We start from the raw sequence: 246,000 nt of genomic DNA, 5'->3' as shown, positions 1-246,000 counted from the left end.
GGTTTGGGCAAAATAAAGTTTAACACTTGTCTTGAACCATTTTAAATCAGAACTTTATTTTACTGTTGAGTACTAGCCTGTCTCAGTCTTCTCTTAGCCCACCTCCCTTTCCCAGCACAGTTGAACTGTATCTAAGTCACTCTGGTCACAGGCGGTTGTCAACAGCACCAGGTCAGAGTGCTGTGGGCACTGAAAGTTGAGAGAGATTCCTATCTTAATTTTCAGCTGCGTGTGTTGTCATCGCCTGACATTTCAGGTGAACAGAGGAAATTTACTGTTAGAGCTGCATGAAATCGGGTTGGGGTTGAGGTAAAACCTTGCTCAAATTGAGAGGTGAACATGCCCTTCATTTAAGAGAGTTAAATAGATGCACCTGCATGCTCAGGTGCATACACACCCAGAGTCTAGTAGAAGTAGAGTCTGCCCAGAAATTAGGACCAAGTGGGCAGGGGCCTTCCATAGGGGAGTGTGGGGTGTTGTAAAAAACAACAAACACACCCTGAGTAAGTGGAAGAGGCAAGAAAGCCAAGGAGTAGCCTCTGAGCACAGTGTGACCCTGGGAAAGCTACAGCGAGAGGCTTGGGCTGTTAGTTTAAACTGCTTATTTTGTTCTTGGTTCCTCATGTGTTCAAATGAGCAGCACTTTACAAGGTTGCCAGCCCTCCAGGATTGTCTTAGCATCTCCAGGAATTAAAGCTTAATCTTCAATTAAAGATTGTCATGTGATGAAACCTCCAGGAATACATCTAACCCAAATCAATGACCCTACTTCACTGGTGACCCTGCCAGCCATGCTGCATACCAGATTCCATCTATTTCTACTTCCAGCTGAAACATCCCTCAAGCCCTGAAATTTGACTAGTTGCTTGGGTCAGAAAGGGCAACAATACTGAGTATCTGCCCTAAAAAAATCAAATTGCAGCAGCTGTGCTACTTTTGTTATCCTATGTAAACTCTTCCCTCCTGCACCTTCCCAAAAGAAATTAATTCTCTTTGCTTCTTCCTAGCAAAGGCGTTATCAGGTCACGGGGGAAAAAATGACTTTTCATTTAAAGTAGAAAAATTCAATGGCATGATAGATACTGAGAAAAGCAAACACAGCAACAATATGTGGGACTAGCTTCCTCCCTCATCCCCAGCAGACAAACAGTAAGGAAATTATGAGCTGGGCATTCAGCCGTTGCAACTAGCAGAGCCCTATTGCACTCCAGTGGACTTGTGCTGCTTTATAATAACTGCCTAGGGTAATTTTTGAGCTCTACAATCTTTATATCAGTATGATCCAAGCAATCTTCCTCACTGCCCTGAGGCTGCCTTTCACCCCAGTCATCATTTCAAACACAGCTAGCACAGTAAGGAAATGCGGAGAGAGAGCAGTGCATTATAGCCCTAATAAGGATTGTAGCAGTGACATGTACTTACGCTCTTACACTGTCCCACGTTGCTTATATTGAATTCATAGTGTAAGCAACTCCAGACAAGGGCCTGCATTTTTGTGGGGGGAGGGGGGAGGTACCATGAAGAGTCATGCACAGTGATGATATGTGATAATGGCTCTTTCCTGCACCCCTGTGGCCAATGAGAATTAAAATATTGCCTTCAATGCAAGGTGGCTTAGACCCTCAATTAATGGAGGTGGTGAAGGATGGGAACAACACAGGTGGTTAGCAGACCCATTTTACCAAGCAGGGGCAGCGAGTTATATGAGCCTGTGAGGCCTGTGCTCCAGCAATACTCAGGGTACGGGGGCCCAGCTCCACCAATGTTTGGGGCCGGGTCTCTCCCCCGGCCCGCCTGCTGCCTCACGTGCCTCCCCCCGAAGCAGCTCTGCCTAGGCCCAGGGCAGCGAGCGACTGCCCTGCCACTCCACGCTGTGCTCCCTCGCTGCTAGCTACAAATGGGAGCGGCTGAGGCATTTGGGTGGTGGGTCAGAGGAGTGAGTGAGTGAGTGACTGCAGCGGCTCAGGGAGCCCCAGGTGGCTGCTCAGCCTGATTTGAGCTTTTTCTTTTGCTAGTTTCCCTTTGTGGCTGTAGCCAGGGCACTCTGACACACACACACACTCTGCTTCTTCCTCTACCCACCCCACCGCTGAGCCAGCTTCTTTCCCCTCTGTCTCCCTGGGCGCAGTGTCGCCTCCTGCTGGCCATGGGGCAGCAGGACTTCTCCCTGAACCTCCTGCACATGAGCAGCTCCTTTCAGGGCTTCCCCTGGGGTGCAGCATGACCCCTGCCCCCCAATAATCTCTCTCCAGAGTTGAGGGTGGGGAAAAGTTTGTTGATTGTTGGTTTTTCCCTCTGAATGCTTGTTGCTCTTGTGTTTTAATGAAGAGTTCTTGCTCCGGGGAGTGTAACCCCCGGGATTGAGAGGGGCCTTATGAGCATGTGCAGTGATGGGGGGGCAGGGGCAGCCTGCCTGTACCTCAAACTCTTCACCCCTGGCCCCACCCCAGAGCCCACACCCCCTAGCCAGAGCCCTCTCCCACCCCAACCATCTGCCCCAGCCCTAAGCCCCCTCCTGAACCCCTCATCCCTGGCCCCACCCCACAGCCCTTACCCCTGCATCCCAACCTTCTGCCCTAGCCTCGAGCCCCCTCCCACACCCCAAACTCCTCATCCCCAGCCCCACCCCAGAGCCACCCCATCCCAACTATCTGCCCCACTCCTGAGCCCCCTCCTACATCCCCTCATCCCTGGCCCCACCTTGTAGCCCTCATCCCCACACCCCAGTCCTCTCTCTAGCCCTGAGCCCCCTCCCATACCCCAAACCCCTCATCACTAGCCCCACCCCAGAGCCCTCACCACCCCCAGCCAGAGCCCTCATCCCCCCCCACACATTGTGCAATATAGGGAAACACTTAAACACTTACTGTTTCTAGTCCATTTTTACATGATTAAAAAATATATATATCAGCTTACAAGGCGCCAGGGGTGGGAAACGACCTGGACCAGTTCTGGGCACCACCAAAAATTATACAAACCTGCCACCCCTGCAACCAAGGACTAGTCCCTGAACTCTTTTTAGTAATATATGCAGAGGCAGATTACAATTTATTGGGACCCTGGGCACAAAGAATATTTGGGCCTGCCAAACCCCTCTTACCGTGGGGCCCTGCCCCCATCGCCTTCCCTGCGTCCTGGCCAGACCCATAGGTGTAGTTTCACTGCTATATTTGGCGGGGGCTGGGGCAGCGGGGGGACACAGCATGGTGGGGCAGGCCTGTACACACATACATGCATGTGCTGAAGCCAGTTCCCCTGGCTCACCGGCTCTCTCCCCCTGCCTGGAGTGGTACCTGAGCTGCTGGTGTTGTGGGGAGGGGATGGGCTGGTTTAACAGGGGAGCTCCAGCCCTTCAGTTACCCCTCTGCCCGAGAGCGGCCACCGTGCCCCGTCGGAGTGGGACGGGCCCTGAGCTGGCCCATAGCAAGGCTCCCCGCAGCGCAGGCTCTGCTGGACGGGGCTCCAGCTCCCACTGCCCACAACCACCCAGCACCTGTGCTACCTGCCCATGGTGGCTCTGCACGAGCCCTGGGACCTTACCCAGGCAAAGGGGCTGAGGCCAGGCGCAGACATGGTGTGGGGGTTGTTGGCACAGTCACCATGGAAACCAGCCCCGTGCCGCCTCCCAGCACCCCACCACTGCCATAGCGGCCCTGCAGCTGCTTGAAAAAGTGCAACCCCCCCTGCCCCCCCGCCACCTATTCACGGAGCCTCCACCAGCCCTGGGCAGCGTGCCCCGGGGGGGGGGAAGGGAGCACATGCCAGGGGCTGATCTCGGGCATCCCAGCTCTCCCACCTAGGGCAGGTGGAGGATATGGGGCTCCCTACAGTGGCCCAGCCTCTCTGAGTGGCTTTTACCACAGCCCAGCTCCAGCGTCCCGCCTGGCTTGGGGGCGGGGGGGCAGGGCCCCGGGGTGGGGTTGAGGAGCAAGGAGCAGGGCTACAGTTCCGGCACCGGTGGCCCCTCCACTTCTAGCCAGGTTCCAGTGCTCCTGCAGGGGGACCCCCAAATTAACGAAGCCCTTGGGCACGGCCCCATGCGTTAATCTGCCACTGAATGTGTGCAGATTGGTTTGTAATGTCTCAAGCAAGAGGGTTCACATTAATGTTATGCAGTTAATGTAGAACGTATATGGAACAAAACCTTTGAACAGTGCGCCTGTGACACTCCTTTGCAGACTGCAGTGTATAATGTACTGACAAAGTGTATGACTCAGTTTCACACACACTAAGTGTATTGTTTGACCACCCTGGGGCTTAATCAGCATCCTTTGAAATGTTTTATTCCCACCATACTCTATAAATAGTATCAAGATGCTAGCGTTGATTATGAACAAGAGAACAGCCAACTACAGAAATCATGTATACCATGAAAGAACGTGGCCGGCAGGAGACTGCTCTAGCACTAATTTTATTCTCACTCATTCTGCTCCTGCAATGAGTTAGTTCCCTACAGGGTGCATCTCCAACTGGGTCCCATTAATTTTAATGGGCTCTGCACCTCAGGGTGTCGACCTGCACAGAACTCATTACTGGCTCAGGGGCTCTAAACACCATGAATGCTTATAGTGCTGTACACAAATGGCCTTAGATATGGCCCCAGCCTCAGGTGAGCCTGGTCAAAACAGAGCAGGAATAAGTTTTAATGTTCTTAACTGCCTATATGATTGTTGTAGACGCCTGAAGTCCCTCAGTACTGGCGAGCGAGAAAGCCAGATACACTGAGGTCTTCCAATCTTAACAACACGCAGCTTCTTTCTACACTGAGAATTGCCCTCACTCACCGTCTAGGAGGAATGAAATGCAGAAGATATTTTCAACACAACTGCCTGATGCGCTCTGACGCTAGAAGCACAAACAGCACGACTGTAATTTGCAGCGCTCCTAGATGAACTGGAAATGTTTCATAACTGAATTCACCCAGGTGGAAATTGCAAAACACATTCGTTGGCTGTCTCGTTAAACTCATCGTTATTGTTGGCAGAAAAAGAACTAGGCTATCATGGAAAGTATGCTACCCCGGATCAAACAGAGTATCAAGCGTCAGCAGCGCTAAAGAACTGCTTTGAGTCACTGCTCATGCCCTGTCCCGGAGACATCTACAAAACAAAGCCTTTAGTTTCAGAATCCTCAAGTATATTTCATGCTGCAACACCACCCATGGCTTGCTAACACCTTTTGTTTTGAATGACGTGTAGCCTAGCCCCATACGTGTGGTTTGGTACTGTACATAATGGCTTATAAAATAAGGTAGGGGATGTGAAACTGTGGGACGAGTTCAGCAAAGCGTCTAAATTGATGTAACTTAACATTTTCTGCCCGACCCAAATGTGTATGTTACAATACCTTAGACTCACTCCCTCTTACCAATGTGTATCTTACAGCCTCACCTTACCCATTAACCCTGAATTTGGTCCACGTTGTATGTGCTGGGATTCTAGTCCTGGCTGCAGCTGCATTAGTGCCAACCATTAGCATAGGCTCTGTTTACACTGGTACAGCACTATTGGCACCAGTCCAGCTTACTCTGTTTGAAACCGCATAGATCATGATGCACAGATATAAATCTTGTCTGTGCTAGGAGGTTGCAATGGCACAACTACACTGGTGACTAAACATCCAGTGTAGACAAGGCCTTATAGTGGTAAGGAGTCTAAGGCTAGTGCTACAGAGCCTATGTTGGCATAGCCCCTTAGTGTAGACGCAGCATACGCCAACAAAAGGAGGTGGTATTCTGCCAGTGCAGTAATACACTCTCTCCATGTGATGGTAGCTATGCCAAAAGAAGCTCTCTTTCTACAGCTAGGGAGTTTGTCGGCATAGCTATATCACTAGGAAGTGTGGGTTTCTTCACACCACTGACTGACATAGCAATTAGTTCTAAGTGTAGACCAGGCCTAAGTTGATGAGCCTCAAACAGGAGAAAGGACTACAGCAAGGAAGTGTACATTAAAGGTGCCCCTGCCATAATGTCTGCCTTCTTAGTATTTAACTTATACCTGTTTAAACATTAGACAGACTTAGGGCTTGGCTACACTTACAAATTTGCAGCGCTGCAGCAGGGTGTGAAAACACACCCTCTGCAGCGCTGCAAATTGCGGCGCTACAAAGCGCCAGTGTAGTCAAAGCCCCAGCGCTGGGAGCCGCGCTCCCAGCGCTGTCTGTTATTCCCGACAGGGAGGTGGAGTACGGACAGCGCTGGGAGAGTTTTCTCCCAGCGCTGGCGCTTTGACTACACTTAGCGCTTCAAAGCGCTGCCGCGGCAGCGCTTTGAAATGCAAGTGTAGCCAAAGCCTTACTAAGGGCTTGTTGAGCTAGTGTTTGTATAATTTCATACTGGTATAGCTTATTCCTCCACTCTCCAGGGTGTGCTCATTTAACTATTCTGGTTAAAAAAAGTCTGAGTGCAAGAGAGTCTAATTTACATTTCCTCACACATCCCCTGTGAATTTGGCCCTTTGTTTAATACTGTTGACAAAGCCACATTTTTAAAGCATTTCCTACACTACGATTAGTCATAGGTTCGAGGGTGTTTTCATCACAGAACTGGCTCCCAGTAGGAATATTTTCTCCCTCTTTCCCTGGTATAAGGCAGAACTCTGAGGGATTCAGACCCAGGCCCTGCCAAACAGACCACCTCATCTTTCATGTGCGTGCCCTCTTGGAATTTGTAAAGCATTTCTCAGAACTGGGCTCTCCCTTCCGTGCTCAGGGTGACCCCTCCCGAAGCAGGACGTGCCTTCCCTAGGCAGCAGCTGACATGCCCCAGGGGAACACTCACTGAATTGTCAGATGTGTGCTTACCTCTAGGGAACTGGAAGGAAAGGTTATTTTTGGTAATAGGATTAGCAGTTACGCCCCAGTCTTCAGACTTTCCATCAGGTCACAGCTACCGCCTCCCACTTACTACCTATAAAATAAAGAGCAGCAAAAAGGAGCCTGTGGTGGTTGAGGATTAAACAGATGCTCTGAGTAGTAAGAGCCTGGTTGGTAGTCTAGACAGAGCAGCCACCTTCACTTTCCTAGCCCTGGTATGTGCTATGCCTTTATCTCGGAGGGTAACCGGCGATTTTTGAAATAGCCACATAAACTATTAGCCATTTTTTAAATTACATGACAACAGCACAGTAATTTGTATTTGTAGGGGCTGTATAGTATGACTGTGACCCTCAGGAAGGGGTTAAGTGCCAAAATCAGCAGCAGTATGTGCATGGGCAGTGGGTATCGTAGGCCAGGGGAGGCTAAGCCTCCCCTAACCTAGGATGTGGCCCCACCCTCGCTCCCCCTCTCCTCTGAAACCAGCGGGCGCTCTGCTCCATCCGGCAGCCAGAGGCTGGGGCTGCCCACGGTGGCTCGGGTTGGCCGGCGGCCCTGTGCTCAGGCTGGTGCTTGGGCCAGCCGGCATGCAGCTGCAGTGGGGCAGCTGATGCGGGCAGGCCAGGGCACCTCTGGCCACTGGGGGGGCTTGGACAGAAGCAGCAGAGCCGGGCCTGGGACTAGCCTCCCCGGAGGGGCAGTTCACCCGCCGCCCATGGGTATGTGAAGGGAGCACTTACGTTTTGTTTCAGTCCTTGCTGTGATGAAGGTTGAGTGGTGCTCATACCTTAACTTTCTGAGGTAACAGGAGGGGCTCACACAGACGCCACAGCACTGGTCTACTAAGGAACTACACTTAGTGTCCGACCAATATAGGCTTGCAGTGTTGTTGTAGCTATGCTAGGGTGACCAGATGTCTTAATTTTATAGGGACAGTCCCGATTTTGGGGTCTTTTTCTTATATAGGCTCCTACTACCCTCCCACCCCCGTCCCTATTTTTCACATTTGCTGTCTGGTCACCCTAAGCTATGCTGGCCCCAGGATATTAGAGAGACAAGGTGGGTGAGGTAATATCTTTTAGTGGACCCACTTCTGTTGGTGCCAGAGACACACTACACGCTTACGCAGAGCTCTTCTCCAACTCTGTGTAAGCTTGAAAGCTTGTCTCTTTTACCTGCAGAAGTGGGTCCAATAAAATATATTACCTCACCCACCTGGTCTCGCTAGGATCAATATATGTTACAAAGGGTATTTTTTAGTGGGAGTAAGTCCCATTTGAAAGTAAATTCTGAATCCATTTAGTACTAGGTATGTGCATGGCCCACATCAGAAGAGTAAGATCCCCACTAAAAGTGTGTCTGTATTCGATCTGTGAAGATTGGCCTCTGTGGATTTGATCAACCAGTGAGTGCCGGTTTCTACCCAGGCAGGCAGCAAGCAGCACCAAGACACGAAATGCTGTTATCGAACATCTCAATTTAGCTGGAATATTGACAAGCTAGAAGCTTGTTAAGCCACAGTTCATTTCAGCGGTACCCTCCCCACTGATTCCTTCCGGGCTCTTACCTTGTGATTACCATACATAATACAGTGCTCCCATTGTTCCTAAGGAGGCCCCGGTTTAGCAACTCCACCACCATATGATCTGTAGGTACCACAAGCACTTGTGTATGCCCTCCAGGTGCTAACGTGCTCTGCTGACCTTCAAACCACCCCCGGAAGGAATGACACTGAAATGAAGTGCACACCAACAACATAGGAGGCATGAAATAAGAGGGCATTATTTTTCTTAGTTTGTCTCATCCTCTCATTTTAGAGACATCAACTTCTTGCAAGAAGCCAATGGGGCTGTAACAGCAGGTCAGGGCAGCGAATCTAACTCAATGATGGTTTTCCCTAAGTACAGTGACAGCATGGGCTAATAGCCACAGTCCTAGCCCTGCTCTCAGCTCTGCCACTCACTTCCTGTGCAACCTTGGGCAAGTCACTTAAACACACCATGCCTCAGTTTCCCCATCTGTAAAATGGAAATAGTTTGTTACCTGCCTAAGGCTTTGGGCAGCTGAAGTCATGTACTAAAGTACTTTGAGAACCTCATAAAGTAGACGCTTTTGTAAGTTTTATTTATCTAAGATGCTTATATGGCCCTCCATTACTTAGTATCTGAGCACCTCACAATCTTTAATGCATTTATATTCAACAACCTTGGTAGGCAAGACAGTGCTGTTATCCCCATTTTACAGATAGGGAATTGAGGCATATGGGGACCTAAGGCAGAAAGTGACTTGCCGAAGGCCCATTGGAAATCTGTGGAAGAGAGCACTGAACCATGGTCTCCCAAGTCCCTTAACACTGGATTATCCTTCCTCTCTAATATTTAACTCTCTCTAACCTTTATTATTTACTGCCTGCCTAGGAGGAAACAGCAGCCTGAAAATTTGGGCTCTGAGTTGTTTACCCTGATTGGGCAATGCAGATAAACCACCTGATGTTTCTGAAGAGGAATGACACAGAGGGGAACAGGAGTATTTCATAGAAACCGTCACAGCAAGAGGGAAATTATTAGGAAATAGTTGTCAGCACATTTCTGTTTCCAATACACAAGTTACTGCCAGGGCCGGGAGGAGGGGAAGGAAGAGAACTGGATCATCATCATGGTCCTTAGGCTTTCTGAGAAATTTAATTACATCTGGATATTTCCTGTCTTCCTAAATAGGTTTAAACCTGATTAGGTTTAATTTTCCATTTATGATAGGAGAGATTTTCTAGTGAGACTGAGCTTGGAATATGTTCTGTGAAGTGAAGAGTATGTGCTGATACTGTATACCCTAGGAATAAATTCATGGGCTTTGCTTCAGACATCATGAGAGGGGAGAAAATGCCCCTTGCTGTAAGCATCAGGTGATATGGGTAACTCATTCTGCTGGTTTTTTATATGCCAGTTATGCACAAGAGGTGTTTTCATTTTTAATTCAGTTAAAACCAAATGCTAATGATTATCACTGATAGGCCAAGGCACGTCACGCACCTGTGCCCTGTAGCATGGGAGAGTTTGTGGGCACAAAAGCCAAGTCATGGGTTCATGTGCATCAACTTTCTGATGGAAAAGAAAGGCTGCTGCAGGAGATACTAGGAACTAAAATATTATTGGAACACCCTGACTGAATTTCCAGAGGGGATTTAATAATCCAGTCTGACCAATTTAGCTGCAAGTCGTTCCTTTTGGAAAAAGCTTTCCCACCAGCATGTTACAAAAGGGCGGGGGGGGGGGGGGGAGGGAAATCTATCCCTCTCCCCCCACAAAACAGAGTTTCCTATAATAGAAAAAAGAGAAAAGCTGAAAACTCCATAAAGTGCACCTTGGCCAACCTGATTAACCAGGGGTTCTGTTCTATCAGTTCTCTCTAGGATTCAGTTCAGATCAATAGCCATTTAGAGGCTACCGCAATACGAGCTGTATATAATTATGACAGTCAGATTAATTTAATAGTAGTCTGAAGGAGCTGGATAAATGCGTTATTAGTTGGTGTACAAAGTTTTTTCCACAGATTGCTTTCTGCCCTTTAGCCAACCTTTATTATATTAAATGTGAGTTGATATATTACAACAACATAGTTAAGAAGCTTTGGGACATAGACACATGAGATACACTACAGCTTTGCATTCAAAACAGTTGTCATCTTCCACATCAGAGGTGGTTGCATTTCATGGTGAGTAATGTGATCCTTTTTGATCCTCTACGTACCTCACAAGTATGTTACAAAGCTGCAAAGGACTCCTAGGATAAATGGTGGCATATAGTGACCACCTTATATATTATGGGTGAAATCATGGCCCATTGAAGTCAATAGTAGTTTTGGGATTGACTTCACTGGGGTCAGGATTTCAGCCCAGAAAGAAAAAGAATTATCAGTCTATCTAAATCATTTCCATGCAAATGGAATGTGCAAAATAGTATAAAGACACTTCAATTTTTTTCTACACTGGTTCTTATAAAAGACGAGTGTGGTTTTGCAGCTCAATACCAACGCTCCACCCAGCGCTTCATGAGCTGCAACAAAACACGAGCGTGAGTATAGGAAATGGATTTTGTTCCTCAAAGATTTGCTAGGCCCAGTGGAATATTCCTGCGTCATTTTACACATTGCTGTTCAGATGGGGTAATTTAGTTACAAGCTCACAAGAGCATAAAACACAATGAATGTAGCTGCAAACACATTTTTCATTCACAGATGTCACTGGCTAAGCCATTTAGCTGCCTGACCCCTGCTGAACCTTTTCAGGGAGGTCGAGGTAGAATACACCTGTCGTACTGCTGAATGCACTAGGTGCCCGGTATGTCCTGAGACGTCAATGGAATGTTGTTAGAAGTCCGGCAGCAGGGGGGAGGAACCAGCAGTCACAGAGTGCTTGATTTCAAACGGAATGAAGAGCCCTGCTGATGGACCAAGCCTGCAGTTATTTTCTCCTGGCTTTGTTGTTGAGTCATAGGCAGACACTGGTGCAATTATGTGATAACTCGCATGGCCACATTTTTGTTGTTTTTTTTTATTTTTTCCCCTTGGAGATGAAACAAGGCCAACTCATACAGCCTAGAATGAATGCTTTAAGTGACTAATCGGTGATTACATAACCCAAAGGGGAGGCCCATGTGAACAGAGCAGAATGCCACTGTGGAATGAGAGTCATGGAAACTCTCCCAGAGAATTCTGGGAAACCAAAGCTAGTTGTCAACTCATATTGACTTCCCCTTTTGCCTGGTGGAGATGGGGGGGGGGGCTAAGACACTGCAAAATCGAAGTGATTAGAGTAGATGTTTTGGTGTCTTTTTTCCTGTGCTGAAGTGAAATCAAAGGGCGCTGCAGGTCCTCAGCACCTCTGAAAGTTAGGCCTGAGGTGTCCCAAGTCGGGCACCCAAAGTGAAGCATCTGCTACTAGGCCAATCTGTAACATGTGGGCTGACTGCTCCATCCGCACAGAGCCTCACAGATGTCAGTGGCACTCTGAGTGGAAGCAACCATCTGCCCACTCTCTACATATTACGGAATTGAGACCAGGGTGGACCCTTGAAAATTTTGGTCTCAGGGCTTCTTTACATAGGGAAATCTACTGGCATAATTATACTGGTGTAATTACACCATTATAGTTCTATTGGTATAATTATAGTGTGTAATTATGCCGGTATAATTATGCCAATAATTTCCCCTGCATAGATGAGTCCTTAGGCCCTGTCCACATTAGGGAAATCCACCCCAGAGATGTGCAAGCTCCTAATATAGGCTTTGCCCACATGCAGGAGTCTGACCACTTTAACTATTCCAATATAATAAAGCAGTACAACCCCTACCCTGGATGCACTTATATCACTATAAAGGTGCAGTTATACCAATATACAGATAACGCTGCTCCCATACGGGAAGGGGAATAAGTAATACCAGTATAACTCCATCCACACTAGGGGTTGTACCGCTATAACTAATCCCATCATAATCATGCCTCTATCAAAATAGTTAAACCAGAACAAAACTGTGTCTAGATTATACCTTCGACACGCTATGGTGGTACATGATAGGACATACACCAGTGCAGCTTATGAATTTCCTTAACATATATACTACTTAATATTTATAAAGTGCAATAAGGTGGAAGGCTGTATAGAAATAGGCCTTCATAATACACTTGGAATGCTGCTTGCCAGATAAGTGACAAAAGCTGCATTCCAAAGCAATTAGCACGTTGGACCTTGATTAGAAAGAATGAAACTTCAAGATAAAGAGGAGTGAAAGTCCATTAACAAGCTGAAGCAATTCTGGATTGTCACTTGCCTAAATACTCAAGGGGATCCAGTGGCAACAGAGTTACAACGTGCAATATTCTGTGTGTAATGCATAATATGGACAGGAACGGACTGGGTCATGTAAATCTTGGACAAAGTCTACTAAAGCCAAGTGTACATTAGGGCCCAGTCTACACTACAAAGCTTTGCCAGCATGGCTATGTTGGCTTGGAGTGTGAAAAAAATTGGCCCCTCCAACTCAGCCGGACATGGACCTGTAGTATGGCCAAGCTTTTGTACAGCTTTCCCTGACTGAAATGAGCAATACCAGCAAAAGCACGGGGCTTTTGCCGATATAAAAATGTTGCAAAAATGCAATTGCATCCCTAAGTACCATTACTAGACCAGAAAATGTTTATAGTATAAAGACCTAAATCTCAAGAAAACTAAATTTTCAGCATCGTTACAGAAAGTTTTCATTCACTATCATCAGAAATCACCAGCAACAGGGCACCTCAGTTTCTTCACGTGTAAAACTGAAAATAACACCCTCCTCACAGGAAAGTTGGCCAGGGTGAAATTAATGAATATGTAGAAAGTTCCTCAGGTATAAAGTAAAAAGCAATATTTTAAAGAAATGTTTATGGTTTGAGTAAAGATTCCACAAGTAAGTGGGAAGGGCAGGCTATATTTTACTGCCCCCACCCTTAGGCTATGTCTACACTGCAAAGTAGGCCCATGCTTGAGCCCGGGCTCAAGGTTAACCCCCTCTCTTACATCTACATTGCAATTGCATTAACCCAGGGTCCCAGGACACTGCAGGGCTGGAGGATCCGAGCTTGAGTCAAGCTGGGACCCAGGGTCCGAGCCCTATTGCTTTGCAACGTAGCCACAGCCCCGCTTGACTCAGGTCCTGGGAGTCATTTGGACGTATTCCACAATTCCATGGGACAACTTCCTTAGTCTTCTCTATCCCAACAATGGTGGTGGTGGCGCTAGGGACTCTGGATATGGTTACTTGGACTCAGGTCTGCGCATTGCAGGGTGGATGCCAGAGCCCTAAGTTCGAGCACAGGTTAGAACAGTATTAACGTCACAAGGTTTAAATACAGTATAGACACCCAAGTCCTGGGATCCCTAACACAGGTCAGCTGGCTGACTCATGTCCCACTAACCATAGGCGCCAACTCTGTGGGTGCTCTGGGGCTGCAGCACCCACAGAAAAAAATTGGTGGGTACTTAGCACCCACCGGCAGCTCCCCGCTCCGCCCCCCTGCTCCAGCTTACCTCCCCTCCACCTCCTCTGTGAGCGCACCACCACATCCTGCTTCTCCCCCTCCCTCCCAGCAGGGCAGGGAGGGAGGGGGAACATGGCATGCTAGGGGAAGAGGCGGGGCCGGGGTGGGGATTCGGGGAAGGGATCCAATGGGGAAGGGAGAGGGCGGAGTTAGAGCAGGGACTTTGGGGATGGGGTTGGAATGCGGGTGGGACCAGGGGTGGGGAAAGGGTGGAGTCGAGGCAGGGCCAGGGGTGGGGGGCACAGGCACCCACCAGCGCCAGAGAAAGTTGGCACCTATGCCACTAACCCATGGCTTGCAGTGCAGTGCAGTGCAGACATACCTTTAGGAAGGTAACACTGGAACACATTCTTCCAGCTTGTCACTTGAGAAGGGGTTTAAGGGTTAGTCTACATTAGAAAAGGTTTGCCAGTGTCATGTAGATGCAGCAGCTTCTCCCAGCAAAAATGTGCTTTCTTATGTCAGTGCCTCAAACAAAATAAGCTAGAAAAAGCACGTTTGCCTGTATAACTGTGTCTCACTATGACTTTTGCTGGTATAAAAATGTCAAAAAAATCACCCTTCTAAGGGTATGTCTACACTGGCAATTGAACTACAAAATGTTTGTCTTTCAGAGGTGTTAACCCCCCACCGTCCCCGAAAGACAAAAGTTTTGCCAATCACAAGCGCCAGTGTGAACAGCACTTTGTCGGCAGGAGTGCTCTCCCTCCGACAACGCAAATGCTCCTTGTTGGGGAAGTTTTTTGTCGGCAGGAGAGCCAACAAACAGTGGCTACACTGCGCGGCTTTTAGCGGCACAGCTGTGGCGACACCGCCATGTCACTAAAAGCTGTGTACTGTAGAGACAGCCTAAAAGACTGTTGAAGACTGTCACGGAGATAGCACTGCATTCATTCACACTCGAAATACTACCATCACAGAGGCTAGAAATATAATTGTTCAAAACAAAATCTTAAATTCTGTACGAATTGAGATGGCCACATGAAAAATGTGGTGATGGTTATAACCAGGTCAGTCCGATAGCTGCTTCTGATGGTAGATCGCACAATGATAAACAACATCTGAGCCGTGTTGACTCTACAGCATCCACTGGTGGTGAATTAGGGCTACAAAATCGGTTAGTGATGTAAACGCAGCATTGAGGTGGTCCTATGAGGTTGAGATATTAAGAGAAATGATGTGAGAAGACTTATTAAGTCTGCCAAATGTTTTGACCCATTCTGTAGAGCAAGGGTCCCCAACATGGCACCCACTGGGGTGTCTAAGTGTGCCCGCGTACTGGCCGGTGGACAAGCATACGCCAAAATGCCACCAACAAGCTCCATCATCCAGAGGCTTCGCCACCGAAATGCCGCCGATTTTTGGGGGCGATGCCTCTAGATGACGTTGTCGGCAGCATTTTGGTGGTGACGCCTATTGATGTTGCCGCTTGTTGTCAGAATTTCAGCAGATGCTCGTCTGCCGCCACGGTCCTCCATGGCTCATTGTCTGGCGCCCGCCAGATGAAAAAGGTTGGGGACCACTGCTGTAGAGGGAAGATTTCAAGCTGAAGGGCAGGCAATCCATTATTTTTTAGTACAGTACTGGACAAAGGTAAAGACAACTCAGGGACATGACAGACATACCTTTCCTACAAGTCATGTAACAGAACTAAGTACTCAATGAATAGTAACACCATTCTTTTTTGTCCTACAAGATTTTTTTTTCCATTCATTGCTCCTTGACTCACTTAAGGGAAGGAAAAGAAGGAAGGTTTTGAATTAAACAATATTATTCAATCACAGCTGAATAATAGGTTTCAGAGTAGCAGCCGTGTTAGTCTGTATCCGCAAAAAGAACAGGAGTACTTGTGGTATCTTAGAGACTAACAAATTTATTTCAGCATAAGCTTTCGTGGGCTACAGCCCACTTCTTGAGCTGCATAGAATGGAACACACAGACAGGAGATATTTATACATACAGAGAACATGAAAAGGTGGAAGTATGCATACCAACTGGAAGAGTCCAATCAATTGAGATGTGCTATCGTCAGGAGGAAAAAAAACCTTTGAAGTGATAATTGAGATGACCCATAGAAGGTGTGAGGAGAACTTAACATAGGGAAATAGAATCAATTAGTGTAATGACCCAACCATTCCCAGTCTCTGTTTAAACCTAAGTTAATTGTATCTAATTTGCATATTAATTCGAGTTCAGCAGTCTCTCTTTGGAGTCTGTTTTTGAAGTTTTTTTCTTGCAAAATTGCCACCTTCAAGTCTGTCACCAACTTTTCCCCTATAGTATGGGCGTGGTATTTTTAAAGTTCACAATTCAGACAATATGAGTAAATGTTTTGACATGAATGCAGTTGTTTGGTATCTTCGCAAATAGCTTCCTGTTTATAGGTTCAGAGCTACCCAAGTCTGGTTAGAAATGTATATTTAGTGTCAAGTTCTGGGAGGCGACAGTCAAGTGTCATCTCAGATAAGTGTTTCTTGAAGGGTGGAAGAAATATCTGTGAACAATTTAAGGATGCCAGCTGTTCAAAGGAAAATGCAAGGTATGTAGAGAATATTCCTTATCAAGGAGAAGTTTTGGTTTCACATTTATTCATTCAGTTACTCAGTGTACACTTTCAGTATTTCAAAGGGTGTGGGGGGAATCTTAATAAAGTGATGTCACTTGCTATGGACAGTATGTAGTAAGTATATCCATCAACCAAGCTTTTATTTAGCTCTATCTTCAGAACTGATGGAAGTACAGTGACTGTGTAAGCAATTACCAGATATACGTGATGGCTGTTCAGTGACCCATGTATAAGGAATATTGCGGTCCCAGGGGACATGTGTCCTCATCACTAACACCACTATGGTTACAACTAATGTCCGCTCCTTGTTGGCAACTTCAGAGGTGCTCAGAATAGAATGGGTGTGGAGTATAAATCACTCACCCTTGGAAATGATGCCTCCCCTCCAGCTCACAGCTGAGGTCCATGGATTGGGCAGCCTGGGGAAGCTTGCATTACCACTGCCCCTGCAGTGGAAATAAACCAGAGACTTCATTCCCTAGGGCTGTCAGTTCAGCACCTTTCAGCAGCACTAACTTTACTTACAAAGCCAAGCATGTTCCTATTTTAATTAAACAGAACATTGCCGCAATGAACCAGTGGAGCCTGAAATGGCAGCTCCTCACTAACTAGCGAAGTTATCAGTTTTAAAGGGAAATTATATTAAAGGTTAAATCGCAAAAAGGGGTGGGGGCTGCACCTTTGTGATGCATTAAAACATCCTTACAACCTTTTTTTTCTTTGACTATATCAGAAGTAGCAGATTTGGATTTCTTCCTCCTGAAGGATCGGAGAGCTAATGAAATGACGACATCGTAAAAGACTGAACACCCTAGAGAGACAGGGATGTTTATTCAAGTGAGAAATGTGACAGGAATACAATGTTCCAACATAAGAGCATTTACCAATCAGTACTTGTAGCTCAAAGTGTTTCCTTGCCTCTATATAGTCACACTACTGGGTTGAAGCCCCCGGCACCACCTGCTTCTGGAAAGCTGGACCCATGGGTAATGTGCTCCAGCTGCCTCACCTAAAAGCACTAGATGCCCTGCTTGAAGTTCAAGCAAGTTTTGTAGGTGAGCTGTATTCCACAGAATCGTAGAAAGGCAGGGCTGGAAGAGACCTTAAGAAGTCAACTAGTCCATCCCCCCATGCTGAGGCAGGACCAAGTAACCCTAGAGCATCCCAGATGTTTAACCTGTTCTTAAAAACCTCTAATGACGACAATTCCACAACGTTCCTTGGAAGCCTTTCCAGAGCTTAACCACCCTTAGAGTTATTAACTTAGATCTGCTTTTCCACAAACTAAGTCACTTCCTTAGTTACCACCTTTAAAAATGGTTCTTTACCACTGGACATACATTTGGAATGTGGCTTGTTACAAAATTTCCAGTTTCCTAGCGATCAACCAGAAATTTTTTACTCAAATTGTATTATAACTGTAACTTACCATCAAGTGGCACTGTCAAAGCTGGAAGTTATACAGCTCTGCTGCCCATGAAGATCCTTAGCAAGGATGTTTGGTAATTGGTCAAGATTTTCCTAATCATTAAAGGCTATTATAATACATGTGCACAGTGGGTCTGAATTTAAGTTGCACAGGCAACCTTTTGCGGGCTTGACTTTGCAACCTTAGTGTTCTTAAAAACGTATTAAACTGAAACAAAAATGTCATGTTGACCCCAACTGTGTACTGCCCCCTCCATGAGTCATGAGCAGGTTTACACAAGAATGGCCATACTGGGTCATACTAGTGGTCCATCTAGCCCAGTATCCTTTCGACAGTGGCCAATGCCAGGTGCTTCAGAAGGAATGAACAGAACAGGTAATTATCAACTGATCCATTCCCTGGCAAACAGAGGGTAGGGACACCATCCCTGTGCATCCTGGCTATAGCCATTGATGGACCTATCCTCCATGAACTTTAGTTCTTTTTTGAACCCTGTTATAACCTTGGCCTTCACAACATCCTTTGTGAGTTGTGTGAAAACACTTTTTGTTTTAAACCTGCTGCCTATTAATTTCATTTCATGACCCCTAGTTCTTGTGTTATGAGTAAATAACTGTTCCTTATTTACTTTTGCCACACCAATCATGATTTTATAGACCTCTGTCCTAGCCCTCCCTTAGTTGTCTCTTTTTCAAGCTGAAGAGTCCCAGTCTTATTAATCTCTCCTCATATGGAAGCTGTTCTATAACCAGTAACATTTTTGTTGCCCTTTTCTGTATCTTTTCCAATTCCAATACATCTTTTTTTGAGATGAGGCAACCATATCTGCACACAATATTCATGGATTTATATAAAAGCAATAGGATATTTTCTGTCTTATCTATCCCTTTCCTAATGATTTCCAACATTGTTAGCTTTTCTGACTGACTCTTCACATTGAGTGGATGTTTTCAGAGAACTATCCGTGACTCCCAGAACTCTTTCTTGGATGGTAACTGCTAATTGAGACCCCATCATTTTATATGTATAGTTTTCCGATGTGCATTACTTTGCACTTATCAACACTGAATTTCATCTGCCATTTTGTTGCCCAGTCACCCAGTTTTGTGAGATCCCTTTGTAACTCTTCGCAGTTAGCTTTGGACTTAACTATCGTGAGTAGTTTTGTATCATCTGCAAATTTTGCCACCTCACTGTTTACCCCTTTTTCTAGATCATTTGTGAATAGGGCCCTAGCAAATTCACGGCCATGAAAAACACAGGGTGGATTGTGAAATCTGGCCTTTTGTGTACCTTTACCCTATACTATACGGATTTCACAGGGAAGACCAGCATTTCTCAAACTGGGGGTCCCAACCCAAAAGGGGGTCCAGGGGATGGTGGTGGGGAAATCACAGTATTGCCATCCTTACTTCTGTGCAGCCTTCAGAATTGGGTGACCAGAGAGCAGTGACTGTTGGCCAGGCACCCAGCTCTGAAGGCAGCACCCCACCAGCGCAGAAGTAAGGGTGGCAATACCCCCTTATAATAACCTTGCGATCCCCACAACTCCTTTTTGGGTCAGGACCCCTACAGTTACACTGCCTTGAAATTCCAGATTTAAATATCTGAAATGACATTTATGATTTTAAAAATCCTATGACTGTGAAATTGACCAAAATGGCCCATGAATTTGGCAGAGCCCTATTTATGACAATGTAGACCCCTGGAGAACACCAATATTTACCTCTCTCCATTTTGAAAACTGACCATTTACTCCTATCCTTTGTTTCCTATCTTTTAAGCAGTTACTGATCCATAAGAGGCCCTTCCCTCTTATCCCATGACAGTTTACCCGGAGCAGAGCGTCTGTGTTGCCAGACACTGGGGAGTTTCCCCTGGTAAGACACAGACAGGGCTCCCTCCCGCTGTAAGCAGGAGATAGTAATTTACCCTAGACACCTCGGGTAACCCCCAAAAGTGTCACATTTCCTTACAGAACCTGGGATTACTCTAGTGATTACAGACCCTTCTGCCCGTTCCCCAAGGCCTGTCCCTATCTCCTGCTCTTACCCTCTCTCCCCAGCTCTTACCTATATTCATCCCCATCTGGCCCACTAGCCTTCATGACTTCTGCCCATCCTGCCAGCTTTTACCCATTCTCAGTTCCTGGTTCTGCTTCCACCCCGCCTTTGCCTTTAACACCCCCCCAGCTCCTCCCCATTTAATTCCTCCCCCTGCCCATCCTTGGCGTCTATCCATATTTCCTCCACTCTGCTTCTATCTGTCCCTCCCCACAACACTTGCCTCTCTTCCCTTCTTCTCATGCTATCTTCGCCCCTGCCCCTACCCTCTCCCCGCTCCTTATCCAAACCCTTTCCCTCAAGTCCTTTCTCTCCCTCCACATTCATTGCTGCTCTGCATTTGAATCAGGCTGCCTTATTGTTGCCTGTGCACCAGTATGGGGAGCACTGAGAGAAAAGAAGAGACAGTACAGCAGTCCCAGACAGCTGGGTGGATTGCATAGAAAGTCCTGCTCCACTACTGCAGCAGTGAGACAGAGCATGCTCAGTACAGATGGAATTTTCAAAATTTAGCTGTCAAACTCTAACAAGACTCTACGGAACATGTGCAAACTGAGATGTTTCAAAGGTTTATAACCTGTCCAGATTCGAATGATTTTTTTTTCCTTCAGGGAAATAGCAAAAGGAACGTCCCTGATACTTGAACAACTCCAAATCTATGCCAAATCTAAAATCCTTGTTTCAAAATTCGTACAAAGTATTTTCCCCAACCTTATTCTCAGAAATGTCTGAACTATTTTTTCTGTAACTTCCCAAAAATATTTGGCCTGAGGCAGATATCTGAAATGGAAAATTCCAGCCTGAATAATGGAAGTTTCACAAAATTATAAGCAACTGAAAACAAGGGTCTCATCCTGGGAAGTGACAAGCAAGTTTAGCATTTGCACCACCTGTAATGTCTTCATTTTAGCCTTTCTTCATATCTTAACACTACCAAGTCTAACATGTGTCTGACGAAGTGGGTATTCACCCACGAAAGCTCATGCTCCAATCATCTGTTAGTCTTTAAGGTGCCACCGGACTCTCTGTTGCTTTTTTAAAGTCTAACTTTGTTGCCCTTCTCCTGACTCTAATTTTTTAGTATCTTTTGGAAAGTAAGATGTTAATATTTTACCAACTTGATATATAATTGTAATCAGTACTCTGGGGACAGCATTCAGTCAATAGAAGAATCTGAAAAATGATTAATCTGTCCACATAAAGAAATTGTGAAAAATGTAAAATATATCTACCTCTCTAATACAAATAGATTAGGAGTGAGGAGAGAACCTAGACAGCAGCCAGACGGAATTCAGGCTCTCTCGAAGACTGTACAGTACTATCTGTGTCTGATCTAGTTTGTCAGCTTGTTGGGGCACGGACCATCTCATGTTTGTACAATGCCATATACTCCTTATGACACTCAAATAAGTGAAATACTGGCCAAAAATATCCTTAAGGGCATATAGTACATAATGTATTAATATAATTTCAGACAATCATTTACTTCAAAATGAACTTAGAGAGAGAGAGACACTAATTCTAAATTACAACACTTTATTGCAGCATCGGCAAAGGTCAGATTTCTGAAGCTGGTGAAGATCGGGCGGCATTTCTGTATGAAATGTTACAATTTTACAAGTCTTTTTATTCTACATGCAAAAACCAAACCAGTGGTAGAAAGAATTTTAAAAGAGCTAGAAAAAAAGATTTAATCAAGTAGTAGCATACAGATGTGCTCTTTAACTGAATGTACTACACCTACCTGAAAGCGAACAAAAAAAACACAACTATACTAATAAATAACAGATTGTCAGAAACGGACCAAGAAACCTCTTTTCTACCTAGAAAAAAAATAAAATAAAAATTCTATTTATTTCCAGACTTTTTTTTCCTCTCTTTTTTAGACACAAAGGCTTGTCAACCCGTGAAGGTCGACGAAACATTTGGATCCGCTCTTTGATGTCCTTCTGTCATGCTGACTGGCACATTTTGGTTTTCAATGATACTTACAATGGGCTCAACTATATCCCTGTTCTTAGGCTGGTGTCAGGCTGTTCTATGCAATTTGGGTAAACACTGTGTCAATAAACTTCACATTTTGTCTTTAACCTCAACAGACAATTTTATCTCCTTGCCTCTGTTTGATTTTCCCCCTCCCGCCTATTCCTTTTAGAAAAAGGTTATTGTTAAAACAAAAGACTGCCCTCTGTGGAGTATCTGATGTTTGGTAATTGATCATAATTTTGTCATCCTACATGTCAGGGTTTGCGATAAGATTTTACTGCTTGCTCTACACTTTTCTACTGTAGACCTGAAGCCCCCAAAAGAATATTCTTCTGCCACAGAATGCTCGATTCAGAGATAATATAACTCCCACTGGGTTTAGAACTTTCTTTGTTTTTCCTCACATCGAGCCATCAAAACCCTTTCCGTTCCAGTGTAATCCATCTTATTTTTAATTGCTCTTTGTTGTAACTGAACTGCTCACTGGTCAAGTTAACCATCTCATTTATTTACTTCCATTCTCATGAGAAGATTAACCCTCACACGGTTCCTGTAACAAAATGCTTTTTTTGTAGGCCATGACTTGGAAGCTTCCACTTGTTCTGTTTTTAGTGGAGGCTGGTGTTTCTTCCCCACGGCTCCAGCCTGTCCCAGGTTTCGATTCTGAACTCTCTAGACTGACATGCTGAGATGTGTCCACGGCTCTCATTTAATTGCTGGAGAACTCCACTATCCACAACATCAGAGATACAGGACCTAATGAAATGACACTTGCTGCTGGATCAACGTCTCCTAAAAGGGGGAGAAAGAAAGGAAATATATTAACCTTGAAGGACCAAAAACCATGCAGTTATACAGGACTTAAAGTTGGCCACTGAGTCCTTCATATCTGTATCTGCTTTATGGTCATTCCTACCCCTTGTAGTTTATATACTTTAAATTCCATCTTTTCACTTTATAAATACTTTTACAAAAATTGTGTGTGTGTGTCAAAGGAGGGCAAATATACCACCATGCAAACAAATCCCAGGAGACTATCAGAGAAATTCTCCTTCCTGACCCATCTCCTCCAAAAATGGGGAAGCTAAGCTTCACTTCAAGCACAAAAACTGACTACCGTGAGACAAGGCTACTGAGTAAGCATGCACCATTGTCGAAATGTAAGTTGATTTTTACTTCACTTAAAATAGACTTTGCTTTCATGCATAATTTATTTCTTGCTGTACAAGATGTAACAGATGTGGGTAAAGTTTAAAGAAAAACTAGAGCTGGGCTTTCTAGAGTCAAATACTGAAATGTTCTGAAAAAACTTGTAGTGACATTAAAATCTTAGGTTATACCTAATATGTGAAGCAATTCTATCAGGGTAAAATAGTTCTATCTGGGTAAAAGAATGTAAATGTAAATGAAAGATTATACCAGTATGGTGAGATGTGATATAAAGGGACCAAGGTTACACATGGTATGTTTGCATATTTCTGTTTATGCTGTTAAATGTATGCAATAAAATATTCAGGATATGCAATAGGGCTAAGTTAACACTACCATTGGAATCTTTATGTATTTTTTTACTGTTATTTCAACGGTGTGACTTTAGTGTTACATTAATATAGATTTCTGTAGTGCTTTTTGCAAAATAAGTGGCACAGGCTATATCTTTGCAAAGGAAGAAGCTTGAATGTTCATATCTTTAATTAAATGAAACAATTATAGAATGCCACAGAATTTTGCAAAAACAGTTCGATCTGCATTTTTTTTTAAAACACAATTTCTTCCTGTCTACTATTGATGCAATTTTTGGGTTTGGATGCATGTGTTCCGATGCAGTAACAATCTCCCTCATGCAAATTATCCCACTAACAGCTGCCCCTATATTTGTGATAGAAAAAGTAGAGAATACACAGTTCTTCCTATCTTTTGCATCTGTCATGTCACAAAGCAGAGGGGCAAGAGTAGACTGCTAAAAATCTTAGAAGAAGCCCACTGAGCATGTTCAAAAATAATATTTCAGTTACTTATAAAACTTTTCTATTACTAAATGTGTTCCTCCCAAACCTTGTCAAGCTGCTAAACTCCCTTTATTAAGAAATATTTTCATGAACAGTTTCCAGTTAGAGCCTTTTGTGTTATAGGCACGACTAAAAAAAATTAGAATTTCTTAAAATGGGGAAAGACTATCCATCTACGTTAGCCCTTGACCAAAACACAAAAATCTGACCAACATTACCTTTAGACTAGATAAAACATGGAAATGTTTTTAGACAAATTATGAGCATCTGAAAATAGGATACTAAAATTGAATCTTTTCTGCATTTTTTTTATCATCTGCAAAATTTACTTTGCATTTCTAAAGCACGTTACAAATATTAATGTTGACTGCATCCCACAAAATAGATAAGGAATATACAGGGCTCACTTCATCCACCGCTGTAACGCAGCCATGTCTGAAGTAGAACATTGTAACTATTTAAAAGTGCAAAGTACACTACAGTTTAGGTCAGGAAGTGAAGAATCCCATACACCAGGAGTGCCCAACGTGGTGCCCATGGGCGCCATGGCGCCCGCCGGGGCATTTAAGTGTGCCTTTGTACTGGCCAGTGGACAGGTATACACTGAAATGCCGCCAACAAGCTCCATCATCCAGAGGCATTGCTGCCGAAATGCCACAATTTTCGGCGGTATTTTGGTGGCGACGCCTCTGGATGACATTGTTGGCAGCATTTCGGTGGCGATGCCTATTGATGTTGCCGCTTGTTGGCGGAATTTCAGCAGATGCTCGTCCACCGCCACGGTCCTCCGTGGCTTGTTGTCTGGCGCCTGCCAGACGAAAAAGGTTGGGGGGAACACTGCCATGGACATTTGAAACAGGGTGATTTAGATAGGTAACACAGAATGTAATGATCCAAACTGGAATGTGGGCAGGATTCCCAGGATAATATACCTACTCTCATGAAAAACACAGTCTTGTTGCATAAGTAGTAATCCTTGAGAGTAATTCCACCAAGGGGATCTGCTGACAGCAAATCATAAGAGCAAAACTCTTATGGTTGGTTAATGCACCAGATACTCAAGTTACAGATTTCCACTCAATCCTTTTGTCTCCTCCACCAACCCAAAACTCCATGCCCTTTTCATTCCTGAAGTAACCTCTGTCTTCTTGCGTGCCAAGTGCCCTCTTTCGGCCTCCTCCAAATACCTCCTCTCAAAACTCACTTTTCGGTGTGCTTTCCATGACTAATCTCAGCTTCAGCGCTGTCTGTTCCCTCTCTCGCGCCTGACCGTGTTAAACAAAGAAACAGGAATGACACGAAATAGACACACAATGAGCATCTGATTTCTTTTTAAACATTACTGTTTCATTAGCAGTTTTCCTTCTTACATCTTATGTTGCTCATAGTGGTGTTTTCTTGCTTTACCACCACCTCAGTTTGGATTGTATGATCTTCAGGGCAGGGACCTAGTCCTTAAAGAACCATGCACACCAATGACAAGTAATATGGATATGCACGTGAACACAAACAGAGGTTGGAGTACTAGCTTAGGAATTTCAAGGCCTGGATTCAAGTCCCTGCTTTGCCACAGACTTCCTGTGTGACCTTGGACAAGTCACTTAATGTTTCGGTGCCTTAGTTCACCATCTGTAAAACGGAAATAACAGCACTTCCTTACCTCACAGCGGTGCTGAGGATAAAGCTTGTGAGGCTTTTGGATATTACAGTAGTGTGTGGCCATGTAAGTACCTCAGATAGATTTTTATACACAGGAATAATAGTTGACTATACATGGGATGGAGGAAATCTCAATGATTGACTCCAAGCATTAATCTAAACATGTTAACAGGTATGAAGTTGGCTGAAAGGCAATATTTCTCAAACACACCTTTTCTTCAGATTACACACTTTGTTTTAGTCTATCCCTTTGGATGCCAGAAAAGGGAAACACTAGACAAGAAACAAGAGCTATCAATCTCCATGTACAGTAAGGCTGTTCCTTTGACATGTCAGTTAAGTTTCAGAGTGCACATTATGGGTCTAGTATAGGGTGGAGACTGCTCAGATCAGTTTTTGTACGCTGAATAGACTTAGATGAATACATCACGCAAGCTTTATTCATTAAAAGTATTGTTTTCACATTCACACAGCCCTAGACCCGCCTGACTTACAGTATCCTAATATAAATAGCTAAGAGCAAGAGTTGAAGTTACTTTAATAAACTATTTTACATGCTCATGCTTGCAAACAATAAGATACCTTGAAGCAAAACCAAACCACAAAGCTGGCTATTAACCACTGTATTTGAACTGGTAATATAAGGAAAGATTCCTTTCCAGACTGCCATGAAACTGCAATGCTCTGAGCAGGTTGTTGCAGATCAAAATTTAACATCCTTTATTTAAAAACACTTCAAAAGACAAACAGGTAAAACAGATCAATACAAATTTGCTTTTCATTCCCCTTAATACTAACTGTAACACTGCCTACCCACCTGATTTACGTGAATGAGAACCACAATCTCCTCCACCTCTGGGAACCCAGTGAGCGTTCACATGCTGGTATGAACAGGTAGGAGACATATAGGAATGGGCCCTAGAGCTCTACACCCACTTCTAACCACCCTGGTCTTGCTCAATTCCTGTGCAGCCTCCTGAACACAAAGTCCTGCAGTATCCCAGAGACTGGGGTTTCTCATCCCTTGCAGGTGGCACATACAGTACGTTTACACAGCAAAGAAAAACCCATGGCTGGCCCATGCCAGCCAACTCGGGCTTGCCGGACTTGGGCTGTGGGGCTGTTTCATTACCGTGTAGACTTCTGGGCTCAGGCTGGAGCCCAAGCTCTAGAACACGTACGCACCCACCCACCCACATTTCTCTGTGAGGCAGGAGGGTCCCAGAACTTGGAAGTCCACCCAGCAATCAAACAGCTGCATACAGCCTGGAGCCCCGCAAGCCTGAGTCAGCTGGCACGTGTCAGCCACGGGTGTCTAGTTGCTTTGTACACATACTCTTAGGAGCAGGGGGAACAATACACTGCTCTGCTGGGATTCACCAGTACTACAGAAATTTGAGAGAGGAAGGGAGAAACGTGTGTGGGTTTGCGTAAAGGCAGCTGCTTGTGGCACAGCAAGAGAAAAGAATTGAAGAGAGATAGATAGATAATTGGAGATATACCAATCTCCTTGAACTGGAAGGGACCTTGAAAGGTTATCGAGTCCAGCCCCCCCCCCTTCAGCAGGACAGGACTTTTTTTTGCCCCAGATCCCTAAGTGGCCCCCTCAAGGATTGAACTCACAACCCTGGGTTTAGCAGGCCAATGCTCAAACCACTGAACTATCCCTCCCCCCAAAAGAGGGGACTGCGAAGAGGCCAAGATTGGAGGGAGTGGATGAAGATGGCTGAGGATTGTGGTGGAAAGCAGAACTATTTCAGAGTTTTGAAAACCAAGGCACCAGTGTTTGAATCTTAAGTGGTTAGGATGCCTAGGAAAAAACAGGATGAGAGCAATAGATCATATTCCTCGAGGCAAGAATGTAATGTTGCTACAGCCTTTCCACTCCCCCTTTTAAAAGGGTAGGGACTGAGAAAGTCAATAGGAGAAAGCGAATATGGGAGCCAGATAAGGATTTCAGAAGAGGCAGAATCAAAATAAGGATGAAGTCTGGCAAAGATCTGGGAATTGTGACATACCAACATATAGAGCTTGTCTAGTCTTGGAAAACTACACTAGTCCTAGCACCTAGTGTAGACAAAGAAAGACATGTTAAGTCAAATGTAGTCAACTTTAAAGTGGAGCTGTGAGAAGAGAAGAGAAGTAAAGTTGAAAGAAGAGAGAAATGCAAGAAGATGGGTCACAAAAGGACAGCTGTATGGAGAGTTATACATGCAGTACCCTTGCTCAATAGCAGAAACAGGAAACTATCATGTTAGCAGATCTAAATTTTCCTTTGTTAAGCTTGCCTTTATTTCTCAGCATTAATAAAACAGGCTTTATTATGGGATTTTAATGAATATTTGGGTAATAAAATCCCAACATCCTGTTATTGTCTTTATGCTTCATTTCTCATTTAAATTGGTTATAGAAAAAAAATCAGACAGATGTAAAATAAGTGATCCCAAAACTGTCATGACAAATTGTTTCACTGAAATCCAATTTGATTAGGTTTGTCAACCAGCAGACAATCATAAGAAGTGTCTTCTTACAGAGCATTAGGTATATAACCCCATAAGTGAAGGAGTTTACACTACTGAGACTAATTGGTGAGGTTTACTTTCTCCCAAACAAACCACCCCTTAGAAGCATGCTCTTTGATGTAGATCAGATAATTATTTCCTCTTTCCATGATAAACTTCTGAAAAAGCAATTAGTCTTTAAGCTCTCGCTATAAAAAGGAGAGGTTTTTTAAAGCAAACTAGAGGTTAAAGATGGCATGAAAATCACTATTTCTGTGCTTAAATTTCTTCTTTGCAATCTCTGTTGCATTTATTAATAGATGATTTATATCTTTAAAACACAGGCCCAAATTTCATATGTTTCTTGTGTATATTTCCCAGACCTGAAGAAGAGCTCTGTGTAAGTTCAAAAGCTTGTCTCTCTCACCAACAGAAGACAGTCCAACAAAAGATATTACCTAACCCACCGTGCCTCTAATATTCTGGGACCAACACGGCTACAACAATGCTGAATAATAAAGAAACAAATCAGTTAAGCAATCTGAATACAGTTTAAACCATTCTGGCTTTCTGGCGTTCTTAGATATATTTCCCCAAAGTATTAAATATATTTTTTAAAAGTATTTACTTTATTTGAAACAAGAATCTATACCTGAGATTTATACTAGAATATCTTAGTAGTGGGGCTATCCTTCCTGTACAAAGACTAAAAAATTATGACGACTCCTGAGAAAGTATCAGATTGACATTTTTAAGGACTGAAGTCCTAGCATTATGCACAGAATCAGTGCAGAACAGGAAGTGGTAGTGCAAACTTTCCCCACTCTAGTTCACCAGTGTACCTCAACCTTGATCTGGAAGGACAATGTCCTTAGAGAGCTGATGGTAGATTATCTTTATGCCCAGTAAGTCTTGGGTTTCTACTGAGACCCAACAAGAATTCCAAGATTGAGTAAGACCAGCAGGTCCTTAGACCTTACACTAAGCAAGCAGAAAATCTAAAAACAACAACAATAATAAAATTCCTTTGGTTTATGGTCCAAGATCTTGCAAGAATCTAATGACTAGAACAGGGGTTCTCAAACTGGGGGGTCGGGACCCCTCGGGGTCATGAGGTTATTACATGGGGGGTCGCGAGCTGTCAGCCTCCACCCCAAACCCTGCTTTGCCTCCAGCATTTATAATGGTGTTAAATATATAACAAGTGTTTTTAATTTATAAGGGGGGGGTCGCACTCAGAGGCTTGCAGTGTGAAAGGGGTCACCAGTTAAAAAGTTTGAGAGTCACTGGACTAGAAGTATGAGGTCAGGCAATCAGCAAACTTATTTGTACTCCTAGTTCACCACACAAACAGGAGACTCAGGGGAGTGGCAAGGAACAGAGATCTTTTATAATATTTAATTCTACAGTTTATGGTGCCCAGACATCACAGCAATAAGTATAGCATGTGTATCTAGGCAAAAATACAGCATGCACATTAACTAGACACAAGGTAATGATTGCTTGAGATCTCAGACATCGTAGTAATATTGCTTAAGAATGACTGAACTACTGACATGATTGACTAGATCTATAAAACCTAGATGCTATTGTTAACATTAATTGCAATGGAATTTCTTAAAATATAGTCAATGAGGTGTAGTAATATGGAAAGTGAGAATCTGTTATCACATTACTAAGACTGCTCCAGTAAAAAAATAGAAGACCAAATGCTCAATGTTTTTAAAAATTAAAAAAAAAAATATTATGGGAAGTGAAGTATTTCACCCAGAAAATTCAATTTTCCTCTGAAAAGGAATTGTGTCAAATTTAGAAACTAAAATCTTTAAACAAACTGGTTAAACAAAGGGATTAAATCCTGTTTTAAAGGGTAAGTCTCAACACAAACAGGCCATGAACAGGAACAGTAGGTACCTAAGCACCAGCTTTTCCCACATCTCTCCTGACATGAATGTCATGATCAAACACAGCAAGAAACGCTAAAAATGAAAACTTCAGCTTTTGAATTAGGGCTGTGTCAGGTAGCTGAAGCATTTGGCTAGCTAGGGAATTCAGAACTGTGGGAGAGTAAAGCCAGCCAGCTGTTGTAGATGCTGCTTCTGCCACAAAGATCCTTGCTGCTCCTCTTGGTCAAGGAGGGGTTCCCCATTCTACTAGCTCCTGCTCCCTCTTGGCCAGTGGAAGTTATGGGGCTTCTTTCCCCTCCTTTTCCACTTTCATCAAGAAATGGTAGAGTGGGCAACAGGATGATGGGATGAATGGCCAGGAAGGAAGACATGCAAATATGACTGGAAGGGGTCACAAGCAGGAGCTGTGGGCAGAGCCTGGGTTAGTACCATGTAGGGTCGGCGTTAAACAGGGGTTCATGGGTTCAACTACACCCACAGAAATCATGAAACCAAGGATGCAAAAACACAGTGTGTGTGTGCGCGCGCGCGCATTCACTCCTTTGCACAAGAAACTGTGCGCAGCTCCATAGCCTGTGCCTGCATCATGGTGGCGCTGCTCCTGGGCATGTCACTTTGTTATATTAGAATCTACCAGAGGGAGCCCCACCATGAGCCCAAGGAGATCGGGACACAGGGGATCCTTGTAAAACAACCCCCGCCCCCAACACACACCCCTCCAAGTTACAGATGCTACAGTTAATATTTTTTAAATGTTTCAGCAGGATGGCTCCATCTGTCAGTAGCTTTCCGGCACATTACAAATGTTGAGGTTTATGTCATCATTAATAATACAAAAGTATTGGTGAAACACCATGCCAATTTCTCCACCACTTGCAGATAAATGTTTAAAATCGTTGTACAAATATTTATTTAAAAGCAATCTCAGACTGTGATTCCAATATGACACACCCAGAACTTTTACTGGCATGAATCCAACCAGGAAGTTTTAGAACAACAACAACAACAACAACCACCACCTGCCTTCCTTAAAGCAAACATGCCGCTATTTTTAGTAAATATTACGGTCACTGAGCCCTGACTCATTACTGTGTGAAATGAACCCCACAGTGTGTCAGTCCGATCAGTAATAGGCACACACGGAAAAAGAAGAAAGGAGAGAGCACCCATCCCGTAAATGGAAAAACAAATATGCTGCTTTGCTAACTCACTCTCACATTAGAAAAGCAGTGCTTATTGAAACAGGAAATTCCTAACCTAGAGGCCAGATTGCAATACCCTTGCTCACAACCAATAGCACTTTACACCACAAGTCTCTCTGAAGTCAATGGGAGTAAGGTGCGAGTAAAGGGTATCTCAAAGGAGCCCTAAGCGTTAAGGCATTCTTCAAGCTTGTGTTCACTATTCTGTGACCCCTTATTTACTGTGCTTTAAGTGTGAGTATGAGAGAGACAAACAGACACACAAAACCAGGCTTTTTTTTTTAAAGCTTGAGGGGGGAGTTGCATAGGGGTGCAGAACTTCTACCAGACCTGCTGCATCATACAGCACTTGGGAGTCCACTCACTCCACTTCCCCCATGGCAAGCACTGCCCACTTCTCAGGGTACGTCCATACATACGGCCAGGTCGACGGGTAGCGTTCGACTTCTCGGAGTTCGAACTATCGCGTCTAATCTAGACGCGATAGTTCGAACTCCGAACGCGCTCCCGTCGACTCCGGAACTCCACCACCGCGAACGGCGGTGGTGGAGTCGACGGGGGAGCCACGGACTTCGATCCCGCGGCGTCTGGACAGGTAAGAAGTTCGAACTAAGGTAGTTCGACTTCAGCTACAATAGCGTAGCTGAAGTCGCGTACCTCAGTTCGACCCCCCCACCCTAGTGTAGACCAGGCCTTAGTCACACACAAGGGCCTGTGTCCCTTGTGGAGCACAGTGGAGCCAGGGGCTGGGAGCTGCAGGAGCCTGCAGATGCAACAGCGTCAGAATAGGTTCCCAGGACTCACTCCCATCTGCAGTGACTATCAGAGCACTTTCACCACTGAGATCCTCCAACTTCACTGAATGTCACTGCATTCCCAGCCCTGTATCCCCAGAGACACCCCAACCCAATGAATGTCACTGCACCCTGCAGCCCGCTATTAGCAGAGATTCCCCAACCTGAATCTCAGTTAAACCTCCAATCCATTCTGCCAAACTCCAGTATGTACTTGTTCTAATAATTTGTATGAGGCTTGTTGCTTCATTAAAAAAAAAAAGTAAGTATAAATAGCTTAATAAGTTAAAAATGGCATGCAACTATGGAAATATACACACACACACACACACACACACACTAGACATTGTGAATTGTCTGAATCAAGTGCATGAAAATTTACTTTGGCTGGGGTTCTGATAGCCCCCCCCCCACTTTTTTCAGACTGCATTAAATATTGCTTATTTATACAGTGTAATCAACATGTAGATAAACATGCAATCAACATGTACAACATATAAATTTGCCGAACACAGAAGAGGTCTCTGGCTCTTGCCCTACAGAGGTTATTGATTAAAAGGCACATTAGATAAATTACAGCATAACATACAATACAGGCAGAGTGGTAAGCACCCATTCTACAGCTTGCAAAAGAGGAACCATTTAAAGCTCTTTACTACAAAAATCTGGCTTAGCTCACTCTGAAGATACCTACCTCATTGTGAAAGCCTAAAATGATGTCTTTTTAGATTATTTTAAAATAGAAGTATTTCAGAATGGTATCTAGAAGTAGCTATTAATCTGCAAAAAACTCAGACTTTATAAAAAGGCTTAAATTGTCTCTCTCTGGTCTGGCAGCTGTATTTAAAGGAACACTCTACTGCTTTTCTAATACATATTGTTGAGATAGATATTTGTAAGAGATTAATATATAAATACTTATTAAACAAAGGCCTGCAGAGGTTATAATAATTCAGTGGTTCAGAAGCCTTGTCTACACTCCATAGCCAGTATAACTTTGTCGGAAGAACCCTCTAGTAGAGACTCAATATAAACCAGCAGATGTACCGTAGTTACACCGCCTCCCCAAATGACATTACCTATGCCAACAGAAACACTCTATGCGGTTGCATCTACACTAGGTGTTCTGCTAGCATAGCTATGTTGGTTAGGGGATGCGATTTTTTTTCTTCACACACTCAGCTGACACAGCTATGCCAGAAAAAATCTGTAATGTGGTCCAGGCCTGAGCTTGCACACACCACAGGCTCAGCTGTTCCTGTAGGAAGGCTGAACTGAGATGCGAAGTTTTTCCCATCGATCTCAGGCCTGGTCTACAACTTAGGTTGATGGAAGCAGCCTTATGTCGACATAACAACGTATGCAAGTACATTACAAAGTCCCTTCTGCCGACCTAACTCGCCTGTTATGTTGACTCAATTATTCCACTTCCGCAAGAGGCATAGCGCTTAATTTGATGTTGATGGGTTGATAAGAGAGGCAGTGTAGATGCAGCATTGTGTAAGTCAAATGAATTGACCTCCGGGAGATGCCCCACAATGCTCCACTGTCAGGGCTGGATGTAGGGGCAGGCAACTTAGGTAACCGTCTGGGGTTGGTGTGCTGTTTTTGTTGTTAGCAACAAAAGGGAAAATAGAATAGAAAAACAAATTGATTGACCTTATGGCAAGGAAGGTGCTTGATAACACTGATGCGGTTCGGTAAAGTGAAGTACTACACCTTAACAGTGGACTGCACTGCTGACATTAATCAGTGAAAAAAAGTCATTTACAGTAAGATTTGTTGATGACGAGGATGGTTGTATCCAAGTAAAGGAATGCTTTATCTGTTTCCGGTCTGTGGACGACTCTACTGGAAAAGGCCTAACAGACTGTTTATGAACGTTTTGAATGAGAATAAAATAAAGCTTCAGGACTGCAGTGGCCAAGACTACGACAACAGCATGAACATAAAGGGAAGAAACAGTGGTGTCCAGGCAAGGATCCTTGCACTGAATCCAAGAGCTTTCTTCATGCTTTGGGACAGCCATTCTCAACTGGGTTATGGCAGATGCAGCATTATCTTCTTTAGATTCAGTCTCTCTCTTCGGAGTACTGCAAAGGATATACGTCCTGTTTTCAGCATCAGCTATCAGGTGGAAGATCCTTATGGACAATGACACAAATCTGACTGTGAAGCCATTAAATGACACTCGCTGGGAGAGCCTCATTGACAACATAAGGCCAGTGAGGTACCAAGTGATTGAGATTTATGATGCCCTGATGGAACTGGCACAGTCGAGTAAAGCCGAAGCCAGAATCCAACACAAGGCGCAAAGCCTGGCAAACTAGATCACTGACTTCAAATTTCTGATCTCAGTTGTGGTTTGGCATAATATCCTGTTCCAAGTAAATGTCGTAAGCAAGGCATTACAAACTCAGTCAATGGACATCGCAACTGCTACTACTTTGATGAGAAACTGCCTTGATTTCATTGTGGCCTACAAAGACAATGGATTTGAAGATGCCATCACTGCTACCAAAGAAATGGCGGAAAACTTAGGAGTGGAGCCCGTCTTCACGGAAACTTGTATTTACTGGAAGAAGAGAGAGTTTGGTTATGAGAGCACAGATGAGGTGATGGGAAGCTCAGAAGAAAAATTCTAGATGAAGTTTTTTTGCTTGCTCATTGACACTGTTTGAGTGTCCACTGAAGAAAGGTTTGGACAAATGAAGCACCACGAAAAGACCTGGGTTTTTTTGAATGACTTTAGTAAGCTGCTGGTGCACAGAAAAATGCTTGAACAATTCTATGGACCTTCACCAGATGCTGATACATGGGGAATGTTCTGACATCAATGATAAAGACCTCTATGTCGAATAGGACAACATCTGTGACAGTTTGCAACACGGGAAGCACTCTCCACTCCAAGTTCTCCAATTCATTCATGAAGCAGAACTTTTCCTAATGTGTGGATAACTGAGAATTCTGTTCACACTGCTGGTCACAGCTGAGAATGCTGAGCACAGCTTTTCGAATCTCAGCCTCATTAAAACACATCTTTGATCAACCATGGCTGATGAGAATAACATTGCTTGCTACTTTATTGCTTGAAAATGCCGTTGGCCAGTCTTTGGATCTCTCTGACACTGCTTCAGTTCACGAAGGCAAAGGTGAAAAAAGTGAACTTTTGAATAAAAGGACTAAGGTTAACTTTCTAAGGTTGTCACCTATGGTAACACTATTTAATACTGGTCCATCCAATGTTGGTGCACAGTTCAATTTCTTGATGTTAGTATATTTCAGTTATTCTTAAAATTAAAAAGTTTCTATAAGCTTCGAGGAAATAAATGTCTTTTAGTTTGCTTATATATGGCATGAATAAAAACAGATTTACAGATTCTAGCGTGCAAATTTATCATCTTATATGACAGGGATAAATCATATATGCAAATTGTGCATCAAAGTTGTGAAATGGGCTACAAATGCAATAAAAAATAAGGTATTCAAAAGTTTAACAAATGAAGGGGGGCTGCCAAAGATGCTCCTTGCCTAGGGTGCCATTTGGCCTAGGGCCAGCCATGTCTGCTGTGACTGCTCTGGAGATCCTTTTCAACTCTGCTGCACAGCAACCAGGTACACAGGAAGCAACCCCTCCTCCCCTCCTGAAGCCCCAGGAACTTTTAGAATCATAGAATATCAGGGTTGGAAGGCACCTCAGGAGGTCATCTAGTCCAACCCCCTGCTCAAAGCAGGACCAATCCCCAGACAGATTTTTGCCCCAGATGCCTAAATGGCCCCCTCAAGGACTGAACTCACAACCCTGGGTTTAGCAGGCCAATGCTCAAACCACTGAGCTGTCCCCCTCCTCCCATTTCCAGTTTGATCAGCATGGAGAGCTCGGCAGCCCAGCTGATCATGGTGACTCAGTGCCCTAAACATTGTCCAGCCTGGAGTACACAGGAGGTGGTGGGACCTTATTGGTCTGTGGGGAGAAGAGTCTATGCAGGAACAGCTCCAATTCAGCTGTAGAAACACTGACATCTACAAAAAGATTGTGTGGGGTATGGTGAAGAAGCGATGCACCAGGGATATGCGTAAGTGCCGCGTGAATATCAAATATCAGAGGGGTGGCCGTGTTAGTCTGGATCTGTAAAAGCAGCAGAGAGTCCTGTGGCACCTTATAGACTAACAGATGTTTTGGAGAATGAGCTTTCGTGGGTGAATACCCACTTCGTCGGATGCAAAGAACTTTGGGAGGCGTACCAGAAGACAAGAGAGGTGAACAGTGGTGTGGCTCATTACTGAAACAGGTGTTCAAAGCCTCCCGGAGTTGCAGAGCTCCTTGCTGGGCTCTTCTTATTGCCCTGGTAGCTGGCTGCTCAAAATTACCTGCTAACCTATATGCCTCCACGCCACACTCATACAGAAACTTCTCTCCCTTTGCCTCACAGATATTATGGAGCACAGGGCATGCAGTGATAACAATGGGGATATTGCTTTCACGGAGATCTAACCCAGTATGCAAACTGCACAAATGACCCTTTACACATGCCAAAGGCACATGCCACCACCATTCTGTCCTTGCTCAGCCTATTGTTGAACCACTCCTTACTGCTGTCCAGGTGACTGGTGTACGGCTTCAGGAGCCATTGGAGCAAGTGGTAGGCTGGGTCTCTGAGGATCACTATTGGCATTTCTATGTCATCAATGGCTGTTTTGCAATCTGGAAAGGAAGTCTCTGATTGCAGCTTTCAGAACAGACCTGTGCTCCTAAAGATGTACACATCATGCACCTTTCCTGACCATCCCACACTGATGTCAGTGAAATGCCCCGTAATCCATCAGCACTTCCACCACCATTGAAAAGTATCCCTTACAGTTTATGTTCTCTTTGGCGAGGTGGTCTGGTGCCAAGATAGGGATATGCATGCCATCTATCGCCCCACTGCAGTTAAAGAACCCCAATGCAGCAAAACCATCCACTATATACCAGAGTCACTACCCTTTTTAGCAGAAGTTGATTAATGGCCCTGCAAACTTGGATCACAACTCCTCCCATGGTGGATTTACCAACTCCGAATTGATTTCCCACTGATCGGTAAAAGCAGCCTGGCATTGCAAGTTTCCACAGAGTGATCGCCACTCGCTTCTCCACTGTCAGAGCAAGTCTCATTTTAGTGTTGCTGCATTTCAGGGCTGGGGGAAGCTCTTCACACAGTTCCTGGAAAGTGGCCTTCCGCATTCAAAAGTTCTGCAGCCATTGCTCACCGTCCCATAACTACATAACAATGTGATCCCCACCAGTCAGTGCTTGTTTCTTGGGAACACAACCAGTGCTCCACCATGCTCAGCTGCTGCGCAACTGCCAGCAACAATCAGGAATTGTTTCGTTCTATGGCTTCCAGCAGGGCTGCTTGAAGGACATTGAAATGTTTCACATGGTGCCTCCTGTCTCTGCTCTGGAAATACTGCAGGATAAGGCGAGAGGTGTTTGTAATGCTCACAAGAGTGTACAGCTGAGCGGAGTCCATACTTCTCGAAAATAGGCACAAAGAAGTATGAGTTGTTTGCCATTGATATCAGGGGAGGGAGGAACCTTCATTATGGGAGGTCAAAGCCGTGTTCCCATTCCACCCTGCAACAATGTTTTGGTCCCATGAGGCATTGCAAGCCCTTCCCAAAAGCCCCTGCGGCTAGTTGCACTGTGGGAAAGCTACCCACAGTGTACTGCTCTGTGCATTGATGCAAGTACTGCTAGTGAAGACACACTCCACCGAGACAGTGAGCGTGGTGTGAACATGCCTGACCCACAATTACTGAAGCAGACACATGCCGAGTTAAATTAAGTTGACTTAACTTTGTAGTGTAGGCTTTGCCTCAGTGAGTCAGAGTTAGCTGATTGACACTTTCCAAAGAAACAACAGAGTGTATTTTAAAAGTTTATGGAAATCAAGTTTAAAACCAAACGACACTACTTTGGAGGGGGGACAGGGGGGGACTTTAGACACTTTGTCTCTAAGGGCCCAAGGAAGGGAGAAAGAACACAGGGGAAACCTAAAACTTCCAATCGAAAAGTACTACCAAAATGAAGCTGGTGAGATTATTGGACTATAGGACTGGAACACAAGACATGAGCTTTTTTTCAGTTAATAAAGGGAAAGTAATCAGTGTGTGAAAAAAGGAGGAAGCAGATCAACGAGGTGCACACCAGGCAGGGAAGTCTGTGTGTACAGATGTGTTTTCTACATGCATGGAGAAAAACTACCACCAGTTTAGGTCTTCACTACAGATTTAACTCAAGTTACCTACATTCCAGATTGAGAGTGGCCACACTGAATTAAAACTCAAGCTACACAGAGCAATTTAATTTACAGTCAGTTACAAGTATCAGAGGAGTAGCCGTGTTAGTCTGGATCTGTAAAAGCAGCAAAGAGTCCTGTGGCACCTTATAGACTAACAGACGTATTGGAGAATGAGCTTTTGTGGGAGAATACCCACTTCGTCAGATGCATTTACAGTCAATTACAGGTGATTGTATTATGATGAGATGATCTAACCCAGGGGTCGGCAACCTTTCAGAAGTGGTGTGCTGAGTCTTCATTTATTCACTCTAATTTTAAGTTTTCACGTGCCAGTAATACATTAACATTTTTAGAAAGTCTCTTTCTATAAGTCCATAATATATAACTAAACTATTGTTGTACGTAAAGTAAATAAGGTTTTTAAAATGTTTAAGAAGTTTCATTTAAAATTAAATTAAAATGCAGAGCCCTGGGCAGTGTGAGTGTCACTGAAAATCAGCTCGCCTGCCGCCTTCGGCATGCGTGCCATAGGTTGCCTACCCCTGATCTAACTTGACCTGTACCCTATACCCTGAGAGGACAGCCAAGTCAAGTTAAAAGCATCATCACATTCGACTTTAAAATGTGTGTGGGGCAGGACTTCGTTTTGGAGAGACACTCGAGTTAACTCTGCAATGAAGACAAGCCGGTATGAGGTAGGCAAAAACAAGGTAATTGAAAAACAAACTATGTTTATTCTCTGCCAACACAATCTGCAGATATATGTTGAAACTTGCTTCAGGAAGGGGTGCTAAATTGTCCATGTTGGTTTCAGTGAGAAAAAAACTCCTTCCACCTCACAGGAGCATGGCTGCTTCCACGCAACAAAGTTCTACCATGCCCTTTTTATTTGTTAATTAATTATAAAAGCCATTTACACACTTTTTTTGGTAGGAGATGATAGGAGTCTGAAATTCTAAGTAAAAAGAAGGTTTTGTTTTTTTAACGAACCTACTCAAACAAACTGCAGATTTGTTCTCTGGAAAATTTGTCACCAGCCTCTGGAGTTTCAAGAGCTTCAATTTCTACTCAACAAGATGCATTGGAACAGCTCTGACTTACTGTGCCTGATCACTGGTGTGTCTAGTCCAAGACTAGACTGGCCTTTGACTGGGCCAGGTTTGGATGCTTCAGAGAAGATCAAACCCATCCCATAATTAACCTGGCCAATTGTGGATTTTCATAAACCACGGGGGAAATTCCTTCCTTCCTTTTCATCATGAAGTTCAATTTGCTCTGTACCTTTTTCCTCCATTTTACAAAACTGTAAATGTTATACTTAAATGTATATAATCAGTTTTAAAATTAACCTGAACTCCTTGCCTCAACCTCTTCCTGCAGCACTGAATAATCCTAATTCATACTGCACTAGAAACCGACAGTATTTTTACAAAATGGAGAAAGACTTATTTACTTCCCTGCCTCAAAAAAATGTAAAGATGGCACTATACTATATAAAAATATTTTTACCTCAATTTTTGTGCCCTCTTGTTCTTCTATTACAGAAGATTAACAATAGCTCCCATTTGGTTTTAATTAAAATGTTATGTAATTCAGCACTTACTCTTATTACCAGATTAGCTCATCTCAGGTTTTAGAAGCGTTTTGGCATATGAAAGCCCACCACATCATGTCTCTAACCATTTTTTGCTACCCTTCTTGGGATCATCTTCATTGTACTCTTTTGAGATGAAAGAATTCATAAATATATAGTTTTTCTCCTGTGACATCAAGATCAGAAACTCTCTGCCTTATTATAATGTTTAAGAATATGTCAATTAGCCTCTAACTCATCTAGATTCTAGACCCTGAAATGACAATCTGGAATAGCTCTTTTCATTCCAATATTGCTTTTCATTATGTGTCCACCAAGCTACAAATCAAATGAGTTTACAGTGGAATCTCTGTCCCTCTGTTTTTCTTCCATTTATGACAATACAAAATTGAGTGTTTCAAGCTTACAGAGTTGAAAGAGCCACAATTCCATTAGAATCCTTAAAGAAATTTTCAACTTCCTTCCTGCCCACTTTCTGTGTGAAAATAAAGAACTACACCTTTTCTTCTGATGCCAATGGTACAAGCTTTGATTACAACGTAACAATTAAATCAGGATGCCCTGGCACTCTCCCAACTCTCCCCTGGCATGTACTATGGTCATTGGACAACCAACACATAAAACTAACCTGCCGAGTATTTTAATAGTTGATAGAATAACATTACTTTAAATGGAAACAGCTTAATTTCAGTGCATAGATCATTAACTTTTTGTTATGCTGGAACTTACTTAGAAACAGAATTAACAACTTTAAAGAAAGATTGTCTTACCTCCCACCAGTTTTAAAGATTAGATCTGCATTAGGTGCTCCCTTCGGATGCTGGTAACGAGGCCGCCGTTCACGATTAGTATTTGCTGGAGCTGGACGCTGTGCCAGAGACTGTAACATCTCTGTAATTTCATATAAAAAGGTTAAACAGTTTTTGCCTCTTTTTTATTAAGTGGAATTTACACAGACTAAATAGTATAGTAACACGCACTTCTGAAATGCTTATAAACCAATTATCAAAAAACACTGATTCATACTTTCATATATTTGTGGGCAAAACTTTCCTCAGGGCAGCCAACTCACACCCATAACATTCTTTTTAAAAAAAAATTAAATTGCATAGACAGTTTTGATATTTCCAAGGTATGCTGTGATGTGTACTCTGATTTCCAGCTGCTGCTGGATGTTCAGATAGGAGCAGTTGCCAGCAGTGCTTTTCATCATTCGTACTTGGTAAGAAAGCCCTGACCTTTTCTTTCCAATACTGGAACCTGCCTTGGTCATTCACTTCTATGTCACTTGATATTGGACCACTGCAGTACTATAAGGGGATACCCCTAAAAACTATCCAGAAGTAACAAGTGCAAAAGGCAGCTGCCACTTAAGCACTTAAAAATCATTCAGCTAAACTTTTTTTGTACAAGAAGAGAGAAATAATTAACTTGACTTGAGTAGACTTCTGAGCAGCTAAAGTAAATGGCTATTTAATTTGATAACCTGTCTGCCTTCATAGACCATGAGTTAGTGGTACATGAACATGTTTAATTGAAAGCACTTTTGACAGTCCACCTGTGCAAGGATATGCATTGCTCAGCAAACATGAACAGATGGAATAAACAAAGGGGAAAAGTGGACTAAGCTGTTAATTAGATTACTCTTGAAAGTCTGCTCTGTCTGGTTCTCTAATCTCTGGTAATCTCATTCATCCAGCATCTGCTAGAAACTACTTTGTAGTGTACTGGTAGAATTTTGCACTGGTTATAGTAATGAAAACTAAAGTCAATTAATGAGATTTCATCATGTTTACAAAAGAGGGAAGTTCAGAGAGTACAATGGATGCGCCACCTTGCCAATTTAGTATGAAATTATTATTTTAAATGTTTTATCAAAGATACAATTAATATGTGAAACATCCAGTTTTTTGGGGGGAGGGGATTTGGTAGTGACTGGTTATTAAACCATAGTATCCATAAGAACATAAGAATGTCCATACTGTGCCAAACCAATGGCCTATCTACACCAGTATCCTGTCTTCTAGCAGCAGCCAGTGCCAGATGCTTCAGAAGGAATAAACAGAATATTGAATAATCCATGTCACTTGTCCAGTCTCAGCTTCAGGAAGTGAGACATTCGGGACACCCAGAGCACGGTGTTGTATCCTGACCATCTTGGCTAATAGCCACTGATGTATCTATAGTCCATAAACTCATCGAATTATTTTAAAAACCCAGTTATACTTTTGGCCTTCACAACATCCCCAGGTTGACTGTGGATTGTGTGAAGAAGTTCTTCCTTATGTCTGTTTTAAACCTGCTTCCCATTAATTTCATTGTGTGACACACACCACACCCCCCGGTTCCTGTATTATGTGAAGCGGTAAAAGACACTTCCTTCTTCACTTTCTCTGCACTTTTCAGTTTACAGACCTCTATCATATCTGCCCTTAATCATCTTTTTTCTAAGCTGAACAGTTCCAGTCTTTTTAATCTCGCTTCCCATGGAAGCTGTTCCATAACCCTAATAATTTTTTGTTGCCCTTCTCTATACTTTTTCCAATTCTAATATAACTTTTTTGAGATGGAGTGACCAGAACTATATGCAGTATTCAAGATGGGGTGTACCGTGGATTTATACAGTGGCATTATGATATCTTCTGTCTTCTCATCTATCCCTTTCCTAATGATTTCAACATTCTGTGTCTGCCACTGCACACTGAGCACATGTTTTCAGAGAACTATCTAACTATCTCTATCTTGAATGAAAACAAGTAATTTGGACCCCATCATTTTGTATGTATAGTTGGGATTATACTTTCCAAAAGGCATTACTTTGCCATTAACACTGCATTTCATCTGACATTTTGTTTTCCAGTCACCAAGTTAGCGAGATCTCTTTGTAATGTTTCAGAGTCAGCTTTGGACTTAACTATTTTGAGTAATTTTGTATTGTCTTCAAATTTTACCTCACTGTTCAACTCCTTTTCCAGATCATTTATGAATATGTTGAACAGAACAGATACCAGTCCAGATCCTTGTGGGGACCCACTATTTATCTCTCTCAATTTGTGAAAACTGACCATGTATTCCTACTCTTTGTTTCCTATCTTTTAACTAGTTACTGATCCATGAGGATCTTGCCTTTTATCCCGTAACTGCTTAGCTTCCTCAAGAGCCTTTGGTGAAGGACCTTGTCAAAGGCTTTCTGAAAGTATAAGTACACTTTATTACCTAGATCATCCTTGTCCACACACTTGCTGACATTCTCTAAGAATTCTAATAGATTGGTGAGGCATAATTTCCATTTACAAAAGCCATGTAGACTCTTCCCAATATATTGTGTTCATCTGTATGTCTGATAATTCTGTTCTTTGCTATAGTTTCAACCAATTTGCCTGGTACTGAAGTTAAGTTTGCTGGCCTTTAATTGCTAGGGTTACCTTGGGATCCTTTTAAAAAAAAAGTCAGCATTACATTAGTTATCCTCCAGTCATCTGATACAGAGGCTGATTTAAGCGATGGGTTACATACCACAGCTACTAGTTCTGCTGTATCATATTTGAGTTCCTTCAGGACTCTTGGGTGAATACCATCTGGTCCTGGTGACTTATTACTGTTCATCAATTTGTTCCAAAACCTCCTCTACTGACACCTGAATCTGGGACAGTTCCTCAGATCTGTCACTTAAAAAGGATGGCTCAGGTGTGGGAATCTCCCTCATGTCATTTGCAGTGAAGACAGATGCAAAGAATTCATTTAGTGTCCCCACAATGACCTTGTTCCCCCACGTTCCATATCCCTCAGATACAAAGCACAGTTCTGGCTATCAGGATGGACACATTATGGCAGGGAACAGCTTGGGGATAATATGAATTGAGAAGAGGCAGCCAGCAACTGGAAATATTGTGATTGCAACTCTCAGCCCAGGTGTTAAGAGGGTGCAGGTGTTGTGCAGTACAACCGGCACTGACATAAGGAAAAATAATGAAGGCAGACTGGGTACTGGGAGAGAGCAGGTGAGGAATAAGGACAAATTTTAATGGGTTCACCACATGACATCAGCTATTTAGAGAATTACCCAACCTTGTTTTTAGATGAGAATTGTAGGAACACAAACAGGAAGACTCTAATCTATATTAGAGAATCCTCAATTCTAAATTACTACTTTGACATTTTAAAAACTAAATAGATTTTTTTTTAAATTAAGTAGGCAGTTTTACAGGCTTTATTTGTTAATTTATTTAGCAGACTTGGGTTATTAGCTAGCCTATTCCTATTAGAAAAATGTACATATAGACTTTAGACAATGCTGAGATTTTTTGGGTAACATTTAAAAATTTCTCTCCCCTTACTGGTTCTAGTAATCCTTTAGAATCTTGAAACTGAAATCTGCTATATTCCCTTCCACTGCACGCACACACACACACACACACTTGTTATTCTAAGGTTAACTCATGAAGAATAGTAAGCTAATGTATTAGTTTATAAAAATATGACAGAAAAGAGTGAATAATATGGACTTTGCAAACAGATTGAAGAGGTCAAATTTTGGGGCCTACAAAACTGACTTGTCCTTTTATCTGTCTTTGTTATGAACAAAATCCTAGTATAAAGCAGTGGGAGAAAAATCAACACAAAAGAACCAGAGACATTTGCCATATTCACTTGCTATTGTAAATCTATTACTGCTGCTTCCCTTCTTAAATATGCCAAATGGGAATATTCATGAGAAAATGAAAAAAATGATCACTCTTTACTAACAACTGGCACCAGTAACCAGTTTCTTTCATCCACCATAAAATTAAGGTCCTTTATTATTTTACTGTGTCAACTGTCTGAAATGGGCCATCTCGATTATCACTTCAAAAGGTTTTTCTCCCCTACTGATAAATTAGCCTCTCACAGTTGGGTATGGGTACTTCCACCTTTTCATGTTCTCTGTATGTATAAATATCTTCTTACTGTGTGTTCCATTCTATGCATCTGATGAAGTGGGCTGTAGCCCACAAAAGTTTATGCTCAAACAAATTTGTTAGTCTCTAAGGTGCCACAAGTACTCCTGTTCTTTTTGCTGATACAGACTAACACAGCTGCTACTCTGAAACCTGTATGAGAAGTGCAATTCTTCACAGCTCACAACAGAATCCTATCCTAAATTAATTACATTTATAAAGATTCTCCATACAAATCAACAAACTGATCATGCCAAAACCATGTGTGTACTGACCTTAAAAAAAATACTAGGAACTCTACATAATGGAACTCTACATAATGGGAAAAAAACAGCATCACAATATAGAATTTGTTAAGAGTTGTAGTGTACAATGTGACCACAGCACTCAAACTGCCAAAATATGAAAAGCCTTTCTTCATTTTCAACCTGGGCTTTGCAACAAGGAGGTCCCTGGCAAAAGGAAGTTTTAAACGGTTTGGGAGGTTTAAAATGGTTTGTACAAAATCTGTATTGTATTTACAATTTCAGAGCTCCACAGCTATTATGCTTCTGGAAAAATATGATACAGAGGCTTACTGAATTTGGTTCTCACATCACAGACTTCTGAAACACGTTTTGTATTTCATGGCTTTTATTGGATTAATAGGGTTGTTTTGAATTTAAAATTTTCAATTTTACAAACTACAGTTAACTATTTATCAAATACAGAAATGTGACTTACTGCTTTATTACTAACAGCTTATATTATGTTTCAGTTTTGAAATGGAAATCACCTTTATAAATGACAGAGGAAGAATTGTGGAGGCATTAAATGGAAAGAAGTGATTTAAGGACTAAGAACATCATCCGCTTTATTAGGTTTGGCCCTGGTTATGATCAGAGTATGCCAAGGAAAATGGAATCGGACATAACACATTGAATTCACTAGGATACGGGCTATATCTGATTTGCTGATTGCTTCATAGGCCTCATTTTGTCTATTAAATAACACTTGAATTAAATAAGAATTGATTTTTAAAAGATACATAATTAGTATAAAATATTTATCCTGACAATATAGTCAAACACCCTCCTTTAGAATGCTGGAATGCAGGAGAAATTATGAAATTTCCATCAACTTCAACAATGTCAGTATGAACCAATCACTGCTATTAGCCAGGCCAAGGCAGTCATTTAGATATGTATACTGTAATATCTAATAACACACCTTCTTGCACACAATCCATTTTCCTTGCACCTGACTGGTTCCTGTTCCTACTGCATTGCAGGTGACAGCACAGACATCATGGAACTCTAATGAAGCATGTTGCTAGGCTACAGATTATCATATAAACTGCTTATTTTAGTATGATTTCCCTAAATGTAACAATTTTATATCAAGATGTATAAAAAGAACTCAAAACTCAGTGCAATATAATTACCCTCCCCCGCAATGTTAACCTAATCTGTATGTACTGGTTTCACATTCCACTAGGATTCTTAGGGGTTGTGACAACCAGCATTGTGCATGCTGAGGCATACAGCAGAGTGGAGTTGGTTGCAGCAAGGACACGTCTTGGGACTGAATTTTTATAAATTAATTTCTCTAGGAATAAAACCCTTTTATTTTGAAATTTCATACCCTGATAGTCCTCTTGTTCTTGCCGTTCATTAATATCCAGAGTGAGCTTTTTCATTCTCATTCTCTCCTCTTGCTCAGCCTGTTGTTGATTCCAGTGGTTGGCAGCAAGTTGGGAAGACATTGGCACATTTAGGATCTTAAACTGAAAGAAAAAATAATCACTTCAAGTACACTTTACTTTACAAAGAACAAAACGAAGAGACTGATTATATGATAAATGTCTTAAGTTGAATTTTATTATTTCTGAACAACCCTGAAAATAGACATTATTGAACAGGTTTCTGGGGGGAAAAGTACGTTCCATACTTTCATCTAGAAAGGAGAGCAGAAGAATACGGACCCTGGACTTCAGAAAAGCAGACTTTGACTCCCTCAGGGAACTGATGGGCAGGATCTCCTGCGAGAATAAAATGAGGGGGAAAGGAGTCCAGGAGAGCTGGCTGTATTTTAAAGAATCATTATTGAGTTTGCAGGAACAAACCATTTCGATGAGCAGAAAGAACAGTAAATATGGCAGGCGATCACCTTGGCTTAACGGTGAAATCCTTGCTGATCTTAAACACAAAAAAGAAGCTTACAAGAAATGGAAGCTTGGACAAATGACCAGGGAGGAGTATAAAAATATTGCTCAGGCATGCAGGAGTGAAATCAGGGAGGCCAAATGACAACTGGAGATGCAGCTAACAAGGGAATGTTAAGAGTAGCAAGAAAGGTTTCTACAGCTTTGTTAGCAACAAGAAGGTGGTCAGGGAAGGCAACCTAGTGACAGAGGATGTGGAAAAAGCTAATGTACTCAATGCTTTTTTTGCCTCTGTCTTCATGAACAAGGTCAGCTCCGAGACTACTGCATTGGGCTGCACAGTATGGGGAGGAGGTGACCAGCCCTCTGTGGAGAAAGAAGTGGTTCAGGACTATTTAGAAAAGCTGGACGAGCACAAGTCCATGGGGCCTGATACACTGCATCCGAGGGTGCTAAAGGAGTTGGCGGATGTGATTGCAGAGCCATTGACCATTATCTTTGAAAACTCATGGTGGCCAGGGGAGGTCCTGGATTACTGGGAAAAGGCTAATGTAATGGCCATCTTTAAAAAAGGGAAGGAGGAGGATCTGGGGAACTACAGGCCAGTCAGTCTCACCTCAGTCCCTGGAAAAATCATGGAGAAGGTCCTCAAGGAATCAATTTTGAAGCATGTTGAGGAGAGGAAAGTGATCAAGAACAGTCAGCATGGATTCACCAAGGGCAAGTCATGTCTGACTAACCTAATTGCCTTCCATGATGAGATAACTCTCTGTGGATGAGGGGAAAGCAGTGGATGTGTTATTCCTTGACTTTAGCAAAGCTTTTGATACAGTTTCCCACAGTATTCTTGCCAGCAAGTTAAAGAAGTATGGGCTGGATGAATGGACTATAAGATGGATAGAAAGCTGGCTAGATCATCGGGCTCAACAGGTAGTGATCAATGGCTCCATGTCTAGCTGGCAGCCAGTATCAAGTGGAGTGCCCCAAGAGTCGGTCCTGGGGCTAGTTTTGTTCAATATCTTCATTAGTGATCTGGAGGATGGCGTGGATTGCACCTTCAGCAAGTTTAAAGACGACACTAAACCAGGAGGAGTGGTAGATACGCTGGAGGGTAGGGATAGGATACAGAGGAACCTAGACAAATCAGAGAATTGGGCCAAAAGAAATCTGATGAGGTTCAACAAGGACAAGTGCATAGTCCTACACATAGGATGGAAGAATTCCATGCACTGCTACAGACTAGGGACTGAGTGGTAAGGCAGCAGTTCTGCAGAAAAGTACCTAGGGGTTACAGTGGACAAGAACCTGGATATGACTCAACAGTGTGCCCTTGTTGCCAAGAAGGCTAATGGCATTTTGGGCTGTATAAGTAGGGGCATTGCCAGCAGACTGAGGGACGTAATCATTCCCCTCTATTTGGTGTTGGTGAGGCCTCATCTGGAGTAGTGTGTCCTGTTTTGGGCCCCACACTACAAGAAGTATGTGGAAAAATTGGAAAGAGTCCAGTGGAGGGCAACAAAAATGATTAGGGGACTGGAGCACATGATTTAGGAGGAGAGGCTAAGGGAACTGGGATTGTTTAGTCTACGCAAGAGAAGGATGAGGAGGGCTGTAATAAGAAAAGCCAAAGAGGAGTTTGAAGAACGGCTAGCCAAAACTCCAAAGATAGTAACAAAATGATTTTTAATTACATCAGAAGAAGAAAGCCTGCTAAACAACCAGTGGGGCCCATTGATCGAGATACAAAAGGAGTGCTTAAAGACAATATAGCCAATGCGGAGAAACTAAATGGATTCTGTGCTTCAGTCTTCATGGCTGAGGATGTTAGGGAGATTCCCAAACCTGAGCCGGCTTTTGTAGGTGACAAATCTGAGGAATTGTCACAAATTGAAGTGTCACTAGAGGTGGTTTTGGAATTAATCGATAAACTTAACATTAACAAGTCACCGGGACCAGATGGCGTTCACCCAAGAGTTCTGAAAGAACTCAAATGTGAAGTTGCGGAACTATTAACTAGGGTTTGTAACCTGTCCTTTAAATCAGCCTCTAGAGGTGATCCCAGCAATTACAGACTGGTAAGTCTAACGTTGGTACCGGGCAAATTAGTCGAAACAATAGTAAAGAATAAAATTGTCAGACACATAGAAGAACATAAATTGTTGGGCAAAAGTTAACATGGTTTCTGTAAAGGGAAATCGTGTCCTACTAATCTATTCGAGTTCTTTGAAGGAGTCAACAAACATGTGGACGAGGGGATCCAGTGGACATAGTATACTTAGATTTCCAGAAAGCCTTTGACAAGGTCCCTCACCAAAGGCTCTTACGTAAATTAAGTTGTCATGGGATAAGAGGGAAGGTCCTTTCAAGGATTGAGAACTGGTTAAAAGACAGGGAACAAAGGGTAGGAATTAATGGTAAATTCTCAGAATGGAGAGGGGTAACTAGTGGTGTTCCCCAAGGGTCAGTCCTAGGACCAATCCTATTCAACTTATTCATAAATGATCTGGAGAAAGGGATAAACAGTGAGGTGGCAAAGTTTGCAGATGATACTAAACTGCTCAAGATAGTTAAGACCAAAGCAGACTGTGAAGAATTTCCAAAAGATCTCACAAAACTAAGTGATTGGGCAACAAAATGGCAAATGAAATTTAATGTGGATAAATGTAAAGTAATGCACATTGGAAAAAATAACCCCAACTATACATACAATATGATGGGGGCTAATTTAGCTACAACGAATCAGGAAAAAGATCTTGGAGTCATCGTGGATAGTTCTCTGAAGACATCCACGCAGTGTGCAGAGGCGGTCAAAAAAGCAAACAGGATGTTAGGAATCATTAAAAAGGGGATAGAGAATAAGAGGGAGAATATATTATTGCCCTTATATAAATTGATGGTACGCCCACATCTTGAATACTGCATACAGATGTGGTCTCCTCATCTCAAAGAAAGATACACTGGCACTAGAAAAGGTTCAGAGAAGGGCAACTAAAATGATTAGGGGTTTGGAATGGGTCCCATATGAGGAGAGATTAAAGAGGCTAGGACTCTTCAGCTTGGAAAAGAGACTAAGGGGGGATATGATAGAGGTATATAAAATCATGAGTGATGTGGAGAAAGTAGATAAGGAAAAGTTATTTACTTATTCCCATAATACAAGAACTAGGAGCCACCAAATGAAATTAATAGGCAGCAGGTTTAAAACAAATACAAGGAAGTTCTTCTTCACACAGTGCACAGTCAACTTGTGGAATTCCTTGCCTGAGGAGATTGTGAAGGCTAGGACTATAACAGCGTATAAAAGAGAACTGGATAAATTCATGGAGGTTAAGTCCATTAATGGCTATTAGCCAGGATGGGGTAAGGAATGGAGTCCCTAGCCTCTGTTTGTCAGAGGGTGGAGATGGATGGCAGGAGAGAGATCACTTGAACATTACCTGTTAGGTTCACTCCCTCTGGGGCACCTGGCATTGGCCACTGTCGGTAGACAGGATACTGGGCTAGATGGACCTTTGGTCTGACACAGTACAGCTGTTCTTATGGGATTTGATAGCTGCTTTCAACTACCTGAAAGGGAACTCCAAAGAGGATGGAGCTAGGCTGTTCCCAGTGGTAGCAGATGACAGAACAAGGACTAATGGTCTCAAGTTGCAGTGGGGGAGGTTTAGGCTGGATATTAGGAAAAACTTTTTCCACTAGGAGGGTGGTGAAGTACTGGAATGTGTTACCTCGGGAGGTAGTGGTATCTCCTTCCTTAGAAGTTTTTAAGGCCTGGCTTGAGAAAGCCGTGGCTGGGATGATTTAGTTGGGGATTGGTCCTGCTTTGAGCAGGGGGTTGGACTAGATGACCTCCTGAGATCCCTTCCAACCCTGATATTCTATGATTCTATGCTTACACACACAATTGAAACACTGGAATCTACATGACTACTAAATTTTAAAGCCTATTACATACAAGTAGAATTCTCCATCTGAGAAACATATATTTAGTGTAATTAAGTAAACTCTCCCAGTAAATTTATCCTTTTAAATAAAACCTTTGCATTTTCTCTGGGTAGCTGACAAAAGGTAACATTTTGTCATTCACTATTGTATTCAATCCATTATCCAATCTATTAAATCAACATACATACATATGTACATCACGAGCAAAAATATATTAAAAACAATTAATAAATCACAATTTGCATAGGAACTAAGGCATATTTGGACATTCTCCTGGTACAAACTGGACTGTTCAATGTTTTATTTCTCAGCAGAATATCAGTGAAAATATACTATAATATACTGTGAAAATACATAAAACCAATACTATGAAAAGGTGGCATATGACTGGCAATAAAGGTTTCCACTGTGTGGGTATCTTGTAAAATCATATAGGTCTTGTGCTAGATTCAGATTCATCGTGGTTGGCACAGGAAGGTGAAAGCTGCACCTCCCAGTGACATCAAGACTTTCTGCCCTTCAAAGGGATTAAACCACAGGTGGTGTTTCCACCACTAATAGTCCTTGGTTGTTACACAGGAGAAGGGCAGTTTGTATATCCCACCAAGATTACATAGGAAATCCTTCCAGCAGAGGGACTTACTAAATCAACGCGCAAGTATCCTCATGGTCTGCACTTGCCATTTTAATAACATTGCCGGTCCCGTACTACCCCCCTTGTCGGAGAGAAAGTTACATCAACATATGCAGCTGCTATCTCTTCCCCAGTGAACTTTCTGCCACTCGGGACCTTGCATGCTGGTTTATGCCTGCAGAACCTGGTGTAAACTAGAGGTGAACCTTGTCCCTTGTATCCAAGCTCTTCTCCCCCAAGGTATAATGGCTGTAATTTCCAAAGGAACCTAAGGCCTGGTCTACACGGGGGGGTGTCGAACTAAGGTACGCAAGTTCAGCTACGCGAATAGCGTAGCTGAACTCGAACTACCTTAGTTCTAAGTACTCACCCGTCCAGACGCCGCGGGATCGAAGTCCGTGGCTCCCCCGTCGACTCCGCCACCGCCGTTCGCGGTGGTGGAGTTCCGGAGTCGACGGGAGCGCGTTCGGAGTTCGATATATCGCGTCTAGATTAGAGGCGATATATCGAACTCCGAGAAGTCGAACGCTAGCCGCCGACCCGGACGGTAAGTATAGACGTTCCCTAAGGGAATCAGATGCCATAACTCCCCTAAGATTCTTTCAAAATCCAAGCCATTATGCCTAGAGGGAAAAATATTATGGAAACTTTAAAAACCAAACAGAAATGATATTTAAACTTTTTCATTTACAGTGGAAACATTACCCTTCAGAAAATCCTGCTGATCCTAAAGTCTGTGAGCACACCTTGGAAAATGTCACTTGTCCTTCTAAAAGCACCCCCATGTCCATCTCAACGAAAATGGATAATTGAGCAATAGAAAAATGTGTTAAGATAATCAATTGGAAATTAATAGTTATTTTATAGCCTTTTACTTGCTTCTGCCAATCTGAGGTCTGTTTTCATGGGAATGGAAATGAATGGCAATGAACGGCACCAAGTTGCAAGATTTCTTGTCACTTACACTGACAAAACTTGCAATGCAAAAAGGTATAGTATCATTTTTGTACAGTGGCGATCCACTGTAAAAGCAAAATTCTCATAGTAAATCCACTGTATTTAACGCAGCAAAACAGAATTACTGTGAAATCTCAGAGTACCAATCACACAGCAACTCTGTTCTGGCTGCAGGTCAGTGTTGTGTGCGGGAAATCATTCTGTTGCCAATGAATACTCAGGCAGCTACATTTGAAAAACAGTTAATTTATGGATGAAAACTCAACCAACTGTTGGTTGCAACAGTTAAGATTGGCTATTACAGAGACCTGGGAAAGAACTGCAACATCTTTGTGTGTCACTGTCAAATATAAGCTCATTTAAATGGGGGAGGGAAAATTTTTTTTTTTTTTTAATAAAACAAGAAAACAGTGTAGGGATTACCAAGAATTCTGAATGACAAGTTCGAATTTTAAGAGCCTTTTAAGTTAACAGATATAAGAGAAAAGCAACCAAGGAAAACAGAAAAGAAGATGAAATCTTTATAGACACCCAGAGGAAAAATAAATATAGACTTAAGCCTTCTCAGCTTCAAACAAACTAAACAGATTCACAGATATCAGTAATGAGTACTACCCAGATAGTTAACTAGTCAACCTACTGGCAGTGTCTAAGGCTACAAATCACTTACTAACACAAGGGCCTAGTGGTGGCACAGTCTTAATTCACAGGAAATCTGGGTTTTACTTCTTGTCCCATTCTCTGAGTTAAATCAGGCTAGCAGGGTTCTGTGAGGCAGGATGCGCAGAATAAATGGGAAGGGAATATGAAATTTAGATGGTGAAATGAAGCAAGAAGGGTTCTGGAAGGCTGTAAAGTGGTGATGAGACATGAGTTAAACTCAGAGGTAGGCAGGCACATTGACCAACCAGAGCCCTGATCCATCAAAAACTCCAAAGGCCTTCAGACAGACCGCTCCTTCTAGGTCCCATATCTCTCCTCAAAAGACTTTAACATGCACCCTCCCAGCCCAGCCATGCTGCATACTGTTACTCTTCTGCTCTTATGGTACACTAATGGCTGATGCTTCACTAATGGTAAAGTTGTCCCAGACACTGGGATCTGGGCCCAGCATTTGGAGATGGTCTGCAATTTAATAATCCAGTATTAATTCCACCACTGGAAGGAGGAACAACATGTACTATCATCGTCAAAGAGTGCTTTGTTATATAGAAAAAATAAAATTCCAGTTACCAAGACTAGTCTCTTCTGCAGCTCAGATAAAATAAAGAGAGTTCAAAACAGATCTACAGCAAGGCAGAGATTAGGCACACGTGGTGATGAGATGGTGGGACATTACTACTACAGTTTACTTCAAATAATTTTAAATAAAACTGAAGGAAAAAACCACACAATTTTTTTAAAAAAAGAACAGGAGTACTTGTGGCACCTTAAAGACTAACAAAATTATTTTAGCATGAGCTTTCGTGAGCTACAGCTCACTTCTTCGGATTTTTTTTAGAAAATTGATGTCCTCATTAATCACATGTAATTGCACAACCCCAGATGGTTTCCCTCGGTGGAAACACGATGGGTAAACAGTTTCTATGCTAGAATTGGACTCTATACTTACTCTGTAATGGCTAATGCTGATTGTTACGTTTGGCAGGTGGGAATCTAATTTACTGGACAGCCACATTTGTCTGTGTCAGGGCTCACCAACTGCATTAATCTACTAAAAAAGCCTATTTTAAAATAATATGTATATAATATATATTACTTGTGTCAAAAGGCATAAAATACATACAGCAATATTTTGACAGCAGTTTTGATATCTATTAAAGACTTCCCTCACTTCAAAACTCAGTGTATATTCCACTGACACAGGTTTAAAATTCACTTAGTACTGTATGAAGGGACACTATTTTCTTTTCAACTCCATCTCTTCTCCTCTTATTTTGCTTTTAAAACTGACTACTAGGGTATGTTTTTTCTGAACACAAATTTGGACACAAAGAAGTCTTTCATTGACTCAATGACCAATGTATCCTATAAGGCAACACATTTTACATTTCTAGAACTACCAAAAGGAGTTTTGCCAGGAAGAGCCTACTCCCAAAAGCAAATATTGAGGGTGGTGGTAGGGAAGATTCAGAACAAGATCAGCTTTCTTTTTCAAACCACAAAATGCCAGCACCATTTTCCTCTCACACATACTATAATGCTCCAAAAAACCCTTAATATTTTACAAAATTCCCAGTTAAACCTCAGTCCCTGGAAAAATCATGGAGCAGATACTCAAGGAATCAATTCTGAAGCACTTAGAGGAGAGGAAAGTGATCAGGAACAGTCAGCATTGATTCACCAAGGGCAAGTCATGCCTGACTAACCTAACTGCCTTCTATGACAAGATAACTGTCTCCATGGATAAGGGGAAAGCGGTGGACGTGTTATTCCTTGTCTTTAGTAAAGCTTTTGATATGGTCTCCCACAGTATTCTTGCCAGCAAGTTAAAGAAGTATGGGCTGGATGAATGGACTATAAGATGGATAGAAAGCTGGCTAGATCATCGGGCTCAACAGGTAGTAATCAATGGCTCCATGTCTAGTTGGCAGCCTGTATCAAGCAGAGTGCACCAAGGGCCAGTCCTGGGGCCGGTTTTCTTCAATATCTTCATTAATGATCTGTAGGATGGCTTGGATTGCACCCTCAGCAAGTCTGAAGGTGACACTAAACTGGGTGGAATGGTAGATACACTGGAGAGTAGGGCTATGATACAGAGGGACCTAGACGAATTAGAGGATTGGGCCAAAAGAAATCTGATGAGGTTCAACAAGGATAAGTGCAGAGTCCTGCACTTGGGACGGAAGAATCCCATGCACTGCTACAGACTAGGGACCGAGTGGCTAGGCAGCAGTTCTGCAGAAAAGTACCTAGGGGTTACAGTGAACGAGAAGCTGGATACGAGTCAACAGTGTGCCCTTGTTGCCAAGAAGGCTAATGGCATTTTGGGCTGTATAAGTAGGGGCACTGCCAGCAGATCGAGGGACATAAGAACATAAGAAAGGCCGTACCGGGTCAGACCAAAGGTCCATCTAGCCCAGTATCTGTCTACCGACAGTGGCCAATGCCAGGTGCCCCAGAGGGAGTGAACCTAACAGGCAACGATCAAGTGATCTCTCTCCTGCCATCCATCTCCATCCTCTGACCAACAGAGGCTAGGGACACCATTCTTACCCATGCTGGCTAATAGCCATTTATGGACTTAGCCACCATGAATTTATCCAGTCCCCTTTTAAACATTGTTATAGTCCTAGCCTTAACAACCTCCTCAGGTAAGGAGTTCCACAAGTTGACTGTGCGCTGCGTGAAGAACTACTTCCTTTTATTTGTTTTAAACCTGCTGCCTATTAATTTCATTTGGTGACCCCTAGTTCTTGTATTATGGGAATAAGTAAATAACTTTTCCTTATCCACTTTCTCAACATCACTCATGATTTTATATACCTCTATCATGTCCCCCCTTAGTCTTCTTTCTTCCAAGCTGAAGAGTCCTAGCCTCTTTAATCTTTCCTCGTATGGGACCCTCTGTAAACCCCTAATCATTTTAGTTGCCCTTTTCTGAACCTTTTCTAGTGCTAGAATATCTTTTTTGAGGTGAGGAGACCACATCTGTACACAGTATTCGAGATGTGGGCGTACCATGGATTTATATAAGGGCAATAATATATTCTCAGTCTTATTTTCTATCCCCTTTTTAATTATTCCTAACATCCTGTTTGCTTTTTTGACACCCTCTGCACACTGCGTGGACATCTTCAGAGAACTATCCACGATGACGCCAAGATCTTTTTCCTGACTCGTTGTAGCTAAATTAGCCCCCATCATGTTGTATGTATAGTTGGGGTTATTTTTTCCAAGGTGCATTACTTTACATTTATCCACATTAAATTTCATTTGCCATTTTGTTGCCCAATCACTTCGTTTTGTGAGATCTTTTTGAAGTTCTTCACAATCTGCTTTGGTCTTAACTATCATGTTATCATTCCCCTCTATTCGGCATTGGTGAGGCCTCATCTGGAGTACTGTGTGCTGTTTTGGGCCCCACACTATAAGAAGTATGTGGAAAAATTGGAAAGAGTCCAGTGGAGGGCAACAAAAATGATTAGGGGGCTGGAGCACATCACTTATGAGGAGAGGCTGAAGGAACTAGGATTGTTTAGTCTGCAGAAGAGAAGAATGAGGAGGGATTTGATAGCTGCTTTCAGCTACCCGAAAGGGGGCTCCAAAGAGTATGGAGCTAGGCTGTTCTCAGTGGTAGCAGATGACAGATCAAGGAGTAATGGTCTCAAGTTGCAACTGGGGAGGTTTAAGTTGGATATTGGGAAAAACTTTTTCACTAGGAGGGTGGTGAAGCACTGGACTGGGTCACCTAGGGAGGTGGTGGAATCTCCTTCCTTAGAGGTTTTTAACGTCAGGCTTAAGAAAGCCCTGGCTGGGATGATTTAGTTGGGGATTGGTCCTGCTTTGAGCAGGGGGTTGGACTATGATTCTATGAATGCCAAAGGAAATAAAAAAAGTAAACTGTTACAACGAAACCCAGATATGTACATGCACACACAAATAACTCTTATTCTTTACTAAAAATAATTCAAAATCTAAATCACAAGTCAACCCATTGACATGAAAACAGAATTCTCAAGTTTGGAATTAGACTTGTGATCACAGAAGTTGGTATATAAAACCCTTTTACCAGTTAACAGATAGGATTTTATTTATCACTTTTCATACTCAATAGCACAAATACTATGATGTATATATTTGGGAATTAAATGTTTGTTTAAATAAAACAGACACCATCGTAAGATCCTGAATGAATGTACACACAGAAAAGTAATGTTAATATACAAGTATCTGTCCCCTCCCGCCCCAACAGCACTATATAATATATATTACTACCATTCTAAGCAACATAACTAGTTCAAGAAAAGAGGTCCCAAACTACTGTAAAGGGGAACAAAGGGGAAGAAGTGGTACATGCAATTTTGTTTATCTACACACACCTCTCAGAAAAGATTTAACAGATGCTAAAAGTGATGTCTCATACGACTAATACCTCCTTACTTCTACAAAAACTCCTATACATTAGTCAGATCAGGACTTTAAGGAACACAGTGTATTTTATTATGTGTTTTCCTTTTATTGTGTGTCTTCACTTAATAAATCATAAGATTCAATAATTTGCAATGTATCTTCAAGTCTATGCAAGTTAAAATGTTTCTACAGTATTTGCCCGAAACACTTTTCTGTCCCCTAAATGACTGGGACTCAATTGTTTCAATTAAAATATTTGTCTCTAGGACCATATTTCCCAAACCACGAAAATCTCAGTCTGTGCAGAATGTGTAATGGAAGCCTAAACTGTATCAGTCAGTAGGTGGTGCTGTGTGTAAAATACCTTATTTAAGCTCAACATTGCCGTATCTGGCAGTGCATGAAAGGATCTTATGATAAACACATCTAGTGTGTATAAACAAACTGTGTAGCCAGTCCATATACGATACAGGAGTACAGGACATGGTGTCAGGAGTAAATTAAGAAAAGAATCAGAAGGAGAACAACAACAACAAAGGTTGAAGGATCTCATGTCATTCTTCAAAGCCCTAGAGAATTTCAGCTTTGACAAATCTTCAGACTAGACAGACGGGAAGTATTTTACAAGATTTCAAATCACAAACTCACTCCACAAAGAAACTGGAGATAAACCTGTATCTTCTCTAAGTTTATGCTATGGGGAAGCAAGCAGAGCATATTTTTAAATCCTTTGACTTTCCTGAAGACAGTCACAAAGATAACTATGAAAGGGTTCTGGATATGTTTGATGGATACTTTCTATCCTAGAGAAATATGGTTTATGAAAGAGCATGTTTTCATCAAAAAATTAAAACAAACAAAAAAATGGGAAAAAAAAGGTGAATGTTTTAGAAGAGTTCTGCATACACTGGCTGAATACTGTGATTTTGGGAATGCAGTATCAGAGAGTCCGGTTATTGGGGCAACAGATAAAAACCTTTCACAGCAGCTAAAGTTGGAGAGACTTAACCCTAGCCACAGCTATACAGATACAAAGCAGTCAAACCGAACAAATGGGCAGGAGCAACTTGAAAAACCTGAAGCTAGCTTAGAAGCTTGATAGACACGAGTGTTAAAAGTCATAATAATAAAACTCTTGAGACAAGGAGAGCAAGAACTATCAGGACGGACAAATTCCAGCATACATGCACGAAGTGTGGAAAAAGTCATATCCCAAGAGATGATGCATGTCCAGCCAGAGGCTCATGTTGTAATATTACATCCATGAAATATGGATTTTGCAACTCTCTGCCACACCAAAGGATTCAGGGAGTTGACTCATATTACAGACAACTAAGACCAATTGTTTCTGGGATCTATCACTTGTGAGGACATAGAGCCTGCCTGGAGAATGAAACTGAATATTCATGGCATGACTGACTTTAAAACTGACACAGGAACTAAAAGTCACAGTCATCTCAGAAGGGACTGAGGCTTTGTCTACACTGGAACTTCATTCGCAAAACTTTTGTTGTTCAGAGGTGTTAAAAAAAACCACAGCCCCAAACGACAAAAGTTTTACAGACAAAAAGTGCCAGTGTGAACAGTGCTTTGTCGGCAGGAGAGAAGCTGCTGCTGCCGCTCGTTAGAGGTGGAAGTTTTTTTGTCAGCAGGATGTTGAGATGAGTTCCTGTCTGCATCCTGTAAAACTTGCCATACCAGTATTGCCCTGGCCTCTTCTTTTGTCATTCAGTGTTGTACGCATTCTAAGACAATATGCATTTCCTCACCTTTTGGGGGCGAAGCCAGACTTTAAGGCACCTGCTCCCCTACATGGTGTAAACTTTGCTTGTGCCAATCAGAAACGAACACAAACAGGTTTTGGGCCCCGTCCTCTATGACACTTCTATGATGTCATTGTGGGTACTTTATGGCCTGCCTGCCATGTGCAGGCAGGGAGAGGAGAAAGAAAAACGAATCCTGTGTATACCCGTGTATCCTGTGTATACCTGTGTATCCTGTGTATGCCCGTAACCGAGCCTGATCACCTCGAAGCCTCTCTCTCAGCTCACGTGTTTCAAACAGAGCTTCTACGTTTGCCGGTCGTTATGCGTTGGTTTGTATTTGTAAGTATCAGTTATTACTAAATGCTGCATCTTTGTTTATAAATATTGTTAGTAGATATTTTAGTCATTGTGTGTTTTAAGTTTCATTAACTCTATTAGCTAATCATACACTGCTCCCTTACCCCTTGTAATTATCCCCAATAAAACTTTTAAATTGATTAAGTTTAGTGTGTGTGTGTGTGTGTGTGTGTGTGTGTGTGTGTGTGTGTGTGTGTGTGTGTGTGTGTGTCTCTCTCTCTGCAGTTTGCATCGTGACCCACACTCTCCTTGCATCCCTTACCAATATAGTCTGTTGCCACGTGCAGCCTGATAAATAACAGGCCTGCATTTTCTTTCGCCCCTGCGAGTCCGTGGCAATCCACACAGGAGAGCTCTTGCTGTAGTGGCACAGCTGTGTTGCTAAAAGGTGCATAGTGTAGACAAAGCTTTATAACTGCCATCAATCCCTCCCAGAGCTGAAGTCACCTAATAGAGCTCTGACTAGCCCTGAAGGTATTCTGAACTAAATGCACCTGTTTACCACAGAAAACTTACAAAGACAAAAGCTATGCATGCCGGGTACATGTGATCGAAGACGAACAACCTTCTCAGCTGCAGTGTGGCAGTCAGGATGGGCCTACTCAGAAAGGTGGAAGAACTCGATGGAGGACTTGATATTGGACTTTTGAAAGGAGATTCGGTACAAATCAACTTAAGAAAATGCTGAACCATAGAATGTACAAACACCTCTACCAGAGGGACCTTTGAATAGACAACCTGCAGATTTATGCAGATTCAGAGGGCATAATTACCTGTTATGGACTACAGTTCCAGGTATACAGAAATAATGTACTTGAAAGACAACATGTCACAGCGTTATCAAGAAACTCAAGTGCACTTCTGCTCACTTCGGTATTCCAGAACAACTAGTGACAGACAACAGACCACAGTTCACAGCAACAGAATTAAAGTCATTCCAAATGAAATATGTTTTTTGGTCATATTACTAGCAGCCCACATTACCCATAAGAGAATGGATAGGCTGAGAGAGCTGTACAGACAGCCAAGAAAAATCCTATAGCAAGAAGATTTGTTCCTTGCTCTTCTGCATTATAGATCAACACCAAAAGCAGCTATTGGATACAGTTCAGCACAACTTCTGATGGGAAGACAACTCAGAAAAGACAGTTACCTTTTTCCGTAACCGGAGTTCTTCAAGATGTGTTGCTCATGTCCATTCAGCTTAGGGTGTGCGTGTGCTTGCCACATGCACTGGTGCCGGAAGTTTTTTCCCCTCAATAGCATCCACAGGGAATTGGCTCCGGCGCTCCCTGGAGCGACGCACATATCCCACAGTATATAGGGCGCAGCCGGCTCCCCCCACCCTCAGTTTCTTCCTGCTGGGTTGTGGAATGGACATGAACAACACATCTCGAAGAACACCAGTTACAGAAAAAGGTAACTATCTTTTCTTCTTCAAGTGCTTGCTCATGTCCATTCAAGTTAGGTGACTCCGAAGCCATACACCTTGGAGTTGGGTAGGAGTTCACAGACATGTAGATTGCAACACAGCTCTGCCGAATCCATTGTCACCTCTGGCCTGCTGAGTGATGGCATAGTGGGCCGTGAACATGTGCACCGAAGACCACATCATAGCTAGACAGATGTCCTGGATCGGAAAGTGTGCCAGGAAGGCTGCCGAAGATGCCTGCATGCTGGTCGAGTGGGCTCTGACGATCGGCAGCGGAGGGACTCTCAACAACTCATAGCAGGGGCGAATGTGAGAGGTGATCCAGTTAGAAATCCTCTGCGTGGACACCGGGAGGCCCTTTATTCTATCAGCTGCAGAGATGAAAAGCTAAATCGACTTATGGAAAGGCTTTGTCCAATCTAGGTAGAAAGCCAGGACCCTTCTTATGTCCAAAGCGTGAAGGCACCTCTCTTCACCAGTCTCATGGGGCTCAGGGCAGAAGACTGAAAGGAAGATGTTCTGGCTCATGTGGAAAGTAGACACTACCTTGGGAAAGAAGGTCGGGTGGGGCCGGAGCTGGACCACTTCCTCATAGAAGACCGTGTACCATGGTTTTGAGGTCAGGGCTCGCAGCTCTGAGACTTGCCTCGCTGACGTCACCACCACCAGGAAAGCGACCTTCCACAATAGGTGAGACAGGGAGTATGAGGTCAAAGGCTCAAAGGGCGGGCCCGTGAGCCTGGACAGAGCCAAGGTGAGATCCCACTAAGGGACTGAACTTGTGGAAAAAATCTCTCAAGACCTCTAAGGAACCCGACTGTCATGTCAATCTGCCCCCGGATTGATGGATGAAAGACAGAAATGGCCGCCAAATGCACCCTGATAGAGGAGTGTGCCAGGCCCTGGCTCCTCAAATGAAGCAGGTAGTCCAAGATCGACTGCACCGAAGAATGTGAAGGGGAGATACCCCATTTGGCCGCCCAGCAGGAGAACCTCGTCCACTTTGCCAGGAAAGTCAGTCTAGTTAAGGGCTTTCTACTCTCGAGGAGGACCTTCTAGACCCCTTCTGAACAGGCCCGTTACTCAGGGTTCAGCCACGCAACATCCACACCATAAGGTAGAGGGACACAAGGTTGGGGTGCAAGAGTCAACCATGATCCTGTGACAGCAGGTCCGGTCAGTTCAGCAGGGGCCACTGAGGGATCACCGACAGGCTTGATAGTGTTCCGAACCAGTGCTGGCAAGGCCATACCGGGATGATCATGATAACCTGAGCCTTGTCTCTCGATTTTCTCTAGGACTTTGCTGCTGAGTGGAATCAGAGGGAACCACTGCTATACAGTACACTAGAACATGATTAACAATATGTATATATATATTATATAATTAATTACCACAGTTTAGTACTGCTAACTAAGCAGAAACTAATGTGATGCTAATAAGAGGAAACAAAGACTTGCCACTTCTGTAGAACCAGATTCAAATCCAGTTCAAAGTGAAAATAAAGTTAGTGGTCTCATCTTAGTACATTAGCAGTAATTTAACCAAGTCACAAAACTACAAAAGTTTGGCATGGCTGGCTGGCTGGCTGGGCTTAGTCAAAGATCCAGAGGCATTGAAGATGAGGACTTAGGTGGATTTGAAAGCAGATTGCACAGTACCTCCTTTGTCTGCCTGGTTCCAGCCACTACTATCACTCATTTTCACCATCATTAGATGTCCCCCAAAATGTAAAAGATATTTTTAAAAAGCCATGACATACCTGTATAATAAAAGCATCTTCAGTAAATACTAGGCACTTTTTAGTGCATTGTATGTATTACTTATCTAGAAATGCTCAAACATATGCATTATATATCTAAGTAACCAGACCATTGGGCAAGGACAACTACATGACTTGGGATGCTTAGAGGAAAATGGCACCAAAAAGCCAAATGCCGCCAGCATCAAAGAAGAGTTGGGGTTTTTGTTTTATAAAAGAGTTTCCATTTTCAGTGGTTTTAAACTCACAGCAGAATTTTCCTCTATACTTGGCTCAAACAGAATAAAAAAGAAACCTTTTAGAAAATCACTGATTTCTGAGTTGAACAAATTCAGCTAGACTAGCAGCTCTTTCAAAAACCTAAAATAGCAAACACTGCAACTTCATCTGAAACTGAAAGTCTGTTTTCAGGAAATTCTGCAGAGGCTGTCGATCTCTCTCTCTCTCCCCCTTCCTTCCTTCCAGAGTGATTAAGAAGATATTCTCTACTTTGAACAGAGTGGAAAATGCCCCCCCCCCAAGGGAAAACAAGCATGGTTAAAAGGTGCTGAGAATCAAAACTGTGCTTGAAGAATAAAACAGAATTGTAAAGAGTACTGGCAAATTTCTGATACCTGCCTGAGGAGACATGTATGTCATCATTCTGAACTTTTCTACTTTGACCAAGATCTCGAGAATCCTGAGATCTAGGATTGGTGTTCATGTGCCCCTCTTTCTGGGAACCAGGAAGCATTTGGAATAAAATCCTTTCCCTCCATACTGTGTGGGAACTAGTTCCACAATTCCTTTGTGGAGAAGCAACAGAACCTCTTGCCTCAGGAGAAGCTTGTGAAATGGATCTCTGAAAAGGGACAGGACAGAAAATGAATTGAGTATTCTGATGTTAGAACCTCCACAACCCATCCGTTGGAAGCAATCTGCTCTCAGGAAGTGGAGAAATGGGAGAGATGACCTACAAAAGGTGGGAGAGGATGTGGGTAGGATGCTGCAGCATCAGATCAAGAATGTGGAAATGTTTGTGACCCTTGACCAAGGTGTCGAAACGAACGCTTGGCTGATAAGAATAGTTAAGTTGTCTGGAACCTAGGTTTCTTTTTTAGGAGGGTCTGATGATCTGTTATAGGTAAAAACAGACAGACAAGGTCTCTGGGATGTCTGTGACCTACTGAATCTTTTCTTATTTGCCAACGTAAAAATCCTCAGTGGGCAGAGGGTCACTTTGAATTCTTGAGAGAACATCAGGATTATCAGTTGTTCAGTGAGTCCACAGAAGTCCAAAGGGAAGATCTTCTATCGTGTTTTCAACTTCTCAGTTCCTGAGGATTACAACCATGAGGCTCGATGCATGACAGCTGCTGTGGAGATGAAGTGAGCTGCTGTATCAAATGTGTCAAGAGAGGCTAGCAAAGTTGTTTCTTATAAAGAGCTGTCCTTCAATAACGATGGATTGAAAATGTTCCCTTTGTTCCTGTGGGAGATGTTCAATAAAATAATTAAATTTGCTACAGGAGACATGGTTGTATTTAGCAAAAATCCTCTGGTAATTTCGGAATTTCAGAGTAGCAGAGGAGTAGCTCGTGACCAAAAATGTCCAAGCGCTTTTAGTCTTTGTTATGCGGGGCAGTTTTCAAAAGATGTTGCCTGTTGCATTCATTCACCACATCTACTACCAAAGAAAGGGGGCAGGGTGTGAAAACAAAAACTCTGAACGCCTAGCCAGAACACAGTATTTCTCATCTGCTCTCTTAGAGGATCAGAGGAGCAGTGGCCAAGGTTTGCTAAATTGTCTTCGAAACTCCAATAATGCCTCATTTGTAGGCAAAGCCACTCATGTGGAATTTTGTGTATGAAGACTATCCAAAAGCCTTTGTTGGGTCTCCTGGATATCTTCTAATGGTATTTGCAGAGTATCAGTCACTCTCTTCATCAAGTTCTGAAACTTTTAAATCATCTATAGTAGGTGGAGGAGGGGTAACAGCCTCAGCTGGAGAGAATGATGAAATATTAATCTGAGGGGTAACCTCCTCATCGGCTCTTTTTTCTTGTTCTTTCAGCAATTCTTCTCATGACTGGGACTGATGGGGGCGGGGGAGGAAAAAGGAGAACGCTGTCTGTGGGATTCTGAGGGTTCAGTGCCTTGGAGAACTGCTGGCAGCAGGCTGCTCAAGGATCTCAATGTGGCCACTGGGGAGGACCAGAGATACCAAGAAAGATCAACAGTTTGAGACTCCCTGTGTTTTGAAGTGTTCCTCAAGAAGACAGATTCATAGGAATCAGACCTGGGTTGATAATCAAATGAGGCTTGTATGGAAATTTGGGAGTCAGAAGAGCCATCTTCTGTGTAGTCCAGAATGGGGGCAGACAATGGTGGAGTAGTAGGAAGTGTCTGTCTGTCCACATGGGTAACAAGAAACCACTAGCAATTGTTATTGATAATAACTTGTATCAATTGTTGATTGATTGAACGATAGATTATCAATTACCACTGGTTATTGATAATGTACTGGAGATAATTCTGGCTGTGATACTGGACGTCCTGCTGAACTCAACGAGAGGGAACTCAGGTTCATCAGGGATGAATAAGCTTCTGGAGCATCAAAACTGCTTCAGTACTGAGTGAATCTGTGCAGAAACTAGACGAGTCTCAGATGTAGGAGGCTGCGGTGCAGAGTGCACTAATGTCAGCTGAACGACTGATCTGGGTACCAAAGCAGCAGTAGAGATCTGATACCAGTCAGCTATGTGTTCTTGTGGAACCAGGGCACAATATCCAGCCTGTCTGACTCATGAGAGGACGCCCCCCCCCCCTTCCCGCCTCTGCTTGAACCAAAACCGATCAGAGAAAAGACTTGCAGAGAGCATTGAACGGTGGTGGGAGACGCACCTAAACCCCCTCCTGACAAGGGTGACAGAATTAAGGCAACACCACTAGCCTCATCTGCTTCAAAGATGGGACAGGGAGGCATCTCCATTATCATACAGAATGGAGAACAGAGATTTTTTTTTATTTGACAAAGGAAATGGCCTGCTGTTTGTCCACTTTTGAGGGTTTAACTGCTGTTCTGTTTGGCTGCCAGTCTCTTGTCTCTCTCTCTTCAGCAATGGTCAGACGGATTCCCTTTCCACGGGGCAGGGAGATCCATGGCTTGTTACCTTTGCCAATAACAAAAATGTTAGAGAGCCTGGTGGCAAAGCTGTTGCCATTGGCATCCTTCACGTGCACCACATCGAACGAGCCTGGGTGTCTCTCCCAGTTAGTGATCACACCAATACGGCCCAAGTTAGCACCATCAGTCACCATACACAGGTTACCTGTGTCAAACTTGATGAAGTCTGTGATCTTGCCAGTCTCAAGGTCAATCTGGATAGTGTCATTCACCTTGATGAGGGGATCTGGGTAGCGGATGGTACAGGCATCATGGGTCACCAGGTGAGGGATTCCTTTAGTGCCCACAAATATCTTCCAAGATTCCAAGGCAAGAACCACACTGAACTCTGGGACCAGAAAAGCAGGGAAGCAGTGCATCATGAGGAATCTCTGCTCCAGATGTTAACGAACCTACACCTGCACACACCCAGCTCAGCAGTTATCAGACCAATAATGAATTGGTCTGATAATGAATCTTTGATTGATATCCAAAATACTGAAGTAGCCTAATTGCATTGTGAGCTCCTTGGAAGAAACACCACGCATAGCTAGGAGTGACCAGCCCCTATTGTCTAGCCTAAAGAAAATCCTTGAGTCATCAGTTTACCCATAAACAAATCTAGTGTTCTCCCTTGAACCACTGTTTCCCTACAAAAAAACCCTACCCACACTCCAGTAACTGTTCTGATGCATGGATCCAAACTCTGCATCAGTTCCACTGGGATTTCATCTTCTCCTGACTGATCGTGCTGGGGGCTCTGCCTGTCTCCAGCACTCACGACCCCGAGCTACCACCATCACTTGGGAACCCCGAACAATTCAAGCTTCAGAGAATGGGTGAGACACCAGCTCTCTCTCTTTCTTTGTTTTCTTTTCTAACTCAGGTATAACTTTCTAACCTTGACTTGTTTTCTATATATGACTTTTGTAACCTTTAATAATGTAACTTATGTTGATTTAGGCTCTCCTTGTGTAGTTATCACTATTATTCAATAACTAACTTATGGTTAAGCTAGTTGCTTCTCTCTCTCTCAACTTTACTCTTTTGTGTTTTTAGCTTCCCCATTTACTCTGCAACACTTCTCTTACCTAAGCTAAAGATCTCTGTAGCGCCCAAAAATACTGTGGGGTTTGCTCATCAAGTGGGTTACTACCAGTACAATTGTAACGTGAAAGTGGGGATAGGGACGTGCTGAATCTGGGACATATGAGGGTGACAGCTTGGAAGTGCTGTTTGACCCAGTCTACTGAGTCCGGGGGCATATAAGGGTGGCAGCCTGAAAGTGCTGTTCGACCCAGCCTGCTCAGGTTTACTCTATTCCAATGCGGTACCTGTTGCATATAAGGGTGGCAGCTTGAAAGTGCTGTGAGACCCAGCCCCCTGAGTCCAGGGACATCTAAGGGGTCAGTGTGAAAGTACTTAGAGTGTGAGTGTCTCTGGTTCTGGAGGAACCCAGTCCTGGGGAACCCAGGTTCTGCAGGATAGCTCCATTGGAAGGGGACTTGCAGAAGGGAGAAGTGGACCTCCATATGAAAACACAAGTGACAAAAGCAGTACATTAATAGAATTACAGAACCCCCCCAAAAGAGTAACCCTAATAAATGAGCGTACCCCAAAGTAATGGGCAAATCTGGTAACAGGTCTCAGATTGTACCATCTTCCTCAGCGCAGAATTTTCAGAGTCTCAGACACCTCAATCATGCTTCAGTTATATCAAGGTATGTTTTGGTACCAGGTGATGGGTACTGTGGGTTTTAGAGGTACTTGAGAATTTCAGAGTAGAGGGACCTCTGGTACTGAGACCACTTGGAACCTTCATTTGGAGGTTTTTGGTACAGCAGGTCTCTTAGGGCCAGGTTCTTTTTGAGGAGATTTAGATAGCCTTTTGGCTGGAGACTTCACACTGTTAGCACTGCATCTCTCTCCCCCACAGGTCTGGAAGGTAATAAAGGTGCAGAGGTTGGTGGGGGACCGTGGTCACTTCAAAACTGCTGTCGGAGGGTCAGGGGATAGAGGATCGCTATTATGATGTAGGATGGAGAGAGCATTCCATCATGAGGAGACAAAAACTATCTCCTTGTCTTTCCTGAAACATCTCTTGAAACCTGAGCAAACCTTACACTTCGATTGCATTTGAGTACTCCCTAAACAGTGGATACAGTGCGAGAGGCCATCACTGACTGGGAAAGACTCCCGGCAAGTGAGGCAATGTTTGAATTCCTTAGGTATTCCCAAAGGAAAAGGAAAAGAAAGCTCCTTCAGAGAAGGTGGGTTCTCACCTGAAGGGAGTGTGGGGAAGGGGAGAGGCTAAAAGCCTAAGTTTATAGGAAAAAACCCAATAAAACTAAAATATAAAACCTATAAAAACCTAAACTAATATAGGTAAACTGCCTACCAAGAGCAAGTGAGGTAAGTGGCTGCACAAGTGGGCACCACTAGATACTCCACTTTATGCCAAGGAAGTTGAGAAGAAATGGAGTGTGGTTTGTCTGCCATAGCCCTATACATCCTTGGTATGGGGCATGAGGATACCTAGGGTGCATACCTACTGCTGAAGAAAATCTCTGATTGAAGGTGCATAGGATGCATGCGCACCACAAGTGAAGAAGCCATAGTGATATTATTCAAAGAAGTGCACATAGGTGTGTTTATTATTTTGTCTACATTTGTGTTTCTTGTACTATTAAAAAAAGAGTAATGGTGTCTTAGAATCTTGTGCCATGTCTTTTGGCTTATACTATCAACATGGCCCTGAAGAAGAAAATGGTAAAAGTGCCCACATGGCTGGAATTCTGGGAGAGGACATGTTTAAGCTCCTGGGAAGCTTAAAAGGTCAGCACTGGTCCCCAGTGATTAGGCAGTTTAACTGCAGTGTCTAGGCTCTCAGAAGGGGGTGCTAGACAGAGGATTTACACCCTGAAAGCATGCTCAGAAATGCCAAGCCGGGGCAGTGCCTTGACTTACGTTTAGATTCTGGAGGCTTAAAGCACCTGGGGCCTTAATGAGATGGATCTCATCAGCAGTCTGGTGAGTGTGCAAGAGTGGGAGCTCGACTAGATCTGTGACACTCCCTCGAGTATATTACTCCTGATGTTAATCATGCTGGCTTTTCAAGTGCCAGTGGCATCTTATAACGGCATGGATTCAAATTCCCAGCTGCCAGTTAAACTGCTCCTGTACTTTGTATACATAACAAACATTGCTCAGCATCTCTCTTTGGTCTCATTAAAGAACTTAATATAAAAAACAAATAATGGTATAAAGTAGTCTTCTACATGACTCCTAGTAAGAATTTAGAATTCCAGGGAGTTCCCATCAACACAATAGAGGACTGCATCCCATTCTAAGAAATAAAGATGAAGAAACCACACTCTGTGTTGTGACAAAGGAAAATGTTTACTTACATCCAGATAACCCCTTACCTGTTGTTTGTTGCCTTTTCGAGTTAACATGACAAATGGCATTGTGTCTCCCGACTCTGATTCTCCTTCCCCACCACCCAAGGGTGGACCCTTCTTTAGTTGACTCTTGAGATGCAGAGGAATAGCAACATCCAGCTGATGTACTTTCACAGATTCTCCACTCCGTTGCTAAAGAGAAAGGGGATGCAAAATGCTCTAGGCAATCAAATGCTGAAAATATGAAAGCTTTGTTGTTTTCACAATTCATTTTTCATAAAAAATGTCAATTACCTTCTAAAATAACAGAGCTATATACATGTGTACAGTCTCATTAAAATGTATTTTGTTTCCTTCTGAGTTCCTACATTTCTTACCCTCTTATATTCATTACGCAGAATTGAGAACATTGCAGAATGCTATTTTAGAAAACGACAATGAGAAAATATACTCAATTTTAAAGGGATCCGTGAATGATTTTTAAAATTAAAGAAACAATTCAACTAAAATTGGATATAATATTAAGATCAGTAATTCTGGATTCAGATTTTTTGTAATATTCCATTTACTCTATTATTGATACAGTGCTTGCCACAGAGTAGCAAATTATTCTCCAGATGTCATCTGTTTTGTTTTTATTTTAGCCATTGATATGCTATGTAAATTCAAATGGCAGCAACATTTATAATGCTTAACATCCTATGTATGGATAATCACATGATGCATAAAGCCAAAAATGGTAGAGTGTCTGTGTCATAGGCTTTATCTTTATTGAGCAGTCAGTTGAAAGAATCAATTAGCATCTCCATATATTTATTGGGCAGAAGAAAACAATTTACAGCTGCTTTATTAAAAGCAATTCTCCTCCAGCCATACTACTTCCATTTCTTAATCACTGATTCTTGAAACAGTACTTGAGCTCATTTTATAGAGTTCCTATATGATCACTAACTGCTCCTTCCACAGTGTCCTCAGAAATTTCCATCTTTCCACAGAAGTCACTAAGAAATTCAAATGAGGCATTATTTTCTATTCTGTCCCCCTGGCCAGCCTCTGTTTTCTCAAAATGGCCATTGCCTTATCTGTAATTTTTAAAATGTTTGTATTGCATCCCTCTACTAACAGATTCAACATATTTAATTGATCAAACACATCAATTAGGTATGCCACATAAAACAGCCAATGCTGGACTGGAAACATTTTCTGCATAGTCACCTTCCAGAAATACAAATATCTCATTTCTGAGCTTTAAAAAATAACCAGCTCAAAACTTTTCCTCTTGATATGAATTTTACATAAGTAAGAAAAAGGATCTATTTGCACTTAGAACACATCTCCAGTCACAAGCCATACTGAAAGTATCTGGAATTGAGTGTTCTGACGATAGAAATAATATAATTTAGCAGTTTTACAGCATTTGACAAGGTCGCATTAAGTTCAGGAAACATTTTTTGTATTGAGTCTACTTTATTAAAGTGGGTGAACAGATCTGACTCTTGTTAAAAGGCCACTTACGATGCCTGTTTTAGAAGATGCACCATCAGCAAAGAATTAATTATGTCCCACTGGATTTTACAAGAGTGAAAACTTACTCCCTAGCCGCATGTTTGAATTAGTCTGTATAATAATATACCTCCCCAAAATATCACTAGCATTCAAAGAAACAAGTAAAAACTATAACTTCCGCCACTCCAGCAACATCAGTAGGCTCATCAAGAAGACATGAGAATTTCTTTGTGTATCTTTTCAGTCAATTAGGATGACACCATCCAAAGGCCAATTCATCTATGTGGTGTCTGGCAGTATTACTGGAAGAGCAGAAGCAATTTAATATTGCCTTTTTATCTAAACTTCACAATTAATAATCAGGATATTATCAAACAGCAGACCCAAGACTGAATCTTGGATTCTCTCCCCCTTCCTGAGCTGGCAGGATGGGTGCATCTCAAAAGCACACCTGCTCGTCAATAAAGCACAGGATTAATAGAGCTCCATTTAGCATTCAGAGCTGCAGGACATTTGTAATGACAGGAGAGGGACTAAAGATTAAGGGGGGAAAGGGAGGCTTTTGTGAAAGCACAGGATTGAGCCAAACCACCTCAGCATCCAAGACTGATTTTCATGACTGTTCTTCCCACCTCAAAAAGGCCCTACCCAGGAAGGTGGGCAGAAGGCCTGGTATCTCAAAAAGGCCTCATAGCAGTTGTGCAGAATTAAGAAAGCCTAGCACTGGAACAAGGTAGCCAAAAACAGAGTATGAAAAAAGCCCCACATCCCATGGTGCAAGCAGCTCCACGTTAACCACTTATTTCAGAATCAACTATGCAGTAAAGGTGCTTATTTAATCCAAGACAATAACGACTAATACCTGAAGATTCTCCAGCATCATTTTATCCAATGCCTGAATGAAGTCCTCATCCTCTACACAAGGAACATGTTTAAGTCCTCCTCCTTTAATCATTACTTCCTGGTATAGAAGACAAATATTCTGTTACATTAATTTCAGCAATAGTGAAATTCAGGATGGATCTGAATTAAGAAAATTACTCTGCTTGTATCTCTGACAAAATTTGTCATGGGTTTAGTTTAAAAAAACTGTTGAAGGAAAAAAAAAATGTTAAAATGGATTTGCCCAGTTTAGGAATTTTGGTGTTTACTGCTCTAATGTTTACTAACATTGATCACTGCCTAAAACTGTGATGATTTGCAATACGTTGCAATATAGTTGTCACATTGATTTGTATTTATTTTAGACATCATGCCTACAATATATACAAAATAATATTCTCTCCCCATCTGCAACTGATTGATTTGGTTGTATTTCTAAGATTGAGGAATGCTTATTCAGAGGGGACTGCCCTTAAATATTTGTAAAGCACACATATATAGCAGGTGCTACTATAAATAGTAATCATCATCCATTCATGGGACAGCTGATGTAAGGGCACACTGATGCAATGAGACCCTAGTTAGTTATCTACAGAGAGGGTTTGTTGTTGTTTGGCATATGGTTCTTGAGAACACATTTTAGTCTATGATAATTTTTATTCTTTTTAAGTGGAACAAAACTGTAGACCTAACAATATTAAACAAGACACTCAGCTCAGTCGGGGGCCAATTGGTTCTGCCTCTGCACCACCATCCAGTGAGGCAGCAGCAGAATGTTTCAAGACCAACAACCTCAGCAGTCTCTCCTGAATCTCTTGCATAACATCCTCCTTTCCATTCTCCAACAGCTGATTGACCTCCTTGGGTGCCCTCTCTGGGATAAAGGCTCCATTTCATTAATGTCAGAACAGCTGAGTAGTACTAAGCAAATGCCATCACCCAAGAGACAGTGGCATCAAAGGCTGTATATATAGGCCCTCATTCTCCATCACACCTATTTCCGCCCCTGGCAATGGTGCTGCTTGTTTCCATGATCCAAGTGACTGTCATTTGGTGGGTCTTTTTGATCTGAATGGAGGTAATCAGAACATAACACAGCAAATACCTCAATATGCTACTTTCTCAGATGTTACCACAGCACATCTGTGGTAACATTTGGGGTGATCGTTCACTATCTTACTATTAGACCACACTCCCAGGCACCCAGCTGGATGACTGGGTTTGATGTGGTTGCTTTTGATGGTGAGGTAACAACACACCCCCATCATTTCTTCACTGCTGCTTTTTGTTTGTTTGTCCTGCTTCCTTATTACAATTCTGTGACTCAAAGGAGAACCTACTTTACCATGTCAATTTGCTGGAAATATTCGTTACCTCAATAGCATATCAAAACTCCCCCCCACTTTTTGTTTTAAGCAGTCCACTCAGTGTTTTCACAATGGCTATGCAATCTCTTCCAATGTGAATGAACATTTACATGACTACTTGTGACACTTTCACTTTCCTAAAAGAGTCTTGTAAGCAAAAGCGTTTGTACGAATTCCTGTGAAAATCAAACATTAAGGGGTTGCAAATGTCAAAGTGAACTTGGTTTTTGTTTGAAAGAACATTTGTGAATATTTTTAGTGTATGTCCCCTAATCTCTAATGAGCATTATCTGCTAAAAATATTCAGTCAAGAAAACTGAGCATGTAAAACCAGTCTCATTATTCAAAAGCAGTGGCACGTACTGTGTTCTCTTCATCAGTTTCATTCTCCTTATTGGAGTCTGTGAGGTAATCAGTATTTTCTTCTTCTTCTTCCTCACCCTCCTCATCGTCGTTGTCTGAGCACTCCTGAAATAGTATATTTAAAGTTCAAATTTTAATGACATGCTACATTTTAACATAATTTAATGAGAGAAACATTAAGTGCATTCACTGTTTACAGCCCTCCTCACTGCCATGAAATGCTGTATAACCGATTGATTGATCTTTGATCACAACATGCAATGTAGTCTGCTTTCAATGATAATGCCATGCCATTTAGCAACTTTTACTGATCAGTTTTTGAATATTCATCTTACTGTCACACTAACCCTTGATCTGCGCTATGCACGGGTCCTCATCTCGTTTCCAAAACTTGTTCTTCATTGAACAAGTTATATTTTCCCCACTGAAACTGATCTGAAAGCAGACTAATTTTTTATCAAAGATTAAACTGACAAGCTGTTTTATGCAGTGTTGTTGAAGCTGTGCTGGTCCCAGGATATTAGACAGACAAGGTGGGTGAGGTAATATTTTTTATTGGACCAAAAAGAGAGAGAAACTTGGTGAGAGAGACTAACTTTTGAGCTACAATAAGACACAGAAGTTAGAATTTTCAAGATCACATATATTAGCGTATTGCACACTTGCTTTTTTTTATTGGTTATATGAATTTGATTCAAAAGATTACTGAAGCAGTCTGAAGTAGTAATGAAGCCTGACATGATCCAAATGCTCCTTATTATCCCTATTACACAGGAAAAATGATGAACAGCACAAGGTGCCTCGTTTCCTTTAGTTTTGGTCCTTTATATGATAGTTAATGCATCTGCTCCAATAACTGGTATAGGAGATGGCACAAAAATAGCTTTATATTTACAGAGAGAGGTAGCATACTATGTTGGGCTGAGGACAGGGTTGTGGACTGGGGACAGCATTGAGTTCCAACCCTCCCTCTGCCACTATTTCTTTGGGCAAGTCTCTTGAATGCTCTGTATTCACTTTTCCACATATGTAAAATGGGGATATTATTGCCTACCTTCCCAGGGGTGTGGAGAGAGATTACTAAGGGCCAGGCATTAAGGGCCCTTTTTGCATAACCTGAGCAAATGGATTTTTGTACAGGGACTTTCCATAGCAGCTAGGAGGTAGAATCCTTCCCTCCATGAAGCACAAGCAGAACTGGTGACTCCACAGCACATAGGGTTTAGCGTCTCACCTAAACATTCTCTCTGCAACTAGGGCCCTGTGCACAGCACAGCCATGCTGAATTCACTGACTTTGAGGCTTTGTGCAGGCCCACCACAGGGTTTAGGCCTTTATGATTTGTGACGTGCTAAGTATTATTTCCTTCTATGTAAGGACAGTGCAAAATAAGGTAAATGAATGTGATCACCTCCTCCTCTGGCTCATTTACTTCACTTTCATTTCCAGACTGTTCTTCTGTCTCTGCTCCACCTTCCTCCTCCTCTTCCTCTTCTTCCAGATTCTCTCCTTCCGTCAGAGAATCTTTTGAATCTTTGTCATTCACGAGGCCTGAGAAATGAAAAATAGGAAGGGATTAGGAATAGAATGTGTTAGACAGGAAGCAATGTTTTGCTGTGGCATCACATAAAAATACTGTATTGATGTATGGTAGTTTGAGAAACCCACTCCTAGAAAATGCTGACTAAAGTATTATGCAGTACTAGCGATTAAGTCTTGAATGATATGTGTATTTATAATTGCATAAGGTATTTCTTTCTGATCAAAATCATAAGAGAAAATGGTTTCAAAACAACTCAAGAAAGGATTTTTACTGGGAACATTTAGGAATTTCCACAGAACACTAATCAAGTAACCAAGTGTTACATCTCAAAATATCTTTGAAATTTCTTCAACTCCCCTGCACTACATTTTGAAGGCTACATTAAAATGACACAAACATCTTAGATGTTGCACATAAAATGCCAGATGCTAGAAGTTATTGGATCTCTGCAATGTGACTTTCAGTATTCTTGGAGATTTATCAAGAACTGTACAGACTGTTTAAGAAACACTTCAGAGCATGTAGTGAAAATTCCTATAACCTGTGTTAGGAACTCTCAATTCTGAGCTCATCATTACATCATACAAAAGCACAGTAAAAAAATTTGCTGTTACTGTGATTTATTATAAAATGAAACTCTCACAGTACAGTGCATAATTCTGGAAAAAACATTTGCCTGTGTACAATAGATTCTTGTAAAACAAACTGATTTTTGTTTCCCTTCTAAGGCCCTGAGATCCTGCATTTGAGTATGTATGTGCAAATCCTGCACCCCTCACAAAGCAGTCACCTAATGTCCCTATCCCACTGTAGAGAGGGATCCTTCAAAGGGTCCCAGCTCGTCTTACCATCTTCTCCATTGACAGACTCATTGTCTCCATCCCTGTTAAGTCTACTTTGTCTTCTGGTTTTTGTTTTGTGTTATTTTGACTAGACAACCAACTCACTAATGCTCTTATCCTTCAACGTGGCCTGTTCTCTTAGCTATATTGTCTCCTTTAAATAATTACAAGTGTATTTTAATTTTGGTTTGGATAATTTTGGATTATCCCAGACCCTGCTATTACTTCACTAAATATTCTGAGATATAATTTCAATTCTCCTTTATGGAATTGGACCCCATTATACATTATCAGAACAGAAAATGCAGTTGGTGTATTTCAGCTTACAATTTAGTCTAGAAATAGTTAAATTATTCATAAAAAAGACATATGAGAATTTAATATGGCTCTGAAATATGGAAAAACAAGGTTATTTGTTTTTATTTTTGGAAAAAACTCTTGCTAAAGCTAAGCCATCCACTACAAAAATGGACAAGCTTCTAGCACAAGTACTCTTTCATACATTCTTTAAATTTTTTCATTAATCCACAAAGCCACTTTATACTCACGGGGATTGTGGTTTGAGCTAGCGGAGAATGATATTGATGCTAGTCTTGCCCAACACAGAAGATTTCAGCCAATGATTTTTTGAAGATACCCTTCAAAACTGGTGTAGTCAGTACACAGTACCTTATTCATAGTTTAAGCTATATGACCCATACACTTAGGATCTACAGTTAGGTTAGTTATTTCTGGAGCGCTAAGAAAGAACTAATTTCCATTCTCCTAGAACTTTGAGTAGCTAGTTTTGTTTCTTATTGCAGCAAGCAATACTTGAATCTACTCAAGCAAGTCTGGAGTTCATTTTCATAACTGTGGAAACCTGAGCTGAGGACAAATTTTTGTAGCAAGAGAGATTTTTGGTTCTATGGGCCATCATAAGTGCATTAAATTGGGGCTTCAACACAGACCAACAATGATCAGCTCAGTACAGACTACCCCAAACACAACTGTATTGGCTATGTCCATGAATCCACTGCAGAAATCTTATTCACATTGCTTCTTTGATCACTATCCATGATTTGCGCTATAAGTCAAGAAAAGCGACAAGGAAGCATTTTGAAAATATGATGGTCTGTGTAGCCTTCAAATCTATAGATCGCTAGAAAACAAGTGCAGTGCCTTTTCCTGGTTTCAGTTCCATGACTCAAAGTAGACAAATTTTAACCTTCTCTAGTTTATTGTATAATATTAATTTGCTGGTTGGCTGTTAGACACTTCACTGATAACAGACATGCATCCGATGAAGTGGGAATTCACCCACGAAAGCTCATGCTCCAATACGTCTGTTAGTCTACAAGGTGTCACAGGACTCTCTGCTGCTTTTACAGATCCAGACTAACTTGGCTACCCCTCTGAAATTTATTTTAAGTGTCCTAAAACAGGTCATGCAGTAACTTTTGCAATTTTATAGACACTCCAGTTTAATAATATAAATCTATACCAGAAGCATAACAACAAAATACTGAGGCTTCACAGCACATCTTTTACTCAAATGCTTATATTAAACAATGCAATATTTCATACAAGAGGATCCAGTACTCCCTTGATTTAAAAAACAAAACATTCTTAGACGAGGTGCTCAGATAGAGCCTTAATGGGGGCCATGTGAGGTACTTAGATCAAACTTGGCCATGCTGATGTATACAATTCTTATCTATTAAGATTTTCTAAATGAATAGTGATTTTGGGAACCCCATAGTTTTTTTTTTTTGGTACCCAATTGGAGACTTTAAAAGGACCTGAGTTTCAGAAAGTGCTGAGCACCCACAATCAGCCAGGGCCTTTTAAGGGGTCTCGGACAGGGCACCCAATATCATGTCACTTTAGAAAAATCTGGACCTAAGTCCTTAATAAGACATTTAAATTAGCCAAATCTTGGTAATACTATTAATGGTAGGATATTGTTTTATATTTAGTGGAGTTTGACTCAAGTTCTACGCCCTTCCCCTCCACTTTCAGAGGCTCCAAGCTATCAATTTTCCTCCCTAATGATCACAGAATATCAGGGCTAGAAGGGACCTCAGGAGGTCATCTTGTCCAACCCCCTGCTCAAAGCAGGACCAATCCCCATTTTTTGCCCCAGATCCCTAAATGGCCACCTCAAGGATTGAGCTCACAACCCTGGGTTTAGCAGGCCAATGTTCAAACCACTGAGCTAGTCCTGCCCCACCCCCAACTCCTCTCAGAACCAATGATGCTCCACAGACAAGCAAATGGACTGATGCTGAATCACAAAGGTATTCCTAAAGAGGAGACAAGAGTATTGTCTTTCATCTGCACTTCAAACCCATACAGTAACGCCTCACTTAAAGTCGTCCTGGTTAACGTTGTTCATTGCTGATCAATTAGAGAACATGCTCGTTTAAAGTTGTGCAATGCTCCCTTATAACCTTGTTTGGCAGCTGCCTGCTTTGTCCACTGCTTGCAGAAAGAGCAGCCCATTGGAGCTAGCTGGTGGGGGCTTGGAAACAGGGTGGACCAGCAGCCCCACTATCAGCTCCCCGTTCCCATAAGTTCCCTGTGTAGCAGTCACCCAGCAGGCTACCAACTGCCGGCAGTTCAGCTGTCCCTACCCCCCACTGCCATGTGCTGCTCCTGGGAGTCTCCTGCTTGCTGTGCAGGGGCGGGAAGAGGGGGGCTAATGGCAGGGTGTCTCCCTCCCCCATGTTCCTGCCCCCCGCTTACCCCATCTCCATGTGGGGGGGGGGGAAGAGGACATGAAGGGGCTCAGGACAGAGGGAGCTTACTTGCAGAAGCTGTTGTCTCAACTTGCTGATCTACTTAAAAGGCAATGTACTTGAAGTGGGGTCAGCGTACTTAAAGGGGAAACACGCATCTCTCTCACATACACACACTAACTCCTCGCTTAACGTTGTGGTTATATTCCTGAAAAATGTGACTTTAAGTGAACCGATGTTAAGCGAATCCAATTTCCCTGTAAGAATGGATGTAAAAGGGGGGTGTTAGAAATATTTCCCTGGAACCTCTCTCTCTCTCTCTCTCTCACACTCACACACTCACACAGTTTTAAACAATTTAATATTGTACACAGCAATGATGATTGTAAAGTTTGGTTGAGGTGGTGAAGTTAGAGGGTGGAACTGGATGGGATATTTCCCAGGGAATGCCTTACTGCTAAATGATGAACTAGCATTCGGCTGAGCCCTCAAGGATTAGCACATTGTTGTTAATGTAGCCTCACACTCTACAAGGCAGCATGAATGGAGGGAGGGGAGACAGCATGGCAGACAGACATACACCCGGAGGGGGGGGGGGGAGAAATACGCATTGCCCCTTTAAGTATGCTGACCCCACTCTAAGTACATTGCCTTTAAAAAAAATCAGGAAGTTGAGACAGTAGCTGCAGCCAGCAAGCTCTCTCTGTTCTGAGCCCTGTCCTGTCCCCACCCTGATCTATATGGAGAAGGGGCAAGGGGGGGGCAGGAGTAGAGGGGGAGGGGGACACCCTGACATTAACCCTCCTCTTCCCCCTCCCCTGCATTGCAAGCAGGAGGCTCCCAGGAGCAGCTTCAAGGCAGCGGGCAGGAGCAGCACATGGCAGTGGGGGGAGGGACAGCTGAACTGCTGGCAATTGGTAGCCTGCTGCACAGGGAATTTAGGGGAGCGGGGAGCTGATAGTGGGGCTGCCGGTCCAACCTGGTTCCAAGCCCCCACCAGCTAGCTGCAATGGGCTGTTCTTCCTGCAAGCAGTGGACAAAGCAGGCGGCTGCCAAACAATGTTATAAGGGACCATTGCACAACTTTAAACAAGCATGTTCCCTAACTGATCAACAACGTAACAACGAAACAACGTTAACCTGGATGACTTTAAGTGAGGAGTTACTCTACAGGGTGTGTGTCTCTGTCTTCCATGCTGTCTCCCTCCCCTCCATTTGTGCTGCCTTGTAGAGCGTGAGGCTAAATTAACAATGTGTTAACCCTTGAGGGCTCAGACTACTAATTCATCATTTAGCAATAAGGCATTGCCTGGGAAATATCCCACCCCCTGACTCCACCACCTCAACCAAGCTTCACAATCATCATTGCTGTGTACATTAATTCTTATGGGGAAACTGGATTTGCTTAACTTCGTTTTGCTTGAAGTCACTTTTTTCGGGAACATAACTACAATGTTAAGCGAGGAGTTACTGTACTGGCTGAAGGAGCAAGTATGCAAACTTGGGTTTCCATGAACAGATTACTATCAAGAACTGTAACACTTTTAAACAGCACCTGAAGTTTAACGAAAAGAAATATATTTAAAGCTGTTCCAGTTTTACCCCCCAACATCCACTTACACTGGATGAGTTAAAAATCAAGGAGAGCAAGAGTTGTTACTGAGGAGCAAGCACCAGAAAAGTAATCATCAGAGAGAAGGGAACTGTGTAGGGAATACAAAGCCTAACGAAGGTATTTGCAGAGGTAAAGGGAATGTGACTAGAATGGGAGAAAGGGTGATGAGAGTAAAGAGTACTACTAGTTTTTGCTTCCACGCCAGCCTATTTAGAGAGCAGCCAAGCCATCAGACTAGTGAAATTTTTAACTAGCATCTCCACCACATAAAAAAACAAAACAAAACTGTTAATAATGGTGAGAGCAGTTAGCAGCAATCTTCCCTGTATCATACTGATTAAATGCCAAGCAAAAATGTTAGAGGAGCACTATACTTGCTCGACTTGCTATCACACGAACAAGAAATATAATAATAGTCCTAGCCACTTGTGATCACTACAAATCACAAGCCATTTTTGCTGGAGTAGGACTATTAACCTTTTAGTCTTGATTAAATTTCCTTAGGCAAGCAGAGTGTCTTTCCTACACAGTAATTTCAACTGGACACTATATTCTTCTTCACTACATGTCAAGCTGCTGCATCAAATTGTTACACCTTCATTTCCAACCGTGTATTGGCTCCTCTTGTATGAGCATGTAAATAATTTGTAAAGTTCTTCAGAATGTCTTATTCTTATTTATGCCACATATGTAGAGATAGATAGGCATATGTGCGAAAGTACTAAATATTAACACAGGCTAGAACAACGTCAAGTAAATAGTATAAATTTTGTCATATACCCATTTTAATTATCTGGAATGTTTACCGAATCTCAGAAATAAATCCATAGAAATACTATCTAACAAAATTACTAAAATCATGTAGGAATAGATTATGATTTGGAGTTTGGTCAGATCCCTCATTAAAACTATTCAAACAAAATCTTTTCCAATGAAAACATTTGCGCCTATCATAATAGCTTTCAAAGATCTGAACAGAAAAAGACAAGTAAGAATCTTCTGGACCCTATTCTATGTATAGTCATAACAGCAAAGGATTAGCGACTATTCTACCATATGTGTGTTTAACTAGGAGAAAAAGATATTGGAAACTCAGTAGTTGCTCATTAAATAGCACCTTTAAAAATAACGGTGATCTGCCTGTCTGGTGCCACAATGAACACAATGGAATGCCATTCTCCCAAAACTGTCTCACTCATGCTCCAGGAATAAGGAGATCCCACTACTGTACTGGATGCAACTGATCTACAGAAAATGGTTCAGAGGGTGGAAATTACTTTGACTTACAGCAGAAACTGCTGGGCATCTTTGAAAGGAATATATTAAAATGCATATAATTAGTCATAATTTGCCTTTTGGGGGGAGTTAGAGATTATAAAAGCAGTAGTTTAGATCATGCCATGAGGAAGGGAAAAAAATTCCACCTAAAATGGTTTCCATTCCAAAATTGTTTTTCTCTTTCTGATCATCATAACATATATAAGGAAGTCAAAGTCTAATATTAATACTGAATTATATTTGAAGAATTTTAATTAAATGAATAGCACAGTGAACAAAATGCAAATTCCTCTTAAAAATAAAAATCAATGCATAATTTCTCCATATATTGACCCTTAAATTAAGAGCTTACTTTGAGAACTGATTTAACTACAAGTAGCGTGGATCAAGTACTTGCCTATAAATTAACACTTGTGGATTTTTTCCACTTACAAAACAGCCTCTAGTAAAAGAGGGCTTCCAATTAGAAATTCAAAATTATCAAATAAATCAGTTCAATGACTGAATACATTAACAGCCAATGGCACTGCATAAAGATTTTTTTTTTTAAATGCATCACTGCCCTAGTGTTTCTAGATATAAACGTTAGGGAGTGTTTGCTCAATTGAGCTGTGGGGTCCCCATGGCCTGGTGTTTGCTCCTTATGCTAACTAATTTCAACACAGATAACTTTGGAGTGTTTCATAAATGTACACCACTGTAGTTGGAATAAGAACAGGTTTACCTTTTAGTAACTCACAAATGCAACACTAGTTTCCATATGCTCTTTAAAGAAAGCAGTCTATGAATCCAGTTTAATAGAAGCATAAAGAGAACAGAAGTAGTGTTTATATTTAGCATAAGTAAGGGAGTCACATTCTCATCGAGTAATTTCCTCCACTGAAAACTGTGAGCCTATTTATGAGCATTCCAAGGAAAATATAAAAGATTCAAAATGTTTGACAGTCAGCTTTCTAGAAATAGAGCTGAGGTCAGTAAACAGAATAGCAAACAGGTTCCCTTGTTTTATTGTAGTTCCAGACTATTCCAGTTCGAGAGAAATTGCTATTGCCATGCCTAACATAAGAGTAAGCCAACATGTGTCTTGGAAAATACAGGATTATACTGAACCTTTTCAACCCAGTGAATAAAGAATACTGTAACTCCACATGACACAACTGTCATTTCTTCCTCTTATGCAGACCACCAATAGCAGTTCCTTGGTGACTTTTATGCATCCTGAAGGGAAGGAATTTCTTCCAGAAACCCATTCTGTCAACCACTTCCTGAAGTCTCCTCGACTCATTAAAGTCTCTTAAAGAATGACTTTGTTTGTCTCCAGATCTGCTTGCTACTTGCTAAATATTCCAAAAGTTCAAGCAATAGTATTTCTTCTACTTTATTTCTGTAATACATCATTGTTAAAGACATTGTTAATCTCTCTACATAGCAAACACTGGAACACTCATGACATTTTATAGGCCTAGCCTTAAAGAGAAAGATACTACATGGTCAAGTTTACCCTTCCTAGAGTGCTGAAAAAGATGCCCAAAGCACCATTTTTCTCATCTCTTTAAGTATTCACTGGAGACAGGCTAACACCACACTTCGAAAAGAACTGTATATTTCAAAGCTCTTCCAATAGGTGGTTTAGTAAATAATTTTATCTCCATTTTATGGAATGGTGTTAATGAGGGTCAGAGAGATTTTGTGAAATGCCGAAGGTGGTGTAGCAAAGTCAGGGATGTTACACAGATCTTGACACCCATCCCTATGCTCAGTCCACTGGAGCCCAGCTGCCCATCTATATGCATTCTTGAGTGTGCCTATGGATATACAAACAACAAATACACTAACACTCTGCATTTCTGCAGTGTCTTTCCTTGAAGACTATCAAGATGGTTTTCAATCAATTTAAGCTTCAACTGCTATGAGGCAGGTAATGCAAAAGAAAAACTGGATGAAAGGGTCAAGGGAGTTGTCTGAGGTCACATGTCAAGACTAAGGAACAGAACTCAAATGACCCCCAGTTTCACATAATATACACTAGACCACATTAGTGGGCACAACTGTTCATTTCAATGACTCGATATTACACTACATGCTTATTTGAATGCCTTGTTCTTAGGTTTGCCAACTTGGTAATACACCTCTACCCTGATATAACGTGACCCAATATAACATGAATTCGCATATAACGCGATAAAGCAGTGCTCCGGGGGAGCCGGGCTGCGCGCTCCGGCAGATCAAAGCGAGTTCGATATAACATGGTTTCACCTATAACACGGTATGATTTTTTTGGTTCCTGAGGACAGCGTTATATCAGGGTAGAGGTGTATTTAAAAACTGGACACTCCAACAAGAGCGCCGGAATCTCCCCTGTCCTGCCTCTTCCCCCGAGGTCCCGCCCCTGCCCTGCCTCTTCCCCATAGGCCCCATCCCCGTCCACTCCTCTTTCCCACTCCCCTGCCTCACTCGCTGCTCTTCCCCTCACATCCCCACCTCCCGGTTCAGGAGGGATTTTCCTGCAGAGCTGGGACCCAATGAAGGTAGGAGGTGGCCCCGGCTGAGTAGGGGGTTGGAGCGGGTGATTATCTGGCGTCTCCCCTGCTCTTAGTAACCGGACATTGTCAGGTCCCCTTTTCGACCGGACTTTCCAGTCAAAAACCGGGCACTGGGCCACCCTACTTGTTCTACAAGTCCAGTGTTTAACTGTAATGGTCCCATATACCTTAAAGGAGTCCAGGTAATAGAACCAATGGATATGCTTGTGTGTGATGAGCTACACAGCCACCAGGCCTGCTGGATGCACTAAATACTGTATCAAAGCAGCCAAAAGCTCTTGTGTACTGACAAAGTTAGAGTTGGTGGATTTCCTCTTCCTTTTATACCAGTCATCATAAATAAAAAACAGTCACCTTTGTGTCTAGTGTTTCTTTAGATACAGCAAATTAATGTGTTACCCAGATTCAGAACAGGTCAGGAAATGCAGAAAAAGGTTAAAAAACACCTGAGGGATAGTTTTCAGAGTGGTAGCTGTTAGTCTGTATCAGCAAAAACAATGAGGAGTCCTTGTGGCACCTTAGAGACTAACAAATTTGGGCATAAGCTTTCGTGGGCTAAAACCCGCTTCATCAGATGCGCAGTGGAAAATACAGAGGTAGGTATAAATCCACAGCACATGAAAAGATGGGAGCTGCCTTACCAAGTCGGGGGTCAGTGCTAACGAGCCAATTCAATTAAGGTGCAAGTGGGCTATTCTCAACAGTTGACAAGAAGAGAGGAAAATCACTTGTGTAGTGCTAATGAGTTCAATGTAATCAAGGTGGCCCATTTCAAGCAGTTGACAAGAAGGTGAGAGTAACAGCAGAGGAATAATTAGTTTTTGTAGTGATAGTAGTAGTAGTAATAATAATGACAGTGTAAAAAGACATGAACTCTGATGATGTATTATTTCTTACCTAGTTTTATTAAGAATTCTCGTTCCAAGTCTTGTACCTGCCTGACAGATTCTTCGAGAGAATTGCAGAGTTTTATCTTTGGTCTCAACAGTTCTAGCGTATCACTTATCATATAGTCAATGTCAATAGGAAATGGATGGTCTTTTGTCCAAACTTCCAAATTCTTTTTCCACCAAACATACCTCTGAAATAAAAAAAAATCCTCATGTTATATACGTACTGTACTTCATGTTGACTGAAGCTATTTTACCAAGAAAAAAGACATTACCAAAACATTAAAGAAAATGTAGCAGCATACGAATCACGAAAAAGATACTAAAGTCATGTATCCTGCTAAAACAGTTTGAAACAATTCAAAGAAAATCCCTAAAATAAAAAAATCCATACGGAATTTTAAAGTGACAATCCAGATTTTAATTACATAACTAAATAAATCTATGGCAACTGACAATATCGTAAAAAATAGGTACAGAATGTAAATACTCTTTTTCAGGGCAGATTCTTTAAATGGGAGATGGGCACCTACCTGCCCTTCATGCATTTCAAAACCCCTCTTTAATTCTTGTACAAATGCAGCCATACAAATCATGTTCATTTTTAAAAGGCAACACCGTTTTCACAAACATGAGAACGTTAAAACTTTGGGTATCAGTGGGTGATATTCTATCAAAAGAATCATCATAATATGGACATCTTTATAGCAAACCAGTACTACATTCATCTGTAAGATGCAAAGTAAATTCTACCCTTATTTATACAAGTCTATTTAAGGGCAGGATGATAGAACAATGAGGTTGTGCAGGTGCATCTGAAGGCAAAGTATGATCAGCAGAACCTTTATTAATGGTGGTGATGTTCAAGCCAGAAAGAACTCAGTCTGAATTTGAGATTTTCAGGACTAACAGCAATTAGGAAAAAACATCTTTTTAATTTTTAGACTGATCAAATTTGATATGTATTTACTGAGATAGAAACATCGAACCCCACAGTATTTTAAATAATCACTTCTTTAGTTTGACAACAAAGGAACTGAATTAATATACACGGGACTCTCACTAGAATGCGCATCTAGATAGCGCGAATTCACATAAAACGTGGTCGTGGCCATGGATCCCAAATTTAATTACTTTAATTGCAATTCATTTTAATGTGGTACAGCACATGGATCCCAAATCTTGCGTTCTATCAAGGGTCCAGTGTATATGCCAATTAGGGTTGTCAATTTATTGCAGTTAACTCACGTGAGAAACTCAAAAAAATTACAATTTTAATTGCACTGTTAAACAGAATACCAACTGAAATTTATTAAATATTTTGGATGTTTTTCTACATTTTCATATATATTATATTCTGTGTTGTAATTGAAATCAAAGTATATATTATTTTTATTACAAATATTTGCACTGTAAAAATGACAAACAAAAGAAATAATATTTTTCAATTCACCTCATACAAGTACTGTGGTACAATCTCTGTCATGGAAATGCAACTTACAAATATAGTATTTTTTATTACATAACTGTACTCAAAAATAAAACAATGTAAAACTTCAGAGCCTACAATTCCACTCAGTCCTACTTCTTGTTCAGGCAATCACTAAGACAAACAAGTTTGTTTACATTTACAGGAGATAATGCTACCCTCTTTTTATTTACAATATCACCAGAAAGTGAGAACAGGCATTTGCATGGTATTTTTGTAGTCGGCATTGGAAGGTATTTACACGCCAGATATGCTAAACATTCGTATGCCACTTCATGCTTCGGCCACCTTTCTGGAGGACATGCTTCCATGCTGATGACGCTCGTTAAAAAAATAATGCGTTAATTAAATTTGTGACTCAATTACTTGGGGAGTCCCCTGCTCTACTTTACCTGCATTCTGCCATATATTTCATGTTATAGCAGTCTCAGACAACCCAGCATGTTGCTCATTTTAAGAACATTCGCTACAGATTTGACAAAACGCAAAGAAGGTACCAATGTGAGATTTCTGAAGATAGCTACAGCACTTGACCCAAGGTTTAAGAATCTGAAGTGCCTTCCAAAATCTGAGAAGGAGGAGGTGTGGAGCATGCTTTCATATGTCTTAAAAGAGCAACACTCTGATGCGAAAACCACAGAACCTGAACCACCAAAAAAAAGAAAATCAACCTTCTGCTGGTGGCATGGGACTCAGATGATGAAAATGAACATGTGTCAGTCCACACTGCTTTGGATTGTTATCAAGCAGAACCCGTCATCAGCATGGACGCATGTCCCCTGGAATGGTGGTTGAAGCATGAAGGTACATATGAATCTTTAGCACCTCTGGCATGTAACTATCTTGTGACACCGGCTACAACAGTGCCATGAGAATGCCTGTTCTCATTTTCTGGTGACATTATAAATAAGAAGTGGGCAGCATTATCTCCTGCAAATGTAAACAAACTTGTTTGTCCAAACGATTGGCTGAACAAGAAGTAGGACTGAGTGGACTTGCAGGCTCTAAAATTTTATAGTGTTTTATTTTTGAATGCAGGTTTTTTTGTACATAATTCTACATTTGTAAGTTCAACTTTCATGGTAAAGAGATTGCACTCCAATACACCTCTACCTACGCTGTCCTTGGAAGCCAAAAATTTTTTACCACGTTATAGATGAAACCACGTTATATCGAACTTGCTTTGATCCACCGGAGCGCGCAGCTCTGGCCTCCCCGCCCCGGAACACTGCTTTACTGCGTTATATCCGAATTCGTGTTATATCGGATTGCATTATATCGAGGTAGAGGTGTACTTGTATTAGGTGAATTGAAAAATACTATTTCTTTTGTATTTTTACAGTGCAAATACTTGTAATAAAAATAAATATAAAGTAAGCATTGTACATTTTGTATTCTGTGTTTTAACTGAAATCAATATATCCGAAGAAGTGAGCTTTAGCTCACGAAAGCTCATGCTTAAATAAATTTGTTAGTCTTTAAGGTGCCACAAGTACTCCTGTTTTTTTTTTTTTTTTTTTTTTTATATATTTGAAAATGTAGATTATTATTAATTTTTTTAATCACTTGCCAGCCCTAATGCCAATACTCCTCCACTGCAGTTATCTTTTAAATTCCGTTTTTCTTTTATCCTTCTAATAAGAGATTAACACAAGCACTCTAAAGTCCATGAATGCTTCAGAATATTCCATGGAGTTACCATGACATCATCCAATTACATTTGACATTTTAATGCCATTTCAAAAATCTCTCTCATTAAAACTATGAGCATCAGAATGGATTTAAAAAATCATTACTGACCTTGTAGAGTTCACAGTCAGGCCTCAATTCAGCAGAGTATTTAAGCATGTGCTCAATTTAAGCATGTGAATAGTCCCAGGGAAATCTACAGGGCCGCCCATGTGTTTACATTTAAACACATTTAATTGTTTTGCTGAATTGGAGCCCAAATGATAAAAACCTAAGTGTACAGGTTTTTTAGATATTATATAGATAAATCTTTAGCACCATGCGAAGATACACCCACCACACAAAGTTAATTTTAAACACAAAGTTAAGTTTATTAATACCTGAAAGTACACAAGGAAGCAATCAAGCTTCCGTTTGCTGGAACCTCTGTCAAAATATTGCCCACAGGTATCAAGGATGGTGCAGACGAGTCTAATTCGGAAAAGATGTTCTGGAGGGTCCAGTGGACTAGCAGTACCATCAGGGTTCACACCAAATGATGTAAATGAATATAGAGTTCGAAATATTACAGCTGACTCTACCATTCGGTAATTGTAAAGTTCTCCCAAGAACTTGGCACTGCTGATCCGTCGCTGATTAAACTTTGGCTGGTTAACCTTAAACAAAACCCAACATTTACTAGTTTACTGCAAGACACACATTTACTTTTATACATGTGGACACAATATAAATTACTATAAGGAGCCTTACAGTGTCCATTACAGAAATGTAAACTAAAAAAGTATGGTTTTGCTTTAAATAATATTGTCACTCCTTGATATGAATGAAGCCCAGTCCTGTATTATTTAAAAGAATGTTTCTGGAATTTAGCTTTTTTTTTAAATCTAGAAAAAGCTTTCGATAACTGTGAGCTCTATCATACTATGGACTTCCAAAGAAAATCATATGAAAATCCATGGCTTCAGACATTTGAATGCTAGACTAGAAAAGCATTATAAATAGTGCATAGGGAACAATCTCAGTATAGCAAGAGGATGAAGTAACTACCCCAATAACCCTCTCTCATTTTTATTCTGACTTTATGATTGACCTTAAAGAAAGCAGCTGGCAGGTAGGTACAAAAATAATCAATGAAAAACATTTTCCATAATCTCTATTTCTATTTTTAAATTTTATTTAGAAAGGTTTTATTTTAATTTTTCTGATAAACAAGTGAATGAACTTATAATATATTTTACCTCCATGCCTAGGCGAATATCCTCTAGCACTCCATCCACAACATGAATTCCAACATCCTCTTGGTAAAGCACCAACCCTGCTAAGAGGTTAGCTACACAGTGAATACTATTGTATTTCACATTCCAGATGTTGATCATACAACATATAACATAGTCTTTCACTTCAGGATCCTGCCAGGGCAATTTGCGCATCTGTCTCAGGACCTAAACAAGATTTGTAAAACACAATCAACAATTCAGTAGGCAAAGTTGGGTGGATTTATGTGTAAATGGAACCTATTATATCTTGTAGTCATTACAAATGCCACCCCTAAATACAAATGAAGTAAATCTAATGGATATATATCCCAAGCTATGGGTACCTAATCTAAACCCTACTCCATGAGAAGACTGGTGGTCCTCTTCAGCTTGTCATTTATTGAGGTGCTCTCGATCGTTCAGGAAGCCAGTAAGAAATCATGTTACTGGGAGTAGAAAGATCTAGAACAACTAACTCACTACAAACCCCAAGACCATCCTCTTCTGAAAGGCTTGGATAGCAGGAAGCACCACTTCATCAGTGAAGCTGGCACTTTATCCTCTTTTTCCTAATATCCACGGAAATTAGCTGATACTTGTAATGGGACTCGGAAGAGCAGAACTATAATATTGGAACAGCGCTGAAAAAAATACTAAGATTAAAACACTTCTCTTGAACAAAGTAAACAGAGTCACAACTTAAGTAAAGCTTATCTGAAACCAAACATGAACCTTAACATCTAAGCTACACATAGAAATTGTTTTAATGTGTAAAGTGAAGACTACAGAATAAAAACAAGGAGTCTAATATACCATGAACTTTTAGGGCTAGATTCTCAACTGGCATAAACTGGTGGAGTTCCATTGCTGCTAAAGAAGCTCCACCAATTTACACCAGCGAAGGATCTGATCCTTAATTTATTTACATGTGTTATTTATTTTGCCTAGTACTATTAAAAGCATAAAAGGAAACAAACCAGACCACTTATAAAAAGGTATGGAATACATTTGGTCTGACCTAATGCAAACACTGTGCAGGATGAAAACACCTCTCCCAGATGCTTTGGTACCATATTCACTCAGCACTGGATGTGTAACAGTATTTCTCAACCAGGGTTACATATACCCCTGGAGGTACGCAGACGTCTTCCAGGGGGTATATCAACTCATTTAGATACTTGCCTAGTTTTACAACAGGCTACATAAAAAGCACCAGCAAAATCCATACAAACTAAAATTTCATAGACAGACAATGACTTATTTATATGGCTCTATATACTATACACTGAAATGGAAGTTCAATATGTATATTTCCAGCTAATTTTATAATATGATAAAAATGAGAAAGTAAGCAATTGTTCAGTAATAGTGTGCTGTGACACACTTTTTTAGGTCTGATTTTGTAAGCAGATTTTAAGTGAGGTGAAATTTGGGGGTACGCAAGATAAATCAGACTCCTGAAAGGGGTACAGTAGTCTGGAAAGGTTGAGAACCACTGGTCTAATAGACATCCAAGGTTATACCCCAGAGATACTGTAGACTCTCCCTGCACACGTCTTAGAGTAAGACTGGTGTCCTTTTAGAGTTTGAGAGCCTCACCACCCAGTGTGACTTGATGAGAAATGACAGTGTCCTTCTCTGGGACTTGTATATTCTCAGACCTACTCCTCTTTTCTTCCTGGAAGACTAAAATCATGGCTGGAACTCTATCTGGACATCACCATTGACTCACCTTAAAATATCTTGCCTTGTTAGCATGCACATGCCTCTGATTTTAATAACTCAGACAGTGTGCCCGTCTCTAATATAATCCTGATCAAAGCATAGCAGAAGCAGTTTCTCCTCTCCTGGGAGTATTAAACATTAATCTCAACCCTGCCCTCAGACATGTTCTGTGTCCCAACTTTCTTGGATCCTTCAAAACATATGTCAGACCTGGATAATTCAAAACCTCTTCCCATCTTTTCAACCTCAATCATTTACATGGGTCAAGCAGAAGCCTTCTTTCCTAGCATTAGTTAACTAATGATTCATCCTTTCACTCTCAGGTTCTAAATGAGTACCTATAATTATTGTTCTTGTAATAAATAATTTAAGAGGAAGAGTTGTATCATGTCACAAGTACTGCCATCTACCACATCAAGATTTCACATGGATTCACCTTCTCAGTGGTGACCTTGGAGAGATCCTTGTAAAGAAGCTTACGAATATACTCCTGCAGAGGTGGGCGTTTCTTCCTCACAGTTTTTTCAGCTGGAGGGGGATTACAGTAGTAGTACGCATTCTCCACCATTGTGACATACCGTGCGTCAAGATGCATTGCTTGTTTCTTTCTCATCATTTGTTCCTAGAAACAAATAAAAACGTACGTGAAAAATGTTTCTCATTAAGCTATTAAATTTCCCTCACAGCAAAAGTCTTCATAGTGTAACTGATGGGTGGCTGGAGGCAGAAAAATAAATTACAAGTATGTTGCTTGTGATGGTGGGGAGCAGAGCTCAACAGCCCTAGGGCTAATTTCCAGTTTGTGTCTTATGTTCCTAAAGCTCATGCTTCAGGGTTTCCGCTGGCAACTGGGAGAGGTCAGGAAGAGATTATTTTCCCTGCAATGTATTCTGGGAGGTTTTTAAAATCTCCTTCCTCAGAAGCATCAGGGATGGCCAAAACTGGAGATGGGACATGGGGCTGGGTGGGATACAGCTCTGAGGTGGCACCGAGCAGTCTCGCACTCCCAGGTGCTTGGCTGGCTGGTTCTTGCTCACACTCTCAGGGTCTGATCGCCATACGTGGGGTTAAAAAGGAATTTGTTCCTAGGTCAGATTGGCAATGACCTTGGGGGGTTTTCACCTTCCTCTGTAGCGTGTGGGCATGAGTCACATGCCAGGACTATCTGAGTATTTCTAATTCAATCATTTCCCTGCCATTGGAGGGCCCTCAAGCACTAGTGAACCTCAGTCCCTTCTAGTCTCTGCCTTTGGCACGTAAGTCTAGTTTCCTGTGGGCCTCATTTACTTTGGAATCATTTCCGTTGCTGGGTTTAGTGTGCAAGTCCTGGGTGATGTCGGTGGCCTATGATATACTGGAGGTCAGACCAGATGAGCAGTGGTCTCTTAAACTCAATGACTATGACAATTTTTTTTTTTGCACCCATCTTAAAAAGTCAGGTGAACGCTTGAAATTAAGTAGTTCGTTCCACATAACCATCATAAAGCTCATTTATTTTCATCTATGTTTCACTAAGGATCATATGAAGAGGACTTAAGAGAAATTTAAGTTTTATCTTAGTGAAACCTATAATGCTCCTATTTATTCATATAATGATTCTACTTAAGCTTTTCAGCTATCAAACATAAATCCTGTGTTTGTACAGTGATTAGCACAATGGGGCCCTGATCTATGATTAAGGACCCTAGATACTACAGAAATAGAAATAAAAAATAATAATGAGTTGAAATATTATTTAAATTAGCACAGTCAATCAATAAAGACTTCTTGCACACTTTTTACAACATGGTGAGAATCAGAAAAAATTACACTTTGATTCAATATTTACTTTCTTTCAGTGGTATAACCTCTGGTATTTATATTTCCCATTGTATACTTCAGTGTTGGCAGCTAGATTTTGGGATGATAAGATAATAGATCGCAAACAGAATACCACAGTACATGACTATTTCAGGAAAAATGGGAACAGGCGTCAGAGGTTGAAACCTGCTATACACATATACACATCAACACACAAGAATACAAGCAGTTCTAAACTGATATATTGCACAATTAAAAATATTAAGATTTAATTGAAATTTTATCATACAATATTTAAAACAAAATTATATAAATCACACCAAGGTTATCACAGGCTCCACATAGTCTGAACAACTGTGAAGCTGGCCCAGAGCCTAAAGGGATCACCTAACTTTGGATGATTACGTATTAAGAAACCAAATAGTAATCAATCACACCATTTAAGGATGTATCCAAATCTTCGCTTGCCTATGCATAGTAACCTAGAGCATCAAATCTAGCTATCATCAAAACTCAGGTTTCCAGTACTTTTTTCATTCCCACATGCAAAAGCTGTTAGTGAAGCCCAAGTGGTCTAATCAAAGCGAAGAACGGTTTACATTATTTCACTGTAGTCTTGCCCTGCTAATCAGAAAAGTCTAGAAGGAGGTTGAAGATTGTGAGAGCAATAGGTAATGCAGTCCAATATTCATCTAGAGAGAGTCTTTTTAAGAGACTGAGGATCCCTTAGATCTGTCCGCAATAGAAAGAAATCATCTGGGAGACTTCTTGAAGGGCTTAGTCTATCCAAATATAAGGCTAACGATCTCCTGACATCGAGTGTGTGTAATGTCGCCTTCCTTTTGTCCTAGGGTGGTTTCAGAAAGAAGATTGGGAAGTGGATAATCTAGTTTATATGGAAGTGCAAAGATATTTTTGGTAGGAATCTTGGGTGTGGTCATAGTGTAACCTTGTCTTTGAATAAGACTGTAAAGGGTGAGGGTAACTCATTAGAGCCCTTATCTCTCTCATACTTCGAGCAGAAGTAATGGCTCCTTAAAATGTGGTTTTCCTAGAGAGGTGTAGAAGTGAGGAGGTGGCCATGGGTTTAAAAGTTGGTCTGGTTAGACACCTGAGGACAAAGTTGAGGTCCCATGTCAGTACAGGGCATCTGATTTGTGGGAAGAAGTTACCCATACCCTTGAGAAAACTTCTTCTTGTAAGATGAACAAAAACAGAACAGTCTACCTTATGATGGAAGGCAGCGATGGCTGCAAGATGCACCTTTACAGATCTTAGAGAGAATCCTGATTTTTTTAGTTCTAGGATGTAATCTAGCACAAGTGATAGCGGAGAGAATGTAGGAGTCATGTGCCTCAAGTTACACCAGAGCTGGAATCTCTTCCACTTTTGAGTGCATGTGTGACAAGTAGTTTGCTTCCTTCTATGTAACAGCACCGCCTTTCAATCCTTGGAGAGGGTCATTTCCAAGCCTTTGAACCATTGAGGAGCACGCCTTCAGCCGGAAAACCTGCAGATTGGGTTGATGGACCTGGCCAACGTTCTGAGAGAGGAGGTGAGGAACAGCCTCAAGAGCAAATTGCCAGTAGAATAAGGTGTGGAAACCACATCTGACTTGGCCACATGGGAGTTCTGAGTATAACTGTGGCACTTTTTTTTTTTTATCTTGAGCAGGACCTTGGATATTAGAGGAATCGGTGGAAAGGAATACAAGAGATCTGTGTTCCATTGTAGGAGAAAGGCATCTCTGAGAAAGGGATGACCCAGGCCGGCCCTGGAGCAAAACTGTTTTGTTTCTGGCTGTGGCAAATAAATCTATCTTTGGGACTGCCTAACGTAGAAATATGCTGTGGAGAATGGAGGGATTTACTTCCGATTCATGATCCTGGGAGAAATTCCTGCTGAGAGTGTCCACTGTAGTTTTTTGTATGCCTGTGAGGTAAGCTGTTGAGATGTTGATTTGGTGGCGAATGCACCATTTCGAGAGTTTCACTGCTTCGGTACAAAGGATCTTGCTCCTCCCTGGCAGTTTATGTAAAACATACATGAGATGTATAGATAGAACAGAATTATCAGACACACAGATGAACATAATTTGTTGGGGAACAGTTAGCATGGTTTTTCTAAAAGGAAATCATGCCTCACCAATCTATTAGAATTCTTTGAGGGGGTCAACAAGCACGTGGACAGGGGTGAACCAGTGGATATACTGAACTTAGACTTTCAGAAAGCCTTTGACAAGGTCCCTCACCAAAGGTTCTTAAGCAAAGTAAGCGGTTATGGGATAAGAGGGAAGGTCCTCTCATGGATCAGTAACTGGTTAAAAGATAGGAAACAAAGGGTAGGAATAAATGGTCAGTTTTCAGAATGGAAAGTAGTAAATAATGGTGTCCCCCAGGGGTCTGTACCGGGACCAGTACTGTTCAACGTATTCATAAATGATCTGGAAAAGGGGTGAAACAGTGAAGTGGCAAAATTTGAACATGATACAAAACTACTCAAGATAGTTAAGTCCAAATAAGACTGCAAAGAGTCACAAAGGGATCTCACTAAACTGGGTGACTGGACAACAAAATGGCAGATGAAATTTAATGTTGAGAAATGCAAAGTAATGCACATTGGAAAATATAATCCCAGCTATACATATAAAATGATGGGATCTAATTAGCTGTTACCACTCAAGACAGAGATCTTGAAGTCATGGTGAATAGTTCTCTGGAAACATCCACTCAATGTGCAACAGCAGTCAAAAAAGTGAACAGAATCATTAGGAAAGGGATAGATAATAAGACAAAAAATATTATATTGCCTCTATATAAATCCACAGTATACCCACATCTTGATTACTGTGTGCAGCTGTGGTCATCCCATCTCAAAAAAAGATATATTGGAATTGGAAAGGGGTCAGAAAAGGGCAACAAAAATGATGAGGGGTATGGAACAGCTTCTGTATGAGGCGAGATTAACGAGACTGGGATTTTTCAGCTTGGAAAAGAGACGACTAAGGGGCAATAGGATAGAGGTCTATAAAATCATGACTGGTGTGAAGAAAGTAAATAAGGAAGAGTTATTACACAAGAACTAGGTCACTAAATGAAATTAATAAGCAGCACGTTTAAAACAAACAAAAGGAAGTATTTCTTCATACAATGTGGAGTCAATCTGTGGAACTCTTTGCGAGAGGATGTTGTGAAGCCCAAGACTATAACAGGGTTCAAAAAAGAACTAGGTAAGTTCATGGAGGATAGGTCCATCAATGGCTATTAACCAGGATGGGCAAGGATGCAAAATCAATCATACCAACAAGGCAGGCCGTGTCTCTAGTTGCAGTAAGCTGGTTCTGCAGAAGTCTCTGGTTGGCTTGGTCCCTGGTAATAAAATGGAGAGCCTTCAACAGAGACTGAAGAGAAATTGTTGTGATCCTCTTCCTTCTCCTCCTCTTCTGGCAGAGGTGGAGCAGTTATGGATGCTGAGGGAGACTCCATAAATACAGAATGCATGCCAGGGAAGTGAGATGTGATTGGTACTTAGAACCTATTGGTGACAAGCAAGGGCAATTCAGTCGTTTCTTAAACCAGCAAGTCCCAAGGAAATCAAAATTTCTGCTGTACCAGAATGGTGGGTAGTACTGTTGAGGTAAGATGAGCAGAAGTAGCCAATATAGAAGGAGCCAATGGTACTGGAGGTCTCTTGCGCTCCGATGAATGACTAGAAGGTGTTGATCTGGTCTTTTGCAGAGCCAAAATACTCGGTACCTGAGCCCTACAGTACTCTGTCATTACCGATTTAGAGGAACTGGTTTTCTCTCTATCACTCCATTCACTCGATGGTACCAATCTTCTGGAGCCTGAACCTTTGGGGTCTTTAGGTTTGCTGGCCACACCTGTACCTGAGGAACCTGCAGCCTTTTGGGTGCCAATTGGAGATCAGTTGGTGCCCCTTGTCGGGGATTGTCTCTCTACCCAGGGGATTTGTAGCCCACTTTTTTGAGAGGAATTCAAAGATTTAATCTTCGAAGCCACCAGAGAGTGTTGAGCCAAGGAAGTCAATGGACTTAGCCTAATCAGGGACCATTGTATGGCGGGTTCCTGGGCCAGGATCAGGGGCTGGCAGAATGAACCTTCCACCATTAGTAGCCGGAGTTTTAGCTCAAGGTTCTTTCCGACTCTTCATTTTAATTTAAGGCAGAAAGTACATCTCTGAGGCATGTGTGACTCCCCGAAGGAGTGAATGTGGTGGGAATGCCCATCACTGACCAGGACTGCTTCACAGCAGGAGAGGCAACATTTAAACCTGGGAGAGCCAGGCATGCTCTGTCCAGGTTTCACTTCCCCAAAGGGAAGAGACAAGGAAAAATAGCTAAGGACAGTGAGTTAGCTATTCTAATAACAAGAGAGGAAAAAAAAAAAAAGGTTGTGTATGTGGGGAGGAGGTTCAGGGGGAAAAAAAGGAAAAAAGAGGGAGTACTAACACTAACTAATGGAAACCCTATGAACTAACACTAACTCGCACCAGAAAGTAAGATGTAATTGAGATATTATCAATGTGGATGCTGCTGAGGCTCCATCGCAGGGTGAGGTGGTTGAGAAGGAACTGAAGGGGTGGTTTGCTCGCCCAGCACTATCTAGCCCCAGTGCAGGGTGTGAGATGGGGAAAGCACACACAGGCCAAACAGACCCTACTACCTAAAATCTCTGATCTGAGGTGCAGGGGGCGCGAACACCCACTACTCGAAGAAGGTGGTTTTCAGACCCCTTGGTGCTCTCAGATGTGTTATTAAATATATTCCTTTCTGTAAATGACTGTTTCAATCTCTCTCTTTTTACATAGCAAAACCTAAGGTAGGCAGCAGTACAGAAAAACAAACACGTTGGCTACTTAAAAATACTCGTCGTCAGTATCAATGGAAGTAGAAAGTTCACTGCTACACTGCAAAGACTAAAAAGTCTATTCCTTTTTTAATTAATACAGCAAGTCCTGTAGTCCTTTTAAAATGGTTTAGGACTAGCTCACTGAGCTATAATTTTTTGAAATTCTCCATGGGTCCTGATTTTATAGATTTGGGGGTTATTTTAGAAGGGACGATGGGAAAAACTACCTAATTTCAAAACATACCAACAATAAGACAGATACCAAAGAATAGGAATATTGGTGTCTGTGCTAGAGCTATAGGAGTATTTATATTAACTGAGAAGACTCTTTACATATATGTACAATATAGACCCATTTTTAGAGAGGACTAAGGTAAGAGCACAGGTCTGGGAACCTGGAGCTCCTGAACTCTGATTTCAGCTCTGACACTTCCTCTGTGGACATCCCTATCTGTTTTCCCAAGAGTAAAATGCTGACAATGCCGATTTACAATGCAGGAGTAAAACGAGAATTAATGTTACAAAGGAGCCTTCAAAATGAAAAACCTGAAGTGCCAACTAAATTAAAAAAAAACAAAAACAGAACAGTGGTATCATCACAGGATGTGCCTAAAGTACTCCTGGGGGCATTCTGCACCAAAAAATTAAAAATTCTGCACACAATATCTTAAAATTCTGCACAATTCTGAAATTTTTATTTGTCAAAACAACACTATATAATCATGCCAATGTCAATTATTTTGGTAATTTATTTCAAAATACCTGTCAGCAAGTATGTCTAACAATAAAGAGAGACAAAAATTCCCCTGGGTGTAGAGAGTTAAAGAAACTACTATGATAACCTAGTTCCTATTTCTCTGTCCCCTCTTCTCTCCCGCAGAGCCCAGCCAGGGGACCAGACATCCACAACCCCTTCCCCCCCCAGAGCCCACCTGCGGCCCCACCCCAGCCAATACACCCGAACCCCCTCCTCCTCAGAGCCCAGCTGTGGGCCCCCCTTTGCCCAGACACCTGTCCCCCTTCCCTCCCAGGGAACAGGAATCCAAGCGGGAGAAACAGCCTGATGATGCATCCCAGGCTTGCAAAGAGTTTCCATGCTGCCCTCTCCTTCCCTCAGGGCACGCTGGAAACTGCAGCTGCCAGGAACACTCTAGTGCCCTCTCCCCAGCAGTGTCTTCTATGTGCAAGCTGGGCTCTGCCGAGCCCAGTGGCCCCTAATGTGACTAGCAGCACTGTAGCCATTTTTATGGGGAAAAATGAAATTTTGTGTGCACATTAATTTCTGCAAAATTCTGCATTGCACAGTGGCACAGAATTCCCCCAGGAGTAATAAAGGGCAAGCAAAGCATTTAAGCACATGTTAAACATTGAACACATGATTAATCCCATTGACGTCTCTGGGACTATTCATGTGTTTAAAATTAAGCATATGTTTAAGTCCTTTGCTGGATCAGCATCATAACAAGCCTATGGAATCATGTAATAATATTATAGCCATGATCTTTCCTTTCTTCTTTCCTTCACCATCTCTGCCCCACTTTGTTGCACTCACTTTTTGCATCACATTTAAAATTAAGTGACAAACTTCTTCGATCAAGGACTGTGCTATAGCAAAGTGCCTAACATGCTTTTGGTGCTTATATACAACAATTAGAAAGGAAGCAAGGTCTAGTTGCTAAAGTACAGGAGGAGTTAGAAGATCTGTGTTCTAATCCTGGCTATGTCACAGACTTCCTGAATTACTGCAAGTAAAATTCCCCCTCTGTAAATAGGTAACTATGACTCACCTACCCCCCAGAGGCACTATATGGCTTAATTTAGAGGTGGTTTTATAACACCTGGATATCACTAAGGCTAGAAGGGGCCATAGAAAAAGTATTATGATTGTCCAATAACTAAAGACCTTTTCTTCAAAACCATGATTATCTGGAGACAAATTTCTAATATTTCTTACTGAAAAACAAGATCAGAAAGATACAACATATGGATTTATTTTTTTCTTAGCATGTTTTTTCATTACCAGAAGTGTGTGCATTTAATAAAAAGAGAGTTTGTTTTCTTCACAGCCCAAAATACTAAATCATAAGTTATTTAGATAGCAACAAATTCTGTGTTGCACTTCACATCAGGAGGCGGTACCATGCTGAGAAGAAAGCTTTATACAAATAATCCTCCCTAATACAGAAAAAACCAGTCCAAGCATATAACGTAACATAAAATGTTCTCATTTTTAAAGTTTCCTCCTCTATGAAAACTCATCTCATAATCTGTAAAATAATGTATAAGAGCTCTGCTGATAATACAAGCCCCTAGCAGCTCTACAAGAAGCAGAAAGTGGCAGTTAGGGATTTACCCAGATTAAAAAAAAAATCGAGTTCAGATGGATACTTGAGGCATTTCTTTATGTAAAATATAAAATAAATGTTACATTAACAAATGGACATTCGATTTTCTTCCACTTTGAAATCAGACATTTTCTTGCACATCAACCCAAAGGACTGTATAGACTTTGATGTGAAGGCAAGTACAATTATGACATGAATGAGCTACAAAACAGACATACTATGAGAGAACACAACAAACACAACCAATATATATCAAAGGCAGTTTTTACTTATTTTTGTTACTCCTTTGCCATAAGATCAGACTCAACAATATTTCATCTCCAGAGATAGCTCCACAATGTCAGCTGAGCCCAGAATGAGCTACTATATGAGAAACAAGTTTAGTCTCAAGCCTTGACCTGTCAATCCCATAGCCTAGTGTGACGGTACCTCCCGTAAGGTTTTATGGGAATATGACATAACTGGAATATGTTTTGTGCTGCCTGTGCCATGTAACATCTCTGTAAAGGTTATGGTCTACTATATCTATTCATCCTATTTGTACACATATATCATTTTGTACTTGAGGTTAAGAATATTAGCTGTATACTTGCTTGATTTCTAAGTAAGCTTTGTGAGGCATTTGGTCAGCTTCTTTAGGAAGGAATTCACAAGGTTAAGTACCCGGTCAGGAAGCACTTGGGGAACAATGCATCTTGGAATGCCCCAATCCACATAAAAAGTCTTCCTGGAGACACACAAGATATCATGTGGACAATGGCGTCTGCCTGTAAAGACTGAGAGTCATGCATGGACATGTGACTTGCCTAGGTGACTCCAGAACTCCATCTTGGAGCTGGACTTTGCATAGGAGGAAGGATGGGGTCTCCACCCACAAGAGAAAGTCTATTTAAACCCCTGGGAGACCCCTCCATTTTGTCTTCAGCCGGCTAAAGAGGGAGCCTCTCCACCCCCCAGGATACTTGAAAGAAACTGGAACAAAGGACAGTAACTACAGGGGGTGTGAGTGATTGCTGGACCCAGGCTAAAAGGAGATTAGCCTGTAAAAGGGAGTGTTCTGGAACTGGTGAGGATCTTATCTGTATTCAGTTTGATTAGACATAGATTTGCACATTTTATTTAATTTTGCTTGGTGACTTACTTTGTTCTGTCTGTTACTACTTGGAACCACTTAAATCCTACTTTCCGTATTTAATTAATAAGTAAAAAGTGATTTAATTAATTCAGAGTATGTATTAATACCTGGGGGAGCAAACAACTGTGCATATCTCTCTATCAGTGTTATAGAGGGCGATCAATTTATGAGTTTACCTTGTATAAGCTTTATACAGGGTAAAACGGATTTATCTCGGTTTAGACCCCATTGGGAGTTGGGCATCTGAGTGCTAAAGCACACTTCTGTGAGCAGTTTTCAGGTAAACCTGCAGCTTTGGGGCAAGTAATTCAGACCCTGGGTCTTTACTGGAGCAGACGGTAGTGTCTGGCTCAGCACGACAGGGTGCTGGAGTCCTGAGCTGGCAGAGAAAACAGGAACAGAGGTATTCTTGGCACATCAGTTGGCAGCTCCCAGGGGGGTTTCTGTGATCCAACCCGTCACACCTATGGCCCATTAGTGGGCAATTCTAATCGAATCTTTTCCAGCCTTCTTCTGCTGGTCACTGTGACACAGAGCCTTGGAAGGGAGTGAAAATTAAAGAAAAAGGATTTTTAGGACTCAAAACATTCCCCCTGGGAAAGAAAAAATTATCTTATTGCAACACTGACAGACCCTGCTCGTCGGTGGGCAAGATCGAACCGGGGACCTTTGGAGCTCAGTGCATGAGCCTCTACACCATGAGCTAAAAGCTAAGGCAGTAGAACAGACTCATTTAACTCTCTCTTTAACTGGTCTTGCTGCCACTAGATGGAACAGAACACCACACCCAGGAGGTGTATGGGTTACATTATCACTACTCAGATTTTTTTTTAAATCTGGTCCTATGATTTTCAAGAACTTGCTCTCATTTCAATTTTCCACCTGGATCCTTGTATGTGGTTGGTAGGAAATGATCCAGTTAGCTGCAGTGTGACTGCCAATCATTGTAAGACACAGCTAGTTGGAGACCTTATTACAAAATTTATGCTCAGCAGGAAAAGCTTAAGGCTAAAAAATATCCATCAGAACTCAAGAGGCTACAATTCTACATATTAGATACTGCTAAGAAAGGCTTTAAACCCGATTAGATTTTCCCTTGTGGTGGCCCCAAATTATTTGTTCTGATAGTAATCCTTTTCACAGTTCACCTTTACTGCTAACATAAGCCTACAATCCAATTTGTATAATACTATTTAAGTAAAAAATTGGATTTTTGTGTTTACTGTAAGGCAGTACTAGAGCTTGTAGTGGATACATCTACTTAATCTGCTATATTTCCAATTCATGAGATGTTTCAAATGCTTCTCTGCCATCTGCAACTTCCCACATCAAGGCCCCCCTGTGTACAACAAGGGAAAATTACTCACCTGCAATTCTGAGCAGATTTTAACCACGGTTTCTGAAATGGTGAACATGGGTTGTCCTTGGCAATACTTACAGTGAAACCACATTCAGTATTGATACAGTATGTGTTACCAGTGGGAACAGCTAACAATGGGGAATTTTTGTAGCACAGACAAGACTAAAGGTGACCAGTCAAGAAAGGTGTATTTGGGCAAAAGGTGTATTTTATTTATCTTGACTTGTAAACTTGTACTAACTACAAGTGATGCAATATAGCAAGAGAAATGTCTTTAAAAGGATAAAAGACCCATTTTGTTTTCCAAGCACATATACCAGATTGGGGAAGTGGACACATTTTACTGCTGAGCATAAGATACAGAAAAGCGATCATACTATGCAAATACATTATTTTTTAAATTAATGTATCAGGGCTTGAACTGGAATCACATACAGGTATATAGCAAATACCCACTGTGGTAATCAGCTACAGACACCCCAAGGGGAGAACAGAAGTTTTAAACTCCAGAAATGAACAGCTGAACCAACCAGTAACACTGTATTATTATATTATAAAAGTGTATCTAGTAAGGTCTTTTACAAAAATTTGTAATGTTCTAAACTTGATGGTCATTATGACATATACACACACACACACTGTGGTTATGAATCTATGTATTTATGCATACAGAAAACTGTGTTCGTAATCTGTACTACAATTTCAACTATACCTCACAGCAAGAAGAGGGACCTCCAGGTGTTTACATAAAACCAGTTCCAAGTAATGATCCTGGTCCAGCCAGGAAGAGACAATGGTGGACCACGAAAGTAAATGGAAAGACATTCAAACATCCCAGCTCTCAAATTAACAGAGGATTTCCACACACTGAATACACAAGTCACCATGGACTACGGAAAAAAAAAAAAAAAAGGAAAAGAGGAAAAAAGCATTTTTAAAAGCAAGCTTGTGTCTGAGATTTGGCATCCAGAACCTGAGGGACAGTCTTGAAAGCAGGAGGCTCTCTGTGAAGGATGGATCCCAACTATGTCTAGAGGATACTCTGGGAAAACTGTTCAAAGGAAATAGGTAACTTGTATTAGAAAAGGGATTTTATCTAACATAGCTGTGTAAATCTGAAGTTACTTCTTTATGTTTATTTTCTGTGTAACTTGTATATGATAACTTCCCTTACTATTTCATCTTTAAATTTGTATGTTTTCTATTAAATAAACTTTTTGTTTATTTCTACCAAGCAGATCTGTGGTGTGTTAACTGTGTGCAGTGTGGGTGCGAAAGTGAGCTGGTAACTGGAGGGCTGATTGCACACCTTCAGGAATTATGAAACAGAAGGGAAAGTCAGAGTGTCTGATAGTTAAGAACTCAGAGGATGGATGTGAGGAGACTCAAGCCTGGAAGGACTGTTGATGTCATCCTGCAAGGAAACTAAGCTGGTGGAAGCCAGGTTGAGACCTTGTGCTTGTGGGCAGGCTACTGATGTCAGGGATTTGAAACAAATCTGCACAGTATAAAGGCACCCAAGGTTATGGGGAAGGCAGTGACAGAACTCCTTATCTGTTTGGGTGATACCCAAAACATCGCACTCTCTCTCACTCACACCCCCTTCCTTTCACTTCTGCACCCCTACAACAAGGGGCATCAAATTCAAAGCTGCAACTGCATGAAAGGCTCAAGAGGCACCAGCACTTTGACTCCAGTTCTCATTGTTGAGCACTCAGTGGGGAAAGTCACCAGTGACCCTAAACTCTGGCGACTGAGTCAATGGAGAGCCAGGAAAAGGAGAAGGCCCTGCCTTCCTCTGCAAAATAGTAGATGGGATAAGAGGTACAGGAAAAATTGAGAATTATCCCCTTGCACTAAGGAGTTAAAACCCTGGACTGAAAACCCTGATTAGACAGTGCCTTTAGAGAAGGCTGCTTTTCATAAGAGTACTAAACTTCTTTAGAGATAGTAATATGTTTTGTTAGCTGATTCACTGGACAATATAATAGTCTTTTTGATAAGTTAATGCTGAACAAACAAATCTGTTGTAGTTTATAACAGTAGATAAAAGTTACAATCTGAAAACATGCAGTTGTTACAAGTGAAAGGTTTAAATCAATGGGTATTAAAATTACCTAAACCGAAATACATCTACTTCTCCCATAACTTGGATGCATAGATCTGAAGGCTAGAAGGGATCATTATAACATTTAGTCTAACCTCCTATATAAACAAAGGCAAACTCACAACTCGCTCTATTTGCCCTCTGTCTACTTGCCCAGCTCCTGCCTTCAATCTTATTTCCTCCTACTGATTATTTTTGTCATTGAATCTTTGTATCATGTACAACTTAGTTATTTGGTGTCTTTAACCAGACCTTAAAATTGTTCTCCAGACCTGAAATCTTGGCATCATCTTAGAACTCAAAATTATACACCAGAAACATGGAAGTAAAAACTTAATCTATCTCCATTTCTAGGTCATTGCCAGCATTTGTCCTCACATCAACACTGCCTCTGGTGACATCTCTTTTCATGCTTTAAGTATATCCATTTCAACAACTGCAATTCCCTCTTTCACAATCTTCATTAATCCTTTTCTCTTAAATTTAAGAGTTCAGATTTTGTTACTCTATTAAGTGAGACCATCACTTCCACAACCTTCTTCCACCCCAATTAACAAGTTGCTCTCCTTGTTAATGAGCTCTGAACTAACTTATTCCAAACTACTTCTCAACTCCTAGCTACTGGGTCCCCAGACCACTCTAATTCCTCCAGTCTCATCCTCTGACTTCTGCCCATGACTCTGTATTGTCACTTCTAACTAAAATGCAATCCCCTTTTCTTCCAATAAACTAAATTCTCTCTAAATCTTTCCTGTAAATCACAAGGATATTTATAAGTAACTGAGTTCTCCAATAAACATGATATTCAGAAAGCCACCATCCTTGCAGGTGAAATATGAAAACACAGCCAGCACTGAACAGGTTGTATAGGTCAAAAAGGCATTGAAGTCTACATTGTAACACTGAGCAGTGCTAAGTGTTTGTGTCAGCACAACATCATAAAAGATACAGACACTAAAGTGGAACTGTTATGTGCCAAAGGAGTCAGACTGATGTAACAGTGTTAAAGTGTGAGAAACCTGTCTATCTCCACTATGGCTTCAAGAATAAGCTACAAACACATTCCAGAGTCTCTGAAAGAAAAGTCCTGTCCTAAAAACAGCATGTGCTGGGCAGAAAAGATTTCTTGATAGTACTTAAACCCTACTTCTAAAAGTCAGTCTCTGCTCTGATGCATGGAAATTTGTAGGGCCCTAGAATTGCTCTAAACAGCAATTAAATTTTAAGCTATACAAAAAACCAAAATTATCCAAGAAAACATGTTTCAACAGCTCAAAGAACTACAGCAGACACACAGGAAAAAAACCAGAATGGAAATGGAGCCTGCATTTCTCACTTTATAGCTACAATCTCTGCATCCTAGAGATCTTCAGGCAAGTGACTTTGGTGAGATTCTAACTGCTTCTTAGGGTACATCTACACTACCCACCACGGATAGTGATCAATCTTTTGGGGGGTCTATTTATCGCATCTAGTGTAGACACAATAAATTGATCCCCGATCACTCTGCCGTTGACTCCTGTACTCCACCACGGCGAGAGGCGGAAGCGGAGTCGATGGGGGAGCGGCAGCAGTCGACCCCGCGCTGTAAGGATGCAAGGTAAGTCGACCTAAGATATGTCGACTTCAGCTACGCTATTCTCGTAGCTGAAGTTACGTATCTTAGGTCAATACCCTCCCAGCGTAGACCAGGCCTAAGACTCCAAGGTCGGAACAGCTCAGCACTCAGTAGGAGCTTGTGGAAGCAATTTCATATGGGGAAAAAAAAACTTTGCTTTTTGCTTTAGATCACAATAAATTAATTCTAAAGATTTTTCTGGTGTTTTATATGAAGAACACTATTTGTAAACTCTGTTATTATAGTAAGGGATAAAATCTAATGAAAGTTTGCATTAGTTGATGTTACGGTAGTTATGGCCATTATTGCCAGGTTGTATGACAAAACTGCAAAACAAAGAAAAGACAATGACAGTTGAATTCAGTACATGATTTTCTACAACAAAATGGCTATAGTTTATCTTACCAAAAGAACGCTTGTTCTTAAGTGAGACTCTGGTGATCTAAATAGGAATCTTCCACACGTTTCCAGCAGAGTACATGCCATTTCAATATGGTGATGAGAAAAGTCTGACAGAAGCATCTGTGTAAATATACACACAGTCACCACATTTTGAACCTCTTTTTCCACTCATAAGAATGCTAATAAATATGATTTTATTAACTAGACAGTTATTAATAAAACTATTTAAAAAAACATTGAAATGCTATTTCATCTCAATTTGAGTGCTAAGATACTGGCAAGGTTCTCATGTGGTTTGAGCATTGGCCTGCTAAACCCAAGGTTGTGAGTTCAATCCTTGAGGGGGGCCATCTAGGGCAAAAATCTGTTTAGGGATTGGCCCTGCTTTGACCAGGGGGTTGGACTAGATGACCTCCTGAGGTCCCTTTCAACCCTGATATTCTATGTGACTTGCCCATGTGACTCCCAAAGTGGTGGTTTAGGTTTCAAATATAGGATTTGTACTTTTAAAAAATAGGATGTTTACAAAACCTACTATAGAAAATTCATAACATTTTAAAAAATGATAATGCACATATTTTAAAAATAATTCATACCTGCTTTAAAATTTGCTCTGCTAGATTGGAAAACTAACACTTAATATTGTACACGCACATGATTACCCAAAATGAAATTAACTAATCTAGTTTTATTGTTCAAGCTGAGCAACAGGTACAAGAATAGGACTTCGCATTTTATAGTACTATCCAGATACTCACCAGCTACTAGAGAAACTGCATAAACTATTAGTTTATCCGATTTTTAAAATTCAGTTGTAATAACTAACTAAATCTAAAAATTACCACCACCACCAGAAGCTACTTGAACACAAATTTATCTACAATGTCCTAAACATCTTATTTTATTTTAAAAATCTGAGTTAAAAATCAATTGTGAAGATAAACAGTCAGACTTAACCTTAATACCACATATGCATCTGGGACTAAATAGCTGGAGCTCAATGTTCTGAGATGATTTACTTCTTCCTCAATAAATGACACATGCCTGCCTACTGAGATGGCATATCAGCCTCTCTAATGCTCACTGAAAAGTTTCCTTTTTATTGGAGAAGTAATAAGAAACAAAGTAATAACAGAAAGCTCATTTCCAGCTCTGCAAGGAAGTTTGGATGGATGATTAGGGACTGTTTACAACTACCTTCTAAGAAAAACAATTAGCAGCAAGTCATTTTCTCATATCCCAATAGGGAAGTATATTGTAATAGATATTTTACGATGGGAGATTAAAACACTCCCGGGATGTTTCTAAAGTGACTGTAAAACAAAAATTTTTTTTTTAAACCAAAAGTTAAAAGAAAATCAAGGTTCAAATACTTTATGCAACATAATAAAATCTTTAACAATAGCAAAGTGGAGGAGGGGAGTGGGAAGATGATCTTATGCATTACAAACAAGTACTGTTCTTTTCTAACGACATGTCTCAACACTAACCTTTAAACAATGCAGGGTGTCATTTTTGGAGAACATCTTAAACTTGGCAAGCTCGCCAACAAATCTCACAGTTTTATTTTTTGTTTCAATATTGATCTGGTCCTTTTTTCTCACCTAAATAAAGAGGGAAATATATATGCATTTAATTTTAGGGTCTCAGAAATATGTACCTTTTATGTATGTCTAATATATTTCCTTTCATTTAGCATGCTTGTTAAGGCTGAGAGTTCACAAAGTTGGAAATTTCCAGTCTGATTCCCCTCCACTATGTCTTCACTTATCTCTGGCTCCCCACCTTCCCCCTCTAATTTGACTATTCCATTCAAACTCCCCCTGTTCCCCTAATTTGGCTAACACTACAAACCTCCCCCGCCCCCCCCCCCCCCAATCATCTCTGCTCTGGCTCTTCAATGTCTCCATCTCTGAACTTCCTTCCTACCAAGAACATGGTCCCCCAAAATACTGATAGCCTTAGAAACATGGCTAGTGTGACATTCTACATCACCCTGCCCAATATGACTGTAGCATGCTATAGGTAGAGTCTATAGCTAGTATTCTGAAGGGAGCAGACAAAATCAGGAGTCTTCAAACCAAATTGGTAGAGTTAACAGGACTGTCTTAACCAAAGTGATGACCGTTTCATTAAAAGAAAATTTTAAAATGTACTGATGGACACTAATCAAAATATTATTTAATAAAATGCAAATAATGGAATTCTCCCTACATTCAAACCGATGCTTTGGCTTTAGCATAAACAATAATTAACTTAAGTTAGTTTTAAAAAACTACCATACATTTAAATAATCCATGTATTTGTTCTGTTAACTGATGCCACTAGAGAAAACAGATTTTGAGTGATCCATAATAAAGTTCAGGGGGGAACACTGGAAAAAAATAGCAGTTGTCCATCATAATTTTATAATCAAATTTAAATATAGTGCAGGAAACGAGACTGAGAAATAACTGTGAAGAACTATGTTCTCAGATTTCTAACCTTCTTACATTCCAATATTTACCTTTCTTGACATTTTCCAAAATGGATGTAGGAGGACTGATAAAGCACAATATATAGCAGACATCTTTTTGTAAAACAAACAAACTGCTATTAATACAGGTCGATGTCAATTTTAACTGTGAACTATAAATTCTATAACATTATTTCTAGTTTTTGAAGCTTCTGCCCTAGCTTTTATGTAATTTCTAAGGCATGCTACCATCTGAACTAAGTTTAATTGTGGTTTAACAATGTATCTTGAAGAAGACCCTATATGAATGTGTATAAATAAGTGACATGCAGTCTGACAAAAAGGTTATTCAATGTACAAATGAATCCAACATACTATAACAAAGCAATATGATTAGAAAATAAGACTTCAGAGCTATCTGACTATTCTGTTATGTTTGAGTCAGCATTTGCTTTAGTGAAAATAATATAATTTATAACAAGCATTTTTTTCCAAAAGATGGTATATCAGATTTCTTAATCTGTATGCAGTAAAACAAACCAAACATACATGAAATCTGAAATCGCCTTTCAGCATGGAACAAAGATCCTCTGCTACATCAGACATACAGGGATGCAATGTGGCAACCAGCCTTGCATAAAATGGTAGCAAATCCAACCTGTAAATAAAATTTACACACATGTATAAAATGAGAGGACAAAGCACAGATCTAATTCAAGTTATGTAAAAATGTATTTATGCCCACAGAGATACATACAACTACCAATTTGTGTGCGGAAAGGACAATTCATGACTATGGGCATATATGTATAGTTACATATACAGTGTACTGGCTTATACTTTTACTAGTTATATTGCTACTTCGTATTACAATATTTGATTTCCTTTAGATATTCCTGCTTTAAGTGCAAAATTCAACTCAACCTTAACTATGGAACGCTGAGCAGAGCTTCTATAGTAATATGTACTTCTATATGCAAGAGAAATTCAGAAGGAAACTAAGAAGCCTGTCAGTATTCTAAATGATAGCATTTCCTGCAGGGGTGCAGACAACTCCCACAGATAACCAGAAATATGCATTAAGAGACAAACATACCAGTGAGACAAAAAATCCTATACTGTTAAGCAAACTAACATCCAAACAGCTGTAACAGTGCTACTAATTAAAAGAAAAGCTCCAGAGAAGGCCATCATGAATATACTGTAACCAGCTGTGGAAAAAAACAAGCTAAAATAATGTAGCACAAATTCACCTTTTTCAGTCTCAGTATATAAGCATTTATTTGACAAATTGTTAAACTCTACCTTATTTCCCTTTAAGTATTCCTTGACTACTTCCCCTCATTACCATTCTCATGTGTTGCTGTCACCATTTTCTCCCCATCTTTTCACTTTTTAGTTGTTTTAGTGTACTGTTTATATTTTGATTGATCTTTTTCTCCTTGTTCCTTTCACTTTCAAACACTAAATAAGGGTATGTCTACACTACGGGATTATTCCGATTTTATAGAAATCGATTTTTGGAAACATTGTATAAAGTTGAGTGCAAGCAGCCACACTAAGCACATTAATTCGGCAGTGTGTGTCCATGTACCAAGGCTAGCATCAATTTCCGGAGCGTTGCACTGTGGGTACCTATCCCATAGTTCCCGCAGTCTCCCCTGCTCATTGGAATTCTGAGTTGAGATCACAATGCATGATGGGGCAAAAACAGTGTCGCAGGTGATTCTGGGTAAATGTCATCAGTCACTCCTCCCTCCGTGAAAGCAACGGCAGACAATCATTTTGCGCCCTTTTCCCTGTATTGCCCGGGCAGACGCCATTGCACGGCAACTACGGAGCCAGTTCAGCCTTTTTTCACTGTCACCATATGTCTACTGGATGCTGCTGACAGATGCGGTACTGCAGCGCTACACAGCAGCATCCCCTTGCCTTTTGCAAGTTAGCAAAGACGGTTACCAGCTCTACTGTACCGTCTGCTGCTTTGCAAGTTGACAATGAGGTTATCAGTCATACTGTACCATCTGCTGCTGTCATGGGTGCCCCTGGCCGGCCTCGGTGAGGTCGGTCGGGGGCACATGGACAAAAATGGGAATGACTCCCCAGGTCATTCTCTTCTTTAATATCAGGCAAGCCTACTAAAGAACCAGAGAGGCAAATGGCTGCTCCGGGTCAGAGCCCCAGACATCCCACAGAAATGGTGAGCTGCATGCCATTCTAGGTGGTGCCCCTGCAAAAACCCTACCCGTTGCTTCCATCCTCCCCCACCCCTCCTGGGCTACCGTGGCAGTTATCCCCGCATTTGTGTGATGAAGTAATAAAGAATGCATGAATAAGAAACAACACTGACTTTATTGCCTCTGCAAGCAAAGATCAAAGGGGGGAGGGGAGGGCAGCCTCCAGCTGCCATGATATTCCAGGCAGGAGTGAATCTCCATTAGACAAAGTTTAAAGAAGAGAATGACCTGGAGTCATTCCCATTTTTGCCCAGGCGCCCCCAGCCGACCTCACCGAGGCCAGCCAGGAGCACTCATGGGACGACGATGACGGATACCAGTCCTACTGTACCGTCTGCCGTCCTCAAGGGAAAGGAAGGAGATGCTGCTGTGTAGCGCTGCAGCACCACGTCTGACAGCAGCACCCAGTATACATACGGTGACATTGAAAAAAGCTGAGAAACTATTTTTTCCCCTTTGCTTTCACGGAGGGGGTAGGGGGGAAGGGAGACTGACGACATATACCCTGAACCACCTGCGACAATGTTTTTGACCCTTCAGGCTTTGGGAGTTCAGCCCAGAATTCAAATGATTTTTGCAGAGTGCGGGAACTGTGGGATAGCTACAGTCGTCAGTTGCCCCTCCCTCCGTGAGCGTCCATTTGATTCTTTGGCTTTCTGGTACGCTTGTCTCAGCTCCTTAAGTTTCACGCAACACTCCCTGTTGTGGCCTCTGTCCATCATAGCCTTGGAGATTTTTTTCAAATGTTTTGGCATTTCGTCTTTTGGAACAGAGTTCTGTTAGAACAGATTAATCTCCCCATACAGAAATCAGATTCAGTATCTCCCGTACGGTCCATGCTGGAGCTCTCTTTTGATTCTGGGACTGCATGGTCATCTGTGCTGATCAGCGCTCCACGCTGGGCAAATAGGAAATGAAATTCAAAAGTTTGCGGGGCTTTTCCTGTTTACCTGGCCAGTGCATCCCAGTTCAGATTGCTGGCCAGAGTGGTCACAATGGTGCACTGTGGGACAGCTCCCGGAGGCCAATACTGTCAAATTGTGGCCACACTAACTCTAATTCGAAATAGCAATACCGATTTCAGCACTACTCCCCTCATTGGGGTGGAGTACAGATATTGATATTAAGAGTCCTTTATATCGAAATAAAGGGCTTCGTTGTGTGGACGAGTGCAGGGTTAATTCGGTTTAATGCTGCTAAATTCAAGATAAACTCGTAGCGTAGACCAGGCCTAAGCACAGAACTTGATCTGTTTCTAAAAGTCTAACAAGTTCCTGTAAGCCCTTTTGAAAAAATGGATGCTCTGTTCAGTCATATAGTCCCACTTGCAAAGGTAAGCTTTGGAAACCAGAGAACCTGGGAATCACAAAACTATGAAGAGCAACTTAAAAAAAATAAAAAAAATCTTCCCTTTATGCCTAACAATTTTAAGATATATTAGGAGCTGAACCTCTAGAACAAGTCCAGGGCTATAGACTAGCAGTAAAGAAGAGAAGGTGCCTTAAAATCATTTACAGACAAGAGAGGTGAGCAGTTGTGAAGAGAAAACTGATCGTTTTTCAGGATTGCACTTTAAGAAGGCTGGTTCTCCTATACTACTAGAACTGAAGAGAAACACTTATTAGATTAAGTTTTAAAATGTATTATTTTAAGATGTTAAGTAGTTTAAGTGTTTTTAAAATCAAAACACATGGAAGGCTCTATCTGCAAGGTGCTGATCACTTTGGCCCTGATCCTGCAAAACATTTAAGCACATGCTTATATGTTTTACTAAACTGTGGCCAGAGTGCTCAGAACACTGAAGTGTTGAGGCTTTAAAAAAATAAGGTAATTATGTAATTTAAAACTAATTTACATTTATGTAGCATTTCTCCCCCAAAGGAAGTACTTTACAAATTAAACATCCATAGGAATCATGTCACCACTAAAGTTCAGCTATTTCTGGATTAGAGGGCAGCAGCCAGACAGAAAACAAGTGTAAATAGCACACGTGGCACAACAAAGGGTGGAGCAGAAACAATGCACAATGTCTCCCAGGAAAATCTTTAAAATCCACATAGAGGAGACAGGAGCTTGTCCATTTAAATTTTCAGCTCAACTGCGCAGTAAGTTACACAGCACTCTACACCTCAGAAAGCCAAGCTGACTCTTAATGGTGCATAGAAATCCCAGTGAAACATTACAAACACTTCAGTTAAATGCTTAATGGCTTTTATTCTCCCTCTTGTTAACCAATAACCTAACTAGTATTTACAATTTAAAAGCTTACTGGGACAGGTAGTCAAGGATACTAGGCACAGCTAATTAATACCACATTATCAACATTATCCATTAACTCCATGAGAAGGCTGAAATACTCAAACAAAAAGAAATGCTTTTGCTGGGTTCTGTTTTATTTGAGGTTATTGTTTTTCCTGGCTGCTCAATTCCTCTTTCTTAAAAGAAAAAACATGACGTTTTTTGTTTAGATCTAAAGTACCTGAATGTTAAGAGCTATTAATTAATTTTATCTCCTTAAACCCAACATACTTGAGGAAAATTAAGCCTTAGAGCAAGGGGTCCCAACCTTTTTCTTTCTGCCCCCGCAATAAAAACTCCATGGTCCAGCTGTGCCACAACAGCTGTTTTTTCTACATATAAAAGCCAGGGCTAGCATTAAGGGGTAGCAAGCAGGTAAACTGCTCTGGGCCCCACACCACATGGGCACCGCAAAGCTAAATTGCTCAGGCTTCGGCTTCAGCCCTGGATGGTGGGGCTCAGAGTCCTGGGCTGCAGTCCCTTGCTGCAGGGCTTTGACTTTCTGCACTGAGCCCTAGATGATGGTCATGCTTGGCGGTCCCCCTAAAACCTGCTCGCAGCCCCACAAGGGACCCCTGCCTTAGAGCACATTGCTGCTGTTCCATCAGAGGACACAAAAGGTTTCTTTAAAGGGGAAAATATTAAGAGTGTGTATTTCCAAATAGGTAAAATATAGTGAAGAAGCCTGAACTCAATTACTGTGAAACTGGCAACCAGCAAGAGATCTATTCTATTTCTCACACACACAAATACAAGTTTACAGTGTGCAACAGCACCATCTACTGGTACCTATATTTTGTAAATTCCTGCTCTAATTCAAATTGTTTTCATTTGATCATTTTCCACGTCTCATATACCTTCCCTTTTTTGAGGAGGGGGAAGCATATTGAACTGGGTCCTCTATTTCCTCTTTCACTCACTAAGATCTGGCCTCATGGACAAAGCATTCTGCGAAGTCTATCCCCGGCGCTTTGAGCAAGGTCAAACAAAATCACTAGTCAGACACACGGTGTTGTTTTATCTCTCCACCTTCTTGGTGCAGGTCCTCCAGACTGAATCATATCCTGATTTTGGATCCCTGTGTTATACTGCCATTAGAACATTAGGCTGGCCTGTACTTGTACTTTTTTTTTTAAAGAGATATTTCTGGGATATCTTAGTCCCCGGGGGGTTTCAAAATACTGATCTTGCAATGTAAAGACCTATCTCAATTAAAGCTATATATGTGGCTTCTGCAAATGAGAGATCTTTAAAATTGCAATGTAAAAAAACCAAAGATCTTTGGTACTTGGAAAATAGGATTTTGCCAAAGGGGCAGCTTAAGGATGTGTAAATTTAGGTAACAGAAGATACAAAATGCCCACCTCGTACTTCAAATTGTAATTCAATTAACTAAAATATATTCATAGGATCTAAATAGTTCAATGCTCTTACCCATATACTGATCAACAGTCACAAAATTATTGACTGGTGATGTCAACTCTTTTCTCACTGCCATCAATCAAGACAGTGGGAATAATCACAACAAATTATGCCACTGACTTTTCATGCTTCTCAAAGGGTTTTCTTGCCTTAGCAAAAAAGGATCAATAACCTAAGCAGAGCCCTCAGAGGGATTTATCCTGAAATGTAAAATCCTCAGGAACAGGGATATGCTAACAGTTCAACAAAACTGACCTTGTTGCTGATAATGACAAGCCAAGGAGTCGAAAGTTTTTAAGAAGTCTGTTTAAATTTAAATAAAACATGCAGAGCTTTCACCTTAAAGCAGAAAACTAATATTTCTTGACTTAAAAATAACTAATGCTCAAAATTTCAATATCATATGGGCAATAGTTTTCACAATCCAGAATGTCATTTTAACCCTAACACATTAAGAAATATTAGACAATAGGAGAACTCAGAATCCGTAACAGAAACTTTCATCATCTCTTGTTCTAGAATTCAAAGTCTACCAGAATTTAAAACCTAGAAGGCCATGCAAGTTGGAGAATACCAATAGGATTGCAATATGCAAATAAACCAAAATTAACTCTTTTACTGGACATATTAACAATCCAGTTGGCCAACAATAAATTATCCATAATTGTCTTGAAATCAAGGGTAATAGTGTTTTAACTACTGCATAGCTACTTTGTAAAAATAAAATTACCCTGAATTAATCTATTGATATTTAGTTTTAAATGGGTACTTTTTAATTACAAGTATGAAAGCTAGCAAGCAAAATCTTGGTTAACTAAGACATTCTGTACTGTTGGAGGTCAGAGGGTCAAACTTCAGCTAAAGAATTTAAATGTGCCCCATTCGTAAGCAATACACAGCGCAATGCAGTGCTATTCTGACACCAATTTTCATTCAATTGAAAAACAAACTGCCTTTTTATTTTTATGCCAAAACACTTTATCCTAACGAGAGACTCAGAAAGCCTACAAAGAGCAATACTGAATAATAAATTTACAAAAAAGTTGATGATGGGTGCGCGAAACTGTTCACATTAATCGGTAAGTGCACAAATACAGTGTTTTGCATGCAGTAGCAAAGAGTTCATGGGGGAAGTGGTTGTTTAACAGTTGATACCTATTTGAACAGAAAGCAAAAACAAAACAAAAACCACTTTTAAAATAAAAGAACAACCTTTGTCTAACCTTACTGTTTTGGATATCAATGTAATAATTCAGACTATATGAATTATAATGAGTACAATTATCCATGAAGACTAAATATATCTGAAATATACTGTTTATTCTACTTTCTAGAAAGATGCTGTTCTTCTGACCTTTTAAATCAAGGACAGACACAATGCTTTCTGACATTTTGTTTCTCTACTGACATTATGGAGGGATGTTGGAAATTCTTGGAAATGGTAAGTATAGTTTGTAGCAGCAGTACAAAAAGGCAACTAGCATCCTGGGTAACACAGTATCCCTCAGAGAAGAGTCTATTAATGAACAATTTGTAAGTTTTTAGGGTAGGGAATATGCTATCTACTTTTGTAAATCACGTTAATATTTTATTGTATAATTATATATTCTTGGCACTATATGCTGTACATAATACAGCATCTAGAATTCTTACAAAAATATTTTAAAAGTCTGGTTTAAAAACAAAAGAAAAAAGTGAGTTTCTTGAGGAGCTGGTACCCAAAGGGCTGCAAACAGCATATCTACCAGCTCTGCTCTTCCTAATGCAGCCCCAGCCAGCGTTCCATCTGTAGCTCCATGGCAGATACTCTTACTGTGACTAGACACCTGTGATTCAGAGCGAGCAGACCAACCAACATACCATCAGTGGTTCTCCAGCTGAGTAGCACAACCAGAGTTAGGCATCATTGGAAAAAGGTAAGGGAACATGGGGCAGTGCACAGAATGCAGTCTAAGCCAGAAATCTACAGCTGTATCACTGTCCAGTTGAGGACCCACAGAGCAGGAGAGGGACATTTCCGGGAGAAAACATGGGAAGGGCATTTTGAAGCACTTGGAGGAGAGGAACGGATAGGAACAGTCAACATGGATTAACCAAGGGCAAATCATGCCTGACCAATCTGACTGCTTTCTATGATGAGATAACTGGCTCTGTGGATATGGGGAAAGCAGTGGATGTGATATATTGTGACTTTAGCAAAGCTTTTGATACGATCTCCCACAATATTCTTGCCAGCAAGTTAAAAAAGTATGGATTGGATGAATGGACTATAAGGTGAATAGAAAGCTGGCTAGATTGCCAGGCTCAACGGGTAGTGATCAATGGCTCAATGTCTAGTTGGCAGCTGGTATCGAGTGGAGTGCCCCCGGGGTCGGTCCTGGGGCCAATTTTGTTCAACATCTTTATCAATGATCTGGATGATGGGATTAATTGCACCCTCAGCAAGTTCGCAGATGACACTAACCTGGGGGGAGAGGTAGATACACTGGAGGGTAGGGATAGAGTCCAGAGTGACCTAGACAAACTGGAGGAGTGGGCCAAAAGAAATCTGATGAGGTTCAACAAGGACAAATGCAGAGTCCTGCACTTAGGAAGGAAGAATCCCATGCACTGCTACAGGCTGGGGACCAACTGGCTAAGCAGCAGTTCTGCAGAAAAGGACCTGGGGATTACAGTGGATGAGAAACTGGATATGAGTCAGCAGTGTGACCTCATTGCCAAGAAAGACAACGGCATATTGGGCTGTATCAGTAGGAGCATTGCCAGCAGATCGAGGGAAGTGATTATGCCACTCTATTCGACACTGGTAAGGCCACATCTGGAGTACTGCATCCAGTTTTGGTTCCCCCACTACAGAAGAGATGTGGACAAACTGGAGAGAGTCCAGTGGATGGCAACAAAAATGATTAGGGGGCTAGGGCACATGACTTATGAGGAGAGACTAAGGGAACTGGGCTATTTAGTCTGCAGAAGAGAAGCGTGAGGGGGGATTTGATAGTAGCCTTCAACTACCTGAAGGGGGGTTCCAAAGAGGATGGAGCTAGGCTGTTCTGTGGTGACAGATGACAGAACAAGAAGCAATGGTGTCAAGTTGCAGTGGGGGATGTCTCGGTTGGATATTAGGAAGCGTTATTGTGACGTTGTGCAGTCTATATGGTTTTATAAAAATTTAATAAGTGAATATAATGTAACTGAGATATGCTTCATGCAAAAGGTCTCTTGTAAGGTATCAATACAAAGCTTATAATCTACTGAGTGTAACCATCCTATTTGTATATATGTACCACTCTTGTATCCGAAACTAAAAATATGAAATATAAATCTGAGGGCCTATTGTAATTATGTAAAGTGTGGGCCATTAATGGTGGTTTGGAATCTTGAGGACTCCCATTAACTAGGACCATTGTCTGCAAATGGCTGTGTTTTACCTGTAAGTCTTCCTGTATACCTGTGTGGTGGCAAGTGGGTAATGAAGTCTTGCAGTGACATGTGATCATGTCATCTGAACTGGAATCCATCTTTAACCTGGTGTCTTTCCATTGAAAAGGAGCGGATGGGAACTCAGAGAGGGACAAAAGGATTCCCGCCTTATGCAAAAGATATATAAAGGGGTGGAAGAGAACAAAGAACATCATGAAGAATCCCCTACCTATCACCTGAGCTGGAACAAGAGCTGTACCAGGGGAAAGAATTGTGCCCAGGTCTGGAAGGTGTCCAGTCTGAGGAAAAAACTTATTGAAGCATCTCTCCATCCTTAGAGATTTTTAAGGCCCGGCTTGACAAAGCCCTGTCTGGGATGATTTAGTTGCTGTTGATCCTGCTTTGAGCAGGGGGTTGGACTAGATGACCTCCTGAGGTCTCTTAAAACCCTAATATTCTATGATTCATGTGGGAGAGTGGATACTAAGGGAGTCATAATAGGCAAAGGGGGAGCTGTACAAGATCTTAGCCAACAAACTAACTATTAGTTCTCACTCAACACTGATTGCACTTGTTATCGAATATTAGTAATTGGCAGATTAATGCTGATCTGTCAGATAGATTCACATTTCAAATTCTTCTAGGAATTATTTCAGTAACTGTTTTTGTTCTATGTTAGAATAAAGAATGCACTCTTCAGAATAAATGAAAGATGCTCAGAAAGAGAGCTGTTTATGAATCAGCCTTTGATAATCTTGAAACCTGCTCAGGGATCATTAAAGAAGAGCACTTGTTCAAAACTTGGATTCACATTAAACTAATAAAACCAGTAAGGCATTTGGACTTCAGCCCCATTGTAATCAGCACAAGTTTTTCTGCAGTGATAAAAGTATTATACCATTTCCATTTTTCAAGTGAGGTTCTGGAAACGTACAGTATCACTTGTTCTATTTCCCATACTTGCATCCTTCCAGCATGCTGTAGAGATTAGACTGCTCAAATTAATCATTAGTTCTAGCTGTTAAAAGCTGTTTATTTTGTTTTTTCAATGAGCCACTAAAGAGTACTCGATAATAATGACCTAAAATCCATGTAAAAAGGACTTATTTTGTTATGCATAATGATAATTTATTAAATATTACATCTTGTAAATTCAGTATAATTTGGCAGGTATTACAGTAAAGATAAAGAGGAAAACTGATTTAAGCACAGTATAATGTAGTGTTATAAAAAAGGACAGGCTTTTTAGGCTTGGTCTACACTAGAGAGACCTGAAATGCCCCTTGCATCCACATGCAAACATGTTCAATCAATTTGTTGCCTGATAATCTTTTTAAGTTACCCCAATAACTTGCAAGGACAAAGGATCAGCTGATTGCTGGTGAGGACACATCCCACTAACACAAACGGGGCAATGAGCTCTAACAAATGTCATCTTTTGACAGCTCCGCCACTAAAGAATTACATGAGCACATCCTTCTAATCTTAGATGCAAAGCAGACATTTAGGTTAACTCCAGGATAATCAGTATGCAAAAGCATGGTCATTACAGAAGAACACAAGAATAGAAGGTCCTTTGAATAGTACACACTAATAGGATGCAAAGATGGGCTGGAAGATAGCTATTTCAGCATGTACAGTAAAAGCTTTGTTATCCGGCATGCTGGGGGAATGGAGGTGCTGGTAAGTAAAAAATTCCAGTTAACTAAGAGGGAGGGAGTTTGGGTGTGGGAGGGGGCTCAGGGCTGGTGCACAGGAGGGGGTACAGGGCGCAGACTCTGGGAGGAAGTTTGGGTGCAGCAAGGGGCTTAGAGGAGAGGGTTGGGGTACAGGAGGGGGTGCCGGTTCCGGGCAGTAGTCACCTCAGGTGGCTCCCTGCAAGCGATGACATGTCCCTGTTGTTCCTAGGTGGAGGTGTGTCTAGGCAGCTCTGCACACTGCCTCCACCCACAGGCGCCGCCCCCACAGCTCCCACTGGCTGCAGTTCCCGGCCAATAAGAGCTGGGGAGCCAGGGCTTGGAGCAGAGTGGAAGCAGTGAGCACAGCCACCGGAGGTGAGCACTGCCTAAATCTGGCACACCCTCCCCCATACCCTAACCGCCTGCTCCAAGCCCCCTCCTGCATCCAAACTCCCTCTCAAAGGCCACGCCCAAAACCCCCTCCTGCACTCCGAACCCCTTGTGGGGTTCCTCTGCCGTTCCTCTGCCTAGGAGCAGCAGGGACATGCCGCCACTTCCAGAGCCAGGTAGGGAGCCTGCCAGCCTCGTGCCAACTGGACTATAAACCGGATTTTCAATGAAGATCCAAAATGCCAGTTTATAGAGCTCTCCAGTTGTTAAAGTCCTGGATAACACAGCTTTTGCTGCATACAGCTGTTTAAATGGAAAAAATGGTACAGGAGAACAAAGAACCAAAGCTTGTTTATTCATAACAATTAATACAATCCTGAATGGACTAGGACCATAACAAGACATTCTTTAAGAGACTGTTCTCTTCTACAAAGTACTACCTGTATGGGTCAAGTCAAATGAGAAGAGGCAGACCAAAGGAACATGAAAATTACAAGGGAGGGGCTCCAGGAAGGTACAGAGAGATGACACATGAAATTTGAAAATCAAAGGCTGCAACATTAACATCTGCCAGCCAAAAGATGAGATGAGATGTTGGCAATGCACACTCTAGAAAGGTAAGATTTTTTCTTCATGTCAAGCACATAAGGTGCACTTATCTAGATGAGCTTTGGCAGAGAGTAAGGCTAGATACATTACACAGATCAACTAGTTTGGTTTAATATAATTTTTTCCTCTCTCTCTCTCTCTATATATATTTTTCCCTTAAAAAATGATTTATTTTTTTAAATAACAACATGCCATTTGAGTCTTAGGCTGTTTGCAGTTAAAGTCTCTGACCTCTTAAAACAGGCGGTCAGGGAGAAAACGTTGGAGCTCTTAATTAATAGAATTCCCATCTAAGTGGCATTTTGATAACTGATGTGGTCAGTAAAGGGATGGGAAAAGCTGGCTGCCCATAAGGAGAGGCAGAAAGAGGGCACAAAGGGTTTCAGTATAGCAAAACTCCCATGACAGCTCAGTGAGATAAAGCTATTATCTTGAGATTTTTCATAACATATAGCAAGATCTCACATAGAAACTAATTTACTATACATCACCACTGTATCTTACTGCAATGCTTCCCAGGATAATCCATATAATAAGATTCGAGGATTATCATTCTATATCACTCTGAAGCCTAGAATGAATGTCTTTTGAATCAGTGTGAAGCAATGGAAACAGCTGGAAGCATGGCTGAGAACTCCTTTTTATTAGAATATCACCAGGTTCAATCATTAGGATTTGCAGTCTGTTACTGTCCAGTTTTTAAGTTCTTGCTATTTTGACTCTATAAGTTATATACGTGTAGTATATAGTAAGGCAGCTATGCCTTATATATGCCAAGAGTGCTAGACCACAGAGGTTGAATTACCTCTGATATCACTATGAAAGGTAACTCAACCAATCACCACCTGTAGGAGAGCAGGGATTTGCGGAAGATATTGTTACGGCCTAGCTAGGCATTTCCCTGAGTCCGCTTTCTCAGCGCCGGTTACTATAGGTCACGGCGCACCAGCCTCAACCAAGCATGACCGGTTGAGACCGCTATGTGGAATGCCCCTGGCGGTGGGCCATGGGAGGCGGTCCCAGAGGGCGGGTAGCTTTTGCCTTGCTATGTATGCACTGCTGTGCTGCTAGTGAGATAAATAGGAGCCCGTTTTGTATTGGCTTTTGGACTCCGAACCAGGCCGAGTTGTAGGGCGCTGGGTTCCCCGCCTCAGTGACAGCAACGAGTGGAGTCCCCGTTGCGGGTGTGTCACGGTATCCTTCATTAAAACCAATTACTCTCAGCGTTGGAGTCGGCCTCGTTCTTGCAGAGTACCTTGGGCCTTCCGAGGCCATAACACCACCCATACTCTACAGCTTAACTGCATGCAACAATTTCATTGGCTGTATGAGGGAGATTGCATAGATAATGGATTACTTGGCCCAAATGCCATACCTGTGCGACAGGATGGATTTTCAGCTACTAGTATTGAAGTTCTGATTGACACGTGAACAACTTTTTCCTGGAAAAGCTTTATTTTTGATGTCACTGTTTGAACAAAAACATGAGCCACCAAAATATTTATTATAACTGTAATCATCACCAGAAAAGGTAAGTTGCAATAGTATCCATACTGAAAATTTTTCCAGTACCAACAATCTTAGTTTGCTTGCTGATTTTAAGTTTATCCTTAATCAATAAGCAAATACCACCAGAGAAGTGTGCATCAATGGCAAACGTAGTAGACACGTGTGACTTCGTAGTTGCAGTGAACATTATTTAACTTTGCCTTAGTGATTTAAATAGACAAGAAAGTGTTGCTCTACGATTTTTTTCCTTTTCCTACCTTTGTCTAGGAACTATGAAGAGAGCTCGTACTAACTTTCTTCTATTGGCTTTTGTGTTCATACTCATGCAAAAATCCATTGCTGCCTGTAAGAGAAAAGTCAATGTTTCACCTTTAAACCGAAATTTCTACACATAAAGCAGTAAAACCTACATATTAAAAGTGTCTGTTACTTAAATCAAGCTTTTGCTACATGCAATTGCTTAAAAAATAAATAATATCTTCATTTTCTAGCTAGAATTTACACATTCAAAAGACATGAATGTTTATACTCTAGTATAGATTTTGATCGAACCTTTGGACTACTAGATGGAAAATGGAAACTTTGGACTGATGGGGAGGGAGAGAAAGAATCAGTCAACTGTCAGGTAAACAGTTGCAAGGTTCACTAGCTATGGAGAGAGAGTGGGGAGTTTGCCTTTTCTGTAGGACCAACAGCCACATATGGCAATTGTGCAGGTACAATAGCTATTACTGATTAACTCCATATGTGGATGATATTGATTCCAGAATAAGAATGCCTTATTCTGAATTAATTTAATCCATTTCCTACATGGATTACACCATTTTGGGATAAAGCACTCTTATTCTTGAATAAGAGCATCCACACATGAAATTAATCGGGACTAGCTGTTGCACTTGAAACTCACATTCTACCTTATTATGATCTGATATGGCTACATAAAATACAAAAGAAATAGCCAAGTCAGCTGCCTGGAAAAAAGGCAGAAGAGTCTGAAAATTATTGTGTAAAAACATTAAAATCCTCTCCCTGAAGCCTATACGGCCTATAACGTTGCTTACAGTTTCTCTTGCTATTACACTGGTAACAAACACCTGAAGTATATTTTTAATCAAATTAACATGCAAGGCTTAATATTGTGGGATTATGGGAGGATAATATAATAATGTCACTTTACCTTGTCTATGAGGTCTCTGTTGACACAGTTTGGGAGTTGCTGAAGGAAAGCATCTACTATCAGTTTTAAGTGAGACCCAGTACTGGCTTCTTCATCCTCTTGTTCTAGTAGAAAGCAAACAAACATCACATTTTATGGTGCACAATAAACAACGATTGTATTTAATTCTCTAAATGTGATACAGGGATCTGTTCAATGATTACAATACTCACCTACAGACACCTGTGGGGGAGAGGGAAGAGACAAGGAAGTTAACTATTAACTAATCTAAAGGGCTATTGGCTGGATATCTTCCTATTCATGGACTATGAATAAATATTTTCTACCTGATAAATTGCACCCAGTGGGTGCATCAGCAACTACATATTCTTACCAAGACATGAAAGGTTCTTTCAACCATAGGATGTGGGCCACAAAAGATCTGAATGAGGAGAGATGGGCAATGAAAGAACAGTTACTTACCTTACAGTAACTGTGGTTCTTCAAGGTGTGATGTCTACATGGATTTCACTTCTGGTGTTCATGCACATGAGATGAGATACTTTTGGCCCGCAGCATCCGCTGGGGCTGCACCTGCACCCTGAATGCCCTGGTACCTCCCCACATAAGGGCATAAAAGGTGGAGTGGGCCCACCTGATCCCTCAGTTCTTTTGGCAATATAGAATCCAGATGGTATAGGACTCCATAATAAAGGGGCAGGTCATGGAATCCATGTGAACAAGCCATCTCAAAGAACCAGAGTTACTATAAAGCAAGTAACTGTCCTTTCTTCTGCTAATCCCAACATAGATGACTCGCAAGTTTCAGAAATTGGGATGCTTCTCAAAGAAGCCACAGAAGATGGACTGGTGTCTCGCCTATATGGATGGATCTAATCTAGCTATCTCATAGTATGATTTAATAAAATGTGATACCTGCCTAGACAATCTTTGAGTAAATACTGCTTGACATTTAACCTTATCTACAATGCTACTAACAGCCTAGAAGAGCTCCTATCTGCAATGTTACAAACAGTCTGTGAGCGAGCGCTCCTGAAGAGCCTTGTTTGATGTAAGTAGTATGAGACAACACTGTACACATCAAGGGTGTGCAGGATGGCTTTCCTTTGGTTTGACTGGGACCTGGGGAAAAAACTGGAAAGTGAATCACCAGATTTAAATGAAAAAATCAGACAATTTCTGGTAAAATGGAGAGTACAGCCTAAGAGTCTTTTAGGGACACTATGCAAGGTGGACTAGCCCTGTGGGCCTGAATCTCCCACATGGGGTATGCAAGTTGCACAGTGCGCAGAAAAGTGGACACTGCAGGGGTTCCATCTCACAGCCCTGTGTGGAAAGAAGGAACTGAGAGATGATTGGGCCCACTCTGCCCTTTATGTCTTCAGGGTGGGGGGAGTGTGAGTGCATCGAAAGCACAGGTGTAGCCCTAATGACACTATAGATCTAAAGAATCTGCTCTCAGGTACATGTGCACCAGAAGTGGAATCCATGCGGACAATCACTCAAAGGCGAACCAATGATTCACACAGGGCAGAGAGTCTGGTGGAACCAACAGCATCTGGTGAGAAAGTCCCATAAGCTCCACAGACTGGCAAGACAGACTACAAACCAAGGTGTCAAAGTCCTGAGAGGCAGAGGTGCTGGATGTGCAAGTGGAAGCCATATGCTATTGAAATCTCTCTCCAGCATACTTGCCAACTGTCTGATATTTAAAACCCATCCTTCGCACTCCCTGTCCTAGTTATAATCCTAGGCAGCTGGTAGAGCAGTTAAAAAGCTGGCCTTTTGACCTTGGAGTCTCTGTGGAGGGGAACATATGGGAAGGATGCCCGAGACATGGCCTCTTCTAAGCTTCTCCTGTCTACTGGAGCTTCAGAGCTGAGCAGGGCAGCACAACTGTAACAAGGAAGAGAGTCCAGGAAACAGGCAGAAAGTACACTCAACATGGTTCTAAAGTATAGAGGGGGGAAAAAGACTGCCTAATCCTTCCTCCAACCATCTTTGGGCTGAGTGGGAGACAGATGCGTGTGAGTGGGATGCAGAGGAATAGAGAACACAGGGAAACGTAGGGAACAGGGAATCCAAAAGAACTTGTGCAACTCCAAACCTCTTTCCATTGCCAGGAAAGAAAAAAAAAAGGGGGAGAACACTGGGCTTGCACAAGCGCGAGAGTGACAGAGATCCCTCCTGAAGACGGAGGAGAACTTAGACTTCCATCCTCCACTGAAGATGCCAGAGATAACATAGTAGGCCACTGGTGCCTCCTCCCTTTCGAAGGCAACTGGCAGGTTGGAGGAGCTATTGAGAGAGGGAGATCTTTGTTTGGGGGGGGAGGGGGAAGAAGAGGGAAGGAGATGAGAAAAGAGGCCCATAAAGTTCTAAATACTTAATTTAACTTCAAACACTGAGGCCCTGAGAATCTATCTATTTCATGAGACTGCATGTAACAGCCCCCAAACCAGAGGCATTTCATCTTTGGAGAAATGTCTATGGCTACAGATTTAAAATGTTCCCCTCTCCATTTTCTCCTATTTAGGCTTCTCTAGCTACGCTCTCATGGCTCATCTCCAGCATTTTCTTTGGTAGCTTCTCATCCTTCCCTCTACCTCCTATCTGTTAGCATTCCTCATGGCTCCCTCTGCAAACAGCCTCTATACTCTCTGTAGGGGACCACACCTGTTCTCATTATCTCAGCTCTCATCTCTATGGTGATGGCTCTTAAAAAAAATTAAAAATAAATAAATAAAAATTTTTAAAAGCCACCTCTTTGCTCCACTCCTCTTTCCAATTACCTCTCAGACAACCCTTCTGGGAGGTCCCACTATCATTTCATACTCCATCTACTCCACAATTCTAATTTTTTTTTTATGTATTATTTTTACAAGTAATTAGAATTACTGTAACTGGAAGAGAGAAAAGAAAAATAATGTACTGTCAAGTGTACTAAATAAAGTATTTCATTGTTTCTCCTGTATAGTCTCTCAGTTTCCCCCTTTTATTCCAGGTGTCTTTCACAGCAACAAAGAGAAAAATGTTTTAAATAAGAAAAGCCACAAAAATTGGCAGGGGATACAAATATTGCTGTAGTATCTGAAAATATTTTTAATTTACTACAAGTCAAGTTGATGGGGTCTTATAATTTTCAGGCGAATAGGCTGACAGAGAAGGGGAAGAGACTATAGCCTCTTAGACATGAATTATTCATAATACCTACTATAGAAGCGACATTTGCCTCTTCCCTCCCTACTGTCGCAGGAAGCATGGGTTCCTCTCCTGCTAACCCCTCTTCCATTAGTATATAACAATGACCACATTCTACCTGGTAATTCTATAGAAGCGCCTGGTACTGCTTCCCCTGGCTCCACAGCTGCTTATCAGCATCTAGGCTAGTTGCTTCTATCCCCTAGAAGCTCCACCCTGCCAGGGAGCAGAGAGTGTTTCAGCCTCTAGGTCCTTTTGGTCTTTGACCTCTCTGTTTAGACGGCTGACAAAGGAACAAGTTGGTAACAATTATGGAAGTGTTTTTTGTGAGGCAGTCACCTGTCCACTGTATTAAAATCATCAAATTAATTTCAAACTGAGCAGCCATTAAATGGTGACAGCTTTCAGATGCTACTAACCAGGACTGGATTCAAGTTGGTGTCTTGGGTCCCGATTCAGCAATGCACTTAAGCATGTGCTTAACATTAACTGCTTAACTTCCAGATCATAATTACCAGCTTCCTGAGCCATCCAACCCCTCAGGATAATTCACAGCAAATATTCCTCAACATCTTGTTTTTTTCTTTTTATTTCTAGAACAGCTTTCCCAGTCCTCTAAATAGGATATTGAGTAACAGGCATAATATTCAACCTCATTTTCTGAACGTTCTCTCTGTTGTAGACTACTTGGTACTGGAAGCCTATTTTAAACCCTAGCTATGTGTCGGCACTAACTTCCTTCTACTCCCAACACCTTTATGCCCTTCGCTATGTCCATTCCTCTCTTCTTAATACTCCCTTTGTCTCCCTCCACACAGCTTCATTCCTTCCACGTGCCAAGCACCCTCCTCTCCTTCAAGCAGCACCTCAAAACTCACTTCTTTCAGCTTGTTTTCCGTCACTATTTTCAGCTCCGGTGCTATCTGCTCCCTCTCTCTTGCCTGAGCATACTAAAAATAAAACAAAATTAAAATGTACCCAAAATAAACACGACAGAAGTAAAATAAATTGATCCAAATCCCTTATAAATAATACTTTTCAATGAGCAGTTTCAACTTTCCTTCTGAATATCAGATCCTTCCTTTCCGTCCTCATGGTTTTATTACTTATTATAGTTACATTCAATAGAAACTTTAAGCTTCTTGGGGTGGGGACTGTTTCTTCTTATTCATCAGTAAAACTCCACACATACGATGCTACATAGTAATAGTCTTCTCTGTGTAAAGTCAAACTGACAAAGTTAATTTATTTTGGAATTTAATTTAGAATCCAAGAGGACATCTTCAAAAGATGTCAATTCTATCCACACTGCCTGGTGACATGTAAAAACTAGTTCAAAAACTGGTTATGGGTAAGGTGAAAATCTGTGGCTTCCACTATGTTATTACCACTCCCTAATGGACTGGAAAGCTCAGAAACTGAAATGACTCCTCTGCACTGGCAGCAATTGGAATACCAGGCCAGCCAACTGGTGGTCATTTTAACATTTTTTTTTATTGAGGGTAGGGCGAAGGGTGGTATTACTTATCAAAGATACTTGTGTACAGAGCTAAAGTAACTTGGCACTCTCACAATTTAGGATAAATAGTTACTGTCACCACAACAACAGAAAAGGCAGTTTCAGAACTATATAGCACCAGTCAGAAAGAAGCAAAACCAAAACCACCAAGTTTTCTACACCAGCATTGGGAATACTTTGCAAACATGCAAGAAAAATCTCTCCTTGCGCTTTAAAATGATTTATTCAATTACTGTCCCTGAATTAGTTAAATGATATAAAAAATGGGGAGCAAAACTTCAATGTGGGAAAGACAGGATTTTGGGCACACTTGGGTAGTATCCTTTCTCTGTGAATCACTGTTATCATTGTTATGTAGTATTATAATGCAGTAATGAGCATGTTAGAAATGCAGAGTAAGCGGTGAGAAAAGAGATTTCTCTCAATTTTATCACCTATGTTTCCCCGTCCCTTACCCTCAGACTTTTATTTCAAAGATCCCTTTCACATAGTGTGATGGAAAGACAATTATGAATATGGTTTCACAAATGTGATTTAACTAAAGCAATCTCAAAGCTCATTTAGTGCTTCTATCTGATTAACAAGTGGTGAGAAACCTGTTTATAGAGCAGATGTGTTAAACCATTCTTAATCAGCATTGTGTTTGCAACTGCCCCAATGACATGAACAGTTCTGTTAAACTAAGTTATAAAACATGTGGATGCACACCATGCCAGACACTTTAAACTATGGCAAGCTTTTTAATAGTTTTAGCACTAGGGTGTACAAGAGTAAAACATTAAACATTTCAGTAAGTATAACCGTGTTTTAATAGTGAAAAATATTCACTAGCAAATTTCAAATAGCTGGCAGAGGACTGGATTGCTTACATAATTTTATGGTTATGTGGTTTATTTGGAAGGTCTCAAAGCACATTTGTTATGTGAGACTTATACATGCGCACTAAGCACCCCTTATTAATTTTTTCTAGTAATGACAAGTCTGTGACTTTAACTCTAGCTGACTAGACTAAACTAGACTTTAGCTGGTAGGAGCAGCTGCAGAAGCAGGCAAAGCAGGGACTGCTGCACTGGGTGGGGAGGAGAAGGTAAAATGGGAGCCAGGTGGAGCCATCCCTCCCTCTAGCATGCTCCAGACCCATAACTGTGCAGGGGAGACCACTTCAGAGAAACTAGAGCCTTCCCTCCCCAAGTTATGTGGTCTTTTAGGAGAAAATTGCAGAGAGAAATCAGTCAGACTCTAGAGACAGTAGAACCAGCTACAGAAGCAGCTTCTGACATTCAGAGAACTTGCTACAGTTTTGACGTGACATTCTTTACTCCATGTTGACTGGCTGTTTGTTCCAACCTTCTCCCTCCCACTCCCTTAGTCTCTTCATCTCAGCTTCACCCCACACATGGCCCTCTTCCCCTGTTCTCTTTCACTCTGTCCCCATCATCTCCCCCTTCCTTTCAACATTCCCTCTCCCTTCACTTTTCTTTTCATTTAAACTTATCCCCTCCTAACTAAACCACCCTAAAATTTTGTGGCACGAACATGATGTTTCCCGCCTTCGCTTTGTTCACTCTGCTTGTGTGTTCTACCCTTTTCCCACCCTGTATCTGTCTTATCTATTTAGTTTGTAAGCTCGTCAGGACAGCGACTGTCAGCTACTCTGTGCATACAGTGCCTAGCACAATGGGACTCTATTCTTGGTTGGTCCTTAAGTACTACATAAACAAACATGATTAATAATAGTAATAATATATTGTCTCAATTACGGTTATCTCTCAATCTTCCAGAACGTAAGAAAAAATGTCACCAAACGATGCATTTGGTGGTTAAGAGAAAGACACTCGGCTTCCCCAAGTAAGGCCATCTTGCCAAACTGTCACTAGATTTTGGTTATGGAGGAATCAAGCTAAAAAAAAAATCAACTTATCAAATGGAAATTAAAAACCAAATTTATAAAAGTGTCTCAGTTTAGATTTTTGTAACACACTTCCCTAAATTTGTGTACAATATGTAGGATTTGCAGTGCACTTACAATGTATTCACAGCTTCACAGAGCATTTCATACATTCCTCCATATGCTTCAAGAAAACGAATTTTTACATTTGGTATTTTGTTATGCCATAATAATTTTCATTCTATTTTGAACGAGTCCCTTCCCCTCCATGCCCCACCACTGACTCTGGACCTTAACTTTCCATGCTGAGCTAACTTAATTACTGGACCATCCGTATTTTGTGACATGTGTTTGAGACATACTCTCACTACCATACTGGCTAGGTTCTGTGCACTGTCATTGTTCAATTGTGAATGTTAGTCTGGTAACCTGGCATTGTTTCCCAATTTTTTGGGGTGTCAGTGAGCTAAGAGTATGTCAAGACATCACCTGCCTGCATTTCTGATCTCATTTTCTGCAAAACCCCTACACTCCTCTCACCTAAAAAAAGATACGTCTCTCAGAAATAATCACTTTGTGGGCACAACATAATGTGCTTTCAAGACAGACATGGAGGAATGGTCCTTGCACCAAAGATAACACAAGCTAAGGGACAGACAGACAAGTAGACAGAGGAAGAGGTAAACAGTTTTTTGTTTTGTTTTTTTAACTATACATGTCAAACAGATGCTGTGAGCAGAATGGCAAAAGTGGGTGTTCAAGGGGGACTTAAATACCAAGAGTGTACAGGAAGTGCAGATAAAGGAAGGTTGGCTACCACGTGGAAGACGACATGGATATATTTATGCAAGAAGCCGACAGCTGGATGGTTGACAATGCAAAGCAAGAACAAGGAAGATAAGTAAGGAAGGGATGATTTATGCAGGGGTTTGAATTGATGGCCATAAGATTGTATGTGGTAACATAGGGGATGTGGAGTCATGAAAGGGAATTCCAAAGGAGGAGTAAGATGATCAAAATGACAGGCAAGGAAGATGACTTAAGCTGCAGCATTGTATATAGATTAAAAGAAACATGGGTGTTAGGGCAGGATGCTATAGAAGGCAAAGCAGGACATAATGAGGACATGAAGGTGAGATTTAGTTTCAGGGATGGAAAGAAAAGGATGCATCTTGGATACCCTGGAGGAAAGAACAGGAGGATTTGTATTAAGCCTGGATGTCTGCAGCAAGAGGAGCTGGGCAATCAAAAAATAACCCCCAAATTGTGGAACTGAGTGACAAGAAGGTCGTTGGTGTTGATGACAGTAGCAGAGAAAGAGGAAGTTGAGAAGAAAGATCAGTAGCCAAAATGAGAGACTGGAGGGAGGGAGGATCCTTTCTTCCTTCTCATTAATACTTGCTCCCTTCCTTAATGTCTTGCATTTGTTTGCACTGTCATATTTAGAAAGCTCTCTTGGGCACGGAGAACATCAATTTATAGCAATTACCCTACAGTAATTCCTCGCTTAACATTGTAGTTATGTTCCTGAAAAATGCAACTTTAAGCGAAACGATGTTAAGCGAATCCGATTTCCCTGTAAGAATGAATGTAAATGGGGGCGTGGGGGGGGGTGTTAGGTTCCAGGGAAATTCCCCCCCCCACACACACACACACAGAGTACAAGTTTTAAACAAACAATTTAATACTGTACACAGCAATGATTGTGAAGCTTGGTTGAGGTGAAACTAGAAGGTGGAAGAGGGTGGGATATTTCCCAGGGAATGCCTTACTGCAAAATGATGAACTAGTACTCGGCTGAACCCTCAAGGGTTAACACGTTGTTAATGTAGCCTCACACTCTACAAGGCAGCATGAATGGAGGGAGGGGAGACAGCATGTCAGACAGACACACACCCCCTGTGTGAGAGGGAGAGATGCGCATTGCCCCTTTAAGTACACTGACACCACTCTAAGTACATTGCCTTTTTAAACAGATCAGGAAGTTGAGACAGCAGCTGCGGCCAGCAAGCTCTCTCCGTCTTGAGCCCTGTCATGTTCCCCCTATGGAGAAAGGGTAAGCGGGGAGCAGGAGCAGGATGACACCCTGACATTAGCCCCCCTTCTTTCCCCCCGCACAGCAAGCAGGAGGCTCCGGGGAGCAGCTCCAAGGCAGAGGGCAGGAGCAGCACATGGCAGTGGGGGGAGGGACAGCTGAACTGCCAGCAACTGATAGCCTGCTGGGCGGCTGCCACACAGGAAACTTCGGGGAGCTGATAGTGGGGCTGCCGGTCCACCCTGGTTCCAAGCCTCCACCAGCTAGCTGCAACAGGCTGCTCTTCCTGCAAGCAGTGGACAAAGCAGGCAGCTGCCAAACAATCTTATAAGGGAGCATTGCGCAACATTAAACGAGCCTGTTCTCTAACTGATCAGTAACGTAACATCGTTAACCAGGACAACTAAGTGAGGAGTTACTGTATTTTAGCAGTACTTTAAAAAAAATATAGTTGAAGTATGTCTACTATGAAAAGTGACTATGTAAAGATGGCACATTCTTAGCCAATGGATCTGCTCCCTTTGTGTATCAGAATCATATCTAATGACTGGAGTTATAAAGCTTGTTACTTACCATAACTGTACTTTCTTGATAGTGTTGCCTCTGCATATTTTTGCATTGTGGAGGCACCCTCAGCCACTACCACCAAGCTTCAAAAACCTTCTGAAAAACAGCACCCATTGAGAATGCACTATGACCTAGCAGTGAACTCAGTGTCCTCCACCTTCTTCATCAGGTCATCTATCTTACAGCTGAAGAGACCCTCCCCCTTGAAAAGGTGGTCTGCAATACAGACTTAAGCCTCAGACAAAAGGCCCAAAGTACTGACTCCAAAAGAGCTAATGCCACCATATGAGTCAACACATCTGAACCATCACAAGTTGTCAGGACTGAGGTTTGGAACTTTATTTCCATTCTTTGGCTAGCAAAACCACCCATCCACTGGCACGCATATTTAGTACTAGGTCTCTTTGGTATATGGGAAGCTCCTGGCCCTGATAAAAGAGATCCTGTGGCAAGTACTTTAGAAGCAGAAAACACCCTCAGAATTGATTAAGTTCTTGCTCCTGAAGGCTCACATCTTTGAACTGTTGCAGCTTCAGAGCCCACTTAAGACTTAGGAACTGACACAAACTTCTTCACTGCCAAAGTCATCCCCGTTTTGTTTGGCTTTGAAGTCAAATGTGGTCTATTCCTTCATGGGGGCAGAAGGATGACTTGGGGTGGGATTCATAAGGCTTCTGTTTTGAGGCCACAGAGCCTCTATTGACCATTGATGCAGGCTCAAATGTGAAGACCTTATACACAGAGCAGAAATCTGGGGAAGAAATATCCCCAGGCAAAATGAAGAGCATCATTCACATCCACCTCTAGGAAAACCATGAGACACAATGCACACAAAGGAAGTCCTTTCTCCTGCAGCTAATTGCAGAAAGGAAGTAATTGAAAAGTACGTGGCCCTTGGCTCCTGACATTTGGTACTGCTTTTTAGAAGGTTCCCAAAGTTCAGCAGCACTGGTAGGAAGCTCATAACTCACAGGTGGGAGTACACCACAACCAACTTAGATTTTTCCAGTTTTCACCTCTGCTATCTATGCTAACATTGTTACATGAGAGAGGATGTGCTGGATTCTATTCCTTCTTGTGCATCATTAGCAGGAATGTTTACTAAGTGTCTATCAGGGAAGGCAATAATTGTTACTGAGAGCAAAATCTGTGTTACTGATGATGATGCACAAGAAAGAAAGAATCCTGTTTGACTTTTAGAATCCACACTGGGCTTAAAAGTAAAACATCTTTTTACTTGTAAGCTGAACACATTTGATAAGATAATTGATACACAAACATGAAGTCTCACATGCCATTTATTACTGTCACTTTTCTGAGCAGAGCTGCCTCTACATTTAGTCTTTTTTACAATTCAATCAAATGCCAAAGTAGTAACAAAGGTATCTCTTAACCTTCACCACACAAACCTAAAAATAGTGGTTACTAAACCATCTTAGTGTCTTTACTGAACAGGAGAAGTTGTTATTTCTATTTTTATCCTTTAGCAGTTTTGGACCAGTTTTCTTTTCTTTCTGCAGAGCACTTTTATTTCTTCTCTCTCTTTATTGAATGTTTTGTTAGAAGTGCCTGCTGAGCACAAAAGGATGGAAGAAGGAATGACCTTGCTCAAAACTGCTTCTAGCTACTACAGACGTTGCCCAAAAGAATCAAAAGCATCCCTCCACATTAATACAAGGAATTGAAAAAACACCAGGACCTAGTTAAAACACAATACAGTAGTCCTAAAAATGTTTATCAGCTCTGCTTTTACCTTGCTCATCAAGAAGCTTTTTTGTGAGATCTTCTGCTTCATCTCCACAGTCTAACTCCAAGTTATCATAATTAATGTCCAAATTCTCCATATCCAAGTCCAAGTCCTCACTACCAGCAACATCCTTATTATCCTTGGCATCTTTTGAATCTGTTTCAAAGAAAGCAGAAATATTGAACATGCAATGTAAACACAAGTAGACATGGCTTAAAAATATTCTAAGACATGTTGGTGCATCCCTGCATCTCTAGCTTGACCTCTTACACACCCTTATTCATGTCTAAGGAGAAACAGCACACTTCTTTTCTGACCAATACATCAGTCTTATGTGTCAACTCTGGACTTTGTGCCATTTTTCTTGTTGCCTGGAACAATCTTCCTAATTCACTTCCTTGCGTGATGTGCTTCTGTTAAAAGGTGCTCACCCCTTTTGAGTGTTTTGGTTTGTTCCCAATTGTACTTGGGCTGGGATGTTATTTGTTAGGACCAGGGGCGGCTCTAGGCACCAGCAAACCAAGCTGTTGCCTAGGGCGGCCAAATCTAGGGGGCGGCAGGCTGGGCCGGTGGACCTGCCGCAGTCATGCCTGCGGCAGGTCCACCGGAGCCCCGGGACGACCGGACCTACCGCAGGCATGACTGCGGAGGCGCCGTCCGCGGCTCGGCTGGACCTCCCGCAGGCATGACTGCGGCAGCTCAAAACCGTCCGCAGCCGTGCCCGCGGGAGGTCCGCTGTTCCCGCGGCTCCGGTGGAGCTCCCGCAGTCATGCCTGCGGCAGGTCCGCTCGTCCCGGGGCTCCGGTGGACCTGCCGCGGGAGCTCAACCAGAGCCGCGGGAAGAGGGGACCCGCCACGGGACCGAGGAAGGGCGGCGCAGCACACCGCGCTGCCTGGGGCAGCCTATTTTCTAGAGCCGCCCCTGGTTAGGACACTATAGGTTATGTGTAGAATGCCTGTGTTTAATATCATGATTAAATAATAAACCTAAAATTGCAAAAGTGGAGTTTGTTGAAATCCCCAGCAGAAGTTAAAAGTTTTAAATTTGAATGTCCAAGGATTTGCATATCCAAATCAGGGAGAAAAATCCAAACAACTGGGAGGACCCAAGAACTTGAATACATGAGTCTATCAGCAAACTTTGAAAGGCTGGCCCATCACGCATAAAGTGAAGTTTTATTCTGTTTTAATGTGTGGAACCCATGACATCACGTCATGCCAGAAGTGGTACAACTTGAGAACAATAAGATTGTGAAGCTGTTCTGCACAGTCTAGGATGAGAATGCAAAAACTTAAGAAGCGAAACTACGTAGGGCAAACCGTGGTATCTTCCATGGAGATTTTACAGTTACAACATCTCCACCAAATCTGCCTGAAATGTGAGATACACAAGGCCAAGTCCCAGTCCCCAAAACACTGCAAGTTTCAAAAAATTTACAATGAACTTTCAAGCATCTCCTTTTTGCTCCCATCAGAAAACATTGTATTGCAGGCATTTTTTGGCTTGTGTTATAAAGGAGGTTGGACTAGATAATCTAATAGCCAGTTCTTGTCTTTAAAATCTATGAACTCATGATAAGAATCTGACATTAAAATATATTTTTGTTTTCTTAGATGACCATCTTAATTCATCATAGCTAGAGTTCTTACCCCCTAGTATGCCTAAGACTACAACCTAATCATAACCAGCAGTATTCTTCCTGGTTTTACTATTCTTCTGCATACTGTATCTATAATCTCTAAATTAAATTAGTTTGCATTTTATAAACATATAGCCCTCTTTTTAAAAAAATTGATATACCTTAACTATTAGTTTTCATAAACTAACAAAATATTTGATAAAACTTTCAAGTGCTTTATATGGAAATAATATTTACTGGGGCACACAATATGTTTAGTGGTTAGTACACAGGACTGAGGGTTTGTTTACACAGCAAGTTACTGCTCGTCAAGCCAGAATGTGGATCTACAGTACACCAGCTGGTATACTAAAGATTCACACTATGGCTTGCCAAACAGTAACTTGCTGTGTAGACAAGCCCTCAGAGTCAAATGATTTGAGTTCCATTCCTGACAGGCACTAGCTCACTCTGTGATCATGGATAATGCATTAACCTTTGTGACTTAAGTTTTCCCTTTACTGGGGGGGGGGGGGGGGAATATATTTAACCACAAGGATTTTTGCACTGAGATAATTAAGGCACAGGTAGTTTTTACCTCAATGCAGCTAATCCAAGTCAATCCCAGGTGTGTTGGGGGTGCAGGTGGGATAGGGTTGACCTTGATTAGCTACATTAAGGTAAAAACTACCTTGCCTTGTCTGCACTAGAAATTTGCATCAAGATAGCTAACAAATTAATAATCTCAATGTAAAAAAAACCCCATACCTTTCTTTGCGGTGAAGGCACAGCCTTGTTTCTTTCATATATAAAGATACAAATATTAATACTTACCCACCAAAACCACACTGATATATTTGGGTGAAAAATGCTGCCAGTATTCATTTGTATTTATTATTTTCATAAAAACTTTGTGTTCAGATTATCTATCTAGCATCATTTCTGTGCTCAAGATCATCCATCTTGGTGGAATGTTCTGACTGCTATATAAATAACGATTATTTCAACTAAAGACTTCCCTTACTTTTGCCAAACTTGCATGGCTGTTGACACAATACAATTTTTTAAAAATCTAGACCATTTTCTTCCAAATTGTTTTACCTCTAGATTCATCCTTGCTGGAGTCCTTGTTCTGAGAACATTTTTCATTATCTTTAAACAAAATGGCTGGCACAAAAGCTTTTAGATCAATAAGGTTCTCATAGAAATTTCGAGCATCTTCATCTTCCCAGATGCCCCCTTCCAGGTCATATTCTCCAGGTTTGCCAGGGGTAAAAATGTCAATGCCAGGCCCATGTTCTGGAATCACAGAATGCACAAAATGACTAATTCATCAATATAATCATACTAAAAGAAAGATTTTCTTTTAAGCAAAGGGTTAAAGCTACATACACAAGTTTCAGATCATCTAATTTTAAAAAGACAGATTTTTGGGATAAACATTAAAAAAATGTTTCCCTGTTACTGCCACTACCTTGGTTTCTAAAATTGAAAGTTATTAAACACATATCCCCAGCATCTTAAAGTACAACCAGACTAGTCTCATTCAAGAAGAAATCAAAACAATGAAATTACAAAACTAAATTGTGCAATCAAAAAGTAATCACAATTATATTAAACGAGATTGCTAAATGGAGTTATAGTAGAATTCATCCATATTAGCATCAGAAAGTGTTTAGATACATCATTTTGGGGGTGATCATACACCAACTGCCACAGATGTTTTATTTTCAGAATATAAGTAAATGCTTGCAAAATCTGGAATACTGCAGTCCAGGGGTAATTAGCAAGGATGGATTAAAAAATTTTGGGGCCCTGTGCAGTATGGAAATTGGACCCTCCCCACATTCCTTAAACTAGACAGAGCACATGATATATAGTTTATAAATACGAGAACATCTCATTTTATTAGTAGTAGTTTGGAAAAGACTTAAAGGGGTGAGATAGCTCAGTGGTTTGAGCATTGGCCTGCTAAACCCAGGGTTTGAGAGTTCAATCCTTGAGGGGACCACTTAGGGATCTGGGGCAAAAATCAGTACTTGGTCCTGCTAGTGAAGGCAGGGGGCTGGACTCAACGACCTTTCAGGGTCCCTTCCAGTTCTATGAGATAGGTATCAACTAATATGACATGTTAATAATAATATATCTAGGAATATTTCATTTAAATATATATTGCAATTTATTTTATTTTTTTTAATTGAATACTCACTCTTTCCTTTGGCTTGGGGAAACATTTCCTAAATAGATTAAGCGCTTGGAAGTATTTATGAAACATGGCTTAGAAATTAGCTTGACCATGCCTAGCTGACTCTCCAGTTATAGGGGAAAGGCATTTTTGACAAAAGCAGAACTTGCCAGAGACCATACAACAACGGCAAGAACATTAGTGCATTGGCTACCCGAGCCTCTTGTGCGAGAGTTGCTTTGCTGCCTTTTGAAAAACAGACAGGCTAAGAGAAGAATTTTACCAGCTCCTAAGGGAAAGGGGTACTGAGTCTCAGTTGGCTCTGGGCACAAGTTTGATTCAAATCAGTACCGATAAGGGACTGACTCAGACACTGATTGTGGGACTGGGCTTCAGTAGCTGAATGAGCAGGAAAAGTAGTTCTTTTCCCCTGGGAAGAAGGATGGTCTTGGGGTGTCAATGGTGAGCTACTAGGACCTGAAGAGGACACACTGGCTCTGATGGCTCATAATACCAACACCAGCAAGGAAGCAGAATGAACCAGAGGTGAGCAGAACTCCAAAAAGGGATCTGAGAAACCAGACCTCTCTCAAAAGCCCCCCTACACTTGTGCCCGATTGCAGTGATAATCCAAGAGGGCTCCAAGAGGCCCAACTGCATAGGACACCAAACATGAGTAACACAACAACACTGCGCCAGGGTACAAAGCGGTGGCAGGGGGGAGTAGCTGGCAATCCTATGGGCCTCAACCAGATTGGCCCACCTCCAAGAAGCAGAAAAACTAGCCATTGCCCCTCCCTGCAGCATCCTGACCCTCCTGTACCCCATTCAGTGCGCACACACCCTCCTACAGAAGCCTGATCCTCCTGTTCCTCTCTCAGGCACCCCCCACCCCCAAGCCCGATAGCCCATAAGCCCCTACATCTACCTCCTCTCAGGAGTCTTAGCCCAAGGATGCCCCCTACCACTTCCTCCCAAGCTCCCAGGAGTCCCTGCCTCACCCACTCCAGTCCCTGCTTCTTACTCCTCCCTGCTGTTGAACCTCAGGTCTGCCTTGCTTTCTGGCAGTGAAAGGAGCAGGAGCCACCACGTTGGCTCATTGAGGGCCTGGCATGTGGAGAGGGATCAGGGTGTGGCACCAGTAGGCACATGACCTGAATGCTGTAGTGAAAGCAGCTGTGACGCAGCAGCGCATGCATGCAGCAATGGTTGCCAGTTGCATTGTGCTGGGTTTTTTCCCCCAACTTGTAACTTAGACATGGAAAAAAGCCCCAACACATTGCAAAAGGGAAGAAAAACCAGCCAAGAGGGTTAAATACCAGCCAGTTGGTCGGGGGTCCCTGAGATTGGAGGCCCTGTGCAACTACAAACTGCTTAATCTGGGTCTGGCAATCATGGTAAGGAAACTGTTGGGATAAACACATTTCTTCTTCAAAATGGATTTAGCAATTATTTTTTTAAGCTTGAGCATTTTTGGACAAACCTGAGGTCCGTGATTTCAAGAATCTGAATACGTAAATACTAAAAGTTGACAGCCATCAATACTAGTGTGGGACATTAAATTTTGCCGTCATATTCAAAGGTCACAGGTAGCCATCTAGTGGTTTATCTAACAGGTCATGCAACATTTTCCTAGCTGCATTTTGAAATACTTTAAAGGGCAATTAGTATATTTTAAAACTATACTGAATTGCTAAGCTCTGAGATGCAATTAATAGATAACTTCTAAAGCAGATTCAAACTACATTAAGAAGTAATCAAAACAAAGTGCCTTCTGTGCGATTTGAGAAACAAGGAAACAACTAGTAAATTTCATTTTAAATGCAGCTCATATAATCTTCAGATTCAAATGGTCTCTCAATGTAAAATAAAGCCTGTGAATGACTAGTTTCTGAGTAGCAGCCGTGTTAGTCTGTATCCGCAAAAAAAAAAAAGGAGTACTTGTGGCACCTTAAAGACTAACAAATTTATTTAAGCATGAGCTTTCGTGAGCTACAGCTCACTTCTTCGGATGAATGACTAGTTATCTGACCAAGTAATTATTATAAAAATAAATTAAATATACTTACTTAAAGTGATGGGGAGGATTAAAGGTATAAATATGATTTTCTTTACCGCCTTAATAAAATCATCCTAACAGAAGTACAAGAGATTGCCAAAATTAACTAACACTCATAGTCCAATCTTTTTCTTTAACCTCCCATGTCCTTGGATGCATAGGGCGCCCACCAGTTTCCACCATTTATTTTGGTCTTATGATGGCCTATTTAGGCTCAATAATTCACTGGAGGTTAATAAATTTAAAATGAAGCTTTATTGGCATACCCTGGAACACTTTGCCCTATTCCATATATTTAAATGTGAGAGGCTAAGCTATTAACATTTAAAAGGAAACTTGCACTGAAAACACAGATCAATGGGAGGGTTTTGTTTTTCCCCCATAAAGGAAAGCTTTCAGTATCATATAACCTATCACACTAAAAGATGTCCTACCCTCTGGTGTTGGTTTGTCTTGGGGAAGATCCGGCATATTTTCATCCAACAGATCAGCCAGAGACTGTGAATTTGCCAACAGCTTCTGATAGGACATTGCAAATTCTTCATACTGCTTGTGTCGATCTTCACTCAACTCTCCTTTAGAGTGCAGAATACGCCTATAAAGACCACATTTAAAAAAAAAATACAATCAGACATTGCCCGCTTATTAGAGATATATTTGACCTATACTGAACCATTGACAAAGTTTTCCACTGAACAACATCAGTCTTCCCTCTGGCACAGAATTATACACACACACTAAATGAGATGGTAGCAATGAGAGACAACAATCTGGCTAACACTACTATCAAAATTCAACTTAATACCAAATTTGATCAACTTAAATGCACTACAACCACAGCGGTTTTAACTTTAATGTCATTAAGAATAATCCGATTATGGAGACTGAAAGAACTGAAGCTTTTTTTCCCTTAAATATTCTGTAATGCAAGAGTTTTAATGTGCAATATTTTAAGTAAAATATTTGACTAGTATTAAAGCAGGATAAAGACTGCTTTGCAGTCTATGACAATAGGCTTCCATTCTCCTGGTATCAGAAGGGGATGGCCATCACCAAGGGGCTCAGAAATGCCAGTTTTAAGAAGGAGATGTTTATTTCCAAGTTAGCCCAGTAACATGAGCTGACATCCTTGAAATAAAGTCTAAAAGGATTAGTTCATGATGTACATTTTGGTTTCTTTTGCAATACAATACCTGACAGTTTTTAATCAAGGAAAAATTTAAAATGCTGTTTTTAATCAAAACCTTTTTTCAAATACATTTTACAAGTCCTAAATAGTATAGCAATCTTCTTATCATGGGAACTTTAGGGTACTGTGGTGAGCAAAAAAGGTTACTGCTTTCTTGTCTCACCTATTTTATTACAATGGACTCAGGTTAAAGTTCTATGAGCCACTGCTAGAAACACCATCCTACCAGTGTGATGGGTCAAAAATTTCACCTATTAATCACATTTAAAATAGAGGCATGTGCACAAATGCTGTGCACATTTATATTTTCTACTCCATTTTTTCTACACATCCTCTATTCTTCTCGGTGGGCATGTAAAAACATACATGAAACTTGCTTTCTTAAAATACTGTTGCACAGTAGCTAAATAAGTAACGTTCCTCGGGAAATTGGTGGTATATCAGTGGCTTGCAGGCCACTGTCATAATGAGCCACAAAAAAACAGATCAGGTTACTCTGCACCACCGGTTCTCAAACTGTGGGTTGTGACCCCATTTTAATGGAGTCACCAGAGCCAGCATTAGACTTGCTGAAGCCCGGGGCTGAAGTTGAAGCCCAAGTCCCCCAGGCAGTGGGCCCGGGCTATGGGTTGTGTAACTTGACTGAACTGGCCTCCAGGAGTGTCCCACAATGCTTTGCTGTGACCGCACTGGAGATCATTTTCAACTCTGCTGCATGGCAGCCACGTAAATGGGAAACAGTCCTGTCCCCCCCTCCTCCTTTAAAGCCTGGGGAACTTTTGAGTTCCCATTTCCTCTTTCATCAGCATGGAGAGCTCACCAGCCCAGCTGATCATGGTGATTCAATGCCCAAAATGTGCTCCTGCCTGGAGTACACAGGAGGTGGTGGAAGTTATTCATCTGTGAAGAAAAGAGTCTGTGCAGGCACAGCTCCGATCCAGCAGAAGAAACGTAGATATCTATGAAAAGATTGCGCGGGCATGGGGGACAAGGGTTACAGCAGGAACATGCAGCAGTGCCACATGAAAATCCAAGAACTTCGGCAGGCGTAACAGAAGACAAGGGGAGCGAATAGTCATTCTGGTTCTGCATGCGATTCTCGGCAGCAACCTCACCACTACCCCCAAATGCAGCGCTGATACCTACCAGGAGTCTGAGTTCTGGGCCACCTCAAGAAACAATGAGAACATTCTGAATGAGGAAGAGGCAGAGGAGGAGAATGGGAGACAGGCGAGCAGGAGATTCTCCCCGAGAGCCAGGAGCTATTCTTAACCATGGAGCCCAATCGGTCTCAGGACAGCATGGCAGCCGAGCGTGATGCCGGGGAAGGCACGTCCGGTGGGTATGCAATTCCAATCAAACTTTAGGCGTTACGTGCTTTTATATTATCAGAGGAGTAGCCGTGTTAGTCTGGATCTGTAAAAAGCGACAAAGAGTCCTGTGGCACCTTATAGACTAACAGACGTATTGGAGCATAAGCTTTCGTGGGTGTTCACCCACAAAAGCTTATGCTTCAATATGTCTGTTAGTCTATAAGGTGTCACAGGAGTTTTTGATGCTTTTATATTTTATGTTTAATCTGAAGAAAAAGGGAGGTGCAGTGTGTATCTGCTTCCTAGTGACTGTTCCAGCTACATAGAGGGTGCCCCCCAGAAAAGACTGTTTATGTGCACAGGAATCACCCAGGAATCCTCCATGGAGATCTCTAGGAACCTTTCATGGAGGTTCTCTGCAATCCTTTGCAGAAGGTTCCTGGAGAGGGCTGCCTTATTTCTTCCACCACGGTAAAACATTTTTCCATGCCACTCCAGTATTCACTCTGCTGGCATCATTGTGGTACACAACATAGTAGCATAAGGACCAGGTCTATACCCAGACACTTACAGCATCTGCTCTCTTGCCACTTCTGTTACCCACAGGAGACTGATATCGCATAGGGTCACCTAGGAGAAACGGGGGAAGTTTTCATTACAAGTGCTCGTACTGCAAACAATAGAGCATGTGATCCACCATCCATGGTGACTTCCGGGTCCCTCAACCACGCTTTCCCTAAAATTCCAATGGTTTGGTTGGCAGGGATCGGCGTTGACCTCAGATTCTGCAAGTTCAGGACAATTACTACCAGCAGTATTAAGCAAAAGGGAGGGAGAGCTTCCTGTGTTCTCTTGCGGCCTCAAACCTCGCCGGAGCTGCCTCAGACAATGACAGCAATTTGGGAGGCTTAATGCTGGTCCCTGGTCTCAAACCGAAGTCCATGTTGTTAGGGGGAGGGAGTATTGTCCACCTGCCCACCTGTGCTCCCGAGGCAGGTTTGCTACAAGTTGCAGCAAAAGGCCCATCACCCATGCCGCGGAGACATACTCCCCACAGTTGGAACAGCAAACTGGTTCATTGACTAGCTAGGGATTCTGATTATGTTCTGGCTTGCACTAAGTATAAAAGGGGGAGTATTTTTTACATAGCAACCTTGCACTAAACCCGGGGTATGTGCTGACAATGGTTGCCTTGTGCTTTGCATGCCTTACAGTGGAAAGCTTGGCCTTTAGCACATCCTCCACACCAACAGAGAGGCTCTCTCAGATTAGAAGACGGAAAAAGAGGACATGTGATGACATGTTCACCTCCCATAATGAACACCTCCAGGACAGCTGACATGGAGCTAAGAGCCTGGAGCATTTCACTGTCTGAAAAACTGGACATGGAGAGCAGGAGAGCATTCCAGGAGCATGAGCATGCCATGCAGGACGAGATGCCGTGGATTATGAAGGACCAGTCAGACATGTTGAGGCATCTAGTTGAACTTCAAGAAAAGCACCTTGAGGCTAGACTCTCTCTGCAGTCCATGCAGAACTGCCTGCAAGCACTTCTCTGTTCTCAATTCCCCTTCCAAAAATGTTCCAGGAGGCGGGGAGGGTGAGAGGGAAGTATCCCTTCCACTCAATGCCGGGGGAGGGTACCAAGAACAAAAGGCAGCCATTCAAAGACCTATGATGGTCAAGACTACTGTGCTTTCACAGACAAGCTGACTTGGTTTCTCCCCTCCCAATTTTATCACTCCATTTGCCCAAAGTTAGATTATTTTCCTGATCTTTCAGTTTCTTTATGTGTGTGTGATAAAAGTAAACGTTTCAAGAATGAAATGCTCTTTATTTATTGCAATCATGAGGGTTTAAGGGGGGTACAAGAAAACTGATGCAATGGATGGCAGGGCATGGGAAGGCACAACGGAGATAAGCAGGGCACATTACTGTGGCTCATTACTGAAACAGGTTTTCAAAGCCTCCCAGAGATGCAGAGCTCCTTGCTGGGCTCTTCTTATTGCCCTGGTATCAGGTTGGCAGCTAATGTTGAGCAGCCAATCTGCCTCAACGTCCCACCCCGTGGAAACTTCTCTCCCTTTGCCTCACAGATATTATGGAGCACACAACAGACAGCGATAACAATGGGGATATTGCTTTCACTGAGGTCTAACCTAAAAAGCAAACTGCGCCAGTGACTCTTTAAATGTCCAAAGGCACATTCCACCAACATTATATACTTGCTCAGCCTATTGTTGAACCACTCCTTAATGCTGTTCAGATGGCTAGTGTACGGCTTCATGAGCCATGGGAGCAAAGTGTAGGCTGGGCCTCCCAGGATCACTATTGGCATTTCTGTCATCCATTGTTGTTTTGCAGTCCGGAAAGAAAGTCCCTGATTGCAGCTTTCTGAACAGACCTGTTTTCCTAAAGATGTGCGCACCATGCGCCTTTCCTGACCATCCCACGTTGATGTCAGTGAAACGCTCCCTGTGATCCACGAGCGCTTGCAACACCATTGAAAAGTATCCCTTACGGTTTATGTACTCTTTCGCAAGGTGATCTGGTGCCAAGATAAGGATATGCATGCCATCTACCGTCCCACTGCAGTTAGGGAACCCATCATGGCAAAACCATCCACTATGTCCTGCACATTGCACAGAGTCACTACCCTTCTTAGCAGAAGTCGATTAATGGCCCTGCACATTTGGATCACAACAGCTCCCACAGTGGATTTACCAACTCCAAATAGATTCCCCACTCACCAGTAGAAGTCTGGCATTGCAAGCTTCCACAGAGCGATTGCCACTCACTTCTCCACTGTCAAAGCAGGTCTCATTTTAATGTTGCTGCACTTCAAGGATGTGGAAAGCTCTGCACAAAGTTCCTGGAAAGTGGCCTTCGCATTCAAAAGTTCTGCAGCCATAGCTGCAGAATGATGCGATCCCACCAGTCAGTGCTTGCTTCCTAGGAACAGAAATGGTGCTCCACCATGTTCAGCTGCTGCGCGACTGCCAGCAGCAACCAGAAATTGTTTTGTTTTATGGCTTGCAGCAGGGCTGCTTGCATGACATCGCAATGTTCCACGTGATGACTCCTGTCTCGGCTCTGAAAATACTGCAGGATAAGGCACAAGATGTTTGTAATGCTCACAACAAGAATGCACAGCTGAGCAGGGTCCAGGTTTCTCAGTCTATGGTGCACGTACAGCTAACACTGGCTTTCGAAAAAAGGCACGAGGGTTGTTTGCCATTGATATCAGGGTAGGGAGGGAGGAAACTGCATCATGGGAGCCCGAAGCCATGTTCCCATTTCACCCTGCAACAACATTTTGGTCCCATTAGGCATTACAAGCCCCTCCCAAAACCCACTACAGCTAGTTGCACTGTGGAATAGCTACCACAGTGCACTGCACTGTGCATCGATGCAAGTGCTGCCAGTGAGGATGCACTCCACCGAGACAATGATCTTGGTGTGGACACACACAACCAACATAACTGTGGTGGCTGGATACCGAGTTAAATTAAGATGACTTAACTTTGAAGTGTAGACATGCCCTCCGCAAATACTGTCCCAAGGTTAAGAGACCTCAGAAATGGCAACTAAGATGAAAGTTACCAGATGTATTTGGGACATTAGGGGCAAAGTTGTGACCCTACTGTAGTCCACAAAACTCCTGTCAACTTCAATAGGGTCAGGATTTCATCCCAGGTACTCAAGGGAAATTATTCCTTTTCACTTCTGTTTCAAGTCAGTTTCTAGTCAACTCCAGTCTGATTAATCTTTTATACAGTTTGAAAGGCAACACTGTTTTTTAGATTCAGACAGCAGCTGTTAAAAGCATACTGAATTCAAGTGGAAAAAAGCAAGATTAATCACAATGGCATGATATTAAGGTGAAATATCTGGTAAATAGCTAGGTCTAGAAATAAATATTACATATACCTATACAGATGAAAATATCTGTATTTTCATAACGTACTATTTGTTTCTAGCAATACCAATTTATAAAATTTCAGATCTTAAAACCATGACTGGTCTACAGGAGCACTTCCCTGTCATCAGTTAAGGAAAAAAAAATATCAAGCTCTGTGCAATTTTTGATTCTTATGCATTCTAAGCACATTTCAGTATTTGGCTAGAGCCACAGTACATGGAAGTAAGCCATGTCATAAATCAGACAAATACATTCTAGGCTTGAAGAAAATCTCCTCCCCAAACTTGTATTGTATTCTTTAGTTTATTAGGCTGCTCTCATCTATTCTAAAACAACATTTTAATAAATTAGTGTCAACGGTATTTGTTAATTTATTAAACTTGCATCCTGGAGAAAACAATCTCTGGTAATTCCAGCTTATGGCAAAGAACCACCACCAATATTAAAGGCTGGCCTATTATATACAGCTGCATGTCTGTGTCTCTTTTACCTTTGATTCCTTGGAAATTAAAGTAACAGAAGCATCATACAATGCAGAATAGGCCTTGTAAAGACCACAGGGTGGAGTTTAAGCCAGTTTATGACTTTGGCATTAAAAGACATCAAATCTTGTACCACACTATTCAAACAAGAAGTAACAATAGTAATCCTCTTGGGCTTTTTTAAAACCAAAAGAATGGAAATTATCAATTTGATGCTGGCTCTGTTTTTCTTAGGCTTTGCTTGTTTGCAGCGCAGCAGGAACAACACACACACTCCACCTCTCACAGCTTGCGCGCTGCAGCGCCAGTGTGTGTGGTGTCAGTGCTGTGCTGTGGCTCCAGCGCCTGCGCGTTATTCCCACAGGGAGGTGAGAGGTGGGGGGGGACAGGAGAGCTCCCAGAGCTCTCCCGCTTTGACGCACGCTGGCGTTTAAGCGCTGCCTGCGCAGCTTTGAAGTGCTAAGTGTAGCCACAGCCTGAGTATCTAGAAGGCAAACACTCACATATCCACCCCAAACACTCATCCATTTCACCCCCACCTATAACAATTTTACATTCAACAAACACTTTGCCCACACCATGGGCACTAGGATGGCTCCCGAATAGGCCAAACTTTTCCTTGGCCACCTTGAGGAAGAATTTCTGGACAAATGCACCACAAAACCAATGATATACCTGAGATATTCTAATGATATTTTCTACTTTTTGACAGACAACCTAAACTTCCTCAAAAGGTTTCCATCACAACTTCAACAGCTACCACCCATCCGTCCAACTCTCTTTAGAACACTACCACACTAGCATCAGCTTCCCGCACACCAGGATCAGCTTCAACAATGGAAGCTTATAGACAACTACATGCAAGAAACCTATGGATCACAAACACTATCACAGATCCAGGACCCACCCAAAACACATCAATAAATCTCTTGTCTACAGCCAGAGACTCAGACACCACAGAATATGCTCTGGGAAGAAATCCAGGATACACATCTTCACACACTTAAAACCATCTTCACCAAACAAGGACACTCCACCAGAGAAGTTGACTGCTTCATTGAATGGGCCACCCAAATACCTGGAAAGAACCTGCTTCAATACAGGACCCAAAAAACCTCTACCCCTCTGCAACTGCACACCTCTAGTTGTCACCTACCACCACACACTTGAACCTATTGGGGTGGATCATTAAACAGCTACAACCCACACTTGATAGAGACCACACCCTGAAAGAAATCTTTTCCAATTCCTCTATTCTGGCCTTCAAATAAGCCCGCAACCTAACAAAGTTCATCGTCAGAAGAAAGCTCTCCCCCGACCAGGACACACCATCTCAAAGCAGCACCACCTCTGGCCATAACAGATGCAAAAACCTGCAGACATATTTCTGCTGCTACAATGATCAATACCCCCCACAATGCACCTTTCCAGATCCCTGGGTCCTACACATGCTTATCACCTCATCCAGTGCACCAATACCAACTCTGTGGATGAAACCAGACAAATTATTAGATTCTTGAAAATGATAAAACACAGCAAAATGATAAAAATACCATATCACCTGAGAGAGAACATTTTTCCCAAATGATCACTACATATTTAACCTCTCAGTCCTTGTCCTCCAAGGAAACCTACACACAACACTTTGGAAGAACGAGCTTGGGAACTTAAATTTGTCACTCAGCTAGACACCAAAAATCATGGATTTAATAAAGACACTGGATTTGTGGTTCATTACAACAACCTGTAATGCACTAAGGGCTTGTCTACAGCGCTGCAACTTTCTCGCTCGGGGTGTGAAAACACAATTTTTCACACAGCCACAATTACACAACCACATTAACGTTGCTAGTGAAGACATGCCTTAACCCTCCTTGATCCTACGACTGTAGAGGTGTTAACTGCCTACTTTACTTTGAATGATCTCTTGCAAAACATGCTAACTCCTTACCTGTTGCACCCTGTATCTAGCTGATACACTGAGTACCTTTCACAGACCTGAAGAAGAGCTCTGTATTAGCTCAAAACATAGGCCAGATCTATACAATAAAATGACATCAATATCACTACGTTGCTCAGGAGTGTGAAAAATCCACACCGAGTGACGTAGTTATACCAACCTAATCCCCAGTGTAGACAGCACTGTGTCAACAGGAAAGCTTCTTCCATCAACATGGCTACCCACTCTTGCAGAGATGGATTAACTATGCTGACAGAAGCAGCTCTCCTGTCTGTGTAGAAGCCTCTTCACTGAAGCTGTGCCGATGCAAGTTTTAAATGCAGATCTGCCCATAATGGAACAAATTAATCCCTGTGCTAGTGCTGAGTTTGGCGCAGGGAAACGAGCAGTTTCTGCCACTGTTGATCCCAGACTGCTAGGAATTAAATGTGGTTTCTGGCACAGGTTAGGTCTGCCCTAGCTTGCACCTAGTCGGCCAAGGCCCCTGTGGGTTTTACAGAAGCTGCGACACTGTACTGCCCCAGCCACACCACTTCCTGTCTTTAACATGTCCTCTGCTATTTGATAGGTTCTCATGGAGATGAAGGTGCAGAATCAGTTCTGTGCTGGGGGTGGGGGAGAGGAGGGGTGAGGACAAGGGCTGGTCTCCTTTGCCAAGGGAATTCTCCTTGGGGCCTGTTCAGCTGATCCAGGGCCCATTACACAAAAGCGTAAGCTCACACCTAGGGCTAGTCTACACTAGAAACACTACACTGGCGAAGCTGCCATAGCACATCTGGTGAAGACACACTCAGGAAAGAACTCTCCCATCAACATAATAACTCCACCTCTACAAGAGGCATTAGCTATGTCAGCAGGAGATATTCTCCCGCCGATATAGCACTATGCACACCGGCACTTACGTCGGTGTAACATACGGCCCTCAGAGGAGTGGTTTATTCACACCCGAGTCCTGTAAATTATGCTGAAGTAAGTGGTAGTGTAGACTTTGCTTAAGAGTATGTCTACACTGCAATTAGACAACCTGTGCCAGCTGACTCGGGCTCGTGGTGCTCTGACCAAGAGGCTGTTTAATTGTGGTGTAGACTTTTGGGCTCACGCTGCAGTCTGAGGTCTGGGACCTTCTCATCTTGCATACCTAAGGGGCCCCAAGACTACTGCGAAACGGGCCCAATGTGCACTTTCAAATGAAAGATGACAGTATTTTCCTGGCTAGTTGTCCTCTCTGACTGGTTTTATAGTAGCTTGAATGGTGGTGGTGTTAGTGGCATCTGATTGACCAGTTGTTACCAATGACTGAAAATTGATCTGAACCTGATGCTGCAATTCAAAACAGAGAAGCCAGTAACTTGGAATGTAATGTCAACTCCACCTTCTTGGGAACAGGCTGCATTACTATGCTTATTATCAACTTTTGACTACTAAAAGGAAGAAAAAGAAAGGGAGTTGACCACGAGAGCATGGTACTCAATATCTTCTAGTTGTTAAAAATGTCAATTTCCAGGCATGCCCAAAGGGCTTCAGTGTTCAACTAATCCAGGTAAGTTTCAATGATAAAACAAAATAATAAATAATAATAATTAGGGCTGTCGATTAATTGCAGTTAACTCATGTGATTAACTCAAAAAAAATAATCGCTATTAACAAAATTGCAATTAATCACTGTTTTAATCGCACTGTTAAATAAAATATCAATTGAAATGTATTAAATATTTGGATGTTTTTCTACATTTTCATATATATTGTATTCTGTGTTGGAATTGAAATCAAAGTGTATGTTATTTATTACAAATATTTGCACTGTAAAAAGATAAACAAAAGAAATCGTATTTTTCAATTCGCCTCATACAAGAAATGTAGTGCAATCTCTTTGTCGTGAAAGTACAACTTACAAACAGGATTTTTTTGTTACATAACTGCACTCAAAAACAAAACAATGACAACTTCAGAGCCTACAAGTCCACTCAGTCCTACTTTTTTTTTCAGCCAGTTGTTAAGACAAACAAGTTTGTTTACATTTACAGGAGATAATGCTGCCATCTTCTTATTTACAATGGCACCAGAAAGTGAGAACAGGCATTTGGCATGGCACTTTTGTAGCCGGCATTGCAAGGCATTTACATGCCAGATATGCTAAACATTCGTATGCCTCTTCATGCTTTGTCACCATTCCAGAGGACATGCTTCCATGCTAATGAAACTCGTTAAAAAAAGCACTAATTAAACTTGTGACTGAACTCCTTGGGGGAGAATTATATGTCCCCTGCTCTGCCACATATTTCATGTTATAGCAGTCTTGGATGATGACCCAGCACATGTTGATCATTTTAAGAACGTTTTCACTACAGATTTCATAAAATGCAAAGAAGGTACCAATGTGAGATTTCAAAAGATAGCTACAGCACTTGACCCAAGATTTAAGAATCTGAAGTGCCTTCCAAAATCTGAGAGGGACGAGGTAGGGAGCATGCTTTCAGAAGTCTTAAATGAGCAACACTCCATTGTGAAAACTACAGAATCCGAACCACCAAAAAGGAAAACCAACCTTTTGCTGGTGGCATCTGACTCAGATAATGAAAATGAACATACATTGGTCCGCACTATTTGGGATTGTTATCGAGCAGAACCCGTCATCAGCATGGACGCATGTCCCCTGGAATGGTGGCTGAAGCATGAAGGGACATATGAATCATTAACGCATCTGACAAATAACTTGAAACACTGGCTACAACAGTGCCATGTGAACACCTGTTCTCACTTTCAGGTGATATTGTAAATAAGAAGCCAGCAGATTATCTCCCGTAAATGTAAACAAACTTGTATGTCTTAGTGATTGGCTGAACAAGAAGTAGGACTGAGTGGACTTCTAGGCTCTAAAGTTTTACATTGTTTTATTTTTGAATGCAGGTTTTTTTTGTACATAATTCTACATTTTTAAGTTCAACTTTCATAATGAAGAGATTGTATTACAGTACTTGTATGAGGTGAATTGAAAAATACTATTTCTTTTTTATAGCACAAATATTTGTAATAAAAGAAATATAAAGTGAGCACTGTACACTTTGTGTTCTCTATTGTAATTGAAATTAATATATTTGAAAATGTAGAAAACATCCAAAAATATTTAAATAAATAGCATTCTATTATTTAACAGTGTGATTAATTGCAATTAATTTTTTATTTGCTATACAGCCCTAATTTAAACCTGCAAGAGACCCATGCCCCACACTGCAGAGGAAGACAACAACAAGAAAACAACCCAGGGTCTCTGCCAATCTAATCTGGGGCGAAAATCCTTCCCAACTCCAAACATGGCCATCAGTTATACCCTGAGCATGTGAGCAAGACCCATCGGGCAGATACCTGGGAAAGAATTCTCTGTAGTAGTAACTCAAAATCTTTGCCCATGTAGTGTCCCATCTCCAGCCACTGGAGATTGTTGCTACTGGCAGTTGCCAATGGGCCACATGCCATTGTAGGCATCGTCAACATCCCCTCGACATTACTACACACAAGTGACATAAGTTTTGCTGGTTTCATAGTTTTTCAATGAAAAATGTTTTTACTGCATTTAAAAGGTGCTATTTACACCTCAGCAACAATGAACAGTATTTCCTTGCCAGTAAAGGCATGAATTAGGGATAGTTTCCATCTTCTAAAATAAGCATTCTGAAAGAAAAAATCAATTAGTTGACAAAGATTTTAAATTTATTGGCCTCCTCTATAAATGAACTTGTGGGTCAGAGCTCGCTACTAAGTTGTTTATACTGTTATTCACTAGGTTTATAGATCCAATAACACTTTGAAACTCAGTACTAATCTGAAGTGTTTAAAGATGAAATTGTAGAGTTCCATGTTTACTGTATCTTAACATGCTTAATTTACAAGAAAAAGTATAGTTCCTCCTTGCCCAGCAGTTAGCTTTGAGAACTCAGCCTGGGATCTGAGAGTCAAGCATGTTTTTTTCTTGCTGATCCATCATCACCAGTAACAAAGATTCTACAAGCCAGATTATGTCCTTAGTGACACTTTATCTTCAGGTTTTGCTATCAATAACACCTGTGCACACTACTACTGCTTTCAGTTGATTTATACAAGGGCAACTGGTTGGAACATAGGGTTTATCTTCACTGCAGTATTAACCTGAGTTATAATTTGAGTGTCACTACTAACTAGAGTCCCATCCTCACGGAAAAACCCTTCATTCGAGCATGATGGTGCTTTTACTTGAGTTGGTGGGCCCAGTGGGGTGGATAGGCAACAGCTTAAGTTAATACAACTCGTCAGCTGCTAACACAACCACTACACTGCACTCTGGGTAGCTTGAGTGTTATTTTGCAGCATGGCTACTCTCAGTTGAACTAGGCTAACTCAAGTTAACTCTGCAGTGAATATATGCCCTAAGTATACAATTCAGTTGATATACAAGGAAGAACCTATTCTAGCTCTCTCCCTCTTCAAGTTGGTTCTGCATTACTAATGGGAATAAAAAACAGTAAACTTACTTTTATCAGTAAAGCAGATTGTCTTTCAATAGATCTGTTGAATAAGGAAGGAGCTAGCATTTTTTATAGTCACTTTTTAGACTAGAACCACTCTCTAAATGAAATTCAATTGCATACCTAAACTTCTCATTGGTCTTTGGCCTCATGCCATCCAAATCTAATGTATGCAAGTATTTGGTACGTCTATGGAGAAAGAACAATTAATCACATTAAATTAAGCAGAAAAGAGAATTTTTGAGAAATTGAGAAGAATCTCTCACTCACTCCAATTGTTGTTAAGGCAGAAGGCTAACATTTTAAAAATCCATATAACCAGTGCAACCATCTCCACAGGACCCTAAATGATACTGTTTTATCACGTATGCACCAAAACAAAACTTTGTACCTTAAGTTCTATATCTTTGGTCAGGAAAGGTTTCTCATGTCCAGGATGGAATTTGTGGTTGAGAAACAGACTCGAGAATAGCTAATAGGCTGACATCCAGGGCATTTGCCTGGGGACGGGAGACCCTGTTCTGTCTGATTCAGACAAAGGACTTGAGCCTGGGTCTTCCCTACCATACCTCAGCTGAGTGCCCTCTCCACCTATTGGCTATTCTGGGGCCTCTCTTTTTTTCTGTGGTTTTTCCCCACACACAAAAGCTTCTAAAGATTTTGGTTTTGTCCCAAAAGAGTTTCAAAGACAGGAAAAGAGTTTCCTGTCCAGCTCTATATCAGTAGCTCTGTAATTGAAACACCCAGTCAGGTGTTTAAAAACTCTTTTTAGTTTAGTAAACTAATACTCCTGGAAAATTTTATAAACTACAGAACTTTACAACTGTTTTTAACTGTTTGGTATTCAAGAAAAGATGCATGTCAGTGGACTTAAATGATTAGTTGGACATGCCAGTCCTCTCAACACACAGAACAGCTGCTGCTTAAATGAACAGCCAAAAAGAGAAGGAAGGATAAATGCAATCAAATCAGCCAGCAATGAAGTTCATCTACCTGTTCCCGCTGTTTCTGCTACATGTCTTTATCCCAGACTTACTTGACTGTAACCATGTTAGTTTAAATAATGAAGGTATACACATTACGTTGCAAAAAAAATTATACTTGTGTTTCGACTCTCTCTGAACAAGCAAGTAGTATAAGGAATTGGACTACAGTAAAAGTCACTACACATTCCAACTTCTTACATAGCAAAATACAGTCACTTAACAACTGATAGGGATGGGACTGGACTACAACAGATGCTTGAGTTTGTATCTCACACCTAAATCCTCATAATAGGTCAAGCTCAATACCAAAACTGATCACCCCACACTTTGGGAAAGCTCAAATTTGAGTCTAGATTTCAAACCCCAAAGTTTGGACGTGTTCAGATCAGAGGGATACATATTTCAGATCCGGAATTTTGGTTCAGGCCCATCACCAATAACTGCACAATTCATGTGCTTTTGCTTATGTGTATTGGAAATATTCTAGGAATATAGGAATTACCACATCATACAAATGAGATCATATGATGAAAATGCTTGTCATATAAGAAGACTGGACTTGATGACCCAGGAAGTCCTGTGCCCTTATCAGACCATCAGTCCACCTAGGAGAGCATTCTGGCTTCAGTAATGACCAGTACTGGATGCTTCAGAGAAAAGTGCATATTTATTCAACAACATGCCTATGGTGGAAGTTTCTTTCCAGCCTAAGACATTTATAGTTAGCTGAGGTCCTGAAGCATTTAATGTTTTGAGTCAAGGTTTAACAGGACATGGTTGAGTAGTTTAGGCCCAAATTTTGATTTTAGATTTTAATATACAAGAATTTTGGAAAGTACACTTCCTTTGACACATGATTTCCCCCCTATACTTAGAACTACGCTGACACTATGTACAATGTTGGTACACAAAAAAAAAAAAAACAAATCCATGTCAGCATATGGTCCTTAAGAAATATGTGGGTGGGAAGGGTAAAAAAAACATTTGGTGCCAACTGGAAAAGGACAAAACCAGCTGGGAAAGAAATGTTAGTCTCAAGCTGTTAGAGGAGTGTTACAAAGCCAGTGGAGGAGCTAAAAAAAATTAAAGCAAGAGAAACTTACTTAACAGTCTCCCTCTAAAAATTATTTAAAACCTAATGCCCCATTACTTAACATTCCAGGCTCTAAAAGATTTTCTAGTTGGGAAATCTTTCAGCATGTTATTTCAGAGAACCTTCTGCAACAAAGCGCATCTTCCCATATAATTTTACTTTGGTGGCAACAATTACAGAAATCTTAAAGCATTCTATGAGCTGCACTGTTATATCAATTTATGAAGTACAGTATTTAAATGTCACCTGTTTTGTCTCTCAGTATTTTGTAGCTCTCTGTGGTCCCTTTTCAGGTGTTTGGTCAAAGATGTAAAGTATTCCTTCAACAAATTCTGGAAGGGCTGTTGCTTCTCTGGGCTGATTATCTCACTAGGAGGAAAACTCAAGTTAAACTTCTCTGCAGCATTTTTAACCTTCCTTGGTACCAAACCAGCAATATCATCTCCACAGTGCCGGCAAAAGCTTATTACCACAGAAACATGAGCGTGGGTCTCTCGATCAGCGTTAATAATGTTTTTTAGCTGTTCATAGATTAAAGACAGACCTTCTTTATCAGTGAAAATCCCAACTATTGTCAATTCTGCAATGAAACGCAAGTCAGTTCTTAGTTTGGTAATGTTGGGAGTTTTCTCTTCTTTCCTTGCTTCAAAATGCTTTTTCCAAACCTGAAGAAGTGATGGAGCAAAATCAGCATAGCGCTGGTGAAACAGAGAACACAAGTGCACGGCACAGTTCACATCTGATATTTTCAGCTTTGCTTCAACAATAGAAGCTACAGCTTCTGCAATGTACTTGCTTAAATTGAGGCTATTAAAATCATGAGACAAGGAGTCCCTCTGTTGTTCTGTAATAGTTTTTAGCTTCTTAACAAAAGCGGTGTTCTTCTTCAGACTCGAGTCCAGCCTGCTAAAGAAATTCTCCTCAGGGCGGTTCTCTGGTGCATTCTGGTTTTTGCTGCGGAGTTCCTTTCTTGCTTGATGGCGCTCCCAAGCTTCCTGGTGGAGTTGATGTGCTTCCTCTTTCTCTCTAAAGAAAAAAAACAATAGTTATAACCTGGTAAGACCGCACTAATTTCCATTATAGATTACTGAATTTTGTAAACTGACAGGTAAATGAACCATTTCAAAACAAGGATAATGCACCACAAGCTAATTGATCTCAATTGTAGTGCAGTTTAAATTTTTCCTGATACTTTATATGTACTAATGAATGTTCTGTAATATATTTTACTGATAATAAGGAAGTCCTAGTAACTCCAAGGCTTCACTAAATAGCACTCTTCTATTAAACCTTTTCTAAGAAAGTGCCATTTACGTATTAAAATAAACATATTAGCAAGGCTCTATACAGAATTTTTTTTTAATCACAAATCATTAACAAAGCATAAATACTACAATCCTTTTACTCAAGAAAGAAATACAAATCAACTTTGGGACAAAACACAGCAGTTGTTAACAGAACACAGTAACACTACCCACGTGTTCTAGATAAGAAGAATTCCAAATCCAACTGAAATTGCAAGGGCAATTTAAGTAGATAAAATGTATTCACCCAGCCTGGAGTCTGACCAAGACAGACACATTAATACCCTTACTCTTTTTAAGTGTCATGGTATCTTTAATGAACACAAATGGTCAGAATCTTGGTTTTGTTTTCCTCCAACACCATAGTGTCTCTTAACACCATGCTATGGATACTGACTTGGAGAAAAAACTAAATTAACACCACTTTCTGCTGTATCCTACCCAGGTTCTCCTTGCAGGATTTCCACCCAAATACCAATTATTCATGACTGCTGACTATTGGACAGCTTTAGAGATCACAGCCCACTTCCAGTGCTTAAAAGTTTACAGCAACAGCTTATAGTAAGGTTAGTCTTGTGACTGAAGTACCGGACTGAGAGTCAAGCTGCCCAGCACCTATTCCTGGATGGATTTTATTGTGATCCTAGGCAAGTCACTTGGCTTCTTTCTGCCTCTGTTTCCCCATCTGTAAAATGGGTATAACACATCTAAACCTCAATAAGACTTTGTGATGCTTAATTCAGGCACATTTGTATACCACATGAGATCTCCAGACAGATGACATTACCGAAATCCAATGTATAAGCTAAAACGATAGTGGTTAGTATGTACATCCAACTACTGCATACTTTTAGCTTCTCACAAATAGCACTGAGCATATCACTTGACACTACCTATATCAGTGGCTCTCAAACTTTTTTTACTGGTGACCCCTTTCACATAGCAAGCCTCTGAGTGCCATCCCCCTTGTAAATATATAAAAAAGTGTTTTTAATTTAACACCATTATAAATGCTGGAGGCAAAGCAGGATTTGGGGTGGAAACTGACAGCTCGCAACCCCCTATGTAATAACCTCACGACCCCCTGGGGGGTCCCAACCCCCAGTTTGAGAACCCCTGATCTATATTTACTAAACAATTATATATATTTTTACTTTCTTATTCATAAAATTAAAAGAGTGAACCAATACTGCAGTCCTCACTTTGGCAAAACTCCCACTGACTTCAATGGGAATTTTGCATGAGTAAGGACTATCCTGTTAGGCACAGTTAAAACTTAAAACATAAATCTTACTTCAATTGTGCAGCTGCCTCCTCTTGCTGACGTTTTACTTCCTCCTCTTGTTTCTTTTTCTCTTCCTCTTCAAATTTCTTTTTTTCTTCATCCTCTTTCCTCTTCTGCTCTTCTTCAGCTTTTATCTTGTCCTCTTCTTTTTTCTTTCGCTCCTTGTCTTCTTTTTTCCGTTTATCCTCCTCCAGTTTTTTCTTTTTATCTTCAGGTGTCTTGAGAGTCTCTCTCTTCAGGCCAACCTTCAAATCCTCCTTTGGTTTCTCTCTACTGCTCACTGATCGCCTTTCACTGAAGTCTTTTTCTTTGTTATTTAATGAAGATTCTTTTTCTTCCATACTGGCTGACTTTTTGCGCTCAGCTGGCATTGTTACCCAGGCAAATCTGCAGAAATACAGGAATATCACCATTATTATTGTATTCTCAATACATGAACAAACTAGTTTTCACTGTATCCTGACATTCACTTAGAATAGTTGAGGTAAATCTGCATGAGGATGAAATCAATTAGAAAATTGGGTGAAGCTAAGCAAGCAACTTGGAGGATGATATTCATAAGAACTACACTGCCACACTGTTCCCATGGTACTAAGATCATGATTAAGAAGAAAATGTGAGGACTGCACAAAATCCAAATACCTGTAATTGCTTTCAGCATATATTATGGAATTCTCTTCAACCTGAGCTGTGCAGTCAGATGACTGTTCAAAACTACCACAGACTGGAGAAAGCTTTGCTGCAAAGATTAGGTTAACACTTCCATAAAAAAAAAAAAAAGTTTCCTGACCAGAGCCAACTACCTACAAGCTTTAATTAAAAAAAAAAACTCAAAAGAAAGGCTTTCCCAGAAATCTTTTTTCCCTCCACCATGACTGCAAAAAATTTTTTTTACTGTTCATGTAGTTCAGCTTGAGACTGCTGTTATGATCAATACTGCTATGCACTTTTGGATCCTGAAGTATTGAAACGGCTAAAGTGGGATGTTTATAGGCTGACAAAAACTACAGCCCCAATTCAGCAAATATTTATGTACGTGCTTAGCTTTAGATCCAGATTTTTACAGATACTCAGGCATTGTTGTGCTTAGTGTTGCAATACATAACCGATTCGGGAACCTAAAACTCATTTTCAAACGGCATTTAGAAGCCTAAAACCTATTGACAATGGTATTTAGGCTCCTAAGTCCCTAAAAGCCTTTTGAAAATGAGAGCCTTTAAAAATCTGAGCCTTGGTTCCATTGTGATTATTCACGGAGGTCAGACTAGATGATCATAATGGTCCCTTCTGACCTTAAAGTCTATGAGTCTATTTGCAGAATCAGGGCTGAAGGGAAAGGGTTTTTTAATACCCTCATTTCTAGTAAGTTATGCTTTTAAAATGCATTCCTTTTTCCCCAGAGCAAATTTTAAAAACTTTTGAAGTGACACTGCTGAATTTGAAATCTTCTAGGGGGAGGGAGGAGAGACATCTTTCACTATGTTACTAATATCTACTTAAATTGTTAGAATGAAAAGTGAAAAATTTCTTTTTGCTATTTCTTTTCATGTATTTTCTACACTTCAGTCATCTTGGACAACGAAAACTGACTAGTCAGATTAATTTGTTTCTCATTTTCTTAAAATGTTTGGGTAAAAAACAAAACAATGGGATATTTGCATGTCAACAGAAATAAAAATGTAAGAAAAATGTTTTCCAATATTGAAAAACTTTATTTTACACACCCACATTGTGGGCCTTCGCTATCTAACAGTGCCCTTTAATCCATGGGTTTTACCTGTTCTCGATGATACATATTTGAAAGGTATACATTTAAAAATAAAACACCACATTGAAGAAAATCCCTATTTCTAATTAAGTACTTTTTCCATTTTCTCCTAATTATATGGAAAAATTCTTCAATATTTTTCCCCCAATTATAATTAGTCTTAATACTTTATTGAACCTAGGGAGTTTTCCATTAAAAATTTCCTAAAATGTTGGTCTGATTCTTATAAATATTTGTTTTAAACCAATCTACCTACAGAACAAAAAAAATTCACCAAAGATAGCAACAGAAAATTCACCACGTATAGCAACAGTTTAAGGTTTTCCACATTGTGCTCCTTACATGCAGCGTACGTCTTCACCACAAGAAAAGGTGCTTTCTTAACTCAAGTTAACTATGGTCATATGATTTAAAATAGCAGTGAATACCAACTTACTTTTAACTTGGGTTAGCAGCTTGAGTTCATTCCCCGCTCCCACTTGTGGTGCTAACTTGAGGCAAAAGTCAAGTTGCTATGTCCTCACTGCTAATTTAACCTCAATTAGCCAACCCGAGATAAAACCACACTTTTTTTCTCTTTTTATTTTTTTTTCCAGTGAAGACATACCAATAATGGTGAGAGAGGTCAGTTACCATGGATGGCCCGTTCAATACTTGGCCTTTCTGCTGACAGAAGTCCCAATGAGTGCCAACTGCCAGGGTTTGGAAGGGGAGGGTATTGATTTGTATTCATTGGGAACAGGACAGAGGGCAATTAATTTCACACAAGCTACACAGCTGCAAGCAGATAACAACTTTGACTCCCTAATGACCTGATAAGTAATGAAAGTATTGGGTAGCTACTGCTGAAAGACTCCATAGGACCAGAGCCAGAGGCGGCTCTAGGCACCAGCAAAACAAGCTGGCGCCTAGGGCGGCCAAATCTAGGGGGCGGCAAAAGGCTGGGGCCCCGGACCTGCCGCAGTCATGCCTGCGGGAGGTCCCCAGAGCCCCGGGACGACTGGACCTGCCGCAGGCATGACTGCGGAGGGGGCGCTCGTCCCGCGGCTCGGCTGGACCTCCCGCAGGCATGACTGCGGCAGCTCAAGCGGAGCCGCCGGACCCGCGAACCGTCCGCAGCCGCGGGGGGTCCACCCGAGCCACGCGGGACCAGCGGTCCCTCTGCAGTCATGCCCGCGGGAGGTCCGCTGCTCCCGCGGGCTCCGGGGCGCCTCCCGCGCATGACTGCTTGGGGCGGCCAAAACGGTAGAGCCGCCCCTGACCAGAGCCTATCACTGATCCTTTCAGCCATCCAATCCCCACTGTATTTTGACTTTTTGGTTTAATTAAAATTGACTTAATAGATTTTTTGTTAAGTCAATACATTTAAAAAGCAACATACTAAAGGCCAGATCCTGCAACTGGATCTATGGAGATAGGTTATATGTAGGTATTTGGGGTCTAGATGCATCCAGTTGCAAGATCAGCTCCTCTAAACATTTTGCCCCAAGTTCAAAAGTAACATTTAGCAGTCGAAGCTTACAAATGGCATATAATGGAGGCCATATCAATCCAAGAAAGCTACTCAAGTTTTTTTTGGGAGGAGAGAGGGAGTTTAAAACTGAATGCTCTTCCATATTAAAGTCAGCTTAATGTCCCCACCAATGAGATTCAGTCCATTTTAATATTCCACTAGATTCTCTTTAACAATTGTACTTGATAAAGTTGTGTTTTTCCTGATTACACCACTAAATAAAAAGCTTTGTTGGAAAAAAGTTAAAGGAAACATATCTATAAATTTAAAATGACCTTTATTAAAATAGAATCATAGGACTGGAAGAGACTTTGAGAGGTCATCTAGTCCAGTCCCCTGCATTCATGGCAGGACTAAGTATTATCTACACCAGGGGTAGGTAACCTATGGCACGCGTGCCAAAGACAGCATGCCAGCGGATTTTCAGTGGCACTCACAGTGCCCAGGTCCTGGCTTTCGGTCCGGGGAGAGGAGGGCTCTGCATTTTAATTTAATTTTAAACGAAGCTTCTTAAACATTTTACAAACCTTATTTACTTTACATACAACAATAGTTTAGTTATACATTATAAACTTATAGAAAGAGACCTTCTAAAAACATTAAATGTATTACTGGCTCGCGAAACCTTAAATCAGAGTGAATAAACGAAGACTCGGCACACCACTTCTGAAAGGTTGCTGACCCCTGATCTACACCATCCCTGACAGGTGTTTGTCTAATCTGCTCTTAAAAATCTCTAATGATGGAGATTCCACAACATCCCTAGGCAATTTATGTTGTAATTTTAGCACAAAAAAAGATTTCTGAAAGTTAGTAAACCTGGAGTTAAAGTTAAAAACAAACATCTGAAAGACAAGAAATTAAAAGTCTGTTAGGTCAAAAAAATAAATGCTAGAAAGACCCTAAATATTTGTTAATACTCTAACACTGTGACCATTACCTTTGCTCACCCACTAGCTGCTTCTTGAAAAAAAAAAAAATTAAGCATCCCATGTTGCACATATAAATTATAGTAGTATGGTCATTTGCGGAATAGTCATAATTTGCACTCACCCTGCTAGCTTACATCAAGATCAGGGAGAAATTCAGGACTGTCTTCTGCAAAGGAATGCCTCATCTTTGCAGGTATGCGGCCTGTATATTAAGGCTGATACTGAGAATTTTGATCTCTGATCTATAGCTGGCCAACACTGGATAAAGGAATAGGATCAGGAAAGGTATACAATTCATAATGTGGTGAACAAAGACAAGATCTAGTATGGATGACGAGGGCTATATGAAAATTGTGAGGTTTTGACCATACTATGTAAATGATAAAGAAACTGAACCACTCATTTGAGTGTGTATTGGGGTAACAGGCATTAACAGTTTATAACCAAGTGTGTAGTAGAAACCTGTGGCTCATAACTAAATGTTGGATACAAAAAGATGGGGGTAAAGAGGAAGGTCAGAGTTAAGGAAGGTGTTGAAAACTTTACCGGGGTGCTCTGTAGTGACATTCAGGGGTTTTGAACGTATAGCCTTGTAGTGTCATCACTTCCAAATGTTCGGTTTTGTTAAATATTGTACAACTTTCTAATGTTTTTAATTAATTAGTTTCCTCCCTTAACACAATCTTTAAGTTTTGTTTGGGAATTTTCTTGATTTGTTTCTGAATTTTTATTTCTTTATAACAAGCCTGATATGTGAAAACTTGATATAGTTGTACTCACAATAGTTCAGAGTACAAAGACGGTCAGTTCTAGGACATCTGGGGAACTTACAATATACACAGGAGTCCAGCTTTTTTTAAAATAGTACAGAGACAATGCTTAGCAGAAAATACTTATAAAAAAAGCAATATAATCTTGAAGGATCCCAAAGAGTTATACACAAATATATACATATAGCATAATTAATGCAACCACCTTAAAAGCTGAAAGGAGGAAGCTCAGCACCCACCCTTCTGTACTTAAGTTTTTCTCCATCTGCAAAATGGGTATACAATAATAGTGGTGTTTTGAGGCTTCATTAACTTATGTTTGTAAGCACTATGAAATCCAGGGATGAAAGTCAATATATAAAATGTAAAATACTAAAGACTAGATTTTGTGTTTGATTAGAAAAAAAAAAGTTTTTTCCCAAATCTCTGTGCTGCTATGGGAAGTTACATATTAGTCATATGAAGACTCCCATTACAAATTCTTGTCCAGGTGTTCTATAAAATGCTGGCTAAGCAAAGTCAGGAATTCTTTCTATAAATTAATCCCATTTTGATAATGTACTTAAAAATGCAAAGTGCAAACTCTGACAAATATGACAAATATTCCATGACAGCTGTACAAACCATCAGAATTAAACAAGTTTCAAGAATAATTCAAATAATCTGCATCAGTGAAATGCCACAATCACCCAGTCAAACCTAAACTCAAACCCACAAAACAAACCAAAAGAGATGGAGGAAGGGAAAAATTCATAATTAAACACAAGCATGAAAGAGGTGGGTTTGATCTAACGTTCATGACTGAGTTTTACTTTCTATTCCGCCTACCTTATTAAAAAAAGTTTTTTGCTGTCCTAACGCTACAGATGGGCCTCCTTTGCTAGGGTGAACAGAAAAAGAAAAGGCCTAAAAACCAGTCACTAGATGGAAATAAAACATCTTTCCACACAAAAGTAAACAAACAACCCTCTCGCCTGCTCTAACTGTCACACACAAACCAATCCCCACCGAACATCATTGTTCAACTGAGCGTCCCCTCCTTTGTCTACCCCTTCAAATACCAAGCGCCCCCCACCCCGCTTTCTACTTGCCCGACTGGCACCTCACCGCTTCTCTCCCTCCACCTCCTCACCCCCTTAGCACGCCAAGCCCTTTTGCCCCTCGCCTCATCTTACCCTCCTCCACCCGCCCCGCCCTTCCCCAACATTTCCCCCCTCAAGGAAACCCCAGAAGCCAACTTCCCCCCGCATGTCCCCCCGACCCCAGCGAGCTCCCTCCCGCTCACGGCCCCTCTCTGCCCTGTGACCTTTCCACGCCCACCAGGCCCTTCCCCGCACTCACCTCTGCCCACGCTGAAGCCCGACTTCCTCTCCCCGCCCCGCCCCCAGGACCCTCCCCACCCCCGGGCCCCGGCCCCGGCCCCGGCCCCCTCCCCAGGCCCCACTCACGCCCCAGCCGCTCTCCTCCAGGTAGCCCTGCTCCCCTCCAGCCCTGCCCCGTCCCGGATGTCCCTGCAGGCCGCCCTCTCTCTGCCCCGGCCCCGCTCCTAGCAGCCCCCCACCCCCAAAAGCCTGCTCCGCCCCCTCCATCCCGCCGCGGCCCCTCTCCCCCGCCCTCAGGCCGGCGGGGGCGGTTACCTCTGCCCGGTGTAAACATCGGCTCGGACTCCTCTAGCCCCTACTCCACCACCAGCTTCTGCCCCCTCCCCTTGCCCGCAGAGGACCCCGGGCTGCCCCTCGCGCCGCCGGCCTGAAAACACTGCGCCGAGGCGGGGCGGCTCAGCCTGCTCCTGGCTGCAGGGGAAGGAAGCGAGTAGAGCTCCAGTCTAGCCGCTCCGCCGCGCCCCCAACAGCTTCGTTGGCCAGCGGCGGCTGCAGACAGGTACGTATCAGGCAGCGCGCAGGGCAGCCCCGGGCTGGGGCGGGGTCCTTGCGGCAGGCGGCGGGCTAGCCCGGGCTGCTCTGAGTCTGGTTACTAGGAGCAGGAGGTTGTGAAGGCGGAAGTGGCCAGAGCGGGTGGGGGGACAGGTGTTGGGATCCGGCCACCATCCTGCAGAGTGGGGAGCACTGCCCCTCCCTAGCCCAGGGACAGCAGCCCACCTGTGGCTCTAAGCAGTGATGTCACCAGGTTATGACGTGACACATGGCTTGTTTTGTGGGATTACATCACATTGCATCGTATTATGTCATAGCAACATGTGATGAGGTTTTCATGAGGCATGGGTCTCTTATCATATGTCATGTGTGATGCCCTCTTGGTATGCTCATGTCACATCAAGCATACTGGGGGTGGCACAGTGCAGTACGATTACATTCATGGCACACCTCAGTGATATCTGTGGAGCATGATGTGCCCTCACACTTCAAATGCACAACTACAGAATGGAAAATAACTGGCAAGTTGTCAGTACTGCTGAAAGGGATCTGCGGTTTTTAGCGGATCACAAATGGAATATGTCAACAATGTGATGCAGTTGCAAAAAACCCTAATATTTTGAGGGGTGTATTTACAGGAATGTCATATATAAGCCACTGGAGAACATAAGAACCACATTGCTGGTAGGGATGTAAAATATTAAACGGTTAACTGATAAGTAAGGCTACAAGTTTGTCATGGATTCCATGACTTTCCGTGACCTCCATGACTTCTGCAGCGGCCGGTGCGCCTGCACCAGTCAGACGGGCCACTGCTAGGCAGTCTTGGGCCACCATGCCTCCCCACCCAGCAGAGTTTGGATAAAAGGTAATAATTGGAGATATACCAATCTCCTAGAACTGGAAGGGTCATCGAGTCCAGCCCCCTGCCTTCACTAGCAGGACCAATTTTTGCCCCTGATCCCTAGATCTGGGAGGGGGCAAGGGGTTGGGGCATGGGATGGGATACTTACCTGGGGGGCTACCCGGAAGTGGCGACATCCTCCTCGCTCAGCTGCTAGGCAGAAGTGTGGCCAGGCAGGTCTGCTCGCTGCTTCTGCCTGCAGGCACCGTCCCTGCAGCTCCCATTGGCCATGGTTCCTGGCCAATGGGAGTTGCAAAGCCAGCACTCTGGGTGGAGGCAGCATGCAGAGCTGCCTGGCCACACCTCCGCCTAGCAGCTGAGTGAGGGGGATGTTGCTGCTTCCGAGGAGCCCCACAGGTAAGAGCAGCCCAGAGCCGGGTAGGGAGCCTGCTGTTCCCACCAAACCCCCTCCCCACCAGCAGGGGTCCTGGGCTGTGCACCACCGCCCACCTCCTTCCAGCACCAGCTGCAGCCCAGACCCCACTGTATGGGGCTGGGCGGCAGTCCCAACCCCAGATCCTGATCCCTGTCATCTTAACAATTAAATGGTTAACCAATATAATTTTAATAGTTTAAATGGGTACTTTTTAAAATGATATTTACATCCCTAATTGGTGGGTCAGACCAATGGTCCAGGTAGACCAGTATCCTGTCTTCTGACAGTGGTCAATACTAGTTGCTTCAGAGGGAATGGCAATCATTGAGTGATCCATTCTTTGTCATCCAGTTCTACAGTCAGAGGCTAGGGACACGCAGAGCATGAGGTTGCATCCCTGGACATCTTGACAGCCTTATTGGACCTATCCTCCATGAATTTATCTCATCATTGGCAATCCCTCAATTTGAGGATGATCTCTACCACAGATTTACATATGGGTCCTAAAATGACTAATTCTTTTGGAACCCCATTATAGTTTTGGCCTTCACAACATCTCTTGGCAACAAGTTCTACAGATTGACTGTGCATTGTGTGAATAAGTCAATTGTAATTGTCCCCCTCTACTTGGCACTGGTAAGGCCTCAGCTTCAGGATTGTGTCCAGTTCTGGCTACCACAATGATACTTTAGGAATGAGGTGGACAAAGAGAATCCAAAGAAGAGCAACACAAATTATAAAAGGTTTAGAAAACCTGACCTATAAGGAAAAGTTTAAAAAACCTGTCCAGGTTTAGTCTTGAGAAAAGAAAACTGAGTGGGGGAACCTCATAACAGTCTTCAGATATGTTAAGGGCTGCTATAAACAGGACTGTGATCGATTGTTTTCCATGTCCTCTAAACGTAGGACAAGATGTAATGGGCTTAATCTACAGCAAGGGAGATTTAGATTAAATATTAGGAAAATCTTTATGATCTCTGGAATAGGCTTTCAAGGGAGGTTGTAGAATCCCTCTCAGAGGAAGTTTTTAAAAACAGGTTGAACAAACACCTTACAGGTGTGCTCTAAGTGTACTAGATCCTGCCACAGTGCAGGGAACTGGACTTGATGACTTCTCAAGGTCCCTTCCAATCGTATATTCTGTACTGCTTGGGGTTTAGATGAGTAATAAAAATTAGGTCCTCGGCAGTTGTGTTCATTACATATGCCATGGCACTTTGTGCATTATCACATATATAGCATTATATACTCCTGAAGGAATTCTGCATCAAAAAATTAAAAATTCTGTACACAATATTTTAAAATTTTGCATATTTTATTAGTCAAAATAACACAATATAATCATGGCAGTTTAAATTTTTTGTTAATTTATTTCAAAATACCTGTCAACAAGTTGTTACAGACAACACAAAAGATTCAAGAAATATTTTTTGACGAATAGATTCCTTACGTGGCATATTAATACAGAACTTGATGTATCTTTGTTGACAGTATCTTCTGTTTCAGTGAAATTAAATATTTAAGTTAAACAAAGACATTATACAAAAGTATTGTAACAACCTGGCCTAAGAGGGCACTAGCATCCTTAAGGACTGTTTTGTGTCTGTCATGTCTTGTCCAAGTTCAAGCTTCTATGTGTATTTAAGGTTTTTGGGTCACACCACAGTAGCGGGAGGGGGGTTGGTGAGTTAGCTATAGGTTAGCTGTAGCATAGCAGGTAGTTAGCATGGGAAAGGGAGACAAAGGGTAAAAGTCTGGATCTGTAAGGTCAAAAGATCCCTGTGGGCACCTTAGAACTAAGAAAGTTGTGCATGAAGCCTGAGCTGTGAACAGGACCCACTTCTTCAGATGCAAGTGTGTGTGTGTGTGTGTGTGTGTGTGTGTGTGTGCGTGTGTGTGTGTGTGTGTGTGCAGGAGTGTGTGTGTGTTTGTGTGTGCTGGGTCATGTACATGGTTCACCAGCCAACATCCCTTTGTCTCTAGAGGTGGTATGCACACTCCTGTGCCAGGCACAGGTGGGAGTGCTGGGGGTGTGGGCAGTGATAGGTGGGAGTGAGCATGGAGGTGGTTCTGGCTCATCTGCAGGCAAAAATATTACGTCTATACATAACTAATACATTTGAAACGTGCAAAACTGGGAAAAGGAAGCATTTTGGAGGAAATCACAAATTCTGCATGAAGAAAAAAAAATTGCAGGGCACATTACTTCTGCACAAATTCTGCCTTGCACAGCAGCTCAAAATTCCAGCAGAATAAATGTTATAATTTAAAATGGTCAGCAACATGATATCAGGGTTACTTTTTCTGATCTGGAGGTGGGACTAAAGCATAAGGGAACACATTGGGTTTACCGTTTGGTAGGGAAATTTTTTAACTAAAAAAGTTTGTGATTTGGAATCATTCAGTTGTGCACATTGTTAGCCTATGTAATCACATTACTGTTACTTTTTTCCTCTCTTACTTTTTTCCCTATTATTGTTCCTTCAATTGTGTTTTGGCTTTAATCAGATGGCAAACTCTTTGGAGCACTGATCATATCTACTTACAACACCTAACATACTCAGATTCCAATCTTGATTGGGACCCTTTAGCCATTACCATGATAAAAAAGGATAAATTAGGAATAGTAATAATAACAATATAATGATTTCAGTGTTGTTGTAACCATGTTAGAAGAGCTCTCTGTAGCTTGAAAGCTACACCACCATCTTCCACCAACAGAATTTGGTCCAATAAAATATATTACTTCACCTACCTTGTCTCTCTCGCAAGTGTATAACTTCAGAACACTAAATTGCATCATAGAATCTGATGATTATTTTGTGTATTTCCTTTCAGTGTGGGTCTTTGCTTATTTTCATTTAACATAATAAAATAATAGTAAAATAATTAATTGCAAGTATTTGGAGTTCCCAGCCTATTTGATAATGAGTCATTAAAAAGATCCTTGTATCCCAATCCTGTTACCTTGCTACACTACTACTTTGCACTTCCATAGCAAAATCTGTCTGAGCATCTCAAACCATTTTACAAATATTAATTTAGAAGCACAACAACTCTGAGTTATCCTGAAAGATTCACAATCTTCCGTAAGCCTGGGCCGTATTATTGGTTGGTGACTAAAGTCATAAGCATATTTCTCCAGTTTTGGGGTAGAGATTGGCCCAAGCCGCAAAATTCAGATCTGGAATTTGAACTACCCGAAGTTTACAAAAGTTTGAATCCAGGAGTTTGCCTCAGTTCGCTACAGAGATAGGGCCAGTGCTGCAGTTAGGATCCTGGTTCTTGTTGCAAGCAGTATCAGGGTCTTGGTCTGAGCCTTTCTTTACTTTTGAATGTTATAACATAATTTTCATATAGCTCTACATTTATGGTAATCGGCATGAGAAAATACTTGATCACAAAGTCACTCGCTGGCTATGGAATGGCTTGAACAGCCATAACAAGCCTATTCTGCTTTTAAAGCTGCTCTTTATCCAAAAGCAAGAGTCAGCTCATATTTAAAAGACTGTGTGCACTGTTTAATGATGCAGTGTACATTGCCAACTTTTACAGGACCAAACAAGTTTTTTCCAAGAGGAGCTCTATCTCCACCTAGCAGTTCCAGAAGTGTTCAAAATCCTGGTGAATTTCAATAGTCAATGTTTGAGACTGTACAGCACTTCATAAGTGCTGGGTATTATTTATAAATATTACAGCAGTTTCCCTGCTAGTCATAGATGTGACCTCACTTGATCTCCAAAACGAGAACCGCTTGCCTGATTAGAGTGGATTTACCAAAAGACAGATGATCCAGACACTGTTCAGACAAAATGGTATTCCAGCAGAGAAGTCAAAACATATTATGCTGGTTGTGACCAGTTCATGCCAAGGCCCCTAGTCTTCACTGAACACTGACAAATGCCTAGCTGGAAACCAGTCTGGCTCACCTGTGTCTTATCATTATTAAAATAGATGTTAAGTTTATAAGAATGTGTTTCGTGTTTCGCCTTTTGAAATGCTTGTGAGTTGCTGGATGCATTAATCTCACTTATAATATCTGTATCCCACTTTATAAGGTAATTAAGTGTTTTGCTCTGTGACTGTAATAGTGTTTGCTATGAAACTGTAAATCCCCACAGTCAGGAGAGAAGCATTACCAAGTGAGAAATGCTAGTTTACCATAAGGGGTGTCATCTCTTGTCCAACAAAAGATGACCTATAGACATCAGTCAAGCCATTGTGGACCATCAGTGGACAAAAGACTTTGTTGATTGCTCCCCCCAGACCCATAAAGAGAAGATGTGCATAAATTCTTGTCCCATCACAGCTTGAGCTCTGGGGACGGGGAATAAAAATCCCTGTCAACAAGAAATTGTTATTTTGGTGCTGTTTGGACTTCAGGGAGTAGGGGAGAAGACCCCTGCTGTTTATCTTGGATTGGGGCTAAAGAACATATAGAGCTTGGACATTACAGCAGCTTCTATCGCTTTTTGGACTCTAATACTGAAACTCATTTGTGTGTGCATGTTAACCGGCTTTAACATTGTAAATAATGCTCTGGTTTCTTTTTCCTAGTTAATAAATCTTTAGGTAGTTTATCATAGGATTGGCTTCAAGTGTTGTCTTTTGGTTTGAGATCTGAGGTGCACTTGACCTGGGGTAAGTGACTGGTCCTTTGGGACTGGGAGTAACCTGAATATTGTGATTTTTTGGTGTAAGGGACTATCTATCACAAAGGCAGGCTTAACTGGATGGCAAGATAGACCAGAGTACCCAAGGAGACTGTTTGTGACTCCATGTTAAGGCTGTTGTAGTGCCTGAGGAGTTTCCACTTGATACTTAGTTGGTGAAATCTAAGTATAAAACTCATGACCAGTTTGTGGTTTGTGCCCTGTTTTTTAACAGTCTGTTCATGAACCACTTCAGACAGCTTAACACTGGTATTGGTACTTTCTTCACTGAAGCTGCCAGGTGTGCAGCCACCCAGAAGTTGCCTTTGATGGATCCACTTCTGCACAACTCAGTTTGTGGACATAGCTGCAAAGTTTGCACGAGTAGGGCCAGCTTTATCCCGGGTGTAAGTCTATTGACTTCAATGGTGTTAAACTGGCGAGGAATTTGGCCTGTACTCAGGGCTAGATGTAGGGGAAGGCAACCCAGGCAACCGCCTGGAGTGCCGGGCTTGGACACGCAGGCTCAGGGTGCTCTTTTTGTTGTTAGCAACACAAGGGAAATGTTTCAGGTATTCCGTATGTGTATTCATTTTACTAACTTCCTAGAATGTTCTGACCCTTTGTACAATCCCGTGGAATCTTCCAGACTCTTTGAGAACTACATTTTCCTTGACCCTCCTAGAATTTTGTAAGCCATCCCCTCACAGGTATATAAAGGATGGGGCGTCACTAGTCAGTCAGTGAGATATAAGAATGAACTGAGTGAGAGCCCAGCTGCGATATTGTGAACCTTATTTTATTGTGAAAGTGTATTTATGTTTTAAGTCTTGAAGAGTGTAAGTAACAACTGAAAAAGGACATATTTAATGAGATGCCAGAAATAGTTATCAAACCCCTACTACTTTGATGAGAAGCTGCCTTGATTTCGTTGTGGCCTTCAGAGACAATGGATTTGAAGATGCCGTCACTGCTGCCAAAGAAAGGGCGGAAAACTTAACCTGTCTTCAAGGAAACTCATATTCACTGGAAGAAGAGAAAGTTTGGTTACAAGGGCAGAGATGAGGTGATGGGAAGCTCAGAAGAAAAATTCAAGAGGGTTTTAGGTTTTTTTGCTCATTCGTTGACATTGCTCAAGTGTCCATCAAAGAAAGGTTTGGACAAATGAAGCACCATGAAAAGACCTGGGAGGGTTGGTATGACATTAGTAAGCTGCCAGCAAACAAGAAAAGACTCTTGAACAATTGTACAGATCTTCATCGGACGCTGACACATGCGGAATGTTCAAATGTCAATGATAAAGATCTGTATGTCAATTAGAACAACATCCATCAGATTTTGCAACACAGTGTTGGTGTCACTAGGCATAACCCTAGGTAACTCAGGAGGGTGGAAAGCCATAAGTGTCAATAAAGCCTTCTGTAGTAGGCCTGAATGAACTAAAGTCACTCCATGTCTGACCAAAGCGCTTCCATGTTTATGTTTGAACTTTAATCAACCTAGCAGGCCAGTAACAGAGAATGGAATGTACAACAGCTAGCTCAACCGTGGTACTGCCAGGAGATAACGATGAGGCCTGCTTACACCTGGCTAAGGGGGGGGCAGAATAACGGATCCAGGAAAGTAAAACAAGATAACTGTTCACAGAAGAGTTACTAACGAGCTAAAGTGGTTTTTGCCAAGTATGACTTAACTGCTTAATGTAATTGCTATTGCAAAGTGTATTTGCTGCATGGGAATGAAAGGGGGAGAGGAGGAGTGTGGGGGTGATGGGAATGCTTAGCTGAAATCATGTATAAGAAGAGAAAAACGGCTTGTATCGGTGTGCAGGATTTGAGATTGCTATGTCTCCCTTGCACCTTTTTTTGGGCTCAAATAAACTTGGTTTGCTTCTCCACCCTGGTGTGTTAATTAGTGCGGCGCACACCGGGCAACGAACCCCTGTTGCTGTCCTCGGGCCTCTGTGCCGGCAACAACAGGAAGCACAGTCTACTCCTAGTTCTCCAGTTCATTCATGATGCAGAACTGAAGGACATTTTTCCTAAGGTGAGGATTCTGCTCACACTGCCAGTCACAGTCGTGAGTGGTGAGCACAGCTTTTCAGAGTTCAGGCTCATTAAAACATATCTTTCATCAACGATGGCCGATTAGAGACTGACATTGCTTGCTATTTTATTGCTTGTTGGCCAGTCTTTGGATCTCTCTGATGCTGCACTTCAGTTAGCAAGGGCAAAGGCAGGAAAAGCGACCTTTTGAACTAAAGGACTAGGGTTAACATTCTAAGGCTGTTACCTACAGTAACATTATTTACCTAGTGTTGGTGCACAGTTCAATATTTTGCTGTTAGTAGATTTAAGTTATTCTTAAAATTAAAGCTTAGAGGAATCATGCTTTTTTTATTTGCTTATATATGGCATGAATAAATACAGCTTTACAGATCCTAGTGTGCAAATTTATCATCTTATATGACAGGGATAAATCATGCATGCAAATTGTGCATCAAAGTTGTGAAATGGGCTACAAACGCAATAAAAAATAAGGTATTAAAAAATTTAGATAAATGGAAGATGCTCCTCACCTGTGGTGCCATTTGGTCTAGGGCCAGCCCTGCCTGTTCTTTTTGCAGAATGATTTGACTGTGTTGCTGCCTTTTCAACATGAGGAAAATGTGCTGTCATTAGAACTCCTGAGTAGAAATAACAACCCTCTCCTTAGTCCATTATAAGGGGATAGTGGTTTATGGGAAGATCCACTCTAACTGAATGAGAATTTTATCCAATAGATTTTATTCCTGAATTTTATGGGTAGCCCAGCAAGTGCCCTGCAACAGGGGAGAAAGACTACTTATGAAAACTACACCACAGAGAGAGATCCTGCTTGGGGGGTGGAGAGTGTGGAGGTAGGGAGAGGGGCATGGACTGGCTTGGCAGTGTTGAATCTCTAACTGCAAAACAGCAGCAAGGCCTTGTGCAAAAGTAGGGGAAGTAACAAAAGTCAAATTTGGCATTTCCAGGCCATGAGCAATTCTCATCAGAGTCCTAGATGATAAAGCAGACAGTGGATAACCTTCAGGATTTCAGGACTCCAGGGTACGGCAACTCAACCAAATCTCTTCACCTTGGAATCAGAGAAACCCTTTGCCCATTGGAAAGTCTAACAGATTCAGAGATTTGTAAGGCCGGAAGGAACCATTGTGATCATCTAGTCAGAATGCCTACATAACACAGGCCACAGGACTTCCCTGAATTACTTCTTTGTTCAAATCCAATAGCTGTGTTTGAACTACTAGCGCATATCTTTTAGAAAATCATCCAATCTTGATTTAATCATTTCCAGTGATGGAAAACCCACCACAGCCCATGGTAAGTTGTTCCAATGGTTGATTTTTACCTTTTTACCCTTGTCTACTAGACTGAAGAACTCTTTGTCCAATTTCTGTTCCCCACGTAGATACTTGTAGACGGTGACTAAATCACCACTTAACCATCTCTTTGATAAGCTAAATAGATTGAGCATCTTGAGTCTTTCAGTATTAAGCGTGTTTTCCGATCTTAATGACTAGTATGATTAAACCCTTTTTAGTTTTTCAATATCCTTCTTGGAGTGTCGTCTCTGGAACTGACACAGTATTCTAGTACCAGTCACATCAGTGCCACATACAAAGGTCATATATGCTTCTTAGATCTACTTGATATTATCTGTTCATACATCCCAGGGTTGCATTAGCCTTTTTATCAACAGCATTGCACTGGGCATTCATGTTCAGATGATTATCCACCATGACCCCCGAGTCTTTTTATAGTGACTGCTTCTAAGCATAGTTTCCCATCCTGTAAATATGGCTTATATTCTTTATTCCTAGATATATGACCTTATATTTGGAAAAATATTAAAATATATATTGTTTGCTTGTGGCCATCTTACCAAGTGATCACGAACCAGGATGATCAGTCCTGTTCATTATTTACTGTTCTCCCAATCTTTGTGTCATCTGTACTTTTTATCGGTAGTGATTTTATGTTTTCTTCCAGATCATTAATAAAAATGTTAAATAGCATAGGGCCAAGAACCAGCCCCTGGGGGACGCCACAATAAAAATACCTACTCAATGATGATTCCCCATTTACAATTCCATTTGAGGACCTGTAACAATGCTGCCTTTGGTAACTCACTACTCAGAGTACCAATTCAGGACAAATTGCTCAGAGCAGGGCAGTTATAGTCCAAGCCTGGGGTTTTTCCACCTTTAATGCACACCAAACCAGCCAGATAGAGAGGACTTTGGTTTTACCCCACTGGCTAACCATAAGTCATACAAGCAATTCCCTTAGACACTCCAGTTTTCCAGTATCACCACCAGTGCCACTCATTATGGGGATGAATCACAGTGCAATAGCAAGCAGCTGCAACCTAAATCGCTGGTCTGAAGGCAGAGGGACATGGGTCCTCACCCAGAGAGAGGGGCCAGGGACCTGAGAGGGCATTCGTGGAGTTGACCACAAAGAGGGGGTTAAAGGTGCAGTTACCCTGAAACTGTGACATCCTATCTTGTGCTTTATCTGTTAGAGCGTGGATCTATAAGCATTCAAAATCACTTGCTTCTGGGTAGTTAGTGACTTTGAAACAAGTAATACCATTTTTTTTTACACACGGTGCCTTTCCCCTTTAGGAAGGTCATTGAACAGGACAGTCCTTTTGGGTAGTCTGTCGTCCATCCAGGACTAGGACAAAACTGGATGTGGTTTTGTTCAGTGTCAGACAGAGGGTTCCATCTTTAAGAGTGCACCGCACTGCCCTCTTTGGTATGACCTTGAACACACTACACATGCAAAGTCAAGCCAGCAGGGGTTGCATGGCGTGATTGTAAAGATGATGCCCCTATGCGGCGTGACTTCACACAATCCTCATGTCCCATTGACAAGGTTAGGGAGCTCCCCTACTATGCTGACTTTTGTGGATTTCAGTGGTATTTTGATTTTCTAAGTGCCATGATGCTCAGTGTTGCAAAGTCTAAATCCCTTTGTGGATCTGGGCATGATGACCTGAGAATATACAGGGTACAAGCTGCCTGCACTATCTAAAAATCAACCAGCTGATGATGGTTTTCTAGTTCTTACTGGCAGAGAGTCCTGCATTATCTGTCTATGCTCTTAAAAAAAAAAAGGCCACATTTACAGAGCTTCTGAAACTTTGGTGTCCTTCCTGTGTGCTGGCTAAGAATACTTAAATAAAATAGTTACATTTTCCTCACATTAAATATTAACGGATAATCAAAGTAAAGTACTGAGTGTGCAAATCGTCTACTGACATTCAAATCTCCCTGCAGCCCTGTGCTCTCGCTCGGTCTCTCTCTCTCCCTCCATAACCACATTAAACCTGACCCTGGCTTAAAACTGGCAACTCTGTCACAAGGGAAGAAAGAGCGAAACAGGAGGAAAACAACTGGGGTAATGATTATAATAATCTTACCTTTGAATAATACCTCTCATTCTAATGTATTTTCTTAATTATAATAATTACCATTAAATTATCTGCAGGATCAAAGCACAAGGTGAACTGGTTGCAGACAGAGCCAACACATTTCTTAATGATGTTGATACTACATCCTACGTTCTCAACCTATCTCACATTGTGGGCCACATATGCAGCTATGTATTATATGTGCCGTATCCACACAATATATGTACTGTCTGTGTAGCCCTGAGGATGTCACATGGACCACAGCTGTGGTGGGGCCACAAATGGCCCACAGGTTGAGAACCACTGTACCACATCATTTTTGCATAAAAAGAGTATGAGCTCCTATAGTTCAGAGACAGGAGCACAGATATGTGCTCACCCTTTATTAGATAAAAGAATGTGTTTGTAACAAGTCCTGGGAATTCGTTATGGTTCCCAATGCATGCAACTTAGAAAATATTTGGGAAGCACTAGTCTGTTTGTCACTGCCCTTTCCTGTTTCAATTTGGGGTAAAGGGAGGCTGCATTAACTTCCTTCACTCTGTTTGCAGCCACGTTCTCTTTCTGATCTCACAGTCTCCTTAACAAAAACTGCTCTTCCCAACAAATTCCTCATCTCCCTAAAGCTGGGGCCGAGGAGTTTGGAGTACTGGGGCAGTGGGTTGGGGTCCGAGAGGGAGTGAGGGATGCAGGCTGTGGGAGGGAGTTAGGGTGCAGGAGAGGGTTCCAAGTTGGGGAAGGGGTTTGAGGTGTGAGAGGCAGTTTGGGGTGCAGGCTCCGGTTGGGTGGTGCTTATGTCAGGCGGTTCCCAGAAGCAGCCAGCATGTCCAGCTCCTAGGCAGAGGGGCCAGGGGGCTCTGTGCACTGCCCACACCCACAGGGTGCCGCCCCCACAGCTCCCATTGGCCGCAGTTCTCGTCCAATGGGAGCTGCAGAGCCGGTGCTTGTGGCAGGAGCAGCACATGGAGACTCCCCAGTGCCTAGGAGCCAGACATGCCGGTCGCTTCCGGGAGCTGTGTGGAGCCAGGGAGCCTGCCTTAGCCCCGCTGCGTCGCCGGCTGGACTTTTATCAGCCCGATCCACCACAATACCCCTCCACTAACGTCCAACATCCTGGCCTCAAACCAGCCACTATTCTCCAAAATACCTCTCTGTTACTAACCATATGCCTTATACTTAAATACCTCTTCCCCCCAGTAACCCTCTCCCCACACGCCACAAACCATCCACCACCAGACACCCTTCCCCTAACACCTAAATATCTTCCAGCATGGCCCTCCCAAGCACCTCACCTCCATCAAATCACATACCCCCCAAGCTACATAACCTCCCCAATCTAACATTTCTCCCCCACACACTTCCCCCCGCAACATACCCTCCCCCACAAACCACATATCCCCTCCCTCCTCAAAACACCCCTCCCTCCTCAGATCACATAATCCCACCGACCCTTCCCCAAATCTAACATTTCCCCCTCAAAAGCCCCTCCCCCCAAACCACCTTTGATTTATCCCTCCCCCACATCCACTCCTGCCCCCATCATCAAATCACATCTCCCCCCTCACACCACGCCCCGCCCCCTTCAACTCTTTTCCTCCCCCCTCCTCTCAACCATTTAACCCTCCCTCCTTCTACAAATTCCTGCTGGCGTGGGCGGGACTAACCGTTCTCCCGCTCGCCCGCGGGGCGCGCCGGGCCAATCCGTGCTGGGGCGTCGGCCGCAGCCCCGCCCCTGCCTTGCCAGCCCCGCGGAGCGCGATGGCCGTAGCGGCGAGGAGCCTGGCGCGGGCCGGCCGGGCCTGGCCGCTGCGGCGCTGGTACCGCACGGAGCGGGGGGTGTACGGCTACAAGCCCCGCAAGGCGGAGAGCGCGGACGCCCCGGAGCCAAGCAGGGTCTGCGTGGGCGGCAGAGCAGGTGGGCGAGTCCTTCTGCCTCAGCGCGTGGGGTGCGTCCGCCCGTCTGTCCGAGCCTGGCGGGGGGGCGCTGCACTGTGCCGCCGTCCGTCCGTCCGTCCCCCTGTCTGTGCTCGGGTGACCAGACGCCAAATGTGAAAAACGGGAGGGGACTAGATGAGAAAAGTCCCCAAATATCAGGGACGGTCCCTATAAAATCGGGACATCTGGTCACCCTAGTCCGTGCTGGGGTTGATTCGCAGCCTTGTCTGGCTGTCAGTCTCTGCTGTGTTTTGGGGAGGTGCTGTCTGTCAGTCCTGGTTCTGGAGGATGCATCCCTCTCCCCCAGAGCTGGTCACTGTGTGTTGACTTCCTTCCCCGAGACCGGGTCTGGCCTTTGCCCACCGCCTCCTGAGGAGCTGTTGCATAGGGTCTGTCGGCACTGCAAAGTGAAGGTGTGATTGTGCCCCAGGGTGAGCATACCCCTCTTAGCTTTAACTCGGGGCTAGCACGGGGAACAACAGCAGTGTAGACGTGGCGCCAGGGGCTTCAGCCCGGGCTGGCAACCCAAGTAGCTAGCAACATACCCAAGTTCTCTGGGGGCTTGCATTCTGGAGGCACAGTTTAGGTGAGTAAAGACATGCTTGAAAGGTGTGGGTGTAGTGTCCCCCTGCTTACCTGATGCCAGAGCCTTTCTCCTCTCCAGGAAAAATTGCCAAGAAAGCGAGAGTGGGGAAGGACTCTGGCAAGGGGGAGGCAGAAGGGAAAGGCATGGGCAGCTCCCTGCAGCTGGAGCCCTTCCCGGCTGCAGGGAATATCTCCAGCAGCTGGGGGAGAAGTGTAGGAAAAGGCCCCGGCCCCCACCAGTTCCCCGCTAGTAGGGTTGCCAACCACCAAGGATTGTCCTGGAATCCTGGGAGTTAAAAATTAATCTTTAATTAAAGATTTATGTCATGCGATGAAACCTCCAGGAATGCATCCAACCAAAAATTGGCAACCCTACCTGCTGTTGGACTATTTCCATATATGTGGCAAGGATCTTTCCTGTTCCCAGAGCCTTTGTTTTCCACAGTGAAAGGCTCCGGCATCAAGGAACCGCTAAAGCTTTTCCCCAGCTGTCTCCTCCCCTGCTCCCTTTTCCATGGGGAAAGGCTCTGATTGGGGGGGGGAGGAGGGAGCTGAGGAGGCTCAGCCTTTCCCCTCTGCCTGTCCCCTGCTAGAGACTTTCCAGTAGAAAGCTTTTCCCTGCTGTCTCCCCACTACCAGAGCTCCCCCCACCAAAAAAAAACCCAGTTCCATACTTCTTCCACCCACACCCAACAACCCTCCAGCTTAATTCCCAGGCTCCTTCCCTCTCCCTCAGCTCCTCTGTTACCCCTGACTCCCCCAAGCCTTTGCACTGCTTCTGAGGGGTGTGGGAAATATGTCTGAGTAATTCATTTAAACTACAGCACACAAAGTTCTGTATTAATTTGCCTAGTAAGGAATCTCTTGGTCAAAAAAAATACCCGAATCTTTTCTTTTGTCTGTATTATTACAAACTTTTATTGGTGACAGGTATTTTGAAACAAATTACCAAAATAATTGAAACTTCAATGATTATATTGTGTTGTTTTGACAAATACAATATGCAGAATTTTAAAGTATTGTGTGCAGAATTTTTAATTTTGTGGTGCAGAATTCCTCCAGGAGTTATGCATGGTGTGACAGTGGCATAGAGAATACACTTAAAGTTTGTGGATGATACCAAGCTGGGAGGGTTGCAAGTGCTTTGGAGGACAGTATTAAAATTCAAAATGACTTGGATAAACTGGAGAAATGGTCTGAAATAAATAGGATGAAATTCAAGAAGGACAAATGCAAAGTACTCCACTTAGGAAGGAACAATCAGTTGCACACATACAAAATGGGAAATGACTGCCTAGGAAGGAGTACTGCGGAAAGGGATCTGGGGGTCATAGTGGACCACAAGCTAAATATCAGTCAACAGTGTAACACTCTTGCAAGAACGAACATCATTCTGGGATATATAAGCAGGAGTGTTTGTAAGCAAGACATGAGAAGTAATTCTTCTGCTATACTCCACATTGATATAGCCTCAATTCGAGTATTGTGTCCAGTTCTGGGCGCCACATTTCAGAAAAGATGTGGAAAAATTGGAGAAAGTCCAGAGAAGAGCAACAAAAATGATTAAAGGCCTAGAAAACTTGACCTATGAGGAAAGATTGAAATTTTTTTTGTCCAGTCTGGAGAAGAGAAGACTGAGGGGGGGACATAACAGTTTTCAAGTACGTAAAATGTTGTTACAAGAAGAAAGGAGGTAAACTGTTCTCATTAATCTCTGAGAATAGGACAAGAAGCAATGAGTTTAAATTGCAGCAAGAGAAGTTTAGGATAGACATCAGGAAAAACCTCCTAACTGTCAGAGTAGTTTAAATATTGGAATAAATTGCCTAAGAGGTTGTGTAATCTCTGTCATTGGAGGTTTGTAAGGGCAAATTAGACAGTCACTTGGCAGGACGAAATATTATAGACCATCCCTGACATCAGTGCGGGGGACTGGAGTAGACGACCTCTCGAGGTCTCTTCCAGTCCTATGATTGTATGCAGACCTGTATTCTGACCACTAAACTGAGGCTATTCATAGATTAGCCATGCATGTGCTAAATTTTTCTGTTTTCCCCTTTATATTTAGCTGATCATGGCCTTGCTCGTTTAGTAACTGCATACTGTGAACATGGCCACAAAGCTGCCAAAATTAACCCTTTGTTTGCTGGCCAAGCTGTGATGGACATGGTACCTGAAATTCGAGTGCTGACAGAAGTGCTTCAGGGACCTTTCAATACCACAGGTAAGTCTGCTTCCTGGTGCACAGCTGACTTGGGCTGTGTTTGGAATCTGTCAGACAAAGGAAATGATTGAGCTTTTTCTTTTTCCTGTAGGATGAAAATGAGGTTAGTATCAACATTAGTATGGCAAACTGTCTTCATGGTTTTTGTTAAGGCTGAGGGATTTTTAAGAGATACGGACAGCTATGGATAGCAAAGAGAGAGTTTTCAGTATCAATCACTGTTAAAGCTGCAGTAACACCTTTAACTGAGGGAGCCGTCTAGCTGGAAATGCTGATAAGGGCATGGTCCTGTTTAGTTCAGAAATAACTCAAAATCCTCAGGCTAATCTATGCTTTTAGTTCCTGCCTATTTTAAAGTCTCTGCAAACATGCAAAAATTTAGGTCCTGGTCAGAAATTTTTGCCTCAGACCACTTCTAACTATATAATTATGGAAATTTAAGATGGAAAAGACTTGGTCATCTGTTGCAGTGCAGGATTGTTTCCTGCAGCATTTTTTTTTTCTGGTGCTTTATCTAATCTGCCTTTAAGAGATGCAAACACTTAAACTTCCACTGAGTCCTTCTGGAAGTTATTCTACAGCATCTCACTTCCTGGTAGGTGTTTTCTAATATGCATTCAAAATGATAAATATTCTCAATACAACACAGGAATTTATTGAAGGGGCCATTGCACGTTATTCCTGTATTACCTAACAAAAGGCTAGCTGTAATGGAACAGATGGAAATGAGTGCTCCACCAGCTCTGCTGTTTCTGTTGCTTAGGCATTCAGAATCATATCCACTTCTCACTAATAATTTAGTCATCCCTTAAAATGTTCTTATCCTAAATGATTGCCTGTGTGAAAGAGCCGGTTGGTGCATTGCTGTTTAGTGAGGCAGTTCTTGGGGAGAAAAACATATTTTATCTTATCTAAATATAAATTCTTCTATTATACCAGTCACTGTGGCAGCTGAGTGCCCAGCTTATAACATTTCCTGAAACCTCATAACTCTTAGGTAACTCTGTAATTGTTAATGTAGCTTTCAGGTTACATATTAATAGTATACCATGTTCAACTACATTATAAAGCACTACAGTAACAGAGCCACTGTGGTCCAGTGGGTAGGGCACTGGTGTGAAAATCAGAAGACCTGGCTTCTCTTCCTGGCTCTACCACTAACTCATTGTTACCTTGGATCACTCAGATTCTCTGTACACCTCATTTTCCCCATCTGTGAAGTGGGTATTGAATTGCACTAGTGCTTGGGGGGGCCCCAATAATCCATCAGAGTCTCATTGTGCTAGATGCTATACAATACGTAGTAAAAAGACAGCTCTGACCGAAAAAGCTTACAGTGATACATACCATTCTTTGGAAGGTGTTCAGAGACCTCTGAATGAAAAGTGCTATAGATGTCTTTAGTGTTTTTAACACTGTAGTGTTTTTATAAAGATTCTTGAGACCTTTACTTTCAAATGAAGAGTAGAGGGACAGGACACAAAATTGTTTTTTTCAAATCATTAATCACATTGTTATTGAATGTATCACTTTCTTTTTTTTTTTTTGGTCATCCCAGGGCTCCTGAACATGGGAAAGGAAGAGGCTTCCTTAGAGGACGTGTTGACTTATCTTGACCACATATATTGTGGACATATTTCTATAGAAACAAGTCAGCTGTCAAGCTTGGAGGAGAGAGAATGGTTTGCTAAAAGGTTTGAGCAATTAAAACAGGAGGCATTTACAACAGAAGAGAGAAAGCATTTGTCTAAAGTGATGCTAGAATCTCAGGTACATTGTATATCTTTATTTATATTACAGTAGTGCCAATGAGCCTCAGTCATGAACCAGGACCCATTGTGCTAGGCACTATATAAGCCTTGCTGGAGCCATAGGCATAACTAGCAGTATGAATCAAAAGCTGTGAATCATAGAAGGCATGGCCTTGGTAGAACACTAGGTGTCTGCTAACCAAGGAAGCATATTCCTGACCAGGGAGGATGGTACCAAAACACAGATTTCTCAGGTAACTACATAAACTCATTCCTTAGAAAAGATACAAGAGCACGCTGACCCTTCATAAAGATGAGGAGGGGATAACAGAATGATGGATTAGTATGTCTCATTCAAACGAGCAGGTACAAGTATAAGGGTAATAACATCTGGAGAATAATAAGTAACTTGTTTCCTTTAATGTATAAAAGGGGAAGTCATAGGAGAGGCATCTTAATTCTAGTGTAGGGGACAGCATCCTGGTGTGCTGGTTGAACTGGTACCTTGTTGCAGGCATACGTGTGTTTAATGTACCCGTAGTTCCTGTGGCACACTAGGAACGTGCTTTGACAGTAAACCTGGCCGAGTGCCTTCACCACCAAACCAAGCCTGTGGGCTTTCTTATGAATAACATTGAGGTCTGCTGAATCAACATGCTGCACTGTTTGCTTGCAGCTGACACCAGAGCGCCAGGAACAGCAACACTAGCTGCATTAACAGTGCTGCAGTATCAGCAGCACTAACAACGCACTACAAATACAAGGGGGAGAAAGAGCAACCCCTGCCCCCCCAACAGACTCTACATGATAAGCTTACAGTCTAAATATGCATGTGTTTGAGATGGGCAAGACCTGCGTTTTATCTGATGGATGCAATGTAGAAATGAAATAATTCTAGTTGGAGGGAGTTGTTCACATTAACTACGGCAGCAATTCTTAAAAGAAAACTGCAGTACTTTACTCTGTTAGTAGTTGCATGGGAAACAGTGAGGTATTGCTCTCAAGGAGACTTCAGGCACATGTGCTGCTGTCCCAGTGTTCTGTTTACCTTCCAGTTTCACCCTCCCTCTCTGTCAGTTGTTCCCCTCATCATCAGCTTCTAGTCAATCTCTCTCAACAGGGAATATTCTGGAAGAAAGCCCTTTATTTAGAGAGGAGGGTAGCTAAATGTGGGCATGATCAGGGTTCCGGTAGCGTTGATCTGGCAAAATAGCTGGTTGGATAGCACTGCCAAAGAGTTTGGCAAAGGACCTCTTGTCTCATTCCCAGTGCGTTCTGTAAGGGGTAGTGAAAGGCTCCCTCCTTTGGCCCTGATCAAGTGCATAGGCTGAGTGTTTTGGGGGACTCTAGCCAAATATTTCCATAATGTAAAATTTTATGGGTTTTTTCATTTTACTTTTTCTCTTATTCATATAGTGGCACAAGAGTATTTATATGAAGATGTCCCTGCTTCTGGCTTTTATGTGGCACAAATTTTTCTGTGCAAATGAGTGTTATGTGTTTCGTTGCCTTCTCTTTTTTAATGCAGTTGAAAGGCTTATTTCCCTCAATGGCTGTTTCATTAAGGAAATTAGTAATCTAGGGTTTTTCCTGACCTTACTGAAATCAATTGCAAATTTTCCTTTGGTTTCAATAGTACCAGGATTGCCCTCACGGTCTAGAGAAGATTGTATAGGAAATGTTGCTCCTGCTTTTGTGTGTATGTTTTTAAATTTTAAATATACCACTTTTGTGTGTATGTTTTTAAATTCAAGGCTGCTGAGTATTGGCTAACTACAAACAAATACCAGCCGGCCAGACTCTGAGGCTGTTGCTCAATTAAACCTTCTCAATTACAGTCTTAGGCCATGTCTACACTATGTTGCTCAGGGTGTGTGTGTGTATGTGTAAATCACCCCCCCCCCCGAGTGACACAAATTGCACTGGCATAAGTAGTAGTGCACACAGTGCTATGTTGGCAAGAGAGCTTCTCCCACTGACATAGCAACCACCACTTGTTGGTGATTTAATTATGTCTATGGGAGAGCTCTCCCCCATTGGCATAGAGTGGCTACATGTGAGATCATACAGTGGCGCAGCTACATTGGTACAGCTGTGCCACTGTAAGGTCTATAGTATAGATATAGCCTATATCTGGGTAAGGAAGGTGTCCGTAGCTTCTGTTTGTCAGAGGGTGGAGATGGATGGCAGGAGAGAGATCACTTGATCCGTGCCTGTTAGGTTCACTCCCTCTGGGGCACCTGGCATTGGTCACTGTCGGCAGATAGGATGCCTGGCTGAATGGACCTGTGGTCTGACCCAGTATGGCCCTTCTTTTGTTCTTATTTTCAGTCCATAGTTGTAAACACTGCAGGGATTTGTTTACACTTTAAGGTTTCTCCAAAAACTTTGTTGCACAAAGTTAGTGATGGGGAAAAACTAGACATAGAACTGAGTGTCTTTTCCTCTTCCCTTCCACCTCAACAGTACTTGTGCCTGAGCACCCAGGGCCATGTATAATACTAATCAAAATAATATATTGCATATTGGATCAGAGGCTCTTTAAGGGGTTTACAAATGCTAACAAACTTAGCTTCCTAATGCCCCTGTGAAATAAGTAACTTTGTTAGTAACACTATTTTCAGATTGAACTAGTTGACTCTCTGTGCCACCCTCCACATTGTGTCATGTTCTTCCTACACCTCCTGATGCATGTACATGTTTGGGGGGGAAAGGAGGGAGAAATGCATGATCTCACACCCTAACATAAAACTAGGCAGTGGCTGATCTCTCATTTGATCTCAGTCATAGCCTCTTGTACTAAATTGGGTGTTGGTAGGTGAGAAAGGTCTGCTGAGGCGAGCTGGGGTTTTGTCCAGGTTTTATACGCTGCGTAGGGTTGTGTAACTGGTACTTTTATAGGAAGTCCAATATTGTTTTCAATGACTTGTAGTCATACTCTGTTGTTTCTATCAGGAGTTTGACCGCTTCTTGGCCAACAAATTTGCCACAGTGAAACGATTCAGTGGTGAAGGAGCAGAGAGCATGATGGGGTTTTTTCATGAGTTGCTAAAGATGTGTGTGTACACTGGGGTGACAGACATCATTCTTGGAATGCCTCATCGAGGAAGGCTTAATCTCCTCACTGGGCTGCTTCAGTTTCCACCTGAGGTAAGGGACAGATTGTCTCACTAGCAGTGGCTCACTGTTTACTCAGATTTTTGTGTAATAAGTTTATTTGACAAGAAAATATCTCATTGCCAGCGCTTGAGTACAAGTGATAGGTCAATTTATGTGAGCGCATACTTCTTCCTGCCATGGGTCCTGCAGATCTCCTTGTGAAAATGCTTAGAGAATTGCAAGAAAAGGGCTTAAATGGCAAGGTCCAAAGGGTTATAGGACTTCACCCAAAGTGTGTGACTTAAAACAAACAAAAACATCTCCAAAATTTGTAACATAAATACAAATGTGCATTGTATAACTAATCTTACTTCTGTGCAGCTGATGTTCCGTAAAATGCGTGGCTTAAGTGAGTTTCCAGAGAATTCGCCAGCGATTGGGGATGTCCTGTCCCACCTGACAACCTCTGTAGATCTAGACTTTGGTTCACACCGCCCTCTGCATGTCACCATGTTGCCTAATCCATCACATCTAGAAGCAATTAATCCGGTGGCTGTTGGCAAGACACGCGGAAGACAACAGTCTCTTCTTGATGGAGACTACTCGCTAGACTGTGCCGCACAACCTGGAGACAAAGTCATCTGCCTACAGGTACTTGGAGAGCTCAGTAACAAATCTTCCCAAATGAGAGTATGAAAGATGATACTTGGTGTAAAGTTTGTAAATCAGAGGAAAGGTGAAGAGCTAGGTTTATTCGCTATTAGAAAAAGGGAGATCTCCAGATGTCAATGCAGCTGGCATAGTTTTTAAGAATCCCAGTTTTAAGATTTCCAAACCAACAATCTCTATCTAGATTTTTTTTCTAGTAGTCTTCCTGCTAGTAAGAATGCTTTGAAAGCTGCACACATCTATTTTCCAGCCATTTTGTCATTTTTGTAGTTTAAATGGTCATGCTCACCCGTTGTTTCTAATCAGGGTGATTAGAGCTTGAAATAGAACCAAGCAGGAACCTTCAGTCTCCCAGCCTCTGGAAACATGTCCTTGGAGAAAAATGAACAATAAACATTGCAGGGTGTATTATTCATTGGAGTATGTGATTGTGGGTAGGGGGGTGTCTCAGCACTGTACTGTCCAGGAAGACCTTTCCTGGCTACCGAAAGGGGTTCTCTCTCCTTCAGATCTGCATCAAAATTGTGAAAAACCCTCAAAGTTAGTAAAGAGGGTTTTTTTTCCCTGCATTCTGTTGAGTCCACAACTGAGAACTCAGCTCTTAGACTGTTAGAAACTAGGATTAAATAGGAAACTGGGGAAGAACAGTTTCATGCCAAGAGCAATGAACATGGAGGACATTAGTGGGGAAATAATTGGAATTAAAGAAATGCCTCAGTTTGCTTCTGGAGAGGGAGATTGATGGACTGTTGGAAAAAGCAGGAAAGAGAGGTTAAGATAATGCAAAAAAGATACTGTTGGAAACATGAATGAAGCCATCCAGTCCCAACAAAACAGTGCAGCTTTTTGCATTTGTTGAACTTTTTGTTTTTTTTGTTTTTGTTAAACATGAAACTTACTTGCATGTTTTGCCAAACAAATAAAATGCCCCTGAGCTTACTAGCCCGTTCCTCCTTTGCATTAGCTAGTGATCACTCTGGTGTGAAGTTTGGGTTCCAAATTGAACTGTGTAACACTTCTTTGCACATTCTGCAAAACTGGCAACACTGTACAGTGCTCTACTGGATTGATGAAAATTGCACTTTTCCACCTGGATTTAGAGAGGATATGGAAAACTGTCTTGTTTGTGTGGCCTTTTTGTGATACCTCTTCTTGTGGAGACAGTGGGGGAAGCGAGCTCATAAACTTAAACAGGTGTAACTCTTTCCCCTCCTGCAAAACAGATGTTCAGGGAGCAACCAGGCCCTGTTTTGTTTTTTTGGTGTTTCCTGTTAAACTAGTATTGGTGTCAGATCTTCTACCGACTTCTGTGCAACACAAGCCAACTCCCATGTGGGGGATTGCTGTCAGGCTTAGTATAGCTTTGTTATATTGATGATCATGTGGTTTGTTTGTTTTTTCATAGGGGTTTGGGTCAGGCATTAAAAATAAAGTGAACATAGGACTACGGTGGTTATTGGTTGGGGGCACTCAGCCAGTCAAGAGGGAGAAAATAGGTATAAAGCTCTTCTTCTTTCAGAGTCTTGGTCTTAGAGCCTCACTTCAGGCTTTTTGTTGCACAGCTCCCTGCAAGTTATTTCCTCTTCCCAGTGATGAGAAAGCCAGCCTTGAGACTTTCTACACTCTAGTTCTCTTTGCTCATGTACTTTTGGCTAGGGACAGTAGTGTTGGCAGCTGGCTCCTTCTCTCTGTTTTATGGCTGGTTATAGATGGTGAAAGGGAAGCAGTACAGCTAAAATGGCAGTGAGGCTAACAGTCAACCCAGTTCTCCAAGGTCTCTAGATCTTCCTTCACAAAATTTCTGAATGAAGTTCTATATCCCAAGATTGTAAAACGGGTCCATTTGGGAGCTCAACACCTGTAAGTATCCTCAGTACTTCTCCATCTCTTATGCCTGAGTTACAGTTTTTTACCTCGCATTCCTTGACTCCCTCTTTCATTGACACGTGCTGTTCAAAGTCCATAAATATGGCCTCCTGATATGCATTTCATTCCAATATCATCATACAGACCATTTCTCATGAGTGGGATAAGCCTGGTGACATACCATTAGACTGCTGAGGTAACCTATAATATTCTCTTTGAAATATGATTGTAAATGGCAGGGGGAATTTCTGTCCATAGTGCAAGACTATAAAATACAATTATTGCTAGCAAAGTTTCAGCTGTAGTCTGGACAGGTCATAAAGCACCTGGCATGAACCAGTACAGGAAATGAGAACTGGTCTAGATGGGCCACATTTCTGCTCTGAGAATTTGTTTTGAGTCATGGTGGGCTTTTAGATATAAATGCCAGTCTTTGACCATACATATGTGTTGATTTAAATGTCTTGGGCCCACGGCTTGTGTGTCTTGTGGCTTCCACCCATCTACTTTTGTTTTGTTTTAAAGCTCTTTAAAGGATTTGTTTTTCCTGTAGTTGTATCTTCTGGCCATGAATGCAGGGAATTCACCTCTAGTTAAGCTTAGTGAGTTTTTGTTTTGTTAAACCAACTTCTATCTTCATCTTACTCTCCCAAGATCTCAGCACAGCTGCACTCTAACTTCAAGATAATTTGAGAAATTCTGTCCAAACCACAAGTGTGAGGAAAGGAAAAGACTCAAACATCTGGAGCACTTTTGAAATAGTTATCAATTTTGTAAGAAGGGGAAAGGAAAATACAGCATAATCTTTTTTCATTCTATGATCAAGCCTCTCTGAACTCGCCATCCACTGTAGTGGAAAAGATCAAACTTCTGCAAGTTCTTGGGTAATGGAACTCTAATTGTGTGCATGACTTTAGTTTTTAATGATTTCTACTGTCTGGCCAATTGACCTATCTCTCTGTAATCATCGCTCACTGACAGACTTAGGAATTTCCCATCTCTTTTCCTCAGTTACTCTTCAGTAACTTCTGAAGGGGGTGAAATTAAGGCTCAGACTATTATTGAAGACTGAGCTGATAAATAAGCAGTAGTGGCCTCCTGATCAGGCATTGTCTAGAAACTAATGACCAGCCAGAGTAGTTGTGGGCCATAAGCAAACCCAACCAAAGGAAACGTCTGACCTGCAGGACATTGGTTGTTGTAAACCTTGGAAATATTCTTAAGTTACAACATCTCTCTCTTCTCTCCTCTCTTCCCCCCCCCCAAAATTGTGACTCAAAATTTGCCATTGATACAATAATCTTGACATTTCTCTAACTATTGTGAGCTAGTGGTGTGAGCACAGGTCTGTGAGCCAGACCTGCCCTTGACTCCTCTCTCCTTGAGCAAGGCATCTGTGGTCTGACTTTCAGTGGCACTGCACACCCGCCGATTGTTTTACTGTGGATTTCTCAGCATCTCTGAAAATCGGGCCATTAGCCTCTCTGTGCCTCAGGTTCTCCTTCCCCAAAGTAGAGGTTGTGCCTGTTGTGAAGATTTAATTAGCTATGGTGATTTTAATTAGAAGAAGACTTCTATGACAGGCCTTGGGAGGCAGGCCAGTCCTCGCCCACAGACAACCCACCAACCTGAAGCATATTTTCACCAGCAACTACGCACCGCACCATAGTAACTCTAACTCAGGAACCAATCCATGCAACAAACCTCAATGCCAATTGTGCCCACATATCTACACCATCACAGGACCTAACCAGGTCAGCCACACCACCGGTTCATTCACCCACACGTCCACCAATATAATATACGCCATCATGGGCCAGCAATGCCCCTCTGCTATGTACATCAGCCAAACTGGACACTCCCTATGTAAAAGGATAAATGGATACAAATCAGATATTAGGAATGACGGTATACAAAAACCTGTAGGAGAACACTTCAGTCTCCGTGGACACACAATAGCAGATTTAAAGGTAGCCATCCTGCAGCAAAAAACAACTTCAGGACCAGACTTCAAAGAGAAACATTCATCTGCAAATTTGACACCATCAGCTCAGGATTAAACAAAGACTGTGAATGGCTTGCCAACTACAAAAGCAGTTTCTTCTCCCTTGGTGTTCACACTTCAACTACTAGAAGAGGGCCTCATCCTCCCTGATTGAACTAACCTTGTTATCTCTAGCCTGATTCTTGCTTGCATATTTATACCTGCCTCTGGAAATTTCCACTACATGCATCTGATGAAGTGGATATTCACCTATGAAAGCTCATGCTCCAATACGTTTTAGTCTATAAGGTGCCACAGATCTCTTTGCCGCTTCTATGACGGTGGTAGGTGACTACCATGGGAGAGAGATTTCAGCCCATCAGTTTTTAAATCTTAATTACAGCAATTAAAACATCAGCCAACGTTATTTTATTCTTTTCTTCCTCAAATGTAATATGGAGGCTTCCAGAAAAATCCTGTACTACATTGCTGGGTGGTCTATATAAACTTATTTCTCCAGGAGTTGTTTTACTGAAACAACTAGGTCTAGCCTGTTCGTGTCAAGGTATTTCAAAGGACATCCTAGATTTGAGAAGCATATGAGACACAATACATTCCCCCCACCCCACCCCAGTAAATTCCAGGAGGACTCAAATGCCATGGGCAGAATTGAAAGTGATGCTCACATCTGATACCATTGAGGCTGTTTCTTGTTTATTACCTTAGATTTTGCCACCAGATTCCATTCCCCAGCCCCATCCATCTCTTTTATACAAATAAATCCTTCCCTATCCTTAGCCCCATGTCATACATGCCCTAATAGTTTATTTACCAGTAGGCACCCTCCTGCCTTCTAATTTTTTCCGTTTTTCTTTGGGGGTGGGGGGGAATGGCTAAAGTAACTTCCCATGAAAGAGTCTCTGATTCCCTTCCATAGCCTAATCTCCTTGACACCCACAATGTGCACTTTCTTCTTCCCTCCTTCTGAATAAAATGACCACTGCGTAGTGAAACCTTCACTAAGGCTTTGTCTACACTAGCACTTTTGTTGGCAAAACTTTTGTCAGTCAGAGGTGTGAAAAAACATACCCCTGATTGATATAAGTGTCACCGACAAAAGCGCCGGTGTGGACAGCGCTATGTCAGCGGGAGACGCTCTTCCGCCGACAACTTCTGCTGCCCATTGCGTGTGGCTTAATTATGCCAGTAGGAGAGCTCTCTCCTGCTGGCATAGAGTGGCTACACAGGAGACTTTGGAACAGTATAGCTGTACTGCTGTAAGGACCATAGCACAGACATAGCTTAAGGGACCTACCTTCAGTAGAGACAGGAAGGATGGACCAATGGTTAGGGCATGAGCCTGGGGCTCAGGAGACCCAGATCGAATTTTCTGTTCTGCTACAGACTTGCGGTGTGACTTTGGGCAAGTCACTGTCTTTCTGTGCTTCAGTTTTACAGATGGGGAATAATAGCATTTCCTTAGCTCACAGTGGTGTTGAGGCATTCAAGATTCCAAGGCAATCAGACTCTATAGTAAGAGAGTGGGGCATATAAAATACCGTTAGTTAGATAACAGGCAGCCTCATGCCTTACGTGACCCTTTGATGTGGTTTCCAATATAATCTGTATTCCCTTATTAAAATATTGTCGTCTAGTTGAAGCCTGGCCTGTGGTAGAATTCACCCTTTCTCTGGATACTTCTGAACCATCCCTGCCAGTGACAACTTATTTCAGAGGCTCATCAAAATGCTTCAGAAGAGCAAGTCCTTTGCCTTTGGAGTGCACCAGATAGCACCAAGTATCTGATGTTCAAAAACAAATAATCCTTGAGGAATGATCCTTTACAGTGTCTCTCATCCCCTTTCTGTCCATTTCCAATCACAGAAGCTGAACAGTTTTCTCTCCGATCAATGTGCTCTGGAGTTCTCAGATACAAAGTATAAATTAACACCAAAGTACATATAAGAGAAGTTTTGCTATTGGAGGAATTTTGTGCAAAAAAAAAAAAAAAAATTCTGTGCACAGTGTTTTAAAAGGGTGCATATTTTATTTTGTCAAAATAACACAATATAATTATGCTCCCACTGGCAGCTTGGGCTCCCGCCGGCAGCCCTGGGCGGGTGGGGGGGGAATCACAAGTTCTGTGTGGAACATTAATTTTGCGCAAATTCTGCATTGTGCAGTAACAGAATTTCAGCAGGAGTTAAGTTTGCTTGCAAGGTGGAGTTGCTGCTTTCCTTGGTTGTAGAGGAGGGAGCACTCTGCTTTTCGTACTCCTGGTGCGCAGATTGAAGAAGCCTTTTCTGTAGCAATAATTCATTGTCAGAGCTTTTGTGGAAGACCCTTGTTAAAATATTAGCATCAAAATCCTTGAGTATAACTTGGTTCAACTTTCAGTTAAGATTATTAAGCAACTTGCTGGTGCACTGAGTGATTGTTTATCATGAGTTTCACTATATTTTATTATTTTCTGTTTTCTTGTACCTTAAGTGGACTGGAAGACCCAAAAAGCTTTTCCTTCAGTAGAATGAAATGTCATGGCTGGAGGCTAGCTGGTTACTGAGGGGGGAAGATTTAAGTAGAAAGAGAGCATGAGACTTAAATTCTCAAATCAAATGTCCTGTAACCTTGTGTGCTGGGTTCTGAGGAGCCTTTTTCAGTGACACACTCTGAAGGTCTTAAGATGATACCAGAGCACTGTCCAACAAGCCTTTTCAGTTGCTTTAGTGTGTGTACTGGAATGAAGCTGGTGCTATTGAGTGGGACCATGCAAAATGGAGGCTTTTGAGGAGCAGCAAAACAGCTGGAGCGAGAAGTGAAATCCTTTCTGAGATGCCAGAAACTTGCCACGGTTCATTTCTAAATACGCAGAGGAAGCGCCATGGTCAGGAGTGGAAACAGGACTGAATGCTGAGGGTCTCTCTTGTAATGAGTAATCCTGCTTATCTGTGGTGCGTGCTTGTAAAGGTGAACTGAGAAGTTTTTTAGAACTATTTAAAATCTGGAGGTTTCATGTCACCGGGGCTTCACATGCTCATTCTCTTCAATTGTGTTATGGCTGGATTTGTATCTATAGAGCAGGGGTTGGCAACCTCTAGCACGTATGCTGAAGGTGGCACGCAAGCTGATTTTCAGTGGCACTCACACTGCCCGGGTCCTGGCCACTGGTCCAGAGGGCTCTGCATTTTAATTTAATTTTAAATGAAGCTCCTTAAACATTTTAAAAGCCTTATTTACTTTACTTTACATAGAACAATAGTTTAGTTATATATTATAGACTTATAGAAAGAGACCACCTAAAAATGTTGAAATGTATTACTGGCACGCGAAACCTTAAATTAGAGTGAATAAATGAAGACTCGGCACACCACTTCTGAAAGGTTGCCAACACCTGCTATAGAGTATCAGTTGAGTCCTGAGACTGTGAACCCTGAATCTGAAGGTAAGACTCTCACTTGGTTTTACCTAGCAGCTTGATAAAGCTTTTAATCTTTAATGATTTTGACTAGAGAGAGGCTTTAATAGAACCTCAATCTGAATCACTCTGAACTCTGGGGAAGTTTGGTTTCAAGCTCTGCAACTAAAGACGGTATCTAGTTTCAATGCAGACCCATAATTGAGCCCAGTGTCTTCAACTTTTTAAAAAACCTGGGCTGTTTGTAACTTATTTATTAAAGTTTCTTCAAATATGTTTTTAATTGTATTTCTTTTAGGCTCTTCAGTAGCTCTCAATCCCTTTTAAAATCCTTTTATCTTACTTCTAAATACTTCACTTATGTTTTTCATCCCTTTTTATCCTTTCTCTGTATTTCTATCCTCCGCCTTTATTTACTGAAGTGTAGATAGACAGAAGCCATGTATACTTGGGCCTGCAATGTTTAATTTTTGGGGGCGGGGCAGCATATCATATGGTGACTGGCTTATTTTTGTTCACTGATCTTTTACTGAAAATCTACTGCAGACTACTGACTGTCACTGTTATAGTTGGCCCACCATGTTAGGTTATAATGCTGTGTGGAATAGTAAAGTCTATTTTAAGAGATTATAGGTTTGCTCCAAGCAGATAAGAGTTCAGCCAATATGTGCACAGTTGCTGGCTGTGACTTTTCACTGGAGTTAAAAGATTATATAAAATCTGTAAAATTAACCTGGGAGTGAGTGGCTGGTATTAATAGGGCTAGATGATCACTCTGAAAGATCTTGTGTAATGGATTTTTTTTTCTCTCATTGTGACACCTCTCTTTCAGCAATGGCTATTAACAAATCCTTTTCTGTCTCCCTCTGTAATTTAGGTTCATGGTGATGCTGCTTTCTCTGGTCAAGGGATTGTTCCTGAAACGTTGACACTCTCTAACCTCCCACATTTCAGAGTTGGTGGAAGCATCCATTTGATTGTTAATAATCAGCTGGGTTACACCACTCCTCCAGAGCGAGGAAGATCTTCACTATACTGTAGCGATATTGGTATGTGTAAAAGAGTCACCAGACAAGTGGTTATGTAACCGGTGTCAAATAAATTTATACTCCAGAGTGAATGTCAAGTACAAGTTCCTCTTTTGGTTTTCACAGCTAGTGTTCATGTATCCTAGGGAATCTTTTTCCACACTTATGATGAATTAGGTAAATTGGACTTGTTAATAGATACACTTTGCTAATAATAATTTAAACACACAAAATTTTCATGTACTTCATGACAAAGATTTAATAGCAGAGAAAATGTACATGGTATTTTTACAGAATGTTAACAAGGCTATTGTGAAGTTTTATCAGTAACAAACTTTTTAAATTTGACAAGTGTTTCAAGGATGTTTTGTGATGTAGTATGAGACATTATTGCTGATTCATTGAATTCAACAAACATTTTTTTAAAAACAGTGGGTCTCTGAAGCATTGACTTAAAAAGGTTCTACTGTATGACTATCTTGGTTGTGATCGTAGTGTAACTGGTGGGCTTGTGTGTTCAAAGAAGTGGTTGAAATATGAGGTTGATGCCACTACTTGAATAAGGTCAACAAAGAGTCTTTCTCTGATTTATCTTTGTTCACAAATCTGCTTTGATTAGCTAGATTGTATATGCTTTATCCTTCCCATGTATGTAGATGTAATTATATCCCCTACAGCTAAAAACATATTAATGTCTTGGGCGTTTCACACTAAATCTTTGTTTCATGGCTTTAGCAAACCAGATGTTATAGGGTGGACCCATGATAGCTGATAGGGAAAGCAAATTGCCTTCCATTTTCTCCCTGCATTGGTTTTGTGGCTCACATCTCTAGATTTCCTTTCCCTGTTGTGTATTGGTTGTGATGCGGTTTATTATCCGTTTGTCCCTGGAGGGTGATCAGGTCAGAGAACTGGTATTCTATGTGGAGAGGAAAAAAATTCACCAGACGGGCCAGGGAAATAGCTGGAGCATGTACTTCCTTTTATATGTTCCAGGAAAGTTAACAAGCCAATAGCTGGGAACTAGATGATTTGCTGCCTAGACAGTCTAGTGGCCACACAGAGGGAAGGGAACTCTAATGTGAGTTTGGGGTTTTCTTCTGCTTATTTGAGAAGACTTGAATTCTGACAAACCTGTCCAGGGTCTGCTGGGAGCAACCTAGCATGAGTGGATTAGGGGAAGGGCTGCTTCTGACCAAGGAAATGCTGTATAGATTTCAGATAAACCCTGCTTCAGGTTGAAAACTGTATTTTGTTTCTCTTCTGGAGCAAGATGCAACCAAAAGACTGCCAGCCTGTGTGGGCTTTAGTTTCCATCCAGAATGAGAGGATCCAAGGACTGCGTCACAAAACCTGTTAGAAGCTTTCCTTCACTCTGGAACCATACTGTGGACCCATCTGCATACATGCACAGGGTCGAGGCAATTGTAACAACCAAAAAAGACTCTTCTCCTTGCTCACATTGACAGGCTGTCTCTGGATTTTTTTGGCCTCTCTCAGATGCACTGAGCAGAGATCACATGTTGGGTTCCAGTGAGCATATCCCATGTGCTCATTCGCCTGTAATTGCAAAGGGTAGGGAGCACTTTGTTCGATCTCGCCCTAAGTTTGACTCATAAATCCATATTTTTGAATTTCTATTCAGGTAAGATAATTGGGTGTGCAGTTATCCATGTGAATGGTGACGATGCTGAAGAAGTCATCAGAGCGACGCGATTAGCTGTTGAATACCAGCGCTGCTTCCGCAGGGATGTGATTGTGGACTTGCTGTGCTACAGACAGTGGGGCCACAATGAACTCGATGAGCCATTCTTCACCAACCCCAGCATGTATAAAATCATCAGGTAGGTTAATGCTAGCAAAGGAAGGTGTATAACTCATCCTTAAACCAGCTTCAGTAATGATCATTTTATCCTCAATTGTAACAGAAGCCTCTATATGAAATTTAAGGTCCTTGTTTACACGAGCACATTCTGTCCTGCTGTCAGCAATGGTGCACCAGCATCTGTGTTCACAGCAGGGTAAGTACTAGTGTGGACATGGCTGTGCTCTTTGGAGCACACTGTCAAGACATCTTGCATATTAAAGAGAGTCTGGGCATTACTGATGATGGTGTTAGTGCTTGAATATGCAGTTTGAAGCCCCTTTAAGAACAAGTTAATATATTCCGTCTGCATTTTAAAACTTCCCAATAGCTATTGGTTTGCCCTTTGCTCATCAGCACCTGTGGAGTTCAGGACACAGACAACTGGTTGGGGAGGGTTTGCAGATCAGGGCTGATGGCCATTGGCAGAGCTGTGTGTGGAAAGCTTGCACAATGCCTGCGTAAGCTGGTTCCTGCCAGTTCAGCTAGATCTTCTCTTTTATGAGTACTAAAACTTACCCTAATTTTATCCCCACTCCAAAAAAGAATGTTTTTTCAAAATGTGCTAGCCAGTATATTCTGGCACTTCAGATGGAGTGTGCATGCAGTGTTTACATTGGTGGAAGAGAATACTTAGATTCCTTGTCTGAGCTCAATTTGCTTTGAGTTTATCATTATTAGGGTGCGACTCTGTTTGTGAGTCTTTTTTGACCATCGCTGCCAGTTACAGATGCTTCTCAATAATAAACAATATAGCACACATTGTCCTGGAGAATTTCAGTCCCTTACTTTTTGGAGGGCTGCCATCTGAATGATTATAACCCAGCAAATCATTCACTCCAGTTCTTGGAATGAGTTTATACTGCCATCTGGCAGGAACAGGGTTGTATTTCCTTGTCACTACAGTGATGGCACAGTGTACATGTGTGGGGTTTGACTTCCTCCCTGACAGATCCCGTAAGAGTATCCCAGACATGTATGCAGAGCGTCTAATAGCCAGTGGGCTCATGACTGAGGATGAGGTATTGGAGATAAAGACTTCATATTACTCCAAGCTGAATGATCATCTAGCCAACATGATGATGTATAGCCCCCCTTCGACCAACCTGCAAGCTCACTGGAGTGGCATGGTGGAACCCTCTGCTAGGATCACCATTTGGGACACAGGCCTGCCTGTGCCACTCCTGCAGTTCATCGGCATCAAGTCTGTGGAGGTGCCTGAAGAGCTCCAGATGCACAGTCATCTTTTGAGGACATATGTACAGGTCTGTAAGGCTTAATGATGTTCCACTTCTTATTCCATAGCTCAAAAAAAAAAAAAAAAAACCTGTTACAGGAGAAATCTGACAAAGCATGCAACTAAACAACAAAGTCATCTTGTAAAAGAAATTTTCCATGATGAGGCTGATTTGAGCTTTGCAAGGATTGAACCACTTTTTGTGTGTGTGAGAAATACAGAGTAATCTCCCAAAAATTATAGCACTTTTTTTTTTGATAGAATAGAAGAAAAAGCATTCAACAAACTTGGCTTAGGTCTTTTTAAAACATTCTTAAATGCAATAAAAACTTATCTTATGGGAGACTGTCTCAAGGATTGGTAAAGGAATATAGAGTCTACTACCTAGGTCCCCAGTATGAATGTGCACCAGGTTGTTGATTACTAATGTTTGATGGCTGGTAAGTTGCTGGTTTTAAATTATTTTGTTAACCCAGTTCTAAGCGAATGCATCCACATAACAAAATTATTGGCATCGGTTGGCCCTTGATAGGCAGTCTTAGAGAGGCCAAGAGTTGAATGGGCGGGAAGACTGACCTAGCCTACCTCCCTCCACATCCAGGTGCATGTTGGAAGGGCAGTGTTTTGGAGAACATCTTGCATCGTTGCTGTCTAATCTGTTTTAAGATTGTTTATGTAGTTAGTGCTGGGGAAAGATGCCAAATGGAAGATTTCCAGTCTCCAGAGCTATCAAACTGTGATATTAAAAGCATAGCCTGTGCTCCAAGGAGTTTAAAATCTAGGTTCTGCAATTGGATCCATGATTCACTGATGATCTGCATGGACACACGTGTCCACCACATGGAACTGATTGCAGGATTGGGGCCTAAGGTGACTGTCAGTGAGTGGCCTCCTCCCAGGTATTCCCTGGTGGCCTGCAAGTGCCCTACCACCTGATTTTCTGCTCTTGATTCCTTAAACTCAAAATGGCTCTATCAAGTCCAATATCAGCCCTCCTTTAGAGTACAGTTTGAACTTAAAGTTCAAAAATAAACACAAGTCTTCCCTCCAGCCGTCAGCTGGGCACAGCCCCAAACTCCCTTGGTGTTTCAGGGTCCTTCTTGCCTTAGCAGGCTATTCCCAGCCCTTCCCAGCTGGAGCAGTTCTCCTGAGCTCAGGGCCTTCCCTCCAGGAGCCTCTCACTCTGATGCTAAAGGGGAGTCACCTGGTCCATACCCAGCTGGCTCTAATTAAACCCCACAGCTCATCCCAGATGTGGCAGACAGGGCTAATTGTACAGAGCTGACAAGCTCCAGGCTGCCAGTTCTTAAAGGGGCAAGCCCCTCTGTTATAGTGACTAATAAAACTTTAGAGATGTTGCTCTGTGTATTTTTCTAGCTATCTCGGTTGATCAGTAACATCTGAGGTGCAGAATGACAAAGCTAAATCACTGATCTACTTTTCTAAAAATATTCAGGCAAGAATACAGAAAGTGAAGGAAGGAACAAAGTTGGACTGGGCTACAGCTGAAACATTAGCTTTTGGTTCACTGCTCAGCCAAGGTAAGAGGCAACTAGACAGCAGATAATATAACGTGTTGCTTCAGTGACAATCTAATATGCCATAAGACTTTTTTTTAATGTATCTCATGATCAATTCCAAGTGTTGTGACTATATAAAAGCCCAATAAAGTAGCATCTTTATTCCAATAAAAAGGTAACTGTGACCTTCTTGTGCCATTTATACTTGGAGGTTAGATACTTGGGGGTCCAGAGGTTAAAGCCCTGATTCACTGAAACATATATTCTTGTGCTTAAAGCTGAGCATGTGAGTAGTCCCATTGACATAAATGGGACTACTCATAAGTAGATGTTTAACTTGAAGTGTAAGACTGAATTTTTCACCTCCTAGGCCTGCATTCAGGTTTGCATTACATTGCATACAGGGCACATGCATTTTGTGGTTTGTTTCCGGCTTCATGTACACTTATTAACATTACAAAATAGCTAAGCAGTTTGTCACTAGTGGAGGTCTCTGCTCAAGAGCATCCAGTTCTAAAGTAGAAGGCAGATATCAGTACAATTTTTTTCTTCCACCACATAAGTAAACTAATAGTAATTTTAATTATTGATAGTAAATTTGATGCTTTACCATCACAGAAGTAATCTCAGTACTTTTTTTTTTTTTTTTTTTTTTAAGACTCATGCAGACAAACTAAAAACAGTTAAAACACATCGATCTAGGTATTTACATGGGAGTGGTGCAGAGAGCATGCTGGGTCTTAATAGGAGGGATGTCTGTCTGCCTTTGAAAGAGGGGAGTAAGGTTTGGCCCAAGAGAACTAGAGATGTTTGGTGTAAGAGTAAGGAGTGGAGTGGAAGAAGGTATAAAATATAAGAGTGGTAGAAAGGATACCTAGGGAGTTAAGAAACAAGCTTTGCAAAAAGCCTTGGGAGTGGTGGGGGAGAAGGGAGAAATGAGTGCAGGGATGTGTAAGCAAGAGTGGAGTTGCACAGAGCCCTGGTGATTAGAAAAAGAAGCTTGAATTTGATATGCTTGATAAGGAGAAACCAGAGGATTTTGAAGAGGGAAGTGATACTGTTGAATAAGGAGCAGTTATCACTAGTAGTCTCTACCTTTATGACTTTGATTATTTAAGGTTACTTTGTTTCTTACTTGATAAAGGGTTTAATATCCGACTAAGTGGTCAGGATGTTGGCAGAGGAACATTCAGCCAACGACACGCAATGTTGGTTTGCCAAGAGACAGATGAAACCTATATCCCGCTGAATCATATGTCTCCGGATCAGAAAGGCTTCCTAGAGGTATGGTGTATGCTTTATAGAGCAGGTCACTTGTCCATGACTTCGCATTGTTTTAATAATTTGCAGGTAACACAGTTTGGGAAGCAAAACTTACTTCTCAAAGGTGGATAACTTGCCATTCTATAAATGGGGAGCCTGAGCCTCAGAAATGAATTGGGTTGCCCAAGGTCACACAATAGGCCAAAGTGAGAGTTGGGAATAGAAAGAACAATTACTTACCTTATAGTAACTGTGGTTCTTCAAGATGTGTTGTCCCTGTGGATTCCACTTTCAGTGCACCTGCACTCCCATGCCTATGAGATCAGATTATTTTGGCCAGTAGTGTCTGTTGGAGCAATGCTTGTGCCCGAGATGTCTTCGTGCACCCCCCACCCTGCAAAACGAGGTCATAATTAAGGTTATGTTTATGTCACGGAGGTCATGGAAGTCACGGAATCCATGACTTTCAGAGACCTCTGTGACATTCTCCACTTCAGCCCCTGGGGCTGCAGGACTCAGGAGCTGGCGGCCAGCGGGGAGCTAGCAGGGTTTGGGCAATGGTGGCAGTGGGTGACTTTGCATGGTGGGTGGGGGATGCCTCGGGTGAGCGGCTGGGTTGTCCCGTTTTTTCTCTTTGGGAAATATGGTCACTCTGCAGCTTCCAGCTGCCACAGGCAGAGGGGAAACCCCACAGCTCCCAGCCACCACCATGGCGGGGAAACCATGGAGCCACAGCAGCAGAAGTCACAGACAGGTCACGGCTTCTGTGAATTTTTGTTTATTGCTCGTGACCTGTCCATGACTTTTACTAAAAATAACCAGGACAGAATCTTGGCCTTAGTCACAATAGAAGGCATGGCCCCACCTATCCCTCAGTTCCTTTGCTGGAGCAGAATGTCAGAAGTATGACTCTAGTAGCTGGGAAGGAGGGTGGTATGTAGACTCCATGTGGACAAACAGATCTCCAAGAAACTTACCTTACATTAACTTGCAGTTGTTCATTCTTCAAGTGATTGTCCACATAGACTTTACTTTTGGTGACTAACAGTTATATGTTTGGTTGGAGTGGGGTAGTAGGAGTCCCAGTTAAGCAAGGATGGTAGCACAGCCCTACCAAAAGAGATCTAATCCGAAAGCCTCTACCACAGAGTAGTGTCCACTGCATGTGTCACATAACTGCCTTGCAGATTTCCAGAATAGGGACACTCTTCAAACAGGCAGCAGAGGCTACCTGAGCTGTAGTGGAATAAGTTCCAATATAGCCAAATGGATCTAGCCTGGTTAATTCATAACATGTCCTCATGCGGATAGATTATCCCTAAGGGGATATTGCCTGCCCATTAATGCTTTCTGCAAAGGCTACAAACAGTCTAGGTGTGTTCCTGGACGGTTTTGTCTTAATACATCAAGTGTTACATTCTCTGGGGTGCAGGAAGTTTTGGGGAAGAAAACTAGGAGTTGGCGAATATAAATTGGTTTGCATGGAATTCTGAAACAATTTTGGGCAAGAACTTGAGCTGAGACCTGAGAGTAACTTTATCCTTAGGAAATACTGGGTAAGGGGGCCCACCCTGAAGGCCTGAATCTCTCCTATCCTTTGAGCTAATGTAATGGCTATTAAAGGCAGTATTCATAGATTGTGGTAAATGGAATAGGTGGCTAAGGACTCAGATGGGGAATCCATCAACTCTGCTAATACTATATTGAGGTCCCAAGAGGGAGAGAGCGCCCAAACTGAGGGGGGGGAAAACCTGAATAAGGCCCTTAAGGAGTCTTGCCACAGGAGAGTGGAAAACAGTATGGCCCTGAATAGGAGGGCAGTGTGCAGATGTAGCTGCTAGGTGGTGCTGATACAGTCTAGATTGTTTCAGGGCTAGTAAATAGCCCAGTATTGCTGAAATGATTGTAGTCCGGTAAGACAGCTAGTGCTGAGATGCCTAGATAGACAACCTCTTCCACTTAAAAAGCAAAGTCGGCTTGAGGCTTTCCTGCTTTAGAGAAGAATTTTCTGAACTTTATCTAAGCAGCTAATTTCAATGGGTGTCATGTAGCCAGCATCAGGTGTAACAGTGCTGGGTCCAGGGGCAGGATCTAACAACTGTTCTGAATGACTGCTAGGTTGAGCAGGTAAGGTGATCAGGGGCTGAACTCAGAGATTGTCAGATCCAAATAACGGAACTATCCAGCACATGCTGGAGCTATCATGATTCAGAGTTTGAGACCAGAAAGGACTTTTAGATTATCTAGTATGACCTATATAGCACAGGCCATTAATGTTTCACTCCATTACCCCTGTACTAAGCCAAATAACTAGTGTTTGAGTGAAGCACATCCTCCAGAAAAGCATTCAGTCTTATAAGAAGACATCAAGAGAGGGAGGATCCACCACTTACCTTGATTGTTTGTTCCAATGGTTTATCACTCACTGTTTAAAAAGAAGAAAAAATTGTACCTAATTTGAATTTGTCTGGCTTCAGCTTCCATCTGTTGGTTCTTATTTTGTTTTAGTATTCAGTATTTTCTCCATATGAAGGTACTTACATACTGTAATCAATTCACCTCTCAATCTTCGTTTTGATAAACTAAACAGACTTTTATAGAGCTCAATCACTGTAATAATTAGTCCAGTGTCTTGTCTTGGTTTCCTCAGAACCCTTGGTATTGTGGGAATTGGCACAAAGGCATACATCAATCCCAGAGTACTAGGGATATGAGGGGTATCTGTCAAAGTCTGGGCTAAAACCCCCTCTAGAACAGAATGTTTGACACCTGTTGTTCTGGAGTGGGAAATAGATCTGTTCCTGGGAATTCCCACTTGCAAAAGGCATTCTGTAGGACTGAGTCTCTCAGAACAGTCTGCTGGGTTGTTCTCCTAATGTGTTTTGAAGGCAGGAAAGGTGCAGAGCCACTGGTGAGACCATCATGCTCTCCTATCTATTGGCATAATGTGTGATTGTGGTGTTATCTGTCAACACTTAGATTATGGATCTATGAAGAAGAGGTAGGGACACTTTTTGCATGGAAGGCAGATGGCTTTGAGCTCTAGGATGCTTATGTGGAGATGAGCTTCCTGAAGGGACCATGGGCCTTGAGTTCAGAGATGATCTAGGGGAATTCTCCATCCCTCAGTGGGAGATCTGTCATCAGAGTCTTGGTAGGCAGAGGTGCAGAGAATCTTTGCATACCTAAAAATGCTTTTTTCACCAGATTAACAAAAAGACTTGAGTCCGCAACCATCATTTCCATGTGACTGGGTAGATACACTAATTTCAGCCACCCTTGCATGGAGGATAGGGGAATTCTGGCAAACTGTGTCACACAGCCATGAGACCATGTGTCACGGAAGTCTGAGGCATGCTCTTACTGATGTGCTTTGGTGAGGTTTACTATTGTCAAGAATCTTTCTGTGGAAGGTAAACTCTCGCTGACCTGGAATCTAGCACTGCTCCTATGCACTGTGTGCTTTGAGTCTGAATTAGTGTGGACTTCTTTCTGTTGGCTGTCAGGGCCCATGAAGTAAAGATCTTTAAAGTTACTTGGATCGAAGCGGTCATCTGTGGGGTTTATCTTCCTCAAACTAGCCAGTCTTTGAGGTGTGTGTAGACCTGACTTCCCTGCCTCTTTAGGTGAGCTGCCACAACTGCCAAGCCCTTCCTAAATACCTCTGATGCTGTGGAGAGACCAGAGGTCACTATCCTGTACTAATAATAAAATGATCCTGCTAGAAATCTGAGGTATTTTGTCTGGTCTGCATGAATAGATTAGTGGAAAGATGGCTCTTGACCTGCAAGACCACTGAATCGGTCTTGAGGATCTAACAAGGGAATTATGGAGGTGGTGGCATCTGAGGATACTGGGTACTAATGGAGAGGGAATGACCAGATGACTATGGTTGAGCTCTGACCTTTTTCTCTCTCTGTGAGGAGGCTTGTACTGTGCTCTCACGTAGCAGCTTCAGGTGGGCTTCTCTAGCTTTTCTGAGTTCTCTTAAAGAAGGGGCAACATATGGAGCCTCGCTCGGGGCTGTATCCCTCTCCTAGGCAAAGCAGGCACCAGAAGTGTGTGTTGTCATGGCATCGAAGTTTTGCATGAGAGACATGTCTTGAATCCCAGATATTTAGCTTTTGCCATGTTATTAGCACCCCTGAATGGGAGGATGGGTGTAGTCTAGCCTAACTGAAACTTACTCAAGAAAAATTATGGACACACATTACAATATAATGTCATTTGTTTTTTTGACAACCGGCACTAACAAACAACTAAGTAGTAGGACACTAACTATACTAGCACAACGTGCAGTGAAGAAGACAGACTCTGTGAGGGTTCAGTCTCGCTGCCATGGGCAGTAAGAAGGACCTGAGGAATGGTTGGGGCCCATTCTGCCTTTTATGTGCTTGGGTGGTAGTGGGAGTAAAGAGGACATGTAGAATGCAGATGCTGCTCCAACAGACACCACTGGCCACAAGAATCCAATTTTATGCGCACAGGGCATGTGCACATCCGGAGTTGAATCCATGTGGACAGTCACTTGAAGAGCCCAGGTTTGCAGAATTCCAGTTCACTTCTCTAATAACTGGGATGGGTGAATTGCGTTGTGGGTTTTTTTGTTTTAACAACTTGTTGCCATAGAAGTGACTGCAGGTGAAAAGAATTGTGGCCTGACTTACAGGGAGCAGGTCGATAATAGTGTCAATTCAGCAACTCGTTCAACTCAAGCTCCTAGTTGATTATTTTATTGTGGATAGTTGAGAAAGAGGGGTTCTGTTTGGTTTTTTTTTTTGGGAGGAGATCAGCTGTGGAGGTGAATGAGACTATGAAGTAGCCTTGTAGCTTTCTCCCGCAATTCCCCCCTCCCCCCTCAAAAGTGATTTGTGAATGCCTCTTACCTAGGAATGTGCCTGCCAAACATTCCTATCATAGGCATGCTTTGATTCTGAAAAACAGAGTCAAATTCAAACATCTTGTTTCACCCACCTACCTTTTCCAAATTCTCTTTCTTTGTTAGGTGAGCAATAGCCCCCTGTCTGAAGAAGCTGTGCTTGGTTTTGAGTATGGAATGAGTATTGAAAGCCCCAATTTACTGCCAATTTGGGAGGCCCAGTTTGGTGATTTCTTTAATGGAGCCCAGATAATATTTGACACTTTCATCTCTGGAGGTGAGTGGAACAAATTTATTAAAATAAAGTTATTTCTTACATGTGTTACAGAAATGCCTTTTTAACTAAAAGGCCCAATGCTCACGGCAAGCAATTCTGTATCTTTGTATCATGTATAAGCCATCTATTTGGGTAATCTGGCTATAGTACTTGTATGGCCCCAATTACTGTTATGTCTGAGCACCTCACAGTCTTTGTTGTATTTACCCTCACAATACCTCTGAAGTAGGGCAGTACTATTCTCCCCATTTTACAGATGGGGAAACTGAGGCACAGAGATTAAATTACTTCCCCAAGGTCAACTGGGAAGTCCATGGAGGAGCATTGACTTGAAACCAGGTCCCCAGAGACTCATGCTAAATCCCTAACCACTGCATCATCCTTCCAGTGCTACCAGGTTGTTGGGTTTGGGTTTTTTTTTTCTTTTTTTGACTTGGACTTTTTCATAGCATGATCTAGTCCTGCTTCCTGAATGAACAGCAGTCTGTGATGATGGGATCCAGTCACTGAGTCTCATGTGCTGCTAAGCACTGTTCCTAGCTCTGGGTCACTTAGGGGCACCCCCAGGCACAGACTGAGACATTCTGCTCTGGACACCCAGAACTGTAAGCCCCTGTGTTACCCTACTGCCTCAGCAAGCGAGAGCTCCACTGCTGCTGCTGCTAAGCTGCGTATCTGCTCCCTGACACTCCAGCCTATCTGCCTTGCCAGGAAACTCCTTGACACTCTGCCAGTCTAAACCTTGCCTTGACGTTAATAGTGAACTTCAATTCCCAAGTTCCCCAGAGACATCTTCCTGCCAGTTCCAGCCCCTCTCACTGGACACTCACAGCAAACTTAATTTCTGTCTCCAAAGAGACAGAGTACGTACCAGCCTGTTAGTTTAGCTAAAGACTCACACTTTATTTTAATATAACAGCACTGAGATGGTTTATGGTAAAACTAAATAAGTTTATTAACAAAAAACAGAGGTTTAAGTGATACTAAGTAAGAGAAAAAGACAGGTATGGTTACAAGCAAAACAAAACATGCTTTCTGGGGGATAAAATTTAATTTTAGTAAGTTACAATCTTTGCCTAAGCAGTTTTCTCACTTACATAAAGTTACCGACATCTCTAGCCTTCCTGGTCTGGGGATCCAACTTTCACAGGCTCAGAAGGTGCTGTTCCCCATGTCCCCTAGGTGATGGATCACTAAAGGTGTGGGGGTTTTTTTTGTTTTCCCCCCCTCCCCTTATTACCCAAAATCCGTTGTCTGGGTTCAAGAGCCCGGAAGGCTTCCTCGGGTGCAGATTCTGTTCCCTGGCATGATCGCCAAACTGTTGTCTATGCTGCTTGTTGGCTTGATAACTTTGTTAGCCTTTATATATAAATGTAGTTTCATTGTCCTGTACCTGTAGCCAAGCCGGTCAGACAGGTAGGTACATATTCCTTTGTCTAGGACAGGCTGGGTTCATGCACTGCCTCCCGAACATATTTCCAGAACACATCTCTTTGTACACAACCCTTACATGCTTCACACAATGATTTTCAGGACCACCATGGCATCAGTTTACATATATCATACATGATACCTTTTTAGATACATATTATGACAAGTGTGTTGGAGGCAAAAAGTGTATCAGGCTTGCTATGGGGGGGCCCTCTGACAGTTGGCACTGAAAGGATAAAACGGTTATACAGATCCCATGTTTGACATCCTCCTTGAGCTGTAGGACCCCACATTCTTGCTACCTAGCCTTTGGAACTAGGGGGCTCGGGAAGTCCAAAGCACAAGTTGCTTGGACCGATTGCCCCTCAAAGACCACTTGGCTGTGGGAGCTCTGGTTGCTAGTTACCACTTTCAGGGACAATGTAGCAGTAAAGCAAGGAAAGCAAAGGCTTAGCAAAGGGTTCCTTGCAAGCACACGCTTTTGAAAAGCAGAAGAATTATAGGTCTGTGGGGAAAACCACAAACTCCTGAACACAATCCTCCTTAGTCTGATTTTTTTTGCCTCCTGTTGTGACTCTCTGGGTCAGATACAAGTCCTTAGGGGAGGCAAAGTCCATCCTGCCTCCACTCCTTCCGGGTCTTTTGTTTCTGGTGAGGGAAGGGCTTTGTTGGCTTAGAAAGCAAGCTGCCTTTTTAACAGTCCCTGCCGCCTCTGGGTCAGGTGGTCAAGCAGAGAAACTGCAATTCCCTCAGCTGTGTGCTTGGGGGAGGGGTATCCATCCCACCCTCTTCTCTGACCTGACAGGTTTCTGTGAAGAAAGAGCCCATTCAAGGTTAAAGGCTCTGCTGGCAGAAATCCCATTGTTGAAGTAGGGGAGAGTTCTTCATTGTTGATGGCCTGTGAATGCTCTGGCACAGCTTTCCAAACGTAAACGCTCCACTATGTGTCAAATTTCTGCTACAAAATGGCTACACAATGTCTGTTACCATTACAAATGGAATTTACAACCAGACACAGAGAGAGAGATAAACTGGACATAGATTTAATATATATATTAATTGTACACACACCACGAACTATCTATCACAGACTTCAGTTTCTGTTGGAAAGAAGGAATTGTCTGAGTTGTAAATTTTGTCCAGCACACTAGACTTAATCTGAGATGGCACTTTAATTGACATAGTTCCCAGGAAACTGGCAAACTAAGAATAGGAATCAAGAGTGGTAGCCATGTGTGTCTATATCAGCAAAAAGAACAAGGCATACTTGTGGCACTTGAGACTAACACATTTATTTGGGCATAAGCTTTCATGGGCTAAAACCCACTTCATCGGATTCATGCAGTGGAAAATACGGTAGGAAGATAGATAGATATAGATATAGATACACACACACACACAGAGAGAGAACATGAAAAAATGTGTTGCCATACTATAACGAGACCAATCAATTACAAAATGTTTTCTCCTGCTGATAATAGCCCACCTTAATTGATTAGTCTCATTATAGTTGGTATGGCAACACCCATTTTTTCATGGTGTGTGTGTATGTATATGTGTGTGTATGTATGTATATGTATATATCTTCCTACTGTATGTTCCACTGCATGTCTCTGAAGTGGGTTTTAGCCCACGAAAGCTTATGCCCAAATAAATGTTAGTCTCTTAGGTGCCACAAGTACTCCTCGTTCTTTTTGAGACTAGGAAATGATCCTTAAGCAGGACAGTGTTAGCATACACTCTGCTTCGGATGGACACATTTCAACAGTGGCAACTGATTAAGAAATGACTTACTAGAGGTTAAATAGGTATGAAATGCTCAGCGCTGGTATTTTGATATAGAAGCCTGTCTCCAAATAAATATTTAAAAAGATGGCATGCAGTGAATCACTTTTATTCAGTATGTTTTGTTGAACTTTAAATGTTCTTGGATTTTTTTAAGAGGCTTTTAATTGAACACCTGCCTAATCAGGATGACACTGTCCAGTTCAGAGGATTCTACTGTAACTTTTGGTGCAATTTTTAAAACCAAATTTAGGATTTATAATTGAAACAGAGGAATTAGTGTCAGTACTGCAGACTTAGAATCCTCCTCAGAAGCAAGCGTCTCTGATTTACACAAAGGCTTCAGTGTCCTCAGAGACTTTCAGATAATCAAAGTAGTGAAATTCTGACAGTACAAAACTCCCACAGGAAGTTGCATAGTTTTGTTTAATTAAAGACAATATCTTGCTAGATATTTTTGTGTGTGTAAACCTTTGGGAGAGGATTTGCATAGACTTACCAAGTGACTCTGTATAATGTTGACTTATACTCTGTGTAACACTCTTCTCTCCTCCCTCCTGACCTTGCTTCTTTAGGTGAAGCTAAGTGGCTCCTGCAGAGCGGGATAGTCATTCTTCTTCCCCACGGCTATGAGGGTGCAGGCCCTGAACACTCTTCCTGCCGAATGGAACGTTTCTTACAGGTAGCTGGACACACCTGCCTGTATCATACCCTCTGTCAATGCATGTCAATGTCAGATGCTTCAGGAAGGCTGTTCTGTTAAAAGTTGATACATGCCTGTAGCACTTGCCAGTCAAATCAAGCAGTATAGATTGATTTAAATCAGCAAGTGGGAAGCCTAGATATAAATCATTAATTTTAATCTTGTTTTGCATTTGCCCTTTTTATTTTCCAAAGAGAGGTTGATTCTCATTGATTGGTAACCATTAAAACATGCTGATTTGCAACTAAATACAGCCTTTGCGCAAAATTTGATCCTTTTTTGATGCACTATATCTATACACATTTATTTAACTAATTGTATAAATAAAGAATCTGAATAAATGTAGGTTAATTTTTTACATTTTTATTATATTAGAAAATATTTTATTGTAATAGAAAATGCCTTTCTTATTTATTAGATGATTGTATTTTACTTTTTTGCAGTGTTGTTGTAGTTGTTAGTCCCAGTATATTAGAGATGTGTGTGGTAATATCCTTTATTGGACCAGCTTTTGTTGGTGAAACAGACAAATTTTCAAGCTTACACAGAGCTCTTCTTCTAAGCTTGTCTCCCTCACCAACAGAAATTGATTGTAAATTGAGGTAAAAGAAATTACCTCACCCATCTTGTCTCTAATTTTTTTACTTGTGACTTGTGGCAAGCTGCATTTCGATGAAAATTGAAATTGAGTTAAATGTATAAAAACAGCATGTAAAATTATTTTTCATTAAAGAAAACTTTCCTTATATATCAGTACATTTTATGAAAAAATGAGTTTATTGAAACGTGAATTCAGAACACTTTTTTTGAATTAGGTTTTATTTTTTAAAAGGAATTATTTGTACTGAACTGATTGTTTCTGGTGGTTATGTCCTTCCAGATTTTAGAACAATAGATCTTATCCTCTTGAACTTATTTTTTATTCATAAATTGGTAGATGAAAACAAACTTCCCTGTTCTTTTCAACTCCGAATTGATTTTTTCAACTTTGGATGGAACTAGTCATTGAATTGAACTGAACTAGTCAAATGAAGTAAATAACACGTTATCTTTGCACCAGAAGAAAAGGCTAATGTTGTCAAAAGCTAGTTTAAAACTTCAGGCAGAGAATTCCACAAGCTCAGTGGTTTGACTTTTCTGTAAAACTTTGGCAGTAAACATGCACTGCTTGAATATTTGATTCCATTTTAAATTATCTTAATAGATTATTGTAAGTTTAAGCCTTAATGTAGGTTGTCATCAGTTCAATTTTAATTTTAAATCAGTTTATTTTTTTTTTAAAATGTATTTTTTTAAGATAATGGATTTTTATCCACCTTGAATTAAAGGCTTGGCGTTGATGTTAGGTCTCTGCAAGATCATATAACCAAGGTGGTTGCTATGAAAAAGAAATGGCATGGATTGGGACAAAGGGTGATCATGTGCTTAAGGTGCAAGTCTGGAGACTGCAGTTCTATTCTAGGCTCTGAAACAAACTTTTCATATGTGATCTTAGATGAGCCATTTAACCAATCAGGAAACTGACCTTCAATGGGAACAATATTTACCTGCCATGTAGATGCGTTTTAAGGCTGAATTCACTAATGTTTGCAAAGGGACGTTGGGATCCTCTATTGGAAAGCACTTCAGAATTGCATATTATCATTTTGCCATTGTTGCTGTCTTAAAAACCGTTGCATTATAAATATTTTATTTTTAAAGGCTATAATACATCTTTGTGTAACTCCGTAAGTGCTTTACAAACTCACTAGGTGATTGCAGTGTGTGTGGGAGGTCTGGGATCAAATACAGAAGTTGTTGTTTAAAAGAGCCCATTTACACTTTTAAAAACAATAGAATCAAGGGTCCTGGTTACACCACAGTCAAAGCTTTTGTAGTTTACTTGAGATGTTAGCAATGTTTTATAAAAGAATTAGAGCGACTTTATTTGTTTATCGCCTTTTCCTGTAAATTGAGACCTTCAGCACATATTGGAGTGTATATCTGTTCCCTGTACAAACACCAGTGATTGTACCTCAGTCATTTGTGCTGTATCAAGCATGTTTGGTTGACAGCTTGCTTCTTGGTGAGGGATTATTTTGTTCTCCTTGCACAGATGTGTGACAGTGCAGAAGAGGGAGTTGATGGTGACAACGTGAACATGTCAGTTGTGCATCCAACCACCCCAGCACAGTATTTCCATTTGCTCCGTAGGCAGATGATCCGAAACTTCCGGAAACCTTTAATTGTTGCTTCTCCCAAAATGCTACTCAGATTTCCAGTAAGTAGAAACACTTTCTGCTAGGATTACTTTTAGTTTGCTTTTACCGTTCAAGACCTACTCTAAAACACACTGTTACATCAGTTTAAACTGGTTCAAACTTTGTGCATTGGCCTTCTCAAATATATTTAAACATGGCACATATTGGTTTAGTTTGCACCTGTAAACTTTGACAGTGCAAGCTAAGCCAATATAACAGTTTTACGCTGATATAAGTGTGTCCACACAGGTTTTTTTTACCATGTTGACACTACAGTGGTTTTCAAAAGGATTTTAGTTAAAATGGTATCTAATTTGACTTTCTCCACTTACGTTTGCTTTTTCCATTTCACTCATCTTAGATATTGAGACTACATTGGTGAGTTTCACTTCCCGGTTCTCATGCCATTAGCGAAATGTCCTACTATGTTCTGGCATTCAGTGTTGGCAAAGAATGTCGGGGGTTTTTTTGTTTTGTTTGTTTTTAATTCTTCCACCCTTTGCCCTTTCAAGAGGGTGAGAGGAAATCCTGGAAATCCAAAAAAAAAAAAAAGGATAACTCTTCATAATAGTTTCAGTAAAATTTTAATCTAAATCTGTGGGCTAAAATTTATTTGACAATGTCTCTTTAATCCCTTGGCATCAGCTGTTAATCAGTTTGATTGTAGCCATTGTTAATAATGAATGTTAGGCCAAGAAACTCAGAATCCCTATAAACAACTGACAGACAAACTTTTCTGATCAATAACAAGTAGTACCAGACTTGGGGGTGGGTGGGGTGGGGGTCTTCGGGATCATATTTTAATCATTATACAGCACGTTGATTTTTAGATTTGAAAACCACAAGTTAAATATCCTACTTTTTCCCCTCTTAGGGGGCAGTGTCAAATTTTCAAGAAATGGCCCCAGGGACAACATTCAAGCCTGTAATTGGTGATTTGTCAGTGGATCCTAACAGGTAACTTGATTCTTGTTTCTAATACTCACAGTTCGAAACAGCATGTAAGCATAATTGGCTGTAAAATAAGTTGGGTTTTTTTGCCTTTTTTTTTTCCCCCTTGAAAATTCGTTTCTGATAATTTTATGAAGGAAAAAATAAACAGGATCAGTAGGAGACCTAAGATAGAATTATAGGTCCTTTTATTCTCTTGTCACCTCTGTAAAACTTACTCCACTGATTTTATTAGTTAGCCCGGATTTACACCCCTATGGAGGGAGGGATAGCTCAGTGGTTTGAGCATTGGCCTGCTAAACCCAGGGTTGGGAGTTCAATCCTTGAGGGGGCCATTTAGGGAACTGGGGTAAAAATCTGTCTGGGGATTGGCCCTGCTTTGAGCAGGGGGTTGGACTAGATGATCTCCTGAGGTCCCTTCCAACCCTGATATTCTATGAAAATGAGGGCCGAATTAGGCCTGAAGGTTTTGCACTGCACATAAAGGAGATTGATCTAATCTTTAGGAAACGTGATCTCTGCATAGTTGATGGGCATATCTTACACCACCAGAAACTTCAGTACAACTGACAATTGGTAAAGAAGCCCCAGGAATGAAACAGCAGGAGTGGATAAGATATAATCATTGAGGCCTGAGCTCAGGTGTATTCAGAGAGCTTGAGTTTGATGGTTTATCTTGCTTCTGCCTATCATGTGCTTGACATTGACTAGTGCTGCTCATTCGTAAACAAATGAATCCCCCACTCTGCTTCTATTTTTATGAGAAAAATAATAGTTTTTGTTATTGCTCTTTGAACACTTCACATGCTGAAGTGAGGAGGCTGTAGAGATGAGAACCATGGCTGGAGCAGAGAACTATATTTCAAAAGTATGTTTTGTCTCTTTCCCTTCCTTAGGTAGGAATATTAAGAGCCCTATTTGGATAAGCTTCTATCTATAGTGATAGTAGCCAAAGTACCACCATAGAATCTGAATGACTCGAATCTTTAATGTATTTATCCCTAACACCCTATACGTTAGGCAAGTACTACTATCCATATCTAACAGATGGGAAACAGAAGCACAGAGACTAAGTGACTTGCCCAAGTCTGGGGTGGAGCAGGGATTTGATCCAAGACTGGGAACTTAATAGCTGGACAGTCCTTTCTCTTCTGCCCTCTTTTCTTTCTTTTGATCTGATAGTCAGCTCTTTGGCCTTGTCCAGATGTTAGGATTTAATGTATAACAAGTGGCCTTGTAAGTTCTCTCTTAAAATGCTGTACTTGAAAACCCCTCAATTTTTCTGCCTTTTAGCATCAGCCGAGTGGTGCTGTGTTCTGGCAAGCATTACTATGCTTTGATGAAACAGAGAGAGGCACTAGGAGAGAAGCAGCACAGTACTGCTATCGTCAGACTAGAAGAACTGTGTCCTTTCCCCCTGGAAGCTCTACAACAAGAGATGAACAAGTACAAAAATGCCAAAGGTCAGGCAGATCTTTATACTTTGCGTTTAACCTCTTTTAAAGTATTGAAACAAATCCATGGCCATCTAGGAACTCCACATGTTGCTGTTCCACATTGTTCTAGGATTAAAAGGCCTAGGTTTGGTTTTGTTTTGTTGTCCCTGTCTTCCCCCGCCCCGCCCCATAGATACAACTTTAGATCTGCAGCTTTAGAAACACAAGTCCTTATTACTTGCACCATAAGGGAATATACCGGTATGGAACCTCTGATGCAAATAAGCAGTTCTGAATCTATCCAGCAGAAGGCTGTGGTACAAATTGACTTGGTATTACAGTAGAACTTGGGAGCCCAGTTGAGTTTAGGTTCCCATTGTGCTAGGCCCTGTACAAACAGACTAAGACAATCCTTGCCCTAAAGAGCTTATTGATACAATGGTTTAATTTTACAATACATGCATTTAAACAAATATTGCAGATCAGTTAATTGGTGTTTTTCCTATTCATCACCTTTGTTGGACCCCTTGGCTTGGTGGGAGGGATATCCTTCAAAGCACATGGAAGTGTTCTCTGTAATGCAAGGATTTGGAGGTAGAGGAACAAAAGAAAATGGGAAGAATAATTTGTTCTTAAAATATGAATTTTTATCCACATTTATTTTCACCCCTAGCGGCAGCATTGTGTGGTTACAAAGTCAGTCCAGTCTAGTAATCCTCAGACTGAAGAGTGGTGCTTTTGCTGTCATAGCAGGACCATTGTAGATGGAATGGGAATATACATCTAAGAAAACTAGCTTAGAGGCTCATTAGTACCTATTTCTGTATTCAGTGAGAAGGTCAGTTGGTGTATATATGGAATATACAAACACATGGCTTCTTATCTTTCCCACAGATTTTATTTGGAGTCAGGAGGAGCCACAGAACATGGGTCCCTGGGCCTTCGTGTCACCAAGGTTTGAGAAGCAGTTGGGATGTAAGGTAAGGTTTACAATAATCTTTTTTTAAATTTATGTTTGAGTCTTTAGCTACTATATATATTTTGCTACCAGGAATTAGTAGTGATTTAGTTTAATGTTCTTAAATGTAAAACCCCTCAAATAAGTGTAATATTCCAACTTAGGCTATTATATATGTTAGAATAGTATCTAGTGGTCACAGATAGAATTGGGCCCGTAGTGTGAGGTGCTCTACGAACAGTGAGAAACCCTGCCCCAAAGAGTTTACGATATAGACAGACAAGATAAACAGGCCCAAGTAGTAGGGGCATAGGTGTCCATTTTAGGTGCCTAAGTCCAACATTTAGGTACCACTGGCATTCACAAAACTGCTGCGCAGCTGCCACCTAGTCATGTAGACTCCCTGATTTCCACCTCTGCAGTCCCTGAGGCCTCTGAATTTTAGCTGCTGTGCACAGGTGCCCAACTCCTGACATCGCCCAGCAGCTCAGTGCCCAAGCCCCAGTGGGATGCACAAACAAGGCGTTCCCCCACCTGTCTTGCCTTTGGGACCTGATTCAATAAAAAGCATGCCTAAACCCATATAGAATGGCTAGATGAGGTTGTCCCCGCCCGCCCATAAGGTTGCCAACCCTCCCGGTTTCGCCGGGAGTCTTCCAGAATCAGGCTCTATCTCCAGGAGGCTACTGAAGCCAAACTGGGAGATTTTAGGCAGCTTAAAAGTCCAGCAGGGCGAGGGGTGAAAGTAACTTAAGTACGCAGGGCGGCTGGGGTCCTGAGCAAGGTGTGGAGGGGGGGGGAGGGCGGAAGGGGCGGGGATGGGTCCAGACTCCCCCAGGCAGCCCTTCAGCCCAGCCCAGCCCAGCCCAGCCCATGCTGCCTGGGGTCTGGTGGCAATTTAAAGGGCCCAGGGCTCCCGGCCACCGCTAGTGCTACCTTGGGGCTCCAGCAGTGATTTAAAGGGCCAGAGCCCCGGGCCTTTTAAATTGCTGGGCCTGGGGAAGCTGCCTCTTTTGGCCCCTGTCATCAGCAGCTCTGCCAGTACAGTCAGCTGTGAACTGGCTTACTTTCACCTCTGAGCGGGGCTAAGGCAGGCTCCCTGCCTGCCCTGACTCTGTCCCACTCCCGCAAGTGGCCGGCATGTCCCTGCAGCCACTGGGCTGGGCAGGGTGTCTCCGTGTACCAACTCCACAGCTCCCATTGGCCAGGAACTGTGGCCAATGGGAGCTGCAGGGGTGGTGCCTACAGGCGGGGGCAGCATGCAAAGCCCCCTACTCCCTCCCCTCACGGACTGCAGGGAGATGCCGGCCGCTTCCAGGAGCAGTGCGGAGCCAGGGCAGGCAGGGAGCCTGCTTTAGCCCCACTGCGCCACTGATTGAGAGCCGCCCAAGGTAAGTGCTGCCTGGTTGGAGCCTGCACCCCTCCACCCCCTGCCTTATCCCTGAGCCCTCTCCCACACCCAGAGTCTGTACCCTGCACTCCCTTCTGCATCCCCAACCCCCTGCCCCAGCCCGGAGCCTGCTCCCCAGCCACAGGCTCAGCCCAGAGCCCCCTCCCATACTCCAAACCTCACGGCCCCAGGCCAGAGCCCGCACCCCTGCCCCAGCCTGGTGAAAGTGAGTGAGGGTGAGGGAGAGCAAACGATGGAAGGAGCGGGTGGAGTGAGCGGGGTGGTTAAGATCTGCTGAGGCACTTTTGCTCTCATTCTTGGAACTGAACTTTTCAGGACCTTATGGGTTCTCCACTGTGAAATCTCCTTGGGGTGGATTGTCACCTTTAATATTTTGGTCTTGGGGGGCATAGTTTACTCAGGCAGTCATCCCATTGTTGAGTTAGGGTGAAGCAGATACTTCTTGATTAGTAGAAGAACAGCAATAGCTTCCTGAATCATGTATATGTGGGACTCGAGGATCCAGTGTTTGTATTTCATTTATTTTGAGGCATTCAAGTGCCATGGTGATAATGGCATAGAATCATGTTAGTTAAATGAATAAAATAAATCTTAATCAGACATCAGTCTAAATCACTCCCCCCCCCTTCTTGAACTTTAATTGCAGCTCCATCTTGTGAGTAGACCTCCCTTACCCGCCCCAGCAGTGGGCATTGGAACACTACACCAGCAGCAACAGGAAGACCTCCTTGCCAAAACTTTTGTTTAAGGCCTCTCTACTTGGAAACCAGTTTCTTATCATATTTGTAAACTCCTTACAAGGAAAACCCCTTGGCCTTTTCATCCTAAAAAGGAAGAACAAATCAGGGACTGTTCTGGAAAGAGCAGACAGTTCTTTAAATGTACGGATGTAACAAAACCCATAATGACCTCAGCCTGTGTGTATTACGCAGAGGATAATTCTCACTGTCCTTTTTTGTATTTTTGTTTTTTTTTATTATTATATAAAAACAGATCTGCAGTGAGATGAGTCAGTTAACTGGGAAATCAAATGTTTCATTTATAAAGCATTATCCCACATAGCAGTACAAATCCATAGTTCTTTGATATTGTTCATTTCTGGGAAGTTTTCCCTTGACTTTAAATTTAGATTTTTAAACCTCAGTGGATGTTTAAGAATTGAATAATGCCTTCAACAATGGCATTTCTATAACAATAAAGTGTTTTTCATTGGTCTTTGAGAACCAGGTTTGATGGGTCTCAGTCCCTTTCTCTTTGAGTGGGCAGAGGTGGGGGAAAATACCACCACACTTAGGTTCCCTGATTGACAATTTCAGCTGAGAATTGAATGAGTCATGGACACAACTATCTTCTCACCCCTGAGCAACGCCTCTGTCAGGGTTGAAGCACAATGGCTGGGCAGTGTATGGGGGAAATGGCAGTGCTGGCTGCCTATGTTCTGTTTATTCTGAGGATAAACAGAGAGCTCTAGCCTCCAGGACTATGAAACCAGCACCTTTCTTCAACAAAAAATTCACTCACCCATTTTTAAAGAATTAACCATTGCTTTCTGAGATGTGATGTATCAAAATGGCTGTTTACCTTGTTCATTGCTGTTGCTCATATCCCAACACTCTTGAATATGAAACATCAGACATTTAGTGCATGTATTACTGTAATACAATATTAATTTTTCACCCTATATTTCCATTTCCAAGCCCTTTTCTATGCTGAATTCTGTAACTATTGCAATCTGAGATAACACATCTCTAACATGCAGCTGTCTGTTCTTAGTGGATGAGAAATGTTGCTGCAGTTCATTAGTTTAACTCTTGTCTTAGCTTTTGAAAAAGATTTGAATGGCAGAAATACATGCAGCGTAATACAAGTTCAAATTGGATTATTTGATATCTAGCATTTGGAACATTGAATAGCCCAGTTCTTTTTTAATGTAAAGGTTAAATGACCTCCTTTCGCTTTTTTGGCTGGCACTTAGAAAACTGTCAAATAATGCTATTGTAATATTTTGTTGAGCTCTTCAGTACTGTGACATAAGTTATGACATTTGCATAAGAAGTTCATTTTAACATTTTTTTTCCAGTAGAAATGTTTTTCAGAAATGAAGAGAATTTCTACTGAAAAATACATTAAGTGAGCTCCTAGGACATGGAGAGAAATCTTCAATTAGTGACATCTTATGTACTAAGTATAAAGTGCACACAAACATAAGAGATGTTGGACCAGATCATAATCCCCAAATCTGCACATGGATCTCACCCTTTTCATGTGGGTAGTGGGGTGATCCTCCATTGTACATTTGCCACCCAAGCCCTTGGAAGATGCTCTGTAGGGCTAAGATACACATGGTGGGGAGAGGTTAACAGCTCCAGGCAGGGATTTAGATTTAAAAATTTTTTTTTGTTTTCACTGAAACTTTTTTTTTCTGTTCAGTGGACTAGATTTTGGAGCCGTTACACTGGTGGGCACTAACATAAGTAGTCACATTGATTTTTAAAATGGAATTGCATTTATCTTAAACAAGCGTGTCAAACTAATTTTCAGAACACTCCTGTATGAGGCAGGTTTATTCTTCCATTTCATAGAAGTTAAGTGACCCTGCCTAACTCCACAGAGGGAATCTGTAGCAAGGCAGAGAATAGTATGCTGGAATTTGTGTCCAGAGTATACCTTTGTCAACAGTTGCTTAACATGTTACTTTGGCTGACAGAGTGCAGCAGGAGCTTATGTGACACTTTGTCTTCCTAGGGGGAGTACTTGTGGAACATTGTGTGGCATTTTCCTGAGGTTAATAGCAACACTAGCATTGGCCTTTCTGGTCGTCTTTAGGTATGCTGCATAGAGTAGTATTGCAACAGCAGATCTCAAACTTTTGCTAGTTATAATAGTCAGTATAAGCAGCCATATCTAGCGTTCTTTACATTCTATCTGTTAGGTTCTGGAGAATGTTAGGCATCTCTTAGTAAATGAGCTCCAAGAAAAAACAGAAAGTCATAGCTGGACCAGTGAGTCTCCAGTGTTGTGTAGTCTGCTGGCATCTACTCATTGTCCACAGCTGGGACCGAATGCAGAGTGTGTACTAACCTACTGCCTTCACTCAACAAACCCTATTTGAATTGGGGCACTTCAGAGTTCAGCCCTGTGGTATATTACCCCTTACTCCCCTGCTGTCTTTGCTCTCCTCTATTTAATACTGCATCAGTATAGCACTTGTCTTTCTCCCCCTTCCCTCCCCCAAAAAGTGGGCTCTACATAATCTCCTTCCTCTACCAAGTTGACAGTGATGTCTTGTCAATGACAAACTTGCAGACAGTTGCATGCATAAAGTCTAAACGCAGAGCTATGCCTAAGTCCCTACACTTCTCCTTGGGGGAACAGTCTCTGTTTATTGACCATCTTCCTATACTTTCCTCCCAGAAATTTTAGTTCTGTCCATTTCGGGGAATGAAGAGGATATGCTCTTATTTTCTATTCCTGTTTGACTTCATATGGTAGGGGTAGTACTGAAGCTTTAGAGCGGTGATGTAGGTTGATAGTTGTTTAAACCTGTGTAGGCATTGTTACATATTAGCACTCTACAACCACATAAAAAGACAACTCTCTCTTCCTTGAAAAGCTCAGTTTGACCAAAGAGACTCTCAAATAAGAGGAGAGAATGAAATACAACTCCTTTCCCCCCCCCCCCCTCACAAATTACTTGTCAATTTATATGTATATTTTGTCCTATTAAGCCCATTTGCATCTGCTGGAATCCTGTCTTTTTGAATTAAACTTGAACCCATTTGTTCTTTGTCACATTCTAGCTCTGCCCTAATTATTTATGCTTTTTGTAGTTAAAATGTTTAACCCTTTTCTTCCTTTTCACGGTAGCTGAGTTGTGTGGGATTTTCAAGCCCTCCTATACCTGCCCCTACCACCCCCACATTAAGTGTAGCTATGGCTGTTAGGAGCCACTTTCAGAATGACACTGAATGCAATGAAGATGGGAGAAAGGAGTGTTTTGTGGCCATAGCAAAAAGAGTGTGCAGATCCTGCTATTGTCCAATAGCATGTAGGCTAGGTTTTTTTTTTTTAAAAGAAGCCTATGGTTAGGCTCCTGCATATTGTTAAAATTCAATGGAAGTTTGGCACTTTTGCTCTTATATCCCTTAAAGTAGGAGGAGTAATAGCTGGGTTTGTGTGTTTCCAAGCAGGAAATGATAGGGCGGGCGGGTTGTATTATATTTCCTTAATTTTGTAGCAGGAATCCAAACAGCAGGAATTTGAGGTAGGTCTAGAAACTCCACCAGCCCCAGGGTAGTGCTGAAAAATTCTTGGTCCCTGTTGAAAGAAAGGTTTCAGAGAACTCCTGTTCTTTTTCTTGAAAGAAAGCAAGTCTTGTGCTTGTTATGACAGCAAGGTTTGAGGAAGAGACTCTACCCTTACAACCAGGTTTCATTATAGTACAGAAACGCCATCATCATCTGCACCTTAACTCTAGAACGGGGCCTGTCTCTAGCTAGAGCTATGACCCCTGGCTCGGGTATACCTAGCCTACATCCGCTGAGCTAATGCGAATATACATAGCGACTTGCATCTGATGAAGTAGGTATTCACCCACGGAAGCTCATGCTGCAAAGCGTCTGTTAGTCTATAAGGTGTTACAGGATTCTTTGCTGCTTCTACAGAACCAGACTAACACGGCTACCCCTCTGATACTTGATACATAGCGGTTTAACTGTAGTGGAGGTATGATTGAGCCGGGCTGTGTAGGTAGCTCCCGCCTTAAAACTGTGGTGATGCTGCTATTTATCTCTCTCCTACCTCAATAAGAGCCGGGGGTGGGGGGGGATACGGACCTGAGCAGGGGCATCACCCCTGCTGGGAGTGCAGACACAGCCAGCTCTCTACTGTATTTAGTCTCACAGCACCCCCGTGCGGTCCATGCTCCTGGCGGGAGGCTGCGGCAGAGCAGGGACCTGAGCCCGGCTCCCCTGTGCCCCAGCCTCGCACCCCCACCCCAGGGCCAGCCTTCTGCAGGGGAGCACAGGCCGGGAGGTCTCGGTGTGAACGGCTTCGGGTGACGCGTCAAGGCTAAATATCAACGTCTCCCCCGGCCCCCTGACATGGGGGGGGGGGGACCGGTTGGTGCCTCTCCAGCCTCCCCCCGATCGGGCCCTAGGGGCGCGCGCGAGGGGGGAGGGGCGAGCGGGGGCACAGGACTCCTCCAGCCCCGGGGCCGCGGTGGCGGGGAGAGCGAGCGAGCGAGCTCCGGCGGGAACCAGGACGGGGAGGGGGGGGTCGTTCTGGGGTCAAAGTTAAATGGGAACCTCACGTCCCCGCCTGAAGGGGGCGCAGACCTTGACCTCTGACCTGCTGCGGCTCAGCCGCCCGGGGTGACGCTTTGGGTCCTTTAACATGTTTAGGCGACTTTCCCGCGCCTGAGCCATCTGCCCTGGTCCGCTTAACGGGTCAAGGAATGGGGTCGTTTTCGCGGGGCGAAGGGCCCCTCCCGGAAAGGGGAATGGTGCCTGTTGTCCCGGGTCCCGCCCCGCCCCCAGATTCCCACACGGACACTGCTGAGCAAGTGGGTGGCCACGGCGCTGCCTGATCCGTTACCGGACCGGTAGTGGGACGGGGTCCTGATTGTCCCTGCGTCGCGGAACAGGCCGCCAGTCACGTGACTGGCAGCGGCCGGCCCCTCGGAGCGAGGAGGAGGCTGCAGGGGGAGGGGAAGCCCGGACTCCCCTTGGCCAGGCCGGCCGGCCCCCGCCGCCATGGGCAGTGAGTATCGCGCGGAGAAGCGGGAACCGAGAGGCGGTGACAGAGGAGGCCGGGGGCAGCGGCTACGGGGGGCGCGGGCACCGGGCTGGGCGTCTGGGGCGAGCTGAGGCGGGGACGGACGGGACAGCTCCCCGGGCTGGGCGTCTGAGGCGACCTGAGTGAGGGACACGGGGCCGAGGGCCTGGGATGACCGGAAGGGGGCAGACTGACAGACACTAGGACGACAGCGATACCAGGATGAGGCGCATGGAGCAATCCAGGGGGAGGAACAAGCCTTGGCTGCAGGGAGTTGCGACAGGAGAGGGTGATGAGACTGTGACTTATAAGGGAGGTATGGGAGGATTGGCCCAGAGGTGACTGTAGAACTTGAACTCACCCACCGTATACCCCGCATTGGGGACATGACAGACTGTGTATATGTATATGCTGCCTAACATCAAAATGTTAACATCCCCCCACAACCTGTATGTAACCCCCAATGACACAATAACTGAAGCTTTAAACACTTTGTACCGTTTATTTTAAATATGCTGGGAGAAGTTGTGGGTCACCATGCCCATGAGGGCGTGACTTTGCCTGGCTAACCCACTGGGGAATATGCCTATGGAACATTCCTGCCCCAGGCAAAGAAAAATGAACCGTCAGGTCTGTGGATCTTTCTGTGGGTTTGTCCAACTTGCTTGTTCTCCGCAGGTCAGGAGGCTTTGACCACACTAGCCTGAGTGAGGCTTTGCCCTTGCCTGCTGAAGTGCCATCTATGGCCAGTGGGGCCATGCCTGCCATAGTGACACCATGCCTGTACAATAAGACTGGCTGAGATCCCCTGTATGGGAGCTGTAGCCTCACTCTATGTGTATTGTGTGTTTGTATGCACTGAACACGCTGAAGCAACAAATTGAGAGAAGAATATGGTTCGAAAATTGAAATCTCATTCTGACTGTTTAATTTCCAAATTTCTGTTCGCTATCAGGCCAAAATAATCCAGCTAATCTGTTGGCACCTGTTGGATTTTTTAGGATTTTCTGGCTTTAGTTTACCAACAATGGAATCATTTCAGCTTTATAAACAAAACATCTTTTTTAATGATCTGTTTTATTATTTCATGGTACCAAGTATTAAAGTGTAAAAGTATAGCCCAATAGATTAGAAAATAAGAAAAGGGATCATCTTCAGTTCTGCCTGCATATTTATGGGTGGGTGGATTGGTGACTGGATCTTTGCTGATATTTATACCTCATGTGTCTTGTTATAATGCACATACTTTGGAGGCCAAAAAAAAAATCATTCTTTGCTCTGGAATTTGTTCCAGTTAAAGGGCTCATACTATCTAACTTGTTCACTCTTTCTCAGATAGAAATATTAGGCAGAACCACATCAAATGTTAAAGGAACTAAAATCCCACACTGCTCTGATTACATCTAGTATTTTAGAGGGCTTAAAATCACAGGTGTTTCGTTTAAGTAACTACTTTGGGAAATTCCATTCTGTTATATGATTTAGGATGATTTTTTCCCTATGCATATTTTAGTGTTGTTATAAATCAACATCTTGTCTCTGTATTTACCTAACTTGGAAAGACAGCAGAGATTCATCTTCAGTTAATGTTTAAGTTACAGCTCACTGTCATTATTATATATAATACTTCCTTTCATGAGTGTATAAAAATGACACCAAGCCTAATGTGAAGGAAAAGACCGACCTTCTTAGTGATAACCATTAAATTCCATCTCAAACTTTTGCCATGTTCTGTCTTCGGATCAATGCAAGTCATGAATTTGCAGGGAGTGATAAGAGTATGAATTTATTCATGAAACTCATTTTTTTGAATGTCAGACAAGTAGTTAATGTGCATATTTAAAGGGCTGAATCCTAGGTAAGAAAGTGAGTGCCGTAATAAGTAACCGTTCACTATTATTCTGCTTGAAAAACTTATTTTATTTATTTTTTTCTTTAAACAGTTAAATTTTTAGAAGTTATTAAGCCTTTCTGTGCAGTTTTACCTGAAATCCAGAAGCCTGAAAGAAAGGTTAGTGCTGCATTTGATTTTTGTTTGTATTGGTTAATTCATAGATTATTATAGGGACCATTGTGATCATCTGAGACTTCCCCAGATTAATTCCTGTCTGAACTATGGCATATCTTTTAGAAAAACATCTCATGTTAATTTTAAAATTTCCAGTCATGGGGAATTCACACAACCCTTGGTAAATTGTTCCAGTGGTTAATTACTATCCCTGTTAAAATTTTGCACCTTAGTTCTAGTCTGAATTTGTCTAGCTTCAACTTCCAGCCAATGGATCTTGTTATACCTGTATCTGTTAGGCTGAAGAGCCCTCTGTCATATGTCCCCACTCAATAGACAGTTGTGAGGGGACTCAACCACTGGGTCCCTGGGTATTTTAAGCCTCCAGAGCCTGAATAGAGCTGAGCCAATACCCCATCCTTGGGGTCCTTAAGTATGCTCTTGGGGTGCAAACCTTCTGTCTAGCACCCTCTCCTGAGAGCTGGAATCAGTTGTTTAGCCCCTGGGCTCAGTGCCAACCATTCAGACTGCTCCATACGTTAAGCATACCCACTTCCAGAACTCCACCCAAAGGTGTGAGCCTTCTGGGTTATTGTTTAACTGTGCAAGGAGGCCTGTGGCAAGTATAAAGCAGATAACAGACACTTTGTACAGGATCTAATACCATTGCTCTTTTACTTAACAGATAAAGCATGCGAGTACAGATAATTTAGCAGCGTCTCTCTCTAGCTCACCTTTCCCTAGGGAGTCCTTGTGGTTCCTCAGTATTCAGGGAGGTAGTCAGGTTCCCTAGCCTCATCAGCACCCTATATGTTGGATTGCTTCTCCCTCCTCTTGAGCTGGAGAAAATTGTCACCAAAGATGCTCCTTTTTTTATAATCTTCCAGTCTATTCTGTTGGGTGTGCCCCTCAACAGGTGACCAGAAACCCATACCAGGTTTGTGGCCAGACTACCTCTGCCTTTGAGTTCAGACTTGAAAAAATGGTTTGCCCTGGGCAGCAGCCATCTCTTTGTCATGTAGATGGACAATCCTCAAAATTTAACAAGTCTGTTGATAGCCGCATGCCAACACATCTCAGGAATTATAGTTCAAGATGGAGGTTAAAAGACAGTGGGAATGTAAAGGTGGTAAGACCAGCCTTACAATCAAATGGAGCGTGCACTCTGATATAGGTGCCTGCAAAGACTTCATAATCTCACACAGAATACGCAAATTGTCAGTGTCTGTGTGTGTTGTACACTTACCACTTGGCCCTTGGAATAGGTAAACCAGAAGTGTCTCACCTTTGGGTGTAATTCTAGGAGTGGGTGTATTTAAGCTATGAGGGAGTATAAATGATCTGTACTGAGCCCAAGGGCTGGACAGTGGGTTCCAGCTATTAGGATGGAACCCCTGGGGTGCAGTCTTGGGAGCTGGGGTACCACTGAGCCCCCTGACCCTGGGCTCCCTCTCACACTGTACTGCTGTGACAAGCTACAGAGCCCTCCAGCCTGCACTTGTACCAGCATACATACAGGTAGGGCCATACCCAGCTGCAGTTACATGCAGGCTCTCTGACTAGACCCTGCATAGGAAAGCTACAGTTAAGGCAACTCCCAGCTCCCCAGGTGTGCACCCCCTCTGGAGCATAAATCCAAAATTATACTGTCTTGCGCTGCACAGGGAACTGTAAGCATAAGATCATAAAATTTGCCCCCTCCCTCAATGTGGAGAAGAATATGCAACAGCCTTTGCCCCTGGGTTATGATTCCCACCCATTTCACTCCAACTCACTGGTTTAGATAAAGCAAAAACAAGTTTATTAACTATAAAAGATAGATTTTAAGTGATTATAAGTGATAGCAAACAGATCAAAGCAGCTTACCTAGCAAATAAACAAAAAATGCAAACTAAGCTTAATATACTAAATAGATTGGATGTGAATAGCAGATTCTCACCCTAGGAGATGGTACAAGCAGGCTGCAGATTCTTAAGGGGCAAGCGGCACTTGCTTTACAGCTTGGAATCCCCGGGTGTTTCATTCACAGGCTAGAAATCCCTTTAGCCTGGGCCCAGCCCTTCCCCCAGTTCAGTCTTTGTCCCTCAGGTGTTTCCAGGAGTCGTCTTGGGTGAGGAGTGAAGAACACCAAATGATGTCACTCCCTGTCTTATATAGCTTTTACATATGGCGGGAACCCTTTGTTTCAAAGCTTGGTTCCCAGACCAGTCCGTGGCAAAATACTGGCATCCCAGGATGAAGTCTAGAGACATGTGGTCTCATCACATATCCTGTAGAGTCATAGCAGCCATCACTCGGAAGCTAGCTGTAGTGTTTTCAGGAAGGCTCCCCAGGTGGGAGATAAGCGTCTCCTAAGGCCTATTGTTTTTTTTCCTAATGGCCCATTGCCCTGAATAGGCCCTTCCCCACCCACTGTCTAGACTGAAAGCATCTTGTATAGTGGGCGTTACCCAGATGTAACTCCATTTGAAATACAGTTACATAGTCAACATTCATAACTTCAGAAACAAAAATGATATATGCATACAAATAGGATAATCATATTCAGCAAATTATAACTTGCCCAATGACACCTCACATGACTTATCTTGCATAAAATACATAAGAATTATGCCATAATCGTATCATGATAACATCACTATGAATAATTTGGCGTGCAGTGTCACAGAGGGTCTGTGTTCCAAGAGTGTTCCTAGGGACTCTAAGACTGTAGCAATGGCTGGGCACTGGAGGCTTAAAATGTCCAGGAACTCAGCGGCTGGGTTCCCTCTCAGCAGTCTAATGCGTGTCAGAGAGGGGGCACTTGACTGAATCTGACACCTTCTATTATCAAGTTGATCAAATCAACCCTTAAATTCAGTTTTTTAAGCAAAGCAGATCAAACTCCTTGAGTCTCTCACTTATAAGGCATGTTTTCCTTTAATAATTCTCATGACTCTTTTCTCTGAACCCTCTTGAATTTATCAACATCCTTCTTGCATTGTGGACACCTGAACAGGATGCAGTATTCCAGTAGGGGTCACACCAGTGTCAAATAAGAGGTAATATAACCTCCCTTCCCGTACTCAGTATTCCCCTGTTTATATAACCAATGGTTGTATTTACCCTTTTGGCCACAACATTAGCACTATGACCCCCAAGTCTTGGTTCCCAGAATAGAGTCTCCCATCTGGTAAATATGGCCTACGTTTCTTTGCTCCTAGATGTAGAATTTTACATTTGACCGCATTAAAATACATATTGTTTACCCTCATCCAGTTTGCCAAGTATCATAGAATCATACAAGATTAGGATTGGAAGATACCTCAGGAGGTCATCTAGTCCCACCCCCTCCTCAAAGCAGGACTAACCCCAACTAAGTCATCCCATCCAGGGCTTTGTCAAGCTGGGCCAGTGATCCAGATTGTTCTGTATCAGTGCCTCTTCATTATTTACTACCCTCAATCTTTGTGTCATCTGCAAACTTTATCAGTAAGGATTTTGTTTTCTTCCAGGTCATTGATCAGTTTCTAATATGTGTGAAAGTTGCATCCAATCCTCCTGCCTTTTAAATCAGTTTTCCCATTGTATTCCATGAGAGCAAGAAATGTGCTTTTCTCTTTCTTTGCTTTTCTCTCTTATGAAAAAGCATCGTCTGTGAGTCTTGGTTGGATATGTTAATATTGGAAGTAATTACTACTAGTTGTAAACAGATAGCTGTGGTTCATATTCCCCTGGTATGCATAGTTAAAATCTGTTTGAACAGGATGTTTTCTAAACTAAGAACTTGACCAGACTGAAAATTCTGTGAGGAGGACACTTAAGTCACTCATTTTGCACCAACTGTAGGTGAGAAAATGTCAAAGGAATGAAGTGTCCAGGCATATCTGATCATATAACTGCATGTTATTTCAATACTGGTGGTTGTTTCAGGCGATAGTACCTGGATGACCTTTTTCTGTGTCTGGCCTATGGCCTCAAAGTTCATTTCCTTTTTCCTTTAGTGTCAGACCACAGCTAAAGAAACTTTTCTTTCTTTTGTGGCTTAAGGGTGTACTGGATGATACAAAGCTGTGTTTTCTTTGATACTGAAGTGTCACCATAGTCTTGTAGAGCCAGAGGGAAAATGGATTTTAGTTATCACAGGAGGTGCCTTAAAATATGAGTGCAAAAAAGATGGAGGACTACCCTAAACTATTGGAAAAGGTGGTAGGATCTTTGAAGCTAATAATTTTCCCCATTGTTTTTCAGGTATGTTCTGGGAGGTGTGTCCTGGGATGTTCTTTTTTGAGGCCATTGTGTTGCTTTTCTGTCCCAGTCCCTCTTGAATTAATGTATTATAGATGCAGCAAAGAATCCTGTGGCACCTTATAGACTAACAGACGTGTTGCAGCATGAGCTTTCGTGGGTGAATACCTACTTCTTCGGATGCAAGGGATGTCTTGCATCCGAAGAAGTGGGTATTCACCCACGAAAGCTCATGCTGCAAAACGTCTGTTAGTCTATAAGGTGCCACAGGATTCTTTGCTGCTTTTACAGATCCAGACTAACACGGCTACCCCTCTGATACTTGTATTATAGATGTATAATAAACATTCCACTAATGCCAGTGTAAGTTAGATTGTGTAACTCAACAGCTAGTTTACATATCAGTATTCTTCAATTATTACATAGGAACTTCACTACTGTCACATTAGATATATCAGATAATCAGTGTTAGTCAGTCAGTGTTAGAAATCTACTGTTATGGTTGAATACTCTGGCTCTGAACTCTACATGATGTAGCATTTTATGTCATAGAATATTATTATATTATGATCTCTAGTATGTAGTGTTAACACAGGTTTGTGATTAATCCACTTCTTCTAAATTCTATTTTATAGATCCAGTTCAGAGAGAAAGTACTATGGACAGCTATCACGTTATTTATTTTCTTAGTGTGCTGTCAGGTATGTACCTCTTTACATGCGCATGTGCACACACATATGCACACCCCTTTCTCTAAGACATGAAAGAGGATATAATGTTTGTTTTTAATGTTGGAGCAGTGAGGATTCCTTGTATATCTGTACCAGTTCAGTTATTTTATAATTTTACAGTAAACATTTAAGTAGTTCTGTCAATGAAACTTGCTCTTGTGAAGTGTCCTTTGTTAAAATTCATACTGTTTTCCCCCCCCAAAAATTAACTTGTTACACCCCCTAATTTTCAGACCTTAGAAGGGAGGTGTCAACTTGAAATCTAGTCTCATTTGAAAAAGAAGTTAAAAGTAGTTTCAGGTTTCACACCTACCCCTGATTTCCTCTAAAAATTGCACAAAGTTAATATAAATGGCCATTAAAACCCTTTTTTTAATGGTTTTGCAAAGCTTTTAAATTGCACTTTAAAACACTGATTCTGAAATTGTAGTGTATAAAATAACCATTCTAGATCCACTGAGTAATGTGTATAGTCAAGTGATCCACAAAATACAATCTGTAAATTTTTGAACAGTGAAAGGCTATTTAGAGGCCGAAGGAAGTCTTTTAAAATCGACTTGTTTTCTTTTGGGGAGCGATTAAAATGTTTATCTGAGAGGGAAGAACATGCTATTTCAGCACTATGTAGCTGTTAAATGTGTATTGAATAGTGGAAGCTTTACAAGGATTACAGTAGTAAAATAGGGAAGAAACAAGTATAGACTGAATTTTCAGTAAGTAGTTTAGTTCAGAAGAATGTAGATTTCAGCCTGACAAGATTCCTGGGACACATTTTTTCCATAATTGAGGTAGGTTCCAAAATTGCTAATCCATAGTGCCCTACTAAATTCATGGTCCATTTTGGTCAATTTCACAGTCATAGGATTTTAAAAATCATAAATGTCATGATTTCAGATATTTAAATCTGATATTTCATGGTGTTGTAATTGTAGGGTTCCTGATCCAAAAAGGGACTGTGGGGGGTTTCAAGGCTATTATAAGGGGGTTGTGGTATTGCCACCCTTCTGCGTCGCTTCTGGTAGCAGCGCTGCCTTTGGAGCTGGGTGGCTGGAGAGTGGCAGCTGTTGGCCAGGAGCCCAGCTCTGAAGGCAGCCCTGCTGCTGCCACCAGCAGCAGCGCAAAAATAAGGGTGGCATGGTATGGTATTGCCACTCTTACTTCTGCGCTGCTCCTCGCGAGGCGCAGCCTTCAGAGCTGGGCGCCTGGCCAGCAGCCACTGCTCTCTGGCCACCAGCTCTGAAGGCAGCACAGAAGTGAGGATGGCAATACTGCGACCCCCGTACCATAACCTTGCGATCCCCCACCACGATCCCCTTTTGGGTTGGGACCCCCAGTTTGAGAAACACTAGTCTTCCCCATGAAATCTGTATAGTATAGGGTAAAAGTACACGAAAGACCAGATTTCACGGTGGAGACCAGATTTCACAGTCTGTGATGCGTTTTTCACGGCCATGAATTTGGTAGGGCCCTACTCATCAAGGGTTAAAGAACTGCTTCCAAAGAGTAGCATAAGAGAAAAAGCATGACTTCTGAACCAACAAACCAATCAGTAACAGATGATTTTTATCTGTTAAGCTTTAGAAGATATGATGACGCATGCAGTTCTCCATCATAGAGAATTACGCAAAACTTGTATGTACAGTGGAATCTCAAAGATAACGAACACCAGAGTTATGGACTTACCAGTCCACCAGACACCCTGTGAAACCGGAAGTCCTCAATCAAGGAGCAGCACAGACCCAAAAAAAGAGCAAATATTGTACTGTGTCAGGGCTTCAGCCATTGAGGGGTTGGGCTGCAGCCCAGAGGGGGGAGGTGTCAGGGCTCCAGCAGGGGTGGTGCTTGGGGCTTCTGACCCAGAGGGGGAGGTGTCAGGGCTCCAGTGGGGGTGGCGCTCAGGATTTCTGACCCTCTGGAGCACCTGGGCTCAGAGCTTTAGACTGAGGGGGGGAACGCTGGGGCTCGGGGCTTCAGCCCTGTGGCTCTGTTTCTGGCTTCAGCCCTGCGGGGGCTGCTGAGACTCAGGGATTTAGTTATGAAGGGAATGCCGGTTTCAGCCCCAGTGCTCTCCCTGTAGCTAAAGCCCTGAGTCTCCCTCCGCCCCACCAGCTGAAACCAGGAGCGGAGCCACGGGGATGAAGCCCAGATCCCAGCATCTTCCATGGGGTTGAAGTCAGAAGAGAGACATGGGGCTGAAGACCTGAGCCCCCCGCCAGGAGCCCTGGTGGCCCCTAGGATCAGACGCCTTCAACCCCCGTCCCCCCTCACTGAATCCTGCCCCCCACATTCCCCAGCCCTGCGGCTGCAGTCCCAACTCCCCCGCTGAAGTCCATAACATCTTGTTGAAAGTTATGGACCATTTCAGAGTTATGGATAACCTCCATTCCTGAGGTATCCATAACTCTGAGGTTCTACTGTAGTCAAAACTTAAAACTGTTTCCTAGTATCTGTAGGGACCAAGTTATATATGCAGAAATGCTGCATTCACATGGTATCAAGACTGAGAGAACAAGTAACAGTACATGGTGAAGGTGTATAAACCAACAGAGCTCCCCATACAGTCTGGAAAGTAAGTAGAGTTAAAACGGAGTAATCATTGTTCATGATGCTTTTAGAATAAGATAATCTGAACCAATAAAAAACAGTTCCAGGTAAAGTAGAACAAAATTCTAACCTACATCAAGAGTTCCTGGTCTGCACTGTTAAAACAGCAGCAAGAGAGAGTATGCCTTCTCTCAAAACAGGTTGACTGGGCAACAAAATGGCAGATGAAATTCACATTGGAAAACATAATCCCAGTTATACATATAAAATGTTGGGGTCTAAATTAGCTTTTACCTGTCAAGAAAGAGATCTTGGAGACATTGTGGATAGTTCTCTGAAAACATCCACTCAATATGCAGCAACAGTCAAAAAAGCAAACAGAATGTTGGGAATCATTAAGAAAAGGATAGATAATATGACAGAAAATATCATATTGCCTCTATATAATTGCATGGTAGGCCCACATCTTGAGTACTGCTTGCAGATGTGGTCGCCTCATCTCAAAAAAGATATATTGGAATTGGAAAAGGTTCAGAAAAGGGCAACAAAAATGATTAGGGGTATGGAATGGCTACCATATGAGGAGAGATTTATAAGACTAGGACTCTTCAGCTTGGAAAAGAGACTAAGGGGAGATATGATTGAGGTCTATAAAATCATGACTGGTGTGGAGAAAGTAAATACGTGTTATTTACTCCTCATAAGAACTAGGGGTCACAATGAAATTAATAGGCAGTGGGTTTAAAACAAACAAAATGAAATATTTTTTCGCACGACGCACAGTCAGCCTGTGGATCTCCTTGCTAGAGGATGTTGTGAAGGACAAGTCTATAACAGGATTCAAAAGAGAACTAGGTAAATTCGTGGAGGATAGGTCCATCAATGGCTATTACCCAGGATGGGCAGGGATGGTGTCCCTAGCCTCTGTTTGCCAGCAGCTGGGAATGGGTGACAAGGAATGGGTCACTTGATGATTACCTGTTCTGTTCATTCCCTCTGGGGTACCTGGCATTGGCCACTGTTGGAAGACAAGTTACTGGGCTAGATGGATCTTTGGTCTGACCCAGTATGGCCGTTCTTCTGTTCTTCTGGCCTGTTTGATATATGGTATCAAAACCTGAAAGATGAAGTTAATTTTCATGCTGGCTTTTATTGACTTAAGTTCATGATTGTTTCAGTTCATGGTACTTTTCATAGTTGAAAGATTTTAAATATTTAATTTCTATGGTTGGGGAATTAATCATTGGCAAAAATGTTTGTGTTACGTTTTGTGCTATATCCCTTAATTGCAAGGAAACGCGATATTAGGACCCAAAGGTAAAGTTAAGTTAGCAACTGAATGCTTTCTGTTTTCATTTTCAAATCTGAAAACTTTTTATATATATATTCATCCAAAGCTCAAACACTCTGATGCAAAAATGTCAGTGAAATACAAAACCAATAGAATTTACTATTTTATTGTCTTCGTAACACATGAAGACCAGCATATTTAATTTGTATAGGTTATTAAATATGTCTCTCTCTCATATTGTGCTTTGGGTTTTCTTCAGAGGATTATATTGCTTGTCATATAAACTTTATGCTCTGGTTTTAATGTCCGAAACATGAAGAATATTGGAATAAATTATTCTAAGCAAAGTATCTATAACCTGAAAGCAGTTCACAATTACTCTTTATAGTATGTATTTGTTTGTACTTTGTGCAGTCTAGCTTTACAGAGAAGTCTAGACATTTAATACTACCCATATCTTTACAGATACCTTTGTTCGGAATCATGTCATCAGACTCTGCAGATCCTTTCTATTGGATGAGAGTCATTCTTGCATCAAACAGAGGTTAGTAAATTAGTCATCTCTCTTCACTCTTTTTTCTCTGGTATTGTATTAATTTAAACAGGTATGATTGACAATTGATAGACATTAGATTGATTTTAAAATATTTGATTTCATGGAGTCTAGGAGTCAGAGTTAAGTAATTTGTGAGTGTTTAGGACAGATGTAATACTCTAAATTCATAACATTTTTCAAAAGCCAATACAATTATCTTCTATTTGAAATTAGCGTAGGAATGTGGCATCATCTGAGGAGCAAATGAAATTCAGCTTGATGCTCTACTTTTGGAAAGAGTATCTCAAATATGTATGACAGGTAACCTGCCATATGAATACATGGGGCACATTAATGATTCCCATTTATTGATAATACTAGTTTACACTTTGAGATGCTTGGAGTAGAAGATGATTTATAAATCCTAGTGAATTAAGCCACACACTACAACTACAGAGTAGATGATCAAATAATTTCACAGGTCTGGAAACTGAAGATAGAGAAGTTAAGAGCCTTGCTCAGGATCACAGTGCACCTGTGACAGAGCTGAGATTAGAACTCCTAGCTCTTAGTTCTTCTCTCAGTCTATCAGATCATGCTGCCTCTATTGCTAATTCTTGTTATGTTTTAGTTGGTCAGTATCTGTTCTCAGTCTGCAGCAGTTTAGGTCCCTTATTATTTTTTAAATTAACTTTGCTGATAGTTTTATGTGACAGTATATTAATTCATTGCAAGTGAAAGAAGGGTAATCAAACTTGTTGGGGCTGTCTTTGTTTCTCATTTGCACAGTGCCTGAACTAATGCTGTCCTGAGCCCCAAGTGATGCCTCTAAATGATACTGCAATGTAAATATTTGGCTTGCATATATATTTTTTTCAGAATATTATCTCATTTTAATCACTTTACACACACACACACACACACACACAGAGAGAGAGACTTGATATGGCCTATTTGAATCAAAATTGTAAATTTTTTTGTTCTTCCTCATAGTTAAGATTCTGACTATGAAAATAATGTAAAATGTTGAACTGACCACATACTAATTTTAGTTCTTTGAAACATTGAGCATTTGGACCAAACAGTTAAACTTGCACCATGCTCGGAAAGGAGAGACTTTCCTATGATTCACTGAACGATGGATAAACCTTCAAAAAGTCACAATTTATAATGCTGGCTTAGGACCAAATGTGCAATATCTTTGGGAGACCTAATTGAATTATGTTTTAATAGCTTTGGAATCCACTGTATTATAAATGCAGTAAACCCTGGGAAGTGTTATAAGCTTCAAAGGATTATTTTACACAGTGTGCCAGAGAAGAATGAATTTTTGGGACAACGAAGTTAAAAGGGATTTCCCAGGAAATCTCTGGGGGGAGGTGTATGTCCCCTGCTGGTTATGTAAGAACTCATCCTTTTGAACCTTCACCCTGAGGAGAGGACCTTTGTAACAGGTGATTGGCAGACATGAGGACGATATCAAAGGCCCAAACTTTATAAAGGAAAGGATGAATGAGCTAACAGCTGTTATGAACTTGTAACCCCAGAAAACCCTGTGGTTGGATTTGAAGGACTGATCACCTGCCCGACCCCTTGTTGGAATTGGGGTGATCTCTAGTAAGCTTATTAGCATGTGTTTAGGTCCTTTTATTGTTTTCAATGTTTTCTCTGTAATACTTTAACCTTAAGTATGAATGTGCTCACTTAGAAAGGGCTGTGTGGTAACTTCTAACTGTGTGCAATTATGCTGTGCATAGCCTCGGAGGAGAAAGCAATGCAGGCCAGCTCATGCAGTCTGACTTGCTGGGTAACTCACACTCTAAGCAGGAAACTGCAGTCTGGAAAAACCCTGGTCAGGATGGGGAGAGACATGGTACTCTCCCCAGGATTGCTGACAGCTGGAGAGCCGGAAGGCTAAAAGTAGTTTCAGGAGCAGTTGCCCTGAACTGTTACAGGCTACACTGCAGATATCTATATCTCAGGAGGTATTGTTTCAATAGGTAGCATCTTACCCTCAGAGCTGATACTAAATCAATATCGTAGCAGAGAGCTAGCAGCATGGTGCTAGTTTATGATAAAAAAAAATCAACATTTTAATAGCCAGATGACTTGTTTCTTAAAAGTGTCAATTTAATCCTGCATAATTCTAATTCAAATTCTAATGTGGGTAATTACATTCTGCCTTCCTAAATGCCTTCTGCACCTTCAGCTGGAAATTCAGTGATTCTCTGACTGGTGAGTGATAAATCACAGTGGGCTTCTGAGACCTTTCTGGTGGTCCACAATATGGACTAAGCAGTTGAGTGATAGGGCTGACATGAGAGGAGAATCCAGGGGAAGACTTTCCCCTGTGAAGAGTTCAGTATTGTGAAATACTGGAGAACTAACTACATATCCTGTTCAGCCTCTGTACACGCCAGGTTTGGATCGTAGGGTTGTTTCACAAAAATGTTTGAAGTGAAAGCCTACACATATTTCTCCCACATTACCTTCAAAACTTCAGATTGTGACACAGCACAGTTTTGGAGGAGATAGTGATCTTTTTCTTTGACAGCAGTTTGAAACATCACTAGACTGGAAAGTGTTTGACTGAAAGGATATTAAGAATAGGGGTGGGTTGGTTGGTTTGTTTGTTTGTTTGTTTGTTTATTTATTATTGCAGGTCAGACCCTTTCTAAAGGCCTGATCCTTAGAGGTGCAGGGGTTTGGGATGTGGTTTAATAATTTTTCTTCCTCTTCAGGGACTTTGATGGAGTTGGGTATCTCGCCCATTGTGACATCTGGTTTGATCATGCAGCTGTTAGCTGGTGCCAAGATCATTGAAGTTGGTGATACACCAAAAGACAGAGCTCTTTTCAATGGAGCCCAGAAATGTGAGCATTATTCTGGTTAAAATTACTAAACATTTCTATTCTTGGCAAACCAATGTGTATAACTAAAATGCTACATACGAGGCATCCTTAGTATACTAACTCAGCAGCTGCCTATAAATGAGCGTTGCTTTCTTTTTGTTTCAGTGTTCGGGATGATTATAACCATTGGGCAGGCCATTGTGTACGTCATGACTGGGATGTATGGAGATCCTGCTGAAATGGGTGCTGGAATTTGTCTCCTTATCATAATTCAGGTACATAATTAATTCTTCTATGAATAAGGACTTCTGTGACATTCAGATACAATATAGATGGATTGAAAATCCTGACCCATCTCCTACTTCCCCTAACAAACCATTGGCTTTCTTCTCTTTTCCTAAGTGTTCTTAACATTGTAAACAGCGCATCCTAAATGTATGTAATGCATATACGTGAAAGGCATAAAATCTCCCAGAAGGACAGAGACAAGCAGTGGTTAAATATGCTCAAGATGTTCCAGATAAGTGGGTCATGTTTGATCCCACTTGTCAAAGCTGTTAAGTATTAAAACAGGAGTAGGCGGTTTTGAAAGCAGTGGACACTGTATTTAGGACATTTCTGATTTAAAGGGTGCAAATCTTATCAAAGCAGTCCATGCACAAAGGAAGAAACCAACACATCACTTCTGTGTAGAAACCATTATTTATTAAACAATGTGACTATTATTGTCAATACTGAAAAGTTATGTAAATATAGCAAGAAGACTCTTGCTCTTAAATTCCTGACCTGCTGACTTTAAATCGGTGTTGGGGGGTTACAAGGGAACAGGACATCTACATTTAATGTTGAATACTCCCACATTATAATGAAACTATAATCAGTAATATTTTTAATACTTAAATTCTTGACTGATTTATTCTTGTTTCTGCTTACTCGCATTTCTTTCCCCACAGTTGTTTGTTGCTGGTTTGATTGTGCTGCTGTTAGATGAGCTGCTGCAGAAGGGTTACGGCTTGGGGTCTGGTATTTCCCTCTTTATTGCTACCAACATCTGTGAAACCATTGTCTGGAAGGCTTTTAGTCCCACTACCATTAATACTGGCAGAGGTACATTGCACAGATAACTGTAACAGCACAAGTTTCACTTGATGCGTGCTAGAAATTAACTTTATTGTACTACAGAGTAACAGTTAACTATAGAACTGTTGGTTTAGTGAAGTGCTGATTAGCTTTTAACAGTCATTGTCCAAAAATGGAGACTAAACACTGGTAGATCCATAAGAGTAACTTTATCAAGAACAACAATCCAAAAGTCTGCCTCTGCCACTTTAAATTCTAGTGGTTGCAGTGGAGGCTTTTTTTTTCCTCATAACCCTAATCCTTCCTCGACCTCAGGAATCTGGATTTCCTAGTCTGAATCCTGCATCTTATTTTTAGCACACTGTGGTGCACAGACATAGAAAAGGTAGTGGATTTAGTATTTTCAAAGAAGATGTTTGTGGTACAATTACAGTGTGTGAATAAGACATTCCTGTATTTAGTGTCTCCTCATTACACTCTGAAGTATGTTTGACATTTTGGAGAATGGGAATCCCACCTTCAGTTCTCTATCATGCCCTCAGTGTCCATGGCTGCACTGTGAGACCAGCCTGGGCCAAAGAGAAATGCTGCTTCTATCTATTCTGAGAGGTTATCAGATAGTTTATTTGTAAACTCCAAATCCTAAACCAAATTTTACCTTGATTGATTGCATCTCCGGTTTCTGGCATTTTTATTTACTGTGCTTGCTTGCTGCTCCTTTCTACCTCTCTTTTTCTCTTCTTCCCCCACTTCTCCCCCCCTCCATTAAAAAGGGGTGGGGGAATTGTTTTTGTCACATGGTTGAGAACAATAGGTTTTATCACAAAGGCAGTGTCCTGAATCTCCAGGTATTCTGCAGGCTGGAAAGGGAATCTTACATTATGACATACATGTTCTAATAGGACTACAGAACAACATATCTCATAACACATGTACAGCACTTTTTCAAATATAAATTAATACCAGACCTTGTTAATCAGAAATTTTTTACTTTTAAAATTCAGAAAGAAAGATGGAGTGGTTTACTCTGGTTTGCTTTATATAGGAACGGAGTTTGAGGGTGCAGTGATTGCATTATTCCATCTTCTGGCTACACGAACTGACAAAGTCCGTGCTTTGCGGGAGGCTTTCTACCGACAGAACTTGCCCAATCTCATGAATCTGATTGCTACAGTATTTGTGTTTGCTGTGGTCATATATTTTCAGGTAAATGAAAAGTGCAATCTACAGCTATAGGGCAATTACTTAATTACAAAAGGAAGAAGGATCCAGACTCTTAATTTATTAGTCTTGTATTGAAAGAATTAATTACAAAAGTTAAAATGGCACAAGTATTTGTCTTATAATTTCAGGGAGTAACAAAGTAAGAATTTTTTTTTCTAATATTGTCATTTCACTAACAGACATTTGACATTACAGCTATTTAATTTTATACCCAAAATGACCTGTGGCTGATATTCAGATACATTTTGATTCTGTTTGTACAGTGCCTAGCGCAGTGGGGTCCTGGTCTATAATTGGGGATCCTAGGCACTATCACAATAACAGTGATAAATGCTACTACTAATTACATTAGTTACTTGTAAGATCTTTAGCATTGCCATTAAATGCCCCACTAATGTTTTCAGTTGAAGTATTTTCATGTGCTGGAAACGAAAAATAATTTTGTTGCATATCTTAGTGGTTCTGCAGTGTACAGAATACACTTAATACAGCACAGGTTGTTTTCATGGTCAGCTCTTGAAAGAATATATTCAGTCTCAGCCAGAGAGCCATACTTCTCTGTGACATAACTGGCGCAGTTTGTTCCAGAATCTTGGAACTGATGCATAGCTTTTGCCCTGTAAGTTTTCTCTAAATATCCAGCTATGCAATATGCCTTTTTATGTAAATGTTTGATCATATTTAAAAATTGGACACTTACGATTGGGTTTCTGTGAGAGATCAGTTTCAAAAGAATGCCCCCATGTGCAATAAGTGTGATCCAAGCTGTAAGAACTGAAATCTGAAATCTCTGGCTCCCAAACCATAGCGTGCCTGTTCAGTCTAGGAGATTAGCTATAGCCAGAAAACAGCAGAATGCTCTGCTTGCAGCTATCTTCGGAGGTTGGTTAGGCTTTGTATTAAAAGCTGATAAGTTTTTTGTTTTGCTTTGTTTTCCCAAATCCTAGTTACAAAATGAGTGCATTTTAAAAGGGTGCTGTTGGGTTTAGAGCGGGAAAGGATTGTGTACAAGAGTTTTTATGGAACCCAGCAATAAGACATTCTAAATATCCTCAAGGTTTTATTTAAATCAGACTTAAACATTATATTTGCAGTAGCACCTAGAGACATTACTAGTTTCGGAGCCCCATGGTACTAGCTCCTGATCAAACACACTCTGTCTGACCCAAATAATTTATAATCCAATTCCCCTCATTACAAGTAGGACAACAATTGTAGCACTGTGTGAACAAGTGAAAATCAGAACATGAAACTCATCCATTTTTTTAACATTCCAAGTCAAGCAAAATGGCATAAATGATAACTAATTCAAGGTGTTACTAAGAGACCAAAAAAGTTCTTAAGTGATTTTAACCTGTTTGTTTAGGTGAATGAAAATTCTAGGAGAAATGGCATACTAAATAGGACAGCCATGTTACAGTCAGTCATATGACTTAAGTGCATAAATATGACAGTGTAAATATTTGGCTCAATCCAAGGAAGATTCCAGACCACTGTTCTGTTCAGTATTATGGGAAAACAAACAAACAAGTTAGTCCAAAGGCTGTTTATTTCAGTCCTTGAATTCTAGGTTATCTAGTGAATACTGTATCTTAAGAGTGCTGTTATGACATGCCTTTGGGTTTAGAAATAAATGTAACACTTCCTTAATTCTCTCTTAGGGATTTCGTGTTGATTTACCTATCAAGTCTGCTCGATACCGTGGACAATACAGTAGCTATCCCATCAAACTCTTCTATACCTCCAACATTCCCATCATTCTTCAGTCTGCCTTAGTTTCAAACCTCTATGTCATTTCCCAGATGTTGTCTGTTCGGTTTAGTGGCAACTTCTTAGTAAACTTACTAGGACAGTGGGCAGTAAGTATCTATCACTTATAAAATAACGTTGATAACAAGTATTTTGGTATTTAACAAGGGGAAAGTTTAAATATTAATTTTCTTTAAAGTTCATGTATCTACTGTCTTAATTAAAGGAATCTGAAACCTCCATAAAGTGGGTAAGGAGGAGAGTCCCAGAGATGAGTTGCCTTTTCTTCCTCCCATGTAGGATGTCAGTGGTGGTGGCCCTGCTCGCTCTTACCCAGTTGGTGGTCTCTGCTATTACCTATCTCCCCCAGAATCCATGGGTGCTATATTTGAGGATCCTGTCCATGTAATTGTTTACATCATTTTTATGTTGGGATCCTGTGCGTTCTTCTCCAAGACATGGATTGAGGTGTCTGGTTCATCAGCAAAAGATGTAAGTGTTCTGATAACTGCTCTAAAATACTGTGTTTTAAAATCCTGCCTCTAATTTAGATAACTAGCTTCTGACAGGTTACAGCTATTATTCTGTATGACTATCAGCTGGTTATAAAACACTGTGGAAGTCTGACAGAAATGTGTGTCTGCAGGTTGCTAAGCAACTGAAAGAACAGCAAATGGTGATGAGAGGCCACAGGGATACATCGATGGTTCATGAGCTTAATAGGTAAGGAAATGCTGGCTCTCTGCAACAGTTCGCTACAGTACTATGTAATCAACACCTTTAATACATTGGGTCAACCAAAGGTGGAGTCCTCTGCAAAGCCACTCAGATTTGTGCCCAGTGAAAGATGCAGATGCAGCGTACTTTTTCACTCTCCTCCTGTGTTCCATACTGTGCTGTCATGTTAGTTGGGGAAGGATAGGGCCCAGGCAGACAGGAGGGACAAGGTGTTTATGGAAGAGTTGGGGAAAAATAGATGAAGGGAGGCTTCCTGTTTAAACGTGAGAATGGGGGAATTTGGGATGAGTCCCATGCGTGGCTTTATTAAAGGGGAGACGACCTGATTTCCCAGCTGTCCCAGAGCACTACAGAGCTCTGACATCATGAAGCAGCTCTTCTTCCACAGTATGTGGCACTGGAGCCCAAGCAACAAACATTATGCCTTGTCCCTGATGTGGGGGTGAGGGGCTCCCTCCATCGTGCAGATTTGGCAGCATTGTCTGAATGGGCTCATGTGTTTTAAAAATCAAGGATTGAAGTAAGCAACTTGCATTACAGTTAGTTGGGTTGTGGAATGTTTTCTAGAAAGGTATTGGTGTTGAAAGCTACATTCAGAGTAACTGGAAAGATCATTAGTCTCTTCCATGCTTTAACTGTGGTTCATGTAGTTATTAAATACTCAAATGTGTGGAAGCATATTTGAAAACTACATTGGATAAAGGCTGGATATTGCTCAGTGGTGCTGCCATTGTAAAGACCATTAATGAGCTGGAAATAGGAGTGGAAGGCATTTAGTTAATCACATTATACAGTGTTCATGTATGTTTTGTAAACCTTGTAGTTATACCCCAGCCTTGTTTTTTCTGATTGGGTCTGTGGCAGCACAATCTGTGGGTGTTTCTGCTGGCAGGTACTTGATTGGAGGGAATTGACAGCTAATTACTGTGTCCTCTTGCTGATGACTTTCATTGTAATCTTGCCTCTTCCCCCTCTTTCATAGTGAGGTCTGGTGCAAAAGAAACAATGTTCTTGTTTGCTAATAGTTAAAAAGTGACTCTGCTGTATGAGTGAGTTTTTGCTCTATCGAAGATCACACATTAAAATGACTCCAATTAACTGTTTCCTTAAAATTTAGAGAAAAACTTTACCCTCAGGTGTGGACTTTACACTTGTATCCAAGGGCAGAATTTGCCCCAAAATCAATAGCATGCTTAGCTACTGAAAAGCAGCAGTCTTTGGTCTCTTTTTAGCCTCCCAACAGTTACTTAGCACGTACGTAGCATGCTATGTGTTCAGACTACTTTAAGAACATAAGAACGACCATACTGGGTCAGACCAGAGGTCCATCAAGCCCAGTATCCTGTCCTCAGACAGTGGCCAATGGCAGGTGCCCCAAAGGGAAAGAACAGACAGGTTATCAGGTGATCCATGCCCTGTCATCCAAGCCCAGCTTCTGGCAAACAGAGGCTAGGGACGCCATTGATGGACCTATCTTTCATGAATCTATCTAGCTCCCCTTTGAAAACCGTTATAGTACTAGCCTTCACAACACCCTCTGGCAAGGAGTTCCAGAGGTTGGCAGAGTGTTGCGTGAAAAAATACTTTCTTGTTTGTTTTAAACCTGCTACCTATTAATTTCATTTGGTGGCCCCTTGTTCTTGTATTATGAGGAGTAAATAACACTTCCTTATTTACTTTCTCTACACCACCCATGATTTTATAGACCTCTATCATATCCCCCCTTAGTCGCCTCTTTTCCAAGCTGAAAACTCCCAGTCTTATTAATCTCTCCTCATACAGAAGCCGTTCTATACCCCTAATCATTTTTGTTGCCCTTTTCCAATTCCTATCTATCTATCTATCTATCTATCTATCTATCTATATAAACACTAGTCCTCATCACAGTGCTGTAAAGTAGACAAATATTTTTTAACTTTGTATAGTTGGAGAAACTGACACAGATAGGTGACGACTTACCAAAAGCACAGTAGCCACTGGCAGAGTCGGAATGGAACTCTGAAGTTCCTAATGCCTGAATCCACTCATTCCTGTTGCTACCTCAGTTGGTCACACACAATGATATAGCACAAGCAAAACAAGACCCTTGGATGGAAAAGATTAATTGTGAAAACTTTCTGTTTCAGGTACATCCCTACAGCAGCTGCATTTGGTGGCTTGTGCATTGGTGCCCTCTCAGTATTAGCAGACTTTCTTGGAGCCATTGGATCAGGCACTGGCATCCTGCTTGCAGTCACTATTATTTATCAGTATTTTGAAATATTTGTAAAAGAACAGGCTGAAGTTGGAGGAGTGGGTGCTTTATTTTTCTAAATGTCCAAAAATTTCATGATTTGCTTGAAAGGGAAAGTATTTTGACAACATGCCTCACTCGGTCCAATAATGCTGTCGTCTTTTTCTTTGTTTTCAAGTGCTAAGTCCCATTATCGTAATGGGCATTGAGCAATGCCTGTGTGCAGCATCAGTACCAGCTGCCTTAAGAATAAAGTTTACATTATCTTGTTTAAATAGATCTAGTGTTGCCTGTAATGCTGGAAATCAATGCATCTACTTTGCTGTTCAGACACTACAGTGAGATGGTAAAATGTAAGAGTTTGATTATTAGTAAACATTTTGCACACAGTGTTAAGATCTTAAATTGATTTCCCCATTTTTAGTCAGAAAAAAATACCAGAGTGCAGATTGCCACATGCCAATATTCTTGAGCTTATTAAATAAGTTCTTGACAGAATTTGTATGTAATCTATATTTTACATGAATTACTTTTTATACTTTTTTAACGTGCATTTCCCCATCATTGTGCTTCAGTATCCCTATTCATTCGTGTTGTCTCCACTTGGACACCCAACTCCTAGCCATGAGGGTGGACAAATGTTTTACCTGAGATTGCTACTCATCTCACCTGTGAATTGGTTCTGCTGTGAGGGGTGCTGTATGTGCAAGGCCCAGAGAGCACTTCCATTCTCAGCCCTGGGCTTCCTGCATGGTAGGTGCAGTCATGTCACCAGGTGGCCTATACCTTTTGTATTTAACAAGTACTTGTGAAAACTGTGCCATTGAAACTTGATGTTCACTTTGCTTTTGTGATTCTGAAGGACAGAGGCCTGCTTCCTAAAGCAGTGTTTGGTATCGAGAGATGGGGGAAATGAGCAATTCCTGTTGAAAAAGTATTTATGTTGTAGTTTACAACGGCAATGTAACAAGTATAAACATTAGACAATAAAGTTATTTAATTAAATTCTGTTCTTGTCTTATCTATACAAGTTTTTTCTTTTGTAAAAAAAAACCACCTGTTCGCTTAAATGATTTCATCATGGTGAAATTACTTAGTTTGAGTCATAATTAAGCTGAGATTTAAAATACCTAATTATCCTTGATGGTATTTCAAAGTAAGATCTGTTAGGGACAGCGAGGGTCTAGAACTAAGTTTCTCAGTTCAGAATAGCGTGAGCTGCGTAGCTGACTTCAGTTACTAGTTGGTTCTACTCACCACCGCCGCGCGGTCAAGTCCGCCGTCCGCTGCTCCCGGCTCGCGCTTTTTGCCTTGGTGGAGTATGGAGTACCGACCCGCCGCTCCGCGCTTCGAACTTGAACGATTGGATAGATTAGAATAGCGTTCTCTTCCGAGAAGTCTCACTCACCGCCGACTGGGC

General features: G+C 41.9%; 3 protein-coding genes and 2 long non-coding RNA genes across 15 annotated transcripts; 3 read left to right on the top strand and 2 right to left on the bottom strand.

The window, feature by feature from the left end:
• Positions 1-22,422: 22,422 nt before the first annotated feature.
• On the bottom strand, positions 22,423-165,921 carry UPF2 (UPF2 regulator of nonsense mediated mRNA decay). Of its 8 annotated transcripts, none has more exons than XM_039519438.1 (25): positions 165,454-165,920; positions 164,645-164,696; positions 158,843-159,220; positions 156,491-157,270; positions 141,235-141,395; positions 137,658-137,855; positions 134,944-135,093; positions 128,060-128,131; positions 123,981-124,084; positions 123,061-123,146; positions 109,789-109,897; positions 108,275-108,388; positions 106,788-106,904; positions 91,583-91,768; positions 89,404-89,607; positions 88,546-88,821; positions 84,995-85,178; positions 74,968-75,107; positions 73,557-73,661; positions 71,807-71,905; positions 69,463-69,630; positions 46,446-46,587; positions 40,656-40,776; positions 25,149-25,209; positions 22,423-22,727 (listed from the first exon to the last, which is right to left on the bottom strand). In XM_039519438.1, the coding sequence occupies exons 3-24, from the start codon at positions 159,202-159,204 to the stop codon at positions 25,182-25,184; spliced, it is 3,906 nt and encodes a 1,301-aa protein (XP_039375372.1). In that variant the 5' UTR covers positions 159,205-159,220; positions 164,645-164,696; positions 165,454-165,920; the 3' UTR covers positions 22,423-22,727; positions 25,149-25,181. The 8 variants fall into 8 exon arrangements, with proteins under 8 accessions (XP_039375372.1, XP_039375373.1, XP_039375375.1 ...); XM_039519439.1 differs by lacking the exon at positions 165,454-165,920 and adding an exon at positions 165,158-165,175; XM_039519441.1 differs by lacking the exon at positions 164,645-164,696 and having other exon boundaries at positions 134,944-135,094; positions 137,668-137,855; positions 165,454-165,921.
• Positions 59,620-60,644, top strand: LOC120395243. Its single transcript, XR_005592539.1, has 2 exons — positions 59,620-59,679; positions 60,205-60,644. It is a non-coding gene; the product is annotated as an uncharacterized LOC120395243 (long non-coding RNA).
• Positions 165,922-172,438: 6,517 nt separating the features above from the next.
• LOC120395235 lies at positions 172,439-178,879 on the bottom strand. The gene is made up of 3 exons (XR_005592535.1): positions 178,747-178,879; positions 174,201-174,308; positions 172,439-172,648 (listed from the first exon to the last, which is right to left on the bottom strand). It is a non-coding gene; the product is annotated as an uncharacterized LOC120395235 (long non-coding RNA).
• DHTKD1 (dehydrogenase E1 and transketolase domain containing 1) lies at positions 178,732-221,385 on the top strand. Of its 2 annotated transcripts, none has more exons than XM_039519429.1 (17): positions 178,732-178,997; positions 181,671-181,826; positions 183,385-183,596; positions 186,533-186,727; positions 187,058-187,327; positions 195,488-195,659; positions 197,284-197,482; positions 198,455-198,767; positions 200,196-200,280; positions 201,404-201,543; positions 206,528-206,678; positions 210,470-210,576; positions 212,693-212,857; positions 213,712-213,794; positions 215,082-215,251; positions 216,119-216,204; positions 220,339-221,385. In XM_039519429.1, the coding sequence occupies exons 1-17, from the start codon at positions 178,841-178,843 to the stop codon at positions 220,417-220,419; spliced, it is 2,742 nt and encodes a 913-aa protein (XP_039375363.1). In that variant the 5' UTR covers positions 178,732-178,840; the 3' UTR covers positions 220,420-221,385. The 2 variants fall into 2 exon arrangements, with proteins under 2 accessions (XP_039375363.1, XP_039375362.1); XM_039519428.1 differs by lacking the exon at positions 220,339-221,385 and adding an exon at positions 218,240-218,816 and having other exon boundaries at positions 178,735-178,997.
• A 1,729-nt stretch (positions 221,386-223,114) lies between these two features.
• SEC61A2 (SEC61 translocon subunit alpha 2) lies at positions 223,115-245,590 on the top strand. 3 transcript variants are annotated; one of them, XM_039519430.1, is made up of 12 exons: positions 223,115-223,353; positions 225,312-225,379; positions 230,239-230,304; positions 234,635-234,713; positions 237,446-237,577; positions 237,722-237,831; positions 238,510-238,663; positions 239,682-239,842; positions 241,522-241,719; positions 241,910-242,101; positions 242,256-242,332; positions 244,474-245,590. In XM_039519430.1, exons 1-12 carry the CDS (start codon positions 223,347-223,349, stop codon positions 244,658-244,660), a joined length of 1,431 nt encoding a protein of 476 aa, XP_039375364.1. In that variant the 5' UTR covers positions 223,115-223,346; the 3' UTR covers positions 244,661-245,590. The 3 variants fall into 3 exon arrangements, with proteins under 3 accessions (XP_039375364.1, XP_039375365.1, XP_039375366.1); XM_039519431.1 differs by lacking the exon at positions 242,256-242,332; XM_039519432.1 differs by lacking the exons at positions 223,115-223,353; positions 225,312-225,379 and adding an exon at positions 235,494-235,549 and having other exon boundaries at positions 230,246-230,304.
• Positions 245,591-246,000: the final 410 nt, after the last annotated feature.

This window comes from Mauremys reevesii, linkage group 1 (assembly GCF_016161935.1).
Source record: "Mauremys reevesii isolate NIE-2019 linkage group 1, ASM1616193v1, whole genome shotgun sequence".
NCBI classification, from domain to species: Eukaryota; Metazoa; Chordata; order Testudines; family Geoemydidae; genus Mauremys; species Mauremys reevesii.
Note: the sequence above shows the minus strand (reverse complement) of the source record. Positions and strands in the feature narration are given on the sequence as shown.

Coding starts and splice junctions, on each gene's coding strand:
- UPF2 (XM_039519438.1), bottom strand. CDS start 159,204: ATGCCAGCTGAGCGCAAAAAGTCAGCCAGTATGGAAGAAAAAGAATCT. Junction 85,179..88,545: donor GCTTCCTTGTGTACTTTCAG/GTATTAATAAAC, acceptor TTTTTATTTCAG/AGGTATGTTTGGTGGAAAAA. Junction 69,631..71,806: donor TGATGCTGGAGAATCTTCAG/GTATTAGTCGTT, acceptor CTTTCTCTTTAG/CAACGGAGTGGAGAATCTGT.
- DHTKD1 (XM_039519428.1), top strand. CDS start 178,841: ATGGCCGTAGCGGCGAGGAGCCTGGCGCGGGCCGGCCGGGCCTGGCCG. Junction 210,577..212,692: donor GAATGGAACGTTTCTTACAG/GTAGCTGGACAC, acceptor CTCCTTGCACAG/ATGTGTGACAGTGCAGAAGA. Junction 212,858..213,711: donor AAATGCTACTCAGATTTCCA/GTAAGTAGAAAC, acceptor TTCCCCTCTTAG/GGGGCAGTGTCAAATTTTCA.
- SEC61A2 (XM_039519430.1), top strand. Junction 225,380..230,238: donor TCCAGAAGCCTGAAAGAAAG/GTTAGTGCTGCA, acceptor TCTATTTTATAG/ATCCAGTTCAGAGAGAAAGT. Junction 234,714..237,445: donor CATTCTTGCATCAAACAGAG/GTTAGTAAATTA, acceptor CTTCCTCTTCAG/GGACTTTGATGGAGTTGGGT.